This window comes from Neodiprion lecontei, chromosome 3, assembly GCF_021901455.1.
Source record: "Neodiprion lecontei isolate iyNeoLeco1 chromosome 3, iyNeoLeco1.1, whole genome shotgun sequence".
Taxonomy (NCBI): domain Eukaryota; kingdom Metazoa; phylum Arthropoda; class Insecta; order Hymenoptera; family Diprionidae; genus Neodiprion; species Neodiprion lecontei.
Window position 1 is genome coordinate 3,591,001 of NC_060262.1, and position 288,358 is coordinate 3,879,358.

At 38.0% G+C, this 288,358-nt stretch overlaps 6 protein-coding genes across 16 annotated transcripts; 3 read left to right on the forward strand and 3 right to left on the reverse strand.

The window, feature by feature from the left end:
• Nucleotides 1–24,408: 24,408 nt before the first annotated feature.
• Nucleotides 24,409–193,813, reverse strand: LOC107227254 (octopamine receptor beta-2R). Of its 7 annotated transcripts, XM_046733600.1 has the most exons (5): nt 193,121–193,813; nt 141,489–141,660; nt 101,476–101,531; nt 34,889–36,507; nt 24,409–31,883 (listed from the first exon to the last, which is right to left on the reverse strand). In XM_046733600.1, the coding sequence occupies exons 4-5, from the start codon at nt 36,115–36,117 to the stop codon at nt 31,793–31,795; spliced, it is 1,320 nt and encodes a 439-aa protein (XP_046589556.1). In that variant the 5' UTR covers nt 36,118–36,507; nt 101,476–101,531; nt 141,489–141,660; nt 193,121–193,813; the 3' UTR covers nt 24,409–31,792. The 7 variants fall into 7 exon arrangements, with proteins under 7 accessions (XP_046589556.1, XP_046589558.1, XP_046589557.1 ...); XM_046733602.1 differs by lacking the exon at nt 141,489–141,660; XM_046733601.1 differs by lacking the exon at nt 101,476–101,531.
• On the forward strand, nt 91,840–95,579 carry LOC107227240 (facilitated trehalose transporter Tret1-like). The gene is made up of 6 exons (XM_015668333.2): nt 91,840–91,934; nt 92,216–92,468; nt 92,951–93,201; nt 93,292–93,693; nt 93,765–94,053; nt 94,890–95,579. Exons 2-6 carry the CDS (start codon nt 92,366–92,368, stop codon nt 95,282–95,284), a joined length of 1,440 nt encoding a protein of 479 aa, XP_015523819.2. The 5' UTR covers nt 91,840–91,934; nt 92,216–92,365; the 3' UTR covers nt 95,285–95,579.
• Nucleotides 193,814–217,489: 23,676 nt separating the features above from the next.
• LOC107227245 (BTB/POZ domain-containing protein KCTD9) lies at nt 217,490–228,841 on the reverse strand. 3 transcript variants are annotated; one of them, XM_046736020.1, is made up of 8 exons: nt 228,749–228,841; nt 226,490–226,597; nt 226,124–226,245; nt 225,827–226,006; nt 225,536–225,699; nt 223,152–223,378; nt 218,419–218,748; nt 217,490–218,071 (listed from the first exon to the last, which is right to left on the reverse strand). In XM_046736020.1, the coding sequence occupies exons 1-8, from the start codon at nt 228,749–228,751 to the stop codon at nt 217,955–217,957; spliced, it is 1,251 nt and encodes a 416-aa protein (XP_046591976.1). In that variant the 5' UTR covers nt 228,752–228,841; the 3' UTR covers nt 217,490–217,954. The 3 variants fall into 3 exon arrangements, with proteins under 3 accessions (XP_046591976.1, XP_015523823.1, XP_046591975.1); XM_015668337.2 differs by having other exon boundaries at nt 226,490–226,814; nt 228,749–228,832; XM_046736019.1 differs by lacking the exon at nt 228,749–228,841 and adding an exon at nt 228,673–228,741.
• LOC107227250 (clathrin interactor 1) lies at nt 227,859–239,494 on the forward strand. 3 transcript variants are annotated; one of them, XM_015668344.2, is made up of 9 exons: nt 227,888–228,317; nt 230,107–230,186; nt 230,811–230,932; nt 231,089–231,471; nt 231,589–231,805; nt 232,273–232,816; nt 232,983–233,126; nt 236,660–236,890; nt 237,027–239,494. In XM_015668344.2, the coding sequence occupies exons 1-9, from the start codon at nt 228,277–228,279 to the stop codon at nt 237,122–237,124; spliced, it is 1,860 nt and encodes a 619-aa protein (XP_015523830.1). In that variant the 5' UTR covers nt 227,888–228,276; the 3' UTR covers nt 237,125–239,494. The 3 variants fall into 3 exon arrangements, with proteins under 3 accessions (XP_015523827.1, XP_015523830.1, XP_015523828.1); XM_015668342.2 differs by having other exon boundaries at nt 227,889–228,317; nt 237,009–239,494; XM_015668341.2 differs by lacking the exons at nt 236,660–236,890; nt 237,027–239,494 and adding an exon at nt 233,406–236,517 and having other exon boundaries at nt 227,859–228,317.
• An 871-nt stretch (nt 239,495–240,365) lies between these two features.
• Nucleotides 240,366–244,315, reverse strand: LOC107227244 (nucleolar protein 56). Its single transcript, XM_015668336.2, has 3 exons — nt 244,160–244,315; nt 243,246–243,811; nt 240,366–242,631 (listed from the first exon to the last, which is right to left on the reverse strand). The coding sequence occupies exons 1-3, from the start codon at nt 244,160–244,162 to the stop codon at nt 241,719–241,721; spliced, it is 1,482 nt and encodes a 493-aa protein (XP_015523822.1). The 5' UTR covers nt 244,163–244,315; the 3' UTR covers nt 240,366–241,718.
• Nucleotides 244,316–251,837: 7,522 nt separating this feature from the next.
• Nucleotides 251,838–260,447, forward strand: LOC124293488. The gene is made up of 2 exons (XM_046734429.1): nt 251,838–252,203; nt 253,172–260,447. The coding sequence occupies exon 2, from the start codon at nt 253,263–253,265 to the stop codon at nt 259,803–259,805; it is 6,543 nt and encodes a 2,180-aa protein (XP_046590385.1). The 5' UTR covers nt 251,838–252,203; nt 253,172–253,262; the 3' UTR covers nt 259,806–260,447.
• The last annotated feature ends 27,911 nt before the right edge of the window (nt 260,448–288,358 follow it).

Below are 288,358 nucleotides of genomic sequence, written 5' to 3' on the forward strand. Positions count from 1 at the left end.
CGATTCAAGAGCAGCTGTTTGCCAGGGTTGCCAACCGTCTCTGACCTCGAAAAATTTTGAACAATTGTTGGCGTCGAGCAAAACTGCCAGTGCGCGACAAGCGTGAAAAATTTTGAGGTTAGTGACGGTTGGTAATCCTGGCGAACATCTGCTATCGGATTTTAACACGTTCGCATCAAACTTTAGCAGACAACCGTGCCATGCCAGTCGTTGGGAATTCAATCTGTAAATTGTACGGGTCCACGCTTTCGTTTGGTGAAATCGATATTCCATTTCGATAAAATCGGGGAATGAAACAGGAGCGAGGGATGAATGTGGATGAAAGAGTCAGAGATATATGGTGAATCAGGGTGCGGGTGACGAATCAGAAAAACCAAAAATCAGAATGGTCAAAATTCCGGACATAGATATATCGATAATTCACAATCGCGAAAGAACGAAGTGGTGAATCTTCATTAGGCCAGAAATAATGGAACTAGAATATAAAAGTATCGAAGTTTGAAGTTTTAGAATTTATAATACACAACTGGTGAAAATTCCGAAAGGCCATTGGCAGAATCAGGCAAACACAAACAAATAATCTTCGGATGGATCGTAAAGTAGAATTTTTGTCTACTCGAATTCACAAGTGCGAAGGATCAAGAATCAGAACGGTTAGAACTCCGAGTAGTAATTTCATAGAAGGCTCGGAATACAGAATTGCAGCATGTCGGAATCGTCGGAATGAAGAATCGCAATATATCGGAAGAGTCGATAACTCATATCGTATTAGAAGCCAAGAAATATAAGTTTAGGATATCAAAAGTCGTATTCAATCTTTTAATGAGACAAAAATATTGCAGATGAAAAGATACGCCCGATGCACCTAAGAATTTTTTTGATTCTGTATATAAAACATTTTGCAAGTCAAAATAGATTAGTCGGTTACTTTCGGAATACCGATCTTTTAGAATTGTACGATTCTGAATAACGACCCTTCTACGTTCCGGATATCTGTTTTCCGCCGCTTCTGGATGATCGAGTTCCAACTTTTATTTTTATAATATTTGGACATTTGAGAATACGAAGCTTTCTACAGATTCGTTCTCTGAAACATTGACTCTGTACATTATTAAATTCTGCATCTCCGAATTCTCGGATTAACGTTTTCCGAAGCAAGTGGGTTCGGATAATAATAAAAACTCTACTAAATACATTTGAGGTAAATTTTTATTCGGCTCCATTAGGGACTTGAAATTTCTAATAGTATCTGTTCTCTCATATTTGTTATTCGAGATTATTAACTTTCTGAACTCTGGTCATTCTGATTTTTGGTTTTTCTGATTTCTTACGCGCATCTGGTGAAATGGGGGGGAGGGAGAAACATAGGGGAGAGGAAATATGACGTCGTGAAGAGAAGACGATTTGCGGTATGATAAACAGATTCGGTTCAGAGTGACACGTGTCTCGTCCGCTGGAGGCGGAAGTGGGATTTTATACTCTGTCTTCGTTTTTTCGTATTCTTCTTCTCGCAGAAGGGGCGAGAAATGGCAGCCGGCTTCCGAACACCGTGCAAACTATGATATATTACGTGCATAATGTAACGACGAGAAGATTGTAAGCGGGGTGAATCGTTCGCGTCGGGGACGATGAATTTCATCCCCGAATACATCGCATCTCGTTGCAAAAAACTCGCGAGCCAATGTCTATGGTTGGATGAAAATTGGTATGTTTGATTATTTTTATTACGAGGTAATCGTGCATCGAGTACTTGCTTATCAAATTACTGTACTTCAAAGCCGGTAAAATCCATTGTAAAATTCAAAAGTAGAAGGTATCGGAATTGTGCGAACAAATGCTTAAAATTAGATATCGATGCTTCTATAAAATTCCTAAAAGTTGAGTAGATTTTTTCGATATCAATTTACGATAGGTCATTTAAATCGGAAGATTATTTTCGAAAAAATCATTGGAACAAATTTTCTTTCATTTTAACAGTAAATCAAAACACTGATATTTATCGACCATAATCCGTGTCGATACAATGTTGTAAAATTGAATATTCAACGATGTCGACGTGAAAACAAGAATCGTTTCACTGAATTCGAAGCAAATAATCCTCCAGATAAAATAAACCATTTGTAAAAAAATTCAACACAAATATCCTAGATTTGAAAACTTCGTCTTGTCAGGAAAAAAAAAAAACGTAGAGTCACTCGAACGATATTTCGAAAAAACTTTCCTCGGTGGTAAAAAGCTCCTCACACGATTCGAAAATGCATCAACAACAAAACGTATATTTGGTTAACATGCTACGCCGTAAATGGTCTGAAATCACGCGAATTGTTTTCGAAATAACCAGAAAAATCATGTCCGCGATGCGGATAGAAACGTGTACACATACCTTGAGTCTGTTCTGCGCACCTGACTCCAGCCGAGAGTGAAGAAAGCAGAGTTGAAAATCCGAGATCACTTTCTGCACCAAAAGCACACCGACACAAATTGCACAGCTTCCGCACTCGTGGTTTTTCACGATCGAATGAAACTTCGCGATGCTCTTCGGACGACCGAGACAACAGTAAACAAGTTCGACGAAACTCTCACCTTCGGTCACCCAAAAACAGTCAACACTAATAACTCGAGGTTCTCCGCGTGTGTTTCTCGGCCGACCGAATCCGCAATACTGATCAAATTACGAGTTTGACTTATCGTAGATTGAAAGTTCCGATTTTGACCGCTCGTTGCGCTCGTGTCGAAATTGACGTTGCGAAATTTTATATCATGCGGCAGCCGAGGAATCAGGGAAAGCTTTTAACTGTGATTAATGTAAGATCGTTCACTGAGAAGAAATTTCATTTGTTACAGTAACTAGAAAAATTGAGTAAAACAGGTATCGTTAAAAAAAAAAACGTTCCACTAAAATTTTCTCATAATCATACAGCTATAAATTTATACCGATGAAAAAATTTCACCGCTTTATAAATCGTCGGAGAAATAATTTGATGCGACGAATTCTCTCGGTAGGTGAATTTTTTTTTTTTTTTTTTTTTTTTTTTTTTTTGCACAACGATAATCGAGACCATTTTTCGTTCGTTTTCGAAAATGTTTACGCGTGTTCCTTCGCTGATCGACAGGATCAGAGACGAAATGATATCAGCTGGACGAAACGCAGAGGTGAAAGCAAAAAAAACAAAAAAAACAAAAAAAAAAAATAATAAAATAACGTTGCGATCTTATCAGCGAGAGTCGTAAAGTCGCAAAAATGAGGAGAAATACGGTTTGATATTCCCGAGGGATTCCGAAGGGGGAAAATAAGGGAATGGACGGGAATCGGCGGCTTACAGGCTGTGAAGGTGAAGCAGCAAAGCTTACCGTTGATAAATATTTTCCCGGCGCAAACACGCCGGCAATCACCTGACCCCGCAGTGACGCCATCATTTACGAGACGAGGAGGAGAGCTGGACGCATATAAGCCCGCAGCACGGCTTGTATTTGCTAACCATGCGAAATCGCTAATTTGACAAGAACCTGTTGTTTGCTTCGACATGCCACGCATTGTTACCTTTTCACCCTGGAGGAACGGCTATTGATTATCGGTCTGGCTCTGGTGTCGTGAAATCAAGATTTACTCTGCTCGGAGTGTACACAGAGAGTCACATTCGGTCGTCTTTCTTGATTCGTCGAAAACACAGGTTAACGAGAACGAGAAAAAAAAAACAAAAGTATCGAGTTTCTGTTTAGATATCTAAAATTTTATTTAAGTTATTAGTCGATGGCTGTGACCAAAAGGTTCCGGGACTTATTTATCAACTTTATAAGTAAAAATTCAATAATTTGGTTATTATCCCGTGTACGGAATAAAAATTTGTTTATTTAAATATAGACTCGGATGATAAAAAAAATAAGATAAAAAAATTTTAAAAAATCAGACCGCTAACCATTCAGATTCTTCGTCTCTGATCTCCGATAGCGATTTGGCTAATTTGATAGGCAGCACGCGTATCACGTTACGTATCCAAATAAGCATTAGCTACGGAACTGATCGAGTTTTGATCCCGGGATCAGGGGACTTAGTAGGCGTGTAGCATAGCCGAACAGGGTTGAGCAAACCAGAACTGCTGAGCAAATATATAATTTAACAATCCAGCGGATCTCCGAGGAATTCGTCGCTAAATCACGTCGTATCGCTTGCACTGCACCGAAAGACGAGAAAAAGAAAAGCAGGAATCGATTTACCTTCAATTTTTCTCGGCATATCAACGCGAATCAAATGTTTCTCAATAAGTTACATCGAACGTGACGTAGACAATGATCTGTAGAATAAAGGGAACGAAATTAATTTCCTCGGCGTTAAATGCTCGAGAAAAATGAACACAATCGTAAATTCAAATTGAAGTCAATGTTGAGATAAGATGATCGAAGAATTTTTTCCAAACATCTCCACATCAGTTTTCCGACGGAAAACAGAATCAACTTTATTTAAACTGGGATTTTCCAAGCTCGGCACAATTCGGTGCATCGAGATGGAAAACGAAAAACGGTTGGAATGAAAGTGTTATATTTTTTCCAACAATTTTTTGTTGGGATGGGAGGCGAATTAAAAACTTTACGTGTAAGAAACGATCTTTAGAGGTTTTCCGTTTCCCGGTGAAGAAACTTTTCAGAAACTTCTGTCACTAAGCCGCCAGGCGTAGATAAGCGTGACGTGTTCGAAACTATTAGACTGCCTTTCGCAGCTCGGCGGCTCTGAGCTAGCTGAAAACTATCGTGCAGCAAGTCTGGGCCACACTTTGCAACCTCATTTGCTGTAGCCCTGCAGTTAACAAGTTGAACGGCGTCTACAACTCGGAAATAAGTACCAAGGGACACCTAAGGCTGCACACCACACCTTCTACGGAAGTGCCGCGAGTACTGTGAAGAAAAACGATGGAAACGAGGTTGCGGGGAAAAGGATTTCCGCGAATAAAGGCATCTTCTTATTCAATATTGTCCTGTTGTTTTGTCATTTTCAATGGTTGTTTAGTAACAAAAGGAAATATATCAAACAATTTTCTATTCTCGTACTGAAAATCTACTGAACATGGTTCGACGTTTATCGTCCAAGCTGATTCCAGAAAAATTGAAAGAAAAATTGAGCATTCTAACTATTTCGATTATAGATAATTGTTGAATCGAAAAAATCCATTAGTTTGGCAAATGCCGAGCCGATAGGAATTATTATTAGATAGTACATGCAAAATAAGAAAAATTATTCCCGTAAAAAAATATTTAAAAAATAAAAAAAATCAATTCTCCACTCTGAATTATGGCTCAAAATGTTTGTTTTGGGATCCAGAAATTATGTGAATTTTTGTATAAAAAATGGCGTTTTTTTTTAGGGCCATAAAAGGGCTTGTAACATTTTTTAAAAAAGAATGGTTGGGACGAAAAAACTGAAAAAAATAGTGAGTGCTTTTTTTAGGTTGTGAAATCATATAAAAAATAATGAAGCAAATCGGCGGGGTCAGGGAAAATGTCCTCTCAGTTGGCATGGAATACCTCATATATATATAAAATTACACGCATACGTAAACAAAATGATTCAATCATCAATTTCATGATCCATCATTTTGATTTATTCATTGTTTTCAAATGTCTAACGTTTAAATTGTGAAGTGTAAACTGTATTTCCTTTCGTTTATCGTTTGTTCTCGTTTGAATTTGAAATCGTATCTCTGTACTTGATTTATTTACTAAAGTTTTCTTGACAACAACGTAGCTTTTACATGTGCGTTGCGCAGATCATCAGCGCAAGGTGTTAAAATGATAGTGATCCGTCCGTTGGGTAGTGATGAGCGAACGCTGAGAAAAATTTCAACTGTTACAGTAACTAGAAAAATTCAGTAAAACAGATCCTAGACTTTCTGGTAACAGCTGGAAGACTAATTTTCATTTTCTACCTAGAACTATATTTTTCGATTGTGGTAAAAAATGAAAATTTTTAAGGACTGAACGGTAACCGGAACTAAAAGTTTTTCTTAGTGTACCTTCCTTGGGTTTCGAAGATCAATCGACCGATTTTCTTCGTACGTGGATGTTGTTGGTTTACCTACGCTGATTATCCACTGAATATGAATACCAAGTGATCGACCCTTTAAGTCAAATTCTATTCAATCACTGTTTCGATTTCAAGCAGGTATACTTAAATAATTACATATTGAAATTGATAATTGATCAAGCGAGCTTGGTATAAAAGTGTCTGTAAAACTGGTCTCTGGAAATTACGAAGTATTTGACCTAGCGATAACAAGAAAATCACTGCAAGTTCTGTTTTCCTGAATTAACGCAAGTCAATATTGATCCATAATGGGGAATATTTTTGAATAAAAATTCTGATTTCATGGCATATCTAAGCTTGAACGTTATTTGTACTATTATTCTTGCATTCGATTAAGTGAAACAGGTGATTGTTTGAAAAAATTTACTTCTTTACTACGTTTTTGAATAATTGTTTCGTCTTATCAAATGACGAAAGAAATTTATTCTGCCTAAGGTTTGTCTTCGCAATCGAGAAGGCGGTATAACTTTTTTTTTATATTCTGCTACTTGAAATATATCTACGAACGTTTTTCCATAGAACGAGGTAGAATGGAGTTCCATTGTACAAGCGGTACTGGGTATTTAAGCTACGCAACTCGTTTCGAGATCAAATTGCGTTCCGAGCCTTGTTTAGTCTTCAATGAATATCGAGGCTTCGATTTTTCGAATGATTCGCTACTTGATAATTGAAGCAGGTAAAAAAAAACAAAATAAAAAAAAAAAACACAGTCAGACGCTGAGGCGTTTTTTTCTTTTACAGGAATGAAAAATACCAATCTAAATAAAATATTCAGATATAATTTGCACACGATTTCTGATTTTTTATCTGTGGAATCAGAAATGAGGGGGAAAATTGAATAGAAGGAAGAGAAAAAAAAAAAAAAATTGACCGAAACAACAATTAAAATCCATCGTTGTCAGATCGGTGAGATAAGGTTTCGCTGTCAGTAGCGCTTTACGCGTGTTCATCCGAACGCAACGGTCTTTTTTCCGTCGACAAACTGATCGAGGGTGGGGAAATTGGATTGTGCTTCAAACACCCTTTCCATTCGTCGGTCCGAAGCCACAGAAAGGGTTGAAGTAACGTCGTTCTGGATTCCGCATGTCTGACAAGGGTCTAAATTGACCAGCTGCGAGAGGGCGACTCCTCGAATCAAACGGGATCTAATTACGAACGGTTAAAAGGGTTGTTCCTCGTTTTCTTTGAGATAAAAACAAAATATCTTCGTACGATGTAAAAAGCCTACGTGTTTGACGTTCAAATATAAATGGTCCATGGGTTAAACACATAACGGTAACAGGGGATGAAAAACCACCCCACGTGAATTGAAATTTCCCGTCACAAGCGAGTCAATTTTTAACCATTTTTTTGAAACTTGCGCAAAAGTGTTTTTGGCCCACGTTATTCTTTATGAAAAAACGAAAAAAAGTTACTCGATGTATCCGGGAAATGGAATTTACAAGGTTGCGAGGTTTTTTCATCCCCCGTTGCCGAAATGGGTGAAAAAAAAAAAAAATAAAAATAAAAAATAACGTTGCCGTTCCAGGGTTAATTATTCATCAATTCTATCACACGCTGTTGAAAAAAGTACATAGATAGATTTGTAACGCTACTTTGATTTTTCTACCAGAGACATACCGAAAAATGCACAACGAGTTCGAATTCACTTTTCAATCGACTTATCAAAAAGAATCAGACTAGAATCCCATCTTAGTCTTTTCTTACTCGGCCCTCGTCACTCGAATCGATTACCGTGGCTCCTGCCACCTGTTCGACGTGGGTCACCCTCGACTTGTTATACAAGCTCTAAAATAAGCATCGGCTTAAGTTTTAGATTGCGTTCCAAGTGTGTCGGTGATACCAGCGAGAAAATCGTTCCCTAACAGCGTCTGCAGCAGGTGTTTACAGAGTCCTTTGATTGTTTAGTATTCCATGACAGTGATAGCCATCACTTTCCCACCCTCCCGTTTCTTTTCTGCGATATAAGAACGTTGTTCAACGAAAAACATGTAAATTGTTATGTACACAAAGTTTCTAGAGAGAAAGATTGTTCGAGATTCTCAAGACGATTCTCGAGAGCTTTTTTCAAATCAGACATTGCGTGGAAAAAAATTACACACGATGAAAATGATGGGAAAAAGATTACGGATCAAAACGCGTCTCGGATGTTTGGGCCGGACATTATATGATATGAAAGCCGAACGGTGGTTTATACCGGATAAAATTCAGCGCAGGCCATCAAAACCTAATCGGAGGTATCAACTTTCACCCAATTCCCAAGCCTTCTGCCACTCAATCTTGTTCGCCGGAAAGCAACCACTGACAACTTACATCCAACCGACGCGACGGGAAGTTCGGAGTAATTAAGACTCGATCTCGAAGCTATTATATATCCGTTTATCGTCGAGGGTCTTGAGCCTGTAGACAACGGCTCAAGACGTTATAAAAAACACTGAAGAATTCGTACAAAGGTGCGAAACTCGATGCTTAATTTACCCCGAGATGCTTTCGAAACCGAATCATCGGTCTGCGAAATCGACTCTCCATAACGTCCTGCTTTAGGGACTTTAGGATCGAGGCTTTCCCGGGAATCGCAAAGTCCTAGAAATATTATGAACGAAAAGTTAACGCGCAGGAAGTTACGCAAAGTTTCAACTGTGCATCGCCTCCATCTGCATCACAGATGCTGACGAAATGTAACAGCGGTTCGGCCCAGTTTTCAGTTTGATTCGTTTCTCGAGTTACTTTTTCAACCCGAGGCGAATCGATGCACTGAAATATAGCGAGTCAAGTTTCGTCTCTTATTCAGTTGCCTGTATTCAAAAACTATCGCCAGATTCAAATCCAACGGTACTTAATGCATGTGGGATATAGACTTGCAAACTTCAATTTTTCGAGTATAAGAGGAAAATGTGATATATTTTTACGGATTATTTTCAAACAGACATAAAGATTCCAAACATTTTTTCTTTTCAAACGTAAAACATGGATTCGGAATTTTCTTTCTTTCTTTCTTTTTTTCTTTTTCGCTAGTGCTACAGTTTTTTAGTTCTCTTATCGCCTGTGTTTTAGACAGCACGTTGGCTACCTTGCGGCAAAAAATTTGGGGAAAAAAGTGTTTTATCCAGCTCAGAGAGTTAACGTTCATTCGAATTCATCCCCGGGATGAAATTTCCATAAGTATCCGTGCCTGCATGCCATCCTATAATTCGCTTTCAACCGCTAAGGGTTGTTCAAGCTCCGATATGAGGTGGCGCAGTTATTTTATGCGGAACTGCCGGTGTGTGCAGTTTAGTGAATCCCGTTTCGCAGAACACTTCGTATTTTTTTCCGGGATACATAGGGGGCGGAGCGAATAACCGATTCAACGATATTTTCCCACCTACGCATTGTACCGCATGCTTCACACCGCAGTGACAGCCGGCGAACATTTTTCACTCGTTTAAATCAGGGACGGAAATTTATCGAGCGTATGAAAGGGCCACAAATTTTTTCACCGCTACTGCAAGCTTCCCCTGCATCACAATCTAACAATAGTACAAAATTCTTGCTTCATCATTGATCGGCCTGTTCTCAAATTCGGATGGTACAGTTTTCACTTTGTTTTGTTTTTATTTTTTTTTTTTGGTTCTTTCAATTTTTTTCTCACAGTTTGAAACCAGTGAAGAGAATATCGTAGGAATGATTAGCTGATTATTTTTCCAACAGTGAGAATCACTGGGTGAAGCTTTAGTTTCCTCTCATTTCTTACATTCTCTTCTTCCTCGACTTAGGGTAAGATATTTTTTACCAGAAATCCACACAACGAGAGTCCTAATGCGACTAAGTTGAGCCCCAAGAGCTCAGAAACCCAAATAAAACATCGTAGCATCAGCCGTTCGTTAAGTAAGACACGAAGATTTCTTCCTTTTTCTACCGTAACCCTCGAATCCTCGACTCGATTGACCAGGTCTTACCATTCGCTTCTTGTGCAGTTCGCAACTGTACGGAACCATGTTGCCGAAAAGAGGCAAGTAGAGAGCTTCGATAAATCGAGGGGTGTCCGATGGATCGGTACAGCTGGAATGGGAAGTCCGATAGTCTGGAATCGAGCAGCAGGGTGATATTTGAGAAGCGTGAGTAAAGAAGTAGTGCAGAACGGTGGGCTCAGTGTTATTGACCAGACATTTGAAGTGCCTGGCCACAACCGGACTCCATGTGGTCATTCCGTGGAAGCATGATCATCCCAAGGTGGTGGTGAACTCCCTTCGGAAAAGCTTTCAGCGTCCATGAATATTCAAGTTGGCAAGGGGCGGTTAAGGTTCCAGCAGCGCAACGGGATGGCGATAGATTGCATTGATGTTCTTTCGTGGCAATTCGCCGGGTATTCAAACCCTCGACTCTTTCTAATCTTATCGAACGGTCAATACGGTCCGTTTGTTCCCTCCCACTAAACTCACTCGCTCTCACACGGACAGTAGAATTTCTCATTGTCGAGTCACGATGTGTCTCAGATTTAGCTGATAGAACAGTACCCCAAATTTTGGTTTAGAAACGCAAGCATGAGATGTTTACCCTCTTTGTTTCGGCGACTTGTTCTAAGTGCTGATTCGTGGCTGACGCTTTCTCATTGTTCACTTCATCAAGTGCCCGGTTCAAACGTGTTTACTTTTCTCACGGTTCACTTGTTCAGTCGTCATTGACGGAAAAGTTTTTCCACCGCAAAAGCTTGCCTTTCGAAAAGCAGGAACTTGGTTGAATCATCTTATCCGGTACAGACGACCACCGCGATAATATACTCGGCTTCTGGAGCTTCGGTCAACTCCGAGATCTTCCTGAAAGTTAAAACACTCGCTAATTTGAGCGCACAGATTTTTCCTCGTGGAATATATATTCAGTGAGCTTTTATTTTCCTCCGTTGGCCGTGTGAGAAGTTGTTTTTCCTGATTTATTTAAGTAACCTCAAACCTGCGGCCAAGAGTTGTCAAGTGTTGGAATGTCCAAAAATATATCGTAGAGGAAGAGTTCGAGACTCGAAGATCTTCTTTCATCCGTCCAAGCATGTGACACAATACGAAAGTTTGCAAGGTCTTCTTCATCATCACCAGTGAAAGGGTTGTATTCACGGGGATTTCGTTAACAGCACGTTTGGCGCTCGAGTAGGCTTGAGAGCGTAAGACCACTGTATCGATTTCACGGGGTTAAAACAGACTTCCACCCCTTGATACGTGACACGAGAGAGTTGATCCTGACTTCTGAATGCGAAACACTCGCGGCGAAAAGTCCACGTTCAGCTTTTAAATTCATTGCTTTTATTTGAAAAGGTAGTCAAACAGCGCAACTCTTACTTTCAATGCTTTCTTTCATATTTTTTCTTTCTTACTCTCGATTTCGCAATGACGTCACTGCGTGAGGACTCGGACCGTAATCGAGCTGAGTGAAAGGCCTGGTAGAAATTTAACGAGAACTAATTACTCTGGACAATTACAACGTCTTTTGCCAGAATATTTGACGCGAGTACTTAACAAGTGTCCTAACTACGTCTCACGGAAGTTGTTTGGCAATGGTTGAGCTGGGATTTGCAGAACCAAGTCAATTGTGGTTACTTCAAGACGGCAGTGTTTCGTAATTTCTGGTTCAACCATGCCTCCAAAGTTTCGTGGAAAAAAAAAAAAAAAATATTAAACAGTGTAAAGTGCTCAACTTGGAAGGTTGTAATCGCGTCCTCAACGACTTGAAATGTCACCTTCCAAGCAGAAGGTGTCCACTTCTGTGGAGAGAAGTTCCCGATTTCAAAATACTCACGATCATAATGGAAATCCAACTAAGTGGTCTTAGGAAGCCCAGGGAGGAAATAGACCTGTCCTAGTTTGATCGACTGGCTTAGAGGCTGGTCTTGGCGCGCGATCTTATCGAGGAAAATTGATCTGTCACCACGCGGAAGTCGATCTGCGAAAAGCGACGGTATATCGGATCCCGGGATCTTCGGCAGTTAGTAAGTTTACAGCGCAGCTTGAACCGTGCAGGACCGAATTGCCCATCGAAAGCAATGCATTATGATTGACGAAGGACGAGGACTTTTTAATGTAAGCAATTCCACAGCGATCATCAGAGCAGGTTGTGGCACCTGGCGACAGAAGGTGGTGAGCTCTTTTTCGCTGAGACCTGTTTCTGATGTGAATTGGCTTGTCACATAATTCAGAAATTGAAAATTTGCAGATATGAGTTGAAAAAAAGCTGCGGCATTAACAGCGATTGAGCTTCAGCAGACCTGCTCGATTCCAGTCAAAAAACCAATAGTACCAAGCCGTCCGAAAATTGTGTGTGTCTCCCGACCCTTGAAGATGAAGCTATGGGTGTCGGTGTCTGTTTCCATCCGCCTCAAGCCCCCAGAGAATGCGACGACGTTTGACAGGGATCCTGGGAACACTTTACGGAGCGGTGGTTTCGTCGGCTCACTCACATTTCGTAAATACTTCCGTCGGATTATGACATGTGTCAGGAACCAAGAAGCGCTGGAGTCTAGCTGATACAGAGATGCTGTAAGACTTTGCTCGACTTGACAGTGTTACAACATCGCGCGTACCTTTTCCAGTACACGGCTGTCAATGCCAGAGTCAGCGGGCGTGCGATGAACGCTCATAACTCAGGATTAAACCAGGGCCATTTTAGCCGAGAGGCTAATCCCCAGGGAAAACTACGTCGTTCAATCGAGAAAATTATTACAACTATCGCCCTATCTGAAACTCGATCCAAGTCTCTCAGACAAATTTTGGCTTACCGTGTCTCATTTCGTCACGGAAGCCGAGAGTGATCGTCGTGTTTAGGTTCGGAAGGAGCCAGCATTCATCCTCGATCGCTTTATCTGCTCTGCCAACTTCAGTGAAGTACAATTAGGTAAGTTGTACTACCACTTTCAGCGGCTTAGGGAGTCGGCAACTCTCCGCTGTCCCGCTGCCTGCAGATCAGCACCAACGATTAATCCCCGTTCTTGTTTCATTTCTTTTACTCTCGACATCCCAAAACTTTTAACGAGAGGTTTGGATCATGATTATAATATCTGGTATAAATAAATACCTATCAATATTAACTGCTTGTTACTCAATGCTTCACGCCTTATGCACTTATGATGAAACCCAAAATCATTCATTCAATGCAGTGCATGAAAGGTAAATACGCGTAATTCATGCGACAATTTTGGCGATGGTCGGTGTTTGCTCATCATAATGCGACTGATTTTGTTCACACAGAGCCAGCTGATTCACCGACGAGCGCAGTTCAACGCATTATTGTTGTAGGACAGGTCACTAAACTTCGTTATTATATCGGAAGCCGTGCCGGACGTGAATAGGCCCTGAAATTTCTCTCTGCAATATACAGTGACCATAAAGCGATAGCATGCGATTCCCGTCTAATCCATCAATCATCCATCACCGCTATCCATGAAATTGGCAATTATCTATGAACGCTTGTGCGCTTCTCTATGTTCGTCGATCGTGATCGCTGCGTAATCCATGATGGGAAAGAGCCTGCTGAATTTGACATTCCTTTTATTCGGCACCTCCAAACATCACGCTACGATCCTGACTCCAACGGGTATAAATGTTTCCATGTCTGAACTGTAAAGGCTTAACGCGATACGCACTTTTCGTAAGGATGCTTCTGATGCTCCAAGATTCTTAGAACCAGGAATCCGAATGCTGTTTTCATGATACCACCCGAAGAATAGCCGGGGCTGTTTCTATATCACGTTTCCATGTTCGTTCGCCCGGCAGTGGGAGGTTCCAGAGTGTGTTTCCCGGGCGCACGACCCAGGGGAATCTTTTGGGGGATTCATTCCAGTAGATGTTAGGGCTCAGAACGACTCTGGACCCTCGGATATCGGGTTGGCTTTAAATTGGGGTTTCAGATAGGTGGTGCTTATACTGTCCTTGAATATTACACTCCGGTGCGATTTAACCGGATAAATCGTAATCCCCGTAGCGGGGTGATTTAAAACGGTTGAAGCGATCCTCCCCGCTCGGAATTCCTGTCGAACATTCGATCGCCGCTGCGAAATGATTTTTTCAAAACTACGAAATTACTGCTCCCGGCTCTAATTCTACGACTCCCAATAAATGGAAAGCCATTAATTCACCTTCGAGTCGCAATATGTTAATGGCGAATTACAGTTTGTACGTTAATTCTCGCCTGCTGCACCGCTATATATCACATGTCCACTTCGGATAGATATCAATTGAAAACGAGTCAGGTGTGCAGTCGAATTGGGTATATCGGCGTTATCTATACCCGCACATTCGGTGCTGCAGATATCACCAGATCGAATCTTGAGCCGTATACTTTACCATAAGAGTCTGATTTTGTTTCGGTAATTAGCAGCGAGGGATGAGAGAAATCGGTCGTGCTTCGCATGTACCTTAAATCCACAAGGCACAGAGAAAAAGAAGAAGCAGAAGGGAGCCTCTCTAACGTGCCTATCGAAAATCGATTTGCATCACACGTACACCGCAAGCTCACGTCTGATGAGAATATAAATGAGGAATCTCTCCCTAGTTAAATGGCATCTCGGTATGCCGTTCAAAATGTCAACAGTCTCCACGTGACTTGTCCACCTTGAAGAAAAAAGAGGAAAATAGATAAGCCACCCACGGTTTGATGTATATTCGGGCGTTCCAAGAAGAGTCAAACTCACTTCGGCGTCCAGCTCACCGTATCTTCGATTTATTCTTGACATCGCTGAACAACTGCAGAACACCGTGAGAGAAACGTTTTGAAACGTTGTGATGGTTTTCTTCGCATTGGTATGAAGTCATTTCTGGGATTGAACTTGCATTCGACTTCCAGGTTCCATTAAACCAAGAAACTGATCTTCAGGTGACATTATCGCGGATTCGTACGACTTCAGATACTCCAGTTTAGGCGTCGGAGATGCGTTGAGTTGACATTCACTACTCTGTGCATGTATCTACTTGGCAGCCCGTTACGCGGAAGAGTGAATGTCACTATAAATATGCATGTGGTGCCCCAATCGAGGGTTCTGCAATGCGCTCATGTCAATAATGCATATGCCTGAATGAGTGAAGAAGAAAAAAGCAATTGGGGAACACTTAGCTCGACTTGACCTGTTCAAATTTTCATAAGGATGTGAATAATTCAACCCTCTCTCTTTCTGCTTTAACCCCGACGAGAGGAAGAACGATGCACGCTTTGTGAATTCTTCGCGTTTACTTACAGATTGCCTGATTCACGTTTAATGAAAAGTAATAAAATAACTTCCGAAAGAAAATACAAAAATGGAAAGAAAATTGCGGAATGAAACCGATCAAGTTATGGTAACTGATTTCGTTGAAAAAAGGCAAGCATATAGCCATGCCGGCAAGTAATAATAAATTTGAAAGTTTAGTCGGGCCGAAAGTAATTTCATTACCTATACATATAGAACGAAATTTTTTTAAATCATATGAAAAAAGATGAGCAAAGACGAGGGCCTGCCTGCTTATCTTGTGCTCTTCATTCTTCCAATATTCCATCTCGATCCCTTCACCGCCGAGTCAAGACTCAATATATCTTCTTACTGGGTTCACTCGTCTAGACTGCGTATGCTGCTCCTTCTCATGTCGCATCCCGTAAGGGTTCCTTAATTGTATATCTTTAATGAGGTTATGTAGAAGTTCCTTGAATTCTAAATCCAAAGAGATAGGCAAGTGGGTGCAATTTGCACAAGAACTAAGACCGTGCTTTGAAAGTACATTTTTAGAAACAAAATTTCATGCCGTTGGAAACTAATCTCTACTCACAAAATACCCCAACACTTTGATCACATTAAAGATGGTCTAAAGAGAGTAAAATCTAAGAGTAACACCATTCAAAAATGACCATATTTAACGTTAAACGTTGTTAATTTAGTTGAAACTGCAGCATCTCTCATTTGTTGAAAGAAGACACACCAGAATTAGTTTATTTCGTCCAAAATACTCCATGCATGCAAATCTGTGATCATGGATAGTCGCCGGTATTTTTTTTTTTCGCGGTTCTATCACGAGAACTGTAGAAAGATCGGGATCTGCGATACGTATCTTCTCGTGGTTTCAATCACGATCAAAGTAGCCTGTCGCATGTTCTCTGCAGAAGACCTGTTGTACTAGGTGCCCCATTAAAGATCCTTTAGAATTCCCGTATAGTTCAGAAGAACGATCAACTCTAGTGTTCTGATAAATCTTTGGTCACAGATATGCTGCGATGAATATATGCCCCGCAGATTTAGTCGACAATGAATGACAACATTTCAGATTAAGCTGTGTAATTTGGATAAACGGTACTTTAGAGGTACTTTGCTTGGGTAAAACTAATGGCGAATTTGAATCGAATGCGCGTGATGATCGCCCATCAGAGTTTTTAGTTCTGATGGCCATGAGAAACTCGATATTCGTAGCAGTAGGTCTAAGGATATATTTTGTGATTATTCAAATTTATGGTAACGGGATCCAATTTTCTGGCTACTCAGACACGGGGAAAGTTTGCAAAAGTTTTCTCGCATGCTCACGCGTAACTTTGCTTGTGCCATAAGAACAATGTATAATTAAAAAATAAAGAAGAATACCGATCAGGAGATTGCCTTATGATGTGCTTTATTACACTTGAAAAAATCCAAGACCGCGAAACGGAACTAGTCCTGATAGTTGAATCCTCATTCTGCACGTTGCGAGCCACAAGACGTTATATCTCGTGTCATCCGGTCTACCGAACGTGTAAAATATGGATGCCAAATTCTTTCTCAGCTGTTCACGAAGGTTCCTATAACGAATGGAGTTCAGGATTAACCAAGTGATAAGCGAAATCTTTGCCGAAATTAAAGTAACGATGAGAAGATTGGTGGGGTCAATTCTACGTCAGCTTACATGACTCCCTTCCCTTAGCAATAGTCAGCAATTTCAATCAACTTTATGGGATTCCACAAATGATTGCAAAAAAAAAGAAGTTTGCCCCGCTGAATTCGAAAGAAGAAGGTGAGAATTTTATCGATAAACGTTATGCGAATACAAGTTTTCAAGAACTTTACTCAAGGAGAACAAAAATTTTCATCCCTACTGCTTACGTGACATGGTTGATCTCATACAAACACCGAGATTTTGGTTACCTAATGCGTAATAATCATTGAAGAGTCATTTGGATTGCCAGAAAAGTTCCTCTAAACACTTCATCGGTTTTACCAAAATAGATAGTGCTCTTCAAGCTGGAGTGATACCAGATTGAAATTCTTTGACACTCAACGAACCAATTGTTCAAGAATAGTAAGTTATTCATAACATTGTTCACAGTGGTGGCCTCTCCATTCGTGGCGAGAGGTAAACTTGATATCAATCTGTTTTCATTCATGTTTTCACCGTCGCTAGAAACTCTGCCGGAATCACTGGTCATGAGAGCTGGTAGATGCAGTAAGTTTATAAATGGCTGTCGAGCTTTTACTTTCACCAGGCAATTGCCTGCAGTTGGTAAAGCCTTGGGATCTTCAAGTTCCCTGCTTTCAGAATTCGTACCGAATTCTGAAAGCTCTGGGTAAAGCAGAACCCAACTTCCCTGCAATGTGAACAGATCGATTATTGCTTTCTGTCGGTACTGCGGCAGGTGATTCGCGAACGGTATCATCAATCTCGGTACTTTATATTGGCCTAGTCGTCGTTGCTTCAAGCTTTCCAGATTAATTCTGCTACCAGACGGAGATAACCATTTGTCGATAGAAATCTGAGTCCACTCAAGGTACCGTTGACTCTCAAAATGAGAGCAAACAATCGTCGATAATAGTTTTGGTTAGCTCACTAAATTCAAACTTCAGGATAGGACAAAGATCAGCACCATGACCAATCAGTGATAAACAACGAGAAGCGCGGAACGTTTACTTGAATTGAATTTCAGTACTGACTTAAAAGCTGAATAATTTCACAGATTGATTTTTCACGAATTAATGGATACCTTAACGTGTACACGCTTACAATTAAAAGGAGACCATCCAGGACGACTCATTTATCAGTGTCTTGAGGTAGTTGTGATCACTGTCAGTGTTTAGTACTATAAGTGTTACTTATCCTACTTTTGTACGGCTATGCAGGCATCTTCGTTAACCAAAATTTGTAAGCAATCGAAGCTACTTTAGTTGTAAGCAGCCTAAAATAAGAAAAAATCAGTAAAACTTCATATACCAGTTCACAAGTCATCCTTGACTATCTGAATTCCAACATAACTCACGCATCAGGCTTGTACGAGCAGTGTTTTGAAAGTTGCATAGAAGTGTTGTTCTTTAGAAACTATTGAAATAATGGCGGGAAATAAACTTCCGAAACCATCAGTCTTCCGGTGACTTTTTGAGAAAACAAATCATTAAGCAGGAGAGACCGCAGCCTCGATCTACTCTACTTAACGACAAACGGTCCGTGCCAAGCTGTCTGTCATAACTCATAACTGCAGTTCTCAGCTGACTCAGCTGTTACTGGTTTCACCGACCAAATTACAACACCGCAGTACCCTTGCGATAGTTGATGACAATTATTCGTTTACAAGACAGTCACCGCTGATGCTGACGTTCAATCTGTCCGGTGGCTCCTTTGGGTTGATCAAATTCAGGAACGGTAATCGGTTTAGAATAGGGTCATTTCTTCATTCTTTCAGGTCGATGAGGTTGATAAAAGGTGAGCTAATCTTTCATGAAACGTTGAATGTATGCAGTTTTGTTTTCATGGACGTGATCACGATTTTGTACACTGGCCAAACGTTTTCCTGTTAGTTTACCAACTGTCTAATCCTTATCTCTTGAACACCTGCCAAACGTTGTGCAATACTCAAGTTCGTGCATAATTTTGCAATGAATTACACGAACAATAAATCATGTTTTTGGACTCTTTTCGTTCAACTTGTTTGTTTTGTTTACTGCACTGGTTTCTGGTAGAAGAAGCATAAGTATATAAGCAGTCGTCGATGCTTTTAGTTTTGTAAGCAATCTGAGCGAGCCAGCAATTCACGACTCGCTGCGTCTCTGGGTAGGTTGTCCTTAACGAGTAGGAAATTAAATTGACTAACTTGGCAGCGTTGCGCACCGGTTAAGCGGATGAAGAGAACCGAGTGTTTCTGCAACGCTGTGAAACTGTGTAGGAACTTTGAAATGCGGTCGAAAGTTGTAACTGTGGGAACAGGGCCACCGTCTCTCATCTGGCGTTTCCAACGAAGCCATGAATCATTCTAATACTCTTTTTCCCAACCCCAGAGTGTCTTAAAAGCCCTCTGCTCGTGGGCTTTCCACTGTGCTTTGCCGGGTGCAAACGTTAAGCTCAAACCCGCCAGCATTTGAAAACATAAAACAAAGTTTCTCCGTGTTCTTGCCTTTTCTTTTTTCTTTTTCTTTTTTATGCATCGGAACGATTATTTCAGGAATCCAACGCTTGGCCTCGGTTGCAGAGTTAATGGAAAGCATATTGTACAGCTCGTCGGACATCACGAACGTCAATTGTACACGTGATTTTATTTTAAATTCGTGCCAATACAGAATACGATTATTTGTCTCCGTTCTAGAGTTGTATTATGGATTCTTGCGACACAACGATGTGGAAAAGGGAATAAGTACTAGCATAGCTCGACTTGCATAAACAGGGCTCGATCTACTTTGACCTGTACGCTTTTCCGTGCACTGCTGCCGCATTTCTTTCTCTTATAGCGGGCAAAAAGTCCCCGCCAACCTTCCAACAACTATATGCAGGCACTCATGAATACGGCTTATCCGGCCTCATTCGGTGTATGCATGTACATATATAAGGAAATATTTCACGACTCGGGATTTGTAATGAATATGCTTGGAATAGAGAAGTGCGACGGCAGCTGGGTCGCAGAAAAAGTTTTAGAAAAAGCATCGCAATAACCGGAATACGGAAATCGTGAAGCCGCTCAGTTCCGCTAGAATTAAACGGGTAGCTCTGCTGATGTAGGACAGTATGGATGAAAAGAGATGGGGACATATCTTCTTTAATAAGTCGCAGTCCGTAATCCTTCGCTGCAGCTTCTGAAAGAAACTTGAAGAATTGTATTTCGCCGAATCCCGCTTCCACTGGCCTGCTTCTCGACCTCGACTAAACTCCAGTCTCTGAGACGGACAAAAGCCGATTTGCTAATCTCTCGATCCCCACAGACTCCGACTGCTGCACCATTAATCCCGCTGATCGATGGAAATCTGTCCTGAAGTAGTCTGGGAACCAGTTTTAATAATACAAGTCTACGAAATGTGAGAGAATCGATTGCTCGCTTCTTATTCCAGAACGTCAGATTGCAAAAATTCCTCGGACGAAAGTTCAGCTTTTACGTTTCCCGTTTTGACATCATATTCAAGACTATCCACCATTTTCTGATCTTCTAGAATAACACCTATTTGGACTCCGCCACTTGGAAGTATTTCGATAGCCTTGGCATTCCCCATTTTCTGTATAATTCGAGGATTTTGGTGTATTCTGCTCCGGGTTTAGGGAGCTCAAGATGAGGTTAAGGTCTAGAGTCCGGATCCCAGACCTTAGACGCTAGTCCTGAGAGGCTCAGCAGCTCACGAGGGAAAGATGGGGTGGGGGACTCAAGTGGTCGTTGTGGCGTATAATACACACGACACATCAGAGTGCAAGGGTTGCATGCAGTTAATCTGAGCTGTGAATCAGGCCTCGATCAAGGTCGAGGTAGACGTAACCGACCCTGAATAAGACGGGAGAAAAGCTCGAGTAGAGGTACGTGCTCAACGGTGCAGCTGCTCTCGTTTTCAGATAGGTGGTTCGAGAGCCACGCTGCATTGAAGATCGCGAGATGCAAACAGCTGCGTTAATTAGTGGTGCAAGAATAAAAAAAGACCCTGCTCACGGTCGAGTTGCAAACTCTCGATTAAAAAAACCCTCGAGCAATGGTATTCCGGAACAAGAAAAAAAAAAAAAATTAAATTAAAAAAAAAAGAAAATATGGAAAGAATGACTCTCTTCACCGTTGGTGATAAAAGAATGTGACCATGCGTTGTAGCCGACAAGTGGAGCGAAACCTCGGCGGATACTTCGCACACCGTCGCATACTGCTTGCACAAAGCACATGGAGTAAGCTCCGTGCGTTGGGTACACCATTCGACTACGAGGTGGCTCGTGGTAGGCGTCCACTATGTGCTAGGTGGACTGCATGTGTGGGTTGGATTTGGTGTTGCTGCAATGCGGAACGGCCAGGCATCGTTGCACCTGCAACGCGTCGCGTCCTACGGACACGTGACTTACTCCACTCCGAGCTTTGCCTGTCCGGGTAAAAGCGAACCGTGCACCCGCATTCGCAGATATTGTGCAATCCGCATACTTTTTTTTGGATCAGTTGACATGGAACGGCTCAAGCCGCGTTCGAAGAGCACTTCTGATTCCAGAGATTGTATATCTCTGCTTGGCATATCGATCACTCGATGAAACGAAACGAGTGTATACGGTTCGGTAAAAGCTTTAAGTGGTCAACTGATGAATAGGAAAAAGAGTTTACATACAGCGCGGACTTGCGCGTAAGTATCGTCGAATTTGTGTTAGTTGAATTTGGAAAACCTGGTAAAAAGCAGAGATGGTGTAAATCAGAGACTGCGTGAGTTCGATTTAAACGACATGGTGCATGAAGGGTTTTGTACAGCACATTAACCTTGATTTACGATTTAGAATATTTTTTATGATCGTAGTGGCGTTTTCAACTGCTAACCTTGAGCTGAAACGAAGGTTCGGGAACAATTTTAATCACATTTTTCCTCCAGTTTGCACGTCTGAAGCTACATCAACCTTGGCTGATACCGTATCCTCTGTTATTTGATCAGGCATTTCTCATGGCCAGTAGTTTTCGGACACGAGTCGAGGTTAATCACAGGTTTTGGCAAGGTGAACGAGAATACGGTAGGTGGTTAAAGTTAACGAAGGAAGAAGGCGGCGGCGTATCCTGTACTGCCAAAAAACGCGGTCAAGGATACGAGGGCTAGAATTAACGTCAGAAATGATTGGTGCCAAGCTTGCGGTATAACACGCGACTTTGTTTCACCCCAAGGGTATGATTTTTATCGGCTGGCACTTGGCAGTGATAGTGGTTAATCGCAAGGGTGAAACACGCGTCTGGATAAACGCACTGTGATTGAACGCAGCCTGTTATCCGCAGCGGAAACCTTTTCCGGATCGGACTCTGCGACGAGTAGAGCTCGTTACCAGTGGCAGATGCATTATCCAGATCAACGGAACACTCGGGCCAGCTCCTTACGACCCTTTTCCAATTGTCCATTGGAACTGTCGGGCTTAGCGAAGAATGATGAGGACTGCGTTTACAGGCTGATGGTGGTGGCTGGTAATCGATACTTGGAGTGGTACGAGGCCTGGAATTCCAACGATACTAGCTGCGTCGCGATGCCTCCGCTTGTTTATCAATTGCAAAAAAAATTTCACGCTTTCCGTATCGAACCCGGTGATTCATCCAGGCTTCCTGCCGATGCTGTTCCTGCGCCTCACGCGAAGTGACGAATTATTCTGCCATCGCCGTGCGGCTGTTAAAAATAATTGCTTTTCATTGTTCTCTCCAGGCAGCGCGCGGTGGTGGAAAACCCGCTGCGAAATAATTGCACGTGGTCTTTCATTTGTTAATTGAAGTCAATGTCGTCTCCGCTAATGAGTCCTACGGTTCCTGAAAGGGGAGTCAACGAAGCATCGTATTGCTGAAGGGATGAATAAATTCAGTGAATGTATAGAATATAGGTAGATACTCACGTCTCGAAAGGAAAGTGCCGTAGGTGTAACTCACTGATTCTCATCGTTCCGTGATACGTATTGTTCTCAGCACATCGTGAAACATTAAACACATCTGACTTTCACGGAAAAATTTCGCCGTTTACGGGCTTTAAAAGCCACCAAAAAATAACGGACGCACCCTCCGAGGGTGAAAGCTCTGCGGATATTATCGTCTGTTGATAGTGAATAAAGTCCGATTGGTATGATCGCAAAAAAAAAATCACGTCAAAATCGAGACATTCCAAGAAATAAGTCTTTGGTTAAGACTTGAGGGTGGTTTCGACCACACAAACAGCCATTTTCGCTCTTAATAAAAATGTTTTTCTAATGCTTTTTTACATGCGACAATGTATCACGGAACGGAGAAAATCGGTGATTTACAGATCTCGTACTTTTCTAATTGGAAGTCTGCTGCTATGGCGACTTGATTTCCTAGTAAGGAGATACAATTCCTCGCTCGAATCGTAAAATTTTGCTGAACCTAGTTGTGGGAAAAATGATAAGTAATTTACAGGGAAGAATTTACCTTGATAATGGGAAAACATAAGATACGACGAATGTTTGTTTAAGGGATGAATTCCTTTTTACTCTCTGCAAGAATCCTTTCAGACAAATCTTTACAAGGTGCTTCGATGCTGAATATTGCAAGGATGGCTCGCTCAACTTGAAAGTAGATGTTTCTATTCTTCCTGCATCGATACGGGTGCTATTATAAGTGAAAAAGATCACAAGATTTCTGATCACAAGACTTTCCCGAACTCTTGAGTAAGATATAAAACAAACTACTCGGATACTTTCCAACTTCTTTTATATCCAGATCAAACTTTTTCAGTTAGTGTAAGTCTAGTTATAGATCTTTCAGTTCGCGTGAACTGTAAAGGTTATACCATTGGCTACAAAAATCCTTGCCATGCGGTTTCTAGAAAAACAATTTATTGCAATTACTGACCGATTTATTTATGCTTTGAATTTTTGTATAAAATAAATTATTGTAACAAAAAAGGAATACGGAAATTTAAAGTACAATCATACAGGTATATAAATCTATACGGTCCGGTTTTCTGGTTATATCATTATAATTATTATTGTTGTTATTGTTATTGTTATTCTTTTCTCCATACTATACAGTTCAGTACGGTATACTATACATCTTCGCCATTATACATTCACTATTTACAGTACACTTATCATACCTTATTTCGATTTATACTCTTGATGATGAATTTACCGCTGCGTCAATCAGCTTGGTTTTTTTTCTTTATGTTTTTTTTTTTTTTTTTTTGTTTTGGGTAAAATTTATTATGAACCAATTAAGTGTATAATTATACGTTTTCTTCAAAGGTTGAATCATATAAAACAAAACAGTAGATCAATCGCTGCTGCAATTATGCTGCTCCATTTGAAAATGTGATAATTCAATTTTTCGTCAAAATCAAAGTCACGAATTTTCAAATCACAAGCCGTTCCCAGTCACACTTCATTTTTGGTTTCTCCAAAACTCATCTCCTTGGCCAATGTACAGATAAAAATTTTTGTTTTCCACCCTATTACACAAAATTGTTCAAACTTTTACTCTGATTGAAACATCCTCTCCTCAAGTATAATTTTTTTTTTTTTTTTTTTTTCCGTTCACAGTTCAATACCATCTTAAATACGAATACATAAGCGAAATTTGAAAAGTTTTCAAAACTATTATAGTACAATTTATGATTGTCTACGTTGCTGCACGATGCGCTTTAATAACGATTTGCAAGATTAGTCGAATAATTTAGCGCATTTTCCATTGTGCCGCGATAACTGTTCGTTCAATCGTTTATTGCATGGATAATGATCAACCGCGGAGCTACTCTTTCTCTTTCATATTTTTCGTTCAAGATATTATCTCATTTTTGATTGTACACTTAATATATATATATACATATATGTATATATGTATATATATATATATATATATATACGTTACATACATACGTAATCCTACGGTGTATATGTTAGCGATTAGTGATAATCGTGTAAAAAATTTTACCTTTAATGTATCTAATGTAACGTCCTATGAGCGTGGTTTTCAATCGTGACACACGATCGACATAATTATACCTAATCCGTTGATCGAGAATTTTGCTTAATTTATTTGTATAGGGTAACGTTGGGCTATTAAACATGACATTCGAAGTTTACTTAGTAATTTTTTACCAAACATTGCCACAACGATTTAAGGGTACGTGGTACTCCTACCTTTACCAACCGAGCAGACTCACTTTTTTCCTTCTACATTAAATAAACAAAAAGAACACACCACACATTTTTTGGCAATTTTCAGTATATGAGTAACTTTCCTGAATTCCACTATGAAAAAACGATGCGCCGTAGAAATTTGAACCCTTTCCCTTCGTTTGTTAATTCAACATAGGAAGAAAAAAAAAGTGACTTTGCTCGGTCGGTAAGGGCAACGGTACTGCATACCCTTAATAATATGTATCAAGCTGCGTTCCTTTTATCCTTTCATTATTTTTTACTCCCTTCGGACAAAGCTGTTTACAACATTGCAACATCCGAATTTCTCTCACGATCCGCATACTGTATAATACGTTTTTATTAATTTTTTCCATTCTTATACAAAGACATTTACACTTTTCGTAATTATATTCACATTTATCCTTCGCTTCTACAACATATTAATTACGGGTACAAGAAAACTGGGCAGCTAATTGAATTCATACGGATTTGATTTTTATTTCCTTTCAGTTTAATATGCATTGGTCGTTCGACGCTTAAGTCAAAAGTGCAGCTCACGCAATTATCGTATTAAAATTTCGCGACGAATGATATCGAAAATGTGAGCAAAAAAAGAAAAAAAACAATAATAAAAACAAAAAATCTCATATAACCGAATCGCATTAACTGCACCTCGTCTTTAGCAGGTCTTAATTAATTAATGTGCGTTTGTTACATTTTGTACGGATTTAGATGTATTTATTTATGTAATTAAATCTCCGATTGGTGCGTAAAATTTACGGTAAGTAATGCGAATATATCGAGTGAATTTATACCGTCATCGTATTCATACCTCGTTTGGTCTATTTCTTGGCTATTTTTGTTTTATTCACGGCGAAGGGTGACCAGTAGAGGTTACAATGTTCATCGTTCCTCTTTAGTTTCTATTTTTTATTCGCATATTTTACGTATTTGCGTTTTGATTATGCTGCCCGACAAGACATCGTCGCTTCCGCACGGTGTAATATAAGGTATCTATACCATAGGTACCTATTATAATATTGCATATAATAAGGGCATATATGTATACATGTATATTATGGTATATTATGCACAGGTTTACTTACTTTTCATCAAAATATTGCTTATTTATTACAGCATGGGTTTCTCACGATCCATATATTATAGATGGGTATGTACATTCACCTAAGTATACGGTATATGCATGGGTACATACACCCACACCCACACACACACACACACACACACACACACACACACACACACACACACACATACGTATATGTATGCATCAGAGTGAGCCAAAAACACTAACCTATCGAATCTATGGTCTCAAAAGGATCTATTTACTGAGAAAAAAATTCTCCCGTTTGAAAAAATGTTTTTCGTAGTAAATGGGTCACTTTAAGACCATAAATTCGATAGGTTGGTTTCTTTTTTTTGGCTCACCCTAATATATAGGTATGTATCACGTACAGTGTACTACCGATAAGGTATTATCATTATCATTATTTTCATCGTTATTATCATAGATTTCACGTTAAACCTATATTTTATATTGTACGTAACATTATTACATTCCACGACATCGCGATTAGCCAAGTTTATTAATGTTGTACACATTTCGTTTCAATTTAATTATCATATGTCAGTATTGAGATTCAGGAATCTTAAAATTTAGGAAGATTCTTTTATCGGTTATTATTCTTTCTTTCCTTCTCTTCTACTCTTTGGTATCAATTAAAGCCGCAATTATTAAAATTGTGTTTTTTTTTAATTTAAATTTCGCTCATTTTTTTTTCATCAAATGAAACTAATAGAAGAAAAGATGCAAAAAAAAAAAAAAAAAATTAAAACTACTATGATCAACAAAATTAGACGTATTCAATATCGTTGCAATTAATTTTTCTTTTTCACTCACCTCGTGCAGTTATACTTTGCATTTTCAAAATTTCATTTTCGTCCCGCTATCTGTCGCGAAATAGTTAATTAACGGTACAAGCGGTGGCATTAGCATTTTCAATTCGTGAAAATAACTTCATGTTCATTAAAACCGAGGGACGTAACTTGGAAAGAGCGATACGATCTGTTTGTGTGTCCGTAATTCGAAAAAGAAATTTTTTCAATATACGCATATTTTTGTACGGAAAGGTGAAGCAGCGACGGTAAAGCGTGACTTTCTTTTTATGGTCTTCGAAATTTTGACTTTCTTTCCCTCCATTCACGCCTTTCTTCGTTCCGTCGTTTCGTTTCTTCATTCCATTTTTAACTTTACTTTTTTCCTCTTTCGTAAAACTCTCACGTTTCTTTCTACCCTTTTTCACTTTTACCTTCAAATCTTTGTGTAAACGGTTAATTTGCGTGAGAATCTCGCGTTTCCAGAACAGTTTACGAGCTGAAAGCGAGCTGCTCGCTTGTTCCGTAGTCGTAGTTTACTAATTATTATACACGTCGTGTCACATGAAACCTCGGAGCGAAGTAATTTTCAAATTAAACACATAAACACCGAATGTATATATGCAACCGTGTTATTCTTGAATATTCTAAATGTTGATCAGTTTTACTACTTTTCTTATCTTTGTACCAGTTTCACACGTTTGCTTATCTAATTTTGGAGCACTGTTATCTTTCACGATTACAAAGAATCGGTAAACTCGGGGCGGGGTTGAAATTCCGACTTTGAAAAATTCCGAAAGCGCCGAAATCCGATTTCTGGGGTGGTGAAACTTAAAGGAATCAAATATTGACGAAACTTCAAAGATTCGAAAGGGAAAAATTCCGGAAGGGTAAAGAAACTTCCAAAGGTGCGAAAATGAAAAAAATTTTTAAATCCGAAACATAGAAATTCTAAATGATTTCGAAGATTTTCAGTTCTGTGAATTTCTGACTGGCAGAAATTTCACCACTTTGATCTTTGTTTGTTTTGGATTTCCGATGTTCTTACGTTCAGAATCCTAGTAATTTTTATTTTCGATTTCTCTTATTTTTCACACCCACACGTTGACCAAATTACACTCTGTGAGTATATTTGAATTTTCGGAATTTCACTCTATCGAAACTATTTTTCTGATTTTTGCTCTATCGGAACTTGAAGAATCTTCAAAATCTTGCATCTAGTAACTTTGAACTTCGAACTAGACGCTTTCGGAACTTTTCAAATTCGGAACTTCAACCTCGCCCCGATAAATTCGATAAAAAATCGGAGAAAAATTAAACGGAAAATTCGCTTTTAGTCTTATTCTTATTTTTCACGGACGTAGAAAGAAAATAGAAAATAAAACAAAAGGTCAGAATTCAATTCTTCTCCCGAGAAACAACAAGAATTATATCGCGTCACATGCGGCACGGGTATTTTTGAGTATCGAGTAACAAGATTTTTCATAACATGCGTGTAAATATAATAAAGAATTTTTTGTCTAGGCATGACAAAAAATATATTAAGACTCACGTGTGTTGTGAAAATTAACTAACGTATGAAAGTAATAATAAACCACGTTAATTCACGCAACGGTATGATAATTAAAACGAAATCACGTCGACGCGACGGTGCCGATGAATTACAAACAAAAGTTGAATTCGTATCATAGTGTTGATTAGTATTACACGATCAATGGGATGTAAGCGTAATGATAACAATGACAATGATAATGACCGAAGTTTCGACTGCTCGAAAATGTTTTATCGACGTAATCCTCAAATGCACGACACGACTATAAAATAATAATAATAACAATAACAACAAAAATAATAATAATAATAATGAAACGAACGGATGGTTTTAACATTCAGTCCTGTGTTGCATAATGAATCGTTTTGTTTTGCTTTTGGAGATAAAATCGACATGACTAGAGAATTTACGGAAATACAAAAAAAATAAAAATAAAAATTCTAATACAGCTGAATTGACCGTCAATATCGCGGTTTCTCATTATCTTAATTGTTACAGCATAATCGTTAGATTTCATTTAGTTCTTTTCTTAGCTATAACAATTGATACAGAGTACGTAAGGTATACATATTACATTCGAATAGCATGCTGAGAATTTAATCGTAAAAATATGTACATCAATTTGACGCGGATATCGGTTGAATTTCGTTTACCGTTTCCTCGTATTTACATACAAACGGATAGATTAATTATTCCTTTGTGTACTACTATCAGATTTTTCAAACTTATCGTACGCTGAAAATTTCCCAATCCGTGGGTAAAATTTATATTCAATGTCAGCAGAATATTTCACAGGTATTATTAAAGGTGAGCTGCACGATCCGCGATTCAAAATATAAATTGCAATTCTCAATAATACGTTTTTTTTTCCAGTTATTAAGTATCACCTTAGTTCATTTTTTTTTTTTTTTTTTGTTTGTTTTTTTTTGTTTTTTTTTCTCCACACATTTTGACTATTATTCTTATAACCGTTATTGGTTAATGTTATTATAATTGTTATTATCGTACAAATTTTCAATGTATAATACACGTATGATAATCTAAACGCCCTATGTTATCTAGTATTGCATTTGATTGTTGACACGCAGGGCTTAATCGTCATTTTCATGATGAAGAAAAAAAAATCATCTACTCTTATTACTGAAATTGGAAGAAACGGTTTTGATTATTTGCGCCAAGCCTTTTCCACGCTTTCGATATTGTATCAATAATAATAATAATAACAACAACAGCAACAATAATAACAATAATAATAATAATAATAATAATAATAATATATTGTTTTCGTGTAGTAAATTATTTACAGCTTAATATTTACAATTCGGTATTATCGAAAACATATTTTCTGTTATCTTTTTTTTTTTTTTCCTCTTTCATTATTCTTCACCTCGGTTTCCGATACGAAATTTACAGATAAAACGGACAAGGATATCGAAATTACAATGAAAATAAATCGACTATGGATTATTTTAAAAAAGCTCGTGTACATTTTCAAATAAACAAGTGTTTTGGGACTGAACGTTTCATTTCCATTTTCTTTTTCTCGGTAGAGTTTTTACTCTCGATTAAAAGTATAACCGACAATAATTGCAAGAACAGTAAACTGAAGAGGTGATTTTTTGGATCGGGGAAAATATTATTGAGCAATATTAGTCGAATAGAAATAAAAGAAAAAAAATAAATACAGACTTTTCGGTAAAAATCGTAATTATTGCATCGGTATCTCGGCATCCATTCGACGAATTATTGCCAAATTATTGATAAATGGTAAGAATCATGACGGTAACAACGATCGGTATTATAATTCCCACATAGAATTACACGTATTTTATCTAAAAAATGAAATAATCGATATTACGTATTGCTATTACATTAGAATCAATTGTATCATTGTACTCGTATAATTACTTCGCTTAATCGTTAAGTATATTCCGTAATATCACTTTTGAGTATTCCCCAATTTTATTTTTTTTCTTTTCTCTCCTTTTCTCTTTCTCTTCTTTTTCTTCTTCTTCTTCTTCTTCTTCTCGTTTCCACTCCGTTTCTTTTTCTTGTTGTTACCGTTGATACAATAACGAATAGCCGAAAGAGACGAAATATTATTGAACGATATTGAAAATCATGAATAATTAATTGACGCGACGTAACGAACATTGAAAATATCATAATTCGAGTCTTAGGCCGTATCAACATAAATTTTATCACGCGCGAACAACTTTCTCACAATCAGCGGATAACGTATAATAAAAATATAACTGGAATCGTTGCCCCGCAAAATCCCCAGCTATTAAAAAGACAGTCCTGATAATAATGATAATAACAATTAATTAAAGCTTCAAAGTATCACTAGCCGCAAACGATTATCGATTAATACACCTCTTGTTTTTTTTTTTGTTGTTTTTTTTTTTTTTTTTCGTATTCATATAACATGCACGTACAACGTACACATGCTTTAAATGTGTTGATAACACAAACTATCGCATGTTATGGTACAGAACGTTTAACGAATGCATAAGGGAATAAAATGCCAATCAGTTTCATTAAAAATCTCTCAATCCCTCATTTTCGTTCCGCTCTGCACACAGATAATAAATAATCTTCTTATTTTACTGTACATAAAAAATATATCGTAAAACCCTTATGACATTCGGTTTTGTCAGACGCATCGAATTTCCACACTCTCATATTCATCGGCCAGATTAATGAATTTTGTTGATTCGAAATAATGATTGACAAAAATACGTGGGCATAATTAATCTTTTTCTTTTTTCTTTTTTTCTTTTCATCTTCCCCTTCTTTGATTTGGTGTAAATAGCTGCGAAGCGCTTCGCTTAAGCCTAAACTTTGGCAATAGAATATATGGTGCATTCGTATCGTGTCGTTATTGTTATTGTTAACTATTATTATGTCGTGATATATGATATATACATATACATATACATATATATATATATATATATATATATATATATATATATATATATATATATATATATATATATATATATATATATATCGTTATCCCGTGTATTGTTACATCTATCATAAATACATTTACATACATATTATATGTTATATTATATTTTATATCATATCATACATTCGTCTCTCATATATATTTGTGTACATAGATGACTATTCATATTATTGTGTATAAGATAAACATTGCAAACATTAATTTGGCAGAATTTTAGGAGTCGTTTTTTATTTTTTTTATTTTTTTTGGTTTGTTCATGGGACGAGCGGAGTGACTTAAAACCTAAATTTTGTCTCATCTCAAAGACTGCTTCCAAATTCGCTCGATCTTCTCCCATCGTTGTGCCTCATGTAGGTCTCAGAGTAGATGCTCTTTGTCCGATCATCGTACCTGGGAATAAAAGAGATATGGAAACCCCGGTGAAACTTTTAAAAATTAAATAATGATAATAATATAATGATCGCGGACATCCGCCATTCAGAGGGGAGGAAAACAGCTTGGTAAATTATCCATTTCCTTTCGAAATTCGAATCGATAAAGGAAACTGAAGACGTAAATAAGGACACGTAGGAAAAATAACCGAACTATTTGATAGGTATATTATATGAGGCATTCCACGCCAAACTGACCTACTCATGACTCTCGGTGTCGGTAATTTTCTTTATTTTTAAGTATGACGTAGAGTTGTCGGAAAAAAAAATATATAAATTAAAATCTTTCTTCAGGTTTCTTGTTTCATTGGCTTCGTTTTTACTTCTCCCAAAAACACGAAAACCCAATTTTCGATTGAACAGCAATTTGTTACGAATGAAAATTTTGCAGACCGAGATGGAAGAGGGAAAGACTTTGGTTCATCAGCTGAAGGCAAAACAAGTAATTGAAACGTGGGGAAAAAAAAAAAAACTGCAAGATACAAATTTTTATTTTTGAAATTTACATTTGATTCGATTTTTCACATTTATTAATTACTTGTTTCGCCCGTAGCTCCCAAACCAAAGGCTTGCCTATTTTTATCTTAGTCTCGAAATTTTCGTTTCGCAATACAGAATTCACGAGAAGAATTCAAAGGCAATCGATCAGGGCTATCACTTCGAAAATTGTGTGTTTTGTTATTATTTTTCTGAATCTCTGAATCTGAAACTCGGTGAAAGATTATTTTATCTTTTTTTTTTTGTACACTTTACGCCGTACTTGATAAATCAAATCGCCGTCAGACGTAGGTCACGGTTTGGGGTGAACTGTCCAGTATATATTTGGTAATGATCTACTTGATTCTCATATACTTGGACAAAATTACTGTGCTGCTGACGGGAAACACAATATCTCTCTCTACGGAGTGTGAGATTGCCCGGATTCTTGGATCCGGTTGGTAGCTTTGCGTACATTTGTATTTGTGTAGCCTGAGCTTTTCATTGTGTGTTGTTGGGGAAAAACCTCCATGTGATACATTGGCTTGTAGCTTCACCAGCCAAGTTATCGTGAATTATTCAGAAGCAATCGCATGCTCTACACACGTGTACGTACACAGAGAATACAGAAGAAACTTTTCAAACAAACAAAGTTTATTCGCGGTGTGTTGAGAAATGAGGAAAACGTTACTTGCTGTTATGTAATACATGGGTATATGTTATCCGCAAAGTACAAGAAAAGTGGCGTGAATTTGTCAGGGATGTAACATTTTCACATTTCCGGCACATTTCAAAGTTTTTCGTTATTCGTGTAACGTATAATTTTGCGAACGGGAATTGGATAAGGGGATTGGAATTTTTAAAACACCTAAGCCACGAAAATGTCAGAGCTGCGAAACGGACACAGGTGAGTTTTCGAAATTAATTTTTTGCCACGTGTCAGATAACGAGGATGTCAACGAACGGGAAGTCAGGTGATGCTATATCATATTCGTTTCTTGAAGATGCTCAAAGTTGATCAAAAATTTTCAAATCACTGGAAATCACGTGTCGAGTTACTTGAGGTCAATTGAAATGATTAAGAATTGTGGGAATGTGAGTGAAATCTTGAATTACTCAAACCAATGTTCAATCATATTATATCACTAGAAAAAGTCATTTAATATCAGTCAAAGTCACGTGGATCAGGTTAGAAAACTCTGAAATTACTCGATGTTATTCAAATTCATATGAAGTCATTTTGAAGTCAGTTGAGATCGGTTCAAGTTTTTAAAATTCATTCCAAGTCACTCGAAACTTTGGAAAGTCACTCGAAGCCAACTAATTTCGGTTGAACTTAAAAGTAATATGAATTAATGTCAATTCCTTCGAATTCGTACGAATATGTAAGCCAAAAAAAAAAAATTATCATCCTCTCATTAAAAGGCTGAGACAAATCGATGTAGAACATCGTCCGACTTCCAAAAAAATAGTTAACGAGCGAATAAATCGTGAACGTGCAGGAGATCAAGAATGCCAAAATATCAGTAACATGCGCTAAATAAATTCGTATCTTTATACATAAATATTACTACAAAGAAAAATCACATTTAACGATAAGTAACGTGTAGAAAAGATACTTGCAAGCAGATAATACGTACATTTGGTAGATTGCTGGGTTAATTTCCATGTTAGAAGCTGAATAAAGTATAAATGAAAAAGAATATCATTCATTTTTTTGTAAGACGTTGTTTCACGGTAAAAGTATATACGTATAGCTTATAAATGAGATCAGTGCTTGAATTGGTTCGGATCGTCGTGTTATTTACAGTGAAACGGATAAGTGTAGATTCGAAGTAAAGCAAAATATAAAAGCTATGAAAAATTGTAACAATATATTTTGCATACGTAATTCTCTGCGAGACGAAAAAATCTCCTATGAAACTATAGATGCATGTTTGAACATAGTCTATATGCGCACACTGCAGGAGCCAACGCTAGTATCAGCTGTTTTATTCACCACCTTCCACTACTACTCGTCAATCAACAAAGAGAGTGTATAAAGTGCATGCAAAATCTGCAAAGCTGCTCGTAATACGTTAAGGAAGACTCGAAACCCAATCCATGAAGTTGTTGCGAAGTAGCGTCCCGTTTGTCGAGGTCAATGATCACGAAGCGAATCCTTTGAGGAACTGCCTAGTGGTACAAAAAGTTTATCCAGTCCTGCAAACAAGCAGCGAAGCAAATGAACGTGATTTTGTCGAAGTACCGAAAGGTTTCATCAAAATGAGCCTGAGAGATGTTACGCCGATGGAAAGCATGTCCTTGATTTGGGTCTGGAGTCGTTCTATCCAACGGTGCAAAAAGTCGCGAGATAAGCACTGAGATGTAAGTGTAAGAAAGAAGCATAATGCGGCACTGTATACAATAGACGACAATAGTTGAAGCGAATTGAAGTTAAGTGAAGTGTGAGACTTTCGTACCTCTTTCGATCAGACCATATCGTACCTGAGGGAAGGCCGCCGAACGTCGAGCGCATCAAGATCGGACGGTTCCCGCCTGCACAGAGAGCAGAATGCGCACTGAAGTGTGTTTCTGAAAGCCTCCCGAAAATCGCGGTTGAAGTACGCGTAAATCAGAGGATTCAGGGCCGAGTTGGTGTAACCGATCCAGAATAGGATGGCGATCACGATGTCCGGACAGTAGCAGGTCGGCCCGCAGAGACTCATCGTGACGTACCACAGGAAGAACGGCAACCAGCAGAGTATAAAGGTCCCCATTATTATGCCCAGCGTCCTGGCAGCCTTGTGCTCTCGTTTCATTTTTATCATGTTCTTGTCCTTCGTCGGCGTGTGAAGGTGGTCCGTGTTTATCTCGTTCAGAGTCAGGGTCTTGGACGAACCGGCTCTGTTCAGTTCCCCGTTCAAGTTGTTCAGGGTGTTCATGTTGTTCAAGTCCTTGCTCGGTCTGTGACTGAGGAGCATGGCGTTACCCATGCGGTTGTGCATCTGCTTCTCCTGCCTGTTGGCCTCCTTGAATATCGCGTAGTACGTCAGGGTCATTATGGTGCAGGGTATCCAGAACGATATACTCGACGACAGGATGGCGTATACCTTGTTAACCTTGAACTCGCATAGCTCAGGAAACTCCCGTCTGTACTTGCTGTTCTCCTCGGTAGTGTACCACTCGTTGAGTATGGGTAGGAACGATATTATCGCCGGAGAGAGCCAGCAGGCTAGCAGCATGTAGGCCACCACCCTCTTCGTCATGTTTATCGGGTACTTTAGCGGCCTTACTATCGCGTAGTAGCGATCCACCGATATACACATTAAATGCAGTATCGAACTCGTGCTGAAGTAAACGTCCAGCGAGTTCCAAACGTCGCACATGAAGTAGCCGAACACCCAACGCCCCGTGACCTGGACACTGGCATTGAACGTCATTGCGAACATGGCCACCAGCATGTCGGCCAAGGCCAGAGAGACGACGAAGTAGTTCGTTATTATCCTCAGCTTCCGGTGTCGCATTACCGACACCATTACCAGGAGGTTCCCGAACACCGCCGTTATGATTATCGACCCGAGGACGCAGCCTATCAGGATGGATTTTGACATCTTGGACCATTCCTCGTCCTCGACGTGTGTTATGTTCCCGGATGGATCCTCCGTCGAAAGTCCGCTTATCGATGTTATGTCCGATGTTGAAACTACCTCCATTGGCTCCACCGTCGAAGCCATCTTCGGACGTTTTCAGCGACTCTTTTCCGGTTCCAACAGTTTCTAAGTCACCGAGGATCCAACGATACGCAATGCGATTTCCTTCATGTTTCATAAACGAGCGATAATCTCCGTTCTTATTGAAGGTACTCGAGAAACGAATCGACCGGCTTGCGAATCGTTTCAATTTTGGAAAAAAAAAAAACTGCTTCTTAAGTATTCTGTTTTTATATTTTCACCTGCTCATTAATATACTGAGAGAAAACCAGCTTCGGCCCACTCTTCAGAGATCCCTCTGATGTCCTTCAACTTTTCACCTCACTCTTCTGGCAAAAATCTTTATAACCCCTCCGCCCGCTTTTTGCCAACGTTTGTTAACTTTGCCTTCTCTGTGTTGTCCCTGATACGACTCTGGAAAAAGAAAACAAACACAGACTTCAGTATAGAATCAACCATCACCTTTACCTTTCAAATACGCTTCCTTTCAGTGATGGGAACGTAACATGTATTTACTCATCGTTTACAGGGCTCCGCAATTTCCTCAACTTACTCTTTTCAGATCAACTTAAGATCAAGGTTTCAATCACTCTTTACGGTCTTATGGTTTACGAGCAGAGGAAACAAAATTTTTTCTATTTATTCATGTATACCTACATGTTTCAACTAACGCCGTACTAATGATTAGAATCTGAATCGGGAAAAAATTTACTCTCACTGGCAAAAACGCGACCAAAGGATTGACAAGTCAGTTTCACAGTACGCAGAAATCAATTTAGGACTTGGCATCTGATATTTAAAAAGTAGCCGGTATCATATCCCAGCACCGAATCTATATTCGCGATTACGTTCGAGAGTAAAAAGAACCAAGAGTAACCCTTCATCCATCATCTCATGATCATTTCCCAATACTGGATCCAGATCGACGATTACCTTTGAGAATAAAAAGAACCAAACGTCACCTTTCGATAATGAACTCCTCAGTGAAAATGAGATCAATTCGCTGATTGAAACTCCAGTGAACTAAGAGAGTGAAAAGTTATCTACCATCAGTTGCTTTCAAGAAATTGACGCAGGCAGCTGAACTATATTCGTTTGAAAAACTTCAACTATTTATTGTTACTGCAGGAAGACAACACATAATTGAAACAGACTCGTTGATGAGATTCTCAGTCTCCATTCTCCCGAAAAAAACCCAATTCACAATGGCCAACTAGAATTAGAGTTTAAGTGACAACAAGATGCGCATCGGAGTTGAATCGATCGAGTCTGAAGAACGTAAAATTGTTTTTTGAGGATTTGATGTTTTCTCATTTCATTCCGAGACTTCTTACGTAAAAGATCTCATCGCGATGTCGTGATTGAAGTGGTTCAACTTGGCGACGCCTTTATTGGTTCATTTCCATGGTTACCGCAAGAGGATCAAAGACTTATTTAGGTTGTGTCTTGGGTAGAACGTGGCCGAGAGGAGATAAGAGGGCTTCACCGTGTAATTGAGGATCTTTGAAATGATCCTGACTAAACCTAATCACGTCAGGAATGTCGGAGATTCCACTCCAGGTGCACAAACTGCAATAATGAAGAGTGGAATTCAGGTGGATGTCGACGATCATATTCTGGGACGTCCGGCGTCTCGACGAGCTTGCTTAAACGAAGGACCAGACAATAACTTCGTCTTCGAAGTATATTCAGGGCCGAGAAATTTCACCAACCATATATATACGTATACGTATTACAGACCTTCGATCCTCCTCTTCCTCCTCCTCCTTCTCCACAGGCAGCTGGGAGTAATAAACGATGAAAATTGAGAGCGCATGTCTAGAATTTCTCTCATAATTTATACGCCCCCAAGCTTGGATCCGACCTTTTCTTACAGCAAATTTCAAATGTCTTCACCTGCCGTGTCAGCCGGTCACCCCATCAAAAATCCATTTCTTTCATCCCAAACTACACGGACGGTGACTCGACGTAAATCACATTATATTCCTAATCCAATCATCCTCTTGACATTCTGGTTCCCGGTATAATTTTGCAAAGAAATGACGGTCACGAATGAGGTTGTAAAAAATTTCGCAAGTTCTGAATTAATATGAGACATTGTCTGATACAATGATTAGCATTGTTTTTCACCACGACGGAAAAGTCTTGAAGTAACTGTCAGTCGAATTGAGTTCGATCAATTTACGAACAAGGAGGCTTCTTGGGCGGATTGATCCAATGAAATTTAGACTCGTTCGGAATTCTTGCCCTTCGATATGCCGAATTTGAGCATAAGAAATGTCGGCTTTCACGTTTGTGTTACAGGTTAACTAAAAATTTTCAAAAAGGCACCGCCATAATTATCGGGAATATTTCCTAACAGGTGAAAGACGATGCGATGCCTGGCCTTTTTATTCCGCGGTAGATAAAATTGCGGCGAAGGTCTTTAGCGGTTCTAACAAAGAAACTCGGCGTCGATGAAGCGCATTAATTTCCACGGCTCCCGAGCCAACTTTCATGAAATTGAATCACGTCGGGAATAATAAATCACAGGGTTTTAATTAAGTCATTATTCAGGAGGGGCGGGATGGGGGAAAAGGGATGGAAGTTCTCGCTGCTGCAGCCCGTTGCTGATGCTGATATTTACTTAACTCATCGAGGTTAAGAGGCTCCATTTGTTCAGTTCGGATCAGATCGAATTCATAAATTACTTATGAAGCATTCGGGCCCCGGATTTGATCCTCATCCCTTTCTGTTTATTTCGAATTCTTCTTTATTTATTTTACTTCTTTTAATCTATTTTTAAGGTACAGGGAAAGTCTGTTAAAAGTGAAATTATTGCTTGCAGATCTTTTTTGTTCGCTCTTGTCGGATGAACGAAATTGCGATTCGAAATGGACTGAGAAGTGAGCATTCTTCTGCGAGGATGATGAATTATTCATCTCACATATAAAAACAGACAAAACAATTTATCTGCGTTCCTAGCGAACGGTGCAAAAAATCGTGTGACGTACATGATGTGTGAATTTTATCACGAATTCATAAATAGGTGAAAAATTTCATTCGCACTGCGATGCACTGACGTTGAGTGAGCGAAACTTTCGATGATAATTTCAGACCGAACACTCCGCGAAGCGTGTGCGTAGTAAAATTTCTATCATCTGAAATACGGCAAAATTTTCCCATACCGGAAATTCTGCATGAGGCGATGAGAAGAAGAATAAAAAAAAACACATGAGTGCGTGCTTTGGGTTGAAGCTGAATTCAATATTTCTCTGTGCACACCGACATACGAGAGTGTGAGAAACGATGTATTAAAAATATGCTGCACTTTGCGGACTAATTAAAAATAAAAAAATAAAATTAAATAAAAACCTTTGATAATAATTCATCTCACGGTGAATTCGCGTTTAGAAAATTTGCGAAAGAAAGTAATCAGTCATCAAAAAATTTAACAAATTTTGTCAGTACAATTATACATTCAACTGTACACATAATTACGTCTCTTCTCATTTGCAGTAAACTTGGAGAGAAAACGAGCTAGCCATGATGAGAACGAAACGGAGACGACGAAGGTGCAGAGCTGGGATCGATAAGACTTGTCTTCTGGAAGTGGAGGGTGAGAGAAAGAAAGAGAGAGAGAGAAAGAGAGAGAGAGAGAGAGAGAGAGTGAGAGGTGCAGATGAGGAAAAAGCGAAAAAGGGAGCAGAAAAAAAATTGTCCTTATAAAAGGTGCGGCCTTCGTTTGTCTCGCGTTGGGACGAGTGGAGGCGTCGGGACGCGTCACGTCGTTCAGACGGTGAGATGAAAGTAAAGGAGCGGAGGAGAGAAGAGGATAGGAGAGGAGAGGAGAGGAGAGGATGAGAGGAGAGGAGAAGAAGAGAGGAGAGGAGAGGCAGGCGCCTCTCTCAAATGAACCTCTCAACCCTCAGCAACGCCTTCGGGCATCCCGTGCTAACATTCCTCTCCGCAAAACCTTATATCTCTCCTACCTCCCGCCCCCTCCCCCTAATTTTCCCCCCTCTCTACCCAAATTCTATTTCGCCAAGCGCCGCGTCTACGAATGCAGGTTTGACGAATTTGTTAATTGAACGGTGAATCTTTCATCCATTTCATCCCCCCCCCCCCCCCCCCTTTCTCTAATAGTCTCACTAAACGATGTCTCGCGACACGATCACTTTGTTTTGTCAGATATTCAGAGGAATCGAAAAAAAAAAAAAAAATAAAAAATAAAAATTTTTTTACAAGAAGAAGAATATTATAATTAATTTATGACCTAGAATTGCAAGCTCAATGTTCTCGTCTTATGCTCGTGATAGAATGAGGTATATTTCAATAGTTTTCGGTACTATTTTGCAGAATTTTATTGAAACGGCTATCTTGACAAGAAACGATTTTAATATCGTTGGAATTTGAGGGAAAATATTGTGCTAGCGACTGTTTTGTGTGATAATGATTATAGTTGTCAATACGTAATAAATTTTCTGGTCATCGAAGCGATCATCAAACCGATTGATTGGATTTTTATGTTTTTAGTCAAGTAAAGTCTTGACATCAATTTATTTTTCTACCAATACATCAAATTATTGAAATAGTTGCAAGAAACTATGGTAAGGTTGGTCGTAATCATGAAGAATAGTAACTTTATCTAGATTTTTGGGTTATCTGCTGCATAAATAAATTCCATTTTGGAAAAAAATTGAAATTATTCTTGGTATGTATACTATCACCGGAACATTGTAAATAAATTCGTGGAAATTCCCGCTAGGAGGGATAATGTGAAGCAAAATAGATTTCGATGATTAAAAAAATTCATTGTCATTTTATTCATACCAAAGTCACATATATAAACAAATTGACGAAATTCGTACTTTTCCACGATAAAAGGACTTTCTCCTAATCTAGGACGAAGATCCGAATGCCAATTTTCAAACAAACTTAATAGGAACCAGAAAATCTTACAGTATTATCCAAAATTTGTCGTCTTGTTGTTTTTGTTTGTTCATCATATTTGATCCACAACTTTGAATTTTGAGCTAATATTCCCGATCAACGACCCCAAAAGCTCGCGAAAAAAAAAAAAAAATTCCAAGTGAATCGCATGGAAGGGGAAAAACGTATCCACGAAAGGGTTAAAGCTCAGAATCAATCTTCCGAAAGCGCTTCTGCAATTTCAATAAGTAGAATAATCACGATGATAAGAGAAAAGGCGAACTATATTCCAAAGCATGCGCTAAACGAAGCCGGCTCACATTTCGCGGGGTGTTCAAGTTCCAGGCAAAATTTCCCCTGCCTAGTTTCATGAAAATTCAAACGCGTACAACCATTGACCAAGACAAGTCAAGGATACTGATATAAACGTCGCAGGCTCAGACATTCGATGAGAATTATTACTCGAATTTCAGACGCCCCGCGCGACTATGCCAAGGAATACAGATGAGCCGACGGCCATGTCGCTGGAATACATTTGTTATATTTTTTTACAATTTTAGTTGTCGCCATTTCGGCAGGCGTTGAATGTATTTTTTTTTTTTTCCCACTTTTCGATTATGAATCGATATTGAAATGTTTCGCTTTTACGTCGAGACTGTGAGAAGATATGACGGCCAATTATTTGAAACGTTTTCGATTACGGTACGACACCTCGTCCTGGATGTAATAAATAAATATACGGAGCATTCCACGCCAAATCGACCAGAATGTGACCCAAAATCATTTAAATTCGTTAGGCGATTTTCGTATTGATAATTAATTGTGTAGATCACTTAAATTCTTTCACTGACGTTTCTTAGCGAATTTTGTTTCAGTTATGATTTTCTAAAACCAACGTGTTTTTGGACGTAATATAATAATTTGAAAATATTACGTGACAATTTTCAAACCTAGACCCAGAATGCATTCGCATTCGTTTCTGGTTTTTTCTCTCTTTTTTTTTTTCTTGTTGAGCTTCGGAAAGCAAAGAGTATTGCAAAAAAATAAGAAACCAAATATCGTAAGTAAAACAAATCACCTCACAAAAAAAAAAGACAAAAAATAAAACTCAAACAAATATTCCAGTGTTTTTTATAATCGGAACAACAATATGAAAAATCTCGCACTAAATCCAAGAGGTCGAGGCTCAGACTCTGGTTGACTTGGCGTGGAATGGTCGATGCATAAACAATAAATAAACAAAAACAAAAAGAATAAATTCCTCAAGAAAATACGTTTATTGGTAAGCCGTCCGAATTACGGTGTCAGGAATTCCCCGCAAACTGATGCCTCTCATACATTAAATGTAAAAAATCGCCGAATTTTTAAATTATTTAACAAAAATATAACGTCCGTATCTGATGCCCGTACAAAGAAGATTTTAAGAACCGAGTTAAGGCTCTCTACGTTACATGTATCCGTATACAAGTTGGACAGTTATTCGCGTAAAAGTTTTCCCTTAGTTGGATTAGCGGAAATTTCACGCTGTCGCCTCGGCAGCTTGAAGAAATCAAACTTTTCTCGCTCATTCTTTTCGCCTCCCTCAAAATTTCTTTGTCCCTGAAAGTAATTGTTGCGATTCGCGGTGGATGAGAAATAATTCCACATAAGTAGGAAATTGAATTGTTAGCGATACGCGATCGTGAGAGAAATTTCCTTTTATTTTTTTTTCTTATTTTATTCCAAAACCTTATCTGGTCTTTTCATTAGATACAGAAAATTCAGTCAACGAAAAGGAAAAAGAAATAGAAAAAATAAACAAGTAAGAGAGTTACTGTTACGTTGACAAATTCATTGTTTTCTAACGTCGAACAGAAATTCAGTCATTCCAGAAAAATTATTCGATTAAACATGAATGTTCTCATCGAAACTTTTCCCTTACGTGTGAAAAAATTACTTTTATCCCGGAAAATTATGTAAACAGTGGATAAGAATCGTAACTGAAGGTTGAAAAAAAAACGATAACCTTGGAATCTGACAAAAATCGAGTAACTTTGTCGGGTAATTAAAATTTCCAAATTTATAATGCATAAATATGTGGTATAATTCGAGAATGAATCAATTTCTTCGAAAAACTGTTCAAAATTAAAAAAATAAATAATAAAAAGATACTCGGGATTGTGAAAAATTACAATTTCTCAATTTTGTGCACTGAACTATTGCATAATTGGAGAATAAATTAATTTATTGAAATACTATTTGTAAAAAAAAAAAAAAAAAAAAACTGAGACTTACTTTGTCGAAGAATGACAATGAAACGTTTGTTGGAGAATGAAAATTTCTCAACGCTTAAACTTTATTATTGTATACCCGATTGGAGAAGAAAATGAATTTGTTGAGAAACAAAAAAACAACAATTACACCGACACGATAGAATCTGTTTATCTCGAAAAATCACGCGTGAAATATCTATACGTAAAAAGAAAAATGATATCCCAATGAATTTTGTCCCGCAAGCGTTTCCGGTCGTTTTGTACACGAGTTTGGGAATAATATAAATCATTCCGAAAACCGATTGAAAGCCGTTTTTGTACGGGCGTGTTTGTGTGTTCGAAACGGGCATAAATTTCGTGTCGCGAGACGGCAAACAACCCTGGAAACGCACACAAATAATCAAATAGTACAGGTGGGTGGGTTTGGTATTTCACAAAGAGCTGCAAATTACTCTGAAATATGACGATAACCGAGCGGGAACTTCCGTAACCGCCGACTTCGTGCCCCTCGTGCGGAAGGCTGATCCTCTGGCTGAAATACACGCGATTCGAGAATGAACTGTCCTTCCGAAAATCCAAACGGAACAACATGCGATGTCGCATAAGCTGCTTCAAAAATAAACCCAACGACGCGCGTCCTGGAAAAGCGGGAAACTCGAGAATAAGAATAAACGATCTGTACGTTAGCCGGCTTCGGTACCGAAACACGAATCTTTTCTTGGGTGCGGGAAGGAATCAGAAAAACCAAAAATCAGAATTGCCAGAATTCCGATTATAAATATATCGAAAACTCACAATCACGGAAGCAGAAAGTGGCGAATCTTCGTTAAGCCAGAAATAATGGAAATAGAATATAAAAGTATCGAAATTTCAAGTTATACAATTTAGAATGCACGACTGACGAAAATTCCGAAAGGCCATTAGCAGAATCAGGCAAACACAAACAAATAACCTTCGGATGGATCGTAAAGTAGAATTTTCGTCTATTCGAATGCATAAATGCCAAGGATCAATAATCAGAACGGTTAGAACTCCGAGTAGTAATATCATAGAAAGCTCGGAATATAGAATTGCAGCATGTCGGAATCGTCGGAATGAAGAATCGCAATATATCGGAAGAGTCGATAACTCATATCGTATTAGAAGCCAAGAAATATAAGTTTACGATATCAAAAGTCGTATTCAATCTTTTAATGAGACAAAAATATTGCAGATAAAAGGATACGCCCGATGCAACTAAGAATTTCTTTGATTCTGTATAAAAAACATTTTGCAAGTCAAAATAGATTAGTCGGTTACTTTCGGAATACCGATCTTTTAGAATTGTACGATTCTGAATAACGACCCTTCTACATTCCGGATATCTGTTTTCCGCCGTTTCTGGATGATCAAGTTCCAACTTTTATTTTTATAATATTTGGACATTTGAGAATATGAAACTTTCTACAAATTCTTTCTCTGGAATATTGACTCTGTACATTATTAAATTCCGCATCTCTGAATTCTCGGATTAACGTTTTCCGAAGTAAGTGGGTTCGGATAATAATAAAAACTCTACTAAATACATTTTAGGTAAACCGCAATCTTTTATTCGGTACCATTCGGGACTTAAAATATCTGATAGTATCTGTTCTCTCATATTTGTTATTCGAGTTCATTGAATTCGGAATTCTGTCCATTCCGATTTTCGTTTTTTTTTTTACCCCCACCCGGTGTAACATTGAAAATCAATTTATTTCCAGTAGAACCTGAAGTTCAAATTGAACGGGACATGGCAATTTTTCATAGCCATCATTTCGTTTTGAGATCCTGTAAGTTTTAGATTCATTCATCGAGCCTTTTCCGAGATCATGACATTTTTCTAAAAACCTATTTTTCAGATTCTAGAAATTCGAAAACGTAAAGATTCGTCAAAATTGTAAAAGTGATTTTCGACCGAAACCAATACTTTTCTCATAACACCAACGGTGATGAAAAGTAAGAAGTCACCAAAGCTCAGGATAATTTCCATTAGAAATTGAAGCTTAAATTAGCAGTTCCGATGATCACAATACTAGGAAAACAAGCAAGCTCAGTTTATCCGCGAGCTTTATATCGCCGGCGATATGAAAGCTCGTTTTGTCCTCCCCGTTTGAATATGCACGACGAAGCCATACGGATCTTTTCTTCTTCCTCTTCTCCTTCCTTTCTAAGCTTTAGAAATGTGGATAAAGAGGCGGCTCCGGGTTGAACTGCCTTTAGCTCGACGAAGCGAGAAGCGTCGCCTCAGTTGGATACTGACGCTAAATTCGTCGGCCATGCACTGTTAAAAATGTTCGTAAATCCACCCCACATTTACTAAACAAAAGGAGGGTTGAATAAAAAAAAAACTTTGGTGTTTTAAAGTAAATCACCAAGCATTCTTATCAAATTTACAATCATATTTTTGAACTTTTCTCAACTTGGTTGAAAAAACCTATTCTAAATTTACTCAATTATGTGGTAAATTTATGATATTTTCAAATTCACTATACATTTTCTGTACGGTATTTACCTTATAAGTGTATAAATAAATTCAAAATGAGTTATTTCACATCTGTATTAATTTCGCCCTGCGATTTCGAGTATCCCGTAACAAGATTCGGAAATCTCGCATAATGTGGACTTTAAATTCCGTAGTCAGATATCGCATTTCCGGAACCAGAATTCTAAAATTACCTCGAAGAATTTTCGTTTCACTCGATAGTGTGTTAAAGAGTCTATATTTTTAAAAAAATTTCAACAATTTTCTAGAAACTCCAAAATTTTTTTATGAATCCACTCAAGTTGTGCAGGTATAACTTTTATACAAAATCTTTAACAGTGTCAATAGTTTGTAAATTAGTTGTAAGTTGATTTATAGTTATTTGTATATGTTTGATTGATAGAAAATAAGTGCAAGTTTGACAAACATTTGTTGTGAAAAGGCAGGAGAAGGCATTCGAAAAAAGATATTGGAGAAATGAGACGTTTTGTGAATAATAAATAAAGTTATTTACGAATTTCATATCGCTGGTATCATCAAGTGCACTGGAAAAGTTTGTTTGAATTCTTTATTAAATTTCGGTCGTTCCACCTCTTCTGTAAAAGTTCATCCGAGAGATTCTGGCAACTTTAGTTTATCTAAAAGGAAAAGTCTTCCAGAGAACTAAATACCAGGATTTAACCAGCTAAGGATTTCAAAAATTCAAAAAACTTAAAAGGAAACATCTTAAACAAATCACCAATTTATCTCAAAATAAATTGATAAGACTTCTCGTAACGAACCGAATAAATAAATAAGCGTAATAAAGTAAAGTGGAAGATGGAAATTCGGGAGACGACACCTTCCATCACAAATTCATCGTCACAATCTGAAAATTTCCTAAATTTGTACAGTAAATTCGTTTGTAAATTTAATAAAAATTGTATTACGACCGCGAATTCTGAAACTATTAGTCTTATCGATGAGTTTTCATTTCTTTATTAAAGTATTATTTGTCACGCCCGTCAGTAACAGTTATTATACTAATAAAATAGTAGCCCATTAAAGCAATAATTTTACTAAATAGTGATAAATTTTACAATTCTGAAACCACTCACCCTATGTATAGTAAATTCGCAATACCGGATCCGAATAATGCTTCCTGTGCTTTTTTTTTTGTAAATTTACAAGAGAAATTTTAACAGTGCAAACCACGTTGCAGGTGAAAATAAACCAAGCTCCGATTTTTGCTGCCTCAAGCTTGCCGCGCACCAAACGGTAAAAACAGATACGATGAAATATTTGGCAAAGTTTCACATTTCCTTCCATATTAGCCCGTTACATCATGGCTTCTGTCAGTTTTTACCGTTCTTCTTTTCTTTCCTCCCAGGTTAAAAGTAACGCCGATTTTCGCACGCCACCCAAACAGTTTTGTAACTTTCGTCTGCACGTGGCATCCGCTGACTTACGACCTGCTGTCATCCTTGTATCGTATTTTTAACAATTTCCATTTTATACGAACGATTCCTACAGGAAACGGACCTGGTTTTATCGCTCAACTTTCCAACTGTGCAACGATCAGAAACGTTTTTCCTTCCGTTCTTTTTCTGGATTCGGTAAAAGTTGCCCAACATTTTCTCCTACATTCGCGAACAGCCGTCGTTGTGTACGGGGAATTCCATGGCATCTCGATCAAGATTCTACGTCGATGTCTCAGATTGGATTTTTTGATGTTTCGTGTAAAAGTTCACGACGAAAAATGCAATGACAATTTTTACAGACAATTGTTTTACCCAGCGTATCTCAAGTGTGATTAAAGAATTGAAAAAAAACAATCCACTCTCTAAAATCTCGATAAATTCAGATAAAACTTGTAATATATTGCAAAATTTTTGACACTTGTTAGAAAATAAAGATTTCATAACGTCAAAAGATAAATGTGAGAAATAAAAGAATAATAAACGTGATTGAATTGCATTTTTGACATAAGAATTAACATATAAGCTTATTATATTATATCGTACAATATTTCACCAAATATATCATCATATTTATAAATATAAATATCATCGTATCAATAATAATCATTTATTTTTCCATTTTTTCTATTCATCTTTTCGAGTTATGAAATCTCCATCTTCTAATAATACCGAAAAATTTTCTTAAATTTTACAAGATTGTCTGAATTTTTGCAGATTTCAGAGCGTGGGATTTTTTTTCCAAGTTCTCAGATACGCTGGGTCGACAAATTCTAAAAACAATTGCTTTCACGTTTTTCGTCACGTACTTTCGTACAAAAAAGTACAAAGCCAATCTGATGCATTGTCGTTGAATCCTGATCGAGATGTCACGGAATGCCCCATACATATAACCGTGCAATAGTACATTGTGTTTGTCTAACAAGAAGGTAAATACGCGAGGCAAAAAGACTGTTGTCTCTTTGTTGCACACGATTCATTATATAACAAGAGTATGTTACACGTTTTTTCACGAAACACGAAATTGAGGTTAGGGTCGCGTAATGTCAGATTTATTCGCGACAGCGCATGCGCGGAGTAAAGAAAAGACAACTTTCAACACTCCTAGGATTAATCCTGTTTTACGGAATTTTTTTAATTATAACAAATGAAATTGTTCTCAGTGTACACAGTACAGAAATAGAGTTTCGCTAATTGGCGTCTATTTGTTCCACATAATCAAAAATTCCTCGCAAAAAGACTCAGATTACGGTGGTATACGTCCGGAAAAAAAAAAAAACTTTCAATCTTATTTTGCGATTAAAGTATACGCGCTAGGAAGTTTCAGCACAAAAATCCATACGAATACGGAGAATCCTATGCGAACTTCGGACCGTCGCCATCTTTGATTTTGTTCAAAAAAAAAATTTTCTGCAATTGTCCCACATCTGAAACAGTAGATTCGATATTTCGAATTTTTTAAACATGTTAAACTCGATTTGACAGATAATAATTTACGAAAACGACCTTTTTTCCACATTCCAACCCGCTGCTCCGTCAACGGCGATACTTTTATGGATTATACGTCGAATGCCTGTGGGAAAATCCGTTCTGTAACTCTGTCGCGGAATGACAGGTGAATTTGTCATTTCGCTGTCCGTTCGGTAAAAACGCGGTTTTGTTTTATCCTATCGCATATCCCGTTTCAAGCGAAATCTAACGATCTCTCAATTGGATTTTTAACAAGCTTGAATCGAGCCGAAACAAAGCGTATTCGACGTCTAAACGTCTGTGAATAATGTAACTATTCTCTACTTTGATAATTTCAACAACATATCTTCGCTGGCTAAGAATAAAATAATTTCATAAATGCTCGCTTTGCGGGAAACCGCGAATAAACTTCCCGAATCGATGTATAATATTCGTATAATCCAAGAGCTCGTGTAAAGGTGAGATAATTCAGAATATATACATATACGTGTGTTTTAATCTACCGTATTTACGCTGTTTCTTTGCATCAATTTTGCTTCCACTAATGTTCGTCTATCGTGCGAGTAAATATCGCGTTACAAAATTATAAACCTAACCGAGGGTCATGCGCGCATATGACGCGTGTAATAACTGCGGTTATTTTTTTTTTTTTTTCTTAAACTTATTTGCTTTCATAATTTCGTAGGCTGCGTCAGAGTTCGTTTTATAAAAGTACATTGTGCAGTCTAAAATTGAGGATTGTTAATTTACAACGTACCAACATTGTCGACTTCATTCCTCCTTGGTATAAGATTCACGTGTTACTACAACATATTATTTGTCAAAAACTACTATCAAATTTTCACATCGATCCGTGCATAATTTTCTACACTTGATTCAAAGCTAATTATTTTCAACCTAACGCGTTTAGATTCAACACCGGCAAAATTTATAGCGGCAATTACCGTTTGGTGTTGAATTCAAGGTTATTCAGTTTTTATCGATAAAAAATGATACCGCAAAGTAATTAAGTAACCTTGAATTTTATCGCGGGCGTAAAGACCCGTTGCGAAGTTGAGGAATTCGCTTTGAGAGTGATAAAAATAAAACAAAAGTCAAGTATGTACAGTTCGATAATTAATAATTTAATTTTGCGGTGAAAGAAAAAAGAAATATGTTTTATTGACAGACTTTTCACCGTCTTGACTGTTTTGTATATATCTTAGAATATAAATATGCAACGAATGTTTTCAAAATCAAAAGTAAGAAGAGTTTTCACCGAGCTAAGTATCTGAAAATAAAAGAATGCGTTATTCAATATTTTTCAATAACTTTCGCCAACGAAGAAGACCGATTTAATTTCCAGCTAAACCTGCTGCGCTGATACCAAAGTAATTGAATAATTTAAATTCCGTACGCAAATATATATTTCAACCTCCCAACTTGTCGCATAAATTGTCCCCCAAGACAATTCTTTCTCTGACTTGTACCACGTTTCCGCTGTATTTAAATGCAATTTCCAACTATTCTCGTACCTAGTTTTCGCACAGCTTATCTAAAACTTTTCAGCGGTTGAACAATTTCTACCACCCATATTATACCGGTGTAATAATCTCGTTTAATATATGCGTCGAATTACATTTTTACGTTGGATAAAAAATATCAGCTCCACCAAGACCGAATTGCGAAATAATTTCTCTTCGACCACCTTCTCTGTTGATGATGAGTTACAAAGAAAAAAAAAAGAAGATAATTCCAAATTTCATTTCGAACGAGAGAAAATCAGTGCAAGGGTTACTTTTTCTGTATCTTTTATTTGACACGTATCTTGTGTAAAAAATACGGTACTAAATATACATAAATGTGTACGCTCTAAATTTATGTACATAGAATTGTTCTGTTTGGTATAAAATGTAACGCTGTTTAGTGGAGTTTTTATTATTATCCGAACACAGTTGTCTATTCGATTAGTTTTTTTTTTTTTTGATAAATATTCTTTTTTTTCGTCAGTGTTTGATACAACGAACTGTATAAAGTATCAATACCTGTTATGGTTCATTTGTAGATTGTAGGTATGGTGTTTCATAACGATTAGGGATCTTCACGATTCGAGTATGATGGATCCATTTGGAAAATTGCTGCTGGACATATATGCGTGTTGTAACGCGTATATCCATTACCTCGCATTATTACTCGTACACCAATTTCACTTTCTGGTATCGGTAAAATATTTATTCAAGTTATAAATTGAATATGGATTTTTTTAAAAAGCATTATAAACTCTTGCACATTGATAGTAATTATAACCCTATTAGACAAATCGGCCAAAAATAACTGTAAGCGAATTGAAGTAGTCGAGTAATTGGAATTGAATTGAATTGACTAGGCATCTACTTGTACGGTGAATAAAAGGAAAGGTTACACGACGACCACGTGGAAAAAATTTATGAAAGAAGATTAAGAAGTGAGTAAGATTAAATAAAATTGTTTGTGAAAAGTTATATCAAGGGAAGGACATCAAGGACAGAATTAAAACTTCAATGTTGTTTCTTTTTGTTACAGGTAGGAATAGGAAAAATAGTTCAAGTAGGACTCGGAAGATTTTTAATCAAGAAATAAATACTTTTTGTTACAGACGCTCAATATTGTTTGTATGGCCGTTTTAAATTTCCCTAAATTAAATCAAGGAACCTTGATGGAGAATTTTTTTTCTCAGTAAATAGTCCCTTTTAAGACCATAGATTCGATAGGTTAGTTTTTTTGGCTCACCCAAATATATATATCTATATATCTCCCTTTGGAAAAATTTTTAGCTCAATTTTAAAAGGTGTCACTGGCCATTTGAAATTTTCCATTTATATAAGGCAAAAAAAAAGAAATATATATATTTAAAGCCAAGTGCTTTACACGTGGAAAAGAAACATCTTGTAACGATATTCTTCCCGAATAAAAGCTTTCAAGTGATAAAAGAAGCCAGTAAAAGACAAACAGCTTATGCATAAATCGTTCTTTTGCGGAGAATTTGAAATTTCCACCTCGAGTTTCGTGTCAATCGACAATTTTCAGGCACGAGAGGGTGAAAAAAAAAATAACAGAATAAGACAAAAATACGAGTGTCGGAAGAAAGAGAAGTGTCAGTAAATACAGAAAAAGGTGCTTTTCTATAGGAAATTAAAAAAGACGAAATTTTGTGCAAAAGCTTCGAAAGATTTTTCTCCATCCTGTAACTTCAGTGAATCAGGTTCGTTCAGCAGTTGATACGCGAACTTAATGCGTATTGTTTATTTATTTACACAGGTACGATTCCGATTCGTTTCACTTTGTTCCGATATAACTTCCATCGTGACTACAGACGGAGCTTTTTCGACTTGCTACAATGGTAAAATAAATGTACCTTAGAGACGAATTTTTCGTCGATTTCCTTCGGCAAACTATTTCCTTCAATAATGGATTCTCGACTTGTCCTCGCCACAAATTACAGGCCATTGACCGATAAAGCTGCTGTATAAAAAGCAATATTGCCGGAAGTTTTCGTCCCTTTATTTTTTTTTTTTTGGTCAGGTTTGTCAATAATTCTCTTTTAAGGATTCTACCGTTACTTTTTTCTACGTCAAACCTAGTATTGTTAAAATTACAAAGAAACGTTGTGACCAAACAACTGTTTGGTATTATTACGATTGTCGTTAACATATTTTATGATTATTGCAACGTTAAATCTGTTTCTTTAGCCTGATGGATTTCCCTATCAGCCGAATAAAGCCTCGAGATTAGTTATATTCAATTATCAATGGTGTTATCATATTCAAAATTAATGGTAACAAGCGTTACATTTTTCAATCGAGTCGTCAAAAATGGATATTATGAATTTCAGATCAAAGAATAATATATGATTCAAAAGTCTTTGATTAATCGTATCGTAACATTTTTCAATCTATACTTTTACCATCTACATTTATCACAAACGACTCATTTTCACCAGATTTTCATTAAAATTGCGGACTAAAATAATCGAGGCAATATTTTCACCGGTCATTGTCAAATTCTGACCAATCGTAGATGTTCAATTGGAATAAAATTCCATAATTTCTCCTCATCATTGTCAATCATTGTCAATTAGGATCTTAAATCTAATAAAGTTTCACCATTGTGTAAATCATTAAGCTGTGAATTTTTTCACTATATGTATATATATATATATATATATTCCACGTAACAACGAAGAATATATTTGTTCCTCCGTCTTGAATCCGCTTGTAAAAACAAGAAGAGAAACAAGACATTAACTTTTGGCAGAGTACGTAAATTCGCAATATCAAATCATCGTCTCGCCGTTTATAAATAACTTAGCGCAATAATCTTTTATAACGGATCAATGTATTATGCCTGTAAATTGTGTATTTTTTTCTCTCTTCGATTACTTTGCATATTGCATATATATATATATATATATATATATATATATATATATATATATATATATATATATGTGTATGAATATAAGATGCGTTTAACGCTTAAGTGTATGAAGTAGCGAAGTCTGGTCAAGTTTCAAATCAAATAAACCATCAATCTGGTAAGAAACGCGTTATTACCCAGCACGTGTTCGAATAACCGAGAAACCACAGAGACAGTAGTTTATTTATTCATCCAGAGTTTGATTGTTTTTATGAGCAGCTGGTGCCCCTGGTCTGCCAGATTTCTCGTAATAGATTTGAAACATTTTTAATACAAATTTGCAGCAGCGGTTGGATTTGGACGAGTAAAATTTTGGATTTAAATTCACAGAATATGATAAAACAATTATATCATAATTTTATTGCTGTTTCAACTTGAGGATTTACCTTTTTTTAATACACCGTATCAACATGTTGAAACAATTCTGGCCAAACTGCGTTTCATTATTTCACATATTGCACACCATATAAATTATAAAATACATTTTCTCTACCTCCGTATTTTATCGTCAATATGAATCCTGTGGAGTTTCAGTGAATTAATGTCAGTCGCTATTTATTCCCGGGATATTTAATTACCAACTTTTAATTAAAACAGTGCAATGTCTACCTTCTCTTTTATTTTACATTTTCCAGCTTCATATTCCGTGCTCCGTTTGATGCGGAAATAGGACGAAAAATGAAAAAAGAAAAAGAGAAGAAGAAAAAAAAAAAAAAACAAAAAAAATTTACGGAAAAAATCATTCGTCGTTGACAATTTTGCCGATATTTCAAGAGGAGAAATAAAAAACGGGTCGTTACAACCTGAAACCACAAAGGTTTTTAAAATCGGACAAACGTCGATTTTTTTCCCCCTGTTTGAAGTGAAAAAATTAAAAAAATTGCACTCACAGACTTTTTTAATCCTTCTCTTCGTTTGTCGGAGAGGAAGTATCGATCATTTTTCGATACCTCGAAGCTTCCAAAACTGAGTTTAACCGTTTCACCTGCGTAGCTGTTACAGGTAGAAATGATTCATACCCTCCGGGCTATTTCGGCTAATTACAACTCCTTACGCATTTAAGCCTCGAGCTTTTTAGAAGGCTGCAAGCACAAGCCGTGACGTGAATTAAGGTATTATTAAGCGAGTGGGCGTTGTTGATTTTCAGGCAGAAATAAATAGTGGCAGAATTCATAGTTCACATGGATATTTCACAGTATATTGATAAATAGACTGACTGTAGTATATTACAGATTCAAATTCATCAAAGCTTCCATTTTTCGATTTTTTTTTTTTATTTTTTTAACCGAACTGTACATTTTACACCATAAGAATATAAGTCACATTTATTTGCCGGTATAAAAATTCGTGAATCGTTCGATAATGTGGAAAAAAATCGTTAGAAAAAAACCAATATGAAGAGAAAAACTTGATTTGGAAAATTTATCTCAAAAACAGATTCACAAGTAATGTTATTAATATCACAATACGAAATGTCGAAACAATATTTTCGGTAAGGAAATTCTGACCCACAATAAATTTAAATACATAAAATTTTTGAAACTATTATTTCTATTGTTATATTGTACGTAAAAGGGATATAAAATTTTAATCGAATAACCGGAGTAAAATTTCGTCGTAAGTTTCAACCAACGATTTTATTGCTAATTAGAAATAACTTTCGAAAATTTACCAAAGGATTTTTATGATGCATTTTAGGATCGGACGATTTATTCTATGGGATTCAAAAAGTGGATGAAAAAAGTGATTAAAAAGTAAGTTCATGTAACGTCAGTGTTATATTTTTATAGTCCAAGAGATTGGGTTTATGAAAATTGTAATAAGGGTCAATTGATCGGGTGATTTTTTGACGTATTTTCTATTTTTTGAAGCATTTTTTTCTAGTTTCTGTCATTTAAAAGTGGCTGGCGGCATTCGGCCTTCAAAAAAATACCTTTTTGTTTTTCAATCGTAGGTGTGTTTTAGGATCGAAGGAACAATTCAAGAAATCAATAATTAAATTGGCGATGCGATACACATCGTAATAGATTTTGAAAATATATGAAAATAGAAAAAAACGATATCAAAAAAATGTAAACGTGATGCAAAAAAAAAAAAAATTAAACACACGTTCCTCCATTTTGACTCTTGCGTTAAAATGTTTCATTCCAAAAATTTTTTTTTGTTTCAGGAAAATCGATTTCGTTGTTTTTTGGATGCGTTTGAAAATTTACAGGGTGAAAATCAAGGATCTAAAATATTTTAAATTGTTCTTGGAAGGTTTTTAGATGTCGTCAAATCCGTCCTGTAATTAAAAAATGTCACGGTCAACCGTTTACAAAGTTGGCACGAAAAGCCCCGTAGAGATAATGCAAGTACCTAAGTATACTCTCACATCAATTTGAGCCAATTAGTCGCAGGGGTTCCATATAGTATAATGCTTGGGATAAATAGATTAATTGATGCGAAGTCCGTGTGCAGCTAATTCCAACAGACGCTGAGACGTGCGATACGCTTTCAACAATTAGCAGATGCGATATTGGCGGTGGCGAGTTGCTCGGCCACAAATTTCAGCTTCGTTTTCTCTTTTTTTCCTTGAAAATTTCTGCTCCGACCCGAAATTAAAGTGTCAATTCAATGACGTCCGATCAAACGTGTCACAATTGCTCGCAAGGATGTTTTCATTGGCTGGTTTTAATAATAATTGATCGTTCGTCTTACGTTCTCGTTTTTACCTCAATTTTTTCACATCGAAGATGTTCAAGATTTCAGGATATCAGATGGAAGATGCATATGATTTATAAATATTTGACCAGATCAATAAGAAATCTGAAAAAATTCATGATACTGTTTTAGAGTTGAGACAATTGCAGACAAATTTTTTAACAATATTAAAAATCGCCAGAGTCGGACGTTGGTTGGATTCGCATGGAATTCCCTGTATATTCGTGAAGAAGACACGGAATCGCAGAGACCCTGGATTCAATTTACGAAATTTTCGAAACTGCGACTGTTTTCGTTTTTTTCGGAAATATTATAATGGAATCGTTATTAGTCAAAGCTATTTTCTTGTAGTGAAAAAATTCTTTATACCGACGAATTGTTAATCTTTATAATATATCTGATAATTAAAATTGTTGCAGGAAGAATCTTTATGCGATATTTCCACTTAATAGAAAGAGCCTATTTTATTTTTTCCCCTGGCTTTCAAAATTATTATTCATTCATTCTCGTTTTCGACATGAGCATTAATACGAAATTGCGAATTATTACACACAAATTTTAATAATTGTACAGAAATTTGAGATTTCTATAAAATAATTGTTTCGCATTTGCATTTTTCAACGGTCCATTTACAAGATTCTGCAATATTAAATATATCTGGTCTCGATCTTTAAGAAAAACAACTTTTTTTTTTAACTAGAAGGAAGATGAGAAAAATAGCGTTGGAGTCTACAGCATATTTTTCAATTTTTATTACAATCCAAATCTAAGCTCGTTTTCTCTCACTGTCTGACCTAAATCGCTGTGGAAGCTATCGCAATGATTTGGCAAAATTATCGGCCCATTTCGTGAGATAAATCCAACCTAGTTGTCCATAAATCTTATTGGCAAATTGTATAAATCGGTCGTTTCCTCGAGCCACGACTTTACATTTCGATAAACGATCAGTTAGTAAGGATAAAATGATTATTTGATATTTTATTTTTGGTTCGTATAATCTCGAACAATATCCGGAGTAGACATTTTTCGTAACTAAAATTTCTTTCTATTCATTTTTCGCAAGTTTAAATATTCTGTAACCGTGAAAGATTTCGACAATAAAAAAATTGATGCGAAACAAAAACTTGTGTATTTTTTCGGCGTACATTTGAACGAATGAAAAAAAAAAAACAAACAACATTTTACCGCAATTTCCGACACGTGCAAAAAAGTTCTGCTACGCGAAATCGTGCGATTCGTTAACTCGTTTGTCTAAATTTGTTATTAATAGCTAGTTAATTTATTTATTATTGTTATTATTGCTTCTTTCGTTCGACCGCAATTCTAAAAATACGAATTTTCTTTCTACGATGTGAAATCCCACCTAATGCGGGGTAAAAAAAAAAAAAAAAAAAAAAACGAAGGGTAGGTGAGCCCGAAACCCGAAACCACAACGCCCCTAAATTGAGGGAATTTGCGGTCGTTCCTGCAGGCGATACGGGAATGAATATTGTTGTCCTGATTACCCGGAAGCCACCATATATCCCACATAATACGGGGATATTTTGAAAAGTTATTTTGACTCGGAATACGGGCGGAATAAATCCAGAAGTAAACCAGCCCAAAGGCTAACCTTTTTTTCCTCGGTACGAAATCAACGATTTTTATGCCTCATTTTCGCTGCTTTCATTTCCTTTCAAGTGTTTACGTACGATAAATTTTTCCTTGTATTTCGTTACGATCCAATTCAGTTTTTCGATTGTACGACAAATATTTCGGAAGCTTGTAAAATATGAAAATACGAACCTCTCCATTTTCAATATTTTCTTTGACAGGATTTTGAAAAGTTCTGAGGAACACTTTGCCTGATAAATTTACGTAAAACATGAACGAACATAAAATTCCTGTTGAAAATTCTAGTCGATTTACGTTCAGGCTCGATAAAATGAAATCGCGGTAAATACATTGAGAATGAAAAATTGTATGCGCAAAGTATACAGCATTCAGGAACAATTATCACGATCAATAAATGGAGTTGTATAAGTAGTTGACTCAGATATTTGGGATTTAATTTTGAACAAAATTCATGCAAAAATCTTTGATTAGATGATTTTTGACGATAAATTTTTTATTTTTTTTTTTTCCTTCTTCTCAAATTATGCACTGTAATTACTGCTATTTCGACAGATTGTTTAAAATTACAAAATAAATTTATTCTCACAGTGTAAAAACAGGTGGGAGAAAATTTCTTTTCCTTTTTCGTATATTCTGATGGATGTATGGATAGATTCCTGTAGAAAGACACACTCGACAAAAAAGTAATGGTTCTCTCGAGTAAAGGCACTTATCTCTTCTTTCCCTATTTCTTCCTTTATTTCCCCCTACACATACGAATTATGACAATCTGATGATGTTTTCCGAGATCGTGAAGAATCAAAAAATTACCATAACTTTTTCCGAGAAATTTGACTTCCGTCTAGATTTTTTTTTCTTATCAAGTTTCACGTATTCCTTCTTATTGCGATATCTTTGCATACGCGAGATTCTTTGCGAACATCGGTAAAATTCAATCCTTTTTCTTCTCTCTTACAACGTATTACGTTTGTACATTGCATTATTGAACGTTGTTTTTGTTTGAATTTTTTTTTTTCATATCTTTCGCATTCGATAAGATTACGTAGGAAAAAAGTGAATGAATGCATAATCTCAAGGTTATCGTATCGCGTTATATTTTGACCCTGTCAAGAAACAGGATACAGCGTGAATTTAAATATTAAGACGGTATCTTGATCGTTTGGAATTCGTGAAGAATTGGAAGAGCAAAAATACGAACGAGTTCGTAAAAAAACAGTCACGGAAATATTGATAACTTGCTTTCGAAATGTGAAAGCGATGTCGCGAAGAAAAAAATTCAGTGAAGGGAGAAAGCTGCAAGGAGGAATAAAAACGTTTTGACACAGTATTTAATACGATTATTGAAAACGCTACGCGCTGCAACATATTGATTTAATTTTATGTCTCTTGAGAAAATTCCACAGTTCGTATCCGCGTATTGACGGAAACGTTATGCAGAAGATACGAACATCTATTCAACAATATCAACGGGAGGAAAAAAGAAAAACGTGAATGCACATAATTAACGAACGAATGACACATCGTCGCAATTGAACGTCGCGTGAGCAATTATCAGCGATTATTCCGCTTATGTTTCTAAGAAGAAACTTTGCGTGTAATACGCGAATTTATTGTATGCATTAAAAAAATTCACTTGATACATTGACGCAATAATTTGTACAATTTATTATCTACTCGGTGATAATTATTATTAATTTCAACACGTCGCCTCTCATCAACACAGAAATACATCTGTAATTAAGATCTCAAGGAAACATTCCGCGGACAGATTACAGGAGATGTTCTATCGTTATTAATTGTTATCACGTCCCACAGACTCGGGCTTTTGTTCTTCGTCTACTTCTACTTTTTTTTTTCCCCCTTCTTTCTATGTTCTCTTTTTTCATTTGCTTCTTTCATTACAGTCTGCACGACTCGTACAGCTGTAAGAACGAAATGGATCACGGATTAGACAACACGGTGCCCGAAGATTTTTCTTCTCGAAGTTACAATCCGGCGATTTCTTTACAGAGGCGCTCGCTTTGTTTTAATCCTTTCATTGATTCAAGTTTTACAATTTTCGAATTTCTCTCTTCGATTTTCAGGTATATTCTTTGCGCGATGAACGATCGTTTAAAAAATTTTGAAAGAATGTCCAAAGAGGGAAAAAATAATTCTAACGTAACTTCTGTCACTTTTATTCTCATGATTTGTTTGTTCACTTTTAACTTTGCGTCATTTTCGTTAATCTCAACTGCGTGATATCGTTTATTTGTCAAATATCGGTGAGTTTCACGATCGATTTCAGGGAGCGAATAACGTGAATAATACAAACAGGAATAATTCAGTCTAAATCTGAGAAATAATGACAAAAAAAAAAAAAAGTTCGGAATTTTGTCGCAGTGCAGAAGTCCGTCGTCCCCGAACAAAACCCAAACCAGTGTTCGCTGTCGCGGGTATGTATAAAGTGGAAAAAAAGGGTAACACCCAAGGGTTAGTTGAGTCCCCGAGGCGAGGTGGCTGAAAGGTATCATAAGGTAACAGTAGAGTGGGTATAAATGATAAAGAAGAGGATCACGTGTCGGTGGCAAAGCGCAAAAGGAAGCTAGAGTGGATTAAGGATCGACGACGCGTTAGATAATAACAATGTCCCAGAGGTGGATGTGCTTCGAAAGGTTCATCACTCGTGAAATTATGACACCTACGTTTACTCTTTGTCTGATTAACTCGGTTAAAATGAAACAATTCATTCCAAGCTGCTGCAAGGATGAGTCAAAAAATCCAACTTCATTAAACCAATGAGACGATCCAACAAATGAATTTCTCAAATATGGCGATAAAATATTATTGAGAATGGGATTCGTAAGAGGACCGTAAAGATTTCAAAAAATATCTTTTTGGCCAAAGTGCGTGTTAAAGAAACTAGGGACTAGGGACTAGGAACTAGGTAATTTCACGTTCAGGAATTGGCAGAAGTGCGAATGCTACGGTGAGTGGCAGGGATAGTTCAAGCAGCAAAAGAACGATCGACACAGACTGTTGGGCTTTATTTGCGGCCAGAAAAAGGGAAAAACATCATTTTCTCACAATGTCCAACAGGGTGGCGCTGGTGACGTTAATGTCGGGTTCATGGCGTCCGTTTATTATTGTTTGTATCACGTTATCACGGCATCCACCCCCACCCCCCCCTCCCTTTGCCCTTCCATCGTTCTCAAATTTAAAAAACCTGACATTAGCAACTCGTGCGCCTCTCTAGCGTGTAAAGATCTTTCTGCAAATTTTCGGCCGTTTCTTATACATTACGATTATTCTTCTTTTACATGTGTATAAACTTCATGGTGTAAGGGAACAAGGTGTGTTTCTAAAGGGAGATGCGCAGTAGTAGCAAAGTCACGTGATCCCCACATGACGTCACGTTTCTGTTGTCAAGAGTTGAACATAACCTCCGCAACTGATTATTTAATACTTGAACATTGTTCCCCCATTGAATAAGATTCGGTGGACGTAATAATGAATGACTGTTTCATAGCTTTTAATAATTATGCACAAAATGACGTCATGTGGGGGCAGAAAAGTGCATCCTTAAATATTTGTCGTCATCGAAAGAATAATGATTCCACGTTGTTTCATTATTTCACACACATATATATATATATATATATATATATATATAAAGAGTGGTTTATTCTCCTCACCCGAATCCTTTATCGGTAACATGCGGAACCTTCTCGAAAGAAAAAACTGTAGGTTGCGAGGGTGAAAAGAATGGCGGAAAAACAAAGGAGGTTAGGGCGACGACTGGGACAAAAAAACGCGCCTCTATCGCCGGGAGGTATTTAATTGTTATTTCAATGTCAGGGCCAGCTGGCCAGCTGCGGGCTTCAGTTCTCATAAATAAAATTTACGGCCTCAGCCAGACGAGATAAGACACGAATTCTCGTCTCGACCCTCGCCATCTTAGCGCCGGAGTCCGGACAATCCTTTTTCTTATCCTAACCTCATTCTTATTCTTCGCGAGCAGTTACCGTGTGTGTATGTGTGTAGAATCAAGAGTTGGGGATGAATTCGTCTGTCTAGAACTCTGTGCGGAACTGTCTTGAGTTTTTTTTTTTTTTTCTACGAATAGTTCACACATGTTGCGAGACCCTACCGGGGCTCTTGATGGGGTTATATTCTTGTTAAGTATGAACAAAAAGTTGGAAGAAAAAATAAGACCGTTTAAAATATGCCCAACGATGTTGTTTGGGTTAATAATGATGAAGACAAATGGAACAACATTCTTACCAAGCAATATTTAATAAATCTGAGCTAATTGGAATGTGAAAAATTACAATATCGAGAATTTGAAAACAGGCTTCATTCATTACAGAGATCGAGGAAATCGAGGTGAGACAACTTCATAAAAAATTTGCCTCACTATAGATAAGCATCGATATTTTTAAGTACGACGCAACGGGTATTGGTTTGTAACAATTAATTCAGGCTTTTGTCAGCGAGATAAATGCGTCCAAATCTTGATTTTTGGGGATTTTGTGTCGTTGAATTCATACTTTGGCATTTGAGTAACAAATTTAAGACAGCGAATCGTATGTTATGAATAAAGATAGAATCAAATAAATTCAAAAAACATTCTCAGAGTCAGGTGAAAACTTTCGGCGGATGCTAGAAAACCGCAGAAATTTGATGTCTTAACTTGAGAATTCAATACAGAGAATCCAGCATGACGGACAGCAGGTACAAAAATATCGCAAGACGAGGAAACAAAAAATACACTATACGATACGTGATCTTAGACAGCGATAACAGCTGAGTATTTTTGATTTCCAGATACAGTGATATTTTCCCTCCAAACAGCCACGAAATTTGGTTTAAAAATCCAGAATTGAGATACAACTGAACAAAAAAAAAAAAAAAAAATCGATAGATTTCTCCTCTTTTCATCTCGCCGTTCGTAGGCGCCTTTAATGTGACAAGCAACATATAATGTGAAACTTGAAATTCATCCAGTTGGCAAACCACCAATTAATTTGTTTCATATTCCGTCGTCTCCGTAACTTTTTTTCCCTCTTGTTCCGTCCAATTATAAAAAAATTGATGGTGATTTATTAATTCATTTACTGGATCAGTTCATTTAATCTGTTTTAAACTCACACCTCAGCGGCCATCTTTAATAAACCCAAATGGTCAATTCGCACATCTGTACATGCTACGGATATATCGTGCGCATATTCCTTTTCTGCGGCTCAGATCCGCGGATTGTACATATATATTTTCTCATCATATTCAGCCGCCCGAGACTCGCGACTCGCCAATGCGGTTCTATTCACGGATGATAGCAGGCAGACATTCCGCATAACTTGGTATTCATTACGTCCTCGAATTCGTGGCCCCATCATTCCGATCCGCAGCCACCGTCGCATCGCTGCGAGGCCTGTCCGTCTCGATAGCCGAATCCGGCGAAAGGGAGAATTTTCTGTATTTTCGAGAGATTTTGGAGGCTTGAGGATAAAACTATGGTAAAACAGGGTAAATAGACGGTAAGGTAGAGCGACGAAATTATCGGATGACCGATAACGTCGGGCAGCTAAGTGATCGACGGTCGGTAAAATCAATCAAGCATAGCATGAGTGTCGGTAATGTAGGAATTTACTATGTACAATAAGGATTATCCAACAACTTTTATGAAAAATTGGACAACCTCGGTTTGAATTCAAGAAAATTTCACCCAACTCAATGTGAAAATGTACAGCTAGTATTAATTTTACAATTATACACAGTTATGTTCTATAAAAATCATTTCTATAGTAATTTCAATACAGAAACTGGGGGAAAATTTTTGGTACATGTGTTCCATAATCGAACCAAGAACTTTAAGTTGTTCCTCACTCTCTCTCCCTCTCTCTTTCTCTCTCTCTCTCTCTCTCTCTCTCCTTACCCATTCCTTTTTCATTTCACATTCCACAATTTTCCCATCACGCTCTGACGGATTTCCAATTCGTTCAACCGTTTGTCACGCTGGTGAAAATATAATCCAAGACCCGGCGTTCATACTGGCTGTATAAGTATATAAAACGTTGTACGAACACCAACTCGCGTTTTCGTACTGGAATGAAGAGGGTCAACCCTGTTCAGGGATAAAGAGCGGATCGCAACGATTTTTTACTCCCGGGACTCGAGGGGTTGGGAAGTAGAAATTTTCCCTTCCTGTCCTCAAACCTCGAACCTTTAAATTGTATAATTCAATTCTTCGACGAATTGATTCGGTTCGAATTACCTTCGCGGTTTATCACATTGTTATTGTTTTTCGAAAACTTGGATTTATCGGATAAATGAAAAGATCATTTGTTCTTTTCAATCAGAGAAGACGCGAAGCGTCAAGACCCAGGATTTTCGATGATCATTTCGTTTCAATCAACTGTTGTGATATAACTTGTTGTAATATGATACAATTTTTCGAATCTGCTTGAATCAACTGATAATCTCAAAGTTTAAATCAAGATTTCATTCCAAACGTTTGGAACAGATTTTGGTAGTATTAGTGACAAGAAATGTAAATTTTTGAAAATAATTTGTATATAAAAAAAAATTGAAAATCTTACATCATCTGTTGATTATGAAAAAAAAAAATTCAGTTTTCCGAATACATACGACTTCAGAAATTCAAGATCTTATCAAGTTAGTTACATCTTTAGAATCAAAGTGAAATAATCTTTTCGAAATGTCTGAAGAATTCGTTCGAGTCGTTGACTATTATCTTTGATACTGAAAATTCTATTAATTTTTTGTTCTCGCTCTTGAACGCGAATAGGGGAAGAATGAAGAGAAGGAGGATGAACACAGTTGGCGTTAAAATGCCGGGAAAGATTAAACACCAACCCGCGATGCATGACTCGACCAGTAAACAGTTTGGAATACTCTCGGTCCCGCCGGGGTACGAGCCACGCGATTTAACGCTAATTACCCAATTAATGGGCGAACGCTCGTTTGAGCAAACCGTTAAATCTTAAACGGCAGTTCGAGCCCAGCACGTAAAGCGGCAGTTAGGCCTTTTGATCTAGACTGTAGTGTTAATACTAGACTTGAAAAAAACAACATCTTACGGAGCTTGGCCAGTCGATACTTGTTATCGATACTTTTTATTAATTTTTAAAAAATTTTTCTCTCTGGATAAATATGTACGAAAATTATAAACGAAAGCTGCGTTGCTGATTTTTTTCGTGCAAGAAGTTGATCATCGGGAAAGTGAACTATCATTGTATAAACTTATCATTACTGGATCATATGATTGCAAACATTCCATGGCAATTACTGTATGTAACAAACGTGTGTATTTGTTTAATAATATTGACAAAAAGTGAATGATTAACAAAGAGGAACGAGTTTATTAACACGTAACAAGCGAGGACGATATTCATTAATGCGTCAATATTGTGGTGAATTGTTTTCACAAGACAGGATTTTCCAGATATCTGTGAATCACGAAATATTTTTATGCATTATTCGTTTTTTTTTTTCTCTTCTCTCCTTCTTGCTTTCTTCACGGACATAAATAACATGTACGTAAAACTTGGGCAACTTTACTTTTATACACGGACTAAGGGTAAGACACTAAAATAATTAGTATTTTTTTTTTTTCATCCTTCTTTTTCGAACAAGCAAAGTTTTTAGCATACTCGATTTTTAAGTACAAGACCTTTTTCCACGGTATTTTCATGCGGGTATGGTCGAGTATTTTCCGCAGCGCTTAGTCCGATACGAAAATGCAAAAGGTGTAGAAACAGAACAGGAACCTGCAGGTACTCAAATACATCTCTGCAACATCCCCACAACAAACCCCCGCGAAACTAACTCTGGAAACAAGTCAGACCTCGTGAATAGTTTCCGCGAGTGGGAAAATGTATGGTCAACGTCGGTGAAATTCATTACCCTGCAGTCTATACAAATCCACATATAAAACATATGGGGCATTCCGCGTCAATTCGACTTGGGCTTTACCCTTGACCTCCTAAATTTGGCGCGCGATGTTTTCCATGATTGTTCTCACTTTGGAAGGTACTTTTTTTGTTTGTATTTTCGACTCATTTGAATATTCTACAATTTTTAGAAACGATTTCATCGACCGACCAAAATTAAAAATTTGAAAAATCCTGCATCGGATATCAAAATTTTCAAGCTTGGACCCAGAGTAAGCCGATTTTCCACGCTTACTGTTTAAAAACTTTTACCGACAAAAAAAAGTCAAAAAAATCAGAAGCGAGAGTTATTTTACTATGAATGGTTTGCTGAAATATTTTCGCACATCACACCGGATTTAAAAAAACAAAAAAAAATTTAGATATTTCGCAAGAGATATTTTCTCTTCTTTATTCTGACAATAATGAAAAAAAATCACAAACGATGAAATGGTTCCGAAGAATCTGAAATAATGTTCATCGTTTCTAATTTTTTCAGCGTTTTTTTTTTCAACAAAAGCTTGAATACCGTAAGAAGGGAAAATCGGCCCACTCCGGGTCCAAGCTTAAAAATTTTGATAACTGACGCAGGATTTTTCAGGCATTCTTCAAATTTTTAATTTTGGTCGACCGACAAAATCGTTTCTAAAAATTGTAGAAAATTCAGTTCGAGTCGAAGAATAAAAAAAAAAAAGAAATAAAAAAAAAACGGAGTATCTTTCAAAGTGAGAACAATCACAGAAAAAATCGCGCGCCAAATCCGAGAGGTCAAGGGTCAAAACCCAGGTTGAATTGGCGTGGAATGCCCCATATATAGGCATTAAACTCTCATGCAGATGGACGCGCACCTGCAGACGAGAGGAATTAATATAATTACTCTCTGACCAGCTGGCTGGTTTATTTCGGTGATTGGTAGCCCAACAGAAACACAGCCAACAAACGGAAGTAGCTTAGGGTTAACCGAATGCAGTTCCGTCCGCGAACAGAAACTCTCTAAAACTTTGTAGATGGACAGAGAGACGCGTGGGTTTTGGAAATTATACACAAAGCTACGGTATAATTCTCCGACAGTCTCCGAGTGGAAATTTTCCATGGTATTTGATTACGCGTTATATTTGCTTGACGAATTAAACAAGCGGCTTTAGTCCGACCGTGAGCCAGCACTCGAATTTCCGGTTTTCACACTGCCTGTTTCAAGTTTGGAGATAGAAAAAAAAAAAATAAATAAAAAATAAAAGTAACATCAATATTCAATTAGAGTTTCGGAATACAAATTCAGATTCGTGATTAACGATTCAAAAGATCCCAGGTACCACACAAATTTTGGAAATCTGACCTTGTATTCGTTATCGGTGAGCTAAAAATAAACTCCGCCGAGAAATTTCTACCAAAATCGGAATGTTTTTAGATTTTTTTTCCACCATGTTGGATCGACATTTAGAATTTTTGCAAACCGACAAGTAGGTACCAATTTTAATCAAAATCCAAATGTTTTTATAATTTCAATGGATTTGTTTTCTTTAATATATTCATTTATTTACAATGATCCGAGCCGAAGAGTAAACATATTTTTCCACCAAAAACAAGAGGAAATTATACGTCGAAGCTCGATATCAAGAAGGATGAATATTCCCCGAAAAGATTTTTTTTTTTTATATCTTATCGTAATTCAATCGATCTTTTGATTCGAATTTTTGTCGAAAACGAAAATTGTTAACAAAATGAAAACAAAAGAAAAAAACAAACGAAAATTATGTCAAAATAAATCTCCTGCGGATTTTCATGCGCGTGCGTACGTTTTGCGTATTCTCATTTACTAAGAAAGGGAAAGGAATTTACTAAATTGATGAATACGAAGATTACTCATTTTTTTTTCCAGAAAATTTATTACAAATACTGCTTTTAAATAATTTTGAACATTATTACTTAGGACATAAATCGATGCGACGTTGCGTTGCAAATTTAGTAAAGATGGATAAACTGACCGCAGGAATACAATTTTTTTCATATTTCAGCCAATTTCAAATCGAATCGATAAAACCGTTCATCATGAATTCGAAAAGAAAAATTACTTCCACCGCACAGGTATGCCGAAAAAAATGTCTAAATTTCATATCGAAAAATATTGAGAAGATAAGATGAATTCTTTCTATTTTATCAATGATACTTCGCTTTCCTCGACTATTCTATTTCTTTCGGTGACCGGAGCTCGAATAAAGCCGTAATTCCTATTGATACATGCTTCGGAACGGTTATAATAAACCCTTGAAAATATCAATCCTCAATTTATTTCGCACGCGATGATTAATGATAGCATGGGGGAGGTCAGAACTATTTTTGCTCACTTCGATTAAGTCACGTCGAGCTGATCGACGTTTCAACGCTTTGAATCACACGCTACCTTGCTGAATCGACTTTTGTAACAAGATAGAAATCTGTGGTGTTTGGGGTATCTGATTACGAATCTGAAGTCAGATTTCAAAAATTCAAGATGGCGGATCCAGTGAGGTGGACGAAAATTTCAAAATTTATCAAACAAGGTCAAATGAATTATTCCTTCAATTTTTACGATTTCTCACAACCATTTTGTTCCTAACAATAATAATTTACATTATATCGCAACAATTACTCTCTAGTATCGAAAACCTATCGGTGTAATATCACAAATAGAAAAATAAACCGCACAGAAATATGTTGAAACGTTCTCTAGGTATACAAAAAAGGATATAAAATAAGGATATAAAATAATAAGAATAAAATTAACGTCGTTAACGAAATATATTCAAGTACTCGATGTTTAAAATAAAAGTCACAAGCTTACTGAGTATCCGGAAAGCTCAGCCCACGCGCATTGTTTGTCTTCAATTTGCAGCATCGTACGACAAAATAATGGAAATTCTTTCCCTCTTTAAACAATAAATAAAATTTCATGCGTCATAGACGTGGGTGAAAATACAATTACTTTCAGATATATTCCCATGCCTTTTTTGAGCTGTACCGCATTTTTTTCCATCGAGTATTTTATTTATATATTTGTACATATTATATGCATAAATAAAAGAGAAGAAAAAATTTGGGAATGAGATTAAAATTCGATGAAACGGTTTCGGTTGACTCAAGTTCGTGCGATGAAAAGTTTGACCAGACTTTACGAATTTCATCGTTTGGGATTGAAGCGAGTAAAGACACTCGGTGAATTTCAAATTCTTAATAATAATGCGTCATGTGTGATACAATTTTTTGAGCTCGATCCAAGATTAAGACGTTCAAAGTGCAAAGTTCTTTCATTCAAATTCAAGAGACCTGAAACGATTTTAACACCACCCTAATTTCCGCGATGTAATTTCAACTCGACAAACTAGATCGATGAATAAATGAGTAAATAAATAAATAATACATCCGATCCAGGCTATGTGGATGATATTTTATTCCGAAAGGCGACGATCCGTATTAAAAATCAGTTCAGGAGGGCTTATAAACTTTCATAAACTCGTTATATAAAGAGAACATCGATCAACCACGCGTTGCATATAAATAATGATCGAGAAATGAATTTTCAAGAATATCACAGCAAGTTTCAAGTTGGAGATAAATATTGATAAACACGCCCCTAGGGATTCTCACCTTTACGATTATTCTCTCATTGTACGTTGCGAAAAAACACGACTTGCAAAAATTCAGTTTGAACAAAGACGCTTCTTCGGTGTCGAGATTTGAGAATCATGAAACTTTCTACAAATTCGTTCTCTGAAACATTGACTCTGTACATTATTAAATTTTGCATCCCTGACTTCGGGGATTAACGTTTTCCGAAGTAAGTGGGTTTGGATAATAATAAAAACTCTACCGAATACATTTTAGGTAAACGGCAGCTTTTTATTGAGCATCATTCGGGACTTAAGATTTCTGATGGTATCTGTCCTCTCATATTTGTTATTCGAGATTGTTAAATTCGGTATTCTGGCCATTTTAATTTTCGGTTTTTCTGATTTCTTACCCCCACTCTGCGTGTTTCAATCTAAAATCTCACGCCCTGCTCTTGAAATCTCTCGTGTACCCTTCGTCTTCCGGAGTGAATTTCAATCCCAATTAGTTACGCCGGTGTACATCACGGACAACAATTGTAAGGGGCGCAACGATGCGAGAGGAGGAGAGAAGAAGAAAGCTAGTTATAAAAAGGAAGAACAGAGAGGCAAAGAGGGACAAAGAGGACGGAGAAACATTGTATCAATGCACAGTACTGAAAGGGACTACACGGAATTCGACCAAGGCTTGGTGATGAACAAAAACATGTTGCAAAAGTAAAAGAAATAAAAAAAAAAAAACGTTTCAACAGCAAAACGAGATACGATGAAAAAGGATCAATATTCGTCAAATATTTTACGATTTCTTCGTAATTTACAGGCGATTTTGATATAATTCATTAAATACGAAATTAGCTCGCGTTATTCCTTGTATTTTTTTTTTTTTTGTTAGTTTGAAATTGATTAAAGTTTGTATAGAAGATACGAGTATAATTCCAGGTGTTTGAACGTATTTCGTTTAAGTTGATCAAATATTTCGTCGTTCATCTAACCAAAATATTATTCATTTAGCCGAATTGGTAATATTTTCATAATTTTTCGCTAGTGTAACTCTGACGTGAAAAAACTCGTATGAAAAATTTTCCACGGTTATTTTTTACGCGACTCTACGTCAAGAGTCATGAGGAATAACGTGTAATTTAAAAGCGTGTAATCATTGTTACAATAATTGGAATATCATACCTACAATTATTTTCACTTCTTCTGGTGATTGTTTGCCTTACGTTCGCCCTGCGCGACGTTTATTTACTCGTAAAGTATGTTTGCCAACATCAATAGAACAATAATTAGCGTTTGAGACGTAGCGACGCTACGCGCAGTTAATTCTAGCTTCTAATCAACCGGCCTGAATTCACATGCTTCATAATTACGGTATGTTTTGCATTATATAGTTTAATATTCTCACTAACGAAGAACCCGGAAATTGATACGCAATTCTTCTTACAGAGAATCGTTGAGTTTGCTTTAACGTGAGTTAAAATTCTTGAACTACGGGTTCAATTTCAATCCTAAATTGCCTAGACTAAAATTTTCGGTACCTTCAGTACGAGTCGTTTTTCGTATCAAGGCGTTTTTCCTTATTTTACTTATAATTCTGCACATTTCGATCACACGATTACAGACAAGAAAATCATTATGTCAAATTTTGTTCCGTTTCAGGTGCGAATTCAAAAAGGCAATAAAAATTATCGGTTGATATTTAATCATTTCGTTGAATATGGTTAAAGAAATGATTCTTTTATTTATTTTTATTTTGTTTATTTATTTTTTTCATTCAAATAAACGCGTCGACTCAGTAAATAATTCGGATTCAAATGATACGGTCTTAGATCATAGGACCAAAAAACAATTTTTAAAAATTTATATTCAATCGCCATAAATGGTAAATTCAACAAAACTTTTCTCTCTGTGTATAATTGCGACAAATTTTTTATTTTTTTTTAATTCCATACAATTTTCGATGAACGTGGGGCTGAAAAATTTGGTATAAAACGAAACTGCGAATAAATTACGGTATATATACACCGACCTTATATCGATCTCATCTGTATTCAACTGTAGGATCTTCCCTATATCCGTAAAATGTATCTGCGCGAATCTACGCCTAAATTATACTCTAAACAATAAACTAAATCTCCCCAGCGACATGGTCTAATTTAGCGACTGGTGCTACTGATTACATAATTGGCGGTGGTAACTTTTCGTTTTAGGTGCACAATATTAAGGCTCTCGAATTCCGAGACCGTGCACGGGCTAAACTTTTATCAGCTTTAACACGGCCGCTAGTCTACGCGGAGTATAGGATGGTGATACAGCGATAGCGCAACGAGTCTGGAAAATATAGCGGTGAGATTCACGCCTTGTGATATTCGTGTTGGTGATATTTTAAAAAAATTTGCTCCGATAAGTCGCGCCAATTTCGGTCTAAATCCCTGAGCTAAGAGAATTTTTCGTCCCGCATTAATTCGCCAGATTTCTGTGGCTTGTAATTTGCAGCTCGCGGTTTAAATTCAGGATTTTTTATGTGTTTTTTTTTCACACAATGGCGACCGTTTTTTTTTTTTTTTGTTTTTTTTTTTTTTTGTCAGGTAATTAAATATTTTGAATAGTGTACAAGTGGCTCGTAACGTACGAATATTTACCGAACGAACGGAACTCGGAGATTTTGAATGATTTTGATTATTAATTTAGATTTGAGATTATTTGATGGATCATTATTTTTTCTCTTTCTGTATATTCTTGATTCAGCTGTATTTGGATGTATGATATAATTGGAAATTACCAAATGCAAGAACGGTCGAACATCAAAATTAAACAGACTAATCATAGACTCGTGGGAAAGTTTTTTCAACGTTCTTCTACGCAGATGCATATAATATATATTTTTATATATATTTACAAACGAACATCTGGTAAAATTTACTGTCAATTGTTACGCAGTGCTAATCAAATCGTTAATTAAACTCTACAAAGTGAAGCGGTGACCGAAGACTCGAATACTTAAATTTAGATTCCTCTCCAATTTTCAATTCCATGATCGAAATGAAGATTTGATAAAAAAAAAAAAAAGTTTGTAAGAATTTGATGAGATTTCAGAAAATTCCAAACGTATTTTATTCGACTCAAACTCGTGACTCGGACAAATGAAATGAACAAAGAAATAATCAAAAAAATCCACTCGGATAATTATCGTGGGAGAGAGTCGGAAGATACGAGGTGAATAAAAACGAAAGAAATTGAACGAACAGTTTTTTTCAAGCAACGGATCGACCGGTTCCAATCAGAGATATTATTTTATAATCAAATATCGTCCCTCGATTACACCGAGAGAATCAGCGTTGATTCGACCTTCGTCTTTATCAGAGATCGAGAAACGGAAACCTGACGGAACAAAATTCGCTTTCGAAACGACGAAAATCGAAAAGAAAAGAGATCCTAGGCAGAGGCAAAAGAGTATCGATATAATGTATATGAAAGCTGAAACAGGTGCATCACCATTTTCCAGATTGCGGTTCGAGCATCACTTATTCATGTGCATTTCGTTATGTTTAAACTTTCTAATAGAAAATAGGATCTTTCTAAATAGAAAAAGGGCAAGGCGTACGTCGTTAATTAATATATTGTAGGAACAACCACCACAGGGTGGGGGTAAGAAATCAGAAGAATCGATAATTAGAATGGCCAGAATTCCGAATTTAACAATCTCGAATAAAAAATATGAGAGAACAGATACTATCAGAAATTTTAAGTCCCGAATGGTGCCGAATAAAAAGCTGCAGTTTACCTAAGATGTATTTGGTAGAGTTTTTATTATTATCCGAACCCACTTACTTCGGAAAACGTTAATCCGAGAATTCAGAGATGCGGAATTTAATAATGTACAGAGTCAATATTCCAGAGAACGAATTTGTAGAAAGTTTCATATTTTCAAACGTCCAAATATTATAAAAATAAAAGTTGGAACTTGATCATCCCGAAACGGCGGAAAACAGATATCCGGAACGTAGAAGGGTCGTTATTCAGAATCGTACAATTCGGAAAGATCGGTATTCCGAAAGTAACCGACTAATCTATTTTGACTTGCAAAATGTTTTTTATACAGAATCAAAAAAATTCTTAGGTGCATCGGGCGTATCTTTTCATCTGCAATATTTTTGTCTCATTAAAAGATTGAATACGACTCTGGATATCGTAATCTTATATTTCTTGGCTTCCAATACGATATGAGTTATCGACTCTTCCGATATATTGCGATTCTTCATTCCGGCGATTCTGACACACTGCAATTCTGTATTCCGAGCCTTCTCTGAAATTACTACTCGGAGTTCTAACCGTTCCGATTCTTGATCCTTCGCACTTGTGAATTCGAGTAGACGAAAATTCTACTTTACGATCCATCCGAAGGTTATTTGTTTGTGTTTGCCTGATTCTGCCAATGGCCTTTCGGAATTTTCACCAGTCGTGCATTCTAAATTGTATAACTTGAAATTTCGATACTTTTATATTCTATTTCCATTATTTCTGGCTTAACGAAGATTCATCACTTTGATCGTTCGCGATTTTGAGTTTCCGATATATTTATGTTCTTTTTGGTTTTTTCTTATTTTCTACCCGAACCCTAGTGTGGCCGCCAGACTAGACTATTACTGCACCATTGACATATCTCAATTTAGAATCAGCTTTATAATTGAGCTAACGTGGACGAAAATACACGACCACCAACAACAGCCATCCCTGCTGGTCGTGTAACCTACCCACCCGATCCATATACCCCCCTCCTTGTCTATATAACTGTATATATTTATTGATAGCTCTCAGCTGTTTTGTTTTGGCACGCACGCGATGCTTGAGACATGAACCACCAATGTCGTCAGACATTATATTGTTATTTTGAGCATTGTCGAAGGTTGGTCGTTCTATCGCAGGATACACAAGATTGTAAGCACCAAGTACATATTCGTACAGAAAAAGGTTCCGCAATATTATCAACGGTATATTAAGGTCAATTTTTCACCTCTGTGTATACAATTTTTTTTCAACACTTGTTCAATTTTATAATTATTATCACAGTCACAGATTTTTCGTTATAAAATTCACTCGATTCGATCTAATATGCGACTGTCTTTTTAAGCTCGTAACTAACAAAATGCATCTCCCAATTTCAATCGTTGTCGGTACTTGAGTTTTGAATCGAGCTAAAAATAACGATAATCATGATAATAACAATAACAATAATAATAATAATATTCTCGCTGTTTTATCGTCGTGGTTTTCTTTAAAAATATTGTAGCAAGCTGCTGCGGACATAAATTCTCTTCAACAACCAGAAGCTCCTAACACATGTCGAATCCATATATCTAAATCGATCGTTCGGAAGAGTCGAGTTTTTGTTTTCACAAGCTTCATAGCTTCAAATACTTATTATTATTTTCCACTCTGGCAAGCGGCAAAATAACGCAATATAATAATTGCTACCAACTCGAATATATTTTTGTTCTCGATGCGAAAGAAGAGAACAGGTGAAATTGACCGTCAAAAAAACATGATATCCATTTACAGATTATGATCAATGTCAATGTAACGAGTACCGTGTAAAACCAGTTTTTGTTAATTTTTTCATACCTATAAATCGTATCATTTGGTGAAAAAGTATAATCTCGACGATACGAATGAAGTTTCGATTTTTGCTTCCCGGACTCATTGATGCTCGAACAACGATCGTAGAGGTGGCCCAGGCGTTTCTTACAAATTACAATCTGTCATTTAAAATTTCACAAATTGTCGATACGACAGGTTGCGTCGTGCGAAGCTGTTCGCCAAGCTCGACGAGTTGTTATTCTGTCATGTTTTTCGACTCGTATCATCGACAAACATTAAGAAAACTCACAACATATTAATATTCTTGATGTTAATAATACTCGTTTGACAAGCAAGAGTTTTTTATTAGCGAGTAAACGCTTCAATACCGCTTTATCGATTTTCGAATTTAAAAAGCCCGCGACTAAACGCCGCGTGACGTCATGTGGCTCCAACCAATCAGCAAATACTCCGCGTTATAAGCGCGCGATATTCAAAACGTTCCGATTATCGCGAAGCGATATCGGTTTACTGAACGATTTTTCACAGCTTGAGATTAAAATATGTATTCGTATGAAGTAATCTTGTGTGTAATCTGAAATTGTCCAGATCTGTTTTCAGGAAGGGATAAAAAAAAAAAAAACAAGTGCTAAAACAAAGGTTGAGGTTAGTTCAAAGCGGGAAAATAATTCGTTTTCAAATCGTTTCTCGCACCTTCTACGCGGCTCGACTAATTCATACGGTAATTAACAATATCGGCCGTAACGTATCGACTTTTTCGCATAAAAAATGGTCGTTACTTCAGGTGTTTATTGTTCGTTCAGCGACAGCATAAAGCAATTCCCTCTGACAAGTAACGAGAAAACCAATAGGGAAATAAAAATAGGAAATTAGAATAACAAAAAACGGTGGGAAACAAATGTGACGGTAGATTTCGTCGAGTAGACCTTATCATGTCGGGGTGACTTTTATGATACTGCATTGACGCAGCGGCTCGAAATCTGATACTCGAAACCTAGCGAATCCTTTTCGAAACATATTATACGAAGCTTTGTGAAGGCGTGTTGTTGTTTTTTTTTTTTTTTTTTATTAATTAAGCATTTTTCTGGCGCACAGTCGAGGCAGAAATTTTTGATAAAAAATGAAATGTAATCGTGGTTCGAAAAGTAATACTGAAGGTGGCTAAGATGATTTTTTTTTTTTTTTAGTAATAAAAATTATTGTACAGAAGAAAACCAACTCTGGCAAATAGCACAGAATTCAAATCGTGTATATTTGATATAAATTATTAAACTCGATAGTTTTGGACACTAAAAAAATAACACAATCATGAGATATTCTGTAATAATTCATAATCAAGCTTCTCTGGTCAAAATTTTGATGGTTTGATTTATTTATTTTTTTTTCTACGTTAAGAATGATCGAAAGCTTCTGACACATTCTTTAGATTATTTTCAAGTAAAAAACGTTCTTGTTTAGACTGTACGTTCGATACACCATTGAATTACTTCATCGTTAGATTCCGTAACGATATCGATTGTTGAAAACTATTCGACTTATGAATTAGTCGTAATATCGCATGGCAGTTATAAACGAAAAGAAGAAAAGCCGACATTTCGTATCATAATTATCAAAAAAGAACAGAAATTCGAAAACTGAAAGACTAGTGAAATACATAAGTACATAAAAATAATAATTCTTTAAACCAACGAAACCTGTCAAAATATTTCAACAATTTATACAACTTACGTGATGCAACGTGCAAGCAGGTATAAATCCATCGAGATGATAACGTCGACAAGTTTTTCTTCCAAAATTTTTTATTTTTTTTTTTTTCCTTACTAGTTTTTCAATTCTCCATACCTTAAATTCACTGAAACTTTAAGCTTGCTAAAACATCACTTTTTCCCTTTTCCCGCCGACGAGAGATAAGTTTTTGTTATGAATACACTTCTCGATGCTATCATCTCACACACTTTGGGTTATTTACGTTACACATCTTCCGGAAATAGTAGCGTTGATTTATTTATACATTTAATAACCGAGTGACATCAGTATCGTAGAGGCGTAATTCCATCTACCTTTTACACATAATATTCTTTTATTATATCAATTGGCAAAAAAATTGAACTACCGTAAGAAATTTTCAGATTTCCGTTTCCGCGTTCAATTAAATTTTATTCACTAATAAATTTTTCACAATTATATGAAAATGAGATAATATGATTCCGATCATTTAAATCCAAATCCTGTATCGAAATATTGTTAACTTTGGTCAAACGAATGGGTGTCTTTATATCCTCACAATAATAATCACTGTTACAAATTCAATTAACACCTTTCAATAATACACAATATTATTCGACCAAATATTTGTTACTCAGATTTTCCGGTTCACTTTTCCATGGCACATGTGGCCGGTTTTTATTTTTTTTATCTTTGACGATAACACTCGACACTCACTGGCTATATATTACACACTTTAGTACAGGAACCGATCAACCGACCAAATAAAAAAAAAAGTTAAAAACGAAAAAAATAGAAGTAAGACAATTTTTGTAAAATTTTTTTACACATCTCCAAGAACGACGGATTCAATTTCATTGAAAATAAAAAAAAAAAAAATCACACCCTCGTCTCCAGGGATTTTGCAAAAATTCTATCGTCCCAAAGTTCGATAAAATAGTCCTGTTCCATTTCAAACACACCGACTCGCGAATTGAAATAACACGTTGATTAAAAATTTATTAAAAATTATGAAAATTCGAGGAAATAAAATAATTAAAAAAAAAAAATTGATCGATCGGTAAATAAATTTACGTATGACAAAAGACAGGCTTCGTTGAGACATCGACGAGCGTTGGATTCTCCCGCGGCGTTTAACACATCCAAAAACGCTACCCTGCACATGCGTATGTATGTTATATATGACGTATGTATGTACGCGCGTGTGCGTTTGTTTGTTTCTATTGGTATTCGTACGATGCGACAAGTCCGTCCGGCGTGGCGGATCGCCCACGACTGACGGGCTCGGCTCCGAGTCTCTTCGCTGTATGAACCAGTACCGAGACAAACACCCACACAGGCTCGAGCGTAAGATAGAGCTTGCAAGCTCTCTGTGCCTCGGCTCGTACGAATACAAGGGCCGAGGGCTGCCCGAGCTTCGGGCGCATGACGCTTTTTCTTCTTATCAGTTCCGTTTTCTTTTCTTTTTTTTTTTTTCTTTTTTCTCCGTTCGTTGGTGGGGGAATCCCTTCCGCGTTCTCACATTATAGCGACCGATGAGACAAAAGATTCGACGATTACGTATCGATACGATTTATTAAATAACAAAATTTTCTTCCGTTCTTCTCTTCCTCTCTCCGATTATCATACGACCGATGAGAAAAGGGGAAAGATTCAGCGAAACGATAGACGATTTGAAATCACTCGATCTCATAGAATCCCGATGTTAATTAAGATCTTAATTATTCAATGATCGAACCGATGAAATATAAACGACGAATTATTTTTTTCGTAACAGTTTAATTGATTTTATATAATTTCTCAACGTTATTAATTGCGGAAATTAATTAGTTTCTGGATGTGAAGAAACATTGATTACTTTTCAGCCTGAAGGAAAGAGTAAGAATCATAAATTTAGTCGCACAAGACAAGAGATTGATTTGAAGCAATCTGTAAAATTTATTGAAGCCAAATGAAAAGTCTGTGAGTTTGACGTTACATTATTAATTTTTTTTTTTTCTTCTTTTGCGATACATCGACTGGATTTTTTTTTATATTCCAAAAAAAAAAAAAAATAAGTCTTCATTTCGCGTATTATTACAAGTAAAACTTTTCTTATATTAAAATCAAATTGATGAACTTCCAGCTTCATTTATATTGCTACCAGTGTTTGATTTATTATTCTAACAGTAATTTTTGAACACTTATCATTGCAAATTATCATTCACTTGAATTTCAGGATTTGTTCATATTTTGAAATGCATTAAAAAATCCATTGATCATAAAATTGCGAAGTGTATCATTTACTTGTGTGGAAAATTTTCGCATTCCAATGTGTACGGTTGGTGACATTTTCAGATCCGGTAAAATTCAAATGATAGATCGATTCCCGATAATATTATCAGCCGGTGTTATATTTCTTCGTATTTACAATTTCGAACAAACATTTTCATCCCCTTTTTGTGTGGGTTTTTTTTTTTTTTTTAATTTTTTTTTTTTTTTGTTTGTACTCCGTCATTCCTCACTCGCTCAATCATTCTTCTCCTTCTCTCTCACTCTTTCTCTCTCTCTCTCTCTCTCTCTCCTTCTCTCTCACACACATACACACAAACATGAGGATTATGTTCTAGCAATCCAGTCCCCGAGGGATATAAAGATAAACACACGTTTAGCTTACACTTTTATATTATACTCGTATTCCAGAATGTTTGGAAACCAATGTAAACAGACAAATTAGCGTATCTTGAAGGTACTTGGCACAATTTCTAACAAGAGTTTAACCCGTCGAATTGCGATTTTTAAACTTCGTGTGAAAAATTTGCGACGTTAAATTGCACCCTGATAATTTTCTTAATCACTTACTTAGCGTTTGTAAATAATAAACGGGTTGATGTATTTTTTTCAAAATCAATCTAATCTGGCAGGAATCAAATTTTTAAAAAAAAAAAAAGAAAAAAAAGTTTTCATTCTATATAGATTGCAAGACGCAAACGGAAATTCTGTAATTTTTATTATCATCGTTATTTTCTGTCGTGAACAACACGAAAGATCAAAACAGGAAACTGTCGACTATAAATCGATCGTGCAATAAGTTGAAGTCTTTGCTAACATTTTCGGTGTGAAAAATTCCGTTCAAACGTATTAACGAGACAGATTTAACGCGTCAAAAAGTTTGGCAAAAACTGTTTCCGTTCCCGCTCCTCATCACCGCGGAGTAAACGAAAGACGGGAAAGTTTTTTCCTAGTTTTTTCTTCACTTTCTTTTCTTTTTTTTTTTTTTCGCTCCTTTATCGTCACTTACATACAAAGCTCGCTCGTGAAAAGTTGTTTTTCCGACCTACGTTTGCAATATCAATTTATACACGCACACGTGTTTTTCTATATTGTGAAAACAGTCGGTACGATTTACTTTCTTGCTGTTTTTTTTTTTTTTTTCTTCTCTTTTCCGAAACAGACTTTCAATATTCGAAACAAGTCGGTCGGAAACTGAAATAACATTTTTTTCTATTTTGTTTAATTAAAAAAAAAAAAAAAAAAACAACATTTACGATATCTTGAATTGCAGAAAATTTTCGCTGGGTTAAAAACAAAAAATTAATACATTCGCCAAGTAGGGAGCAGAAATCGGTATGAAATGCGTTGCGGTAAGGCATGGAGATGAAATAAAAAAACAAAAAAAATAAAAAAAAAAAAAAAAAAGGAGAAGACGGAAATAATGTGACATGCACATTTGGACGATATATCAGGTGTGACACGAGTTCGCAGGCTCATCCCTAGGGAATTTTACGCTGTCAGGAATTGCGAATCTATGCTGAAGCGTAAGCCCGAAAAAGACGAGCGGAAACCCGGCGGCCTCTTTTTCTTCCTCTTCATCTTCTCCTTCTTCCTCTGCTTCTACTTCTTCTTCTTCATTTTGCTTATAGCTTCACGCTTTTCGAGAGACGGTGAAAAGTATTCCACAAGGATTGCAGTTCTTTTCGAGGTACGCGCGAAAAGTGGAGGAGATCCGTAAGCTTATACATCCGTCGAAACATTAATCAAATCCCGACTTCCTTACATTCCTCCTTTTTCTTACTATTCCCATCGCTCTGTATACGGCTTCATAGTCAATACATCCTTCGGCGATTAATCTTCCTTACGCGGCTTATCTAACTTCACGATGCTGTGTACGGAGAGAAAGAAAAATTCCAAGTCTTGGCCGCTGTACAGTCTTAAACTATCCTCATTTCTTTTTTTTTTTTTACTTCACAACAATCCTTTGAGTCTTAGTGAAAAGTATTCTCATCGCTTATTTTACATCCTTTTATTTTCTCTATAATATTTAGAGAACGTTTCATCATATTTCTCAGCTGTTTTTTTTTTTTTTTTTTTTTTTTGTCATTTCTGACAGTATAGCAATAGATTTTAAATACCCGAGAGTAATGGTTGCGATATGATGTAAATTATTATTGTTATAAACAAATTGATTTTTAAAAAATCGTGATCAATTCATTACGTATACACGTTTTGCATAAATTATAAGTTTTTCGGCTCGCTAATTACGAATCTGAAATCGGGTTTCGGAAATTCAAGATAGCAGATCCAATATGGCGGAAGAAAATGTGAAATTTTTGTCGAATCCGTAGAAAAAAAAAATTCTGTCAAGGTGTTTTTAGGGTCTTTTATTACGAATCTGAAGTCAGATTTTGAAAATTCAGTCTAGCAAATCCATTCAGCGACCCCGAAAACTCTTGCATAGAGTTTTTTTTGCCCGGATTTAGTTTTTCCCATATACCGAACCGAAAAATCTTGTACATGTTACTGTTCTTTCCGATTACGGTGATTCATTACGTGAACCTTTTTTGATTTCACAGTCTCAAGCGTTTCGAAATTTTTTTTAATCGCTTCTTATCGGTATCAATTTTTTCTTGCTTTTTCACCCTCCCAATATTTAAAATGAGACACGTGCTCTCAATTCTTAAGAATCTTAGCCAAACACTTTCACAATGCGATTTCAAATGAATATTCGTAATTTCAACCAACTTCAAATAATTTTAAACCAAGTCGCAAGATTTTTTTTTACTCCATTTTCACGAGACTTTTGACACCCAATATTCGTATTTCGTAAAATTTAACAAAGTTTTATCTCTCACCAAGTATCGTTACGGGCCTTAAAATTTGTCTACCAATTCTAAATAAATTCGAAACGCGATTCGTATTCCATTCTTGGAGTTTTAATTGTTTTGAAATAAAAATTTCAACTGAATTTTCCGATTCTACTAATCACAAAATAATGATAAACAAGGTTTCACTTGCAATAATTGAAGAAAACTCGTCCCTGTCAACAGCGTTGTAAACGATTCGTTCAAATCGGTCGAGTCTTATTTAGTACAATCTTGATGCAAATCTCGGTGTAATCTATCCGTCGATCGGTGCATATATTTGCGATAAAACCGATTGTCAATGCAAAATTCATACCTCGCTAATACAGACATCTTCAATAATTACTGGCGCGTAATTGTTTCGCTTCGACAGACAGGAAACTTTGTCAACAGGAAATTCTACCGCGGAACTTTTGTGCAAATCTCAGAACGCGGTTACGCCTATATTTTTGTAATTTCAACATTCTCCTCGGAGATGAAAAATCAATCTGCTCTATTTTCCAATTACGCCGGTATGAATTGGCGCCAAAGCAAATTTCGAGAGACGTTTATTATATTATATACTATTAGTCGCCTCATCCGCGAATGCTAAATTTGGTTCTGACGTGCAATATCATAAATCATTGTAACCAACATCAGTGTATATTAAATATTAACTAATATAAATTCCGATGCTCGAACCTTGAGTGAAGAAGAATAAGGAGTGAGAGAATATTTTGCTTTCTTAATGGCTCGGGTCAGACATGTAATAACATTCTAATACGCGATTAACATCGATATCTTTTAATGAACAGCGGGGATATTCGCATAATCAAGTGTTTCCGCCTTGGACGATGAGTGAATCTGATTCAGAGTTGATTCATTCGATCGGGTCAGGCGGACAATCATTTTCGATGACTCGAACTTCGAACAGGTCGAATTACGGTGCGTGTGTGAGTATTTCTTAATTTACATTCAAAAATGAGAGTGTGTGTTGTTCTTCGTTTGTTTCTTTCTTTCTTTCTTTTTTTTTTTTTTCTTCACCTCTTCATGCGACGTGATGATGTAACGATCGCGACCTAAAAATTAATAAGTTGCACCGAGAATAACTCTTTAACAGTGCGGTTTCCTGCTTCCTGATCCAGCCTGATAAGAGAAAGCAAGAAAAATACAAGTCAAGAGGTAAAAGTACCAACAAAGTTTCTACGTAACATATATTTGCCGTTCGCTTCGTGGAGAATGTTGGAAATAAAAAAAAGTCAAACCTCGAAATATGAAATCTTTGACAATTGCACATTTTTCACCATTCTCGAATCTTTCGCAAATTTTACTCGGTTGATTGATGAAAAAAACCGTTTGTCATATTCTTGTTTGCCGAGTTGTGCGAATTTAACGAAAAATTGTTATCTAAGATGAAATTAAACCCTGCGAGTTTGTTGTTCGATTTTTCGACGCAGTTTGTGAAAAAAAAGGACAGCGGTGAGATTGCAATCAAACTCACTGAGATTAATTAAAATATTCTCTTTCTTTCGTGTAATCTCTCCACTTTCTTTTAATTATTCTTAAAAAAAAAAACATTCAAAAAAATTGCATCAGCCTCCAGACAACAACCGCAGTACGCATAACATTTGAAACTAAAAGTTGTACGTGAGTTTTCAATTCAAAAGTTTCATGACATACTCGTCAAAATCACACTATATCCAAAAACGTGAATTTTCTGTCACTTTGAAATTTTCGTACCGCGGATCTCATTTATACTTCGGTGTGAGAATATTCGAATGTGTAGAAAATATTCGATTCGTTAGAAACAGAGAAGAAAGAAAAACGAAGAAAAAAAAAAAAAAAAAAAACAACTCGAGTATAATTTACGATAAGAAAGGCATCAATGGAATGAGAGAGTATAAAAAGAACAAGTAACGAGAAACAAATTAATTAAAATGAAATTGAACTGCGTACGGAAAAGGTCAAGAGGTTGACATTCTCTGATTACATAAAGTTGAATTCCAGATTAACATCAAGTCGCGTGTCTCGAGCTCGCTTTAACATCTACAACAATGATCTATGTACGTAACCTACGATAGGTTAGGAGGTAATTTTTATTTTTTTTTTTTCCGGCAACTTTTCCGGTGAGATCGCAGTACCTGAATACCTGTACGATCGAATGATCTATGATGCGAATTGCGTATGAATTCCGGTACGTATATACGCATATTTGTGTGTGAGAGGGACGCGTTATGCATGCGCGGACGATTCGCGTAAGCTGGTTGTAATAATTACACGATTGGCAAAGTTGGCGAGCATATAACGGCTCACCTTAGAGGTCTTATCGTCGTCGGGCGCTGTTCGTCGATAGTGTAATTGACGGTTGAACACGCGTTTCTTGATGGCATTGCGCAACGCCAAAGTAGGCATAAATCACCGCGTGTGAGTTGGATATTTTTACACTGTTAATGACTACCGTGAGTTGTTCAGAGGTAAATTGTGCAACGTTGGTAAATGAAAAACGCCGCTTCCATGCATCTTTTCACCGTGCGCAATAGTAGAAGACACTCCTTCTCGTCTTGTTTACGATTGTATCCACTGTTTTTACTTGTTTCTTGCTCGATTGTGTTAACGAGAAGGCCTTTGACTCGCAATTAACTCGATCGAGTCAACTCGGAAATTGGAATAACTGTTAGGAATTATCAACTCGAGTCAAACGTTCCGCGAATCAGAGAAGAGTCGTTAATTGGGAAGGTCAGGGAAGCCGGGTAGAAAATAAGATAAACCAAAAATCAGAATAAAATAATAAATACGTAAATATATCGAAAACTCAAAATCGCGATGAAACAAACTGGTGAATCTTCGCTAAGCCAGAAATAATGGAAATAAAATATAAAAGTATCGAAATTTAAAGTTATACAATTTAAAATACACGACTGGTGAAAATTTCGAAAGGCCATTGGCAGAATGAGGCAAACACAAACAAATAACCTTCGGATGGATCGTAAAGTAGAATTTTCGTCTATTCGAATTCATAAATGCGAAGGATCAAGTATCAGAACGGTTAGAACTCCGAGTAGTAATCTCATAGAAGGCTTGGAATACAGAATTGCAGCGTGTCGGAATCGTCGGAATGAAGAATCGCAATATATCGGAAGAGTCGATAACTCATATCGTATTAGAAGCCAAGAAATATAAGTTTACGATATCAAAAGTCGTATTCAATCTTTTAATGAGACAAAGATATTGCAGATAAAAGGATACGCCCGATGCAACTAAGAATTTCTTTGATTCTGTATAAAAAACATTTTGCAAGTCAAAATAGATTAGTCGGTTACTTTCGGAATACCGATCTTTTAGAATTGTACGATTCTGAATAACGACCCTTCTACATTCCGGATATCTGTTTTCCGCCGTTTCTGGATGATCAAGTTCCAACTTTTATTTTTATAATATTTGGACATTTGAGAATACGAAGCTTTCTACAAATTCGTTCTCTGGAACATTGACTCTATACATTATTAAATTCCGCATCACTGAATTCTTGGATTAACGTTTTCTGACGTAAGTGAGTTCGGATGATAATGAAAACTCTACTAAATACATTTGAGGTAAATTGCAGCTTTTTATTCGGCACCATTAGGGACTTAAAATTTGTGATAGTATCTGTTCTCTCATATTTGTTATTCGAGATTGTTAAATTCGGAATTCTGGCCATTCTGATTTTCGATTTTTCAGATTTCCTACCCCCACCCGAGGTCAGGCGGTCAAAAATTGATAACTTTTACTCCTTTCATCATCAAACATTAGTCAAACATTGAATATCGACAGAATCATTAATTTGAAATTTCTTCAAAGTGCTTAAAGATGATCTATCAGATTCATTCCTTTTCACTCCGCGATGAATCATCCCAACGAAAAGACTGTTTCCTACAAATTAACTAAAACAAATGTTTCTTTTTTTCTTTCACTTATCACCTTGTTATCATCAAACATTGCACCGAACATTGATCCGGTGCTTTGGTAACAACCGGTCAACGCTACGAAGTTACTGCTTCTCGGATAAGCTCGTTACTGGAATCACGTACGAATTGCTAACCGATGATGGAATATCGCATATTGCGATTTCTTTCCCAACAACTTACGAAGACTTGGTCAGGCGTTTGTCCGTATCAAGTAAACATGTCTCTGCTTTGCGAGGCAGTCTCGTATACGGATGGTAGGCTTAAATGAAAACCAGGTTGCTTCAATTGTTGATTGCGTTACGAACCTCAATTTGTACGGGTCCACTGTACCGTAATAGCCAATTGACTGCACGCGTTACGCAAAGCTCTGCTTGTTCCGTACCTCGGCTTTGTCAGAGCCCAATTTCTGCCGTCACACATGTGGATGTACTCAAGTACCTACTAAGTTGCATTCCCACCAGATCCATGTGACACGTGGGCGCGATGAGGCTGAATTCATCCGTAGAAATTTTGCGATAATTGGCCGTCCGGATACAGCAAAAATTAAAGACACTTCGAACCGTTCGATAACAGGATACGAAAACAGGTTAAATTTATTTTTTGGAGAAAAAAAACTTGCCACTAATGTTAAGGTCGTGTAATATTTCTACCTTTACCGACCGAACAAACTCACCGTTTGTCTTCCTATGTGTATAATTAAATAAAGCATCGATGCGACGTCGAAATTTTAACCCTTTCCGATCGTTTATTTATTTAATATAGGGAAAAAAGGGTGAGTTTACTCGGTCGGTAAGGATAGGAGTACTGCATGACGTTGCAGAATTTCTACAGTAATGTGTGTTGTATTGTTCATACATACTTTGGCACAGAGAATATGATACAGTCACTGAGAGAAATTTTTAGTTCCGGTTACCGCTCAAGCCTTAACTATTTTCATTTTTTACCACAATCGACAAAATATAGCTCTAGGTACAAAATGAAAAATATTTTTCTAGCTGTTAATGGAAAGTCTAGTATCCGTTACTATTCTTTCTCATTACGATCACTGTTGCTAGATTTTCTTGCAACTGTTGCGAAAATTTAATGCTTGTGCAACAATAAATTGATGTTAAAGCCTTATTTAACTAAAAAAGTAGAGTAAACCGAATAAATTGATTTGGTGTTGCAATTACCAAAAAAGGATCGACAATAGCGCAAAATGGTGTAATACTATTTTGAAAATTAAAAATTAGGCTAAGTCGATATTAAAAATCTTTTATAAAGTCTGAATAGTAGAGTGAAATTTTAATTCATTTATAAGTATATCAAACATGAGCCGTCATTAGGTTTAAAATTCATTCATTCATTCCATGTGTATATTGTTTAAAATAATGTATATTGTTAAAATTGGTGGATATTGTTGAAATTATAAATAATTGTCAATAACTGTCTTTCGTCGAGGCACTATATTTTTTGATTTCACTTTTAATGTTCTGAATTTTATATCGTCTCTCTTTAAAATTTGGCTTGGCTTTTCGAGTGTTTAATTATTAATTTGAAAGCTTTGTCCTCGTAGTTTAGATTTACTCTTTTATTCAGTCAAAAATTATAAATATAAAGACACTGTTTCCTCGTGGTGATAGAGAAATGTAGAAAAATCGGAATTTTTTATAGAATTTTAAAATATCGAAAATAGAAGTCAAAAAAGAAGTCAAAATTCCGAATGAATAAAAATAAGAACTGACGCTGATTCTAAATTCTGACGATTCTGTTGTCTTATCATGCTATACTTTTATTCATTTCATATTTTGACTGTTCTGCATTTTGAAATTTTTTTACGATTTGCAATTTTGCGAAACAGATTTTTGCGTCTTGGTAAATTCGATACAGTGACTCTTGTACCCTTTTTTTCTTTTCCACTTTTCTCTTACTTTACACCGTAGAAATTCTATGCAACCCGGTTGAAAATTGTGAAGAAAATATTTCACATCGTAGAATACATTTTTAGACCACAAATCCTTGTCGCGGTGTTATCAGAAAATTGAGTATGAATCCCATAGAGGCCATAGACAAGTTCATAGAGATAGGATAAATTCCAACTCGAATTCCCGTGGCTGTACTCACGCGATTTGAAGTTTTCCTCAGTTTCGTCATGCTCTTATTTTAGAAACAGAAAAAATATTTGAAACGAGATAAAAAACCGTCTGACACGTAAATCGCGTCTGATTAAAAATTCTTGTCTACGCTTGTCGACAAAATGTTGTATTATTTATCACCCAGTGCGGATCAGAAATATCGTAAATAAAAATGACCACGATTCCAAACATGAAAATACCGAAAATCCGTAACAAACAAGGATCAAAGTGGTGACATTTCACTAAGCCAAAAATTCACAGTACTGAAAATCTTTGATCACTCAAAATTTCGATGTTTCAACTTTTGAAATTTTCTCATTTGCGCACTTTCGAAACTTTGACTTGTCAGAGTTACACCCTTCCGGCATTTTGCACTTCAGAAACTTTGAGCGTCGGATTTAGGACCATTTCCAGACTTTGATGTTTCGTCAAAGTTTGATTTCTTCACTCTATCTTTCGCTACTAAAATATTCGGAACTTGGCAATTTCAGAACCTTTCAAATTTGGAATCTCAGCCCAACCTCGCTTACGAAGATTAAAATTTTATTTCAATATTAATGTTTTCATAGTGATTTCAAACGATGTCGACACCCTGTTTCCTCGAGCGAAACATCCCTCGGATATTACAATCTTGTCATTCTCTATTCTTCAACTATTCGACTAGAGAGTCGTTCAACAACGCCTCGTATTTTTATACCGGTACGATAATTGAGGGTATATCACGAGTCCGTGAAGATGACGTTTGCACGACGCGGCAAGAAACTGATTATGAATGAAAACCGCGCCTCTTGATCTCGTAATTACTATGACCAACGTCATGTTACCCAGGTCACGATTTGCCAAAGCCCGTTTTTATCTCAGTTCATTCTGTACGATGTACGTACACACATGTATATCTATACACATATCTCTACGTCTCTACGCGTATAACGTATACCGGGACGATATCTTGAGACTTGAAAATGAACCGCGCATGCGCCAAATAATTCGATCTCATTGGCTGGCGAAATCTTCCCGCAGCGATATTCTTGTCCGCGATGCAGGCCGGCCAACCTACGCAAAATGTATGCGTTTGAATTTTCAAAGAGCAGAAGCGTTGAATTCCGACCGTTCTTTGAAGAATCAACTTTACGACCCGATAACAAATGCTCCCGAAACCTTTCCGAGTCACTGCCTCGATTATTTGAGATTCTAACCTCGAAAAATCGTATCAACCACATCGCCGGCAGAAACAGTTTGACGGCTGAAAACTCGGGTTGGCCAGCCTGCGAGAACAGCCGATAAAACTCGCGCGTGCGCGGTTCATTTTCAAGTTTCAAGAGGTTGTCCCGGTATATCCGAGGGAACGTTGGCATGAATTTGCTGACGGTTTGGCGATAGCCCGAGTGTGCTGCGGCATTGCCGCGTAGTGGCGATGACGTCAAAACCGAGGACAATTTTACCGTCGAATCGTATTATACGTAACGTATAATACGTGTTTTCTATTTTTTTTTTCCCTCCTTTCCCTTTACCCGACGTCTTGTAATCTACGTTCACTGACAGGATTTTTATCTAAAAAATTCATGATCGATGGATACGTTAGCTCAATTGATATTAAAAATTTGTTTCCGCTTTAATTCGTAATCTATCTTTATAAATCGTTGGGCAGTTAAACTGATGGCGCTTATCGTTCTTCACGTCAAAACGCGGTTTAAACGACACATGTTTTATCACAATTTGTCGCATATGTAATGTAAAAGACATTCTACGTGCAAAGTTTATAAGCAGCAATGCGTTTATCATTAATCATCTGAAGAGAGAAAAAGAAATTTCTCAGTTCATTTACATCATGTTTCCGGAATCCGAAACAAATTTTTTCGTAACGGTTTTTTTCTTCGTCTTTCCACCTTTCAATATTACTAATTCGTCACAATTTCTTTCAGGATTTAACGAAGGGTCACGTAACTGTAAATTTTTTCGACGATTCCCAGAATTCCGTGCTCATGATAATTTCAAGCCATTTTTACAGATGCTACGATCAGTAGATAGCAACAAAAGGAACGGTAAATAGTAACAAGAGATCCAACGCTTTATACTCCAGTTTATGTCAAAATCTGTCTGCTTTAGGTAAATTTTTTGTATTTCTGTGGAATCGCGCGATTCTACTAAATACCAATTGGCTAAAATATTGATCGATGCAAAGGGTGCAAAATTCAAAATTGACTATGAGCATACGTGAATGCAATATGTGCTCAAATTATAGACTATGGGATGATAGCCTGCGGTTGGTTGGGACTTTGGTGGGTGACTATCGATCATCGAAGTCAGTCGCGGAACGTTGTAATTAATTACCAGCGCGCTCCAAATATCATCGGTAATTAATTTCACCGGTATAATCAGCTAGACATGTGTTCATCGCTTTTGCCATACACGTACAATACGCTCAATTTCATTCGAAGATACAAAGAAAATCAGGCTCGCTGCAAATAATGAGAAGAAAAATCTTAGTCTCAGGCGTATAAAGTTTCGTTAAAATTGATAAAAAATAAGATTTTTCGTCCAATCTCGAGCGATGTTTACCGTTTGTTATTTTCCCCTTCGTCATTCACTTTCGCCTCCACCTATGATGTTGATTTCAAGAGAGCGGTAGGCTGATTATTTATAAAATCACTGCGCGACACGAAAGCTTCGGACTTCCAGAATAAAGCGGAAAATGATAAATAAGTCCGAAATAACTCGAAGGAGACGTCTATACTCGGGGAAAAACAGGTGCTCGTGACATCAACCACATCGCTCTGACATTTTCTCGAACTCTCGTTCGTCGTTGTGACTGGAAGGTTTTGAAATTTTGTTGTTCGGCTAATTTGCAACTGTATTTAAATAACCGCACGAGTTGAAATTTTGATAGGACGTTGAAATTTCACGTGGGACTTGATTTTTAATACCGCAAACAAGTTTACAACTCGATAGATGATAACTAAATCTATTTGTGTCTTTTAGAGTAAATTAAAATTATTTCAAATGATCACGAGTTTCATTTTTAAAATTGAATTAAAATACCACAGCACGGAGAATATCATTCAAAGAATTGAGTAATGAATTTTCAAAAATTTTTGCAAATTTTTATACCAACGTTAAGTAAATTTATCGAACCTGCAATAATTGTCTAAAAATTGAATTAACAGAGTCGAATTAACGGTGTACGATGAAAGAAATTCGGGTTTCGATTCGAGTTTCAGTTTTTCCTCGCATTAAATAGCGCCACATTTTTTCTTTAATTTTTATTTAAACGAACTTCGGTCCAGTACCTCAACTTATCTCTACACCGAGGCGAGAATAGATCCCCGCAGCTTCCTCTGTTCGGTTTCCGACGTTCTCCGCACAGTTCTGCAGAACTAAACTCGTGCTTATCATTCGTAGCTGTTGCACGCTGACCATTCTCACTACTATTCAATAACGGAAACGAAAGCATGTCGGTTTCCTCGTTTACACGAGATGTTCCGAATAACACGAATAGTTTCGTTACATTTGCGTCGTACGATATAAAGATAATACGAAGTAAAATTGCCGCGAATTCACAAAATTCCGCCAATATCGCGTTGTCGCGATTGCGGGAACGAAAATAAAAAAAAAAAACCGATAAAACTCATGCAAATAAACGAACAAAAACGCTTTGAATTTTTTAAGAGAAGCGATCAATTCGGTAGCAATTTTTTCCTCGAGTCTGTAAGGCTCATATTCGACTGCAAGTCGTCAAAATTGCTTGCGACTAAAAATATACACCAAATGAGGATTCGGAAGGAATAAACTACAAAATGCAACGCAATTTTTCGAATAATGGAAGATTGAAAAATACAAATATGAAAAGATTCCGACTATTTTTCATAATTGTCACGCGGATGCTGCAATATTGCTAGACGAGTGCAATTTCGTTATTATCGTAGCATAAGACGATTGCTTGGAATGCGGTGTACGTAAGAAAATTGCATACGATAGAAGGTGAATTATATTGAAACTTACAGAATTGATTTTCACGCAGCCACATGCATCACGCAACGATTATGACCAATCGTCACCCCGTAATGACGAGGCTTCATCGGTGCGGAATTAATTGAGAAAATTAGATACCTCGACATCATTACGTTTAGTCGTATTCCCGGATTATGCACAGCCGCAAAGTCGTAAGGTCGTAGTTTCTTACGAATGCGCTCGTGATTGCGAAACGCAATCCCGGTTATTCATCATCGGCGGACGATGTGAGCAGAAATTAAATGCTCGTTGCAATCAGTAAAACAATGTACGGATAAATAAATACAGAAACTGCTAAAAAACGATCGCTTGGAAAATTAAGGTTGCGCAATTCTTATGAGATAATTATGTGCAGAAAACAAAGATTACTTCCTCATGTAGTAATGAACAAATATCATCACTCGCTTTTTCTAACGATACCTGTGATGAAAGAAATCGGTTCAGAAATTAGGAGAACGAACTCCATCGATTTCACCAACAACATTATTCAGGTAATCAGCCCAAATTTAAATTTAAGAAGTCCACAAAACTTTCCAATACTCATAGAGCAGCACGCACCATGCGATTCAAGGTCTCGATCAACTTATCTAAAAGAGAAGTTGAAACGTTATTTTAAATTCCAAGTCGATGCACGAGAGATTGGAAATGCATAATCGAAGGTCAGAGGCACGCATCGCGTTTGCAAGGTTGCAGTCACCTGCAATCGGCAGTAAACTTCACTTTTCATGACAAATGACTCGCGCGTAAACCATTTTGTTGTTTTTCAAAAAAGCACGCGCGCTCCGCTCGCTGGTTGACGTAATGCACCATATAATCTGACCGCCGGATCGAGAGCATTTCCAAACTGCCGCAGGTCAGGGAATAATATGCGGCTAACCTCCAGGCAGCTCAATACCGTCAGATCGTTCACCGCTCACTTGAAATGTCAGTGCAAATTAACGAAGATCGTACCTCGAATAACCCTCGTCATCGTGTGACGGACCAAGGGATGGGAATCCTGAAACAATACCTGGCGGCATTTGTTGGTGAGATAAATTGCACGGATCGACGATTTCCGATAGCTAGAAATACGCTCTACAATCGTTTCCTCACGTCGCGATCAAGGCTTCGGATACGCTATTTTTAATAGTCAAAATTGAGGTTCAACGAACTCTGAATGGTTTTAATTAGTTTGAACAAATTTGCGTTGACATCAGTCTCAAACACTTTCGGTCGTCCGATCGTTCGAACCTTTTATCATCCGGAAGTCAGGCCATTCAAGAGTTTTGACTACACTCCAAGATTCAACCATTCAAAGTATTGACCATTTGGAGATTTGATTGTTGGAAGCCTTGATCGTTCAGAGATTTACCAATTCAGAGTCTCAACCATACAAAGATTCGACCCAGATCCAGAGTTTTGATCATCTGGAGTTTTATTTAACATTCCAGATCACCAACGCTCCGGACTGACACGACTTGACTTACGTGTTAATCAGAATTGGTATTCGATTTTTCCCATCCTTCAGCTTCTTTGGGAGGCTTTTCGCTGGGTGTCAGTCTGGGCTGGAACTCTAGCAGCAGCGAGTCGATGAAGAACTACGTGAACGCTGACTCGTTGGCGCTGGGTTTGGTGGGCGGAATATTCAACCTGGGAGCTTGCGTGGGTCTGATGCTACTGCCGTTTGTCCTGAGGGCGTTCAGTCGCATTGGAGCTATGATGATGACGGTACCGATTCTCTTCTTGGGTTGGAGCTGCATCGTTTTCGCCGGGCAGACGGTAATCGGGTAATCGTCATTACGACCGGACCGAGACGAGCCACGAATCGCACTCCACACGCCTAATCCTTTATGCATTCTTGAACTCCAGGTACCCCTGATGCTCTTCGGAAGGATACTGTGCGGCTTCAGCGGCACCTTCTGCGTCCTGGTCCCAATCTACGTGACGGAAATCGCGGACCGCAGGATACGCGGTTGTCTCCTGGCGCTCTTCCAGGTTCTGATAAACCTGGGAATCATGTTCGCCTATCTGGTAGCCGAGCTGACTGAATTGGAAAAGACGATTTGGTTGTACAGTCTGATATGCACGGTCACAACGGCGCCTGTGGCCTTCGCAATTCTGTTGCCCGAAAGTCCGACGTACCATCTTCTCACCGGAAACGAGAACAGGGCAAAAATTTCCCTCCAGTTATTCCGGGGCAAAGATCACCCCGAGCTTAATTCGGAAATGGAAGAGCTGAAGCAGCTCGTCGCCATCAAGGAATCGAAGCAAGTGAGTCGCAGATTGAGACCGGCCGGTTCTATTCGGAAAAGCTTTTACAAAATCATTCTCGGATCGATCAGGTCAGCCTGAATACCCTCAGGGAGAAGCAGGTTCGCCGCAGTCTTTTGGGGGCCTTTGGACTTATGATGATGCATCAGTTCAGCGGTATAGGTCCGTTCATCTTCTACACCCTAGCGCTGTTCAAGGTCAGTGGATCGGCGGACATCACTTCGAGTCAGCAGACCCTCGTTGTTGGAGCGGCACAACTGGTGTCCAGCATCCTGGCAGCCGTGCTGATCGACATATTAGGAAGAAAGGTACTGCTGGTCGCGTCCTCATCTCTCATGGGAATCTTCATGTTTTTGCTCGGTGAGTCAGACTTGCCTCGGGCCAGATTCTCGGTTGGAAGTCGTTCACTGGTCGAAAGCACGTTGTTTTTGCTTCGTGAAAATCGCGCCCTATATATTTTGGTTCCGAATTTATTTATCGAATAACGCCCAGAGACACAAGTTACGCAAAAAGAGAAATGAAGTCGCGATACGTCCTCTGTTTTCCCAAAAACAAACACGACGTGCCAGAAATGCGTTGGTTGTCCGTCTGAGTCACCCTTGTAGTATTGGATTTAACCTTGGGTGAAATTTTTATGAACGTCATTTGCCACAATGTAACAGCCTCGCAGAGTTCAACTTTTGATCGTTCAATTCGACACGTGTCGATACCCTGTCGCTCAAGAGTTATAGAAACGTCACTTTCTCCTCAAATCCTTGTGACGCATTCGACTATGCCGTCAAAGCGACAGACATCTAGTGGTTCGTCTTCCGATAAAATTTACCGCGAGTATATTCTAACTTTCCGTCATGAGGCATTCGTACGTCATACTCCTAAATTAAAATGCTCGATTGAATGACTTCACGAACTTACGACTATTTGAGTAACTTTGAAGGATTACCTTCCATGAACTTAAGCGACTTGAAGTAACTTCGAGTGAATTCAGACGATTCGGTGTACTGTCAAGTAGGGTACTCAATTGGCTTCGATTGAGTCTAAAGAACTCAAGACTTCGGGTCCATAGATTTCTTATCAAGTATGAATCCGACTCGAAGATTGGTGAACCGTTGTTATCTTTGACAACGACGTCGAAGCACACCGCCAAAGCGTCACGAAGCTTCCGAAAAGTGACTTTTCTGTTTCTGGTTATCCAACAGGATGGTTTTTCAACGTACAACAAGAGGATCCGGAATTCGCGGACGCAATATCGTGGATGCCTCTGACTTGGATCGCGTTATTCTTCGCGGCGTTCAGCCTAGGCGTGGGTCCGATCGCTTGGGTTCTTTTGGGTGAAATATTTCCGGTTCACGTGAAGCTCGAAGCCGCGATAACGATGGCGGTACTGAACTGGCTGGCATCCCTTTCACTGACGTTATTGTTCGGCGAGATGCTCGACGGCATGGGCGAGGCAAAGACGATGTGGTTTTTCGGTGTTATGTCTTGGGCCGGGGCCATTTTCACTCTGGTTTTTATCAAGGAGACAAAGCTCAGAAGTCTGATCGACCTTCAAGACGGAGCAGTGGGCATTCCCGAAGATTCCTCTGAGTTATGACCGAGTCGTACGTCGCGCATACAAAGAAACACTCTACGTTTTTCGCCACAGTATGTATGTATATGGGTACATTAAACGAAAGTAAACGATACAACGTCACGTAAGATGGAGAAGTGGAATAAACTCCGCGTCTGCACATTAATAGAACCATAAAATACGCTAGACTAAGCTTATTATACACCCGACCGCCAATAAATGTGTTGTGATAGGTACAAAAGAAAAAAAAAAAATAGATGAAAAATAGAAGATAGAGAGAGAGAGAGAGAAAGAAAAAAAAATGGATAAATAAAGCACGTCATGACAGTCGTAGTTTCTGCTCAACTTGTTTTATTGCTCGGAGCGTTTTTCTTACCGGAAACTACTTGGATCCATACCAATTTTATTATTCTCATATTTCATTCCTTATCCTCACTTTACTCACCGAGTCTTCAATTTTATATCATTGATTCAGCCGTTCGCTGTTTTTGGAAGTGTTTTACGGTACTTTGAGTATCTTATTCACTCATCGTTTATTTTTACGGTGAATATACGAGAACTATGAACAGTGAAGTCGTCCTCACGAAATCGCTGTTAGGCTTGAAGAAGGTGCGTCGGTAGTTCGATTTTGTTGAATCAAATGCCTCAATGAAAGGTGTATGGTGAACAGTATCGAAATACATCGCAAACCTTCGGTAGTGAATATATTATAACCGTCGACAATATTAATACTCGATACTGGCTCGTCCCTTTCAGGAAAAATTTGTAAAATAAGAAGTGCAATGTTTTCTAAGATTGTTAATATCTGCCTGACAGAAATCAGACCACATCTTGTCTTCCGATGATCCAACTGTCAATTTATTTATCCGTTTACTTACTCACTGATTCATTTTCGTCTAGAGGCGACGATTTCGTGACCTCAGTAGCACGTTTCGAAGTCTGAGACTAGACTGGATCAGGAGCGTGATATAAATCTGAGTGGGTCGATAATTTTCGTCGAGTTTCTCTGATCTTGCACCCATGCAATATCAAAGCGAATAATTTTGAGTTTAGCGAAGTTCGACTCGACGGTGCGGTGAGAAATCGCGTCGTTAGAGGGTGATAATGAATCGAGGAGCGCTTATCGCGGTGTATCAGGACTTAAGCCCAGTTTGTAATCCGTTAAGCACCCTTGAAGATTTTCTTGAAAATCGAAGTGGGTTTGTGTACCTGAAGCATCGCGTGAAAGCGTCAAGTGAAAGGCGAAAACTTTCAGGCGAACAGGCATAGAGAACCCAAAGAAATTCGAATCACACTGAACAGGAACTTCCTGGCCTATATCCAAGAGATAAGAATTGCCCACCGCTCTATCATACATGTTATATATTGCCAGCAGCTGATGCTCGCCAATTCACACCGCTTGGCTAAATATAACGAGACTATCCGTGGGATCTGTGTCATCATCCCTGCAACTCGACTCGATTTTCATCTGCCCACCTGGTTGTTGCACGACGTTTAAGCGTGTTAATTGAACCTACGAGTCTCGCGGAATTTCGCAAAAAATCATCGCAAACAATTATCATAACCGATGGGTCGAGCCACGCCTGTTTCGACCACATTTTCATAGACTTGTGCCGATTGGAAGCCCCAAAGACTGACAGTAGCGCCGCGATACCTGGAGTTAAGCTAACGAGTCACGTGGGTTTGTCACATGGTTCTGTCACTTTGACTCGATGACGTACACAGTGAGCCACGTGATTCGTTAGCTCGATTTAAGCTGTCGAACCTCTGGCGTCGATTTCGTCTGCTTGAAATCGACTCAGTCGAAGAACGCTAGTCTGCGATCCAGTTGATATTGGCAAATGTCCTCACGACGTCAGAGTCTCGTTTTCGACGCCATTTTATCACCACATAACCTAACTTTTCGACTTTAATGGAGAAATATCGTTATTTTTGGGCTTTTGAATTACTCGAGTCGCATAAATTCGTTAAACATAATCGGTAATACACCTCTTCCACTATCGATACGCGAAAAAATACGATCAATGATCAACTGTCAGCCTGGTTGCATTGGTTTGATTTTTTCCCACCAGACGTAACAATCGAAAGTGACAATCTCGGTAGAGATCCGTGGCATTAAAATCGCGCGCTTCTTCTTCTTCTTCTTCTTCTTTCCGACTTTTCGCCGCATTCTCGTCTCGCTGAGAGCTTTAAGCTCGAACAGCTTTTGCCGACGACGTTAGCATTTGTGGGGTACTTCGGCGAGCTGATCACGTTATCCCTTATCGTTCGAAAACCGTGCGACGCGACGGTCGGTCGGTCGGTCGGTCGGTTGGTTGGTTGAAAACGGGAACGAGGCGAGTATTCCGCACAGGAATATTGGGGAGAAGTGAATTTCGCCTGGGGAGAGAAAGTATACGGTGAAAGAGAAGAACGTGTAACCGGGTTATTTTTTTCTATTACCATCCCTCGTCTGTTTTATTATTCAGCATATAAATCGGAATATTCGACGAAACAGAGGTGCAAACTTTTCTTTTTATTCTTATCCTCCCTTTTTTCTTTTTTTTTTCTTTCTTTCATTCTTTTTGTGTGAAACATCGCCAGAAAACACTTCAGAGAATAAAATACATTCACAATCGGTCGGTATATAATATAAATGCGCGAATCTCATGGTCGATTCAAATTCGCGTTATCGGTTTCTTTTTCCCCGTTTTATCAAATTACTTAGTAGTGCGGTATTACATCGGATAATGATCATCGTCGTCAAGACGTAAGGAAGTAAATTCACATAGAAATTCATCCGAATAAAACGAAACGTAGTTTCTCGTCATGCAATTATCTCTGTAGAAGCTAGACAAGATAATCCTCATTTTTCTAATTAGACATTTCTAAATCCACAAATATTGAGAAAAAAGAACTGTTCATCCGAAATGTTTCTTCGATCTTCGGTATCAAAAAAATATATCGTTCGCTGCGAATAACTTTAATTCTTCATTCTAGCCATCGCAAGATTTGATGTGGTGAAGAAAAATTCAGCTTGAGCTGGAAAACATTTTCTTCGTCAAGCGCAAAAAATTTCCGCACAGAATTCCCGGACAAATAATCTCTACACGTTTCGTTATGATGGGGAATTTGAAACGGAAGAGGGGAAACAATTTTAGATCACGAGGCAAACGTGCCTCACCTTTTTTCTCCCTTTCTGCAGCTTCATATTCACTGTTATCCACGTTATTGGTCGTTGCGTTTCCTTGTTTCGCATCGCTCGATAGATTTACTTTTTTCTGGCGAAACACCGTCGATGGAAAACAGAGAGCCGATATTCGAAGCACGAGGTCGAATAAATTCCGACACACTTCTCTCCAAGAACAACCCTTGCATACTCGGTTAAAGAAAAATGTCCCAGCGGGTTCGCTAAAATTTTTGGGTCTAATTGACCATTTTTTAAATGTATTACCAAGTGAAAATAAAAACTAAAAATTACAAAAATTTATCATAACATTTTTCATATTCACCAATAGAAATGTAACCAATAATATAAATATTAAATGAACACTGAGAGAAATTTTCATTGAACTAAAAAAGTAGAGTAATCCTCAGAGACTGATTTTGCGTTGCGATTACCAAAAAAGGATCGACGATATCGCAAAATGGTTAGGCGTAGCTCGTTTTCCGTAACACCAACGATATTCAAAAAGTTTTTTTTTAAACGATACCTGTTTTACTGAATTTTTCTAGCTGCTATAACAAATGAAATTTTTCTCAGTCTACCCGGCGGGGCGTTGTGTTTAATCAAATTTTTCTTACAGTGTAAATATTCGATCAAACCCCATATCCTTTGACTTTTATTCTCGTTTTAACTGCATCGTTTCAATTTGCCTTCGTAAGTACCGACGATCCGATCGTGAAAGGTTAAAATCGACAATATTGCGTCAGTTGAAACATGAAAAAAAAAAGTTAAGAAAAAAAGTCAACGTCTTGAGAAATTCGAAATCGTCGATCGAATATTCTGTACACACTTGAATAGCAACACACGACGGGATCGCGAAGGATCAAAGAGATATTGAGGGTGGAATACAAGATCCCAGTTGCCGACTTGACCGTCTGACCTTTCCGCATATCCGCTTTAAAATGCACCCTTATAAATGGAAGGTTAACCATCCCGCGGGGCGGGGCGGGGGGCAGTTAACCGACTAAAGAGTACCAGGCTACTCGACGTAGTCGTCGCCGGTGTCTGGAAAGACAGGAATTATTTGAACAATAATTCCCTCCAGCGATTACAGGCTTGCAAGCTAAATTCTGACGCCGAGTTTCAAACCTCGCACGATTTGTTTCACGAACTTTGTTCAACGCGCGTTGTAACTTTGATACTCATTGTTATTTTTCTCGCGTACTTTTGCTGTTACAATCGAGTTTAAACAGCTCGAGGATTAACGATTATTATCGTTTTTGTCGACTTTGTTGATAATTATTTATTTGTTTTTATCTTTTTCTTCAGTTTATTACGCTTGTTCAGAATTATTCCGCCCCGAAATTTTTGAGCCGACAAATCTGTACCTGGAATATCAGTTTTCGTTGGCCCCGGGTTTAGGGGTTGAAAATTGTTCATCAAAGCCAGGAAAATCCGATCAGGACACTTCAAATCCGAACCGCCCGCAAGGTTTGCTAATTCGGCTGAATCGACCCTCAGGCTATACCGGGAACAAACACCATTTACAGGATAATTGTTCCAGGGAATTTTTAACCGTAATGATTCACGTTACACTTTTTTGTTTTCGGTAATGCGGGATCATCGGGAAGAGTCGAAATGTTAATACTTCGTCGAGTCGAAGTCCTGATATATTTCAATCGTTGTCAGCTGGATGCAACGTTTTCAAAGTTGCTGTTCAATTTGGCGACAACTTTTTTAAATTCACACTCACAGCGTACTAACCGGAATTGCTTATTTTCGAATTAAATATCGAGACTGAGGAGAATCCTTTGATCCTCGACGAATGTTTGACTTCGCATGTTCATTTTTCCGGCCTCTGTCGATCAATTTTCGTCCTGATCCTGAGTGTATCATTTTAATTTTTTTTTTTAATAGCTTTGTCATTAACCGCGGCGCAAGTGAGATTTGCACTATCAAACCTCACCGACAGACTAATTTATTGCACCTTCGTTAATTGGTTCACCGATTTACCTCAAAGTATAATTTCTCAGGTCTGCGGGCAGCGTTTGAACTCGATTGTAGATTGCGTTGAAGAATATTGGAGACAGATTTTGATGAGGTGAGTACATTTGTTCAACCGATGAACGGAAAGTCCTTAATCATTTGCAAAACAGAACCTTGACTAGGCGTTGATAATGATTTTCAACAAACTGTGCCTGCAGCAATGAGTTTAAAAAATCACTCATATAGGATGAATTATATTTACTATTATCAGGAATTGCTTTATAATGTGGTGAAAACTAATTGCAAATTTGGTGAAAAATTAAAAATATCTTTTGGTATAAAATATACGTTTGCTACCGCTCGTGAACATTCAATTTTTCACAGGTACCGGATAACATTCGGGCAGTGATTCTTCCCGGTCGACGTCAATGCCAGGCTACAACGTTTCGGCGATATTTCACCAACAATTTTATGGTCACGTTTTCCTCTGACGCGCCCCAAAATATATATACACATGTAAGTATAAAAAATGTGTGGATATTCCCATGAATCGTGATTTCGCATTGTTCCTCGTCACCCAAAATCGCACCTGTTTTTTACGCTGACTAAAGTTCACAGTTTTACCGACAAAAAAGGGGGAAAAAAAAAAAAATGACTTTTAAAAAAGTCGATTATTCGTATGCGGATGGGGAAAAATTGTCGCATAAATTCTGATATAAAGTTCTTCGATGACAATTAAAAATTTCGAATACACGGCTCCTTAACTCGAGCTTTGAAAAAAGAATGGCGAACGAGAAGAGGCAGCGCTAAGAAACAAAAAAAAAAAATAAAGAATAAAAAAAAGAAAAAGGAATGAAAAATAGCGAAAAAAGTTGGCCTCAACTTTCATCAAGAGAGTTCCAATTACATTACGAAGCAATCACGAGTTAGTTAAGAAAGTTATTCCCAGTCATTTCATGGCCTAAGTCAGTCTGATGACGTTGTAAGTGTTATATATAAAATCACCTCAGAGATATTTTACTGGAGAAAGAAAAATTCAGAAAATACGAAGTCTTATAAAAGCTGGGAAAATTCTATGGCTCACCTTTTTCAAGTTAAACTTCTCTATAACTGGAACTTGAAACGGACACTCCCGACTACCTGTAAGAAAAAAGTGAAAATAAACACTGGGCTTGACGTTGAGTTATTGCTATTCGTAAAAAAAATTGTCCACGGTCACACAAATGTTCGTACGATCTGTATAAATATTCATACAATCTAACTGTGTTCGGTGTTCCATACTTATAGATTTTCTTCCGCAAGTTTTTTTTTTTTTTTTTTTTTTTTTACATCACTGGTTTTTTTACATCATTGGTTCAATTTCACGACCATCAATCGGACATTCTCTCCTGAACCATATTTCTTCGAGACACTCGGTGCCTCAAAGGTGAAATAAAAAAAATGAAAAGGAATGAAAAGGAACAAAAAATAAATAAATAAATAAATAAAAAAAAAAAATAACGAAAACCGATCACTACAAACTGCCGAAGCTCAGAGGTAGTCATAACAAGATTTATTATCGAGTATAATTTTACGACTCGCCTGCAGACTTCCTGCAACACTTGACTTTGACCCGTCTACATTCCATTCTCTCGATAAATATTTCTCCCGCAAAGCATTGTGTAAACTAACGTGACTCATTTCTGTATACAATTTTTTTTCAACCCCCGGTAAGTTTTGCAGTTAAATTGCGTATTTAAAAAAATGTTAAAATTTTTACCGAATCGAATTTGTTTCTCGGAAGTTTTTTGGTTCATCCCACGACAAGTGAGACGGTAATTTTGTTGTTTTGAAAAAATTTTACACAAAAAAAGAGGAAAAAAAAAAACAAGCCGGAAAAACAGTTTTTTCGCGACACTTTTCGTCACCGGAACTACAGGAACGATTTCAAAAAATGGTCGTGAGGAAAATCTGAAACTCGTAGGACTTGGCAGCTAAATGAAAACGTATTAAAATAAAAAAATTTTGAATAGCAAAAAATTTGCAAAGTCTTTCTTTTTAACTAAGTATATAAACTGGAAAAAACATGTCATTCGTTTGTCGATAAAATATTGAAAATACATTTATTTCCGGCAGAAATTTGAGTTCAAATTAAACGGGACATGGCAATTGTTCGTGCCCATCGTTTGATTGTAAAATCCTCCGAGTTTCAAATTTTTTCGTCCAACCCTGTCGGAGATCATCGCTAGAATTGTCCGATATTTTTCTGAAAACTTATTTTTCGGATTCTATAATTTCGAAAGCGTAAATATTCGTTGAAATTATCCAAAAATGATTTTCAACCAAAACCGATGCTCTTTTTATAACACCGAAGGTGACGAAAAGTCAAAACAGAGATAACAATAAAGTAAAGAAAATAGAAATTAAATCTTGATCGCGATTTTTGAAGGTAACGATGAAATATTGTGCTGGAAATTTAGTTTTCGTGAAAACTTTTTGAAAACTGTAACGAGAACACGTGTTTCATCGGTAACGCATGGTAACAAGAGAATTGCATCGAGTGAATGTAAACTGATACGTTGATATGAATTTTCCTCATTCAAGGATATATATATATAGATATATATACGCGTTATGGCCGGAGGGAAATTTCCTCTCCATTTCTATTCTCGACTTCCCGCACGTTGTACTTGAGCTTACGTGCAATAAAATCCAAGAACCATGTGTAGCAATTCCCTGCTCATCCCCGCGGCACGCCACACACTGAACATTTTACCGGTGTATATACTCAATCAGAATATCACTAAATTTCGTCCTTTTTCTACGTCCTTTCCTTTATATTTTTGTATTTTCCCACATTTCTTATTTGTCATTTGATCATGTTGAGCATCGTGCGAAGAGAGACGCGATTTTTCACTATTTGTATGAATTATGGTGGAAAAAAAGTTCTTTCTAAAAGCGTGGAAGAAAAAAATTATGAAAAACTTACCGAAAATTGGTTTTAACAATGCATAAATGGATCGAGAGAGTCTTGATTATGTTTATGAAATCTTAAAACAATAACGATCGTGATAACAACTTCTTGAAATATTCGCCAGAGGGTGAATGATTTGTAACGCGAGAATAGAAATGTCAAATGAAAAAGTTGAATATTTGTGTTATAAACTACACAAGAAAATATTGTTTGTGTTTTCCTTTCGTTGCAATTTGCGCATCTTTTTGTTCGGAAAGTTTTATTCGCGAGACAGAAGGCAGCACATGCAACGATAAAAAAGGGAGAAAGAAGAACCCGGGAGCTTGCGACTCGCCCGGGGTCTCAATATAGCTTTTGAAGTAAAGGCCGCAAGTCCGTCCGTCGCCTCGGCGATATTAATAAAACGGATATATTTATTTGCAGAGAGATATATAAGAAGAGAAGGCTCCGAACGCTCTGTGAAGCGATTCTCTTGCGGCCGAGGCTGCAGCCTGGAGGACTTTGGAAAAGCTCGAGACACAGTGAAGGAAGTTCTTCTCGGAGTAAGCTCTTCACATCCTGCAGACTTCGCTCTGCACGCCATCAGCGGTTCGATTAAACTTGGAATAAAAGCTCCTCCCGGAGAAACAGATGCTTCCGCGAGTGATTATTACTTATTTCTTTTTTTTTCTCTCTCTCGTTTTCTCCCAAGTCTTCTCAACTTTTGGAACGGAAAAAATTGAGCGGAGCTTTTGCTCGAGAAAACGAAATTCTCGAAATCTTATTTGAAACAATTACTTTGAAAGATTTATTCGAATTGAATGATGATAATTATAACTTTTGATTCATTTGAAATTTATCGGTCAGACCGGAGCTCAAAGCTCGAAATTAAACCCAAATTAATGTTCCGAGGGACTGTAAGATTTTCTACATATTCTCTGTTGTTTTCTCGAATCATTTTCAAACGTATTTCATACTTGAGAGAAAATATTCAAGTTAGTTTGTCGGTTTAGCTTGTTGTTATTTTATCGTTCCGCGATATAATTCCTACAGTTTTCTTAATCATTCCGTAGTAGAAACCTGCAGCTTTATCTGTTCTCTAATCGTCAAATTGAACATGTCTTTTCAGCGCCTGGTAAAGTCTTATACTTAATTGACTCTTCGACGGACCGTGAAAGCTCGCAGAAGCTCAAGCTTATCGTAATCACTATTTTTTGATGGAAATTTAGAAGCTTGCCGATATTATTACAACAGTTTATAACTAAAGCTGACGTCATTTTGCAAGTTGAGGCATCGCGTGCTTGTTTGCTTTGGGAATATTTTTACACCGAGCAATGATGTAAAATTGTGCACGACCGTAAAATGTCACGAACGTTTTATTCGCTGTATCTAAAAGAATAATATTTTTCTTGTCCTCGTCTATTATCGTAATGCAAGTTTAACAATCTCCTGAAATGCGTTCCGACATTGTGCCAACAAAGGTGTCCGTTTGGTTAAGATAGGTTATGCTAGGTTAGGTTAGGTTAGTCTTACGAATACAATTCGATCCCTGCTTCTTACAAAATTGTTCGGCATATTGAAATTTCCGATGTTACGTGTCGAGTCGGTATCATAGTTCGAGCAATTTTTTGTCGATTGATTATTTCTATTTTGTAAAATAATTGAATCCGAATCGGAAAAATTGTTTGATCAGTCTCGCATAAAATCGATGTAAGATTGGCCTGATTTTGGAATAAAAATATTCTGGTGAATTAATGACTTAGAAATTACTTTCAAATTCTTTTATTCCTGCAAATGTTCTCGCAATAACGGATCAAACATTTTTACCAAATTTTCGAAAATATACCCACAGCCAAAAAGTCTTGAATAAGATCCTTGCGATCATCGTATATCCGGTGAACGAAATCCTACGAAATTGCTAAAATCCAGCTAAACCGTATTCAAACATCCCACGTAGCATGTCAGGCAATAAAGCCGCAGCTTTTTAATCTCTATTGCATCCCGTAAAAAGCTGACATTAAACATTTGCGATACCCGCGGCAATGAAACATCGCGTACAAAATAAATAAGTGGTTTTATCCATTCATTTATTTATTCACCTGTTTCGTTCCCGCGTAAAACGAATAGATTTTTAATTCGCTGAGATATTTACCGTCTCTGTGATAAAATATTGCAATAATTAACGGCAGGCAAGAAGGTAACAGCTTTTATAGAAAATTCGTTTCTCATCGGTGTTTATAATAATAGCCTAGAGGTGGAAGATGATGGAGAATAGAGTCAATGATAATGAAGTGCAAAGCGAGTTCTACTCCCTCGTCGCAGCTCTTGGCAAGCGGGAATTTAAATGCAATAGTTACCCGGCTGCAACAGCCGCAGGGGAAGTGATCTTGAAATGTTTTGGACGCGTTGCAAGCTTATTATTAGCTACCTGATGCTACTTTTGAACATTGTAGCCTCCGCGGGATAACAACAATCTGTGTAACATCTCCGACTAAATACCCGATACCAAATACAGTAGCTGCCATGCAGCACCTCAATTCCATGTCCGTTCTATTTCTGGTTCGTCGTACAGATTTGCAGGTATAAAGTTCGCGCTGTAATTTCGGAAACCGTTCTGAACGCAAGATTTATTTTCCAAATAATTTCGTCTCATTATAAACGAGATCATCTCTACGATCATTGAACGTACACCGTAAACGCAATGCTATAAAATGTTGAGGATATTCAAACCGTTGAATTGGCCGTAAAAAGGTCTTCTCTCAAGTCGCCAAAATTTTCCATCGTCAGAGAATTATCTTTCGTAAACGGTTTTTTTTTTTTTTTATCAATGGTGACAATCTTTTCACGAGTTCTCAATAAATTTCATACGAATCGGTACGTCAACCGCAGTCAAAAGGCTAAACTCGTCTTTTTCTTCTCGTAGTAAGAAAAGTTTTCGCAACGAGATTGCAGCCTGCAACTCGCGGAAAATCTAGCATGTATAAATTCAGTCAAGAGATGAAGGAAAAGTTGAACGAACCGGCTGAAAATTCACAGTAAACTTTGTAACCCAATATATATTCTTACAAAGGGTGAAATCACCGGTTTTTCCCCTCTATTCTGATCTAGTAGTCGTCATAGATAAAATACATATGAGAGCTTTCGTATGTCAAGAAATGAATAAAGTTGCCGCGTCAATCGGTATTATTGTACGAACAGTCTTGTTTTTGACTTTTATTTCGAAAAACGTATCGCCGATAAGAGCATTTCTTACCGTTCAATTTATTTTGGCCTGTTCAATCATTACTCTACGCTCGATGTACCCGTTATTTTATACTGAAACACAAGGTTATTGCAATATATTTTTATACTTCGTATTACCAATTTCGTAAGAAAGTATGATTCGAATTTATCACTGTGATTACGCGTGACTACGTTTGGCTATAAAAATCACCACGATACGACGCACAGATCCAATATCGAAACGGAAGAATGCAATTCAAAATAAGAATATAAAAATATATAAACAAAGAAATACTTACGAGACACAGTGACAGGAGAAATCGATAATTTTCTAGCCAGATTTAGCCAGCTGGGAAAGCGAAACTGTTGTGTGGCATTATATATTTGGCGAGAAATGAAGCCGTTCAGAGATACGGAGCCGACGGCATTGAGCTCTTAGATCAAACTGTTAGAAGACAAAATTAGCATAGATTACCACATTCAAACGGGGTAGCTTATCGGATTTCGGTAACCCGTCACTCAAGATCATCCCACCGCTGACACCAGCCCGTAGTTCGCTTATCGCTGATTTACGCGTGACTCGAAGTCGGCTCGTTTCTCGGCCTAATTGTGCCTCTCTTCCGAAGGAACTGGAACGAAGTTTGGGATTTTAAAAAGGTGAAAAATTTCCTCCCGACATATCCGCCCAAGACAAATTACACGGGGAATTTTGTCGCGGTACTTCTTCCACCGCGATTGATAGATCGGTGGTATATTTCCCCGTAATTATGTCTCAACATTCTTAATGGATGAAACTTTTTCCCGCATCAACGAAAAAAGCTCGGCATCCACCGCTGGAAGTGCAAATTTCTACGAGAAAATATCGGTCTTCTTCTTCTTCTTCTTCTTCTTATCGAGAATATCGATTTAGCAATTTTAAGCTGAACACTCACAGAGTGCGTCTGGAGATAACGTTAGAGTTAAGTTCACCTCGAACTCGACTTAAGAAAACTTTTCAAGCATCTTTTGTTCCAAGCCAAACCGATTTATTACGAATTATCAAACCATTGATTCCCATCCGAAGCCCCGTATCCACGAGTCATAATTTTTCTCATCATTCACTTTAAAGTCCAACCGCGTAGACTTTCACAATTTCGGTCTTTCTTTCAATTTCTTCGGTGGCTGATCGTGTGCTTAAAAGCCGCAACTGCGAGTGAGAAACGTTCTGGTAAAAATCGCCGCTAAAAATTTTTCAAACAGCTATAAAAACAGTCATAAAAATTTCTTACAGCGGTTTTTAAATCGTCCAGAATCACGGCTTAGTCTTCTCAACCGAAATTCAGTGAACAAAAGCGTGAGAAAATTTTGCAGGTATCGTCATGGCATATTTAATTTGGTCATGAGAAAAACTGGATATATCACTTTTTCATCATGGGAATTAGAAATGATATTTTGAGGTAACAAGTTTACTTTTTTTCGCCTAGAGAGCAAATTGGTTTATACTAACTTTTTGGTACGTTATAATTTCTTCAATTGAATTTAGATTTCAGAAAACCAGGTTTAAGGTTCTGGAAAACTTGGAAATGTCATGGAAATTTTTTTTCCCAAAAATTTGTGGCCACACTGTCAATCTGATTAGGGCTTTTATATTCAATAACGTTTCCCAATTTTCCGTCAAAGAGCTTGCACGGACTTGCTCCTGATCGGGATTAATACCAGCATTTAATAGTTGCGGCATCTTATCACGCCCGTGTCTAATTATCTTTAATCGCCCCGCAACTCAAGGAGTTCACCTAATATATCGACTTTAGGTCCAGGCTTAAAGCCGAGCGAGAAGTTCTGCGAAACTTTGATTGCAACCCCTGTTATCTAAAGTCGTTATCCGGAGAATTGCTTCATAACCTAATACTCCCAATTTCTTCGTCCAATCGCTCTCTAACTTGATCCATTTGCTTCTATACACTGATAAATTCTTCGTTTGCAGTTTCAATCGCACAATTTTCGGCCAATTTGAAGTCAAATTTAATTCTGCCAAATTAGTTACGGTTTTTACAAATATCATTGTCGTTCTTCAAAATTTTGGATAGTGAGAATTTTAATCTTAAAAATGAAACAACGGTGAAATTTTTGTTAATTTATTAATAACTGGAACCTTTTTGCATGTAATAAGGCGGTTTTTTTTTAAATTTTTTAAATTAAACTGTTCTCAACGAACTTCAGTTTTACTTTCGCAACATTTTTTTATGTAACTTATCGTAGGTTGATCAATCATTCTTCTTCACTTGATTGTAATCGCTTCACAGGTCTTCCAACTTTTGATAAATACACACGATAACTACAGTTTTCAACGAATCCTCGTAAGATATAAAACGTGATATTTTTTAGTGTCAGCTTAAATTACTCATGAAAATTTTCCCCAAAATGACGAATGACAGGTATTGGGCAGATTTGGAAAATATTAATGATTCGTTAATCTCAAGATTTTTCTCTCAAACCTTTGCAATTACGGAACACGCACAGCCTAATGCACAGTAATATCCGGAATAATAATTGCTGTCACGAATTGGAATGCCTGAATATCGGAAGGGAAGGGTGGTTGGAATGGAGTTGGCCACAAACCGATAAACTTTACTTCTGTACGTGACACGATGATGTTGGTGAAACTTGTCTATGGGAACGAGTAAATTGTAGGAAACTTTGTCAAGTACATAATCGATGATATTCCGTGTGTATTGGTAGACGCTGTACGAACTTTCGGAAATCGCTCGTGTATGTACATACCTGAAACTTACATGGGCCCAGAGAGAGAGAGAGAGAGAGAGAGAAAGAGAGAGAGAGAGAAAGAGAGAAGGGACCAGCAGCCTCGATTAGTTTCTCCATAAATATACAAGAACTTGCGATTTTTCATGCAGACACAAAAGAACGCACCAAAAAGCCCCTTTTCAGGATCAACGTCAAGTTTTCCATGATTATTTTCACGGCAATGGCACACGAGGGACGAAATATCCTGATAATATATCCTGATAAAATAAAAAATAAAAGTATATTCACCACGATGGGGGATTCACGAAGAATATTCTTCTTCCCCTTTTACAGCGCGTTTTTCGGTGCCTGATATAACACAAAAAGCACTTGTTTGATGAAAATTTGTAAAAATTTACTTCGCACACACTGGTTGTTTTTTTTTTTTTTTTCTTTAAGTATTATCGCATTGCAGTGTCTCGCTATCTAAAACTTAAGTGGGACGTGAAAAATTCCACGCAAATTCGACCACCCTTGACCTCTTAGATTTGGCGTGCAAATTTTTCTACGATTGTTCTCACTTTGAAAGGTACTCGGTTTTTTGTTCTATTTTTTTTTTTCGACTCAATTTGAATTTTCTACAATTTTTAGAAACGATATTATCGACCGAACAAAATAAAAAATTTGAAAAAATTCTGAAAAATACTGCGTCAGATATCAAAATTTTCAAGCTTGGATCCGGAGTGGGCCGATTTTTCCTTCTTACTGGTTACAAGCTTTTACCGACAAAAACACGCCAAAAAAATTAGAAGCGAGAGTTATTTTACCATTAAACATTTTCGTATCATGCGTGAAGTTGCAAAAAGAATTTGGATATAATGGTGGGGGGGGATGAGGGTGTGAACTCGGGCTGGCTGGGGAAATGTAAAAGTCAAAGAGGGGAGAAAAGCGTGATAGAGAGAGGAAATAAGAAGAGAGGAGGAGAACCACGAGGCGTTTACCCTTGTCAGCTACCAACAAAGCGGGACACGATTACAGGAAAGTAAACAAGAGTTTGGGAATCAGCTACCGAAGAAGAAATAAGACATCGTTCCCGTTCCTGGAATCCGGGATATGCACACAGGATTTCCGCCTCGTTCGCTTTTCACTCTTTGCTCAGGCGTTACACGGATTCAATTTGAACCTCTGTATAAAGAATAAAAAAAAAGAAAAGAAAAAAAAAAAAAACGCAAACGTAAGAAGAAAAAAATTATTTGAATATCGGATCTACGGGACGAGGATGCCTCCTGGATTTGTGGAACGACTCCGCTGTTTGCTATTCCAATAACCTAGAATCACTTGTTTTCAGAATTGCAGTAACAAATTGGATAGATTGTTTGATAAAACTCGCGCTCAACTTATTTTTCTTCCTGCAATAATGTATTTGGGTAGCTTTGAAATTTCAAAGGAAATAATGGCATCAAAGCTCAAATAACTTTTTACTGATCACGAATATTACCGGGATAAAATTAGCTATCAATTGAAAATATTCGTTTTAAAATTCGAAGAAAAAATTGATTAGAAAAAAAAAAGAAAGGAAAGAAAAAATATAATAGATTTCGGTGGTCTTGAATTTCACTTTGCGCTGATTTCTTATAATTCAACATTTCTGTGACGTACGGATTACATTTCGTTATTGAACTCGTCTTCGTTTGGGGTCAGAAATCAGAAAAACCGAAAATCAGAATGGTCAGAGTTCTGAATTTAAGGAACTTGAATAACAAATATGAGAGAACAGATATTATCAGAAATTTTAAGTCCCGAATGGTGCTCAACCAAAAGCTGCAGTTTACCTAAAATGTATTTAGTAGAGTTTTCATTATTATCCGAACCCACTCACTTCAGAAAACATTAATCCAAGAATTCAGAGATGCGGAATTTAATAATATATAGAGTCAATATTCCAGAGAACGAATTTGTAGAAAGTTTCATATTCTCAAATGTCCAAATATTATAAAAATAAAAGTTGGAACTTGATCATCCAGAAACGGCGGAAAACAGATATCCGGAATGTAGAAGGGTCGTTATTCAGAATCGTAAAATTCCGAAAGATCGGTATTCCGAAAGTAACCGACTAATCTATTTTGACTCGCAAAATGTTTTGTATACAGAGTCAAAAAAATTCTTAGGTGCATCGGGCGTATCTTTTCATCTGCAATATTTTTGTCTCATTAAAAGATTGAATACGACTTTTGATATCGTAAACTTATATTTCTTGGTTTCTAATACGATATGAGTTATCGACTCTTCCGATATATTGCGATTCTTCATTCCGACGATTCCGACACACTGCAATTTTATATTCCGAGCCTTTTATGAGATTACTATTCGGAGTTCTAACCGTTCTGATTCTTGATCCTTCGCATTTATGAATTCGAATAGACGAAAATTCTACTTTACGATCCATCCGAAGGTTATTTGTTTGTGTTTGCCTCATTCTGCCAATGGCCTTTCGGAATTTTCACCAGTTGTGCATTCTAAATTGTATAACTTCAAATTTCGATACTTCCATATTCTATTTCCATTATTTCTGGCTTATCCTGGTTTTTTTTTTTTGATTTCTTACCCGCACCCTTCGTTTGGTTCGACAAAATTGCCATTTTTCCCCCCTTTTTTTTTATTTATTATGCCCGAGACTTATTCGACAGAGAGAGATAAAGAGGGAAAAGGGTGAAAGGAGAGTTGCCTTCTAAGCTTTGAAGAACGGTATTCGGGTTGAACGTGCTCGGTTTTAACCAGCAGCCAGTTAAGTAGTGGTGATTAACGATGCGGAGGGATTCTATCCTCTGAGGGCAGTTCTGCACGCAACGCCACAAACTAATTCTAGAACCACCCTGCAACCGGAACGGAAACGCGTTTCACCGATCGCTGTAACATCCCTTGTTACTACTCCTCGCATATATAGTATCGTACATAGCAGCCAATAACTTTCAAAACGGTCCTCATCACGTACCGAATTATTTCCCTCTGAAACTTTCTCTCTCTCTCTCTCTCTCTCTCTCTCTCTCTCTCTCTCCTTTTCTCTCTCCTTTTCTCTCTCACGCTCCGTGTTCGTTGTTTACCAACTTTCACCGGCGCTTCGAACGGCAGCTGTAACCACCCTCCTCTATTTGCCTGAACTAAAAGGGCAGGCGAAAGACGTGCGGGATTGCAAATTTGAAACAGCGCTGTTTTATTCTTTCACTCCCTTTTTCCCTTTTCCGATTCTGGAATTGAATTTCAGACAAATTCGAGCTGACCAGACGATAGAAGAAAATCAGTAGGCTGTAAGTTTCGATTCGATTTATTTATTTCTTTTCGCAGATGAAGAAAACTTTAGATCAATATCAACGATCAAATTTTGCTACGCTGAATACTTAAAAAATACGACAATTGGAACGGATAATTTGTTGAAAAAATACGTAACCAAGCGTTTGCTGCGAAAAATATTTCTGCTTTTCCTCGACTTTCACGGCCCGTAAGTATACGAATTTGAAGTCTAAAAAATCAACTCGAGAGTCTTTTTTTAGAGAATTTAATGTCCTGCAAGCAAATGCTTGTAAATGTTTTTTAATTCAAACGGTTCAATAGTTACAGCATTTTTTATGAAAAAAATTTGTTTTGCGTGCTATTTAAATATGAAATTTCAAATGGCCAGCGACTTCTTTTAAAATTAAGCTAAAAATTATTCCAAACGGGAGAATTTTTTTCTCAGTAAACAGCTCCTTCTGAGACCATAGATTCCATAGGTTAGTTTTTTTGGCTCACCCTAATTATTTTTCAGGCGCCCAAATTATTTTTTATTTAATTTATGCTTACAAACGAGAAACGAATTTTTTTTAAAACAACTTTATATGAAAATTCTTTATAATATGACGAAGCATCTTTTTCTCTCTGTAAATTTTACTTTCATCCACAGATATACGCCGGGTTAGATTTAAAAACATAATCACCAACTCATCGCTCTCTCTCTCTCTCTCTCTCTTTGACGAGGCTTGTTTTTCTTTTTTATTTTTTGACTTTTTTACTATTTTTCATCGCGTGAAAGTCGGCAGCTATTTTTTTTTTCTACTTCTCCATCTCTTTAGTTTCACTTATCGCAACCCCAATTTTTTGTTTTGTCCACCAGACCAGCCCGAACCGATATATTATTCATGACTTGACAAAATTTTCAATCTGCTTATATCACTGTTTCACTGTTTTGGAAAGGAGAAGAAAAAAAAATAAAAATTCTCACGACACGAGATGAAAAATGGATCCGCTACGTTGTTTCGCAATTTTATTTTTTTTTTTTTTATTTCACACCGTGTAGAGCTTGAGTGTAATTTCTTGTCAAATATTTTATGTCAATAGACGTAATATTGAAAAAAAAAAAATGAAAATTTTCACTTTCCAATTGCTTACACAGGGTAAATGATAATAATTTGACGGTAGACTTTTTGTTGTTGTGAAACCGAATAACGTTAATTGAAAACCACAAGACATTTTATGAGAAACTTGATAAAAAATTATTGTTTTATGGAGTAAGCAGTTTTGACGAAGACAATTGCGTATTATATGTGAAAGTAGAAATTCTTACGTGAGAAATTTACTGTATGAAAATTCGGGGAAAGCAAACCGATGCAATGTCGCAATAAATTTACGTCGATATTTCGGTGTTTCAGGAAGGAGTCAATGGAACGAGAAAGTTGAGCTTCCTTTGGGATATTATGGCGCAACGGGGAACCCTAATGGAAGCGAATACATCCCGATGCGACGAGTCCAAGGGAGCGAAGGGATCCGGGGAGATCATTCCTCGAGATCTACTTTTTCTCGCCTCTGCAGCAGCTGGCTCGTGAAAATAAATGAAAAAGAGGGAAAAATATATAGAGGGGAAAACAAAAAGAAGGTAATCGAGCGATTAAGAAAGGGATTCGCGTACCTTGTATATACATACATATATATATATATATATATACATGCATGTATATATTTTCCACATCTTATATATAATCCTCCGCTAATCAGATTTCTTTCTGCAGCTACCGCAAAACGCTGAAAGAAAGATTAAATTCCGCGAGGATAAAACGGTGCTTGAAAAAAATTCACGCCGAGTTTTATACGCGTTTGCATTAAATAATCGAAGAATAAACTTTCAAGATTGATTGGGCCATTATTTTATACCGATTATCATCATCGTTGCGGCTCGCGAATTTTAAATAAGTATAATTCAAAAGTTTCACATCAACAAATTGTAGGTTCAAAGTTTTTTCATTATAATGGTTTTTCTTCTCCAGTTCTCCCTAATCAAGATTGCAAATTTATTATCCACTCGTGTTTCCCCACTCACTTGATCTTAAGATTCTAAATAAATTATTCCGAACAACATCCGACTTGTCTGTTTTTTTTTTTTTTCTCGTTAAGATATGGAAATTGCAAAATTATTCGCTAAAAAAAAGTTATTGCTCTGTTTTCAAATTCGTTAAAATCATGAAATGTGAAACAACTATGCATTATTATTTCACGTTCAAAATAAGGAATAAATTTAATCAAATAAAATCTAGGAGATCCTTTAAAGTCTGTGAATTTTGGCTTGACGGTAAAAAAAAAATATGAATTTTTATTGAAAATATAACCGCCAGTGGACAAGTTACACGTTTCTGTATCAACACGAATTCATACTTTGAATATTTATTTTCAATTACGAATAAAAATTAACTCATCTTGAGAAAATAATCTATAGTTTTACCATCTATTCTTGTTCGAATAGATCTTCGACGTTACAATATTAATAACAACACGTTTCTGTCTTAACCACATCTTGAAAGTGGCTGAAGTGCGAAACCGGAAGTTTCTCACTCGACTAATGTAGTCGTAATTTGAAGTTCGCGCGACTGATTCTAACTCGGCAAAGGAAGAGGAAGCGAGGTTACAATGACAATGAGCGAAGACGGTGAAATGTGCAAATGAGGTAGCAAATTGAGACGAACGAATCAAGATGCTTATACAATTAATTGGGGCTTCTGTATCTTCGCAAGAAATTTCGACTCAACGTTTCGCCTCGGTGTGAGAACCTCGCAATTTATCTTTTACAATGCACTTGCGAGAAAAATTTATCAAAATGGGTATAAATGTGTCAACAACGCTTTTCAATTCATCATTGTAATATCAAGAGAATATGATACGAGTGGTTTTCAAACAGTAGGAAATCATTGATACATTCATTAAATGAGAAAAATAAACTCTCATAGATCGTGAAAAAAAAATAAATAAATAAAAAATCCTAAAACGGAGAGACAGAGTTTTTTTCTTTTTTTTTGTGATCTTTTTTTTTTCTAGTTGCTATAAAAAATGAAATCACAACGCATTTCCGGTAGACATTTTTCGACAAAACCCAATAATCAACCAATCGTAAAAATCCGCAATTCAACACAAACGACCAAACTCCTACAACCCTCCAATTTCTTTCCAAATCTTCCTTCGAAACGCCCGCCAACAACCAGTCACCTCGATCCCTCGCACCGTGTTTAATCAGTTGCATCAATCACATCGTCCTCGACTCGAACTAAAAACACAAAGACGGTGTTGCCTGTGGCGTAAACAATCGTACGACGAAATTTTTTTTCACGTTCTACAACCGTCGAGTAAAATCGAGGAACAAGGCGTGTTTTGCCGGGGCACCAGCGCCCCTTGAAATTTCTCATTTGCCTGAATTCACCATTGACTAATTCCCCCGCAGCTATTACTCTCTCCCCATGGAATCCGCGACACCCCCGGGGGGCCGAGGGGACCCCATGAATCAGCCGTGAAGGCTTTCCCGGGACCTCGCTCGCGGGATATTAAGCGCAGCTTCGTCGAGCTTGAGAGACCATTAAAACCCAAACCCGGGACGGCCCAGCTCTAGGCTTTCTTTTTTATACTGCAAGCTTTTTGCCGCCACAATAAACGCGGAAGGCGAGAGTGGAACTTGATGTTCGATCGGTCGTGCTGCGTTTTAGACGAACGTGTCTGTCATAGAATCACTCTCGCATTGTAAGTCGATGTGTGCGAATTCGGAATAATTCTTTCACACGGAGGCTGCAATTGACGTCATTAAAAAGCGCCTGAAACGGGAGAAAATAAGTAATTTGAAGTAGCATAAGACTCGGGCAAATAACAGGAAATAAAAGCTCCTGAAATCGATCTCCCGAGTCGTATGAAGTCTTGTCGAGTTCGTAGAACCTCGCCAAGTTTCTTCAAGTTTCGTGAAATTCAGTGACCTTTATCTAAAGTTGAAGGAAATCTTTCAAGTGCCCAACATCTCGGATGCAGTTCGGTAAAGTTTGATCAAGTTTCAAGCGAAACCTTTCAATGTTTCTTGGAATTTTGTGAAAGCTCATAAAATCTTTTGCAACCCTGTCGTAGAATTTTAAAAAGCCCGATAAAATCACTGCCACTTGATATCAAATTTTTTATGCATATGCGATTGTGAATGGTTTTGTGCGATGAGTTCATCGTCTTTGAAGTAATCGTTATCACAGTACCGATTGTGAGATGTATGTTATTTACGAGCACAGAAATGGTAAATTTATACATTTGTATCCGTGATTGAAGAAATACGAAACCGTGCATATCATTGATCGTAAAATAAATCGGTAAAGGTTTTTTCCGCGAATGAATCGAGAGCTTCAATTGGATTTGGGTATCGCATATACAGGGTGAGCCGAAAAAGAAAAAAACGGGACCGCTTTAAAACGTTAATAGAATCTAAATGTGTTGATCGATTTTCGAAAACTTTCTTTCACTTGAAGGTAAAAACTGTTCGTAACGAATGAATGAAGAAATGAATCATAATTTAAGATTCAAATTAAGTTGAACATTTTTTAATATTAATTTTTCCAGTCTCCCAGCAACTTTGTCAAAAATCCGATTTTCAAGAGCGTGTATCCCGGCAGCGAATAAACATTTTTCAGATTTTCCAACGCGGCACGAAAGATACATATTTCTAGTCTCAAGAAGAATAAAGTTTTCGGAAATCGGTAGACGCGTTTGGATTTTATTCACGTTTCAAATCGTTCCCGTTTTTCTAGGCCCACCCTGTGCATAGCCAGCATGGCAGTGGCAATTTCCAACATACAGCTTATCAAGCCGTAATTAATTGAACCGGAAATTGGCTGCCATTTCGTATCAAGGTAGCCACCGCGTCGATCTCGCGGACACTTAAGCGTTGCCCCATCGTCCTCGGGTCAGGATCCAATTTTCACCGCTACAAATCCAACTACCTGCATCAAACGTTACCGCGGCGTCAGAATCGAATCCGATGCACCCCGTGTTCATCGAAGCTGCAGAAATGAAATAACAAATGTACGCAAATCGCGCGAAGGAATTTTCACGAAAGACGTTAGGAGGCTTTACTCTTCTCTTATTTCAGCGAGGAAAAGGAGAGAATTGCAATATCGGCAGTGAAGAATCCTTGAATTGAATTGAATTGAAACACCTTCTCTCGTATATCTGATATTTCCGTACTGTTGAGTCCCTACTTTGGGTTCCGACTACAGATATTAACGGAAATATTTCACATACTTACATATACCGAATGAAACTTGAGGAATAATCTATGATGGAATTTGATTAATGTTTGAATTATCATCATGCGACTTATTCTGCGAAAAGCAAGAAGGTTGCAAAATCGAACTACAAAAAGCTCGGCTAGTGAGCTTGTGCGGATACATCTACCTGCCTAATTAAATTAGAATATATTTCACTGAAGCTTAAATAGTTCGTACAAACGCATAAACGTCAGAAATGCTTTGTGCTTTGTTTTGAACACGTTGTCACATGATACGGAACCAGTTTCCAATAGTTGTTCGTGCAGCATCACGAATTCGCGTTGGCCTCATACTTCCCAAAAATGAGATGAGAGACTAGATTGTTCCGAGCGATTTTCGCGATTTTCCACCGGCAAAAGCTCGAACATCCACCAGCCGAAATGAAGACTTGAAATACTCACCCCTTGGCTCAGCTTATTCCAACCACCCATCATCGCCAACTCTAAAACCATTAGCAGCAATCGGCGTTGATAATCAACCCGGATGAACAACCGGGACTAATTTCCTCCTTTTTAACAAGTTAGCGTTACCGCGACAGCTCAGCGAAAGGAATAACGGTTGGAAGTTTTCAGATTGTTTCGAAACGACTAATCTCGTCTCATTGTTGAAGTTTTGAGGTTTATGGAAAACTGATTGGATTCTACAAATGAGAATCTAGCGAGTCAAATTGCGCGACGAATTACCTTTATCCGATACCTTTTTTCTTTTTTTTTGTCATTTTACATTGTTACACACTACAAATTTATTTTTTTGGTAATTTTATAACTAAGGATCAAACGGATGAAACCAAAAAAAGTAAATAATTGTCAGGATCATGTATCAAAAACTGATACACTTATCTCACTATCCCGAAGGTTAAATGATGGCCGGGAAAATTCGAGTAACGAAATTGGCAGACCCGCATATGCGTTTTGCCAAGTGTGTACAAAGTCGAGCTGTTTGGTTAGGGTCGATGTGAAGGACTAGGGTATCGTCGAGCACGTGTTGTACACACAAGATCTTGAAAAGATGATCTCAAGAGGATGCGTCATATCTGGATCCCCCGGGATTCGATATCGCGACACGGTCTTAGGTGTGGAATTTCATCGGGTGCTATAGCGAAAAACGAAGAACGAATCCCGGAGGGTGGAAAATTTGTTACACGGCGACCCGGAGGCCGTCCCAAACCAAGATTATCGGCACCTCTCTCTGCTCTTCGCTCGTCGCGATATTGAATCAGCCCAATCACGATGAAGACTGATTCTCAGAGTTGTGTTGTGCTGGATATTGGTACCAACCCAATACCGTCCTTTATCTCTTGTTAGGATCGAGTCTCGCTGGTTCGATGAGCTTTTCAATGTACCTTCGACTGCCCGATTCGCTTGGAGGAAGGCTCACCTTCATCCAACCTTCGTATTTCCACCGTTTGAAACTCGGCTCGCATACGGTCCGGGGATTTCTAACCCAACGACGGGATTGTTAAGGTTAATTAACAGTCCATCCAAATGGACATTACTTTGTGCAATTTGAAATTTTGAAAAATTTTTATATTATACGATTGTAATACATGCATTCTGAGTCAGCAAAGGGCATTGTAGTTGTCCACAAGCTTTTACGTTCATTTCACAATGCCGCTTGGCCTCAATATCAAGTCATTCCAAGTGTCTTGGATACCTGAATTCACACGTCAAGCTGGTCAATTTAAATCACTTGAAATCGTGAGAATTCATTCAAAGTCTTGTCGAAATTTTACCACTATTGAACGAATGCCGAAAGCATTTCGTACAAGTTAATTGAAGTCGTGTCAAGTCACTGTAAGAAATTTTTACAGAATAATTCTTGTGACCAATTGAGAAATTCAGCATCATACAATTTTAGATTGACACGAAATTATAGTCTATATCATATCGAAGTTGATACTGAAAACTTTTTCACGTCGATATCATTCTCAGTTATTGAAAGTTGCTTGAACAAGTCGTCCGAACTCCGTTGAAAACTCGTTCATTCAATTTTACCGGTACGGAGTTCGTTCGAGAAGACATCCGAAAGGTTAAAGGGGGATGTTTAAGTACTCTGTTCGCTGCTGATTCCCGGCATGGATCAAGGTGAAAAATTGCCACTATAAAAGTGCTTTCAGCCAGCATCACGGTTCTGAAACTAAACGAGCTTCCACCCGGCTAACCAACCGGTCGTTGCGCGATGTACCAAGATCCACTTCTTCGACTTAACCGAGACTGTATCCAGAAGGTGTAAAAGCTTCCTGCACGTTTCAAAGCTAGCTCTTGACCGTAGAAATTTTCGCAATGCTACATGGGTGATATTTTTTTCCTATCACCGCACAACGTCTCGTTCAAGTTGTGATCCAACATGAATATTTGCCTACCGGTAATTTCACATTCGAACAGTAAATATGAACCAGAAATTGAAGCCACAAATGCAGCCGAGTATTCGATTCGATTGCATCGAATACCTGATTGGCAAATGGATGTAGAACGCATATAGCTTCATATGTGAAATACACACGGTGTGTATTGCTGTCGATAAAATAGTCCGTCGTCTGCTGTAGCTTAACGCGCATGCGTTGCAACTCAAGCGCAGTTGTTTGTCAGGGTGACCAACGGCCGTGAACGTAACCTAAACAATTTTTACAGCTGTCAGTGCGGAACACAACTGTCAAAGTTTTTGAGGTTACGTTCACGACGGTTGGTCACCCTGAGAAACAACTGCGCTCGAGCTGTAGCGCATGCGCATCAAATTGTACCATCAGACGGACCATTCGGTCGTTGGCAATTCACTCTATATATGCGCGCAAGTGTTCCGGACGATCAATCACCCGTAAACAGCGATTTTTCGTCGGGCGTTTTATCAGTTCCGTTTTTTATATCGACACTCAATAAGTCTGGCATCACACTCGACAGCCTTTGACATCTCTTTAGGCGTCTCCTCGCTCCTTGTTATGGTACAAGAAATTTTCCACGAGCTGACACGGCTCCTAAAGCTTCTTATTTATAACTCCCGAGAACCTGAGACTTCGTCACAATCACGTTTAACCGTATGTATATGTATTTAAACCGTCACGGAACCTCGAAAGTTAAGCTTACAGCGTTGAGTGCTTGCACGGTTCGACACGTGTCTCGCGAAAAGTGGGGCGCCGAAAAGTAAGATTTTTTTAAAGGTACGAAAAATGATCCGGGATTTTGTCTAGGACAAAATAAAATGACCCACCTTGATGAAGAATTACATTTCTCTCCGCCAAGAATCCACCACCAGATGAGTTCCATTTACTTTGAGAAACTGAAGCTGGTTGCGGTAAGACAAGTTCGAAAAACCTTTTCCTCGGCATTGAATGGATGAAAAAAAAGTTAAAAATCATAAAACGAAATAGGAAAATGTTTTGAATTCGTATTCTGTTACTGTGAAACATACTCGATATATTCCTACGCGAAAGCAAAAAAATGTCCTGAATATCATTTCGCCCTGGGGAAGAGATGGAATATTGTTTTAGGGGTCTCCTGAGGGCGGACAAATATACGGAACAGTATCGGTACAGCCGAGTCATTTCTGACTACGTGAAAAAGTAAAGTTGCGAATAACAACGTGGACCCTTATCATAGAGATCCGTGAAATGCAGTTTTCGTGTAAAGACGTCTGGGGAATTTGGAGTCGAAAATTTCGCTTCTACCGAGAATATATATTGTTCATCTCTGTTTTGAATAAGTGAAACTTCGTCTTCTTTACTTTTCTCTTGTTCTTATTCAATCAATTCATTTCACGTAATTATTTTCTAGTTCGCTTTGCGCACCGGTGAAAATCTTTGTCAAGTCACTCAATGCTGGCTCCTTTTACAGGTAAGAGTCGTATCACCTTATATACGTTTATACAACAAAGAGAAATGGAAGGTAGAAGTGTCTCATTGAACTTGAGACGGTATAGGTATTTACAGGTACAATTTCTTTTTCTTTTTTGTTTGCTTTCTTCTTCTTAGTTTTGTTGTCTAGAGAATTTGATCCCTCAAACTCGACTGAAGCTTGAGAGATGATTATTGCTTGTACTGTTAGAACACTCTCGTAATACCGTAAAGAACAAAGGGAAAACTGTCGGTACAAGAAATACTGTAATAAAGTTTTCCGCGCAAAGTCTCTGTGTGCGTGGAACGTGGTAGAGATAATTGTCAGAGAATCTGAGAAAATCATATTCAGCGTAGAAATATCAAGTTCAAAAGTGAGGCAGATATATATATATATATATATATATTGAGGAGTTGGCTGCAATTTGGATAATTGCGTTTCGTCATTATTGAGAGAAGACGCCCACCTACTGTTCGTCAATTTGCATATGCCGTATTATCGGAGCGAGCTTTCAAGCTCATCTATCCTCAAAATGTCTGTTTGTAACAGAATTATTCCGAAATCAATTGGAACAGAGTGCCATTAGTCGGAGAAAAAAACAGTAACAACCAAGATGCGGCAGACGAGAATTCTAAAAACAAAATAATATCTTTCGGGCATGAAAGCAGGACGAGAATTTTGAACAAAGCTTATTAGCCAAAATTTTCACAGTCTGGTAGAAACATGTTTTGAACGGCGAAAGATCGACGTGGTGAAAATTCGCTGGGAACGATCGGTTCATTTTCCTTACAGCTTGCGGCTCTTCAATGGCAAAAAATTCCTTCTTGAGATACAATAAAGTAAATTGCAAACTTTTGCGCCTTGAGCAGTGATCGCGAATTTATAATTCACGAGGCAAAGAAGGCCGCTGCCGAAGAGCCTGGGAGATAAAGAGAACAAGTAAGGGTTGGTGCGGAGACGGCTGAGGGTTGAAACGGTAAGGGTGAAGGTACGCGGAGGGGGACGCTCAATCGATTCTCCCGGGGGACTTGCATCCAGAATTCAGCATCCAGCATGGTGCCACCCGGCCGTCAGAACACGTCCAGGCCTCGATCGAAGTCGAGGGAGCTTCGGGATCAAGGAAGTTCGTCGAGAATAATCGATTGAAGTTTCGTCTCGAACCTTACAAGGATTTGAGGAGACGTTTTCTAGTCGAGAAGATCGATTTAACTAATGGGCTTGACGGAGGAGAAACAATCGAGTACCAAAAAATGGTAATTGAATTGTAGAAAAAAATCACAGATTGTATAACGAATGGAATATAATTACTGGAAGGATTTCAAACAATTTGAGGTGCCTGTGATTAAGTTATGAAACTTTTGAAATGCTACAATATATTATTCTTGTATCAGGGATGAACTTTTTGGACTGTAGTTACTCGCGATTGAATTCTCCCTAACAACAAGATTCGTGGAGATTCAATATCTGTAACTTGTTATTTGGTATCGACACAAATCAACGAATTCAAAAAGCTTTTTCACTAGAAATCAAGGGTCTGAATCTCTCAAATTTTTATCGAACGTTTATTTAATGGTCTGGACTACGGAGCTTGCTCATTCCGGAGAGTATGAAGCAATATCTTTTTTTGTCGACGTCATAAAGATGAACCACAAGCTGGACGTCGACAAAAACTTGTAAATTCATTTTCACAGACGTGTTTCTACGAAGGGTAAACATTAATTGAGAACGGGACCAGCGAAGCACAGTAATTCTGTTTGAAAATGAATTTAAAATGCTGCAATTTTTCACTTCTACGAGACTGAACTCAATCTGAGCTTAATTAAACTTCAAAGAAGTTGAAACTTCGATTACCTTGTATTTGCTCTGATTTCTTAAAGTAACTAAGAGAAAAAAAATTATCTAAAAAGGTCCGTCAAAGGTCAAATTTTGTGGCTTGGAGTTTCCTCTTCAAAAAGGCTCTTCTCAAATTTTATCCAATATTATCAAAAAAAGAATCTCCGAAAAACTTTAATCCTACGTAACTAGTGAGAAATCCACCATGCGGTAACTTGAGAAAAAGGAAACAACTTCTGAATGTCACCTTTCTTAATCTTTGATTAGAAATTATCTTCCATGTCACTGGCAGATTTGAAAACTTTACAAAGATGGCCCTTAAAATTCGGCGATCGAACTTAAAGCTTCCGTAAAAATGGCGATCATGTTTTCCCGTCCTGCCACGTTGAGGAATAAGGATTTCTAGTCAAAAATATCCCTTTAAATTTTTCCTATGTTTTTTAGTACCAAATATAGTTTAAAAAAAAAAAAAGCTTTTTTCACTTGTTACACAGGATCAAAGTGTTTCGAACACGATTTCTTTTGATGCTGGACAACTTGGTGGAAAAAAATCACAGGCGAAATTGTAACAAAGCATTTTGAAGGGGAAATTCCAATCTGTAAAACGGTTAGTTCGAAAATCTACAATAAAGTTCTGTTCATCGCGTTCACTTCATCAAGTTCACCTCACAAATTTAATACGAATAATTTAAAGATAGAATCATCAAGAAAAAAATGTGTGAAGACTGATTCTGGAAAATGGAACTTAGAGCCAATGTCTTCAACTTTGAAATCGTTTTTCATCCAACGTTTCACTTGCGATTCACGCCAAGTTACAGCGTTTCAAAGTTGAACCTTTCCTCGACCAAAAACGGTCCCGTTTTTTTTCCTCGTTAATTTTCTTCACGAGTGCACTTTGAGAATAGATTCACTCATCAATTACCTCGTCAGAGATTATAAAGATTTCACATTATCAAACAAAGACGTCAGAAATGATCAGCCAGCCAGTATTTGGCTAAATTGCCAGTTTTTCAATAATCCTGTCGCGTATTCTTTAATTTCTTGCAAATTCGATGAAATGGAAATACAATTCCGCGATATTGGCAACGGAAAATTTGAAAAAAATTGATGTTCTCTTGATTAAGACAGAAAGTATAGTATAACGAAGGGTGAAGAATTCAAGGGAGCTGGTAATCTCGTTTTATATTCGATTCAATCTATTCAGTCTATCCGAGTGAACTCGTTTACAGAGTGAAAAATGAACAACGACCGTCCACCAATCAGTGCCTCCGTACAGTCTGACGAAGAATAAAGTATAAAGAATTGAAGATTCATCGATCAAAATGAACTATAATAATAAATCAGCAGGTTTCCAAGCCAGATAAGGCAATTTGCTCAAGGAGAACTCCGATGCCTTATTAGTTCGGTATAATATGAGAGAAGCACAGGAAAGTATACAATTTCCTGGTAAGCATTATCAGAGCTCGACCGATACATTGTTTGCCGGATCCCAAGTAAGCAATATAACAGAATACCTGTAAGTACCATTACGAGAAGATAAACGCAAGCTGCATCCTTCCTAGCAGCGAGACTCTAATGATGATTTGAAAATTAATCTGCCGTAGAAAGCGCGAGAAAAGAAATTTCTGAAACACTGTATCAAGACATATTGTCAGACATAAAAACTGAACGGACGTACGAAACGACGTGGATAACGCTTCCCATTTTACGACTCATTTCACGTTAATGGTTGGTACTCATCGCGGTCTCTCATAAGCATCAGCAAATATCGCAAATTAAAGATAAGCGAATTTTTGCTTTCGGCAAAAAACGAAAACCTTTTCATTTTTCATCTAGTATTGACGATGATAATTCATAAAAACTGATGGGACGACACGCTTGTTACGTCCTCAAACCTCATACTCGTTTACTACAGTCATTTATAGTCACTTTACACCCTGCATACTCTCCTTGTCTTCACAGCGTCAGCAGGTTCGTCTTTAAACTGCAATCAGCGAGTCTCCTACATTCCCAAAATTCCTTTACAATGATCATTGTTATAATTCGATCACTCGATCTTAACAACAAACAAGCTGTACCATTTAAATCGTCTACCTCTTTTAAAACCGATTCCTACCTTCTTCCATAATTTCCGTCATTGGGAGTTGTAGCATGTAAGTGCATAATCGACTTGTACAAACCCTAAAATAACAAAGTAACACCTTGGCTGGGCGTTGAGAAAGTTCCGATAACCATTCGTAGAAATCTACACGATCTACACGGTAACAAACTGGTGGCAGCGGTGGGATACGAACATGAGATCTAGAGGACGTGACACGTTCTTGCAACCGAAGTGAAAAAGTGAAACACACTACGTAAAGTAATTTCTCTAAAATATTGTTAAAAGTTTCGTCAATTTTTGCTCAGATTTCGCGATATTACCATTTTTTCACCCGCGATGAGAAGCAACGTTTGTTTCGTCATTTTTCACTATCGCTCCGACAATTTTTGGCGTGGGCTGTACGGCCGATCCATACTCAACACCGTTGTTATTCAAACGAGTGACGACAATATCACGTCTCTCTTCGCGGGTGGGATGAAAAGTCTCGAATTTCATCGGCGTAGGGTGATCAAGAATTACGAGAGACGGTTACCTAAGTGAGAGAAATGATTGCGCTTTAGGTATAATTAGCGGGAAGCGGGGTAAAATCCGACTCTCAGTTAACCAGGAATTAGGTGACTTCCATTCTGAAATTCTATCCCCGATACCTTCGTTCCCGTCCCCAATTTGCAATCTCATCCCCCTCAGGGTCTGTTTAGTCTTCCGGCGACAAATGTGGACTAACTCTGTGCCGAAACATCCTCGTGACAGATTGCAACTTTCTAACAATTCTCATAAATTCTTCGATCCCTCGAGGATCTCTCTACTGAAAACTCGAAAAAGTAGCTACGATATTCGAAAGTCAGAAAAATTTTACCGGACTTGAATAATAACACCTTTTGTTAGTCGAGTTTCGTTGGATTCAAGGATTTGGTCAGATTTCACGGCAGACTTTTTGTATAAAAAAATGGTAGGGCAATTCTTAATAAAATTATACAATTTCACTTTGCGAAATCAATAATGGGACTTTTAGCTAAACGATCGGGATGTTTATAACAATTAAATACCGTTTACTCGGTATGCGAACAATTTTTCACATCTGTAAGAATTTTCTTCAAGACTTCGCGAACTTTTCAAAGATTTTGTGCGCCACGGGATTTCAAGAAGTTCAAGGACTTTACAATAATATATCACATGGGGAATCGTCGATATTTTATGGGATTGCGACTACTTTAACGGTTTCATATGTTTCTGGAGAATTTCGTTGAATTTCGCAAAACCGAGACTGAGAAGAGAATACCTAAGATGGCGGCTTGTAGTCTCGCCTTATTGTTTAGCCGCAAGATTCAACAACAATTCCGAAGTTTGGTTTAGGTAGCAGTCGAAGCACCGACAGGTACAAAGCATCAAGAGTGTTGAACCGAATTCCCGAAGCTCAGAGTCTTCATTCAAGTCTCCGACCTCTGCAGACTAAGCGTACATCCGACTTCCACCGTCTTAACTTGAAAACACGTTTCGACCACTTCGGAGTTGGCGATCAATAGTTAACAGCTTGACAGTTTGATAGTTCCGAAATTGTTATTTGTTATTCGTAATAGCGGTACAGAGCTTGGCTCTCTGGTCAAGCATCGAACAGAGAGACGTTGGCCGGTCAATTAGCGATCCAAAGTCATATTCGTATTCGAGTATCACGACTTGGAATACGGGAAATGAGGAAGCTCTGCAAGCTCGTAGCTGAGCGGATGATAAAGGTGGCGGAGTATCTTCATCTCCCGACCTTCAAAAATGGGAATTGAAAATTCTAAGGTATCTACCCACAATAAATCCAGGACACGAAGCCTCGGCAATTCCATCAGGGTGCGAGTATAACGTTTCATCGGTGCGCCGCGTTTTCCTACGACCACAATTCATGTGTGCCAGGTAATAGGTAGGCATCCCTTGTACCCTTCGTTCATCTTGAATCCCCGGGGAAAGCAACGCCTCGTGATTGGAAGTGGAAATGCATCCATCTCACCCCCAAGGCTTGCGGTTACGGAGGGTTTCGCGGGGTTGCAGAGATATTTGCAGAACGGGAATTGCGCCCGCAGCGTTTGTGTGCTTTAATAACCTCCAACGTTCAACGATCGGAGTTCCTGTCGAGTTTCAAGCTTGCCCAGTGTGATTGAATTAATATTTCTCTAGATATGACGTCTCAACGAGTCTCTCGTCGTTCTCGCTTTAGCCGAAGGGACGCTGAATTTTTACTCTCAAATTTTACTAATTTTTTGTTTTTTTCGATCTAAAACCACATCTCAAACTCCTTTGCTTCTAATTTTCATCCATTCTCATAAGATATGAAAAAAGTATAGGTTTCGGCCGAAAATCACTTTTTCTAATTTCCTGTGTATCGGATTGAAATAAAATTTTCAAAACACTTAAAAATAAACGAAAGATAATGGGAAAATCTTTCCGGTCGAAATATTATAATACACATATTATTTCCTCGAAATTTTTGATAGCGGATGGCTGAAATCGATTAAGTTTGAAATAAATAAAAAATATTTGCACCTTGAAAAATAATGTGAGAATATATTCCGAGACTTGAATAACGAACAGTTGCCACGGTTCCGTTTTTTTTCCCGATAGGTGCTCGCATGTGTGCCGTGTGATACATATATCGAATAAATTTCGCAAACCAATTCGGAGTAAACTCGAGATAGTCACGTGCGCTCGTTATCGAAAGGCATGCAGAAGTATGAAATATGGATTAAACCCTATGCCGGTTTATCTCGTCGGGTGTATGAGTTTTGTGTGTAAAACTGTGCGAAGGGGTGAACTCGGGATCGATATTATTTTATGTAATCCACGTTTCGAATAATGACGCGAATGCGACGTTGAGAATGCGAAGTGTTATGGAGGATAAAACGAAAAAAAAAAAAAAAATTGAAACAAGGATATATTTCAGGATGTGAAAAACGTTGGGAAATTATTAATAATCCACCCTGAGCTGATGTGTCGCGACGAAATTGAAAGATATCATGAAAGATTAGGTCGGCTCGCCGTCGACGATAATTCACGCAACCGGTAATTTTCAATGTTATTATAGATTCAAATCTTCGTGCATGCAGCAGCCATCCGTTTATTTTTAAACAGCTCGCTTATTCCTGCACTGGCGTGCTGGTGACAGAAAGAGAGAAGGAGGGAGCGAAAGGTGGGCGAAAAAAGAACAATAATACGGATAAAGTGAAAATGTAAATGTGGAGAGAAGATTGAACCGTATCACAATTCTAAAATTGAAACGCAAATGGAACAGCTCGTGCCAACATGACAAACGTTTATCCCTGACCGTCTCGAATGCTGATCCCTATTCCATTTGTTGTTTCGCCCTTTTTTTTTTTTTACTTCTGCTTTCCATGTCAATCTCCCAACCCCGAAACGACGTAGATTTTTATTATCTTTCTTTGTTCAGGATCGTTATTTAACTATGATTTTCTGTTGCCAATTGAAATTATAGGCTATTTCGAACGGATCAATTCAAACGATTGTCAGTGACGAGGTTCATTTCCATTAACGTCAATTGAAACGATGCACTGTAGAATTTTATTTTTCATTAAAAAATCATGCATTCCATAATAATCGTTGAAAATATCGTGGAAAGAAATTTTTTTGGAAAAAGCCAATTAAACGAATGTAATGCAAATTAATTCGACGTTCAAAAACGACTGAGAAACGATCGTCTTGACAGAATTCAGGAAATTTATTATTTCGGGATACCAGAGATCGTGGAAACAAAAAAAAAAATATTTTGTGATGCAAAAAAATGTTTGAGCGATCGAGATTTAGAAAGTTTGCAAAGGATTTTCGGGTGAGTGATTGTACGTTTGGATTGACGTGGAATGCCTGAAACCTGCGCTACGCAAAAAGGCTCGCCAGTTCCAGAAGGACCAAAAACTCGCTTGTAATTCAAGCTGCACAAAGAATTTCGTATTCAGAGGATGATTCGGTGGTTGTCATGCAAGCTGGTAAGAAAACGTGCGACATTTCCGGGCTCGAAATGTCACGTCTCACGAGCCTGGAACAGGATGATGCGGAATAAGCGAAGTTGAGAGGTCAAATCTGACTCGGACCCGAAAACGCGATGGAACATCGAGCGCCGAAACCCACCGAAAATGTCCAGCGACCCGAGGGCGTCGTTTATGTTTATGCCCTTTGCTCGAAAACAATTCGTTCCTCGGCGCCAGCCGTACGGCAAACTGGACACTTGAGTTATCGAAGTCACCGAGGCCTCGTTAGCATTTGCAGGATCAGCCGAAACGTTTCCTCGAACAAATTGCGGAACGTGATGGTCATCGGATCACCGGCCTCCTTATTTTTCACATTTTTTCACCGAGTTTTATTTCGCCTTTTGTTTGTTCTTTCGTTACCCTTTTTTTTCCAACCCTCCACCCACCTTGGTTTACGAATGACGATGAAAAGCTGAGGAAAGAAACTTTTGAATTATGGACCAGCGAAAAAGCGTCAAACGAAGCGTGAATAATTTCTGTGAACCGAAATTACGCCCTTAACTTGATACTTTATTTTCTTTATATATTCATTTATTTCTCTCCTTCTCTCATTCTATCTTCCCCCCTCCCCCCCCCCCCCCCCCACTTTTTTTTTAAGCTCGGCTAATTGAAGATATTCCTCTCTCGCGTACTCGTGAACTCGAAACGAAACTCACGATTCATTTTTAAAATGTCACACGTGTTTTTTTTTTTATTTCCTTCTCTCATTGTTTCTCGACTGACAAATTTTTCTTCTCTTGGGATTGCAAAGACAAGAAAGAAAAAAAACACACAGTGTAAGTTCGGATCGAGATGAGCAGTCGCAAAAATTTCTTACTCTTTACACACAGCTCCGAAAAATTGTGCCACATGTGATCAAATTCTCTGTCTAGCTGTGAACCTTTTCACACCACTTGCAACGCGTAAATTTCCCCCGACTCTTCGATCAGCTTGAAGGAATTTCATCCAAATCGAATTACGACACTGAGAGAAATTTTTAGTTTCGGTTACCGCTCAGTCCTTAACTATTTTTATCTTTTACCACAATTGAAAAATATAGTTCTAGGTACAAAGTGAAAATTAGTTTTCTAGCTGTTACCGGAAAGTCTAGTATCCGTTACTATTTTTTCCCATTACGATCACTGTTGCTATATTTTCTTGCAACTGTTGCGAAAATTTAATGCTTGTGCAAGAATAAGTCGACCTTAAACCCTTGTTCAACTAAAAAAGTATAGTAAACCTCACAAACTGATTTTGCGTTGCAATTACCGAAAAAGGATCGACAATGGCGCAAAATGGTTAGGCGTACGTCGTTTTTCGTAATTCCAGCAATATTCAAACAGTTTTTTTTTCAACGATACCTGTTTTACTGAATTTTTTCAGTTACCGTAACAAATGAAATTTTTCTCAGTGGAGAGCACGTATTATTCTCAAATTTTCCATCGAAAACGACATTGACTAGATTTCGTTGATCAATCGTGATGCCAGTGTTCGAAATTCAAATGAACGATGTACAGATCATGGCCTCGTTAAACGGTGCTCAAATTCCTCCGACCTGCGTTCAATCAAGTGATTGATAAATCGATATTCGCTACTTCATCAACGCTTCGTTTCCAGAGCGGCGCGGTATTCCATCCATGTCCAGGATGAGCCCGCACTTCGTTTCTTCCTAATCCCATATGCCACCTTCCAAACTGACATCACTTTGACCCTGACACCGACCTCCGGGCGCTGTTGCTTCTGTCACGCGAGTAGTCGCTTTCCAACGTAGCCTCGCAACTCCGGAACACGACTTTTTATCCACCCAAAAGTCCTATCTGATCCCCCGCCTTACAGAGACATGATACAGTCATGTCACGAATTACAATTCAAAGGTTCCGTTTCCGTGTTTTTGCATCGCGTTGCTCACCGCTATTCGCATCTCCATTTTTCACAGGATTTTCAGTGTTCATGTTCACTTCTGACGCTTTTACGACCAAGACGACGTCCTCCGATGTAAAGAGATATCCAGTGATACCATGGACGGTGACAATTAGCGGCTGAGAGGGTGTGGATTCATACCCAAATATCTATGGGCCAAGGCTGTACATATTTTGCGACGAGCGTAACTCGTTCACCCTCGAAAAGTTGGAAGGCAAAATCGGTCTCGAGATTCTAGAGGGCTGGAACAGCATTCCGTAACTCGGCAACGTGACTCTGATGACGGCTCAGCGGGCTCAACGAATACTCGAATTTACAGTCTAATGAGAAAATTACTATTCTCAACACGTCACCGTAAGCCAGTAGTCGGAAAGCGGACGGAGCGTTTGTGCTGCAAGAAGCTGTAACGTCTCCTTGAGAATTGTCGCTGCTTTCGTTGAGGATGTGCGTAGGATTACACTGCGGTATTACCGAAGACCGGGTCTCGGATGAGGAGAAAAAACAGCTTCAGCGTTGATTCGGAACGACTCGGCCTCCACTAGCAACGCAATTCGATATAGTATAGACGTCTTCGAGACGTCTATGCAAAAACGATGGAAAGAAAGTAAAAAAGAATGGACCGAAAGAACCGGTACTCGAGTAATAATTGGATCGGAGATTTTCTTCGAGGGTGCAGGAATGTTGCCGAAGATTCTTTGGTATCATCTAAATTCAATTCAGCCGGTTCTGCGCACGGGGTGGATTCGGAATTTTGTTGAAAAAGCAAGGAGACCCTCGCGCCACTCGAGGACCGAGAACCATTTACATTCGTGACTGCGACAAGGGTGAATCGATAGCACTGACTGGTGGGTTGAATTACCATTTCGTTACGGACGACGTAGGTCGTGCAGGGTACAGGGTACAGGTTTCCCGCTCAGTTCGTTCACCGGTAAGAAGGATTTATCACTCTACGTGAATTCGGGCAGCCCCAAACCCTGCGTCGCGTTTCGTAATATTTTACTCCCAAGCTCCTACATATCCATAACTTTATACATTTATCGAGAAGGAACCTTGCACAGTGAAATTACCTCTTTCAGAAATAGCTCGGCGATCAATAGAGTGTGGAAAAATAGGCAGCTCGTCAAAGGGTCCAGTCCCAACATGTGGTCTCCGTTTAATATTTCAATGACGGAACAAAGGAGAAACAGCATCGAATACTCAAGTATTGTATTAAGTTTGTATCAAGTGTTAAGTTTTAATTCAAACTTCTAGGTGAATCATGTCAGATTTTCCAACTCTAACATTTCTTGAATTTTCAAACTACTTGCCAATTGCGTGCCACAAGAATTCTTAATGAAAAAGAATTCCAACAGTTAACGCTCCGTGAAATTACCAGTTTGATTTATAATTTTGCCATCAATTGTAAGAGAACGTAATTCATTTACGAGAATACCGTTTCAAGCATTAACCTTCAACCTTTAAACGCTTTGGTATTCGGCCCTACCGAATGACTTGTGTGTACATAATATTGTCATGTTTTTTTTTTCTTTCCATTCAACGTTGAGTGAATTGTGATCATTAGATAAGTCGGAAAGGTCAAACTGCGGTGTTTGTTTAAGTTCAAGTGGATGAAGTGCCGGGTATTGGATTAAGGCTGATCAAACATTAGAATACTTCCGAAAGCGAACTAGGAAGGACAGTCTAGAGGCTCTTGATGTTTACGCGTTTGATCACTGGATTCCGGAAAAGGATCCTTCATGGTCTAACCAAACACATGGGCTCTAAAAGCTTGGAATTAGTATTCGTCGAGCCAATCGATTCCAAATGAAAATCCAAGACTAAAACAGTTGTCAAAAACGTTCCGAAAGCCCAAAAATTCGTTGATTCGATCCACGAGCTGAAACGTAACGCGTTTGTCAGTTCATCCTTTTTTCACTGGACTACAAACAACACCCTCAGAACAAGACCTCTGTCACCGTTATGCAAGTTGTACCTGGATGTAAAATGAGAACCCTTAGACGCGTGGATACCTCAGGACACAAACCTACCCCCGTTTAAGGGTTGCACCGGCAAGAGTTTAACGGTCGAATCAGCATGAAAGTGGAGGATGGATCCATGAAACAGAACCGTATAAACCGGGAGTCCATTCATCGATCGCATTGTTTCCGGCCCGCTTCGTTATACTGGTGCATCGCTTTGTCCCCGTTCATACTGCGCCGGCACCAATGCACCGAACCGGTGGCTCGTGAACCTCGAGTTTCTCTGTAGCGGTTGCTGGGCCAGGATGCCGCACTACGATGCTACACGTAACACGTGCCAAGTGCCAAGTGCAGGGACGTTATCAAGGCAAGTAATTTACCGGTGACACTGTCGCCTGTTCCGCAAACCATGCGCAGATACCAAACCCGGAAGGGACTTCGTTGCACGGTTTTCGTACGTTGTGGTGACGGACCGTAAAGTGTTCGAAAAGTCCCCTGCGTCAAAAGCCATGTAGAGGCTGATAAATGGATTCAAAAATCTTTGACGACCCTTGACGATTCTAATATCAATTTATCAAGTCTGTCTGGCATTCTTGGATGGGTAAACCTTGTACCACGAACCACATGATAAGTACTCCCTGTAATAGGATTCCAGAGTCTCTTGTTTCGTATTTTCGGTGTAAGACCGTCTGGAACGTTCTTATGAGGGATCGAAATTGTTGAGAGAAAACACTCGCAGAGTATTTCTAACCAGGCTTGTGGTACAACGCAGACTTTTCGTACGAGTAATAATTTCAATGTCAAACTCACATTGCATTGGAGGGGTTTTCGCGGATATCGCCTAATTACGGTGTGACAATTAGAGAGAATCAACAGACGGAACGATTCCGACACAAGAGATAGGCGCCATGTGTTGAATTCAACCGGAGTTGTTCGTTACGCGAAGTTTCGTTCCCCGTTGTCACGAAATTAATGAAATTCTGTCAAGGCAAACAAAACACGGGTACTCAAATTCGTTCACACGCGTTCGTGGATGCTTTATCCTGTAACCAGGGTATCATGCCGGAAAATATCAAATATCATATCACGCCTACAAGAATTCGTAAACTCCGCGAAACTCCGATGACGAAACGGTTGAAAATAGATTTTCATACCGCATTTTCTTTTTGGGATTATAAATAATTACGAAAACCAGCGTGTTGTAGTTTTCACCGCGAGAATTGAAACGTTTTAATACAGATTAGTAAGAGTGTAGTTTTGCTGGGTATGAAAATCCAAAAAGAATGATTTAGTCATCTCCGACAAGATGCAATAGTTGTTACACTCTTGTAGAAAGATTACTCTTAATTTAGGTAATATAATTTAGATATAAATATAGTAAGACCAACTGATATTTATATTGATAAAAAATGTGGAACAAATTTAAAACATATGCAAAGAACCTGTAAAAAGGCATTCATTTTTCTAACATCTGCATCGACAACTCAATTTCGAGGATATTTATAAGTTTATTTTTACGTAAAAAAAAGCATTTCTGCATCCGCAAATTGACTTTCATTTCGACTACTGCACACCGCACAAATCTTCAGAAGATCCTTATTCCACTAACCGAGACATGATAGTTTTCGTGGTGAAAGCCGAAACACGATAGTTTTTGTAAAAAGAAACGTAACTAGTCTTCATAGAGAGGCGTCGATACATCATAACATATTGAAAAATCATTCATCTAGTAATATAGTCATCGTAGAACAGATATACAAAATGGGACAACACCACTGTGACAGCTTCAAAAAATCGATTTTTTGAAAACCATCTAGGAAAATCTAGAATACATTTAGGAATCGAATGCCGTTGGTTGCAGGTCGAAAAAATAATTATTTTCGGAGATATTGAATATTTTGTGGAGTGGTGCAGCGCTCCGTGACGCCCGGTCGGCTAGTATTCTTTTGTCTCCCTTCACAAAAGCCGACTATGGTCATAAATTTCGTTTCGAAATAAGATATAGGTGGCAATAGTTGAGAAATTGTCAAGGCAGGTATAGGGATAGCGTCACAGCGACAGTTTACGAATAGAAACCACGCTATTCGCATCTAAACGCTCCGAATCGTTTCGTTTACAAATATCGAACGCTCAAAATTATTCTTTTAACATCGAAATGAATAACGAGAAAGTGTACGCGGGGAAAAAGGGTACGAAACGGAGCTATCCGACGACGTCTCGATCGAAAATTTCGAATCGAAAACCTCCGAACCGTTACAGCTCTGAAAATCGGATGCTGCAAAAGAGGCAAGGAGAGCCTCTACAAGTTCGAGAAAAGTTGCTGGAGACCGTGATTTGCTTCTTGAAGGCCAACTATATGGTGCCGGAATCGCTGACTAGGTAAGAAATTTTTTTTTTTCAATTTATCGCATAAAAACGAACTTCAAACTTTGAACGCGTTTTTCTCAAAACCACTTTTTTGAGTGCGGCACGCAGTAGAACTCGAGCAATTCTTATCCGATCGACTTCAAATTTGGACTGCATCAATAAAACTAGATTATCTAAAGAAATACATAGGGTTTTTTCGATATCTCAATAGATAAATAAATTATAGGCTTTTTTCGACGAGAAATTTTGCTCGAAAATCGACTTTAAATTTCAAAAGTGTCCCAATTTTTTAAAAATCAATATTTTTTCAAATCCCTATGTACTTCTCTTCAAAATATCATATTATTAACGAAAACACTCGGTATTTTTTTTCAGATCGACTTTGAAGACAGTTCTGCTGCGTGCCGCGAATCACTGCAGAAGCAACGGCACCTGACGCGGGAGCTTCCCCAGCGCCACCATGGGGCGTGAAAATTTTTAAAAAATTTGTTATGTATCTTTAATAAACAACGAACAAAACAAAAAAAAAAATTTGGAAATATCTCTTTTTTTTCCCACAAAAAAAAAATCTTGAAAAACGGCAACAAAAACAGGGGGTCACAGTGGTGTTGTCCCTTATCGTGACATCATTTCGCATTCGTAAATTCCCGCCCGTCTAGTCAAAATTCTATCCATCTATTTAGATTAAACATTTCACCTCCTAAAATGTCACTTCCTCCATTATGGCGATATTACAAACAATTAAGCCTGAAGTATATCTAATTTCAAGTAAGCGATCTAATGGAATCTGTTACAATTATTATTAAAACATCCTTTATTGCTAATTGAACTTCCTTTTACATCTTTGCATATGTTAAATTCTTGATAATTCCCGTATCATCATACACTTTAAATCAGTATTAAACTAACTTGACCTAAAAATGAGGCACACTGAAATGTAACCTATGATTTGCATTCGCAATTGTTTTAACTAACAATAAACATATTGTTGAAAGCAATTTTCATGTAAAATTATCTTTTTACAGCCTCTACCGAAACGTCGTTTCAATAAATGACTTTTCCAAAAATGACCTAATTCGACGAATTATCCCGATTACTTAAATCAGCAAAGGCCACGAATTTCTACATACGAAGGATTCGTCCTGAATTGAATTTCGCGAAACCTTCGGACTGATGCACGTTACTCGATCATTTCTAGAATTCTGAACAAGAAATGGACTCGGAGAGAACTGTACCGTACCTCGATTCGACACGGGCTCGGTGTACATCGATCCGTGTCCAACGTCACAAAGGGTCTCTCCTTATCGCTTCGAATTTGACGCAGTGACTGATGCGTGCATGTGCAAGTGATTCCGTAACGGTCGGTGATTAAACGAGGGGTTAGCAGGGCGAATGCCGATACTTTGATCTTTCCCGCAGGGTGGAGTTTCCGTGGGAAATTTTATCCCGGACGGTAAGAGGCTACAGTTGTTGATGAAAAAATATTAGCGGATAAAACGGAGGCCGTTAAGCTCGTGGCGAGCGCCTGTTCGCGTGCTCAATTTTCCGAGGAGATAATGCCTCGGAGATACCGGAAAACGGTAGGCGAAGGCTGACGAAGAGGTTTGGGAAGGACGAAGATAAAGGGATGCCGGAGCTTTTAAGGCGACCCTTTTCCCAGCCGCCCGGGCTATTCGGGAGGAAATTTAGACGCACGCGGAACTCTATCCGCAAATACGTTCACCCTCTAACGTCTTAAGCTCCTGGCTTCAACATCTTTTCTTCGACAAACTTCTCGCCTTAACTTTCAACGCTCTCGCCGATCCACTCGATATCTTTGAAATAACCGCGGCTTATGTGCACTAACTCACAAATTTAGCACATCCTACGTAAGATATCAATTGAATTCGCACCTTCCTACGCTTCGGGAAGACTCTACCGTAAGAAGCATGCCGATACTTTAACGGTATTGGAATTCATTGTGGTATGATGCTACCGTTGTTCCATTATTGAGGAAAGTACTTTTTGAAATTCAGCATGGAATCGGATCTCGCCTTTTACACATTCTCTTATACGCAATCAGAAGGATGTGTGGGAAAGGCTTGTTCATTTGTTTATAGTTTGTAAATTAGTTCTGTGTTGATTTAGAGTTATTTGTAAATTGTTTGATTGATAGGAAATAAGTTCAAGATTGATAAACCTTTGTTGTGAAAAGGGAGTAGAAGAAATTCGGAAAAAGATATCGGAGAAATTGAGACGTTTTGTGAATAATAAATAAAGTTATTTGCGAATTTCATATCGCTGGTATCATTAAGTGCACTGGAAAAGTTTGTTCGAATTCATTATTCGGTTTGAGTCGTTCCACCTCTGTTGTAAAAGTTCATCAGAGAGATTCTGGCAATTTCAGTTTATCTAAAAGGAAAATTCTTCCAGAGAACTAAAGACCAGGATTTAACCAGCTAAGGATTTCAAAAATTTACAAAACTTAAAAGGAAACGTCTTAAACAAATCACCAATTCATCTTGAAATAAATTGATAAGACTTCTCGTAACGATCCGAATAAATAAATAACCGTAATAAAATAAAATGGAAGATAGAAATTCGGGAGACTACACCCTCCCATCACAAAGATAGACACTCAAAGTTGTAATTCGCAACAAAATTTGGCAAGCAGAGGAAGAGTATAGAATGTTAGAAGTCCGGACAGTTGGATCATTCTTTACACTTTCACAGATACAAACGATTGATATACCGTTCCAGTCTTATCTTCACCCCACCAGTTTGTAAAACACATTGAAATAAAAGTTTCTCAAACGAGATCTTCCAGCTTGGCATAAAAAAAAACCTCAACGAACGGAGAGAACAAACCTGCGTAAAATCGATTGAGAGAGCGACTCTGAACATTCGTACAAGATGCAAGTGACTTTCAACTGAAATCATTCAAAGTCTGCGTTCTATGATATCCGAGTCTCTCGGGACGCCCGAATAGCAAAAATGCTTCGTTATTCCGGAATACTTTCGCCTTCTTTTTTTTTTCTTTTTTTTACGGCTTTTGCTAGATTGCTCGACAACGCTGCTTCATCCAACGCTTTCGTTTTTCACTCCCGTCGCGTGGATCACGATTTTACGACCCTGGAATGTACCTTCGTAGAGCCCTCGGAAAATGGCCTATAGCAAACGACTAACTCCGCGAACTCGAGCTCTCAATTTTCAGGTTGAAAAAATCGTTGGCCTGACGAAAAACAAGCCACGCTATTATGGCAGAAGATTTTTAGGCACTCGGTACGCTCGACGGGAAATTGCGCACCCTAAAATTTGACGCCGCGGGAAAAACGTACGTCGTCAATTTGGAAAATTGGAACTCTACCACCCGCAGAATTCTTTTATACGCGGTATTTTGCCGACGCAAATGTGAGGAAACAGTTTTTGCGTCTTGGATTTGCAAAAAAAATTTCTGATTCACCAGTGGATTAAAATTATTCTATGAAAAAAAAAAAGTATTCGATAATTTTTTACATCTCTTCGATCGCTTCTCGATTAATAAAGTTACCAATTAATTTTCTCTCCCAGATTCTCTCCTACGTTTTCAAACTTTCATGCATACTTGCATACATGTGTATAATATATAATACATGTATAGAAGGGTAATACGAGCAGCCCGGTATGAGCTTATAATCGATTCGCGGATACGTATAACCGTGGAATTTAGAACTCGGGGAAACTAATATCGATATCATTAGCCAGGAAGTCGTTTAATCTTACCGCAAAGTTTAATCAGTGAAAACGAGGGTGGGAAATGGGGAAAAATGAATTTGTGCCCCGCGGCAGATCTACCTCGCGACCTTTCAACTAATTGTCGACCTGCTTGTTACGGAACATATTTTATTAAGTTCAGTTTGTTCCGGGTCACGTGAATTTCAGCTTGTTTTATTAAACGTCAAATTTATTCAAGGACAATATACAATGTACATGGTATACATCCGCCACCCCGAATTCCGCGTCTCATACTTCGCAACGTAACGTCAATTTTTTTCATTCGACGCGACAAGAATGAAATACGATAAAACTAAATCAAACATCCGTCGCGAACGTTGCGCCGTTATTTTCTTTCCCTCTCGGTCGTGTAATTAAATTCTTGCCGTAAAAAACGAACTTCTTCCATCACTCTCGAAGATGAAGAGCGGACAAAAAGTGAATAAAAAATTTTAAAAAAATTGAAAAAAACAAAAAAAAAAAAAATAACCCAAGAAAGCAAGAGGTAAGAGGAAGGCTTGGCGGAATTGTGCAACTATTAAAATCGCGCCAGATGTTGTTTACCGCTGAAGCAGGGTACGTCAGGTGCGAAGAAACAGCTTGTGCTTACTTTCGTGCTGCCTACTTAAGTCTAATTACGTTCAGAAAGAGCTTTGAAATAGAAGCCGTCGGTGCAACGTGGCATATATTGTATATACTCGCGCTGCCCATTCCCAAGTTAGAGAGAGGCTTCGAAAAGTGAAGTTTTCAGCAAAGCGCACGCTAGCAGTTTAATTGCAAACTGCACGTCGACGCTTTCCGCACTGCAGGCAATTAGGTTTAATCAACGATCTATCAGGCAAACGTGTACAGTCCGATGAAAAATTGAATCGCGCAAAAGAAATGTAGAAAGCAGGATGCGAATTTGATACTGAACTTTTCATCGAGTCGAATTATATCTTATTGTTAATCGCTAGGATCCGTGTAGAATAATATACAATAACAAAAATATTACTTCGGAACGAAAAGTAAGGAACAGTATTTTGTGTTTGAATCCTAACTTCATGGAACGTTGGGTGAAAGGAATGAAAACAGTTTGCATTGTTACGTGGGACAGATATGGCACGACTATGATCTTTCTCTTTGGTCAATTCTAAATCTTTTACCAAGGTAGGTAAGGTTAGCTCACTTCTGATTGAATTTAATTACTGTTAGTTCTTTTCCTGGATCTTGCTCTTATTACGTATATATTACGTTACAGTTATTATTAAAAGTCGAGTCTAGACTCTCCTTCTGTTCGTGATGTCCAATTTAAGCAGTATTGGTTCTGATGATTGACGCGCAAGAAAAAAATTAATCTCTCTGTGGATACGTTCTGAATTTTGTAAGCTCAGTACCTTAACAAGCGTTCACTTCAGTTTTTATATGTTCAATACCTGTTTTAATTCTACCCACTGTTTCGTGACGTAGATTCATGAACAAAATATAATGTTGCGAGGAGGGCTCGCAACTTGGGACGAAACGTCGACACAAATAATTGATTTTTACTTTGACCTGCGTATCCAACAATTCTTCCTACGTTAGAAAACAGGGCTAAGTGTGAGTGAGGTGGAGCAACGGATTGATCTGATCACCGACGAAGTCAGTCAGAGTAAGAATATCCGCCACCCTTGAGCATTGTAGAAAAAGGTTTGTGTCTCGGCTTAATGTCGCTAACGAAAACTGTATCCAGAACCACTAAGCCGAGACATTGACGCTAAGATAATATGTATACGTATGTTAGGGTGGCTTATTTTTTAACTTTGTTTTTAAGGTGCGAGTCGAAAAATTTGTGTCAAATATTGAAAACAAAAAAATAAAATTGCAGAGTCGGTTTGCTTCTCACGGGTAATTATTCAGCTCTACGGTATCAGACTCACCCAGGCCTAAACGATGCTGGAAGGCTGGATCGAAATTTCAGTGAAACCATGATGCGAATGCGAGTCACGTTGGCTGGCGAAAGCTGCGGGTAGACGACTGTCCGTCCTCGAACTTGGTGTGCCGATCATTTGTTGATATTGACCAGACCGGAGACGTGACGCTTGGATACAACTGGGACAAAACAAACTTTGTCTCACAATCAGGTATAATAAGTTCCCAATCTATAGTTTTATCTGAGGGTATAACGCGAAACGTGTATCAGTACAGCCATTTCACAATCTCGTCGGACTCACGAACCGAACTTTTTTGACGTTTCAACGTCGTCGAGTGAGATGAGCTTTTTGGTCCGAGGAAGTAAATGGGAATAATATTTTGGAATAAACAAGAGTTTATTCCTATCCCGTTGTCTTCTTTTTTATTCATTTACGACCGACGTGAGACGCGTAAAATAAAAGGGGAATAAAAGGCAGCGAGGAAAGAACAGCACGATCTTGTATATATATCAGAGAACTTTTGACATTCCTGGTAGATACTAAAATTTTCAATTCCGATGCTCTTGAATTTTCGTGTCGCTAAAATTTAGGACCTGAGATCATAAGAATTTGGTATTTTCGAAATGTTTCTATCAATACCGTAATTTGTATATTTCGAAAACTTTGAGGGTCATGAGAATTTGAATTCTCAGATAAATGTCGACGATTTCTGAGAAATTGGAGGACTCAAAAACGTCCATGCAAAAATACCGAATATTTATTTAAATTCCAACGAAAAGTGAGTCTGTCCTCTTTGCCGTTCTTGACAGTCACCGCTTTGTAATCTCTGCAATCCAGTACTTCGTTGGTTAAATATTTGCACGCCCACACACATCAGTCTGTTGTCACTCGACCTCCCTGCCGCTTTCATGGTGTTGTTTCGTGCCATAGGCGGCAGCGTGCAGCCGACAGGATCATCAGTTGTGTATATAACAGATATAATCTCGGTTTGCTTAAAGGTGTCAGGTCCGATCCATCCACTTTTCTCCGTGACACGCACATACGAATATCATATCAGAGCTAAAATTAATCAGTAAACAAAAACACACCGTCCATACTTTTTGATCAACAGGCTGCCTGCAGCTTCTGAAGTCAATTTTCAAGTATGATTTAAACTTGATTCAGGTATAGGAATTCGTTCGAATTTTACGGAATAACTAAAAGTCACGTTATAACTGTCAAAAGACTTGTTGAAGTTCGGTAAGGTAAACTATGAGCTTGCGTAAAGTGATTTAAAGAAACGCGAAGCGGTGATAAACAATTTGAATTAATTTGAGGTTTTTGTAAAGTAACTTGAAACAGTCTCAAACATTTATGAAATCCCCTGAAACAGATTGTCAAAACGCATAATGAGGTGACTCGGAAGCATCCTCGAAGGAAATAGTCAAATCCAAATAAGTGGTGAACGAGGCAAAAGCACCTTGGACACTTGGGATATGTTCCAGTTCACTGATCTACCACTGTTAAAAATGCACTCATCTTTGCTACAGCGGCATTGTAGCAATTTAAAGTTGATTCTACAAGGATAAGGCTGTAATGTTGCTGCGACGTGAGGAAACGTTCTCAAAAAAGTGTCTGCGGTATAAGAATGAGAGTGATGTTGCGTAGCCAATGCGGTGACTATAACCCTCGGGGGAAATGAAGAGCCAGGGAATTTATATGAAGGGTAGAAATTGCATTTGTAAGATACTTATTGACCAAAGCCGATCGACTTATCAATCGGAAGTTCTCTCGACTATCCGCCAACGACTAGTGCAAGATTTTTTCACTCCGTAAAGGCGATTAACCCCGAGAAAATGTTGATAAATTGCCAATTCTCATGTGTACACCAACATCCACGGATTGATTGGAAGGAATGTTAATTTGCCGAGTGAAATATAGCCTTTCGAGGTAAAATTAAAGATACGTTATTCTGTAAATTTGATTTACTTTTGCAGTCCTTTGATCTTTCGGTCATTCAATTTTTGATCCTTCATTCAACTGTTGGAGTAACGATACGGTTAAGAGGTATGTGAACCCAGACGAGAGTGTGATTGAAACCCATTCTTGTCTAGCAAGTTCCGCCACGAACGACAAAGTTGAATATCAAATCGAACGGTGGGTGTAAAATATCTAAGCACCTTGTAACAAGGTGGTACGTGAAATAGAGAGCTTCAAGCTGCAGTAGCGAAACGTAACGACTTTGCCCTGAAGGCAACTAGAAAACGTTCCATAAAATACCGTCGGGAAATCCTACCCCTGAATGCTTACAGATACCGGGATAAGTGAGAGTCTTTTCGCTTTAAGGATGATCATGCATCCTGCGCCTTCCCGCGAAGCCTTGATATTAACACCTCATATATCATTCAGTTTACACTCTGCGCAGTGCAGCTGACAGGGAGGTTACGCTGTGTGTACATGTATATTATACTCCTATACATATACGCGGTGTGGCTAATGCCATGCAAATATTCGTGGGTTATTTGCACGCGTGCCGTGTACACAACCTCCACATATATCATACACCTATATAAGTACACACAGTCTGCCTAATTTCCCGCAGTCGCTAACGAGGGTGTCTCTCCTATCTTCTTATCTCAAACCCAGAATCTTCCACCTTCGAAAATTCAACCTCGCAACAGCGATCAAGTAAAATGAGAGACTGGGAAGAGTAAAAGCAATTACGAGCAAAAATCCTGGGACAATTAAGACGGCAATTACTGGTTACACTTGAATCAATTTTCACGGTGAGATATTATCATAGTATATCATTAGTTTTTAAGAGTAATCCACAAACCTTGCATCTTCGTTGCAACGGACAATCTGAACACGTTGAAGCAAACGTTTTCAGTCTGGAGTTGGCAACGCATTTATGGTTCGGCTCCGAGTCCACCGTTCATGCGGTTCATACTTTGGTAATGATCGTAAATTCCGAGCTCATTGGGCAATGGTTCAAGGTTCAACGCGTTACAGAGACACTGCACCAGCACCGAACACACACGACCGCTTTGCTTCAACCGCGTATAACGTAGGTACATCCTACCAACCCTCTATCGATTGACATAAATTACTTCTCAACTATCTCCCAGCCGAAGGTATTCTGTGCAAAATTAGAGACATGTGAAATTCAGAAGGTATGTGAAATCGATGACGGTGCACCGTTATTCACACGGTGTGAAACTCCGAGTTATCTCGCCAGTCGTGATATACGTAACCTCGCGAGTTCTCGACTCTATGCGGTTCCAGCTCGTGAAGGTATAAAATACCGCGAAGTATCGCGAAGTAAAGAAAACCTGCCCCGCCTTTAAAAAATTTGATATTTGGGGACGACCGAAATCGGAATAAGAATTCAAAATCGACATCTCCCAACGCTGTTTAGCTTACTTCGTGACGTTTTGATCACGTATAAAACTTTTCATTGATACTAAACAATGTTCAGGGTTTCACTCGAGTGACATTTCAAACACGTAAACAGTCATTCGACACTTTTGCAGATTTTAATGAGCTGTATGATGACCGTGATAAAATACGAAAATTGTGTTGCGGGTTTGTAAATATCACTTTTGCGTTCCCTCGTCATTCGATCAAGATCAAGATCGTCACATGTGAGCTGCTTGGTTAGCCCATCGAGGCCTGAATCTTCACCCGGATTCTGATATCATTCACTGAATAAAATTTCGCAATGAATGTTACATCGGCCGGAAGATCCTCGAGACATCGGATCGGAAATCACACGACGACTCTGCGGTTTGCAGTCACGTGATGAACTGAACAATTCAAGCGGTGGTCACCGAAGCGTCGATTGCCGGTTGATACAATTTGTCGAGTCGTCGATGACCTCGGCGTTAAACCAATGCCAACGTGTGTTTCCTGTTTTTCAGTGTTTGCTACACTCGTCATGTGCAGAACGGTAGTTGATTGAGTTTAGGCACTTGGTAGTGATTCGGGTATTGATAACGCTCGTTGATACAGTGAGTATAATGTACCCGTGACCTGAGTTTAGGTCAACGCTTACCGGACACACGATGCTTTACTTTTGTCTGTATATGTTCGCGATAAATAGGCCGCTGTGAATTATGCGTAAGCATATTAGCGGCGATCCTGTTTCCGCATCATTGTCTACGAATATTCATGCACGTTGTGTCATAGCGGTACGCGTAAACGGCAATTGTTATGCAATCGATTTTGGTCAAATATATGGTCAGAGTAACGTTGGTCGACGGTGATAACTTTTTTTTACACTTTTTGCACCGTTTCTTTATCGATTCTCTGTCTTTGGCATATCTTGGACGTAAACGAAACCGGCTCAAAATCAATCCTGAAGATTTTTAGTTACTACATCACGTACGGTTTGTTAAATAAATGGTAAACGTGTGTTTTATTAGTGACTTGAGATTTGACTTGGGGTTAAACAAGAGAAAGAAAATATAAATACGGAATGCAAAAATTCACATCCTGTGTCTGTTTGAATTATTCTGAAAGTCCGATTATGAAATTCTTGAAATTAACGTTAAAAATATCTAGATCTTAACCAACGAGATTTTTCAAAGTAAATTCTGATTAAGTTTCGGTTTAAAATCACGTCATTAGTACGTACCTATGTACCTACACATTATTCGATGAGAAAAGTTTTAACGAATCGTGACAGCAAAATTTAACTATCGAATAAAGATAAGAGTACGCAAATAAGTCCTCGGCCGTTCGTAATTAGGGTGAAATGAACGAGTCGTTAAAAAGCTTTCGGAAAGAATAAATAAAGAGAAAGAAGTAAGAGAGAAAAAAAAAAAAGTTTCCGTTGAATCGAGATGAAAATCTCCAGCATCCAAATTACAAACTCAGGGTGATCTTAACCCCTGGCAGGCGAACAGCTGCCAATCAGCAGTAAGCTTACCAAAAGTTTGAGAAATAATTCGGAAATCAAATCAACCCTTCGAACAAAAAAGTTTCACGGGGCTCAGGCTGCTTCATTCACGCTCCGCAGGCGTAAGGCAGGTAACAACTTTTTTGGTTTTCCCAATTTCCCCTTCTTTCTTTCTTTACTCCACTTCCCTCAACCCTTCATCCAATATTGAATCCATTGACTCTGGAACACAGCTTCTGAAAAACTTTGGCGACACTCTTAGTATAGGAATGTTTCATCCGAAGACGATAATTGATTCTGGTTATTTAATCCGTGGTTAAACACACTCATCTTCGACACCCGCAGATTGTTTTCATCAAGTGACAAGTTGTTGGCTATAAATTTAGATCGCAATTTTACCGGGACATCCGGATTTATTTACTCCCGCTGCGATGCATTTTTAATTCACTTTCATCCGCAGATTTACAGCATACATCTATATCGCATCTGCCCGTATATCCACTTGACAATATTCATCCGTTAATTGAATTTCACTGTATCTACCCTGCAGCTGCAGCGTCCGTCTAGATTCTATTTAGACTGATTGCTACAAGGAGTTTTTATCATCATGAAACTCGGTACACAGGTCTGACAGATATAAAGGATAGAGAAAACGTCGTTCCAATTCCACGGAGCAATTACATCTGTGATCATTGGCAGTATGCTGATTTTTGTTTTTTGTTTTTTTTTTCACTCTTCATCCGTACGATATCGTTTTGTACCTCGGAATGTTTTGCTTTCTCTGAAGGTAAAGCGTGATTCGATCTTATAAATTCAGTAACAATTCCTTGTGAGATTTCGACTAGTCATGGGGGGGAAAAAATAAGACAAGTCAGTTAAAATACCTGCACGGTGCTTTCACGGTATTAGAAAACTTTGCCGAAGCAACGTCGAAACGCGGAAGTTGGTTTCTATTATTTTTACGACTTCCTGTCGCCCTTCACCGCCCCTAGGAATAATATATGAGTGTATACCGACGTCGTCCGCTACCGGAATTTGAAATTGATTTGCCAGCAACGCGGTGATAAAAATGATATAGGTATAATGTCGTCGTGAACCAGCATCCTGTTAGGCCCTGACGTAGAAAATAAAACAACGAAGAAAGAAAGAGGAAAATTGAGGTAAAAACGAAGCTCGGATAATAAAAATAATAAATCCCTCACCTCCCACAATATTCCGGCACGAATAATTTGAGGACGATGTAGGGATGATCCTGCAGGTTACTGCATCTTATCTCGTTAAGCACTTGTCAACTTGAACCGACAGACACGCAGCCACAGCTTCCGGTGAAGCAGGGTGATTAATTAAACCACGGAATGAGGAATAGCTGTCATCAAGGGAATTTCTGGTCAAGTAGCAAAGCTGCTTAATGGATTATAACAAATTTCGTATCCGCCTTTTTACCCGGAACTCGAGTTTCGCAACCATTTGGAAACTTCATTTGGTCGGGTTTCAGGAATTCTCAAAATACGTTTTTGTACATGGGTGATATTCGAAATAGCAAAATTTCACGCATTTCATTCACGTGACTTTGAAATTTGAAGCACGTTAATGCGTGCTAGTTACGATATAATGATACCATCAAATTTTCAAAGTCTTCTGTATTCCCTTAGAAAACCTTTGACTAATATTTCAGACCTTGGCAGTCTGGGAATTTGATAACATTGTGATGCCTTCAAAGAATCTCAGGTGATTTTGGAAACGTTGAAAAAATGGTTATCAAGAAATTACACTGTTCGCGATTCTGTGAGCTTTTTCAAAAATATTCAAAATCCTTTTGAAATTTAGTCGGAATCTCAATAACGAAGATTATTTTTAGAGAATTTCAAGAGAGTACGAAGCAAATTTGTTCGAGGACTTGAAAAATTTTTGTAAGCGTACTCTTCGACGATGTTGAAAAACGTTTGCTGAATCCTCTGCATGAGAATCCTTAAGGGTGTTTCGACTTTGGTTACGTTACTTTTGTGTTTCTAAATGCTTATCGGTAAAACCATTAACAGGGGTATCCCGCGAAAGTGTTTGAGGGCAAACGTACACTATACACACAGGCACACGCAGTCGTGTATTTCGAGATTATCAAAACCACGACTCTACCGCGATAAGGGATAAAGGAGGTTTGTTTGGGCCAAGGGTCACATAAACTTCCAATTCTAATCCTTCGAAAATTCTCATCCCATAAAATAGCTATCGTTTTAGTCCAAATAAAATAGAAATTAACGATATCATTATAATTCCAGAAAATTGATCAAATTTTTACATCGAAGTTGGAACTTGGACTAGTTTAAAATAATTCGTGAAATAAAAATCAATAATATTCGACACAGGTATAACTTATTGAAAAACATAGACAGGTTTCTTCGAATATTTGAAAAAATCATATGCAGCGCATGAAGAATAACATTGTAAATTTACTTAGATCTGTAGAACTGTAGAAAAAAAAAACTAGTTTAATACGGGATGATTTTTTTTTTATAACGAAGAGTTGAAATGAAACCATTTAACTGAATTGACTTTTTTACGTCTCCTCGAATGAAAATTTTCCTCGCCTCTCCCCCTGATTATCATAATTTAACCTAACCATTCTGAAAAAAACCTCTTGAATTTTATTCTGTCTAAAAATCGTCGCTGAATTTCACTCTTTGACTTTCTACGAAGAAAAAAAACATCGTGCTCGGTGGAATAAAATGAAAAATACTACTAGTGAAATAAAATTGATGCATCGCTGCTTTGGTGTTGATAAACTTTAATGAGGGTTGGAATTTCAGCGCAAACGCCGTTCTTCTGTTAATAAATAATATCCGGAGAGCCCATGCTCCGAATTCAATAACATTGAATGAAAATGATTCTCGAAAATACAGAGTGACAAACTTGGTAATTGCCGTGGACAAGCCACCTCGCTAAATCTTGTCGCTGAACAAAAAGCCTGGCCAAAAATTTTCAGGCATAAAACTTTGCTGAATTCATGAGCGTTTTCCCCATTCGCATGCTTATGTTTGGCAACTGAAAGAGGACAGTCGCTGTATAGCTTTCGGAATAAGAACGAAAGCTTGGGTCGAAAGGTCAGGCCACTCTCGGCCAGTGATTACTTCTCCTGAATAGAGGGTTGATATTTCACGTGGGTACATGAACTCGACTTAACCGGTCTGTTCACGGCCCTTCATCATGTATCAATTAATCAAACTGAGGACAGATTGATAACCCTGCCAGCTACGCATCCTCCGGAGAGCGTTTGATGAATTGTTTAATTCTACCGGATGGCGACGGAAACTTCCGCCTGGAATATTAATCGCAGTCAAGAAAAGGAACGGAATAAATAAGGGATCGGGATTCGATTAGGCCGGTCAGAATTTCCACGGGTTGAAAAATGGGCATAAGCGATAAAGGGGGGAAAAAAATTATTATACTCGATTGAGTGAAAATAACAATGAAGGATGCGGATATCCAAATTCATTGGAATAAGGAATATTGAAAAATGTACGGTAGGCGCAAAGCTTCGTCTAGTATGTATATTCGAGGGTGGGATGATATCTCGAACGTTCTAGAAAAGGGTTTGTGTCTTGGCTACGTGAAGTGTCGGTAACGGAATCTGTACCCAGAACCTACTGTATATAGCAAGTTTATCGACATATCTCCTTTGTATGTCTACTACCATACAATTTTCACTATCTCTGTCACTTATCTTCTGCTAACACTAGCATCTAAACTTACTTTACACAGCCAGTTCTGAATACAGATTCCGTTACCGACACTTCATTTAGCGAAGACACGAATCCTTTTCTAGAATATTCGCGATATCCCCCCACTCTCGTAATACTTACGGTATAATTCGCGTAAATTTTGCATCTTTCGAAAAAGTAAATTTCTGATACATAATCATTCGATTATTATTCTTTCATAGTTTTGCTGTTTATAATACGAAGTGCTTTCTTTTTGAAATTCGCCTTTTCACGTCATATTTATTGTCGTGAACATCGATGAAGATACTGCGCTCGAAGTTTCTCGAACATTCTCACTGAACAGTGTCGGCAAATGTGTGATATAAAATTACAAAGTATAACACACGCAGTGAAGCGTCGGACACGACTCGTGTACGTAAAAACTCAGGCAAAACGCGATGCAGAGGCAACGAGAAAGTTTTAACGTGAAATTATTATTATGAAGTTTTAAACTAGCTTGTTAAAAACTGTCCTTTTTGCAACCTAATACATTATCAACCTTGCAGGAGTAGGTTTATCACAAAGAGTAGTAATCATTTCGAAAGGTAGTTTCTACATCATTTCCCAGATCAAGTTGCCTGAACTTTTTTCCCCTTGAATCGATCATATTTCTTATCAATTCTTATTCATTTGTATCATAATTGAGTGAATACATATCTGACTAATACCCAAGGGGATGCAATCCTCTTTGTCCATCCTTAAAGAATAACCATCCGATCGATTGGTGAAAAAATATAATTATTTTCGCAAACGAAACATCGATTCCATTTACTCCCCAAGTATACAAAACCATCATTGCGAAGCAATTATTTTCACAATTTATTCATGTACAAAATGTAAAATTTCTTCAGAAATAATTAAGGATTTACACGACTAGAAGAATCTTATTCCTTTTACGATTCAATCTTAATTTTTTTTTTCTAAAAAAAAAATTGGAAACTACTTGTTTTTACGCCCCGGAATTTTTTTTTCGACTTTCGGGGTTCTTTGATCCGCATACAACGAATAATGTAAAAAATATCGCCGTTGCAAAGATTCTCGAATCTTTGAACGAAATTGTTTTCTGCAAAGCAAGAAGATGAAAAAATAAGTAAATTCAATGTTGTAATTATCTGACGATGATAGTGGAGTAAAAAATTGCGAAACCAAATAAACAGCAAAACACGATTTCGCTGTTCGGCCAAATTATTTTTCCAGGTGAAAACGACGGGCTATTTTCGCTGGACGGATCTTTTTCTCCTGGAAAACGAATCCTCGTCCCATTTCGTGTTCGCGTGTTCGCATTTTCGTTTTCGTCCGCGGTTTCGTCATCCCGACGGGCTTCATGGGGAACATAGAGATAGATGCTAGTGGTGGTATGGATTTTTCGAACCGCCAGAAAGATAAGAGAATCGAAAGCCGGCAATGTCGCAGCCGTTTCGACCGACAGGCGTGGTGGTCCAAGCCCAGCTGCAATACCATTTTTTTAATTCAATACGAATCTTTGGATTCCCAGCAATCGTTCGATTTGAAATTTATAATAGTTTGTCTTTAAAATCGGTTAAGGATTTACAGAAAAAAAATAGGAATCGTTGAAAGCTTGAAGAAAATCGTAGTAGAATGACGATAAAAAAAAATGAAAATACATAGATGAGACAGTTTTTGAGACACGATAGATTAAATTAACAATCCTCACATTATATTTCTATATATTAAACGTGTAACGATTCATTATTTCTTCAATTACTAAACTTCGTATTTACTCCATCGACTTAGTGATACGTGCCCCGAAAACTTTCTGGTTGAAGAAAAAAATAAATAAAAAAACAACAAATTGCATTCAAGGTACCGTGATGAATTTAATAAAATAAAATAATGAAGTGAAAACTTTCTCATTCCTCGTCAGAGATCCTTTTCATCTTAACTATAATCTAGCGTCAGAATAACGACCCACTGAATAAAAATTGTGTCTGAAAGTAGAGAAATTTATATAAAGCACGATGCCCTCGGGTTAAAAAATTCATGAGGATATCACGAGCTTAGATAAGCCAGCTATTACTCTTTCGTTCGTTATCGTAAGAATTAGTGAAGAGAAAAGGAGGAGAGAGAGGAAGTGTTGATGTTCAAAAAGAGGAGACGGACTCCTTGGCTTGCAGAATTGGCAAAGTGGCGGGTACCGAGAGGGGCAGGTATTCTTTACAATTTACGAGATGAAAAGCTCATTTCAAACTTGAGGAAAATTTTAGTATACATATACATACATGTATATATACATATATATATATGTGTGTGTCTGTGTGTGTGTGTGTACGTTGTATACATTCTTCTTGTGAAAAGTTCTCCAAGCGTGAGGTCACAGGGCACGGTTAGGGTTAGGTGTCTACTTTATATTCAAAAATATACCCCTGATACTAAACACTCTTTCATCCCTTGTCTTCCTCAATGTCTGCTGCAGAAACGTAACCCTCTGAAAAATTTGCCAACAAACTTGGCACAACTAGAAAAAATTTTCTTTCACCATTCCGTCGCTGAGAAATCATTTGAGGAATTTTTTGTTAAGCAAAATACATCATCGTATTGAAGAAAAAAATTTTGAACTTATTAAAATTGTTAGCAATCAAAGTCGTTCAAAATCATGCGACATATTTTGCGGGTCTACAAGACTTTTAAAATAATCTTGATCGCGGATACCGTGAATGATTTTAATACCTTCGGCAGTTTTAAACAAGTGATATTATCGGCGGTAACCGAGCAAAGAGAGGTTTGAAGAAACGGGTATATTAGAGAAGAATTTCAAACCGGATGGCATAGCGAAAGAGTAGAGGACATCCATCACAGGCGTGCTTCATCATCTTGCTGAGAGTGACGCGAGCCAAAACGTGATGCACATAAGATTGGAGAACTTTACTTGTTCAACACTATAAATATATGCGATGTTCAGAGGCGGGGTTTTAGAAGGCAGATATTTTCCCTGCGGCAAGGAGATGCAAGGAAATGAAATTCCCAGGATGCGGAACGCGCGTGGCCGTAATAGTGCAAAGGTCGATTCGTATGAGATTTCAAATCGGTCAAAGTACCAAACATATCACGGCGCAGACACCTTCGTGATGAAAAAATTTAATTATAACAATGCTGATATGAACCAGCAGAGGTATTCAGAAGTATGTGTTTCCAACGTTACAAAATTTTTATTAATTTCGTCTCGAGTGCCACGAAGACTAGTGAAAAATTACCGGTCAGACCAAAACAAGTATGATAGAAAAAAAAACTTATGGTCGGGGCGCGTTTTTATTTTTCTCACTAGCTTAATTCTCTTTGATCACTTGTGTAATTTTAAGCTTAAAAGGGGAATGCGAATTGGACGTAGCTGTGTGGAAATGAAGTAATTTCATTTTATCTAAAGGTTGGAAAAAGCGGTGGAACATCTCGTCACGGACCTTTAAAATAAAAAAAAAAAATAAAAAATTAGAAATACCGTTACAGATAAAAATCAACTAATGTTACGTACAGAAACGGGGTTGCGAAAATGATCGGTCTTCCTAAACCATTTCAATCCTGCAACAGCGTTCAATGACAGATGGAAAAGATACGCATCTCAGGCACCTGCGAATTCATGATGATCCATCACAGAACTTGAAGTAGAAATTTGCGAGAATTACTGTGAATCCCTGAAGGTGAACCCTGAAGGTGAACCCTGGGCTGTAAAAAGAAAAATATCTACCACGGTGGCCCATGAAAGAGTCGCATGATAGTGAAAATATCGTTCCATAATTCACAAAAAACGAATGTCGATCAGCCTAGTAAAATCTACTCCCGGTTTACTCGTTCTGTAATACAAACTTTGATCAGAACCATGAAATTTTTCAAGAACTTATTGTCAGCACTAATACTATACCCATAACCGTTCCACTTTGGTACATCAGTTTGAAATCCATTCAGCAGCGTTACTCGAATCAGGGTATTTTCGACGCTTTACTTCCCATTGATCAATACCAATCCCGAGTTGGTGATGAAACATTTCATACGCATCCACCGGACGTTAAAGGAGAACGTTCATCGTTCAAATTCCAAATTGCAGAGGATAGCATCATTCCTCTTGCTCGTTTCTCCATAAATATATCCTCGGAAATCTTCCCGGTTACGTTTACGGGAAATGACGTCCCAGAGTTGGCGCAGTGTTGCATTGATCCGAAAATTCGACGCTTAGCTGTATCCGTCAGTCAGGATAGTCTCTCGATTCGTTTCATTTCGTAGAAAGCTGAGCACCGGAGCGAAAGGTGATAATCGACATCAATCATTGCACACCGTTCAATAACTGCAATAATAATCTACGAACAGTAAAAACTCTATCGCAAAATTTATCCCAGTCATGATTCCTCGAGTTTCAGAGTATAGATTTTACATTAAAATCCTACGCGGGTATCAAGACGAAAATTTTCCCTCCGAGAATTGTATTGTATCAAAGGACGCGTTGAACCCAAACATCGGCCTGACCAATCGCTAATCGTTACGGTGCCGAGCCTTGAGAGCCGGGCGAATTACGGTGAGCCCACACAAAGTCAAATCCGAGGGTGGAAGGTACAGTCAAAGTCGTATCTAAGGTGAGGGGGGGTTGGCAAACCGGGGGAATCGCCCAGGGCGGCAAAAACGAAGAAAGCGAGTTGGCCGAATGCGAACACATTTGACCAAGATATTTTACTTGACGATAGCATGTAAGAAAAATTTTTTTTCTCAACATATTCGCTTCACATGTTCCTGGAGGTTCTTTCATGAAATTGTTCATCTGTCATCATTGATGAATGAACAGAGTTGAGAAAACGAGTTCTCTTGGGATGAATAATGTGTCGTTTGCTTATCAACCCCTGACAGATTTTGACAGAATTTTTGTGTAGCTTGATTTTTTATTCGAATAAATCACATTGAAGAGAATCTTTTTTTTTCTCTCTCCTCATAAGTCGTGCAGTTTTTTAAAACATATTTTTATGAAAATGCTGGAAGATTTTGCATATTTAATTCGTTTCTGAATCGTCACGCAGTGAATGTTCATTTCCAAATGTACGATTTCTATCCGTTAACCCTCGGAGTGTACAACTATTTTTTCGATCATATGAGATCCAGTGTTTTTTTTTACGGTCTACCGTTTCAGAACTACTTACTCGTCCCATCAACGTGAAAAAATTCTTCGATATTCCTCAAATATTGTAAAGTCAATCCGCCGTAGTTCAAATGTCTCTTCGGAAATATTAAATGATGGAAAAATATTCCTTCAAAATTGTCGTTTCTATGAAAAAAGGAAATTATCTGAAACAATGGTAGTTTTTTAAATTTTTCACACCTTGGGTGAAAATTTGAAAAAAAATTGCGTAAAATAGCGATAAAGTCGAAACTTGAGAACAAGATCCGACACATCCTGTGTGTTCTCCGAAGTTGAAAGATACTATAATTCACAAACGAGGAATTACAGAAATCGATTTTCACCGAGTAATTCGATTTTTCTCATTCGCAATATTACAAATCATTTTTCGCCAGATATTCTTGCCATTTCTCATTTGTCTTTCTTATTCGAGCCTTTGCCACCTGAGTATTTACCGCAGCATCTACGGTCCATGAAATATCTCAGATTATTTAATCTACGATATTTCTTTCTCATGTATATGCTTACATACTAAAAATAAATATCATATGAGATTTTAAATATTTGCCATTCGTGAAACAATCAATTCCAGTACTATTATCGCAACGTCTGCTTTTCTGAAGTACCCGAATGAATTTCCAGATCTTAACAGAGAAAATCGAGTTGGCAAATGGAATAAATTGGTATAAGAGGGAGGCAGTCTTAGGTCTTGCCCCCCCTTTAAAACATCCTAGATCCGGCGCTGGGATACAAGTCAGGGGTATGAGACTCTGCGCCAAAACCAAGCTGACATTGATTTTCCACCGCAGAGGATATCGGCCAGTAAACTACGAGGCAAATCAGAATTCAAACACCAACGTCAACACGAACTCCAAGTCTACAACGGACCGTGGCCTTCGAGCAGATAGGTGGGTAGGTAGGTACCATGGAGGCCAAAGATAACGAGAACTATCTCATATGGGGTTTCAACTAAAGACACTTGCACCAAAAAACGATGGATAGTGATTCAACATGTCACCAGAACCGCTCCAATAGCAATCAAGGTTCAATCTGATTGGCGCTTTCCTTTAAATATGAAACCTTTGCTACAGCAATGCCATCTTAATTGTACTCGGGTGCGGGTAAAAAATCAGAAAAACTAAAAATCAGAATGGTCAGAATTCCGAACATAAATATATCGAAAAGTCGCAATCACGAAAGAACGAAGTGGTGAATCTTCATTATGCTAGAAATAATGGAAATAGAATATAAAAGTATCGAAATTTGAAGTCATACAATTTAGAATACACATCTGGTGAAAATTCCGAAAGGCCATTAGCAGAATGAGGCAAACCAAAACAAATAACCTTCGGATCGATCGTAAAGTAGAATTTTCATCTATTCGAATTCATAAGTGCGAAGGATCAAGAATCAGAACGGTTATAACTCCGAGTAGTAATCTCATACAAGGCTTGGAATACAGAATTGCAGCATGTCGGAATCGTCGGAATGAAGAATCGCAATATATCGGAAGAGTCGATAACTCATATCGTATTAGAAGCCAAGAAATATAAGTTTACGATATCAAAAGTCGTATTCAATCTTTTAACGAGACAAAAATATTGCAGATAAAAGGATACGCCCGATGCAACTAAGAATTTCTTTGATTCTGTATAAAAAACATTTTGCAAGTCAAAATAGATTAGTCGGTTACTTTCGGAATACCGATCTTTTAGAATTGTACGATTCTGAATAATGACCCTTCTACATTCTGGATATCTGTTTTCCGCCGTTTCTAGATGATCAAGTTCTAACTTTTATTTTCATAATATTTGGACGTTTGAAAATATGAAACTTTCTACAAATTCGTTCTCTGGAACATTGACTCTATACACTATTGAATTCTGCATCTTTGAATTCTTGGATTAACGTTTTCTGAAGTAAGTGAGTTCGGATAATAATAAAAACTCTACTAAATACATTTTAGGTAAGCTGCAGCTTTTTATCGGGTACCATTTGGGACTTAAAATTTCTGATAGCATCTGTTCTGTCATACTTGTCAATCGAGTTTATTGAATTCGGAATCCTGGCCATTTTGACTTTCGGTTTTTCTGATTTCTTACCCCCACCCCTCAACCAAACTACCAGAACTTTATCCTGAGGGTGCATTTCGTGGTCTGACCCACAGGGCTGAAGGGAGAACTCTCATCGGATTTCCACAAACTTTTCCCCAGTTGTTATTAGACGCGGTAAGCAGAGCTGAGGGCCTTCAGTAAACTCGTCTGCAGCAGCTCTCATCGAGTAACTCAAAACATGCACCATAGAACTGGTTCTTCGCGTAACGCTCTGCAGACTCGCAAATTAATTACGAGATTATGTAGGAAGTGAACAGTTGTAATGTGGGCTATGGAGAGGTTGGCTTCTATGGTACTTTGAATGGTGGAATGGTGAGTCTGCTTGACACCCGGCGAAGTATTAATACGAGAAGAGGAATCAGAGAAGCGGAAATTTTGGTAATTGACTACGTTTCTGGCGAGCCCTTTGCACGAAGTTATCCAGTTTACAACTTCCTGAAAATGTGTCACGACATAACGAGGTGGATTCTTGATCTCTAGTCGGATTGTTTCAGTGAACACGTTAACTTCGACTTCATCATTTCTTCGAATTAACACTGCGTTCAGTTTAATTCCTCTGTATCTCTCATTTCCTGGCACTGAAATATGGGATATTCAAGAGCACCGGATGATCCCTGTAACACTTCCGGAAAGAGAATTGAAGTTCGTGCAGCTTGACTATCCACCTGGATTAATCTGTAGGTCAGATTGATGTGGTCTACCTTCAAGTCCAGAGTCAAGATTTGCTCAAGACAATGCACACAAGTTATACGACTGAGCTTTGTAACGATCGTAAAATCCCACGAAGTCATTCCGTTTAACACCATGAATAGGCAGTAGTAGTTTCGTTACGTAATTATTTCATGTAACAAAGGGAATTCGAATGAAATCCTCGAGTCCATTTTGTGTGAAATAAACTCATTTTTACAAAATAGTCAGTGATCTGAGTCAGTTGTACGGTATGTAGCTGGATATAGATTTTTGCAATTTTATCATTTTTCAATGGTTACAGCTGTTGCATCGTTTTGATATTTGAGGGCGGACTGAATTTTAATTGATGAGTGAAATTGGTCAAGTTATGAAAGCTGTGAGCGACGAAAAGACGTGAAAGATAGGTACTGGAAAGCCTGTACGGTATGTCAGACAAGTGGAGAAGAGACAAGGGCGCTTTGCGTCAGTTATAGTTGGAAAATTTAATCAACTCTCGTGAGTCGTAAACTGACAAGCTCAAAGGAAGGAAGTATTTTATTTAGCGACGATAATAATAACAATCCCGTAATATCGCCGCTCGCACTTTGAATGAAACGTTTATACCTAGTCAAGCTGCTACTGAATTTAACTACCGAGAATCGCGACGCAAAAAATACCATAGTTGACGATTAAAAATAATTAAAACATTTAGACACAGAATCGTACGATAGGTCTGAAGTGCTGGTTAACAATACTTAACAATAAGGGACGCTACGTAATACCTGCTTTAATTTGAAGCTTGTGCGACACGCAGGATTGTAAGTTTCTTGATACATGTATAGATTTTCCTAATTAGGATATTTGACATTCAAACCATGCAGCAGGTTAGTCCAATTGATTGCAATTTATTACAATCAAAATTCATAGCCATTTATTCTCGCTCGATAATTGACGTGTCAATTCGCATGACAGCAAAATCGAGCTCAATTTGTTCACACACTGTGCGTCAAATAATTCGGTAAAATTTAAACCAGGTCATGTCAACTGTGACAGACGGCTGAATGCAAACCTCGAGGCAGTGCATATTCAATATTTCGATTCCAAACGAGAAACCAAGCAGAACGCAACCCATGAAGTCGATTTTTTACTGACCGCTTCACCAGTGATCACGCAAAAGTGGAGAAAATAGGCGAAATCCGTTGTTGAATAACCGTAACCACCAAATTCCAATGTCTGTGCTTCCGTTCATTGGACTGACACAAACTTCAAATTCTACTAGAGAATAAAAACTGTTCGAAACGTGCAAAACGATATAAACTCGGGAACATTAACAAGGAACCCTGGATACGTTGACCACTCCAACTCCGATCGAGTTCACATAAATTGCAGTGTCATGTTTCATTATCGAATAGAAACATTCCAGCGTTGGTTTCGTTCAAATCCATCAAGCGCATCAAGAAATCATCCCGTTTAGTGCCCAGCTTTGAAAGTTGTTCTCACCTCTCTAAAGCATTTATTAAAAAATATGAACGAGATGAAAATGGGGGGTCGACCAACCTACGGTTCCTCGTGAGTCAACGATTCCTTTCAAACATTTGCGCAACAGGAGGTAAGCTGTACCAGCCAAGCGGAAGTAACCCTGATAGTAACGCCAAGGGGGAACAGGGTCAATCCGGAACTTTGGAGGATGCGAGTTGACTGGAACAGGGGTTGCACTTCCCTTGGGCTTTTCAGCACAAGTGATTCAGGTACGTCGGGTGGTGATTTGCCGTGTAATTTGTGACCCAAGTGGTTGTGACTATGCAGCTTTAGGCGCTGTATGCCGGATACTACAACCCCTGCACCTCGGGGCAACAGGAAGCGGCGTCGGCTCTGGACCCCATGGGAGGCTGAGGACCGTATATTTGTGGCCATGGTAATCCGTGCCGAGCAAATTACCGGCCTGGTTACCTACCTCGCGCACATTTCCTATCTCGTAAACTATCCCTCACTCCAAATCACACCTGCCATGCTGGTGGGGATGCTTTTGAGCCCAAGGAACCTCCTTTTAGTTGAGGTCAGGCGAATCGATGTCGAACACAACAGCAACAGCGACGTCAGCATGGCTCGGAATTGCCCTTAGATAGTAGCTAGCGAACCGAAATGTTGGAAAAGTCTGACTCATTATTTTGATGAGATCATATTTGATCTGGAAATCTTCTGAATTAGTTTAATATATGGATGATGAGCTCGACTAAATGCTCAAAGTTGAGATTTTTGTTTTGGCGATAAGCTTTTGCTTCGAGTGAAACTTCTTGTCTTCATTAATGTTGTTGATCAAGGTTGTGAATATTTACTTCTAGTTAGGTCAGAGATTACTTGGTTACAATAAATTGAAGTTTAATTTATGATTGATTAATGGACTGATTAAACTGATTAAACGGAACATATTTCATTGCTAGATGTCTCCTGTTCGACTGGGAAAATTAGTACGTTCATGGGAACTCGTTACAGGGCATGAAGCGTAGGTCGCGTTTCGATTTTGAAAAATCTTCTCTGTTTAACCCTTCACAAAAATGAAGAGACAAATTATGGCTCTTTGAATATTAAAGTTAAAACGATGGTTTCATAGATATTGGAGTTCAAAGTGGCGTTGTTCGATGTATCGAAGTACATCAAAGTTTCTGTAAACTTGTTTTCCAATAACTATTCTTCAAATCGCCGATAAACGTTACAGGAATGGCTCGGAAGGTCATCGTTCGCTGACCGTGTCTGTTTTCATATTTCACTTCAACCGAAATTGATTACGTCGATAACAGTTCAGGCTAAATTAGATTGGGCTAGGTTGAATTAAATTACGTAAGGGTCAGAATGTATTTGCGGTAATGCTATTAAACCCTTGATTATCTCCAATTCAAAAGCAACACTTCTACCGTCTCGTGCATTCTACTTAAAAATTTCAGAACCAAATATCTTCGTAACCCTTTTTTCGCCAGAACAGTAATCACCGGCAGTAAGCAATTCCTCGGCATCAGAAATCGCGATTATACTTCGCTTTGACTTATAATTCTCACCTTTATATCCCAGGGATTTCCCTCCAAGCCCAAAACAAACTTCTCAAAATTCTCGCTCCTCTCAATTCTAGTGTCGGTCTGACTGACGGAGGATTTCTGTTCCTTGGCCCTGCGAGTCTTCCTCGATTTTTTCTCTCCTTTTCTTCATCTCTAACCCAGCCTCACCCCTCCTCCCACCCTCGTGACGTAGAGATCACAGTCGGAACACTTTCGCTGATACCAGCGGCTGACCTCATCAAAGATTCATTCCGGTTGATGCCGCTCAAATTCGTCGAGCCGGATTTATTCCCCGACTTTTTACGCTTCCTGAACCTTCTACCGGGACCCACAGTGGCAGTAAAGTTGACCGTTTAGACGGCGGCTAGCTTTGACTTTTATCACAACTTTTTTTTCACTTTCATCTTCTGCACTGGATCGTTGTTGAATTGGTATCTCATCATTAACTGCATCTTAATTCATCCTAGACTGATCATCCACCGATTAATAGTGAGCTTTCGATTCTCAAGATCATTAAGAGTGCGAAACTGTACCCGAAGTTTTTTTTTTTTTTTGAGGAAATTTAATGGATTGAAATTGAAGGAAAAAGCCACTAAATCCGCACGGCTTTCTGATAGACATTCATTGGTATACGATGAAAATGGATGGAATAATGGCGTAAGTCTAACGCCACATTTGTGGCGAGAAGGAACATTAAGCCTCAGAGCTTAGTTTGATCGAGGAAATTGTAACGGCACAATGAGCGAACCGAAATATGCTAATTAGAGGGCCATAACTCGGTTACAGTACGCATTAACAGACAATGTCTGGTTTGGCCTTAATTGCCCGTTTCATTGTCAAACACAATGTTTCCAACCGCATAAAATTGCTCGTCTTACGTCAGCCGTACCATTTTTCACGTTGGTTTAAAAGCTCGCTTTTAATTTACGGCAGTTGCAAAAATTCATCGGATTCTTTCACAAATTCAGGTATCTATTTTCTCTCTTCCTACAGTTGAAGGAAATGAATACGAGAGAAAAATATCAACGCAGGCACACACGCACTCGCTGCCAGTGTCATAAATCTTTCACAGTTGTTACCTAATCCGATAGCTTTGATGAAAACGTGAAACTTTTACGAAATTCGATTCCCAGTTACGATGAAAAAACAATCGATTTCCTCTTTCGGTTTATTCTTTTCGGTTATATTTCATATTCCTCTTTACTCTCTCACAGCTTACAATCATCGTTTTCAGTAGTCCAAGATCGAAGAAGACAGTGAGTAGTCAGATTCAATAAGGCTTTGCAAGTTCCTTTGAAACTTGTTTCGAACAAAGTTCACCGCTCCAAAAGCGCTCGGAACTATGAAGTATGATCAGATAATACTACATCATTACAGCACAATTTTTGAAACGCTATGAAATTTTCCAACCAGATTCGTAACACACATCAAAGGACTATGTAGCGAAATTTTATCCTCGATGATTGAAAACAGCTGATTGCGATAGCTTCTTCCGAGTTTGAACCGAGAGAATTCGAAGAGAGAAAACGGAAAATACTCGATGACCTCGTACATTTTACTTGAAAAGATTCCCGGTCACCACTACACCCAGCTTAATTGGACCTCCGTGTACCTCTGGGAGAAGCGAGGTTCGACCGAAGCGCGCTCGGAGGATTGGAAAAGGGGTGATGAAAGCGGAAGAAAATACTTGGAGCCGTAAGTCTCAGAGCACTCGGGGTTGAGTCCCACCCGATAAAGAAGGACAGGGTTACAGATTCGCTAATTTGTTCGCTTTGAACTTGCGCCGAACAAATTATGCGTCATTCAACACCTTCTCTCTTTCGAATGAGTCGCTTTGAAATCGCCTTGATCCTTCTCGACGCGATAATGTTGCCTCTCAGTTTCGAAATCTTCCCATACGAGCCTAAATCGCTAGACACAATGAACACCCAGACAACAACGCGTCACTTGCTATTGATTCGAAAATGTTGCGTGCAGATTTGAAGTAGCTAAAGAATCAGGCAACTCGGATAAAAGATCCTCTGGTTTGGGTACACTCGATGTTTTTCGAACAAACATGCTTTAGAGATTAATCACTTTTCTGCGGATCCTCAACGAGTTGGAGAAGCATATTTCTTGGTTTGATTGAAAGCACGCAGTGTGATATCCTCGGTGAACAATGAATTTCTTTCATTTAGCTGGCTCCAGCTTTTGTGGTTCGATATCAATTTCCCCGTAATTGGAAGTAAACATTAACTACCACCACGTCGATGTAGGTGAGAGGCTTCGGTTGAACTGGATTAAATGAGAACAAAACTGCAGGATCATTTCTGAAAAGAAACCGATCGGAATGCAGTGGCTATATACTTCCACGAAATAAGAGTATAACTATATCTTAGTGAAAAGAATCTTCCTTGGTAAAAAGCGAAGGAAATCCGCGACTCGATCTCGGAATCAAGAATCGAACCTGACGACGAATGAAAGAGGAGATAGTTCGTACTTTTCTTGCATAAGTGAACAAGAAAGTCCCTCCGGCGTTGTCACGACTAAAAAATAACCGTTGATCATAACCAAATCATTCAATCAGTGGTTCAGTTCAGCGTCGAAGAATAACGGAGATTCTCTCAGAATCCTAGGTACGTTCAGCGTGGGAAAAGTGAAGAAGTAAAAGGTTTACCCTCCACGACACGTGTATTCGCTGGATAAATTCAAGCGTAAATAAATACCAGAGTACGCTTACCATAACCATATAAGAGCGTGGCGAATGGATGGGATGTTGGCACCCTGAGCTTAGTCGTAAAGAATTTACCCGAGTAAACCTCCCTCTCTTTCGCTCTCTCACTTTTCTCCCGTCATCCCCATGGCGTTATTCCCCGAGTTAACCAGGCTGCGCTGCGTGCTACCTCCACCCTCATAAATCAATGTTTAATTATAAACTAGAGTAGACGCACTTGCGCGTCGGTTAAGGGGTTAATCATATCCCATGGTGGTTTCGATCACTTTCCTACTTTCACCAACGACACCCATGGTCTGCATCCACTTCAACGCACGCACACAGTAACCGTTGGTAATGCATCCTCTGACTTCGTTACCGACACATTGACCAGGATTTCGTTTGTGGAGCCGCGACGAGTTCGCAACTTCGTTTCCCTGATCTCGTTCACGGTGCATCGTCGTCTATCGAAGTTTAAACCCTTCCAACTTCTCCGCCTAGTGGAATCCCGATTCTAAACAATTCGCAACCAGTCCAAAATCAATCTCTGAAAAACATTGTCCCAAGGCTATTTCTCAGGATGTGGCTGTCATTTTATCGCGGAATAGCTCAACGGTTACTGCTGAGGAACCCATTCTCTACGGGCACCATTAACGATGATGCAGACAACCTTTAGTCTCGGACGAACGCTTGCTTATTGCTCAGATACAATTGTACCATCGAACAATTACCGTTCGAGAGTATACGACCAGGACACTAGGAACAGGGTATCAACGTTTACGATTCGGTCCAAATGGTACCATTGCAGTCTGTGCGGTCCGACGGTATCTCTACGTTACGTACGGTCACCTTCTCGTTTTGGGCACTAGATGGAACACCATTAAAGATTAACGGCTTTGAGAAAAAAAAACCTAGAAGTTGTCTAACGGCAGTTTCTGAAGAGGCACGATAATCGTTATTCATAGCCAGTCAGGATTAGCTATCTCCTAGAGATACAATCTATCGAAATAAGCTGTCCAACCATCCTGCGGCAGGACAGAGTTGGATGAATCGCCAAAAGTCTGACGACATTGTGAGATGCTATTGAATCCGAATCGAGCCAAGTTTCCTGATTTTTGCAGGAATCGTTTCACCGTCATACGGGACACTAACAATAAGATCGGTGTTCAGAATTGAACAAATATTTCACTACCTTGACCTATTGTTGGAAAAAACAAAAAAAAAAAAATAGAAGGCAGAGCGCGAAACTGCTGTAAACAAAATTATGGTTCGCCAAGCCTTAATCTGCGTCACTCCTACGTCATGTTTACCTCGTTTCACGTTATTTTTTCACAGTTTATTTTTACTTTTCACCCCTGAAATAGCCCTGCCTTACCTCCGCAACCTGCCAGTCAAAACCCTCGGCTTTACCTACTTCAATTTGTCTGATACACGAGTCGAGAAACTGTTGACACGTGACGTGTTGGCCGCAAGATTCGCGTATCCTTTTCTGAGAACGTCGCAATTTTCAAAAACTTTGATGAAGTGCCGGTGCAAAGTAGGCAGTGGAAAAGTTTTTCAACCGAGTATATTAGCATCGTGAAAGAATCCGGACGAGGGTTTATAATTAAGCTTTTTGCGAACCCAATTCCTTCCAGTCCGCGGGCCAATTTTGTCGGAAGAATTAATCGACGGTCGGTAAAAATAGAAACTTATGCGAACGAGTTCCGTCAGAGAATTGGAGAGTTACGTTACTGATTGCGATCGCTGAAATAAGTCAATTTTTTTATCGTTGAATGTAGGGAGAAATTCACTCAACAAATTGAAACAATAACGGTGTACCTAACAAGACGAAATTGATTAAGGTGGGCGCTGTAATTAGTCAAGAAACAAAGTTCCAAAGTTGCGATTGGATGTTGAAGATTATTGTAACTCTGAGTTCTGAACCACGGTTCATCCTTCGATTTACGATGTTTCAAACAACGAATAGACTCGGTGCTTCCAAACGCCGGAAAGAACTCTTCAGTTTCTATACAACCGCAGGTAAAAGATATTAACCATGGATTAAAAACCGGCAATTCCATAGCAACTAAAGTGAATTATACGCGAGACTTTGTTTTTCTCAAAACTGACGGATAACGGCAAGTGCGTTTTTATTTTCAACGGAGCTTCTCTTTTTATCATAGAGTCTGAAAATTCTGTTCAATCTTTGTTACGACTTTTCTCATTTTCTGCTTCTTTTCTCGTCAGTTCTCCCTTCAAATCCCAGATTCTTAATTTGAAAAATTCTCATTACGCGATAAAAAATGATCTACAGAAGGTTGCGGAAGTTTTGAACTTGGAGTAAAGAAAGGATTTTATTCGACAATGCTAACAAAAATTTTAATACGTTCATGTTTTAGTTTCTCTTCGATTCAGCTACGGATGAATCAATCTTCGTCTTTGGTATTATCTGTTCAGTTTAACGTTGCGTACAGGACATTAAAGTCCGTGTTGTAATTGCATCGTTGCAATTCGCTGGTTTAATATGGGACAATAAAACTGTGCAGTAAAACAATCCATTGCACAACTGTGAATAATTATTTTCCCGGCATATTTAATTATCGCACGAATAGGCTCGTTCGATTCTAAACGTCGAATCACTTGTTCCAACAAATAATTAATTACGGACCTTTCCGTCATGCAGATGGAAAACTTCAGGCTACCAAATTACCAGCTACTTGCGGAGGCCAGTTGAGAGGATACAAAGGGCAAATTAGCCCGCGCTCGATTGGATACGGAAGCACAAAATGACGGTAGGAAGTGGAAACGGTGATTGGAGAGTCTGAGGTGCCGTTATTGTAATTTACGACCGGATTAACCTGCGCCCATAGACTTTTCTGTACACCAAATTTCAATACCTTCCAGAATCAATCGCAAGGATTTTACGAGATTTAAGATGAATGCGTAAATTTTGATTTCAGATTTAAAAACTCTTCGGTAAATTCCAAAATAAGCGAAGAAATTTGAATCGCCTAAAGAGTTGCCAGTCAAATCCCTTAATTATTTCAAAGGATTTTAAAAGATTTTAAAAAACTTTCTGTGTTTCGCAGTCTATTTTTCTTCTTCAACATTCACTAGACTATTCTTTCAGAGGAATTTCAAAAAATTTCACAAGCAATCATAAAATTGTCCCTCAGAAAATCCCACCACAATTATCGAGAATAAAATTTAAAAGTATCAAAAATTAAATTGAGCTCAATTAAATAAATGAAACTCATTTGAACTAATATTTGTACACATATCGAAAAATACGTAACTTATTTCACACGACGATCTCTGCGGATATGGATATAATACATCGTGTACGTGATACGTAAAAACGAAAAAGACCTGACGGATTAATTCGGTTTGAAATTCGACGTACCGGGTGGCAGCTGAGCTGCAAAATGTCCCTCGAGATTAATTTGACACATGCGATCACGCGTACATGTGTATAATAATACGTGAATAGGAGGTAGCCGTAATTTCCGCGTTGGAAATCAACAAATCCGCAAAGTAATTGGGAACGGCTGAAATTATCGAATCAGATAGAATGGCCGGCAGGCAGACGGGGCGGCTTTTCCATATCCATATACTTGCTTCCCTATGCATAATACCCACCCTATATACATAAAGGTATGTGTATACATATGGTGCCAGAGTCTCGCCTGCAGTGCAGAATTTGAATAGCCATCGGTTATCGAACGTTGCCTGATGCTATTTGGCAGAGCGAAACCAATAGGACGGAACGTGGATTGAAGACCAAGTGTTTGCAAGCTCTTGGTGTTACGAAGTCACGCAGAGTCTGGCCGACACAATTTCCATTATGTTTCGTGATTGGTCAGTTCAATTGGCCGCGAGGCAATGATGAATATTGAAAGTCCTCGCGGCCGAGTTCGATAAACGAATTTTAAATCGCAGATAAATCGATTAATTTGCAAATTATCTGAGATGAAAGAGAGAGGAAAGCTTTGAAGCTCTGCTTGTCGATGATTTTTGACTTTTGATTTTTTTTTTTTTTTTTGTTTTTCAGCGATCGAAAACTGTGCAAAACTACATCTAGATTCAAAAATAATAAAAGTTTCTATTCAAGTTTTGCTCGATTTGATAAATATTATAAACCGAGATCGGGAAATTTTCATCGAGAATAACGAGAGTTACGAATTTTCTCAAACTTTAGGTGACTTCAATCGTAGCCAAAAATTGCCAAAAAATTTTCACCAAACTTTTCCGTCGGAAATGGTAAATCAATTTCTTCGTAAATTCTGATGCAATATTTTTTCAATTCGCATTATCGAGCAATAACAGAAAACGATAATGTGAGTAATAAAACTGACTAGATACGTTTCTGCAGTTTCTTTTTCTTTTTTTTTTTTCCAAACGGTAAGAGGTATGAGGATATGAAAACATCTCGAGTAAAGCTACCGAAAAATGGAAGACGAAGAAAAATTCTTTGCAATATTTTCCACGAAAGTACGCAAATTTCGAAGCTATTTCTGCGACAGCTCGAACTTTCCGCATTGAACAAAAATACATTTCGAAATACGTGAAAGGCGCTGCGCGGAAGTTGTAGTGGGAAAAATAACTTGAGATGGAAAAGAGTCTGACATCGCTGAAAATATACAGAAGAGCGTGTACCCGAAGTTTCATTTTTCTATCGATCCCGTTGCATTATCCGACACGTTATGGGCATATATAACCCAGCTGTCTATTGTCGACGTAATAACGTGCCAAAAACATCTGGAAGCTGATTTTTCCAACGCTTTGAGAGGCTTCCTTTTGTTACATATATTGCACGAGCATATATATATATATCCTTCCTGCAACAGGATTTTTCCGCTTCGTTTTAGCCTCGGCTTCACTCCCTCTCTTCCTTTCACCCCACAAAAGCATCGCATCGTGTTGCAAGCTCGTTGATTTTACCCCGCTACAGCCACTCCTGTACAGATAAATTTGTCCTCATGCATTTTATCGCGACGCTCTTTGCACGGCTTTGCGAGCTTTCGAAAAAAAAAAAAAAAAGGAACAAGTAGCGGTTAATAGAAGAAAATTTTTCACAAGACAGTTGCGTGTAGAATAAATTCGCTGCTGAATATATATACGTATATATATATATATATATCATCGTACGATTCAAAAACTTTTTTCACAGTCTATAACAACATCTTGAAAGTATTCAACGTCCATTTGCCTAAGTAAGAAGAAAAAGAAACTGAAGAGACCAGACGATGATAACCGATGTCACGACCTTCAAGATTTCTCAATATATATGTATATATGTACATTTGCGAAAATGAACTTCAGCGATCCGTAGGTTTGATACGATCGTTTTAAAAGCAAAGTTCTGCGAAACTTTTCCGTTTCCCACTCGATTTTCTATGGTGAGGGAATTTTTCACACGGCTCACAGCCAGTATCGCGTAATTATTCGTCAGCCATGCTACGTCGAGCAATGCAGAATGCATTTGCACGCTCGAATGCGCGGAGAAATTGATCCGTATCACCATCGGCTGATCGAAATTGCGCCTGTTCAGCGGTGCCCCAGGTTCATCAGGAGACCTAAAATTGGAGGAGGGACGTCTGACGGATTCTAGCCATGCGCCTCACGAACGCCCCGCCGGAAAGCCCGACCTACAGGAATTAACTATGGGACATCCAGCGCCGCCGGTTTGTTTCAATTAGATTTCATTGACTGATTGCAGTGACAAAGCCGGCGCGTTTTAACGTCGAATTTGATTTCGAAGCCCCGCTTTTGTCTCTTGATCGTCCTCGTTCCCATTACTCCGTTTAATTAATCATCGAAAATTGAAATCGGGACGGTGAATCGCCCACGTGAATGTAGGCGCGTGCACATCCGCAGGTCCCCACCCCGGATTTGATGAAACTAATTGCATTATACAATATTACGTACGATGCAGGATGTAACGAAATATTCGAGTAAATGATTCCTCGAACCGATCGATATTCAGCACAGATAACACGGAGTTGTGTGAAGATTCGACAGTTGAATTTATAAGCGTTGTCAGAAAATCAACATGGCCGCCGTTCACCCGCTTGCGATTTTATTTTTGCGATTAGATCCTTCTCACCACTTTCTAACGACCTAGCGGTACGTCATTCGACGCAAAATAATGGCAAGAACGGTTCTGTAACGATTTCACCTTGGACCGAAATACCAGCGATGAGTATTCGGACAAAGAAATTCACCGGCTCGTTCTCCAGGGTTATAAAATTCGACAAAGCATCGTGCAACCCACATCCTATCGACTCTTCGGAAGTTTCAACGGTTGGTAGTAAACAACTTTCACTTCGGGAATGATAAAACTTTGCTCATTGAGAATAGTTTCAGCTTGCCAAAACTCAAAGATGGAAAGTCGAGTTAGGTGACGCGGTTACATCGATCGATGCAAGAAGGTGGAAGACACGGTCGTCTCCTGTAGTTCGTTTTATAGTTACTGATAAATTATGCGTACCAGATACGGTCGACCTTGCCTTGTTAAATTACTTTTCATTTTCTCTCTCTAAAATATCTGTATATGTATATATCTCTCTTTCTTTCCGAGGAAGAAGATAAAGAGACATTGTTTAATTACAAAAAAATTCGGGACAGAAAAATAAAATGCAAATTTTCGAGCACTCCGGGCCTCCGCAGTTGATTTAAACCTGTCCGTTTTGGATGTTTTGTAATTAACGTGAACACTGTTGCAAACCCAATTTAGAGGATATCCAAATTTGATTATTCCCCTGAAAGTGCTGGCCGAGCGGGAAATTATGCATCAACGGAGAAAAAGGTGGCTCAATATTGTCATACATTATGCGATGTACCCGCCGTCGTGCAAATATGTGTGTAACGTTTGAACGAGCGTTTGAATTATGACGTTGAAATCCATGCGATGTAATAATTTTCAAGGGTACTTGAAAATATCAGGTTATTTTAACGGTCGTCAAAGTCATTTTCAATGTTACAACGCTGAAAAGTGCGTTGAGTAAAAAAATCATCGACATCACGAATGCGAAGTTGAAAATCAACTTAAAGGGAGGTGTTGAAATCGCGGCAGGGAAATTTAAGGCCTGAAATTTGAACGTTGAAAGCCGCTGGTGTCGGGCGTATTTCTTGTTAGTTTGCATTATCGAGCAAACATATCCCGCGACACCTTGAAACATTTTTTGAATTTATAACCCGCGGGTTTTCACGAAAATTTATGTGCTCCATATACATCCGCGTTCATGTATATGAAGATATGCCGGGTTTACATCTAGGCAGGAATATCCCACCTTGGTAAAATGTATAAACGTTGATGGAAAGTCAAGACTCAAAAAGGACTGTTCCACGGCTCTATTTTGTCATTTCGTCGCCCCGGGCGAAGTATCTCGTAAGTATTCATAAATTTTGGGAGATATCCGAAGCACCGTTGCGTTGACGCAAAAGCTCGCGAAAAAAACTGCAAGCTCGCATATATAAACTCAAACCTTCATTGTATACCCACCAAGATTTTTTTTTTTTTCTACCCACGCGCTGTTTCGCTAAGACGATATTTTCCCTTTTGAGTTTGCCTAATGTTCTGGAATTTCGTTGTCGAGAAAATCTTCCGATACGTTTTATTACTAGTATTATTATTACTTATGTAGTCGATTCCGCGACGTTAAGGCTTCACGGTGCTGGTCCGAAATGTGTCTGTTGATCGACTCGAAGTTCTTCTCAAACGACGTAACATTTCCTTCTCGGTGGAATAAAATATCTCAACGTTCGGGGAAAAATAACTCCGAATCCAAGATTCGAAATGTTTAGTTTCGCATCGTTCTAGAAATAGCTCAATTTTTTTTTCACCGTTCACAAATAATACAGTCGTAACAGTGAATTTAACCTTTAACAAGAACAGAGCTTCGTTTTGTTTATTGCTTATTCAGACACGTGAAATTGTTCAAGATCCCGTAATGTCCACCATTATTTACGATTTATATAAAGTTTCATCTGCTTGTGCGTGTGTATGTTTTTTTTCTGTTTTCATTTTATCCAAATTTTCCCAAGACCTCTATTCGACGAAATTGATTTAGCTTGAAGAGATCGTTGAAGTTGGAAAAGTTGGAAAAGTATCGGCACCTACCACCTCAAAGATGCACTTTCGGAAACGAAGATTGGATACCTCGTTGGTTGGATAGCTGCGACGCTCGAGAGATGCGCCGATATCCGGTAGTGATTCAGGAAGCACTGAGAAAAGCTCGATAATTGAATGGCCGAGGCGTGACCGAGTCGACCGAGACTTGATACGGTTGGTTATTTCACGGATCCCAGAATGCAGTGCTACACTCGACGACAAAGTCGTTCAAGCCTTGTCAACCGGCGACGATCCTGGTTTTCGCGATACGAAAGCTCCGGCGATTCCCCAAATTTACAATAAATAAGTTCGCAAAGTCACGGATCACCGTTCGAAAAAATCTTTAGTGAATCGATATAGGTAATAAAATATCACGAGCTACGTTAATTTCAAGGTTCTGAGCTCTAACCAGTTACACATATTTTTTTCTAATATTATATCCGTAATAAAAAGTATCGCGTGAAATAGAAAACAGAGAAATTTCTTCTTTCTCCCCTTTTTCTCCGTCAGATGGTGAAAAAGTGACGGTAAATAAAGTTCGTAATAGTAGAGAGAAAAAGAAATCGTTTTATTCTCGAACCGAAGCACCTTTTTTGCCACACGTTCGACCGGGACTTGAAGCTATTTTTTAGGCTCGACACCGTGAGAGCTTTTATTTTTATTTTTGAAAAAAGAGCAACGAGTTTTGATTTAAAAAATTGATAGTTTGAGTCGAGTCAGCCGAATTCGTGAATTACTGACGTTCATCACCGCGAGTGTGTTTATGCATTATTTGCAAGTAATCACGAATCCCTGAAAGCGTTTCATGACGCGTTGCAAGCTCGACGCTTTTGACCCGAGCAAACCCGGCCATTAGCATATGACCGCATATAACATTGATGCGATGCCCTATTTGCTACTGACAGTGGACACGCTGTTTGGCCGAGTCAAAGGGCCGCTGTAGGGAGAACTTCAGATTAGTTATACACGAATATGCAGTATGTCGAATGAAGGTATGTGCGCATCATTTTGCCCTGGATCTGACCCTTGACCTGCCGAATTGGGCCCGCGATTTTTTATACGATTGTTCTCACTTCGAAGGGCACTCGGTTTTTTTTTATTTTAGAATTTTTGAACTCGATTTGAATTTTCTACAATTTTTTAAAACGAATTTATTGATCGACGCAATGTACAAATCTGAAAAATCGTGTGTCAGATATCAAAATTCCTAAGCTTATAAGCACCGGAGTGGAGAAATTTTTTCCTTCTCGCTGTTTTCAAGCTTTTTTCGGAAAAAAAAACGGTAATAGAATTGATATTACAAAAAAAAAAATACATGTCACTTTTTCGGAACCGTTTTACGACTTGTGATTTTTTTCAATAGCACGATAAAGAAGAAAAAACAACTCTTGGAGAAAACTTGGAAAAAATTTCAAAAAGTTGTGACGTATAGATAATTTTCCAGCAACCATCCACAGTAAAATGACTCCCGCTTTTAATTTTACGAACCTGTTTCTTTTTTTTTTCTATGATTACAACGCGATTACAGTGATTACAAAATGACTAAACCTAAGTGGTGGTAGAATCATTGCTGTGGTTAATTTTAAAACAAACTTGTCTGAAAATCTCCGTAAAATTTTTTGAAAAATTTATACTTCTCGTTTTGATGACTCACGATCGGGCTGAAACGCTGCACAGTTAACGTAATATATATATTACCTTGCTAAAAGTGTTTCAAGTCGCTTCGAGCCCGAAAGGTGTCAATTGCTACTTACCCAGATACCCGTAGACTATGTTAAATATAAAAGACAGAATACGCGAAGGCCGCGGCTTTCAGAATTTGAATTGTAAAAGGCGATTGTTTAAACTAGCCATTCATCCCGTTGCACTTGGAGTTACGCATGAATAAAACCACTCTGAATCACGTCTCACGTGCTAAGATTCCATCTTCACTGTCCTTCTGAAATTATTTTTCATTCCGCGCGGAAGCGGAATAAACGAATAAATATTTACCAATGAATTGAATAGTATTTCCAATAATTGTACCTGCGACATTTTTTTTTTTCTTACATTGTTGCTCATCAGCAATTTATTCGTCGATTCAAGGTGGGATTCATTGCCTTTACCGATTGTCGGATATTCCGTCGTGTCATTAAAGGAGATCCAATTTATCACGAGGATCAATCAGCACCGCCTATCCCAGGCCTTTCATTATTGAATCAAAGCTGTCTTCTCCCCTTGAAATCGCAGGATATCCGAAAGTTTCAATCGGATTTCTCGTAGTTCAAAACGTTTGTATCAGAACTACCGATTTGTAAGAGCGAATGAATGATTAATTGACCGGTACGAATAAATTATCGAAGGCTAGAAAATCGTGCGGATTACAACTTGACTTGACATCGGCAGACTTTGATGCGAATGGAAAATTTTTCACGTTCCTCGAAGTAATCGATGTTGCATCGATCGTACGAAATAATCCCAAGTAATTTTAGATTCTTCGTGTTTGCGAAGAGAAATACCGAAAAATGAGTATCAATTTTATTATGTCTAGTTTTGAAATTAGAAAAATTTTCGAGACTCCGTCAATTTTTACTTCGGTAAATATTGAAAAAGTAATTTCGTGAATAACGTTGCACGCTTACGTCCAACAGTGGCGACGTGTGATACTTTTCGAGTTGTTGGACGTGCTCGCTGTTTCCGGTTGCACTTCAGGATCGGAGAGTGTTCTGGGTCAAGTTAGGGGTCTTCTTTTTTTCCATCTCTTGTTTTTTTTTTTTTATTTTTATTTTTTTTTCTTTGCTTGTATTTTTTCTCCATTGCCTCGGTTAATTAACCCGCGGACTGCGCCACGACACAGCTACACAAGCCTTACAGCTGCGGTTTTGCAAAGTTCAGAAATAGCCCAAGTTTGATTTTACCATGTTAAACAGACCGCAACGAAATCTGACATACCGAGGTCTCGTCTCAGCCAGACAAACTTTTGTTCGCAACAGAGTTTAACTATTATAAACGACACGTGCGTAGCATGCATTTGCAAATGTATAATGTATGTGTTACACACACGGTCGTAGATACAACGTCGAACAATTAGACCGGAGTTAACATTAATTGCGAAGGAATTTCAACTTTACCTGTGCGTGCAAAGTAAACAGGTACAGTTGCCATAACGTATTTGTTTGACGAAAAATTGAAATCATATCAAATTAGTCAAAAGTTCATCGATTTTAAGACTTGAGCTTTTTTTTTTTTTTTTTCGGTCGTAAGTTCAAAAAATTGTTAAATTTCGTGACCTTATTCTCTTCGAAAATAGCGTTGTTTTCTTTTTTTTTTTTACATTTGAAACCGCGACATTAAATCGAAAAAAATATAAAAAAAAGAATCGCATATTTTAGAGAATTTCGAAGGATTGGATTCGATGGGGAGCTTTTTTTTTAACACCGTAGCTTTTAATTGAACCGCGGGATTATCAGCCATTGATATATATATAGAGTATGTAGCAAAGCTTGATCGTAAACAGTGTGTATATTAAAGAAATTTTGTACCGGATTATCATAATTCCTACTTTGTTTAAACCGCACTTGACGTAATCAAATTACTTGACGTAAATGAATTTCACTTAATCTGCACAAATTTCGGGATATGTTGCGTGTTTTTTGAAAAACTGTACAGTGTTTTTTTTTATTTTTTTTATTTTTTTTTTTTTGTGCATCGATTATAAGCGATGCGCCAATCTTTTCACAAATAAAAATAACAGCTCAAGTTGTTTTGTTTGTTTTATTTTCTTGTTATTTTGCGCCGACGTTAATCGACGAATACGTTTTTTCAAATATACTTATCCACGATCACTGAATTTTCTCTTGTGAAACTATGCAGCGTATTTTACAAAAAATAATTGCAATATTACCTCACCAATTTTTTTAATGACAACAGAATATGTATATTTTATCACCTTCAGAGTTTAATCAGGATTAGTTTCATCATAAGGTGACTGTGAATATATCGCGTAATTGACAAATTGAATTATAATATAAAATTGGCAATGAGAGGTATTGAACGAATCGAAAGAAAAATTCTACGTCAGAACGAATTTCATTCTATCGTCGAGCGAATTAAAGTAAATGCCAATGTTGAATTACAGAATACTGCTGATAATAAATTGAATCATATATCTTCGTATTCCTGTAATTGAAATTCATGAATATTCAGTGGATGAAATAATTTCAGAAGCTCTTTCACGGTAGATTTAATATCAAATCGATAATCTGAGTCAGATTATGCTTTTTATGAAAAATGGTGTTAATTACGGATAAAGGTTAAAAGCAGATTATTCGAGGGTGGAAAAAAAGTCTCTCGAAACTGACGACAGTTGTGTGAAAAGTTGGAAACATTCGCAATGATTTTGCGATATTTCGCTTTAACGATTGCATCGGTATTTGCATGTATAACAGTAACTTCTAACGTTGCGAAATATCGTCATCGGCATTGGGAAAAATTAAGTGAAGCTTCTATTTGCAGGCGTAAAAAAAAAAAAAAGAAAAAAAAATACTACGGATTATTTCCCACGTGTAAAGGGAATAAGAGCGAGATGATTACAGGTTGGAAAGCAGGAGAAGCGAAAAGCGGAACGACTAGTAGAACAGCTTACAGCAGGTGAATTCCCCTCGGCGCTAATAATCTGCAAGTATTTATACATAATATACATAGCTGCACGTGTAATCCGAAGCTTGACCCCATGCGGAATAACAGAAATACAGAAATGAGTTACGTTCTGCAGCATCCTCGTTAAAATCTCCGCGCGGTAATTCCGCTGGCGTATTTTCAAAGAAAGAAATTTTATTCAAATACACGTTAGTTCAAAGTACGTAAATTCAAATGTAAGCTTCGATATTTTCCATTCAGCGAATTCGTTGCACATGATTTGATTAAACCTTTGAGTCTCAGATTATTGTGCCGAGTCAACTTTTATAACAGGATAGTATTCTCGGCTTATGGTATCGCTGATTACGAATCTGAAATCAGATTTCAAAAATTCAAGGTGGCGGATCCAATGTATCGGAAATTTAATCAAATCAGGTCAGAAAAATCTATGCACGGGTTTTCGGGGTCGGCTGATTGGATTCGTCGTACGGAATTTTCAAAATCTGATTTCAGATTCGTAATCAGCGATATCAAAAACTTTCAATTTACGTAAAACATGTAAGTATATGTGTAGCGGGGTAACTTTCTCAGAAATGAATTATTCCTTCAATTCGTACGATTTTTTCCAAAAAATTTCTTCCTAGCAATAATAATTTACATTATATCGCAACAATTACTCTCAAGCATTGAAAACCTTCTAGTACATTATCAGAAATAACAAAAAACCACAATTAAATATTTTGAAAAGTTCTCTAAATGTACAAAAAAAAAAAAAAAAAAAATCGATATAAAATAGGTGGTAAGAATACTTACCACTATGACTAAAAGGGTTAATATCACAAATTCACCATGAAATAAAATCTAATCACATAAAATGAACTCCCTAATTGGTCCCTAATATATTCATACACCCACCTACATTGTAATATTCAAGCAACAACAACGAGACTTTATAAATTTTTCGTTTTTTCTGTCTGCTGAGAATTCACAAAAAAGTAATTCCTGAACCGATTTTCTCGCTTTATCTTATTACACGTGCCGCAAATTTCGAATCGGCGGTTATTCAGCCGAATTAGGGATAAAGAGGGGGTAAAATTGTAACGTAAAACGTTGAAACGAGCGAGGATTAATTCGGTCTGTATAGTCGTTCGTTACGAATGACGGGGCGCGAGGAAAAAACAAAAAAAAAAACAAAAAAAAAAAAAGGAACAAAAAAAATAAACTAATAAAAAGGGGGGAAATAAATGAACCAAGCCAATAACGTGCATGAGCTGAATCTGAAAATTGTTGGCCCTTTCGCTGGCAAACCGCTTTATTACACCTGACCCAACGGAGTGGAAACGAGTGGACGTGGCGATTCTTTTTATCGGGAACTTTCGTTCCAAGCTCGTCGATCGTCGATGGGAACGTGAAGGATGAAAATCCTTCGTTGTTATAAAAAGCTACGAAGTAACTAACCGGGGCTGGAAAGACGAATATAACAAATACCTATGTTTTCAAATAAAATACGAGGAAGTTGTAAGGAGCTTATTAGAGTGCCGTTGAGTATCGTCGCCCAGCTGTATTCGGATTACGAATGTTCGATGTGGATTCTCGGTGTAACGGTTTTCTTTTTTTCCCAATTTTTTTAAACACATTTTTCAAACCTTTCCTTCAATTCTTTCATTTGTTAGTTTTGTTTTTTCTTAGTTCGCGCTTTACGGCAAGGCGAAGCTTTTTTTAAAGCCCAGTTTTTACGCGGCTTACACTCTTCGGCCTAGCGTCGCTGGGCACATACAATAATCAACTTCGCCGTCTTACTTTTCGTTCGATTTTTCACGTTTTGTTCGACCGACTTACTTTACGCAGAAGCCACCGAAACTACCACATTAAAGAACAGCACTCCAAGTTTCACGAGTAAATTGTTATATATTTTCTCATATTAGATAAGATACTTTTTCCAGCTCTGAAAAAAATCGACTCGACAAAGTTGATAAGAGGGGGGGGGGAGCTAAATTACCGCGTCTGATATGACATTAATAAATGATGAGACGAGATTGATCCAATCACTTAAATTACCGGACTTTTTCTTTCGTTCATATCACGCAATCCAGCTAATAAGATTCGTCCAAAAATTCTCGAACCCGACGATTTCTTCGGCGTAAATAAAAATTATGAATTAATTGGTGTTTCAGCTCAACTCAAAACGATACGTTTTTGGTACTGAAAATATTCAAAAAATCAACAGTAAAAATTTCCACGAAATGAGTGATAAACGAGCTTTTGCGGTTGAAAAATTGTGTCAGATTCTTTCAACACTGAAGAGACACGCTGTCTTGGTTCCATCCAATTTTTCGAACTCGATTGACAGCTTTTCAAGCTTTATTTCACCTCGATATTACGCCGACGCTTTTTCCGGCAGACTGTACGCCCGACAAGAGCTTCTAAGCTCGTACTTTACGTGCGTGTAGTGTAAAATTCGAACGTGAGTTGGTGAACAGGTTTTTCCACGGAGGCGTGTGTATGAGAACCTATGACAAACTCACGGCACCCCGGGGAGCAAACAGTTATCCCGGATTCGCCGCAAGCTCAGAGTCCAGCTTTGGCAACTCGTCGCACTGTAGCCTTCGTAAACGGGAGTTGCGGTTATCCAGCCTCCGGGGTTTCGCTTGCACAAAACGATCCCCGATATTCCAAAAAATATTTAATCACCGCGCTCGCCTCTTCGGCGTGTCGGTAATTAAAATCCCTATCGCACGATGACCAAATCATTAACGAGCTTACCTTTCACCGTTCGGAAATATCAGCTTTGAAAAGATTTCGCATTGCGGGAACTTGGCGAAGGCATTTTTCCATACGTACGAATTTTTAAAAAGAGTGTCCAATTTTAACACCGAAAAATATTTGCAAAGAGTTTATGCCGTTTCGCCGTGTTCTTTTTTTTTTTTTTTGTTTTTTGTTTTTAACGTTTTTATTTTATCACCTTCTAACGCAACGCGATAAATTTCTTAGCTATTCAACGCATTTCGTATTTGACAGTAAGAAAATTTGGACATATTGCAATTACGTAACTTGTAAATTATCGATTGAATAAATCAACCGCTTTTTTTTTTTTTTTTCTTCAAATTACAACCTGATTCTGGGTTGTTATTTTTTTAATTTTCACGTAAAAAAAAAGTATAATGTAAAAAACTGTGTAGATAAAACATGTGTAGATAACCTCCAACACTTCACGTTACCCTAAATTAAATCTTGTTAATTTTCCGTTGAATTCAGCATTCAACAACGCATTCCAGAATATTCACACAAGCCGAGAATGTGTAGAAATTTAGTGAGGTGAAAATTTTGGAATTTGTAAACTCTGGAGTATAAATTTCATTCTATTTGACAAAGCGAGCTGTTCTCGTGAAAGTTTCCTAATTACAGGAGCCTGGGATTACTTCTCTGCGAATTGTTACCACGGCTTTTGTCATGTCGTAGAAACGGCCTCGATCCTACTTTTCGATATCCGCAATCGTAGAAGTTCAATTCAATCACCCGCAGCCAGTGTTTTTATAAAAATAATCGGAATAACCATCGAAAAAAAATAAATCTGGTATAAAAGGGGGATGAGTGGGGAAAAAAAAAATAAAAAATAAAAATCAACTACAGCCAGACCGAGTGTAATGAAGCTGCAGAGCGGAGAAAAATAAATTGGCTAGAAACATCAATTAGGAGAATATGAACAGATGGTAATTCGTTTGACCGGCTTATATTTATTCGAACAAATTCACGTGCGTCGTTTCATTAATTTCACGGTTCCTTTAACCCTCAATATTTTCTTTTTACCCAATGCTCCGTCTCTCCCCCTCCCCCTCCCTTTTTTTTATCCTCGGATAACATATTCCTCCCTTTAAGATCAAAGAGAACGAAAATATGCCTACTTTAATAATATATGTTGTAACTCAAAGACTCGGGCCAATATTCAACTAAACATCCGTGTAAACGGTTTTACTTTTGGAAGCATAAAAGCTGTACGTAATTTTGAGTATCAAGTTCGTCTTACATCGCGTGGATTCGAAACTTGATCGGCTATTCAAACTTTATAATTTTTTCCGTCTTTTTTCCGTAATCCTTTTACCATTTAAAAAACTGGTACAACGGAACCGATCGTGAACATTGAAGAAATTTGAATAAATCGCATAATTTTTAGATACAGAAACGAGCATTTCATACGGTCGAATATCTTATTTTCACACACATCGTGATAAATATTTTTCTCAATGCATATACGATGCATTGAATTGAGTGAAGCGACGTGCTTTCGATATTGATTGAAAAAAAAAAAAAACACGCGTGCTTTTTCACGACAAATGATCTGAAATCGTTAATAATTGAGTATTCAAATCACTTTAAATTGTATTTATATGAAAAAAATTTTTATCCTTCTCGAATGTTTCGTCTCGTTGGATTCCCTGACCCGAGACCGATTCGTTTTTACCGCGGTAATTTCAGTGCTTGCAAAAAGGATCCTGGATCGAGCAAGGAGCGACAAGAGAGAAAGAGAGAGAGAGAGAGAGAGACGGAGGGAGAAAACAAAGTGAAGGACGAACGCGAGGGAACTCCTTGATTACATTGTCTGCGGTGAAGGACTAGGTAAAAGTAAAAGGGTCCTTGCAGCGAGTTGCCGCATCTTTCCCTTAATTCGTGACTTTGAAAGCTCTGCCCCGGGTTTCCAGGGCACCCGGGAGCTGACAAAGTGCGGTTCCAGGACGGCGCGTTCGGAAACTACACACAAAGGGACAGGGAAGGTACCCGCAACGTTAACGACGCCATGGGATCAAGGCGACCACAGCTGGCGAACCAGCGAGCTCGTTTAATGCCAGGTTCAATTCGTACGATCAGGAGGGTGAACCTCCCTCTCCGTTACCAGAGCGAGGACCTCCGGATCGAACTTTATTCGGCGATTGTATGCAGCCAGAATCCCGTTTGCAAACACCCATTTCATTTCCGTTCCTCATTCTCGGCTGTTTCGCGCCTCGATGGCCGGGACAGGATCTGGTTTACGCCCCCGCGCAAAGTCCCCTTGTATACCGATTCTACTTCCGGATCCGACTCACCGATCCCCGAGAACCTTCCGAATAGAAATTTTGGTTAGTCCTGAGAGTCTCGGAACAAAGTGTAAACGAATTGAACGAAGGACTTTTATTCGGGGTAGATTTCCGAGGACTTGGAAACTCAAAACGGTGATAGGAAGGTGGCCGAACGTTTTTTGGAAAATTTTGGAAATTCGATTCTCGAGGATATACGAATGTGACTCGACGGTGGTTTTTTTACCAGCGAAGTTAGAAATTACAATAATCAATGAATGAAGTATGAAATTATGAAAGTTGGTACACAATTAATTTTGAGATGGCTAAATGACCAATAAAATCCCAATTAACAAGTCAACAAATATTATGACAACTGTGAAAATTTTTGAGGTTACGTTCATGACGACGGATAATTTTCTCATTAGCAATTCACGTTGAACAAACGGATTATTTCGTTACAATCTGCTGTGGAAATAAGTTGCGCGTTTTGTTTTTTTTTTTTTTTTTTTGTTACAGAAACATATTATCGTCGTTACGCGTTTCAAATTAAATGCCCGTAGCGAATGATTAGAAAAAAGATGACTAAAAAAAAAAAAGGAAATGATTGTACCGATTGAAAGCCGTCGGTTGAATTAAAAATTCAAATTTCGAGATCGTTCAGACGGATAATTTAAATATAATACGTTGCATCTCCGTATTAATCCGAAGAATTGAATCAGCCCTTCCTCCCTTCTAGCCTCGCGGTATTTAAATGCAAAATGGGCTTTACTTTACGCATATTAACGAACGCCCAGGTACAGCTGGAATTCCGTCGAGATCCTTCGTCCTCGACAGCTTTCGATAAATACGATTTTCTTCTCCACCCTTCGAGCCCTGTACAATCACTGATTCTATGCTCACCGGAATAGGAAAGAATACAGTTATGAAATTTAATTTTCCAACAAAATCGAACCAAAATCAAGCATATCGATTCCATTCCAATGACAAGTATCGCAGTAATTTTTTCCGCGAAATTCGACATCGTTAAAACGAAAATGATGAAAACTCGTGTAAATCAGGGATACAATTTCACGTATATGTAAAACGAAATTCAATCAGCTCGACATAAAGCCCGAGAGATGAAATCATGGTAATAAAAAAAAATTGAAAAATGACTGCGAGAGCTGCACCACGTACGCATCCGGATGCTTGGCCCGTTCGGTTTGAATTTTAAAATTTTTCTCACCGACGTAGAGTCGAGCCTCTGCTCAGCTGTTAAATTAAATTTACGACCGTCAGTCAGTCGCGTACATGAGCCATTTATATGGAGCATTCTTCCGGCGGCATTCGATTCGTTCGACTGTTCCGAATAAAGTTGCTAAAATGAAAATTTTCGACGTTCGATTTCCCTTCCGCAATCATTTACCCTTGAGCTTAAATTACACAAGAGGCACTTTTGTCTTTCGACGATTGTTATCTTTTAACTGTAACCACTCCGAGAGTAAAAAGTCGAGTTTTTACTACACGTCGACGTTTCAAGATCCATGGAATCACCTTCGATCATTTTCGAACGGATGTCTTCTTCGTGCCTGTATGTACGTGATGAATTTTTTTATGCGACGACATATCGAGACCGAGTCACCGGATTTCAATGATTTTGTTCTGAATCGACGCGTTTTTTCTGAACTCGAAACTGATTAGATTTTAACTTCGATCGGTTCACTACTTTTTCACTTATTTAAATAACAAAATTTCAAAAAATTGAATAAAAATGACGATATCTTGAGAATAGATGAATGAATTTGAATGAAAATTGCTACCGTGATGTTTTTTGGGTCATTCATCACGAATCCGAGGTCAGATTAGCGAAATCCAAAATGGCGGTTCAATACGGCGGAAAAATACCTAAGAATCTTCCGATTTTGGTAGAAATTGGTAGACGGAGGTTTTTTGGATCATTCTAAAAGGATAGTTTTTTTTTTTTTCTTATTTTTGTCCTATAAACTTGGAACCCACAGTGTGAGAATTGGAAGCTCGAGGGCTGGCCGATCGTTAGTCTAAAGCCGGTTGTTCTCCGCATGAAACGTGCTTAGGTTCGGTAAATTATTACCAAAATTGTACGATGCAGAGCGGCGTGATTAATTACCAATCAGCGTTGATTACAGTGCCAATACTTTCGGGCCTGTATGATTATAACGCTGCAGCCGATCGAATTTTCCCACACGACGTCGTGATTGATCCTTTGTCAATTAGGATCTTCGGGCTCAGAATTTCGAGCACGGAATTCGCAGCGAACAATGTCTATAATAATGCCTGCAGGATGTGCCGGAGCAATTTCTCTCAACGCCGCGTCGGCGAAAGCTCGACGCCTCCTCGTCCTTCTCGACGAGCAATATTACCTACGGTGTTAATTACGCCCGACTCAAAGCAACTCCGGGCAATAAGTACCTCGAAGCGCGATCGGGAAAAACGATGGAAAAGGGACGGTAGAATCGGGGGAAAGTACAAAAAGGTAACGCGATTGGCTTCGCATACGTCTCAATATCCTGACGGATTCCAGGATACGTCGATATAATTATACGGCGCGTCTTTCAACGAGCTTAAAGCGATCAATTAATATCAATATAATGTAATAAAATCAATTTCAAAAAAAGGAACCTCCGCATTTTGAAGCTAGAGTCGAGTGTTAACGGCGTTTATCTATCCTAGTCCTGTCTACTTGTCATTATCCGTTTCTTAGTTACGATTTGTTGAAACATGCCGAATGTTTGAAATATGCTAAATCGTCAGCATTTTTTGACGAACTAAAACTCGAGAACGGAATGCGCTAGAGTCGTGAAACAAGTCTCAGGACGAAGTTAAAGTTTCCGACTACGTTTTGAACGTTATTGGAATCTATTACAGGATATTTTATGCCAGAGTTACGATATATCAAGGGATACTTCGTTTTTTGAAAATCAGTTCCGAAAAATTAGACTCCGCATTTCGAAGCTATCGTCGAGTGTCGAACACGCCTATCTATCCTAGTCCAAGTTATCGATTAGAAAATATGTGAGTTGGAGTTTAATTGATATAAATGCGTACGCAAGAAACGTTCGCGTTTGAATAGAATCTGTGAAAACTGATGAGAATTCGATCGTTGATAATTGCGGGTTCGAAATAGAGCGCGGATCGCGAATTGGGATTGCAAAAATGGATTTCGTTTCAGGGCAAACGGGTATAACGGAAAGTTGAACGAATTAAAATGTGAATGGAATCGAGTTCACATCCTATACGAGAGCCGTTTGCCCAGCAGCGTCAGCAAGCGCATCAAAAGCCGGGATCTATTCATTCTAGGCTCGTATTGCCAGCCGGCACTCATCACTATGGCCCGTTAATTAATCCAGGTATAGGAATTCGCCCGAGTGTACTGAGCCGTGGACCCTGGACTGGTTCTTGTAGCTTCCCCGAGACACTCGAATTCCCTAACGAAATCTTCGCCCAGCTCCCTGGCTTTTCATTCGTCAGGATAGTCGATGCTTTCGCACATTCCGAATTACGGTTCTTCACATTTTCAATTTCCCCTCCAGCGGAAAGCCGCTGCTAGCTTCGGGAAAACTGTTGCTCAATTTCTGCTATAATAATCTGCTCTAAAACCCGCGTTGAAGAAATTAAATTCTCACATTTTCAGTGTCAATTAATTCTGCCCTCAAAGTTCATGGCTCGTAATTTCCAATCTTGTCTGAGAAATTTTTCAAAAAAGCGTCAAAGAAAAGAAACGACACCTCGTTTCGAATGATTTCTCCACGATCCCAAGCATTTTTACGAATCTACGTTTGCAAAAGGCTGTAATAATTCTTATTAACAACATCGAAACGTTATACCAATTTTGAATACGAATCATCGGATGTATTTCGCCTGTTTTTTCACCGTCCGCAGTTGAAATGTCTTTTGGTACAGTTTTTTACCAGCTGTTTGCATACGCCCTTCGGCTTGGCTAATAATCCCGTCACTGAGAAGAAACTCACTGCTTTTAAGCACGGGACTGATAAAAGGTAGGAAAAACGGTTTGCACAGTTCGGTCAAGTCATTTTTATGCCTTCGCTTACCCGGCGAACTCGACTAATGAGACCGCAAGTATCTCGGTCTGCTTTCGCTGAAGATATTAAAAAGTGAGGTCGAATGGATACGAAATTCCCCCGTACAAATTAAAAAAGCATTTAAACCTTACGTTAAAACATCAGAATTACTTATACACGGTATCTAAAGTCGATCATGTGAAAACAAATTTGGTTTTCTTCCGCGCCGCTCGTTAATCATCAATTTCGCGACGTGTCGAGATATAAAAAAAAGGCTTTGAGCACCATTTACAAAAAAAAAAAGAAGAAAAAAAAAAAAAACATTGGCGCATACGTACTTTCGGAATAAAAAAAAATGATTTAGACCAAAATGAAAATGGCATTTACAACCTTTTGTTAATTTTCCTCTTCGATTTTTGAGAATAAAATCACCCGTTTACTTGAGAGACGGATTAATTACACGTGAAGTAAATTGATGCAAAAAATTACGCATATTTCGCTGTACAAACAATTTTTTCCTTTAAAAGAAAATCTTCTTCCCTGCCGACGAAATACATCGCAGAATCTGTGCGACTCTGTTGAAAATATAACTTCGATGCGGCAGGACAAATACGCAGATTCGTGCAGTTTCAATCGTTCCAAATCTCGATTTTATCGCTTTACGTGTACATAATATCTTGTATAATGCATTCATCGATGAAAGCTTATGAACCTGAATGAACGATGCATGCAGTGACTCGCTACTGTGTTTCGTATCTTATTAAGAATGTTTCCTGCGTTCATTCATTGACGTATTCAACCGGTCAAAGCAGAAGTTGAGGATCGCTGATTGTGAAAGACAGAAAACGCCGAATGGAATTCGCGGTTTTCCGTCTCTCACACATACCGTATGACCTACTTTTCATTTTAAAAGATTTATCTTTACACCGTATTTTTCTGTCAATGCGAACGGTCGTTTCTGACAGCTCCCGAAAACTTGGGAAAATTTCACCCTAACCAAAAGCTGAAACAAACGTTATTTTCATCATCCTTATTTTGTTCTATTCTTAATTCTTCTTTTCTTCAAAGATACAAAGATACGAAGAGAATCGTATAAATACGAAGGGTCATGATCGGTCAATATAATTGGAAAAAATTTTGAAGGTAATAATTCTGTTTTCCAACCGCTTTCAAAACTTTGGACCGAAATTTCTAAACCACCAGAAAAAAATAAAACGTCACATCACCGCGTTCTACCTTTTTCTTTTCAAATTTCCTTACCTTATTCCGGACATCTAACGGAACAAGATGAGAGCTCATCCGATGTTCGAAGGATTGTCCTTGCGAAGAATCGCAGGCTGAATTTGGAATTTGCATTTTCGAGTCAGAGGTGATTCGGGTGAAGGAAAGAAATCCGAATTGAAAATGGTGCCGGGTATCCGGCGGCTCGAAATCTCTGAGACGATAATTTTTGATCGAGCAATTTTGCCCGGCGTTCCCAGCGGGACGCAGTCGAAATGGTCTTTTTTTCGTTTATCCGAAAGCACCAGCGCCCCGGGTTCCTCCCGAGGGAAAGAAACGAAGAATCTACGCGAAGAAGTCGCGCCGCGCTGTTTATAAGCCCGGCCAATCCGGCCTTCAAAACCGCCCCCAGAAATTTCCCGACGACCCTGGTGGAGACAGTTTCATGATCTAGGGTTCCGAATTCACGGGCATTAGCTCAGTCAACTGCGCCAAGAGGTTTCCCGCCGTTGATTGTAGTGCGTAGCTGCTCGGAGATCATGCCACCGGGAATATCTCGCCGCCTCGTTACATTCGCTTACCCTGTACATGCATATATACATATATATGTGTGTGTGTGTAGGTACATGTATGTATACATATACCTGATGTCATCCCTAGAAATTAATCCATGCTTAGAGATACGCTACATTACGTGATACAACATCGAGGGAAATCTAATCTATTATAGATATGCGTTATTAGACTCACTGAGAAAAATTTCATTTGTCGTAGTAAGTAGAAAAATTCGGTAAAACAGGTATCGTTAAAAAAAAATTGTTCGAATATCGTTGGAATTACGAAAAATGAGGCACGCCTAACCATTTCGTTTTTATGAACCAATTTTTTTTTTAAGAATTTTGAATTTTGAATTTCTTAGCTCACAAATCAATTTTAATGCAAGTCGAAAATTTTTATTCTCACAAGATGAGGAATGGAAAATTTTTAACAACAACGTTTAAAAAGGAAATTACCATTAAAAGTAGAATTTATTTCAGTGAGGTTATTTATCATTGAAATTAGAGCCTTACTGATTAAAAATTGTCAACTGACTTCTTTCGTCATAAAAAATCTCAAACTGTAGAATTTTTAAGAAAATAAAAGAAATAAAAATTGTGCTACGTTACGTATCAAGAAGATTAGGTTTTTCTCGGCTTTGTTTTCACTCTTGACAAAGCTGAAGATGGCAACGTTAACGTAACGAAACATTGAGGGGAAAAATAACTGTTTTGCAAATTTATAATGACTTTGTCAAATTTTTCAAATATAAACATGTTTCGCTGCGTTACGTTAAAATCTACCGCATTTCAGACCTTCTCAAAATTTCGAAATAACTATTTCCCGACGATGATTCTTCATTGCCAAGACATTGCGTGCCGATGAATGCTGATCATTTCGCAATCAACATGTTTTAGACAGTTTGAACTAAGGATAAGCTCAAAATTTCATTTCTATCGTTGAAACTGGATTTTTAATTATGTTGAAGATCTCTGAGAAGATTTGTTCTCAAACTTTGACCCACGAAAATATGCCGGAATTAATTACAACAATGGACAAAACATATGTATGGGTAATTCCATGCGAATCCAACCAACGTCTGACCCACATTATTTTTAATTTTGTCCAAAATTTTTTGCAGCAATTGTCTCAAATCTGAAACGGTACCCTGAACCTTTTGATTATAAAAAAAATCAGGTATAAAAGATGCTAGTTATAATTCTTCGCCCAAAGGCACGAGGAATTTAATTTCCCGAACAAGACGAGCCAAAAAACAGTTTGCAAAATACGTTCGCGGGTAGTCTTTGAATGAATTTCTCATTGCGTCGAATAATATGATTCAAGAAAAGTATGACGTAGATGAATGAATAAAAAAAAATGAATTGGAAAATAACGGTATTATGGTATAAAAAATAACAACCCGTTCCAAAAAATTGAATCATTTTTCTAATTTCGCAAAAAGGATGGTCAGCTTTTTCAGCCTAACACCGAGTATCACGATAATCATGATCCATGATCCAACCCCTTCCTACTCTTTATCCTACAGGATAGTACAAGCCTGCCGCGGTCGCAGATGCCTCGATATTACGAACCAAAATCCCGGATCCTGGGGATCAGGTTTCCATTGAAACCGAGCAACGAGTGAGAAGGTTGGTCCCCTGAAACCGGTGGCTGTGTGGATGAACCCTGAATCCAGACAGAGAAACGCATTGTAGCCCAGCCCGCAATGACGTACGAAATTTATCACACCGTTGGATGTAGAACACGTGTATACGGTGCGTTCCATGCCAATTTCACTGATATTCGGTCATGATTAATATCGGACTTTATCGTTCGTTTCTGTTTACACCAAAGTCATTATCGATTCTTGAAAATCATATTTTTCTGCTGAATCTATGAATGAATCGGTATTTTAATCGGATATCTAAGATTTGCGTTTCATTATGAATTTCAGGAAAGCGTAAGGTGTTGACTGGATTTTTTTCACTTCTTCGAAGTATGTGGAGAAAATAATTGATACACTTGATTCGCAAACTCCCGAAAAGATATTCCTCAAAACGATTCGGTAATAATATTTCTTAGATGATGGAAATAATTCATAACAAAAGACGGAGCAGGAAAAGCGCAGTTCTGAAGATGAATTTTATTTTTAGCTAAATTGGATGATACACAATTTCACTGGAGAAAGAAAAAGAAAATACAGCATTTTGGAGTTGGCCAATTTTGATTAAAATTTTTACCTCACATCCTTGCTTTCTAAAAATTTGTTGTAAACGATGCAGAATTAGTATCAAGGGAGTTCTGACTCCCTGAAATTTTTTTTACCAGCAGAAGCAAATCTAATAATAACCGACGAAGATATTTCAGAATTTTTCACCAGTTCCATGATATTCGAAAAAGTCGACAAAATTGCAAAATGGTTACGCGCACCTCGTTTTTCCTAATTCCAACAATATTCAAACAATTCTTTGAGCGATGCCTGTTTTACTCAATTTTTCTACTTACTACAACAAATGAAATTGTAACGCCGTTAAAACTTCCTTACATACACGTCAAAGTTTCACCACATCGATCATTGATTCAGTGATTTTCGACGGTAAAAATTGACAGGAATGGAAACGACTTTTATGCCAAAGAAACTGAAGACATTTTCACAGATATATCGTAGCTCGTCGAGTGGCGCGTAGCGTTTGTAAACGATTGGCGACGATTACTGGGGAAAAGCTCGTCGCTGTCAACTAAAACGGTTGTTTATATTGGCCGCGTCGTTAGAAGCTCGAAGGTGATCGATCATCGGTGAGTGTGGATGGAGACGTGAAAACTACGCCGGGTATTATAAGGGTCGTTCAATTTTCACGCTCTCATCTCCCTTTTTCACAGAATGACGTGACGAGCTCGCATCGAATCAGCGAGTCTCGGCTTCGCTACGAATTGAGATTAATCGTCGGACCCGATAACACCGGTCAACACGAATTTTGAATCTGGATTACAGATGTAAAATTTTGATTTCCTCCACGTAGCTCTTAGGACAAAAATAAATAAACAAATGAATAAACGGTTTTATTAGCTGTTGAGGTTTGCTTTCGAAGAAACCAGAACGATATTCAAGATTTTGAAAAAATTGTTTATTTCCTCAAACATTTGTTATAAATAACAATTGAATAAACTTCAGTTTCGCATTTAAATCACTTTTATTAAAAAACAATATTGTTTCGGTTTTATAGTAGCTGAATAATTGAAATCATAGATTTTAATGAATTTTTAAACAGAAACCTCCTGGCTGCAAAATCAAGCTTTTTCATAAAATCTAATATATAATAATGACGTGCACGAATCCTAGGTAGAAAATTTCTGAAGACTTTTACTAGCGAAATTATTAAATCGTTGTTATTTCTCCCAAGACTACAAGAGCAAATTTGAAAGTAGGGTTCATATATTTTTCCATTGTTTTTAAGCGTGAAAAATAAAAAAAAAAAGAATTAACTCAACCCAGGCACAAATATGGAAAAAAAAATTTTTTGTTGGCCGGCGTAATCACCGATAAAAAAAAAAAAAAATATATATATATAAATTACAGCTTTGATCTCTTGGGTATCTTTTCCCCACCGAAAGTCTAGTCGGATAATTGAATTCCCCCGGGATTTCTCGGGGCTTGGAATTTTCGACTCTTAAAGGTACCTATACCATTTTAATTGAAATTCTTGATTAATCGATGGTTTGAAAATAAAAATTTTCTTAGAACCACCCTATAAAATAAATGTTAGTAATTTTAATTTTGTTCTAAATTCCTTCAATCATGCAACAAAATAGTCTTGAATAGTCTTAAAGAAGTGTCGAGCTTTTCGAAAAAATAAAAAACAAGTTTATAAATTTTTCATAAGATTACATCAAGTTCTCCGTGACGCTCTTAACTAAAAAAACATATTCTCACAGTCATTTGTTCTGGATTCAAAATCCGCGGAGAATAACAATTCTAAACAAACAAAAAAGAAAGAAAGAAATAAATAAATGAGTCTATCTAAAATTCCCGAAAAATTTATTCAAATCTTTCACATATGTATCTAAATTCAAATATTTTTATGCAATGCTACATAGAATTTTACCCTTCGCCAATCGCTTCTCGAAACACTTCGTTATTCTTCAAGCCAAATATTCGTAGACACGATAACGAGATCAGTATTGATTGTGCGAAACTTTTTTCGATAGTATTAAGTAGCCCGAAAAATTCTTCTCCTGTGCACGAAATCCGTTGTGTTAGTTTTTTGTTTGTTTGTTTGTTTTTTTTTTTTTTTCTTGTTGTTTACCGTAAGACTATAATTTTTTCACAGTCTAGTGTTTAAAAATTTCTCTCATTCCGCGAGCTGAAGCGAGTTCGCGAAATTTCAAAGGTATAATAAATACATATGAAAAAATAAATCGCGATCGCCAAAAAAAAAAAAAAAAAAGTTCCAATACGGCCGATTTTCTGTATTTTTTTACAACATCCATACAACAAAGTTACCTAAATCTGGTATTCTCTTTGAATGAAGGCCTTTATAATTGAAACAAAGAGAGGAAAAGGTTTCTTTTGTTTTTTGTTTTCCTTTTTCTCCATTCGTTTTCATTCCGTTTTGCCTCTCTCTCTCTCTCTCTCTCTCTCTCTCTCTCTCTCTCTCTCTCTCTCTCTCTCTCTCTCTCTCTCTCTCTCTCTCTCTCGGTAAATTTTGCCTAACAAGTGGGACGGCAGATATGAAAATTCACATGCAACACAGTCATAAGCAGCCACGTACCTTTTCACGCGCTGTGTCACCTTTAGGTATGGAAATTAATTATTGCACCTCGGTGAACTTTTGAGAAGGAATTAACGACTCGAAGTTCAAAGCATATCCACACCTTTAATCAGACCGTTATTTCCTGTTTGTGAGAAAAAAAAAAAAGGTAAAAAAAAATTCTCGATTTCTCAGAACTTTAAAGCGTAATTCTGATTCATTTAACCATATTTTGTATAATTTCAGCTGAACTTATCTTTTTATTAGGTACTATATTTTTATTATTTTTCGTTAAAGTGTAGTTTTTTTTACAAAGATTTCAACGAATCTTAAATAAAATATTGACAAGTACTCGTGTAAGTTTTATGGATGCGGGAAAATGGAAATCTGAATCAACGGACGGAAAGTGGAGAAAGAAAATTTGTCAGCCGAAAATATTCGTCGTAAAATTTTTTGTTTATTTCAGTCATTTTGAAGCCTGAAAATTGTTAAAATTCTCACTGTAAAATATTGCGTATAATTTTTAAATAGTTTTCATTTTATTCTACTTGATACTCAAAATATATCTTCAGAATTATCATGATTTCTCTTTTTTACAAATTTTGGCATAACAAAATTTGCAGTATCTTTAATTATTAACATTAATTTATAAAAAATTCGAGGTGGGTGGGAAGAAATTTATATTTCACACAATTCCAAGTACCAGAAACGGCATAATCAACATCAGGAATAAAAATGTTCGCAAATATCCCGGCTAAAAGTTGAAAACAAACATCGATTTTCTAACCATCTTTTCGCGTATTTGTTTCTCACGATCTGTGCAATTCCGACACACAAATGCGTCCAATTTGATTGTAAGAAAGTGCAAGAAAAATTTCAAAAAATCAACCACAGATTTTTCGAAGGCTGCATTATAATCTGTCAATTTTTGTAAAATGATCCACTAAAATTATTCAACTATTTTAATACGATTAATCTAATATCCAACCCTGTTCGAAGAAGTTTTCCCCCGTTCAGCATATCGCACAATACGCAAAGTTATTTAACAACGATCTCTTACCTCTCACAGCCGTCAAACTCGACGCCACTTTTCGCCAAACTTGAGAAGCACGCGTGCAGTTCAACGATGAAAATCTTGTCGCACGAATTTTGATTTGTTTGAACGTCGTTTCATTCGTTCCCTAAATATTCGTCCCTGTTCTCCAATCAAAATTTAAGCTCAATTATCATTCTGCACAAAAATATCACTCTCGATAATCAACGTTAAATATACGTCAATATTCTCTTCAATTAAATTATCAGTCACGTTACCGGCAACGAAGTGTCACAATTATATTGCCGGTGAATTTCCGACTGATGATAAATTCATTTTTCTCCATTACTCTTTAAACGGAGCTTTTTCACCCACTCGCCGTTCGTATCATCGTCACATCGCCATTTTGGAATTTTATTTTCATATTTCGCATCGAAATTTTTTTACATGTCCCTCGCAACTTATCAAATTCGCGTCATATATTTTCTGCGATAATCACACGACGTTATTTCTCGTTTTATTATTATTATTATTATTATTATTAATATTATTATAATTATTGTTGTTATTATTTACTTCAGTTTAAGCAAAGTTGTACAATGAAAAGTTTCTTTTTTTTTCTACCTCGCCAGTTACACAACATCGATAAATTATCTTCATTCGGTTTTTATTCGTTATTACATTTCTTTAATATTATAAATTTATAATACATATTACAGTAAAATTGTTTGGAAAAAAAAAAAAAACAGAAAAATAAATTTGACCAGATCGAAGCACTTGAGGGGAAAAAAAAAATTAATTCACGCTTCCACGCAAAGAAATTTGATCGGAAAAATTAAGAAGGCGTGATGAGAAAAAAAAAAAAAGAAAAAATCAACCACGAAAGAAAAGAAAATTGTTCTTCGCCATGTGTGTTTTTTCTTTTTTTATCGTTTACTTCAAGTCGTCATTCAACTTCCATCTTACGGTGAAGCAACAACAACGACAAGAACAACAGTAACGGAGTAGACAAAGGTATCGAGGAGGTGAGAAAAAAAAAAAAAAAACAAAAAAAAAAAACAACACCGAGAAAACGCTCGACCTGTTTTCTAGATGAAAAATTCGTCGGGTGACGTTTGAAATTTTTTACACCGAGGGTCTGAGTCTTTTTTTTTTTTTTTTTTTTTATCTCTTTTCGAAAAGCTTCGAGCTTTCCGCGAGGCCGTCCGGCATTTTTTAATTTCTAATCGACGACGGGAATCCGGTGTTGCGAGGATATCGTTTTTGAAGGGGAAAAGCTCCTTGGAGAAGGAACAAAAAAAATAAAAAAAACTAAACAAAGAAAGAAAGAAAGAAAGAATCGCGATTCGAGCAGGAGGGCGGAACGGAGCTTTCCGTCGGAGCTTTCAGGCCGCGTGTCGGCGTCCCGATGTCCGCGGTGATACTACAGCCACCGGCGAAGGTAACCCCCGCTTTCAACCCTCGATTCCCGGGTGTCTCTCCGTCTCTCTCCGTTTCTCTCCCACTCGGGCGAAGCCACCCACCCCAACCGCCCCTGACTTAGCGGCGTGTATGTATAATAGAAAGCTCAGAACCGCCGCGGTGCAAGCGCAGATATCGCCGCCCTCCCCCTCCTACTCTTCCTCGAGATTCGAATATGTCGTACATTCGTGTCAGACACGCATTTTCCCCCGTCTCTAACCTTGTTTTATACCGCCTGACTTATACGCTTCGCTGTTTTTTATACAACGTATACCGAGGATTTTTCGGCATCGAAAAAAGGTACAGCGATATTACGCGAAGATGTCGACGAGGCATCGAGCTTTTTACAATACTAACAATTCGGGATAGACTCGTCACGAATCATCCTTCGAACTTCATCCTTAATTTTTATTTGGAGTGTAAAAAAAAAAAAAAAACTTTTCAAAGCGCTCGTATACCGTGTTGCAACGGAAATATGACCATCATTTTTTATTTTCAACCACTTCAACGGATCCACTGTGATAAATTTTCGAAGTCTAGCTTTGAATTTGTTGTCGGTGATCCAAAAGCACCTCTGCCTAACAATTTCTACCAAAATCGAAGTATTTTTAGATATTTTTCCATACCATATTGGATCACCATTTTGGATTTCGCAATATGACTTTAGATTCGTGATCAGCCACCCAACAAACCGACCTTATCGGATACGCCAAATTTAAATTTTGCAAATCCAACCTTAAATTTGTAATTAGCGACTCGAAAAAACTCGCGATAGCAATTTTCATTCAAATCCATTCACCCGTACTCAAGATATCATCAATAATATTTGATTTTTTAGAATTTTGTTCTTTAAATAATCTAACCAGTTCCAAGTTTGGAATTAGAATGCTGCTGTCAATTTTTATACACACGTATTTAGGAATAAATTTATTCCTGCTGACAAATGTTACTTGTGATTATTTACAACCTAGGCGCTAAAAATGATAAGAATCACGACATTCTGCCGTTGTGCAAAAAAAAAAAAAAACTTTGATCAACTTGGAATAATTTTAATTCTTGACGGGCTGACTCTAAATTATATAAAAGTAAAGAAAATGAAAAATAAAAAATAGAAGCCAACGAAAGAAATATCGGAAAACTTGCGATGCATTAATTATAACAGTTCGGCTAATGAACGTGGTTGTAAAAACTTTGAAAACTCCACAAGTCGCTAATTGTCATTTCTCGTCACGTCGCTGTGAGTGCAAAGAAAAAGGAGAGAAAAAAAAAAGAAATTTTTGTTGCATAGTTTGCAACAGGTATATATACATATATATATACATATATACGTGAAAGAAAATTAAATAAAATTCAAGAACGGCTTGCGGTTGACATCCAATTAATTCAGCTCATCGTTTGATGCGTTGACAAACTTATTAAGCAAGTATAATTATCAAGAATAAGTAAGAAAAAAGCGTCGAGAAAGAAGCCAAAAGAAGCAGAAGAGGCGAGAAAATATATTCGACAACATAATAACGAGAGGTGATATTTTTGTATAAAAAATGCATCGCGCATACAATGAGATTAGCGAGTATTTCGTTAAAGGACGAATCAGTTCAAATTAAATAACCGTAGACCTGTCCCGAGCACTTTGTCTGAGATGGGGAAAAACAATTAAAAATCCCATTGTCATTTAATCGAAACTGACGCAAGAGTGAGACGACCTTAATTTTGACTCGACTCTTTGTTATCCAGACCTGACAATCCCCGCGTATTTCGTAATTGTTTCACTGACAAAACGACGCACAAAATGTTGTGTCAAAACTCGCTCCGCCGGAGATTTTTTTTAATTCCGCTCGAATAACAATTCAGAAGAAAAATTGATATGACACAAATATCTCACGACGACGAATAAAATCATTAGGCTAAACGAATTTGAAAATATCGCAATATTTCGAACATATTTTATCCTGAAATGAAATTTGAACTATTCGACACTTGTTTTAACACGAATTAAAAACCATGCGATGACGAGATGAGAAAAAAAAAAAAAAAAACAAAAGGAAAATTCAAACTTAAAATTTGTCACAAAATATGGAATTAATAAAAATGATTAACGCTGTAACGGAACGGAGAATATCGTTATTTTTTTTTTTTTTTTACGTACATTAGATTCGCAAAGTTTTTCAGCTTGAAAAATTTGTGTGCAAGAATTTTTTTTCCGCATCTTTGTTTGATTGTTTTTTTTTTTATTTTTATTTTTTTTTATTTTTGTTAGGACCGACTCGTGAGAAATGGGGAAATTAACAAGCACCTAATCACTACGGAACAACGAAGCTAAATCTGTTAAGGTGTTGAATTACCAGAGGAGAATGGAGGGGGTGTAATAATTAATCACTCCCCACTTGGACCGCGAACCCGGTTCTCACATCGCTGTGAGCAAAGACTAACAATCTCGGGTAAACAATGGATGTAACGGGCGTAGTTGGCGGGTACTGCATGAAGCTTTTGTATCATCCGACTTGCGGCTGGTATTAATTACTCTGTAAACACCCGGAGACGAAAGATCGCGAAGCGAATTCTTTCGGATAGACAGACGCGTGTTCCGCATCATCGTTTGAAAAAATAAAACAAAATGTAAGAGATGCACAAAATTTGAAATGATGAAAAATTGATTTTCATCTTCATTTTTATTTTGATTATTCGATTGTTCGCCGTTTTATTGATGATCGTACATCTCAAACATTGTCAAGCTTTCGCAATTTTATGTTTCGATGCTTCATATTTTGTTCTTTCTGATATCGGATCCTGAGTCCTTTTATTGGTACGATGTTACATTTAGAACTATTGAATTTACGACATCTTGATCAAGCACACTGAAACGAAATAAGATTATAGATTTTGAATTTCTCTTCTTTTTTTTCCTCTTGTAAAGAGTAGTTCAAATTTTTCGCCTCCTATTCTCGACTTTGTTTATCACGATTTTCATACTCGATGGAAAAAAATTGGATTTTTATTTCCGACCAGTAACAGCGCTTACAGCCTTTGTTTATTCCCATCTTTATTTGCTGAACAGTTTTCAACACTCATATTCTATTCTCAGAACTATATTTTTCATAATTTCTACCGCAAAATAAATGCCGATTATTAATTTCGTCCGAATAAAATCTGCGCCAATGTATTCAATATTCGTAAACAGACCGTGACACGATAACCCAAATCTTGTTAGTTGTGAAATAAGGCTCAAGGTTAAATCTGAATTTTTATAACCGTAAGAAATTATCCCAGCTATTTGTTATCGAGGAAAAATAGCGACCTTCGATGGAGACTAGGCGAAAAATGCCGTCTGCGTTATTTTTCACAGCTCGCAAGCTGCGCTTTCTCTTTTTGCCGATTTGCACAGGTTGTTGTGCGTCGCTGTTCCCAAACGAGACTCGAGCCTCGCGGGGATGTAAAAACATTTAGTTCGTCCATTTTTCATCCCTCGCTGCGCCGCGACTTTCGCCTCGGTGAGTCGTTAAGTAAGGGGACGAACGAATTAACCAGGTAAACGGCTTGCGGAGTGTAACTGAAACTAATTGAGCATATATATCTAACCGAGTCGAGCCGGTACTCCACCCTTTTTGATGCAGTCTTTGCAACGCTGCACCGAAGTTTGAATTTGAAAGTATAACAGGCGGCTTGAAGCTTGTATAAATATTTGAAATCTAATGAGTTTTAATTAGATTTTTACCGCCCCGTTCGTTATTCGTGAATTTCTCATCCGCTGAAAACTGAATTTCATAATTAGTCTGCCGATTCCTTTATCTCGATTTTAAACTTTCAATATTTACATCAACTTTCGTGAAGTTCTTACGCTCTGGGAAGATCGTAATGCGCTTTGTCGATCGAAATTCGTGAAGATGTCTCGCACGTGCAGAATTTACAAACAATTCCGACAATTTTCCGAGAATGATCGAGGCAGGAATATCTTCTTCAACTGCCACAAATTTCAATTCACATCCAGATCTGGGAATTCGCCGAGTTTCAAACCGTTACTAGCATTTTTATTTACAATACAACAGGAAGTTAAATCTTCCCCTAAAAGTGCAAGAAGATCAAGTACCAGTTTCGAAAAATATCATTATCTAAAAAAACATAGAATCGATTTCGTTCCGGGTCCAAGTTTTAGGTTCTTGCAAAAACTTACCAACGGTTCTAAATTCCGGGAATGGTGTGAAAATAATTTTATAAAGTTCTTCAGACGTATTAAAAATATGTGGCTCACTTCCGTAGAATCGTGTTATTTTAGTGATTCTCTTAATCTGTACGATGTTACAGAAAAAATAATTATCCGCGAACGATAAAATGAACGAATGAGAAGTCGAGAGGTGAAATTTTTGGTTCCCCAAATAAGGGTTGTAAGAAGATGAGAAAATTACAGATAGAATTCATTTTTACTATGGATGGTGAACTGGAAAATTGACGGAATTGGTCATATATATATATATATACAATATACTTTGCGGGACTATCTACCGTAAATTTAATCCCTGGTTTCGGTCCACCGTCTGAAACAGCGTTAGGGGTAAATCCAAGGGGTAGATGTTAAGGGCTTGAGGGATCGTAGCTCTTTCCCCGCCCTGTGCATCCACCCTGGGTGTGTATAAGGAAGTCTGCACGGAAGTCGAGGGATCCTCTTGAAATAAAAATCCACTTTGGGGGAGGAAGATCCCGGTTGAATAAGTCGAGTTGCCGAAAGGAGTCTAATCCCCTGTATCAAAATTCTTAAACGTCCGCAGCTACTTTCAGAATGAATTCCCCATCTCTTATCTCTTATCTCTTATATCTTTCTCTCCGCCTCTCCTTCCAAAAACATTAGTAACGTTTTTAACATCCCTCACATTACTTCGTTAAGAGAATTTTCTACTTGCGGTTACTTTGTTCGCACAGTCTTTGACTATTTTATTTTTTATCGTAACCTCAATATATCTTTATGGGTATTAAATGTAAATTAGTTCTCAACTGTACAACGGCAATCAGCATAGCAAGAAAAAAATGTATGAAAAAAATTGACTCGAGTGCTTTAAATTAATTACAGTGCCAGATACGGTTTGTTCATTTGTTAAGTCGATCAATCTCTAGACGATTTGATCGATTATCTGTTGGTAGGAAGATTTGACACTTTCTCAGGTTCTAAGGTTGATTCTTCCCATTCAATTGATGATAAAGATTTCTTTAAATTTAAATATTAAGCACATTCGAACGTGGAAAGTATTCTACCGATTAATATTCTACGCCCAAAAAACACAGTTCGTGTATTTTCAATAAATAGGTTAGAAATTTTCGAACACAATATACTCGATAAACTCGGAAGCAAATATGAACGTAGGTAGATTAATACTTTGGCATTGTCCTATTTTATGCCGCAAGTTCAATAAACCAAATTCAGTGCTTTTGAGTAAGTTTTCTTGTAGCCTATTATCAAATTAGCTAGGAACCGTTCGGCCCAAGCATTTGAAGTTGGCATACAAACGGCAAATGTAGTTTCCTGCGTACTAGTATGTCGGTAATTAAAACCCCTCGACCGACGAGCGCTTTTTAATTAACGTTCAACATCGTCTCGATGAACTTATAATTACCATGTCAGCAGTACCACGTTTTACTACTTCAATTTTAATATTTAAAATCCGGTTAAGCACTGTATACTTTACATTTGTATAAATATGGGTACCACGTACATACATTAAACATATGTACAAAACAATCTAATTCTAGATTATTTGTTACTTTATCAATAATTAATTACCACGATTTGAAATTCAGAGGATCTCTAATAAAGCTCTGGAAATTTAAGTTTCATACAAAGGACAATTTGTTTCCACTTGTGTATAGAAGGAAATCGTTCAAAAATTACTGATCAGTATATAAACAAGAAGACTTCTGAAGACAGATTCCTGTATCGATAATTTATCGAGATTTAGCCAGGACACAAACCTTTTTTTATAATTTTCGAAGGTTAGGTTATCCCCACTCCGACTAGTTTTCTAAATCTTGCTCGATGTGGCTATAAGAGTTCCGGGATTCTTCCCGATTAGTGTTAAAACTATGGTAAAGTAGCGCACATTTCTGAGGCACTATATTTGATTAAGGTTGCAACTATGGTAGGGTGGGGTAAATTGCCGGTAAAGTAAAGCAATTCAATGATCCAATGATCGATAAAGTCAATCAAAGTGGGGATATCCTCTGTCTTATAAAATTCTAGAGAAGGGTTTGTGTCTTGGCTAAGTGTCGGTAAAATATTGATGTAGAAATCTGTGTCCAGAACTCTCCCTGCATTATATCCACTATGATCAAGCGTAGGAATATATCATGAATAATTCTTTTTTCGCTGATTTTGGGATTCAGAATCTCCTTCACGTTCATCGAAACCTCATAATTAAAAACAAAGAAGTGTAGGAAGAAAAAGTTTAAACAGTATGAATTAATAAACACGATGCCATTGACAGACTGAACAAGAGAAAGAAAGCATTACTTTAAAAACTGTAATCGCAGTTATCCTCGAAATTATTCGCGAAACGTTTAGACGCAAATAGCGAGCTCAGTGTAGTTCGAAATCAATTGGACTCATTGAAGCCGTCGGTTGGAGAGGATTAACCGATACAATCAATCTTCGTTAATCTACTTTCGAAGTGTAAGCCAAAGGCTATACGGACACCGATAATCAGCCGAGGCTTGTGAACATCACCGGTAAGGGTCAATTATTGGCATGAGATCGAGAGACCGACGCGTTCGTCCCTCATTAATTACTTTACCACACTATCCAAACCACTTGTGTAATCTTGACGGACCGTCCGTCGTTTTTCGAATGTCTTATACACGCTGAGTGAAAATCTACAATTTGTTAATTTGAGGGCAATCACATTTCATTCAAATAATAGGAAAAACATTGATTGGAAGTAGTACATGTTTAAAGTGAAGTGAATAAACATAATTTGCGAGTACACGAACATATTCTTTCAGCTGTTTTTCTCAAGTTGATAATTTGCGAAGACAAACTTACATTTCTTCATTATAATTTACAAACGACTGTTAATATGTGTCAAAAGTTTTTGATGGATGATATAAAAAATGTTTCGGAGATCGTAAAACAGAAAACAAACGGTCTAAATCATTTTCCATTCCTACGAAATTTAGATTCTGCGATTAGAAATCACAGAGAATTACTAACATGTCGCGATAAGTAATTTTTGGTTATCGCAAGTTGGCATAAATGATGCAAAAGTTATGTTTTATTCTATGGACTTTGAACTTTGGACTAAATCGATGAAACTTCAAGTGTATAATACACTTGATTTGATAAATTCTCCCTGAGTCGTAATTTAGACGATAGATATCACAGAACTAACAAAAATTTCTACAATCATAACCTTTCTCTGTAAGATGTTCAATTTCCAAAATCTCGCCAGAGACATTTTTTATTTTCACGCAGACTGCAGAGAGGATTACGAATAGGTAAAATACAAAAAAACAACCAACGAATGTCTGCATCGCGTTTATTCCATTCGGCACGTAAAGCACGCAAGCTGGCATGTTCTGAATTTCACGTGGGTCCCTAAATTCGTTTCTTCGCCGCGACGCAGCGATTCTGAGCCCGCATGTGCCGGCTCAAAAAGTCTGGGATGATAAAAGTAAGACGAAAAAAACGAGACGTGTATGTATGTATGTATGTATACACAGGTACGTACAGTGTAAAAGATAAAATGCAAAATTCATTCCTGCGGCAGAGACTTTCTGGATATTTTCGGCCCAGCCTTTGCGGATTTGGAAACCTCTTGACGTCAGATGTCATGTGAGCAAATTCCTTTAGATTGACCGTGAGCCAGCCTTTGAACTTCCCGTTTTCACACTGCAGGTTCCAGGTTCACGAAACAAAAAAAATATTAATATCCAATTCGAATTTCAAACTACAAATTCAGATTCGTGATTGACGATTCGAAGGCTCTTGGATATCAGATTACATGAAAATGATCCTTTTTTTTTTATTATTTTGAAACACAGTAATGGATCCACCATTATAATTTTCAGAATTCTGACCTTGGATTCGTTATCGGTGACCCAAGAAACCTCCGCGTACTAATTTCCACCAAAATTTTAATATTTTTAGATTATTTTTCCGCCATATTGAATTCAGAATTTCGGATTTTGCAAATCTAACCACTGATTCGTGATCAGCGACTCTAAATCTATACGGTGCCAATTTTCATTCGAATCCGGTCATCCGTTCTCAAGATATCACGATTTTTATTTAATATTTTGTAAACTTGTTATTTATATAGTTGAAAAAGTATTGAACTGATCAAAGCCAATATGTGGTCCAGGCTTTAAGCTACGTATGATCTACGGTTATGATCTATACTCAACTATGTATTTTGGTTTTTATGAATGTTTTCTTTCAATTTATACAAAATTTGAAAATACCAGGTAAGATACTTGCAAAAAAATAAGTCCTCAAGAGACTTTCAAATTTTCATATACTATTCCGGTTTGCAGCTTTGTACCTGTTGGTGAAATTCTTCATTTTGACGGAAAGTGAATCGCTACCGATGTACAGAATTCCTTCGTTAGTGTAAATAAGAAATTGATCATCCGATATGAACTCTGCAGCAAAGAGCCAGCCGTGTCTTCAACGGCGTCACGTTGCGCATCTCTCTTATATTACCGCATAACTTATACATATATGGATACCAATCCGGTGCACTGATCCATGTTCAAACGTATGTACCTACCCATTAACAATTTGCGGAAAGATTGGAAGCGAATGACTCGTTCAAAGCCAGGCATTCGCCCGGAAGAAATCACGTTGCGTTGTATCAATCGCGATGATAAAACACCGAATTCCTTATTCCAATAAATTGCAGAACCGATTCGCCGTTTACCAAAGCTTAAGGATGCAAAAATATATCAACAACATTACACTCGTGTCAATTTTGTTACACAGTGAGAACAATCAATTTGGAGAAATAAATTATCCAATCAACTGAAAACATTGGATAGGAAATCGGTCAAATTTCTTTATGCACAATTTGTAACAATTAAGGCCCATGGATTGAAAAATTAATGTACGACGATCGTTAATAAAGTATAGAATTAATGATTGATCGTTGCAAGAGTTCGACAGAAATTTTGTTGGAGTTCCTTATTGACACGTTAAAAAAACAATGATGAGGGGATAGCTTGGATCTTGTGAAACGTAAAAGGAATGAGTATATAATTGCGAGAAATGTGAATACCGTAGTATTTTATTTATTTTTTTTTCAAATCATTGTATGAGTAAATTAACATCGAATTGGAATTCCACTGAGAAATTGAACTTTCCTTTATTCCACTTTTACTTTGTCACATTTGCATCTCAAGGTATGTAAAGAGAAAAAAAATAAATAAACAAATAAACGATACCTGGAGGGTGATTATATTACGAAAGCGATCAATATTGGTAGATGTCAATTTAAGTTATAATTAAATCTCGGTATAAATTGCTCAATATTGTGATAATTTTCTAATTAATCACAGTTTAATAAATTATTCCGTCACACTTCATCAATGTGGATATTTGACTTCGTTTGGATCTATCTATCTATATTCATTCAAGACTTACGACTTATCAGAATTAAACCTTTGATGATTAATCATCACGTTTTAATAGCGATGTATAAGCTACGCGTAATCGGGTTGAGTCCAATCAAACTTTCCATTTTCACGTATTATGAGATTTTCATACTCCCTCAATGTTAATTTACTCTACAATTGTAATTTTGGCAAGAAAAAGAAAATCGAAACAGTGATTAACAAAGGAAATTGGTAAAAACAGCGATTAGATTTTCTCTAAAAACGTTATTAATTTCGTCAGAATTCCACCCCGGAAGGAATTTTCTTTATACGACTAGGCAAAGGCGGAGTCATCGTCGTGGATAATTTATGCGAGGAATTAGCCGGTTATGAGAATTTATAGGCGATTCTAAGACTTTGAAAGCGCGTAACTAATGCTAATGAATAAAAATTGCATTAACAGTCCGGAATGGCGGATGGTGGGTTTAAATGCCACCGCTGATCGATCCTGACCATAAATTTCGTCGAAATAATTTTCGGAGGCAAGGCGATTAGTGATCATATTCCTCGCGAGAATTCCGACGATTTTATATACTCACAGAGAAATACGTTGGTTTAAGCAGATAAAAAAAAAAAAAAAAAAAAAACCAAAAAAAATTTAATAGTTGAATTTATTTCAACGGTATCGTTGGTTTTATGAGTGATAAAAAAAAAGTTGCTGCATATGAATCCGGACAATCGGTGAAATAAGATTCGTGATTGAATTTTGTATAAAAAAAAAAAAAAAAAATGTACCATAATCTCTCTAATTTACGCTGCCATTGCACCGAGAGAAAACGGTGATAGTTAACAAAGATGTTAAACCGCCCGAGAATTCTATTCGAAATTAGAAGCGAATCGTTTCGAGCGGTTCCGTTTGTAACGTTATTGTCAATAACGATGTTTCCTGTTAATTGATTCGAATGAAAAAGAAAAAATGCAAACGAACGTCGATCTGCATACTTTTGAATAAAACATAAGCCCCGATATTAAATCGCGTAATTGATCTCCACGCGTAAAAATTGCGCATACTCAATGTGTTCAGTTTCACCGTATCCTATCCGGGCAGCTTAATCGATCCGTGTTAATGAAACTATATTCACGTACAGTTATACGTATAACTGACTTTGTAATACCGAGTAGAGCATGTGCAGAATTTTCCCATCTGCTGGTTTACACTGTTAATGGAGCCCGAGGAGCGGAACTGTCGACGTTTAGGCGTGTAAATATTAAGGTTCGCGGGCTTCCGCGAAAGCTTGCGAAAGCTCGCCGCTCGCGGTTATCAGACGCCGAGGCTCCTCGTTATTTATAATATAACAGACGTGTAACGATGAACAATAACATCAACGTTGCGTGATGAAAAAAAAAATAAATTGCACCTGATCGAGGGTAATAATGTTTGAAAGGCTTTGCCTAACTCTGGGGAAACACGCACAATCACAATTTTCGTAATGGAACTCGATATCTCTCTTTGAGAGGCTTCGCAAAATCTTATGCGATTCATTTTTTATTTATTTTCTTTTTTTTTTATCATTTCCGCGTGAAGCGATCTTTCTGGCGAAAAACGTCGCTTTTGGAACGAGAAAGCTTTTTATTTCACTTCGAAACGCATGTTTCGCAATTCGATGTTTTTTTTTTTTTTTTTTTTTTAGTATTTGTCAAAACTTACGAATAGGTTATCCTAAACTATAGACTGAGAGAAATTTTTAGCTCCGGTTACCGCTCGGTCCTTGACTATTTTCATTTTTTACCACAATCGAAAAAAATAATTCTAGTTACAAAATGAAAATTAGTTTTCTAACTGTTACCAGAAAGTCTGGTATCCGTTACTATTCTTTCTCATTACGATCGCCGTTACCATATTCTCTTGCAGCTGTTGCGAAAATTTAATGCTTGTGCAACAATAAATTGACGTTGAAACCTTATTGAACTAAAAAAGTAGAACAAACCTCAGAAACTGATTTTTCGTTGCAATTACCAAAAAAGGATCGTCAATAGCGCAAAATGGTTACGCGTAACTCGTTTTTCCTAATCCCAACAATATTCAAACATTTTTTTTTAACGATATCTGTTTTACTGAATTTTTCTCAGTGTACGGGAAAAAAAAACTCCAACGACGATTGAAGACATCAGAAATTATGACTGACCGAAATGTTGCGCGATATTTTTTCGCCACGGTTACAAAATGCCGATTTTAACTTCAAGCATTGCAACCATTCTAATCAATTTTTATCGTCTGAAAAAAACGTACTCGCTGAATAGTATATATTGTGACAAGGGACGAAAATTGACGATTACGACGAGTCTGAAGTTCGCGCGAATTACGATCGCCAACTTTTGGCTCGGATCACACATAATAGTTTTTATAACAAGCGAATGAAAAATGGTGAAGCTTTGCGTAGCAGTTTTACGGGACGCGAGTGGCCAATTTTTTCCCCCTAGAGACAAAAGTCGAGTAATCTTGGACCGCGCATGCGCAAATCTGTCGTTACAATACCAAGATGAAATTTGCCACTTTCGTTCCGTTAAAGTGCGGGATGCAAGCCCCATTTTTCATGCACCTATGATAAAAAATATCTTATCACGATGCTGTTCTATATTTCACAAATTTCGGTTGCAAAATAGCGACGACGTTAGCTTTTTGAGAGTTCACGATTCTTCCAATTCTTCAGTAATTTTTATAGAATTCGTCTCAGATTATCTAGAAAATTTTACCAAATTTTAATAATCGTGCATAAGATCATATTTCGAGAAAATAAAAATCGAAGATTTTGAACGTTAAATACATATTTCCGACTGAAAAATCGTGAAAAAGCTCTGCCAAGTTTTGAAAATTCAACAGCCTTACTAAGCCTCGATGTAATCGTGCTTCGTACAAAGAAAAAAAGCTCTACTTCTTCGATCATCCGGCGGTTATAATTTTCTACTCTCGCTTTCTCTCGTCGTGATTTTGAAACAGAGTCGGGGTGGCTGGATAATATTTATAAGGAAAACCGGTCCCCGTTTCAGTAACGCGTTATTGAACTCATTTATCGCGGTATAACGAGAGAGGGAGAGAGAAATAAAAAGAGAGAGATCGATAGACAGAGAGAGGGTGGGTCTGTACGAATCAATTATTTCCCCGAGCTTTGGGGGTTAATTAGACCATTTAATTATGCATTCAAACATTCCAACCATCGAAGGTTCGTTAACTGATGTAAAATCGATACAACGACTTCGTGACTTCCTGTTTCAGCTTATTTTTTAAGGAGATTCGAGCTGCGGATGATGCAACGATGGCGAAAGAAAGGATGGGAGGAAAAAGGACAAGATTCTGGCGTATCGGCTGAGGATAACCGAACATTATGTAGGTACGTGATGTAGGATTGAAATCTGACACGAAACTAGCTTGTATTGTTCAGGGGAAACAACCGAGGGACAAAGAACCCGTCAGATCTGGACAGATATCCCAATGTAGAATATTCCTTCGTCCTGTTTTACATAAGAAAAGGTTCCTCAGGACTCGAGATCCTCGCCGAGACTACGCGGTGCCATAATTTGCATTAATTTGCGGTGTATTTGCCTCGAATCTGCTGTATTATATTATATATATATGGGAAATTCCGGACCATCGCGGCATTGATTTTTAATTATATTCTTCTCTCAGTCGTTTTAGGGACCTTATAAAAAGAAACGCGATCTACAAATTTATAGATTTGTAAAAGAAGTTGCTTCTCTGGTAATCGCGTTCGATCAGCGCATCTAACAGATCCAATTTTCATCTTTCCCTTTTGGATTTTTTTCGAATTTCATTATCCGTTTCGTTTTTCCACATTACTTGTCAACAACAACAATTAACGATAGAATGTATGAAAGAGTAAGAATTTGGCAAAATAAGACTTTAAACACAGATAAATTTCATACAAAATTGTTCCAAAAACTTGTTGAAATTTGTGAATTTCGATTCTCAAAAACAAAAAAAAAAAATAAAGCTCGCGCAATTAAAAATGTACAAAAATTTCAAATTATTTTATACAATTTGCAGAATCTCACAAGCTTTTCGTTTGGTCGATTTTAGTGAAACATTATGCCAATCACCGATGGTTTTGCTATGGGAAGTGGATCAATTATCATAATTTTCAAACAGCGGCAGATTTATGGAATAATTTAATATTCGTTTCATACGTTGTTACAGCTTTCATGCAGCTGTAAATTTATAGAAACGTAAAAACAATCAATCCCGCGAAAGTATCTCGCGACGTGTGTACAATTCCTAATACGAGCTGGGAGATGATATTTATCCAAGCAACTGATATTTATTTGACTTGGCCCAATATGAGGACGAAACCGTTGCTTTTTTTTCCTTTTTCATCTCGCGTTGATATCCGAATTGATTGATCTGAGAAATGCTCGAGGCGAGCAATTATTTTTTTTTCTTTTTCACGTCTCTGCAAGTTGAATCAATCTGATAGTTAGTCAATACAAACAGACATGTATCTGTAGCAGTGATTTCAATCACGAAACGGTGATAGCGATCGAAAAAGTGTTTTCATTTAACGAATCCGAGAAATAAGTTGAAATGAAAATGAATTAAAACATTCGAAACGTACGAATTAAAATGAAAACGGTGAGATAATCAAATTTTGGAAGCTGTAAAGGTTTTATTTTTTTTTTTTTTGTTTCGTTTTTGTTATTTTCAAATCGACCAGCAAATTTTGTTTAGTCTCGTCCCGCTATAATCACTTGTAATTTTGAGTACTTCGAAGAACTCGCAGAAATCAATAATTGTAATATTTCATTGTTAAAAAATTCATCTTAGAAATTTCAAAACTCCTGTCAAAAACGAAAAAAAAAACACGTTTCCTTCCAATTTTTCCTGTGTATACGTACCCTTGTTAGCTTCTCCAATAACATCGTTTCGCGAAATCGCGTACCGTACATATTTGTATGGACGTTTCGTTCTAACTTGAGTGTACCTAATATTCATATATACCTATATACATATATATATTTTTTTATGTTTGTTATTCCATTTTCTTCTCATATTTGAACCCCTTGGTATCAATTTATCCAATTTACGAATGATAAAACTTCCATTGCATGGGTACTTTTTTCCTACGACATTTGCATTGCCAATTATTGTAATCATGTAACTAAAAATTGATTCCAACGACTCCTAGGAACCACCAATCACGGAGCAACTCAGGGAGCTGATCGGGTACTGCTTCGGCAGAAGGCTTTAACCAGTGATTGGTAGCGACGCGACCTTGAACCACATCGTCTGTGGCAGCTCTGACAACAACAAAAGGAGAACAGTTCTGTTGGGCTACGTCTCAACAGTTGAACTCGACATCCTGAATAAGGTCTCGTGACCAACCTCTGTCACCTCCCACAGACAGGAAAAAATCGGCCCAACACTCTGCACCGTCAAGCTGTTGAACTTGATTAAGAACTGGTGGGTGCAGGAGGTAGACCACTCGGACCACAGACGCATCTCATTTTTCCTAACAGCAGATATGCTGAGGTGGAACAGGTAGGCGTACACATAAACCCGAGATCCTTCCTACAAGGAGGAGCTAGAATCGAGGATCCGAGGATCCTGTAACACATCTGCCATCCCCCATCATACAGGCGTTGAAGGCAGCGTACTCGACGAAGCCAAAGGTCAGCGATACCAACCTGGATATAAGCTCAGACCCAGTTCCCGAAAGCTCCTGAACAGGACCCATAAGACAAAAGACGCTCCTGACTGTGTAGCCTACAGAGCAACTCGAAAGGAAGACGAGAAACTGATCAAAAGATGAAAGTCAGAGGTCCGGAGAAGATTCTGCGGCAAGATTGAGGTCCCACAGCCGGTGGTCAGGCTCCAAAGAGTATTCTCGTCAGGCCCAATGATCAGACCGCACGGGACCTCATACTGCTGGACGGTAGCGTGGCGGAAAACTAGATTGACACGTACTGACCAATATGCTGGAGGTCCACTTACGGGGGTCCAAGCCATCGACTCGGGGACCGCCTTCATAGGCTCGTCCAGATGGACATGGACCTGGAGATTTGAAAACGGTGGGAGAGATCGTCAAGGTGGGCAGAATTGGACGATCCATCGACACCTTCGATAGGTTCAAAGATCTTTTCGGCCCTCCTTCAAGAAGCCCTGGTCGTCAGGTTGAACTCCATTTTCAGAGCGTGCCTGGCGACGTACCTATCCTACCTATTCACAAGCTGGAAAGAGGTCAGGATAGTATTTATCCGAAAAACTTGGAGCCACGCTTACTAGCGTAGTTTAAACAGGACCAAGCTGAGAACCTTCATGGATCTCATAACCGGGCACTGGTACATGGGAGGATACCTCATGCATTTGAGGGCTCGGAAAGGAGACCCTCTGCTTGAGATGTGGGGAGGAGCAAGAGACCAACTACATAGGCGAGGAGAAAATCGAGGAAACTGGGGCGGGTAGGCTTCTTCAGTTCGCTAATTGTAAGCTTGCCAACCTGACGTCGTTTCCTGCATACTCTAGGGTGCGCTAATGGGTCCGGACACAATGGTCCCGCAGGACTGAGCGCCCAGCCAGCCCCTCTTTAAAGAGTACAATAGTGTTGATTAGAAAATACTCTGCTTATCAGAATTACAATTTTACATATAATCAAAAAAACAGAAGACCTTTTTTCCTTAGAATCTTCGAACTGTAAACTTTTCAAAAATAAATAAAGAAGTTGAGCGAAATGAGACGAATTTTACTACGAGGAGTAACAAATTTTGGGAAAGCAATATTTGTTTTTAAACAATATTTTCATTCGAATAATTAAAACGCCGAGACTTTGATTTCGATTAACCAAGACGCGTTTTCTTTCTTACAGAAGTCAATTCATCGATGATAATCTGTACCTAATATCGGTTCGATACTGTGAAACTGAATATTCAACCGTACCAACATGATAGAAAGAAATTGTTCTGGGAAACTTTATCGGAAAGTAGTCATCCGAATAAAATGACTAAGCACCAGCAAAAATTTTCACCAATATTTCAATGATTCCAAATGACACGTAAAAGTCCAAGCTTTTGTTAACATTACAATATTTCCAGTGTTTTCCATTATTCATTTCGTTTTTATCAAAGATCTTCGTACAACCGACGAATATAATGATATGACAAATTCGTAAGAATGAATAAAAATTTCTCAATTTTCATCGCCAATTAGTTCCAATTTCCTCGAATAAAAAACAGAAAAAATAATATTCCGATCGATCCTCGCATGAAATCAGTTGCGCGGTTGTTTAAAATCCGAGACCTTGGTAGAAGCTCTTATCTCGAAATCCGTCGCGTTGAGCTTAGACAGCCTCGAGAGGTAAGAAAGTTCGTTGGTGCAGGTGCAGTGAGGAGAGCGTTGCTGCGGCCAGGCGACAAGTAGTCACGTACGAGCTTTGTCAGACCTCGACTATCGCCGGCTGAAATCTGACCTCCAAACCGCCCTGCAGGATGTCCTCGGTGCACTATGCACGCCACCTTTTCGCTTCCCACTCACCCCGAACCGCAGCATCGCCCTCGTTGCACCGAGGATGTCCCATATATATATATATGAGGCATTCCCAGCCGATTCAACAAAAGCTTGACCGCAACATTTTTTTAATTTGGTCTAGAATTTTTTCCGCGTTGATACGAGGCTGAAAATTAACCAATGGAAAGTTCCAAATTGTTTTTTTCAATCACTCGTACGTAACCTGTGGATTTTTTAAACACATCGCGAAAATATCCAAACTTATCTTTGAAATACAAAGAAAGAGAGGGAGAAAAAGTAACATTCGACAAAAGCTTGACCGCAACATTTTTTTAATTTGGTCTAGAATTTTTTCCGCGTTGATACGAGGCTGAAAATTAACCAATGGAAAGTTCCAAATTTTTTTTTTCAATCACTCGTACGTAACCTCTGGATTTTTTAAACACATCGCGAAAATATCCAAACTTATCTTTGAAATACAAAGAAAAGAGAGAGAGAGAAAAAGTAAAATTTCAGTTTCGAAATAAAATATTTTTACGGATGATTCAGGGTGGAAGAACTTTTGTTTCTATTTTGTACAGTTTTTTATAAAAATGCCGAATGGCGTTTGGACTGCAAAGAAAACATTCGTAATTCGAAAAGTGTTTTGAAAAAAAAAAAAATCGTCCGCGCGTTGTACCACGAGAAAAACAGTCTAAAAATTTAGTAATCCAATCTGAAACGCGGTAAGTGTTATAATAAATTTGGAACGGGTTTTAACGCAGAGAAAACGTTTTAAAAACAACAGAAAGAAAGGGTTATTTTTTTACTCTGAATCTTGCGCGAAAATACATAATTTCGAAAATGGGACGTTGTCTTTTTTTCATTTCTCGGATCTAAAAAACTAATTTGGGTATTCGTAGAGACGGATTCAAAAATTCATTGGGTTAATACGAGTGATGAAAAAAATTTGGGAATCTTGTTTGAAAAAGGTTTTCGGGGGTCGTACCGACGTAGAAAAAATCCTTGGTGAAATTGGTAAATGTCACGGTTAACCATTTACCAATTTGGCGTGGAATGACCCATGTATACGTTCCTCTGCTTACACCCTGAAGTCGACAAGACGAGGAGCCGCACTCGGCTCGTATGCCAACCTCGGGCACAACCGCCGCTTCTCCTCCTGACACATGATTCTCATTATAAACCTCTCGTTTACCTTGTTAATTGCGACGCAGGCGGTGCAGAGGCCGAAACTTCGTTATTCGTTGTATATTCACTTGCGGCAATAATTATTTCGATATTCGAATCACGGTTATAAAGTAGAACCTATTCTTTGATCAACTCCTTTTCCACCTGACAAAACTCGTTGGATATATGGTAACAACAAAAAATAAATAAATAAATGAATAAAAAAAGAAAAGAAGAAAAAATCATTGCGAAAGGATGATTTTTGTATACAACGAGAAAAACGTCATGTTCTTTTTACTTGGTTTTTTTTTTTTTTTTTATCTCGACCTGTCGTCACTAACAATAAACCTTCTCAAAGTTTTGATAAATTAAATACATTCCTTTCTTGCGAAAGAAAAATACATGAAAATTACTAAAGATAACCGATGAACCTATTTCTCCCCCAACGAATGTGGTTGACAATGATTAGTAGAAGTTAAAAATAAAAACAGTGCCATCTTTCTCATGTTTTATTCGAATAGAAAAACTTTGAATTCCAGAAACGATCTATCGTAAAGCAATCAATAATATTGAATTGTTTTCGTTATTCTTTACGAGGCGGCGTGACGAAATCCGGTATTTGAAATTTGGAATTTGGAGAACAACGAGGTTTGCTAGAAAAAAAAAGGAAAAAAAAAGAAGAAGAAAATGACAGAATTTAATCCGATAATATTCGACATCTGGTTATTTCCTCAGTGAAAATCACTACGTTTGTAAATTACTTGAGCAAGTAAAGTTTCACCGCGTAGCTCGGAGCCGTGAACATTTACGGTTCTAATTTCCTTGCTTATTAGCGAGCCGGTAGGGCACAAGCCAACGAACGCTCCAAGCGAAAGTACTAAAATTTAGTATCGCAACTTCGCAGGATATTGTCGTTGGCTTGAATATTCCAGCTATAACACGGTTTAAGTGTATAAGGCGTTACAGAATCTGGATTATCATCGTAAAGACGCGCATCTCTTAATAATATACAGTGGCATATATATCAACAATCACTAATAATTTATCACGTATTAAATTGCTCGTTTGATAAGAAATACGTAGGAAGTATAAAATGTTAATTCCTACTTAAGATTAAAGCCCTTTGGCCCGTGATTATCTTCTCTCATTTCCCGTTCTTAAACTCCGCTGAAAAATAACATGGAAATACGTTTCGTTATTCAAAATTTCGTTTTTTTTTTTTTTTTTCTTTATTCACGAGGTTATCATCAAGTCTCCAGTATTCTCAAGAACACAATGATAAATATTTATGGTTTTCAATTTTTGAAAAATCGATTTCACCGATTACGATTAAATTTTAGATTAAATCAAGTAAGTATTGCGCATGGTTTTAAATTCGTCGCAAATTGGATCACACCTCTACAAAGTCCGATTCGTAAGCGACGACGCTCACCGAATTCTTAAAGCCTATCATTTGTTCCGGTTGAAGAGAAAAAAAAAATATGTTTTCCAATCGAGAAACATGAATTCTCTGTATAAATGCGTGTAAAAAAAAAAATAGCAATTTTATAAAAATTTGATCAATCTATTTTCGCATAGCTTAACAAACAAACTTTCTACACAATTCTCAGAAGCATGCAAAAATTTTTTTGACCACTGTTCGATGAAAATTGCTAAATATTATAATTTGAAAGAAATGGCCTTTATATCTTTTCGAAAATGAATGGTTTTTAAAACTTTTTCGAGCTTCGTTATTTCGTTCATATTTCTTCTATTTTCGCTCACTTTTTTTTTATATCATCGTTTGTTTTTCCTCTTTGCTGAATTTTTTCTCTTGCAAATCATGAGTTTGACTTTTGCTGATTTCGATGCACCGGCACAAATGCCGCATGTGAATGGATTCCGAGGAGCTTTTCATGGCGGCATCAAGATCCTCGAGGGAACTTCCGGTATCCGGTATCGCCACTGTTGGAGTTTCGCTCAGCGATATATCGGCTGTAACAAAATTCCCTGCAGCTTCCATACGAGCCACGAAGTTTCTCGACCCTTACATGCTTAACCCGAGTCGAACGGGGGAAATATTCGATACGGCATTTGCCCTTTACTTGCAAAATACATTCGATCCGATCCGAGACGGTAAGGGGATACCCACGCGTAACTTCGGCCGTGGAAACATAAATCTCAAAACGAGATATTCTCACGCGGAAGGCTAAAAAGTTGTACTTACCTAAAATGTATTGCTTCCGCTGCCGTTTATATGATATATATTACGTGCGGTTCTACGCATTCCAATATTTTTATATATACGGGGCATTCCGTGCCATCTCAATCTCTCTGATTTGTCCCACAATTTCTTACGCGGTATTGTTTTCACTCTCGAAGGCACTCAGTTTTGTTTTTGCAAATATTTCGAATCCATTGGAATTATTTACAATTTATAAAAACAGACACAATGTTCGACACGATTTAAAAACTTCGAATCATTCTGAAAAATTGGGCGTCAGGTATCAAAACTTTTTAGCCTCGTGAGCCGAAGTTGACTGATTCTTTCTTTTCATTCGATAAAACTAAAACAAAAAAAAAAAATTAAAAAATGTCGAAAGAAACAAGAAAAAAGACAAGAATTTTCACACGTGATAAAAAAAAATTTTCTGTCTTCAAAAATTGTAAATAATTCACATCGATTCTAAATAATTTGAAAGAAATACCCCGAGTTCCTTCATGAGTCAAATCAATGATGTAAAAAATCGTCAGCTAAATCAGAGAGGTTAAGAATCAGGACCAAGTTGAGTTCGTATGGAATGCCATGTACCCATTATTATATATGATATATTCAGTAAAATGAAATAGAATAAGAACGACGGAATTTTTTAAATTTATTTCATACCCGCAGTGAGATTGTAAAAAAAATCGAGAGGTTGACGAAAATTATGGACCAGTTTGATGGCAACCTTTCGTAAAACAATATGACCCATGAATAATAACCACGGCGTTTAACCCGTGTCGAGTAAATTCAGAAGAAACTTGGTGATTCCATTTCGTTTTTATTTTTACACTTGCCTCGTCTTTTTTCGTGACCATTTTTCTTTTCCTACCATCTCAAATGGTGCCGTGACCATAATCGTTGAATACGATTCGTATCTACTTTTATCTCTTCGTACAGTTTGTAGGAATAAAACCGAACAACCGTCTGATATTTGTCCGAAGAACGATGAGCAAGCAAATACTTGGCAAGATTTTCTTTCGAGACGAGACTTCGGTGGCAAATTGATTATTTTTTTCACCGAATCTGAGAAAAAAAAAAAAAAAAACGGCAACGCCATCGTATTTTACAATTTACAACCTTGTGCAATTAATACGCGATATGTTTGTACGCATCCGGCTTTACTGTCATGCGTAACGCAATCTATTCAACTGAATGTGAAATTAGGAACAGAATCAGAGCCTCGCGACGATGAGGGAGAAGGCGAGAATTAATCAAGTCGAACTCGTCAAAGCAATTATCCATCTTACGTCAAAGCGCTAGGCTTCGGTACACATCCGCCAGTTGAACTTCCTCTCTGCACAGTATTCGCTCTTTGTATCCATTCTCCTACGTATACGAGCATCGGTTCACACTTGACTGCCAAACCCGGCCTTGCAGGCTGTCCTACCTTAATCGGCAAAGTGCCGTCACGAGTTCAGGGTTGTCAAAGGATGCGGAACGAATTAATTCAACGCCTTGTATGACGACGATGTCGATGAGGAAAAGAAAGAGTTTACGTGTTTGCAATCTGATACAGAGTTCCATATCGGTCTGGATTCTCGGACTGCCGATTTCTTCGTTGACTCGGTTAGGTTGGCAATGCTGAATCAGATCGCAGCGCTACCGCGGGCCGGTCACGAAACAGCCTCACAGTCAGTCCTTGTGAACATAACGTAACCCGTGATCTTCACATTTTATATTTTTAGGTTAGATTCTACGGTCATGAGTCATGTTACGTTGGCAAAGATCGAGTCGAATTCTGTATTTTTCCATTAGAATCAACGGCCGTGGGTTAGGTTATGTTTACAAAAACTCATCAGAATTTTGTATCTTTGGATTACATTCTACAGTCATGAATTACGTTTACAAAGATTTAGCTTCTTTTATTGAGGCAGGATGGCGGTAGCATTGCGGGGTGATTCAGTATTGCCAACGTAACCGTCTTGCCGAAAAATTAACCATCCCAGAATCAGTGTGGCCGTTTGTACAATAAATGGCGACGGTATTTAGATCACAGAATAATTTTTTTTTCTTCTTTGTTCAAGATACTAGAAAGTGATATAATAAAAATTGTGTGTATCGTTACAAAAACGATTTAAATATTGTTGGAATTACAGAAAAGTGACTATTTAGTTTGATCATAGTTACCAATACTGCGTTTCCTGGTGACTCCGAAATTGAATCCGTTTTTTTAGTTAACGAGGTTTTTTTGATTCGAATAAGGTCTTGCCGTCAATTTATTGATGCAGTAATATCTAATTATCTTCTTCGACTGCGGCACAATGAGTTTTGGATTTGATCTATTCGCAAACGTTCAGCTTCCCAAAGTCCCTCAAACTTTACAATCAACGTTTTCCGGTTGAAACTAATCAACGAAAGTTTTTATTTTATTTATTTTTTTTTTCTCTGTCCAGAAAGAAAGAATCTTGCATCGTTTTCAGCGCATATCTGCAACCGCCTTAAAGACACAGCCGATAAATTTTATTCTGAACATAAAACTCTATCCGTTTATAAATTTCCGTAGAAATTCAATCCACGAGTTGTATTATTGAGGTTATAAAGTTGAAGAAGAAAATTCAAAAACGCTGCGAGTGTAAATTTGGACAGAAAAAAAATTCTGTTGACAATTAAGTATGTGGCGGAAAAAAATTGTTTTTCTCCGTTAGTTTTTTTTTTTTTTTTTCCACTCTCTATCTTAGCTACCGGTACTCGCAATCTTTTTTGATTCTCCTCTTCATTCGTTGAATTCGAGAGAAATGAGAATCGTACAAGTATTTACGGAAGCATCATTGATTCAGTATTATAAAACTAATTTACACAAAATACGATTCCAAGTTTAGATTTCTTTTTTTTTTTGTTTTTTTTTTGCAACAAATTCATATCACGGATTACGTTGAATAACATAATTATACACGGCGTTCAATAATTATTACCGTACGGTTTGAGACATATGAAGTGGCGTCAGCATAAAATCGAACGTAGCTTCCTTCAAGTTTGCACCGCGAAGATTCGCCTCGTTGAGATCGGATCCAGAGAAGTCACAAAACTGAAAATATATAATCGGTAGGGGAAATTTTTATTTTTTCTTTTCGCGAATCGGAAAATGTCTGCATAAATAATTACCTGACAAGTTTACGATGGAGAAATGTGTTCAAGTTCTTGTATGAAAATGTGCTTAAAGTTTCTTTTTTTTTTTTTTTTTGGACAAGGGGGGGAGGGGGACGTGTCGTAACACGTGGTTTTTATTTCGAAACTCTTTTGCAGCCGTTTGTAACGCTGACCTTCGATTGTGATCCATTAATCGGAAAATCTTCACGTAATTAATGGCTTGACGAGTTTACGATGGAGAATCGTGTTTAGATTCCTACGTATAAAAGTGTGCCCGAAGTTTACCTCAAGATCAGCGCCAGCGAGAACCGCAGCTCTGAGATCGCAGTTCCTTAGTTTCGCGTTCTTGAGGGTTGCGACCCGAAGATTGATGCCTGCCATGTTGCTGCCCTCGAGATTAGCGCCCTTCAAGTTCGCCCCCTCAAGGTTCGCCCGAAGACCAGTCGGATCCTCGAAATTACAACCCTTGAGACACGCCGCCTCGAGATTGACGCAAAGCATTCGAACCATCAGGAGCTGAGCGCCTTCCATGTTGCTGCCCGAAAGATCCGCACGCTCCAGATTACAGCCGGAAAAATTCGTCCCGCACAAGCGACAGCCGTGCAGATTCGCGTACTGCAACGCAAATGGCAATTAGAGAAGAAAGGAAACGAGTTCGTTGGAAGCTTTTTTTTTTTTTTTTTTTGTCTCTGCACAAAGAGAAATTTCTTACAGTTAACCAGGTTACTGTATTTTACGAATACAAACTATAATATTTTCATTTTTACCATGTCCAAAGCTTTTTGCATCAAGCGTTGTACATTTTCTATCAAAGCTTAGCACAGAATCATTTTCGAATTTTATGCGACACACGAACGTACATTTTGGACCGTCTTCGATTCTGCGCTATTCAAAGAACGTCAAAAAAATAACGTTCGGATGGTTTTACATATGCCAGTAATTGACGAACGAACGTGATAAAAACATGAAAACGAGTTTATAATCGAATTATACACGTCGCGTGATAGATTCAAAGTTGAATTCTCCGGTTACTGAAAATTATTTATTTTTTTGTTGGTACGGAGTTTACACATAAGTCACTTTTTTTCTAATGTCCCACGACGCAAATCACGAGCTGTTGAACTCTCGGTGCGTAACACCGCACGAATTAAGCAGCCGTGATGGTTGATAGGGTGAATAAAAAGAGAGATTAATTACTTGAGACGAAATTAAATTTAGTTCTTTAGCTGCTTTTTTTTTCAACCCACTTCTTCCGCGTATTACTTTCTTCTTATCGCACGGTGAAGTCTGTCGTGTAAGATATTTTATTACTGTTTTAAAAAGTACTCCAAGTATGTTGAAATAGAAAACTAAAAACAAGTAAAAAAGTTTGATTTTTAATAATTAATTGATTAATAGAAACGAACCCAAAGCTTCGAACAATAAAATCCAGATTTCTTCTTCGACTGTTCGATGAATCATAGAATACAGTATATCAATATTGTTTAAAAAAAAAGAAAACTTTGTTTCAAACGATTTGTAAGAAACTAATGCAAGAATGAAATAAACTCCTTCATTAAAATTGAACAAATTTCATACGCGTCATTTTTGCAACGGTATAAATAGCGAGCTATTTTTGGATTAATATCAGTCTGAAATACACCGAAAAATACGATAAACTTTCGAAATCTTGAATATGCAGACGAGCCTAAAATTTTAACCAATACTTGGACCGATTTTCACTGAATTTTATTGTTACAAATCATTATCAGGTGTATTACTGAAATTTTTTTGCAAAAAAAAAAACTGTACAAACCGACATCTATACCAGAATCAAAAGCTCTACTTTGCACAGAAAAGAGTTACATATAAAAAAAAAAAAAAAAAAAGTAGCCGAGAAGCACGTTTCAATTGTATCATACTTTTGAGCAAAAACACGCCGGATCTCCTCTTCAATTGTGAACAATTGGGTAACGTACTTCACGTGGAACCGTTTAACCTGGTCAGGGGTTACGAAATTCAAGGTCAATTATGCCGACATAATTTCAAAGTTGAACAGTTTAAACCAGCTCAAAGGGCTCCAGCATCCCGTTGGGCGCATTATCCCTTGAGATAACGCAGGTCTGGGTCCCTGAATAATTACGTGTTCCCGCGGGATAAGTACGCTATAGATGACGGTCTCTCTCTAGTTTGGTCTTAATCGACTAAAACGGATTGGGCGAAACTCCAAATCACCCGGGCATCTGTATAAAGTGCAAGGATTAGGATCGTAATGGATTTACAAGGCGAATTGGATGCAGCGCAGACGCGACTTATTCTGATATCCGCACGCCGTTGTAGAGAAGTACGATATAATAATCGCCCCGCAAATCGAGTTTCAGTTGACAAATCTTAATTGTGTCTATAACTGGAAAGTCAGTTAATCGTTTGCTATTATTTTATTTTTTTTTTCTTTCTCATGCTTTAGACAAATTAGATCGAATACAAAATTTTTTTAGCACGGCCGAAGGGTTCTTCTCAAACATTGAATATTCCCGAATATTAACTTATAAACGACGGTGTGAAAAAAGTGAAAGTTCGTGCTTTCATCCAAAAAAAAAAAAAAAAAATTACCTTTAAAATACGTATATTTTTATCAATCTGATGTGATCAATTTATTCGAATTGATCGGGGAAAATTGTAATATTTTTGTCTGGAAAACTTGGGAAACTTCGCGATGTAGATTTTAGTGGCCACCCTATGTAAGCATCATTTGAAAAGTTGGAAAATATGTGCGGGCCGATAATTGTGAACACGGTTAAAAATAATTCAAAAATTTTATACTTTTCTATTCAATTTCCAGCTACCGACTAATTGAGCTCTGTGACTTTAAGCCTGTAATTACGATTTTTAACCGACTCACGCGATCGGCACAAGCCAATTAATTCACCGCAGAAGATGTAAGATTGTTTGAAAAATCGCATCACTTTTAGTATCGTTCAGTATCAGCATTTGAATTTTCATTTTTCCGTACAGCTGTAATCGAATCCTAGACGATTTCATTAATTTTTTTTCACATCTCCTTTCGCACATGCGGATCGTAATCAAATTTGCAAATCACACACAGACGCGCTTGTGCCCTTGCAATTTGCCGAGCAATTTCACCGATTACCACTTCGTTACAGGCCTCTAACTCTACCGACACTAGACGAAATCTCTGCACCTTGGATCAGCTTAAAACGTGAAGCTAGAAGCTCGGTGACGAGGGTTTATGCATGAAAATAATTAATCATCGCTTTCGCGCGACTCAATTTGCGAAGACGACGACGATGACGCGTTCGTTCAATGCATGTACATATACTCACCTATATTTTACTTCAAAGGGTGCAGCGAAACGGATGACATACGGGCCAAAGACTAATAGCTCTTTGAACAACGCTTCCTATAACTTTGGTATACGGTTGAATATATCTTGCACGTGTACGATGGATTTTATATGCATGTATATAACAACGATACTTGAGCAATTGATACAGAAACTCCCTAAAGTGACTCTTTTACACGAGACGAGCACTTGGAAATTTTTTATTCTTCTGTAATTTAATTCGTCAACCATGGTTCCCTTTTTTTTTTTTCGTTCTTTGGGAGGAAAGGTAAGCCGAATCCTCAAATTCAAATCTCAATTTATATTCACTACACAGAGAGCAAGACGATTGTTTAAATTTACTTGAATATTGTTTTTGAGATATTAAACATATTTTCACATTTTAAATGACATTTATTCTGGTGTATCAATGTGAACTTTGCATTGTCGGTACAAAGAAGAAGGTGTGAAAAAGAAAACGTAGGTATCAAATTTTTTTTTATACGTAGCTGTAGAAGAATTACGAAGAAAAAAATTACGGCGAACGCGAATAAGATCCCAGAAGTTTTAGACTTGATCAAAGTTCAGATCTTAATGTACACTTGGATATTTTTTATACCTGTATACGATGTACCGAGAGATTTTTAGAGGATCTGTTCGCAGCGCGAGATGTTCAATTTGCTCAATTTTTATTGGTTGATATACACGCTCTCGCAGCCTGAAGCAAACTTTCAGTGAAAATAATAAAATCCCTAGAATCGATTTGTTGACAAGTGACAGTTGACCATAAACTCTCGCCTATCAAGAATGCCTGCGTCACAGCGCAAACGCGATCCACTGCGCATCGATCACCGTGCCTACGATGCTAGTAATATTTTTACGAAGTTTGCTGAGCGTATAAACTTATAGATGGCTGCGAAACGTGGTGTGATTATACATGGTATGTCTAGAACTCTTACGATACGCCCCTTTCTTCGATATCAAAGCCTTCAAGTAATTTTGCACCGACGACTGCAGTCTAAGTAAATCCCTGTATCGTTGGGGAATTATTTTTCCTACAGTTTGATGGTTACGTATTGTGCAATACATGATGGTTATTCGTGGTGTAAATCGAAATTGGATTACACGAATCCCGTAACGTTGTCGCTACAACTCAGAAGGTACTTAAAAGACCCGCTCATCTTTTCCGCGCGCAGATTCAACGTGAAAAAAATTAATCACCACTGATCTAGGGTATTTTGGCGTCATTGGTACCGAATTCACTCAAGTCCAGCGCCAGCGTGAAAGATGAGGTAAGTGTACCGGTTATTGATTCTGTCCCAATTATTGACCTTTTTTAATTGTGGCCGTTTAATCGTTTCTTCTAAAATTACCAAAAAATAAACTTGTAGTGTTTAACCCTCTGGCGATTATTGGTTTTAATCAGGGAGAAATTTACAATTTGTGCCGTCAATTTATAATTTTTGAAAATAAAATGGTCAATAACTGATACACGTACCTTAAACTTTTTTCGTGAAAGAAGCTGCACTCCTAGGCACGCGATGTATGCTCACACCATGCTGCAAAAGTCGTTCACGACATTTGGCCAGAAAATCTCTCGGTACATAGATGCAAAAATTCGAGACGAATGAAAATTTCTAGATCATGATCGAAGGCGGAAATTCATTGTAATTATTATATTGTATGAATTTCTGACCTTGAAGTTGATGTTGCGAAGATCAAGCCGCGAGAGATCAGTACCAGCTAAATTTACACCTTGGAAACGAAGCTCGTGAGGAGCGGATGTGGATAATATCGCCCTGAGGACATCGCGGCGCGTTAATGGGGCCGTTTCTTTTTCGTCCGGACTGTATTTCGCTATCATAGGCTCCAAGATTTCGAAAGCACCTTCTATACCGTAAAATCGCGCCTCTGCCAGAACCCCTGTTAAACAGATGGATCAGATGAAATTGAATCGGCGAGATGGAAAAAGTTAGTTTTTCGTTTTTAAAGGGGTTGGTTAGTCAAGAATCGATCATTTTTTGCAGATTTCTTTACGAGATAGTCGCGCGTTGAAAACTACAAATTCAAATATTCGTATGGCCACGAAGATTTTTTTTTAAAACTGCCGCAAGAAAAAAAAAACATACTGGAATCGTAAAATGTAACCTGAGCGTCGATTGTTTATTTTCAAAAACACTTTTAAATAGTTTAAAATCTGACAAATTCACGATGACCCCAGTCAATTGAGTTCCGATTTGACCCGATTTGAATTTTAAAAATTGTGCACTTTTTACTAAATACATCGCTTCCACTCTCAAAATAAGTACCTTTTTTCAGTAACCACTATCAAGCGATTTTTCTACGTAAAACTACTTCAATTTATCTTGAGTATATTCAGTAAAATTTTCAATTTTTTTTTTTTTCATACTAATTATTTTTTTTTCTCAAAATTTTCTATAATATTTTTTCAAAGACATTTTGATTAAACTCCGGTGATTTTTTCTAATCTAAGTAACTCGGTTTACTTGTGATATGCATTTTAGTGGTTGGGGTCTTCAAGCAGTTTTCATCGTCGAGGACTGATTAGTGTGAAATGGAAAAAATTATTCAACTGCCTATATTCAATTTAAATAAGGTATGATGTTGAGATTCAGATTATGAGTTTTCAAAGAAATAATTGTAAGATTCAAAATTAGAACAAATAAATTTTCCAACCCGTTAGAACCAATCCCGTTAGAAAAATCCAAGAAATCGATAACAATTTTACTTCCTAACCAGTCATCTAAAATTTTCAGTATCGCATGATGAAGAAATTATCTAACTAAATGCAACAAAAAAAAAAAAAAAAAATTAATGCCTGTTGCAAAAATAATCTCTTCTTGGAAAATAGATCATTATATTTTTACAGTAAGCAAACCATCCTACCAATCAATTAGAAATGATGAAATTGAATAAATCCATGAGATTCTACTAAACTTGGCTTTTATGGCATATAACAACGAGCAATTTAATCAAGTACCGCAATAAAGTTTTTTTTTCCAGGCTGCATAACTGCAATAATAACGTCGTCAATAATCACTCGAAATTTGGAATGATCCAAGCTCCCGCAAAGATGAAACAGCAGGAGTAGATTGTCTGAGTATATGTCACGATAACGTCGTTCAGTATCATGGTAAATCGAATACGGCTCTTCGATTCTACCTCATCATATCAAGTATAAATTCTAAGTCTAGACTGTCTAGGCCTTGGCTGGCCCGTCTATTCAAAGGATCGTGCGATACCGACAGTCGCTTAAGTTTGAGGAGGGTTAAAGGTCAATCTATGTCATAATTGGAAATTGCAATGAAATAATGTTATCGTACATTACATGCAGCCGTATCCCTAGAAATATTTTTACACGAGTAATATTACGAATAATGCAAAGACTTTATTCTCTTATCACTTCGGAGGAAAAAAAAAAAAAAACCAAAAATTGAAAAATATGTACAAAATGATACGGAAACGATTCAGTTGGCTTAGAAGGCAACCTGTTCAAAAATCGGAATGAAATGATGAACGTTATTGCGGTGACAAGAATGCTACCTATTAAACGATTTTCATAAAAAATTCTCAAGAATTGAATGATTGACTGTCGAGATATGAGTTGTCGAAATTCTTCTTGAAAGAGGAAAACCGGAAATGAAATATTCATTGCTAACTCGGCTCGGAATGTTGAGAATAAGACTTTTAAGAATTTTCACAAACAAGGGAAAGCCACCAGAGAAAAATATACCTATTAAAAAAAATATACAAAAATTCATCTCTTCGATTCCGAATGGTAGGAAATGATCGAAAACTGTTTCTCTCTATGATGAAAAGCATTTTTCACGTTCGTTAATTTCATATCCATATATACACTAGTGTGGGTAAGCAATATGGCACCGGAAATATCAATCAACCGATCATTACCGGTGGATAATAAAAATATCGAGGCACGTAAAATGTCGTGCAAGGGTGTTGACATTTTTTTTTTCCTTTTCCATTAAGTTCATACAGCGGGAAAGATCCTAATCGTTTTCACCCATTAATTTTTCGCAGACTACGATCGTTTGTCCTTACCTGCCGGGTTTATGTTCTTTTCGAGTATTAATTCACCATGCCTTAGATAATTCAATAGCGGTTCAAAGTACGTTGGACTTCTATCGATCATAAATGCTCCGTTTTGATCTTGGGCACTTGGTTGTATTCGCCATCCGGTGTCATCATCGCCTTGAGAGAACATTCTGCGTTAAAAAAATATAGTTCATCTTAAAAAATGTGGGTATATGTATCATCTGAGTATCAAGTTCACCGACAAATGTAAGCCTGCAGCCTTCGATATTGAATTTGGTACATTAAATATTCATTCACCTAGCCAACATGCTCATAGGCTCCTTGTTGGTCAACGTGCTCCTTGTCGTGACGAAATATTTCCCGCCGACGTTCAAAGTCAGCCATTCCGAACTCGTATTATTCGATGAACTTCGCTCCTTGTTAGACTTTTTCGTAATAAAATCTTCACCACTTGATACGTACAAAACATCGTCATCCCTGGTCGGTATGGATAAAAAATTTATCAACAATCGAAATCTCTGTATTTCAATTTACATCTTTGGAATTTTTTCTCTGCGATTCGAATCAAATAAAGTAACGCTTCGTACAGCTCACCTGATGAGCTTCAAATCGTCAATTTCTCCGCCGTGCGGTGTGAACAGCCTTTTAGCGGATATTTCAAACTTCAAACTAGCTGCACATAGAAGCTCGTCGATAGAGTGCGTCACCATAAATACCTACAAACAATAAATCACACGAAACTATGAAATATTATCAATCGGTAAATTCAAATCAAACCAAATTAGGCGCGAAGCGAGTTGCGCCTGAACACTACGTTAGTCAAATATCAGTGATAACGCCGCTTTAAAGATGCACGTAAATCATGATACTCTCGAACAACTTCACGTTAATCATAGGTTGGATTTATACTTGATGGAAACAATAAAATGACTACTTGCATGATCAAACAGAGTACTTTACCTTGCCGTTGACATCCGTCCCGTTGATAAAAAGAACAACTCTCTTCATGGCTGACAATTTGGATTGACTGGCATGCGGTCGAGTGTACTTTCTGGTTTCTGGTTGAAACTGAATAACGAGTTAACACGGAATTATACTTGTGTGATGTTTATTCACTCGTCGGAACAGAACCCTGCATTGGCGTTCAACGTGGAGCCATATTTGACCAGCAGTCATCCCAGCCCGTAAGGTGGCAGGTGCATGACAAGCCACGCCACCTCCCAACGTTCGTTTCGACGATGAATAGAACGGATGCACGCCTCACTGCATCCGGTTTTTGTCCTCCCTGTTGATGTCAATTCAAGATTCACCACGATTGCGGAAGATGATATTTCAAAATAAAGAACGTTAAATCCATTGCAACGAAGTTTCAATTTGAATTCTATGACGTCATTTGTTCCACAGAAATAAAATGGCGGTCAAAACTGCGTGACTAGGGCGTGTAGAGTCCTTTTATTTTTCGCTTATGAAGTGCACGATGGGTGCACGACTGCATAGCAAATTCTGTACTATACGCATCTAATCTTCTGAAATTGACAGGGTATCAATTTTCAAATACAAAATAAACGAAGAGGAAATTCAAAAGTTTCGCGCCATAAATAGAGCAGAGCTTATTTGAAACTTGGGTGAATAAATCTGGCGGGGGTGGTTTTATTTATTTAATAACATAAGCTATCGCGTACGTACAAAATTCTAGCAAAATGACGTTGTTAGAGAATATCAGGAACGATGAATTTTTTTAAACTTTAGGTTTATAACAGACATTTTGTAACCGAGATCAGCGCAAGTTTAAAAAATTTCATAAAGTTGAGAAATGAGTCGAACAAATTTCCAAAATACACCTATTATATCTCAACTTATTACCCTCCAATTTTCCATCGAAATTCGTAGATAACATTTGATATTTATCGCAATTTTCCATATTCTCGTCAACCGTACCGTGAGACAGAAAATTAACTTGTATTTGTATTTCATTATATTACGAAAACACTCAGGCATACATCGACATCATTATATGATACTTCAAAACGTGCAACAACAAAAGTTAAAGGTCGTACAAGCAATTAGAAAACATTCCACGTTCAACAAAATATAATATAAAAACAAATTAGCAAAGACAACAACTCGACAAATAAGTCTCAGATAGTAATGGTGGACTACCTAGCGGATGATTTCAGAACTACTTAAAAAAAACTAATCATTGAAAGAAAAGTCATTGACTGATTCGTACTACACGTTACGTACAATAAGACACGTATTTACCGCGGTTACTCAATGAGTAGTTGGAACATACGCACAGATACGAAGCAAAAGGCGTGTGGGTGTCAAAAAGTTCAAAAAGTTACCGCCAGATCGATCTGCCTTCGCGCTACGAGCGAATTCGCCAAATGTGTGGATAATTTGACAGTGTGAAAGAGGGACGATATATCGGCGTCCGCGTTGCGTGGATTTTTTTTCCGAATTAACAAGTGGTTAAAATTTGAAAAAAAATTCATCGGTGGTTTGATTTATCGATAAATTAAATTTCGCGCCAGACGTTTTCCGTCTAAATTGTCGAGTCGAAGTCTGGCAGACGTGTTGTACACACGACAAAGATGGCGGTTGTCTGCTGACGTTTCTATCATTGGAAACGAGTGCCGATTAATCAACGACACGGCTCAAATGAGCGAGATAAAACATCTGGATATTTAATTAGCCCGCTGGAATAACGGTAACAAAGAAAATTGTACAAACGAAAAAACGTCAAGATGATGAACATGTGGAAAATGCGTGAGCTTATGGATAAAGCGTGAGTAGATTAAATTGTACCGATCGTTCGTTTTCACCGTGCGGATTCAACATAACCTGATATTCCACCTTTTCATTTTCCTTTTTTTTCTCCCCGCACCTTTTTTTACTCCAATTTTATCACACATTTTCCTCTCACTTATTCGCACCTCTCGTACTTTCGCCCAACCTGTACTTGAAACTCTATTAAAATCTGACAATTTATCACTACCGAATCAGTTTTGCTGTTGCTACTACATATTGAACGAGAAAAACAAAACACCTGCTATCCTACAATTACAATGATAACACAATATTCATGAATTGCGAAAAATCGAGGATTCTGCAAAATCGTGAATCGCAGATTCCTATCTTACTTGAATAAAATATGTGACAATTCGATCAACCATGATTACGATAATCCCCTCTAAATTTTCACTACAATTCAATTACCATCGACTCTTCTGCAGCGATGCAAACTTTTCATTTATTCAGAGTTCTACAGATGTTTAGAATTAGGACGATAGTCAAGTGACGGTTACTTAATCGTTGCACACTGTCATGCTTCCTCATCCGCGAGTCAGACTCAAGGTCACTGTGTGCATCCACCGGCGCATATTGTACCTATGCATATATACGTACGTAACTTTGTTGTACGGTTGTATATATCAGCAAGAGACAACGTGAGGCAAGGCAGCTTACGTAATGTTGAGTAAATACTGATAACTTTATTGTTATGTCGTCCGTACGAGCTTATGGATATAGATTAATTTATCAAGCATGGCCTGAAAAAACAGTAAAAAGAGACAATCTGCACTTTACCTGCGGTCATAACTAAATTAGTTTAATTCCCGATGAAAAGATATTTAATTATTGTTGTTCATCCATTTGGCATCTACTTAGTCACAAATTTTAACTACAAACCTAAACAATGCTAAAACTGTCAACTTTCTTTATTCCGTGAGGCTGGTAATGGAAAAGCTGCATCTTTAGTCATGAAAATAAGAAAAATGTTTTTGTGACTGTCACGCAACTCTGTTGCAACATATTCGATGTGACAAATGTCCGTGTCACAGATTAGAGACTAATTAACAATTATCGTTAAAATTAATTTAGTTCCACTCACCGGCATTGAAAGATAATAAATTTCGCACTGATATGATATAGATTTGCGAATGGCAATGGTACGAAAATGAAGGATAAAGTGAAAGTTGTTCCATTACGTAAATGAACTGTATTTGGTAGTATTTCATAATGTGACGATAATCACTGTAGGGATTGAAATTGTTGTATAATGAATCAACAGGTGTTCACTATCAATAAGAGATATAAAACGATTTTCAAAATTTTCAAGACTTATGGAAGCTGCTAAAATTAATTCTACTTCTTTCACACCAAAAGGAGTAACACATTTTTCATTCCTTGAATACTTTCGAACGTTGGGTAAATGTAAAACAAAATTTATTTACACTGACCAATTTCTCAACACGATGAAATAAAAAAACCCTGGGAACTCTGATTTCTTTTTTGTCATATTTTGTTAAAGATAGTATTTAGTGAGGCATGAAAAAAGCCAGTTTCTATTCATAATAGGTTTGAAAAAATGAGAAAAAGTATCGGTTTGTCCCAATCTTCGGTCTCAATGTTTCATAATTAAATGGCTCAACCGGTGCAAGAAGCTAATGAATGCTCGAGGCAATTTACAAAGACAGAGTAGATAAGTGGATTCAGTTTTCTTTTCTATCCGAATCCTCAATTACCACAAATCGATTCTGTTCACTTAAGTTCAAACAGTGGTATTTTATCTTCAGGACAAATGTTGTGATGAACTATACAGATACCGAAGCCAAAGTAAGAGAAGCCACAAATGATGACGCCTGGGGTCCAACAGGTAAGTCAAATTAACTGAAAAAGTAGAGAATGCTAAACGACGTAGCGTATATTGTTTTTACGTAAAGTCTAAATCTTCATTTTAAACATCTCTTAAAATTGGCAGAATTATATTGCGTGTAGAAGCATTTATCATTAATTATTACCGTAAAGACTTGAAACACTATTGTACAATTTTGTCGTCACCATTCTTAATGTCTGTTAATTGCAGAATGAGAAGTGAAACCAAACTTTGGAAATTTATATCAAATATACTGAACTTGATAGAATTTTAATCTTTAATAGACCGGCATTTTTCTTTTGAAATTCAGTATTTTTCAGAGGTATAATTTATATATATATATATATATAGTCATTACGTCCGGTGGAGTTTCCGAGTTATTCGCTGGCTCCAAAAGGAGCCAGGCCGGCCCTCTGAAGTCTAAAGACAAAATAGCATTCTAGCCTTGGCAATAGCTCAAAAACGTTGCTAAAATCTTAAACAAACAAGAGATACCGATCTTGACTCTACAGATATTCAAATGCAATGGCTACAAGTTCGACTCTTACATGTGATAACCAGTATTTTTTCTAAGAGCGATAACGCGAGTGATTCGCGATCTATTATCACATTGATGAATTTCAGGTGCCATGATGCAGGAATTAGCACAAGCCACTTTCACATACGAACAATTTCCAGAAGTAATGTCTATGCTCTGGAAACGAATGTTGCAAGAAAATAAACGCAATTGGAGACGAACGTATAAGGTAATACTCAATTCCGATGTACAAAATTCAACATCGTAATGCGGATAGGAATCATGGAAACTTCGATATCTTTATCTGGATATTTTTCCACTTCTCTGCTGAGAATGTTTTCTCAATTGTTTTATTGTTGATAAAATTGTATGTATGAAATTACAGTCGTTGCTGTTGTTGAATTACTTGGTTCGCAACGGCTCCGAACGCGTTGTAACATCATCTCGGGAGCATATCTACGACCTGAGATCGTTGGAGAATTACACGTACATAGACGAGTTTGGTAAAGACCAGGGTATAAACATTCGACATAAAGTTAGAGAGCTGATAGACTTTATTCAAGACGACGACAAGCTAAGAGACGAGAGAAAGAAAGCCAAGAAAAACAAAGACAAGTACATCGGCATGTCCAGCGAAGCGATGGGCATGAGATTTGGTGCTGGCGACAGATGGAACGACAGTCCAAAGTGGAACAAACCTGCCATAGATGGGTACAACGATTGGGACAGAGAAAGTAAAGGGAAAGGTTTCGAGGACGGAAATAACAGGTGCGAATTGATCGATGTCAAGTTTCAAATGCTCACTATTATCATCGCTTTGATTAGTTTGCAAGTAAGAAAAATCTTCCAATTATTTACGAATCATCCAATTTTTTTGCTGCGCAGCGATGACGGAGAGAGAGAAGACTCGGACAACGACACACCTTCGAGTCCGAGGCGAAGCGGCAGAGAGTACAGAGACACGACAGAGACCATTGACAGAATTGCTAAAAGTTCCCAGCCTTCCACGCCGTCGGGGAATCAATCCCCGGCTAAAACGCCGCGAGTTTTCAAAAGGGTTGACCTGGGAGCGGCAGCCCACTTTGGAAAGGACCAGTCCAATGTTAGTATTCCATCTCAAAGATGTACCAAACGTACGGTCCCATCAAAAAGCTGTGACGACAGAAATATGATGTAACAAAGGTTTGAAAGCACGGCTGAAGTTGATCGAATTGAATCTGTTTAAAATAATATTTTCTTAACACGGCAAAAGTTTGAAAAACCATAGATATCAGATGCATTGGCACAATTATTGACGATTTGAAAGGGATCCCACTATTGAATCATTTCTGCATTGAAAAAATCGTATCGTTTTATCTATATCAACAAACTAGGGCTCATTTGTGCATAAATAAAATGTTATGCTAACGAAACACTTGTTTCAATTAAATGCAACTTGATTAACTTCACTTGCAATCATATTCATGTCTGGATATCTCTTTGACTAAACTGTACGTTTGGTATATTTTTCAGTGAGTTGTTTGCCCGAATATTTTACTGACGATTGATATTTTTTCAATTTAATTACAGAACAGCACACCAGTAAAACAGAGTAACCTAATGTCGTCGCCGGTGAAAGAACAGAAAAATAAAAACGACATCTTGAACGATATATTCGACTCGCAGAGTGATGTCGTTAGTCCCAATAACGAAGACGACGACGACTTCAATCCTAGAGGAAATAATCACACGGCGGGACAGCCGCAGAGCGCAAATACGGATTTTGGCGATTTTGCAAGCGCGTTTGGCGGCTCAGCGACAAAATTGTCAAACGACGAAGGCACTGATGAGTTCGCCGATTTTACATCAGCTTTTGATGCCGGTGTAAATATTTCCAGTTCTAACAATCAACAACCTCAGATTTCGCTACTTGGTGCTACGATACCAAACATCGGTAATCCGATGACTGGAAATTCGAGCTCTCCCTTATCATCGTCGCAAAACATCACCTCCCCTGCCTTTGGTACCTCAATGATACAGAATTCAGCGATAGGAAATAATCTATACAACTCTCTACCGCCTCAAGGACTCGTGAATCAAACGCAGTCTTTAGTCAACAGCAATAATAATCCAGGTAAAAGTCTCAAGTTTAATCTAAAGTTTTACGAATCAATTTCTTATACCCCCATTTATGTACCAACAAACAAAAAAACTAAGAAGAACCAATCTTAAGCCTCTGAATCTGAACTCTCAAAATAGCCATCGTGTCAATTAATTTTTGTAATTTAATTCTTGTGCAGCGTCTTCGAACACGGATCTCCTAGCAGATTTGGGTGGATTTAGTTCGCTACCAACAATACCGCCAATGGGAACAAACATGAACAATGCGAATCTATTCGGTAGCGCAAATTCGACGCCGATTAATCCACTTGATTTCAATTCAGGTATGATTATAAGGATTTTTTTCGTATGCCATAGTATCTGATTTATGAAAGTTTGAAAGTTAGAGTGAAACTTCGCTCGTCATTCCACTGTTTTCCCTGTTAATTTGAAGTGACAATATTCATTAATCTTCAATCGCATCAAGGTGTTGTGAAAAAGAGGTTTTAGATTGTTCTCATGCATGCATTATGCGCGGTGTTTAATGTGATCGATTTATCGGTTTATTACTCGCCACATTTTACTTGGAGAAGTAATGCCCCCAAGTTAGACTTTCCTTGCAGCTTCAAGACCGGAAGGAATCAACTTGAAGCATGCGGCAAATCGACTTTTGGAAACGCTGCAGAGAATTGAAGAGATTAAAAGTGACAAGGAGTTGGATGAAATAAAACATAAAATCAACGAATACACTGATTTTTTCCCAGGATTATACACGCCGCAGAAATACATCGGCATCGATACCCACGGTATCGATGTGGACGTAATTTCGTACGGCAGAATCTTAGAGAACGTGATAGAAAAATTCGATCACAATTGGCCGTTGGTAAAAAATAAACTAGACAAATCGGTGAAAAATTTATTTGTCGTCGAGGGTTGTACGAGTCTTTTGTTGAACGAATCGTTGTCCGCATTGAGCGAGGCGTTGAAAGAAACTGAGAACAAAGAAAAAGCACGAATAATATCGGTAATTCTAGAATCTCTGATTAAAAGCGACGCGCTTTATTCAGCGATAGTGAATGTTTCAAAAATTCATGATAAAACTGAATTGGAAAAACTGGAAATCGACGAAGGTTGGAAAAATATTGTTCAAATTGTAATCTCCCTGCCGAATAGAGTTGCTAATAAATTGAACGGAAAGTTGCCCGACGTTTTCAATTCCGAAACATACGCGAATATTGTTTACTTTCACTTTCTGAGATCTGTGAAATTTATCAACGAAGGCTTCAGCAAGTTTCACATCAAACCGGACTTTGAATATCTTTCCATTTTACTGAGCAAATCCGCGTTGATATTGAACAGAGCCAGTCTTACCGAGTTGACGCGTATCTTTGCCGAATGGTGCATCGAAAATTGTAACGACGCAAGGTGTTTCGTTGAAAAAGTTTTGCACGGTTTAAACAGCCAGAGCATAGAGCCAATTGCGGTAGCGTTTCTAATGCAAAGCGTATCCGCATCTGGGATTTGTAACGTATTTGGAAATTTGATATCAAATTCAAACTGGAAATATATATTGACGAATAAAATTCCACTGTTGTCATATTACGACGATGAATATTTACCAAAAAACTTGATATCGTATCTGTCGCACTGCAACGAGTCGGATCGATCCTTAATAAAGCTGCTGACTCAACTTCTAAAATCCTGGAGCAACAGAAGTATCCTGAATCACATCACGTTCGAACAACACATTTTTATTACAAAGCTGATGATATTGTCCTTAAAAGAATTGCATGATCGACTAACACCTGCCGACAGAAACACGATACTGAGTTTAATGTTCTCTGGCACTCAAGCGCACCTGGAAATGGTTCAACCAAAGCTGAGAGCCATCGGTATGATTACCGCTGAGATTTTTACAGAAATTTTAAACAAATCCATGTCTGGGGCGGAACTAAAATTTGAGTACGACGAAATGGGCGAGGATGTGGTAGAAATGACAAAGGAATTGAGGCAGATCAAAATTCATTATAATCCAAGCAAACAAGCAAGAAACGACGCTGAGTTGGTAGTTGAAAATTTAGAGTTTTACGAAATTGGAGATAAAATGTTGTATCAACTTGGCGTCAAGTGCAAAATATTGCGAGATTTGACGGTGAAAAATATCAATGAAAACACAAGTCCTCGCCCTGTTGAAGAGCCACAAGATACCGGACACGGAAACTCAGCGAAAGATGATATTCAGCCAAACTTGATCCCGGAAGATGAAGAAGATCTTGACAGCGACGACGATTTGACACCGTACGACATGTCAAACGATACAAAAATATCCCAGAGCAAAAGACCCGCCTATTTGCGCGATCTTCGTGATAATCTAACCGATCCACAGACGAACAGTGATCCGGACGTATTTTCTGGTAGCATGGAAATTTGCGAGGAATTGATATTGTCTCAACTTCCAAACGATGATGTTTCCTTTGGTATTGAACTGTTGGAGATACTCGTTACGCTGGGTGAAAAGAGTTACGTTGAAAACTTTGAAAGTTTAAAATTCAATTCCTGCACAGCAATTGTAACTGTATTTCCAAAAGAATCAGCCGAGTATTTGTGCAAACAATTTCACGCAGAAATTGGAACGTATTCCGTAATGCAAAGGCTACTTTTTCTCGAAGTTTTACAAGATGCTGCAAAAAAATTGGCAAACTGTAAATTGGAAGACGATGAACCTGCGTCTTTGACACCAAAGACCCGTTCAGAGATGGAAAAAAAGAAGGCAAAGCCGATATCGTTGACGGTAGAAACGGATAGAACTAAAAAATACGAAACGCTGTTCGCCGACGACTTTGAAATAAGTGATATCAACGAAGCGAACAGGGTCGATTGGGAGGAAATAGTCAACAAAAGAATCCAATCTAATACAAGGCGACTGACACATGGAACCAAACTTCCTAAAACTGCGGTCAACAAATTCGCCAATGTAGCGTCATCCTTTTTTTATCCATTGTTATACGGTTTCGGTCGCAAAGGAGCTCTGATGTGCGGCACTCCAAAAATATACGAAGATCAGGATTGCATTCTGCTAGTAAACTTTCTTAAAACACTTTCTGTATTAATGGTCTCTGCGAATAATTGCTACCTGGCACCAAAAATGGGCAAGGAAATATTGGATCTGTCATGGACGCTGAGATATCACTACGAAGGAAAAGTTAGAATGGCTGTTATACAAAACATCGCTTCTGTTGTCATTTCGACACCGACGCATTTCCTTACTACCGAATTATTCGAGCAAATATTTGACGCCAGAAACTGGCTTGCCGACATTTCGCAGAACACTTTCAGAGGCGATCCAAACGCTAGTTGCAGAAGTCTGGGTATTAACGTTCTATCTCTGATCGACTCAGTCATTGGCTCCAGTCTCAATAAACTCTGAGATTTAAAAATTTTACAATTGTGAGATTTAGAGACTTATTGCGACATTATTATATGATTTCGATATATTTTTACACATTAGTTTTTACCTTGAAATCCTCAATTATTTCCTCCATATTTCTGGTATATATCATTAAATAATAAAATCTTATCTTTGTAAGAAAAGTGTATAGAAATAGGTAAAAGTTATCAAATTTTCGTTCGCCAAAATTCATTAACCATGCTTTTTTGAACCTGTTGTAAATATAGATTTAATTTTTTTCTTTGTTCCTATCAAAATCGAATAAATAAACGTTTTGCAAAATCCGACAACTACCTTTCTGAAATTTTTCACATTTACATTACAACAAAAATATAGGTAATATGTTTTACTAATTCATTAACGAAAGGTCATTACAGAGGCGAATCATTGAAAAACGATATTCTTCACATATTATATTTTTTGTCAAAGGTCCGATGAGCATGACTGGAAGTACGACTCTTCTGACGCCAATGTCTACAAGTGCAAAAGGCCAACCGACGACTGGTGTCAACACAACGCCAGTTGGATCAACGTGGGCTGGCGCTGGGCTGAATATTGATTTGGACAACATAATGGGCAGCAAAACGAAACAATCCGGGCCAGCACCGACGATGAATCAACTAGCAAGCAATAGTCCGCAACATCAACCGAAAGGCATAGGTAAATGCGATTGTTATATCATTTACTTGAAACTCGCCGACAGTCTGAAGTCAATGGCGCGGGAGTTTACCGTTTATAATATACTTGATAACACGTTTTTTTTCTTTTCTTTGAAAAGAGGAATTTGTTTCAGCAGCAGTGCCGAACATGGGTATGATTTCGCCAACGATCAATCCGCAACAGCAACAGCAACAACAACAGACTAACATTGGATTTTTCCCCGCATTTCAATGAAGCATTTAGTTCGATCCGAACATAACTGAACGACTCTCCTTCCAACAAGAAATATTAAATTAACCGAGCAATTTAATCGGTAAAGGCTTGCTGTACTGAAAAATTCCACCGATTATCCAAGTTCAAAGATAATCGCGATTTTTTAATTCAGTTAAGAAATTAACAAATTGGTGGTAACAACTTTTTTAAAACATGGTGCATCGCGATCAATAAGTTTTTATCGTAATCGGAGAATTGAATGAATAACAAAATTTAAAAAAAAAAAAAAAAAACAATTTTCAATCAAGAATTGGAAACATTTCGCAAAATGTTGAAATACGGCGCTGAAAGTGTTGAGAACAAGGAAAAAAAAAAAAAATTGTTTTTATTGCTACTGTGTGCGTATTATTTTTTTTTTTTTTGTATACTAGAAATTTATGTACATAAATATCTGCGCGTATGAATGATTAATGAAGAATGCCAAAGGCCTTCGGTTACATGCTATAGCAGGTCTATATATTTAGATAGGTGAAAGAAATTTGTACGAAAAATCCGTGAACATGAACAATACTGCGTTGGGTAGAATGAATGATTGAGAAAAAGGAAAAAAGAAAAAAAGAAAAAACAAAAAACAAACAATTCATAAAAAATTAATTACGATAAGGATGATCGCAAAAAAATTGTAAATCACTTTAGTTTGACGAAACGATTATTGCAACGGCAGCTGTTTAAGATACTCTTCAATATTGTGATGCTATATGTATATGCTTTGAAAATATCAACTATACTATTCAGGGAAACTATCGATACAGAATAAAATTTTATCGCGCTCTCGCATATGCAGCTTTCAAGGTGTTAGTAGACAAAACCGAAATGACGTTACTAATCCTCGCAGGATATAATTTTTAGAAACAACTAGAGTGAAATCGATTGAAATATTGCATTTACCTTAACTGAATTCGAAGTTTTCAAATTAGCATCTTTTAGCTGATTCGTGTACAAAATTTAACGTGCACATGCGCATAATTGAACAACAAAAAAAAGTAACGTGTATACAATACAGGGTGCCTCGAAAAAAAAAACAAAAAAAAAAGAAAAAAAAACAAGAAAAAATATGTTTCTTTTTTGTTGAAAAGTTATCTTTCAACGTTACCATGATATTATTATTAAGTGTTCGATTTATGAAAACTGTGCAAACAGATTATCGCAGAATATTCCAATTGATTTTGAAAACGGTTGATCGAATAAACTGAATTGCACAGCTTGGCATACTTTGATCTTGATCTCTGAAGCGGTCGTGAAGTTGCAATTTACTGGTCGCTAAAGAGATTTCAAATCAGCAATAGCAATAAAGATTTATCATTGAAACGACATTAGACATAGACGATACGTCATGGTATGTATGAAAATACCAACACAGATAAATTGTCGTTTTACTGAATTCACTTTCAACATGTAGCGTAAGATGTATATAATGCTACAAGACCTGTCGTATTGTAATGAATAGCGAGTAACAGGTACGAGTATAAAAAAAATAGGTTTTTCCGATCAGCGATGAATACGTGCTTCCATGGCACAAACCTAATTTTTTTTTTTTTTCTGCCATTAATATTGCATGTGATTACCAACCGTACACGTGGATTGGATAGTTAACGGTGAAAATGTAAGAACAATATTATAATATACATATTCTATAAAAATGCGAGAATGGTATACGTTATGAATGAATAAGATAAATATATGATAAACGATATAGACTTTCGTCAAGTTAGCACAAAACCGTAGCGCAATAGTGTATAAATTGCAGCAAATTTAAATTGGACATATTTGTTGAACGGAATATCATTTATATACTTATATACATAAAAAGAAAGCAAAGGTAAAATGTATGATATACCAAATCTTGTTTGATGCAATTAATGGGCCCACCGTTGTTCATCGGTGACCATGAAAATTGCATATATCGCGTACCCGAAGCTGTGAAATGTTTGATGACTACCGTTATACGAAAATTTATTTCATTATTCTATTACGAAATAAAGAAAACATGCATCATGGAAGAAAAACAAAAAATGAAAATAAAAAATGAAGGAGCTATTCCTTTACAATAATTAAATGACGAAATGCATATCTTACAGATTATAAGTGATTCGAATCGATCTTTGTTTCAAATGAAGAGAATAAAATAAATAATGATTAATAGTTAGATCGTTAAGAACAGGAGAAATAGATAAATAAAATGAATAAGAATAGCCTTATTTTCAAACAGGAAGCTAACATGTTAGATATAGTTTATGGACTTTGCATGGACTAAGATAAAAAAAAAAAAAAAAAAATTTATGATCTTTGTTCGCATAAATTTCCCACAGATAGTTAGAGCCCTTGGATAAACGGTCCTGATGTAAAGTCCACGAGTTAGCAATATATCACAATCCTAGGATAATTTTACTCATATTTTAAACCCTTGTATTTCATAATTGTATATGTAAAACTTTTTAATTCACTTTCTTTCTAATCTACTTTCCTAAATTCATGTCAAGCAGGATTAATTAGTTTAATAAGAGAAACCCCCCCCCCCCCCTCTGTTTGATTGAAAATATTATTTAGTTCAAATTCGTGAACGATATGACATACATACGTTTAGAAAATATGTACCGAAGAAAAAAAATTTCCGCCTCGATTATACATTTTTTGTTTTAAATTTACGCGCAACATAGTTTTGCGGTTGTAACATTTTTCCGTTATCTTTTTTTTTTTTTTTTTTTCTCATCACGCCTGTCTTACATTGAGACTGAACTGCCCTATATTATTTTTTCCAATTTATGTATGTACCTGTACCTACCTACCAATGTATAATATCTTCTGATCTACATCACATGCATTTATTAATATACAGGGCGAAATAAATATAAAAAAAAAAAATAATAAAAACCCGTACAGTCAGCCTACGGATATAAGGACACGATACCTGTCTCAGGTTACTATTGTTATAGTTAATGAACATGTTGCAATAATGATATATGATAATGCATGGTGAAAATGAACCAGGTATATAAAAGATAAAATGTATAAATCATTTATAGGTTTTCACAATTAAAAGCAGACTGTTAAATTCAATTTGATAAAAGCGATTACTTTTAGTGCGATCAAAGCTGCGGCTTTGACAATTAAGTGTTGTTTTAATAAAAAAAAAAAACATATAGCCGAGTACTTTGAGTGCAACTTTGTATTGGAATAATTTTGTTTCACAAAGAAGCACGGTTTTTTGTTTATTATTATTATTATTTACTCACAGATCAGAAGCAGGCCTACTATAGATGATAATAAAAATACATGTGCGTGTACTACGGTTTAGAATTAAAAAATTGTACACACGATAATGTTAAGCTTCTAATAAGCTGGGTTCCCAATTGTATTATATATAAAATATATTTACCTGAATTGTAACTTTTAATTTAGATATTTATACCTGTTACAAGTTAATTTTACCATATTAAATGCTCATTGGTGCTGGTATTAATATATTGGATGTTTCTCAACTTTTTGCCATTCTTAATTACCCGTCTTTTATCCGTTATTGATTATCGTTATCAGAGAATCAGTCGGGTGAGTTATAATTAACAATAATGAAGATAATCATCCACAATATTCGATAGTTTTCAAGTATTTTTTAATATTCCGTATTCAATGTACAAATTACGGTATCAGCTTTTTACGGAAATGTACTCAAACATCCAAAGCATAAAGTATTTCTTTCTGTTTGGATGTTTGACAAAGATAAATGATCCAAGTGAATGTGTACAGAAGCAGAATGTCAAGTTTTTGCAGGATAAAAAACGTAAACATTCGATGACAATAATCATGGTTGCATGGTCAATCCTGTCAATTTCATATAACAAACTAAGAAAGGATTTGAATAATAACAATAAAATATAATTGTGGTGGTCCAGTGTCTTTATTTACAAAATTCGAACATTATGAATTAAACTTATCAAGTTAATAGACTGCAGACTGAGAGACAAGATACAAATACTTTGAACAAAAAGTGCTAATTGCGGTGTATTCCTTTGTCGTTATGTAAGATATTGTATTTTAGATTGACTATTCGACCATGTGTACACAAGTTCTATGCAAATACTGAAATATTTATTTCTCAACAGAATACCCAAACCGATTTCTTTATAGATAACCGAAATTAAGACTAAATTAGAAGAAACTTTTTTTTTCCATCGACTAAAATATTTTCTTCGACTTGAAATTACAATTTCAAACTAGATCTTAGCGGCGAAACAGGCTTCTGCATTCATTCAGTTGTCTGTCAGGTCGTAAAAAATCTTTCACACCTCACTCCTCTAAATCAGATGCATTTCAATACATACAAGTGTTACATGCATTGAAATGCATAAAAATGTAAAAGTAAACAAAATAGGTAACTAACATATCTTTTGTAAATATTGTAAACTTTACTGAGAAAGCCTCATTGTCTCAATGTCTGTAGTAATGAAAATGCACTCTTTCAAGTTTTGAATATCGTCGCATCATCTATTAGATTTCATTTGTAAATGAAATACAACAACTTAGATGACGAGATCGAATAACCTCAGCCGTAGTTCACTCACTCGTCATTTTGACTCTTGGACTTCCTTTTCTTCTTCTTTTTGGGTACGTCATCGTCGACCTCAGCTTCGACTGTACCATTGTCAACCGCAGCTCCGTTTGAGTTGCCATTTTCGATATTTTCGCTCTTTCTTTTCTTGTCCTTTTTCTTTTTCTTTTTCGGAGACTCTTCCTCAGCAGCGACGACAACCTGTGCAGCCTCTTCCAGCGCCTCTTTCATGACGTCTATGTTCTTCTTGGGCACGTCCCCTGTCTCATAGAATTTCAGCCTGTCCTCAACTTGCTGGCGCAATTTCTCGCCAAATATACTGGACGGGGTGTCTGTGAAACAGTCGATTCTAGACGCGATGGAACACTTGTTTGCCAGGTATCTCGAAATTCTTCCCTTATTTTTGGCACCTGCCCTTCCAATGAACGTGGAATGAAACAGCAACCCGTACTTAGGGGTATTTCCTTTAGTTTTCAATGCTCTGAAAAGAGCCTTCTCGGCACCCAAAATCTGCACCGTTGACGCGGGATACTTTGCCAAATTCGTCAGAGACCCTGCGTGCGCGATCAGTCGAGCCCCGACTTGATCGCCGATTAGAGTTGCTAGATTCGGAGCGACACCAGCCATTTTACACCTCAAGTATTCGGCCAGCTGTTTTCTATAGTCGGCCAAAGCGATTACTCGTCCAGCAAACATTTCTATATTCAGAAGATCAACAGGGCTGATGTCCATTCCCATAGAAGATTTCGACGCGTCAATTATAGCCTGAGCTTTTGCGCTATCCATTACAATTTCTTCGAGTGCTTCAAGTTTCTCCTCGGTTAACTCCTTGCGATTTTTTATAAGTTGCGCTACCTTGGCGAAGAGGTAATTTTCGGGTACAATTTTCACAAGCTCTGGAAAGTGGTAGCTGTACCACTCGCTGTTCACGGTAATGAATGAACAAAGATCAGCATTATACAATTAAGTCAAATAATTATTTTGTAATCGGATCACCGATACATTTCTAGTAACGTTTCCATGGGTGACAAAATTTTACACGTTTTAATGATTTTTTGAGAACTGTAATTCATCTAATGCGTAAATTTCGTTTTAGCTTATCTATTAACAGAGTTAAAAACAATTGAACCATTGATTTGATTTTAGTCATCCAGTATTGTAATTTTACAGTAAAATGAAGAAATTTTACCAACAAAATTTCTCAACCGAGTTCTTTATAATCATGATTTCATTTGAATATTTGCTCACTGGAATGAAACCAATATACCGAATGAATACAGAAAAGGAGGAGATTTCGACCGGCTAATAAATCAAATCAACTCAACAAAAAATTATTGATCTAGAACATAATTTCTGATTGGCAATAAACAAACGAATAAGGTTTTCAGAAGGCCAAAAAGTTTGTTTGAATCACAGATTACGCGACTGATAATTATGAAAATCAATGTTTGTAAGGTGATTATAACGTGAATGGAATCGTGAAACTTTTTAAACGGTTCGTAAAATGAACCGATCTCCATGAAATATATTACTCACCGTATACGCATGCTGAATGTGTTGACGTCCTTGTCGAGTTGATCAAGGAGCGCTATGCTCTGAATAATCATATTGTCTACCCTGTGTACGTTGAACTTGACTTTAGCCCTTGAATAGCTGTGTCCTAAACCAAGTTGGGCAACGCCAGAGCTTTTTGCTGTAAATCCCTTGACGAGATTGTGAAAATGATAGCGTATGCCTCTGATAAGTTCGGGCACAACGCCGGTATGATCGCACTTCACATCCAAAGCTTCGGCGATGCTTGCGCCAAGTTTAGGATCGGCGACGCCGAGAATGAGCTTTTTTCTCTTGCCAGGCAAACTTGAGTCTAGGAACAGTTTCAGGTCGTTCGGCACTACGCCTTCCGATATGCTGTTTACATTCTCTAGAGCAGCGAGAGCAGTCTTGAAAGGCAAAAAACCGACCAACTTAACAACTCCATGAAAACGGCCCAAGTCTGTTACCGACTCTTCGACTTGGGGCAAGAGAATGCCGACTTCTTCAAATTCCTTAACGCTGAACAAGGCGTAGCCCGCAGCATGTTCAAACAGGACGCAGAGCTTCGACTGTAAGAATTAACAAAAGATATCGAACAATTCGTTGTTGTTTTGTTTCCGAAAATCATTCTTCGCCAGTCGTTTCGTCGAATATCTCACAAGTGACGCGGCTTTGATATGAGATTGACTTTGATAGAAGAAAACGATGTTGGGAACAATTATTTGTACTTAGAAGTAAGTGAAACAGTTTGAAAATTGTGTAATGATTTTGATGCAACAGTTTTTCGAGCCCGAAACGAATCACGAGGAATGATATTGTTTACCTATCATGATCCGTCTCATGGTGAATTACAGAATAAAGTTTTTCGTCGGACTTTAGTGATACTATATAGTTTTGCAAATTCTGATGCTTCTTACCATTTTTTAATCACATTCGTGCACTATTAAACAAGTAAAATGCTATCGGAGATTTCACACACGACACATAGCCTCTACACGGCCATGTGCACGGGAAGTGAGTTTGACGCCATTTTAAAAACTTTTAGTTCTCAGCTCTCACATCACGGAGCAATCAAGATAGACAGTCATTTGTTTCGCAAATACATGGTATAGAGTTCAGCGGGCCGCCATTAGAGTGCGAGACGAGCAGTATGGCTGAACTTTTGAATCAAATGCTATGTAAAAGTCGATGGCAAATACTGACAAATATACGTGTAGTACCGTTCAATGATTCTCATAAAAGTATTTTATCGTGCTTGTGGTCAATTTGGAGGGTTGCCGTATCCGCTAATACATCGTAAGTAATGTCGTGGTTATGCAAAGCTGCGGTAACCTTTACCTCGAAAACAACGGCAGAATACGTGTTCTTCGATGATTGAACCGACACACAATTTTTCATGAAGATTTTAAGTACCGTCGATTTTAACAGGTAAGTGTATTGCTTTCATCGATTTTCTTTTTTCTTTTATCGAAGCCAGAGAAATATTCGATGGCTCGATGAGGGATTTTCTCTTGTTATTGGTTGCATTGAATTTAAATAAAATGGCCGGCCGCCAAGACTGATTGTAAGAAAATGAGTATGGCTAATTGGACTTTGTACACATTTTTGTCTTACTGCTAAAAATGAATGTGGAAACAATTGATCTTGAAAACATTAAAATGATTTTTCTATTTTCTACATGATTTTATCAGAATAAGTTACAGCCTAGTACTGTAGAATTTTGAATCAAAAGCAAATATTATGATTACGTTGTTGGAAATTTATTTTCGAATATCACACGAGTTTCGAATGAGATGAAAATTAGTTTCCTGGTTTTGATTGACGATACCCAGTACCGTGGAAAACATAACTCTCTAATCTCATTCTTTTCACAAAAACGTTAACAAATGAAGATAAATTCTGACTATTGATATCTTTTTATTTAAATTCAATAAATTAGATATGCTCATTTCCACACCACTGTAAGCAGTAGAGCATCCGGTGCGCTTTTTTTTTACGTGGTATCCCCAGTAGGCCTATTCCACGACGAAGAATTATAAAATTGACCTTAGTTTTTCGTAGATTTTCGGTATGATTATTTTTATGATTGCTAATTCGTCATTCGTATAGTAGAGTCGGTTAAATTTAACTACGAGATAAATTGGACAGTTCTATAGGAAGCACATTTCTTCTCGTATACTTTTCTGTAGAACAGTTCAATTTATTTGGTAGTTCAATTTAACCTACTGTAGTATATGTAGTTTGTTTGCTAATTGCCCATTATGGATAAAAATATGATTGTTTTTTATGATAGATGATCGAAATAATTTTTTTTTTTTCGACAATCGAACAAATTGTTGGTTATAGACACAGCTAAAACGGACAAAGGAGTAATAAGTTGCGATGAAGAAAAATTGTTATTAGCGAAAATATGAAAAAATTATTGAGCTAAAACAGACAAAGGTGTAATTACCTAAATCAGACAAAAGGTTTGACTAACCGAACCAGAAAACAAGCCGAAACAGACAAAAGTTCAATTAGCTGAAACAGACAAAAGTTCAATCAGCTGAAACAGACAAAAGTTTAATCAGCTGAAACAGACAAAAGTTCGATTAGCTGTAACAGACAAAATTTTGATCAGCTGAAACATACAAAGGTTTTATTAACTGAAATAGACGAATGTTTTAATCAACTGAAACAAACAAAAAATTGATTAGCTGAAACAGAAAAAAAATTTAATTAGCTGAAACAGATAAAACTTTGATTAACCGAAACAGACAACAGTTTCATTAGCCGAAATAGACAAAAGTTTAATTAGCTGAAATAGACAAAAGTTCGATTAGCTGTAACAGAAAAAATTTTGATTAGCTGTAACAGACAAAAGTTCAATCAGCTGAAACAGACAAAAGTTTAATTAGCTGAAACAGACAAAAGTTCGATTAGCTGTAACAGACAAAATTTTGTTCAGCTTGAACATACAAAGGTTTTATCAACTGAAATAGACAATATTTTAATCAACTGAAACAGACAAAAGATTGATTAGCTGAAACAGACAAAAAATTTAATTAGCTGAAACAGATAAAAGTTTGATTAACCGAAACAGACAACAGTTTCATTAGCCGAAATAGACAAAAGTTTAATTAGCTGAAATAAACAAAAGTTCGATTAGCTGTAACAGAAAAAATTTTGATTAGCTGTAACAGACAAAATTTCGATTAGCTGAAACATACAAAGGTTTTATTAACTGAAATAGACAATGGTTTAATCAACTGAAACAGATAAAGTATTAGCTGAAACACACAAAGGTTTTATTAACTGCAATAGAGAATGGTTTAATCAACCGAAACAGACAAAAGGTCGATTAGCTGAAACATACAAAGATTTAATTAGCTGAAACAGACAAAGCTTTGATTAGTTGAAACAGAAAAGGTTTGATTGGCTGAAAAAGACAAAGGTTTGATTAGCTGAAAGAAACACAAGTTTTCTTTGCTGAAACAGACAAACGTTTGATTAGCTGAAGGAAATGAAGGTACGATTAGTGCAATGACATAAGTCTGTACACTGACAAAGAAAAATATCAAGTGTACAACATGATATTCGCTTCAATGTTTATTGCTTCGATTATTAATTCCAATAATGAAAAAAAGAAATTCTAAATTTTTTGAACCAAAAATCATTTGATTTTGAATATTTGTCACCTTACATATATTCCATAAATTCTTACGCTAAGATTCTTCACTATCACTACACACTCTCGAGATTTTTGTCCTTGCGCGGTGAGCGCTAGCTTTTAAAAGCCGCGCTTTCTTTCAGAACCGAAAAGTATCAAGTCCGCGCGCAAAAGGCGTCGTCGAACTTGAAAACTTCATTATTCGTAATAAAATTGACTGAAAAGTTGAAACAAAGCTCAGCACATCGAGAGTGCTCGACTTTTTCGTACGTGTGCAAAACCGAGGGGCACAAAGTGCGTTTGATTCCCGTTATTAATCGACGCGCAAAAAGGCGCGATCGATTAATTAGTCAAAAAATGTTTAATATATCTAGGACTTGTCGCAAAAATTCTGTAGAAATCCAATCCGCATCTGCGTCTTTTTGAATTAGATACATTGTGATGCGGATTGTTGTTCTCAGATACGAATCAAGTCCGGGAGGGAGGTTGGAAGGCATACATTATTGTGTGGCGTGACGGTCGGCGGTCCTCTTCGACGCGACGTCTTCGAGCTCAGCATCTCTCCCCATCTAGCGTACCACGGAACGCGATAGATGGTCCAGAGATGAGTTTTGCCCATTCAAACGATCACAGACATCAATTAAATGAAGTAAAGATCAATGATGGGTAAATATTTAAATCGAATAACGGTTAAAAAATGTTTCCAGTGTGATAAGAAATGGAAAATTCAATCTCGTTGATATTCAAATGCTTACAAATGGTTGAGAGACTCGAATACGGAGTCTTTTGGAACAAAAAATTTCTGTGTTCGTTTGACGCTGTGGATTACAAAAGTTAGTAACATCACGGTACATATATCGCGACCTTCCTACCCTCGCCTGTTTCCCAACGAAACCACCCGACGGAAAAGAGACACTCACACACTCATGCATAAACCCCTCGACGGATCCCAAAACGACCACCTACCTACCCGGTTACCTATATTCGATCTAAGCGATTACCCATTTTTTCCAACACACATCATCCTTCCTCATTTGCGCCGTGGTCACTGTGACTTACTGTTTCGTCGGTTACCTGTAGGGAGCAAAATGTTTTTGTACCATAGTCAGCCTGCTCACGATACAGTATCGTGGTGGTATCCTACCAACTCTAATATTGTATGTATTATTCTAGTGAATGCTAGCAGACTATCGGTACATCAACCTTTTGTAAAATGGATTAGAAACATCCTGTATGCTAATCAGCATTTTTCTAAACGAGCTAAGCCTGCAGTTGATCAATACATTCTGGTTGTAAAAAAATTGAATTCAATTTAATATATAACAGGCAATTACGTTGTGTTATGTCAGATTATGAAATTTCATGGATTCAACAGAAAAGTGAATATGTTTAGACCTCAGGTGAAACCAACACTTAAACGACGTCATTGGTAAATTCAAATGTACGTTATTAGATCATTAGCTGAACACGATTCAATCTCGCGAATGTCGAGTAAGCAATGGTTACCTGTCGCGATGCTCATTCCACTTTCAGTAACGTGCACAAGTTTTAACTTTAAGAAGGCTATGGTAGAATAAACTTCAAAAAAAACAAAATGATTAAATTGAAAGTCAAGTCACATCGTTACGATCGCGAATGAGCCTATCCATGCAGCTAAGAAATCGAAGATCTGTGTCAGAATTGTTACCGCCACGCCACGTGACAGAGGAATCCCGGAAAAATACCCGTAACCTGAACACATGCAAACTCACCAACGTTGCCAAGCAATGGAGCAGTTACTCGGATGTCTCTGCTTAATTCTGGAAAAAACAAGAAAAGTAAACTTAATTAATCTGGATTTTAAATTCTCAGATTGAGTACTACTGTTGCTTCTTTTCATATTTGTTCACCGTGTTCATCGTATTCAAATTTACCAAGAATTATCAAACAATTATAAAATAAGCATTCTTACCTCCTCTGGGTTGCTCCAAGTATACTTTAGATGTAGTAGGTAGTTCTCGTAGCATCTCAGGTTGGATCGTGAAACGACGCACTTTATACACTGCAATAAGAACGTAACAGAATATTACTAAAACAATATACTTGGATTAGATTTTATATCACCACGGCTTCTCCGTGTAAAAAATATGTTCTTGTGGGTGAAACTGGCTTGACACGCCTTACTTTGGAGGGTGGTTAAGATACCTTCCTCGAAAGTATAACGTAAAGGCTGAAGCTGCGCACAAAAATTCAGAAATTGCGACGTGAATCTCACCTTTACTGTTTACAGTCTGGTATTCCAATGTCAATAACTCGGTTAGTCGTTCAGCAAATCTTCCGCGACTCGTGTAGTAATTAACAAACACCAGTTTGATCCGAATACCCCGATAAAATTACGTGGCAGTGCTCGAACAGCGTAGTCTGAATTCCCGAGCTGCTTAAGACCGACTGACTGAGTAACGCCGGACGAAGATCGCTCGTAAGAAACTTTTGACCGGTTGAAGTGAGCCGCGCATGCTCAATGCGTGCGACGAGGTACAATGTTTACCGAATTGCGGTTACTCGCGGTGTTGGACGCACTATTTTGAAACGGAGAAGGTATTCGTTGATCCGTATTTCATTCAACGGCGTAATAATCACCCGAGTACAGACCAAAATATTGTTATTCCTTTCAAGTGCGATCTGCGCAGAACCGCGTAGCTGTTACCGAAGAGATTAGAGAGTCAGCTTCTACCGATTATGGAGAGACGTAACGAGAGCAAGTCCGGACTCGCCGACGCTCGAACTTCATCTACGCTTCATCAGCCGATCGATCTCTTTCTCGTATCGCGCATGCGCAGTTTGTTCAGATACCGAGCGTCCAATCAACGCGTCCGACGTAACTCGCGTATGGCAAGCTCGTGCGTAAAAACACAAAATCTCACGTCGTGTGATTTTAATCGTGTTGTTTGGGTCCGTCGTGTTGTGTGATGAATGCATTTGTCTCATAGTGACATACTGTTATTGATATGTGTGACCTACAGTGAGTTATTTACGGTGAGATAAACAAGCCATTCTGAATGAAGGAACACGCGCAGTATCACAAAGGTAATGTTTGTGTCGTACATAATGCAATCTCTGAATGAGCCGAACTCGATCTGTACAGTTACAAGGCAGGTGGTAATCAAATGAATTTTACACTTAGAAATTATGTGTGTTTTTGTTATAGACAATTTATTTTGAATGCTTTTCTACAAAATTAGTGTAACAGATTGTGTTTTTTTCTTAGTAGCCAATTTAACATTTCCATTTGTTGATCTTAATCCATATCGATACAATGTTGTAAGATCAAATATATGACGATGCCAAAATGTCGAAAAAAGGTGTTTGGTAACTTTGACGAAAAAAAAATTCTACGCGAAAAGGATATAAGACCACAATTAGAAATATGTATAAAACTATGAAAAATTATACATTATACAATTAAAAGCTGAGAATAGAAACTCCCTATTTTTTCTTCTCTCGGCTTGGAATCCATTGCAATCAGTTTTTTCATGCAGCGTCTCAACTAGTTGATCTGCATATTTTACAATGTGTCGCCATTATTTCAGTGACAAGATTTACAGTCACAGCTTCATTCGCTGAAACGATCAATTTCATCACGACAGTTTGATAATGTTTATAATAAATCTCTTTTAGTCAATCGTATGTTTGGTATATTTGTACATTAATGTAACTTCCGTCACTCTTCTATTTCATTAATTTTATGACAGTTGATAAAAGAAATGTTTCATCAAATATTTTCCTTTATGATTCTGGTGTTATTATAACAATGGCTGAAAAATATCTATTCAAAGAGAAAGTATAACGAGCTTTTATGTTCATTTTGATGTTAGAAATGCAATCCAATAACAATACTTTTTCTTTCTCATTTTTCTTATTCATCTTTTGAAGTTATGAAATGTCCATATTCTAATAGGTGCCAAAAATCTTGCTATATTTCATAAGATATTTCTCATTTTTTTCAGATTTTAGAATGAGCTTCTTTTCAACTTTTTAAATCATACTTCAGATACGCTGGGTCGAAAAATTCTGAAAAAATTGCGATTGCGTTTTTCGTCATTTACTTTCACATACAAAATTATAAAGCCAATCTGAGACTCGACGTAGAATCTTCATCGAGATGTCATGAAATGCCCTACCTATGTTGAACTGCATCAAAAACTAAAAGTCATTTCTATTTCTTGTCACTCTGCAGCAGAGCACATTGTTGCAGAACAATATATTTTATAAATTATATCCATCAACGTATATTTGCTACTGCTTTACGTTCTTCTTTATGCTCTTCTCTTATATTGGTCTGATCTTTGGTGTGAATCAAGTATTCCCTGGTGGAAAAATTTATACGAAAGACTATTGAAAAGTGCTGTGCAAAATTAGTTGTTAGTCGACTAATATTTCCCGTAAAAATTTGCATATTTCTGAAAACGTTTAGTCTTACGCTAAGCAGTATCTTGATAATACGTTTAGCTGACAAAGTATGCAAATCTCAAATAAAAATTTAACGAGCATTATTTTACATAGTTTTACAGCTAAAAGTATTATGAAAATGCCAGTTCACGTACATCCACGTTTGTTTGACCTAAATATGCAAAATTCTACACGATGTAGTTATATTTCACAAACAACTAACAACTACTTTTTCCCACCTGAATTCTGATCTAATTTTCAGTAAGATCGATCAGAGTACTTTTACGTGAAATTTTTCACCAATCTGAATGTTAGCGTGAGCATAAATTCATCTACCAAACGTTTTCTAGTTTATATCGACAAAAATATAGCCCTACGAGCTTTGAATACTCAGCCTTGCCTTCGCACCGCGCGAAAAACTAAAAATATAATTCGCGCGTTCTGTGCTGTACGAACATGCGTAGGTGTATTTTATTTGCTTGTGTCGTTCCGTTGCTGATTGTGAGTGCTGACCGCGCTCAAGGCTAATGAAGGAGAAATGAAATGTTCAGTCTTCCATCTTTCTCGCACTCGAGCTCACAAACCTCAAGTTCCATGCGCGTAACCGATAAGACAACGACTGGTTTATCCCACACCAATGGATAATATCTGGATTAAGTTCATCGAGGAGAAAGCAGACGAAGAAAGAGACAACTGGACTTGCTTTAGTCAACGCGATATAAGCGCTGTTCCATGTCAAATTTGCAACATCATCACTCCGTTTTCCTCATTTCTGTTTAAAGTGATGGCACGCCACTTGATGATTAAGATTGAATTAAATCATCGCCACTGATTTCGTAATGACCGCATTGTGTAGCCGGTGCACATTCAAGTGCATATTCAGGGTAAGTTCAAACGTGATAATTTCAAGACGCGCGCGAAACTTGTTCAAATTGGGATTTGAAAGTAGAAATTGCTAGAATTTCAACCATTCTAACCTTACTTTTTTGTCAATTTGGTGTTACTTTTTTTTATGCAATATGTTATGAAAGTTACTGGCCTTCTGTGAATTACGTGAAAATATGCGGGAGCTTATAAGTATTTTAACATCGCATTTTTTTGCTCTTGCAATGAACAGATAAATTTTCGTTTGCAACTAAGTTTACCAAGAATACAAGTAAGGTTTATTTATTTTACGTCATACTTCAAGAGTCAAAAAAAGAAGGTCGTAAGTACAACGTTGAAAGCGTTGTTATACGACCTTTTCTTACTTCCGAATAAAAAAACGACTGAAATAGACGGTAGTCTCAGATCTCAATGACTTTTTTGAATAATTTTTTTTTTTTCGTAATAAAAATTTAGTTCATAATCTGAAATTTTTTACACATAAAAGAGGAAATTATAAAGTATTACGGAAAAATTTTTTGTTCGTTTTTTATGGTGTATCTAGCTGATACGATTACGATCTCAACTTGCGTGCATCTGAAAAAAAAACAAACACAGAGATTATCAAAAAGTAAACTTGTAGCTATCGTTTGAAGCAGAATTATGCAAATTCGATTAAAAAAATAACGAAATGACGTTATTTTGAAATTTTTGATCTCTTTTTTTCAAACTTAAATTGGTGAAACTATGGATTAAATATGGATAAATAATTTTGACGGTGCTTCAGATAATAGCGACAAGTCTGTGTTTTGATAATCTCTTTACGGAAACGTAAAAAATAATTGAATTTTTAGTGAACTTTAATTTCTAACTCTCTACAGCTAACACTGATTTATAAGTAAATTAGTGCTTAATCGTTATAAACGATGTAAATACAAAAATGACTTGTAGTAAATCAAACTTTTCAATTTCAACTATCTTTTTTTAGTCCGATCATTGAAGGACGAAACGAATTTACGGAGGCCGAATATCCGTAGGTATGCAGAAGATTCGATAGTAGTACTAAAACGATTTTCGGGATGGCTAACAAGGACGAAAAAATCAGTGGCCCAGAGTTGGCTTTCATCAAAGATAATAAGTATGCGTCCAAGGGTGGACAGGACTGTTTGCGAGGTTTTATTTACCAGCTGAAGCTGTTGATGCTTTTCATGATACGCGGACTCCGGAAGGGTTACAAGTTTCGTCTGGCAACGGAGATGATGGCGGCCGAAGATTTCGACGACTTGATATTTGAGTATGAGAGCGATGGCGATACCACATGCTGCAGTAAAATAGCTTACCGATTTCTTCAAGCCAAGCACACCCAGAATGATGCGAAAGAAATCGATGCTGAGAATCTTTTCACAAGCAGTGACTTTAATTTGCAAAAGTACTTCAACTCCTACTGTAATATAAAGAGGCATTCTGTTTTGAGTCGCGGAATTTTGGATGATTTTATCATATACACTAACGTCAATTTGAATGAGGAAAAACTAAAGGCCAAAGGCATTAGGCTTCTGCCCGTTAAACGACTCGATGAGTTTCTCGATGTAAAAACTCGAAGAAATGACGACAGGCGATACAAGTTTGACAGTGAAGAACCGTCGAAGATATATGAAAATTTAGCGTCAGAAGCTTACAACCTTGCGCAGATGTTGGTCGAGAAAGTTCTGAATTCAAAAAAGTTGAGTGTGGATACAGATCTTCTTAAAAAATACCGGACTGCGTTGACAGCAGAAGTTATCAGCATCAAGGATAGAACTTTGTCCGAAAATTTTATCGATGGCTCTGAGAACCTGTCCGAAAGGGGAAAATATTTTCGCGAGGTTTTTTACGCGCAGGTTTTGAAACAAAAAGGGTTACCGGACGATTACGACCGTCCGGAAGATTTGTGGAAGGAGATGAAAGACCAGTCGTTGAAATTATCCGAAGGTTTCATTTCGGACTACGAAATTGAAGACTCGGAAAAATTGTCCATGGAATTTAAAACTTTATTGAAAGACGCCAAAGTTGACCAAGTAATCAAAGTAGAATTGAATAAGAAAAGTGCTTCCAAACAAGGAGGGAGAATAGTCATTGCTCACAACATTTCACGCAATATTGTCACGCTTGATAAATACGTTTTGATTGAAAAAACCGATGACTTGTTTCAATTTAATCCAAACTTTTTGGATGACAGTATCAAGCAGCCTGCTGATATATTTAAGTTGAAAAAATCCTTGAAGTCTAAGCTTGGTAGTCAATACGGAGATCTTGATAAATACCAATTTGAAATGAAAAGTTTCACCAGAGTAAAGGAAGAGCAGCTACGTGCAAAGTGTGAACTACCTGAGGGTAAAATTGACGACAAAGAAATCGCTGGTTTTCTCGACAAGTTAATCTTTGCCGTTAAACAACCGAACGAAGTTGAGCTTGGCGAAATATTAACGCGGGAAATGAGTGAGGATGACACGTTCAATTTACTCGATGCCGATTTGGTCACTCATCGTTTCGAACAAAAGATGCGAGAATGGTTTTTGGACAGAAAAGGAACGTTCATGTCGATGGAGGAGGGCCGAGACTTGATCAGCAGCATCAGAGAAAAGGTCAATACTCTGATGATTTCTGGGATAAGCTTGGCGTATCCGGAGGAGCTTGAAGAATATGGCATAGAATTTGACAACGTGAACGAGGAGTTGGTGAAATTTTTGTCCTCCGACGCTGCCCGTGATCCAAATTTAGCTCTGAGCTTGATTACCAAAGGGGAAACTTTGCCAGCTGCAATTCAAGTTCACAAAGCTGTGAAACAATGTAATAAGTATCGAAAGCAAGACAGCGTTATATTCATACGTCAAGAAACACTGATACGTCTTAAAATCAGAGAACGAGTGATCGATGCATTTAATTCGCTGGGTAGTTACGAATTATTAGTGATAGTATGTAAATCGTCGGACGAGCTGGTGATGCATAAATTGTCCAAGTTTTACCAAAAGTTAAGTACAATAATGCAAAAAAACAATACCAAGAAATTGATTCTTGTTACTGGAACGGAGGTACTTTTGAATAACTGCAGCAAAAATATTGATTGTAACGTCGGTTTTAATGATTTTACGATAAATTCACAACACGAATTGCTTAATAAACAGGTCATCAATTTGCAAGGTCGAAAAGAGAGATCAAGTTTCGGAAACTTGTTACGAATTTCTAGATTAGATGAGATCGAATCAGTCAAGAAAGCCCAATTACAAAATACATTATTAAAATCAAGCACGTTAGTTAAGCTCATTGGTGGCGAGGAGATAAAGATCGGAAATGAGTTGAAAGGATTGGGTGAAGTGGACGATTATTACATAACTCGTTCAGTTAACTTACAAGTCATCATCAGAACTGACATTTTCAGATCAGATCAGACATCCGATATATTCGCTATTGGCCATGCCGACAATAAATCTTGGCAGAAATTCCAGATTAGAGGTGTCGGGATTGAATCTTCTGATGAAATCGAGCCGTGGAATCGATACTCGCATAAATTCAAAGTTCTAAATGATGGCCAAGAGAATGAACAGTTTGAGAGGTTGTGTACCGAGTATCCGAAACACGACGTTCATTGGCTCATGATGGGTAGCAGCGGACTACTTTGGGTGAAATCCCGAGGTAATATTACCACTTTGGTGAAACATAGAGATGGTTCGGGTGATTATTACTGTTCGTACGATCACTGTCAAGTTTGCAATGCAGTCACGAGGGTTTCGTCGGTGGATCAGCTGGCTAATCAGCATGAGCGGCCCGTAATCATTTCTAATACTGCTGGGATGGGTAAGACGATTATGTTCACTTATTTGGCGAGGAAGTTGGCAGATTATCCAGGAATGTGGGTGATCAAAATCAATTTAAACGATTTCACCGAAGTACTGTTGGAGGAGCTTCGCAGTCGAACTTTTCACGAAAATGACATTGTCGAAGCGATTGAATTTTTTGTGGATAAACTCTTGGTCCCTGAGACTGATTTGGAGAAAGCGATTTTCAAGAGACTCATCCAAGAGCCGGGTGGCGTAGGCTTGTTGCTTGATGGGTTCGACGAGATTAGCCCAGATTACGAGGAGGTAGTAACGGACTTGCTGAAGGTGTTCAAAAAATGTGACCTCAAGACAATGTTCATCGCCACCAGACCCCACATGCGAATCACGCTGGAAAACACACTTCAGATATTTTCCTGCTCGATTGAACCATTTTCTCAGAACGATCAGGTCGACTTCTTGGTGAGGTTTTGGGTGAAGGATTTCGGTAAATGTGATAACCGAGAAGAGGTGCTGAATTGGTTAGATGACCGTGCCAAAGATTTGATAGCCAAGCTCGCGAAGACCATTTCTGACCCGCTGATGGAGTTCACCAGGATCCCACTACATATTAGGATGGTGGCAGAGGTCTTCTGTTATGATAAACAATGTGACTCTGAAGTATGCGAGGTATCTTTGACGTTGGACAGCGACGAATGGCAGTTTCCAGAAAGAATGAACATGGTTACATTGTACAAACGGTTCGTTGAGATGAAGTACGGAATATTGTGTAACGAAAAGGACAAAGAAGACCATTCCAGGCTAGGTTCAAAAAAGAGAAGTGAGAAATTTTTTGAGACCGTTTTAGAATCTCATCAATTGTTAGCAATGAAGACATTGCTGAACGGTAAAGATCTTTCGATGTTGCGGGTGTCGCGGCGGGATATAAAAAAAGCAGAAGACTTAATAATCGACATTAACGACGGAAACGAGCGAACTGGAATCGTGACTCAAATTGTCGATGGCAAACCGCAGTACATTCATCGAACTATCATGGAGTATTTTGTTGCTACTTATCTAATAAACGTTCTCAAGTATGCTGAAGAGGATAAAGATTGTCCGAATCGAAAGTTGCGGACATTCATATTGAAGCAAATTCTAACTCAGCCAGAGTACGATATTATTCGCGCATTCTTTAACGACTTGTTAAACGAGGTACACGCGACATATGACGTTTGTCACTGGAAAGCAGAACCAGATGACTACAGTAACGAAAATCGCAGAACACTTTTTCACATAGCTGCTATGGAAGGCAATCATCAGATCATGAGATTCTTCCTAGTTCGTTTGGGGAAGAACACTAGGACTCGGCAGCAAATAGCCAACATGAAAAGCAACTTTGGTGAGGTAGCACTGCACTTGATATTCGCAGATCGCTGGGATGGACTGCGCTGCAGACGTTCCGACGCGAATGACTTGCAGATAATAAAATGGTTGCTCGAAAACGGAGCGGATGTCAACGCCGTTGACATGGTGTCACGTACGCCAATGCGCCGAGCTTTGATCGCTGGAAAAGTCGAGGCTCTGAAGTTAATGGCAAAAAATCAAATCATCGATGTTGAAGCTCGAGATAAGTCGGCGACGACATTTGAGCAAGGACTTGCGGAAACTCGGGAATGGCAATTGGTGACGAGCTTGTTAAATGAGCTGGGTGCCGGTACCAACGAACTGGATGATTTAGGAAGATTGGACATACTGAGATGGCTGGTGAAAAACCATATTGCAGATATTAACGTTCGGGATACATCGGGAAAAACATTGCAGCACGTCGCAGCTGCTCGTAAAAACTTCACAGTCCTAAAGTGGCTGGTGGTGGAACGAGGTGCCGATCTTCACGCTCGAGATGATTTTGGCAATACAGTGCTGCATACGGCTGTTGCTCGCTGGAGCTTGGCCGACATTAAGTGGCTGGTCGAAGAGCTAGGCGCAGATCTAGACACTCGTAATAACGACGGCAGCACAATTCAGCACAGCGCAGCTGCATCTGGAAGGTGGGAAATACTGAGGTGGCTAGTGGAGGAGAAGGGTGCTGATGTCAACGTTCGAGACGACATGGGGAGGACTTTACAGCATAATGCTGTCTTGGTCAACTTAAGCATGTTGAAATGGCTGGTAGAAAAACACGGCGCCAATACGAACGTTCGGGATCATTCAGGGAACACATTGCAGCACGAGGCTGTAACTCTCCGTAACTTGAGCACATTGAAGTGGCTAGTGGAAGAGCGAGGTGCCGATGTTTATGCTCATGATGCGACAGGTCGGACAATACAGCATGTTGCTGTCCAGCGGCAGAAGTTAGAGGTGCTTAATTATCTAGTGGAAGAGCGAGGTGCCGACCCTAACGTGTGGGATAATTCTGGAAGGACATTGCAGCACTACGCAGCGAAATTCGGTGAATTGGAGATACTGAAGTGGCTTGTCGAAAATCACGGTGTCGATATCGAAGCTCGGGATCATTTGGGGAAAACAGTGCAACATGAGGCTGCTGAACATGGACAATCAGACGAACTCGAGTGGTTGGTAGAAAAGCAGAATGTCGATGTTAACGCTCAGGATTATTCGGGGATGACACTGATGCATTGGGCAGCTCAAAATTGGAACTGGGATGTAGTGAAGTGGCTGATAGAAGAACAGAATGCGGACGTTCATGTCGCAGACGAGTCAGGAAGGACGTTGCTTTATTGGGCTGCTCAACGTGAGAACTGGGAACTTGTAAAGTGGCTGGTCGAAGAACGAGGTGCCGATATTAACGCTTGGCACGACTCGGGGCGAACATTGCAGCATAAAGCTGCTTCTTACTACAACTTGGACGTGTTAAAGTGGCTGGTGGAGGAGAGTGGGGCCGATGTTGACGTTTGGGACGACTCAGGGAGAACGTTGCAGCACGAAGCAGCTGAAGCTGGAAAATTGAACATCCTCAAATGGCTGATAGAAGAGCGAGGTGTTGATATTAACGCTAGGGATAATTCGGGAAGCACATTGCAGCACAAGGCTGCGGCGTTCTTCGCCTTGGACGTGTTAAAGTGGCTTATAGAGGAACGGGGAGCTGATATTAACGTTCGCGATTATTCGGGAAGAACATTGCAGGACGTGGCCACCCAGGCTGGGCAACTAAATGTGGTAAAGTGGCTGGTGGAGAAGCAAGGCGTCGATGTAGAAGCTCGGAACAGTTTCGGAAGGACGTTGCATCACGAGGCTGCTTACCATCATCATTGGAAAATAGTTAAGTGGCTTGTAGAAAAGCACAGAGCTGATGTCAACATTCGCGACGATTCGGGGAGAACATTGCAGCACGAGGCTGCTTGTTACTGGCATTTGTACGCAATGAAGTGGCTTTTAAGAGACCGAGGAAGCGATATTAACGCTCGAGATTACTTGGGACGAACAGTACAGCACGCGGCAGCTGAAGCAGGGGAATTTACCATTCTAAGGTGGCTGGTGAACAATGAGGGGGTCGATATTAACGCTCGGGACTATTCAGGGAAAACGTTGCAGCATGAGGCTGCTAAGGCCGGGAAATTGAACATACTGAGATGGCTCGTTAGTCAGAAAGGTGTCGATGTTAATGCCTGCGATGATTTGGGTAGAACATTACAGCACGACGCGGCTGCGGCTGGGGAATTAGAGGTTCTGAGATGGTTGGTGAAAAGTCAAGGTGTTTATATCGATGCTCAGGATAAGTCAGGGAATACATTACGGCAGGAGGCTGTTATGTCTGGAAAATTAGAGGTCCTAAAATGGCTTGACGAACAGCAAGATTGCAGGTGATGTACCGATGATCTAGACATTGCAAATTGGTCTTGGAAAAAGGTCTGTGGAAACTATCGGTATAATTGTTTGTGCAGTGATGCTTGTTTCCCTGTTCATATCCCACACCGCAAAACTGACATGAAAACCGTTTTGTAACTCAGAATAAATCCGTTACTTTGATCTCGCTGATGATTAGTAATTTTCAATTCATGATAAAGAGCATAACAAAAATGGTTTCTTCGCTAAGCTCGAAAATGTCATAAAATAAAATTATTGAAATTTCGATTTGAAATAAATTCCAGACTAATTCAGAAAGATCTATTTAAAATTCCCGACAGCATGATTGTTGTTACGCGAATGAAGACCTAGTTTTTTGCATTACTTAAAATTAGAAAATGAATCAGATCGTCAAATAGCAACATATATTATTAACCGAAATGCATTTACCGAATGGTAATATTTACTTATTAATTAACCTAAGCCAAAAATAGAAGTTTCTGGAAACTGTTACCAATTACGTTGTCAAATAAATTTAATTTTATAAATCGTTTTCTATAGCTCAACTCTCTGACAAAATGTAAGCCTTGTTGGATGTATTAAAATCCAAACGATTGTAGTTTTCTTCAGCGCACCGAATACACCAAATTTAAATTTCTCAAATCTGACTTTAGATTCTTGATCAGTCACCCAAAATTGCGTATGGTGCCAATTTTCATTAAAACCTGTTCATCCGTTCCCAATATATCATGTTTATTTTAGTTTATAGAGTATCATGAAAATAATTCGAAAATTACTGAACCGATCATAGCCAAAGTTTAATCAACTCTAAGTTTGGAAAAGCTGCATCAATTGAGACCAAAATCATCAAAGTCCAGTAACTCGTTCTCGAGATATCGCTGGAAAAAAATTTGATTAGATATGCACGCACGCGCACACATACACACGCACATGTCCATCTAAAGATCATTGGAGGTGATTCTCCAGGCCTTAAAACGTCGAGATCTAGTGAAAACTCAACTTTTCATATTCGGTATGATTACAATTAGTTCCTTTGTCTCTGAAAACATAGAAATGCGCAGCTGAAAAAGAAAACGCAGAAAAAAAAACAGTGCGTAATGTTATATCCTCTCCAACGACGTGAGAATTTATCAATGGTAATAGATTCCATACACAATCTGCATGATGTTCCGTTGGCATTTGTTTCGCCGTGGCTAAATGATCGTCGAGCGCAGTCGGTAAATTAGACTGAGATAAATCCACGGAACGATAATTTGTTATTTCGAAGTTACCGATAGATGGTAACTTAGGGATCGATATTTCTGAACTTGAATTTGTACTCCAACCTGGGACAGTGTAATCGAGCAACGTTGGAGGTCGCAACAAAGCAATCTCATCGTAGTTAGGTGGTTGATTGAAATGTTATATTACCGAGCAACGCGAAAGAACACGAAAAACTTGACGATTCTCGCCATATTATTATGATTATTGCTATTCGGTTGCAGCGTGACCTCCTTTAAGAGCTTCGCTTTATGCATTCGACGGTATTAACCCAGGGCGAAAACATTGACCCGCTAAATTATCCAACCGGACACGATAACGGCTTTGAATTGCAATCAGAAACGAATATAACAGTGCAGCACGCATGGTCGTGCAGTTCAGCAAAGATAAATGCACCTCTGCTCTATATTATACATGTTTTACAGCTTACGCGAAATAATGCTTGATAATAATCGTCCCCCTGCATCATTAGCTATGTAATGCAAGGCTGCGACGAATATAATAAACAGCAAAATGTCATTCGGATATTAATTATCTCAACAGAGTAACTTATAATTGATTATTCTATTTATGAATAATGCTTATCTGCAACCGTCCTTGTACATAAATAGTAGTATATTTATAACTTTTATTTCTGCTCTGAAACTATTCAAGTATCATTTCTTAGTCCGGTCAATCGATTTTTGGATGTTTCATTCAAAGTCGATTTGGCTTGGTTTCCTCAGCGTTGTCAAAACATTTAGTTGAACAACATCTATTCTAATTGTAAGTAATTCATGATCATTTTGCGGCCAGTTATTCCAAGGCTCCAAATTGCTTCTTTTTCCAATTTCAATTGAATTGCTGTAAGTGATTACGATGCGTGATTCAAAGATCCATATGTCGCGAATCCGCGTTATTAAGACATCCGATATCCAATTTTCTCTGCATTTTAAACAAAGTAAAGACTCGGATCGTGCCAATTTTTCTCGAGCCTGAACATGCGATTAAACAAGAACGAAAGAAATTGCTTGGGACTAAATGATTTCACCTGAAATTTAACCTGATTGTTAATTAAACTCGATAAAATTTAAATTGTCGGTATCCATGACATACCAATCCTGTTCATTAGTGAATTCGTCCGTCGAGTGTCACGTGCACATGTTATAATCAATATTTAGCCTGACCATATTATCATAACACCGTGTCCATGCAAATTATGCAACCACCAGACTTTAACAACTTCACCTGTTTTAGAAAAATATGCTTACTTTCGATTTGTGAATCGAAATTCGTTTCGCTGATTTATTTCTAGTCAAAGTTTCACCTTCGCGTGTAATATTCATTCATCATTGCTGCCCATTGGGATAAAAATTGGCATATTTGGATGATGATTAACATTGGCAATTGTAATTTCATCTAATAGCTTTACACTTAGTTTATATGTGGGTTCAACAATTGTTATTCACTTCTACTAGCGATATAATTGCAATTCATGCAAATAGGTCAAAGAAATTCTGCCGGTTTTGCAAAACAGAAATGAATAATAACGAATTCAATGATACGTAACAATCGTGTTACATATTTTTGATACATTCAAAAAACAACGGTTCTATTGTATTCAATATCTAATTATAGTTGTCGTTTTCTCGGCGTCTGATTATTTATTATCAAATACAATAGTTTTTGCAGCGAAATGTAAACCCAATCATTATATCAGTGCTAATTCCGGTAGTAAAAACTGTAATAAAAACAACCGGAAATCACAATTACAATGTGTTGTACCACAAAGATCAGTTGATTGTTGTTAATCTTGTGTCATAAGCACAAGAGAATTCAAATTCATTATTTTTTGTCGAAAGTTTGTTACTTTTTATCACTTATCCAAACCATGTACAATATACTTGTGTCATAAGCTTACAACTCTGGACCAGCTTTAACAATGCAGCTTGCACTAGTTTCACGAAGATTTTTACCGTCTGCATCAAAATTAGCACTTGATTGTGCATTAAAAAATTCGATTCTAAGTAAAAATTCGTGTATATAAAAAATTAATAAGCGTCTGAATATACCTTGTACTGTTGGGTAGCTGGAACTCCAACATATGCTGTGACTTTTCCCCCTCGAATAAATCGATACAGAAGCGTATAAATGCATTGGCGATGCATTGTCGCCTGTATTTAATTGCGGAAATTGAATGTGTATACACCGCACAGCTATACATACAACATCTACTACGCTATATGCCCGCGAATATCGACCGTGAAACCTATTCAATCAAGGTTGTCTTTTCCAGGAATTGCATTAAAAGTGTACGTGGATAATGTGATATATATATATTACTGCCTGAACGTTCATTGTTAAATTATTATTTGCTAGGTTTGATTATAGATTCCGAAAATCAAGCAAAAAACGCGAACCAAACTAGTAATGAATAAATAACAGTTACGGTAGTAGCAGTTACGGTTGAAAAACTAACTATTAATTTTTTTACCACTCAGAAAGGAAAAAAAAAACTTTTTTTGAATTAGAATATCGCAACTAACTCGAACCTCTATCATACAATCTGAAACGGCAATGCTGTCCGTTAATCGTCAAGTTATTATTATTTGTCGTCGAAGCTAGTTAAAAAAAAAAAAAAATTGAACAATTCATACAATGGTAGGAATTTTTATTTTTTTGTTAAATAAACGCGACCGTATTATTGGTACTATCAGCTGTCAGCTTCATTGGTTTCCAAGGTCCCAGTTTCTTTTCCAGTTTGTATAAATTACATCCACGTTATCGACGGTTGGAGTGACAGTGTTAGAAAAAGAAAGATCAAAAAAATTTTTAAAAAGTACAGAAATGAAAACGCCATACTATTTCCAAGAAACTTGGCAACAAACTTCGATGCCTTTCACGCTGCATGATACATATTATATCTCCATCAACTCGTTGAGTAAAAACGTTTTGTTACCGTTCGGGCGTGGCGTTTTTCCTATACACACTATGCTATGGGAGCGGTGTTCATAATAATGGTTCTATTCGATATCGATATAGATTCCATTGGCACTTTCCACCCCTTCGCCCTGCATCGCCTTTCCCCCGTACTCCCGCTTCCCTTCCACCCCCCTCACCATCCCCGGCAAACCGAGGGAGGGTGCAGTTTTGGACAAGGTGCAACGTCGCCGTCCCACGAGTGGGGGCGGCGAAGGCTTTGGGGGTAGTAAGACAATGCGCCAGCGCCAGCGCACCCTCTACGTCGGCGGAGCTGCGTTTCGTCCTCTTCGGATCGTAAACCCAGAGTGCATAGCTTCCGCTCGCCCCTCAGGCCCTGGCCTCTCTCCTCCACCCCCCGCCCTCCACCGCCCTCGAACCCCGGCGGCAAACGCCCTTCCGAGACCCTTTCTCCTCCCTTATGCAACGCTATGCACCCCACAACTAGCCTCGCGACGTCCTGACGCTACCTTTACTTCGCCAAACTTAGGCGCGAGGTCTGCACACCGTACGTATACACTGTAAATGCATTAATGCAGATTTAGTAGACTCATTTTTATACGGGCTTATATGCTCGCTCTTATACACTTGTTAACGTAGACTCGGTGTGTAGATGCTAAAAATCCGGGCTTATAACTACAACTACAACTACTAAAATTTTACCTGAAATATTGATGCACCTTTGATTGTTGAATCAAGTTGAAACCAATAATCGAAGAATTTTAACGATACTTTCAAAAAATATCGAAATATTGGTCAACCAAGTATTATGTAACACATTTCAAAATCTCATTCCCTATTTTTTCTGCGATTAGTTTATTACATATTTCCTTGTTTTTATATATAGTTTCAGTTATCGAACCTTGACTGTCTATTTTTCACCTTACATTTCTGAAAGACGCGTTTCAAAACTATCGCTTGAATATTTTTACTAATCTTAGAAATTCACGGATTTTTGATCCGCTACTGCACTTCCTTACTAAGGATAGAATCATCTATTTAGTGCAAATAAGAAGTGCCCCAGATTCGAACTAAGATAATGTGGATACTCAATTGTTTTTCATGTAACGTGCTTGGTAAATCATCTATCATAAAATATTCGCAGTGGGTGTTGTGATACCCACAAAATTAATAATCCGGCTTCATTTGAGAAGGTTTTAGCCTTGTACTGCACAAGTTTCATGATCGAAAATACGATTGGAACAATATTGCTACAAGCGTTACCGTGACGTGACTATAAGCAGTGAAACGGGTAAAATGAAAATTTGCTCATTAGCTCATCTTCGAAAGTTTGCGACAACTGTTGCACGTTGGAGTATCTGCTCGTGCATAACTTGTAAGCTCCCCGTTCGCCGATTCTTACAATCCATACTCAACGGATGATATATACCTTGACTTGATGTCATTGAAGCAGAAGAGTTTCGGTAGAAAATTATTCAAGTAGGTTCACAGGAAGCATAATTTTGTAGAACCAAAGAACTAGAGATAATGAAATTCACTCATCCACTAGGTGCGAATGAGAAACATCCTCTGGTCAACTGTTAATTGAATCCGTTACAGAAGGATACCAAGATGATTTATCATCACAACTTCTGTGATCCTGTGGCACAAGTCCTGATTGTGTGATAATTGACCAAAGACGGAACTGCGTCACTGGAGCAGACACTGATGTTAAGGTTACCGATGATTCCAAATTTTTTATTCAAAAGCACCAAGTGAGAATCGTACAAGTGATGGTTTCACTTGTTACACACCAATGGTTCAGTGGCAACAGATTCGATGCTCATTGCCGGGAATGAATTGATTAAAACCAAAGGATCAAGAACCTTGTCCTGAAGTTGGAAGGATCAGGTTGCGCCTGCGTAAGTTACGTGGACAGAGTAAATATAGGAGCATCTGGCGTTCTTCCATGGTCCCGAAGTTGGTGCAACAGCCGCCTGTTGCCACGGAGCATGAGCCATATTCTTCAATGCACCAATTTCGATTCGCCTGAAGCAATTTTGGCGCGGTTCAGTTTGCGTTCCCTAGGCATTGCATGGAGCATAACTTGCAACTCGTAACTCATCCTTTCAATGACTCACAAGTTATTACATATCGATTCGCGTACCCTTAACTATAACCATACCGTACAAATATACGTAATATCTCGCACGAGCAACCGGCTCGTAAATCTTTGACCAAGCAATTTCTCTACGGATAAAAAAATGATGATGGATTTATTATAAACAATCGCAATGGTTTTACAATGCTGATCTTTACACGTAAATTCAGACTCTGGTTACACGCGTTCACGATCATTACGCATCGAAATGGGCTCATTTGCATTTTCAAAAATTCTGGGGCACCTGGACAATAATCTGGGTCTTTAACCAGGCCTGCGAACAATGTTGGAAATATGCATTGAAATATTTTTACTTGAACAAGACGAGTTTGCAGCTCGTGTTAAAAGGCACTTTTTTTACCCAGCGCTTCGTAAAATCATGGGTGGATCAATTTCCGGAAGAAAGAGAACGAAAAAAGTATTCGTACAGTTCAATCAACTTTAATTGTAGGTATACATTGCCTGGTTCGTCGGGGAGGGTTGGAAAAAATTCTTTTTTGAGCACGGATTGTTCCGTTTCGCTAATCACTGCCATCGACCAGACCATTAGTACGAGTTACCCACGTATAACGTAATTTCGAGTGGCTTGATCGAGGCCCAGTGTACAGTCATTAGGGCAATCACCTATCCGATGAAAACATTCCATCACTTTTGCCGCGATTTCCATCGAACCATTGTGAAAAAATATTGTAATTGCCTACTTGTGAAATGTTCAAATTGTAAATTGCGGATTTCCATTTAATTAGAAAAATCTCGATAGATAACTCTCCAGTATTAATGTAAATAAGGAAAATGGAGGCAAAATGGGCAGCACGGTAAAAAAAATAATCTTGCTGGATATTTTTTGATATGTCGATATTGATTTCAGTAAATGAAACTGAGATGTGCTGGGAAAAAAATTTTCTTGTACGATTTTCGTTATAGCAGTGTTGCTGATCTCAGATCCTGCACATTCGTCGTAAAAAAAAAAAAAACCGTTTAAATACCTACTAGAAACGAAACGAACTCCAATAAAATTTTCATTTTTTGTCGTGGATATAATTTTGTTTGAATTTTCGATTTTCAACTAAGGTGTCTGTTTTATCCCTGATTTCTCCACGTTTAGAGATCGGGGTGAAACAACAGTCAAAAGCTACACCCTGAGATTTTGGTAAAAAATTTTGCAAATCAATCAATCTTTCCTAGAATTGAAAGGATGGATGAAACCATGAACTGTCACACTAATGATAGCATAATAATGATAATAACGGTATGGAAATGTATAAACACGAAATTACTATTCTTAGTAATATATTTTTAAGGGTGCAATGCATTACACCTCATATTTTCAACTTTCTTCTTTTATATCAAAGGACTTCTTAAGTTTGTTGAACGATGAGTCGTTTCACGAGGAAAACGAGACTAAACATGGCTGATCACGCGACTACGATGAACCACCATTTTCTCCAAAGCGGTTATTCCACCCCGATCTCCCCTCAAGCAAACATTTTCTGAGGATTGTAACAAGCTCTATTATACCGTCACAAGAAGTACACCATCAAATTAGTAATAAAACTACGTGCGTGGGGGTGAATTAGTTATTCGAGAATATTGGTGACCCGGCAATATACCTGGGTCATCCGGGAATCGGAAATTTCTAGAAACCGTGGAAACGGGGTGTGTAGAAGAAGCGTAAGGAGTTGGGCGGGAGGGCGAACAGGTACCTGGATTCGGCGGGGTGGAGAGAAGAGGTGCTCCTCCGTCGCCTCGGCACATCTTATTTTCGCCCCGTCTCGTCGTCCAGGAGTTTGAACCGTGGGGCGAGAAGGGGGGCGAGGGGCCGAGGGTAGCGGCGGGGGTGCGAGGAGCGGCGACACCAGGAAGGGCAGGTGTTTGGGGCACAATGGAAGACGCTGCGCGGTGGAGGAAACGCCCATTTTTTGATAAGCTAGTTACCCCCAACCTCCGCGGGTCCCGGCGGCGGCGGGTGAGGGGGTCCAGGGTGGGTCTACGGAGATCAATAACTGCATAAAAATAAAGTGCGCCTCTGGCCTGCTACCTTTCGTCCTCGCAGCTACCCTACCCACCTACCTACCTACCTACCTACCTACCTTCGCTCTAGTCGGCGTCGTCCGCTTTGCTCCTCTTGCACCCCGCCTCCACCCCTCGCCGGGCTTTTCGCCCCCGCCAAACCACCCCTTCCCCCATCGCGTCAACGACTCCTACGCAACGTCTTTCCTGCTGCTCCTCTGGCGCCCTAAACACACCTTGGTAATCGAACCCTCCGTGATGATCTCGCGAAAACGATGCGAAGAGTTATACTGTGCACGTGGACATAGTTCCGGAGCGTTTTTTTGAAAATTGGACCATGTTTTAGAGCACAAATTCTCGCCCTGGTTCAATTAGATCGGTTACGGAATAAGTATTGGGAACCTAGCGTTGAGTGTTTGACTGGTTTCCAAGGGCAGGTCAAAATTCGGAGAAGATCATTTTTAGTCGAATTAATATTACATCACTTACTCGAGGGGTTAAAAGTTGCAGAAACGAATCACTTTTAACCCTCATGGACACCTTTTTGATATTGATTAAAATCATGGAATCATTTTCATCTTATGATTACCCAAACGAAAGAATTCATAGGATCGGGATACGTTGCGTAGAAACTTTAACAGAAGTTAGTTCAAACGTGGTTGCGTCAAGAGGTTGAACGAGAAATGCATAATTTGCAATCTCTCGAAGTAGGGGAAATGTTTCATCGATGTTGATGTTTTTGTTTTCAAAAATCATCCACTATGACTGCCGTATAACAATAATAATAAAAAGAATAAAATTTTACAATTTCCAGTATTATTTACACTTGCAAATTGCATATATTATAGATTGCAGTGACGTTCGATTGGAAGCAAACCAATGAATGTATAAACCTATAGACGACCAAATAAGCGGCTGGGTACGGAATTTGATTAGTCCATCTAAGCTTCCACCAAATTCATCGAGTTGTAATTATACTGTATGAAATTTCACCGACATGTGAGTATTTCGTAAAAGCATGTCCGATTACGTGGTTTTCAAGCGTCAATAACTACGGTCGCAACAAGGTAAACAACGAACAACGGAATCGATTCGACGAACGACAATGAGTTGACTGAACCTGGGAGGTTAACGACACAAGCTTACAATCGAAAAAAGAGAAAAACTCAAAGTTGGAGTTACGCGACGAGTGTCATGTTGGAGAGTGGTCACGTGACAAGCCCCAAATTCGCGGATCCCAATTGGTCCGCGTGTCACGCGAGGCCTTATTCTCATGCAAAGCACGTCGTGACCCGAAGGCGGCGGAGCCGAGGGGAAGAAGACGGAGCGAGAGGACAAGGGAGAAAGAGAAAGAGAAAGAGAGAAAGCGAAAGCTCCAAGAGCGATGGGAGAGTGGGAGCCGAGGCCTCCAAGTTTCGACCCACCCGTGCTTCGCACGCTCGGATGCGTCAGCCGCCGAGAAACGACACTGACCTACCCCTACTATGTGATTTGAGGGAGCGTAAGACTTGCGGAAAAGCTCACCCCGACTCCTATTGTTGTATTCGGTAAATCGTACGTCGCTGCGGTCACGTGTGATACTTACGAGTTAAAGTGCACACTGAGAGAAATTTTTAGTTCCAGTTTTCTACTCAATTTTTCTAGTTACTGTAACAAATGAAATTTTTTTCAGTGCACGAATTTTAATTTCTGTGTAGGGAATTCTATGCAAACCCAAACCTGGTCAATTGGTTAATTATGTATAAATATTGCGAGTTATTTTAAAAAGAATTTTTTTTTAAATTCTCAAAAATTGTAATTTTTTTACGGATATTCCAAGATTGGGTCCATAATTGAATGGAACAATTTTATTTCCATTTTTTTTAATTTTGAGAAAGATTCTTTCCAAAATAATTTTGGATATTCGTAAATAATTGAGCAGATGAATAACAAAATCTGAAAAATTCAGCGTACTGTTTGAGAGTTGGGACAATAGCAGAAATTTTTGAGAGTCGGACGTTGGTCGGGTTCGCACGGAATTCTCCATATTCATAGACGCGTCCAGAAATGTCTTCTATCACTTCTACTGTTTATCTTTCTGATGGACGAGGACTTTTGTCAATGTATTTTCAACCTCTCGCCTCAGAATCGAGAAGAGAGATAAATGGAAGCTTTCGTATTCGTCCAGAAAAAACAAGTCCTGAATAGGTGGAGTGTAAACAGTATTTTTTGCCACACTTTTCATTCGCACCGTATAAATCAATTAAATTTTTCCTTATACCTATCATTCAAATGCGGAATACAGAATTATCGATTTCAGATTCGTTCACTTATGATTAACCGTTTCTGAAATAATCACAGGAGATTATCAAAAATTGAAATTCGTGACGAGCTTTTGCATCACCATATCACTGACAGAAAGTAAAAACATTGAGGATGTATTTGCCTACATCTATATGGATATCTGGTGGTCATTGAATTTCTTTTTTCATTTTGCTACCTGACATACTATAAATTCCAGCCATCTGAAAAACCGTCACTCTGAACGGGCAAAACTACTTTGACTTTTCCGAGCTTACAAATTTCTCAGCGATACGCCAACGTACAATTTATAAAAATAAGATTGATTTGAAAAAAATTACATCAAAAGAAGCGAACTCTTCAGTTATCAAGGCTGACGGGATGAAGAGAACAAGAAAACAAAATCCTGATCAGTGACTTTTTAGAATTTCAATCAACATAATTCGCTTTTACGTCTAATTTCTCCCGGATCACCAAAAAAAAAAACATACACTGAGAGAAATTTTTCGTTCCGGTTACCGCTCAGTCCTTAATTATTTTAATTTTTGACCACAATCGAAAAATACAGTTCTAGGTAGAAAATGAAAATTAGTTTTCTAGCTGTTACCGGAAAGTCTAGTATCCGTTACTATTATTTCTCATTACGATCACTGTTGCTATATTTTCTTGCAATTGTTGCGAAAATTTAACGCTTGTGCAAGAATAAATTGACGTTAAAGCCTTGTTTAACTAAAAAAGTAGAGTAAACCTTAGAAACTGATTTTTCGTTGCAATAACCAAAAACGGATCGACAATAGCGCAAAATTCTTAGGCATACCTCGTTTTTCGTAATTCCAACAATATTCAAGCAGTTTTTTTAACGATAGCTGTTTTACTAAATTTTTCCAGCTACTGTAACAAATGAAATTTTTCTCAGTGTACAAGGTGGGCAGCCACTTATTCAACCAGCCGTTGAAAATTGAAGAGGATATTCTGTTCGTCAGCGTCCCGAGAAGCCCGCGGTGAGACTCCGAGTGGACGTGTAGCTGTGCGTGGAGGTCATTGACCCCAGGTAGGGTGGCCACCCTTCTAGTCGAGAGGGTTGGTGGTAGTTGGGCGAGGTTAGGCTCAGCTTAGGGTTCAATATCGGGAAAATCACAAGCTTTTATTTGATCGTTGTTACGCGTGTATGTGTATATACAATGTAGGTACATAAGAGGGTAACACGCACCGCTGATGATACGTGTCCCCAGATATTCGCGCGCGTATGTATTCAACCTCCAATGGACGGTATAATCTGTTAAACGCGCTATATGCCGTGAACATTTGAGAGAGCACGTATGGCGGATTGTAAAAAACAAAAAAGAAAAAAAAAACAACTTACGAACACCTAAAAGAAAAAAGCATATTTTTTATTCAAGTTTATTAAATTCGGAATTCTGGCCATTTGGATTTCCGGTTTTTCTAATTCCTTATACCCACCCATTTTCACTGTCCGACAACCTAAAAAGAGGTTTCGGAAATTCGATATTTCGATCCTTTCATCGTCCGGGTATATATCACTCTTTGATCAGTACGCGAAAATGGTAGCCGAGTAGTCGAATCCCTCGATTAATCGGTAATTCGGGCGGTGTTTCAGGGCCGAAGGACGCGCGAGGAGGGAATCGAATTGCCGGTATAGAATTGGAGGCGGCAAGCCAAAGGATGCGGAGTAGCGGGGGTCTTATCGAATCTCGATCGGAAGACTTGGATTTTAAGGGAGGTGGGAAGCTTCCCTATCCTGAATCGGAGCTGCAGGTCATGACTGGGCGCTCAAAGGATCGAGTTAGGAAGGTGGTAGGTATGTATAAGGGGGATAGAGAGCCTGCGAAATATCCACAAGTGACTAGACTGAAACGGCTTTCCGAGAAAGGTTCTTTGGCAAAGATCCTCCGCCAGGCAATTTGAACTTACAAGAAGCCCGGAGACAAGGAGACGAGCTGCAAAAATGCGAAATTCAATCGGAAGCGAATCCATTGTTCCCGGCTGCAGCTGCAGGGAGCGAAATACATCTCTGAAACGGAAACGGAGTGAAATGAAGAAACGCCGAATGCCGGTGATAAGAGGGAACAATGGAGAGCCGCGGTAACGGAACTCGGTGGGTAGAAATTATCAAACTGTTATCAAACTGCGAAATTCTAGGCTCACTTCGTATCGGAGCAGGAAAAAAAAAGTTAATTATGAAAAACTTTGGGTACCTGAAAATAAGCGTTGAAATTTATTCGATACCCCGGAAAATTCGCCTGTCAATTTCAAAACCGCTCCGACACTCGGTCGAGACGAGTAATCCTTTTCTGCTCGTTGTCAAGCTTCAAACGGGGTGGTTTTTCTAACCTAAAAAAGAAACGCCGAGGGTTCGTTTGAGCGCACTTATGAAGTCGGAGCGAAGAGTCGACCGACGTAAAAAAAAAAAAAAAAACCATCTTCGTCTCACTTCCTCTCCTTCGATGCGGCAAGAGCTTATCTCTTTCAATCTTCCCCATTCTTCTCCTTCTTTGTGCTTTTTCTCTCTTTCATGCCACCTCTAAGTTCACTCGCTCACACATTTTCATTATTTTTTCTTACATTCGATACTTTGAGTTTCAATAATTGTTCACTAATATCTAGTATAAGTTTACGATTCGTTCAGAAACAGACAAAACAGGCTCCAAAAGCTTAGGAATTTTCCAAACTCAATATAAATTCCAACGGAAGATTTATAAGCCTTGGCACTTGCAGCGGTTGGCAAATATTTAACCCCTTTGGAAAAAACAAACCTTTAGAATCGTAGTTTTGCATAGTTTGAAAAATTGTGCCCATTGACGCAGTTAAAATCCTGAAATTTGATCAATCGGATCGTCAACGCCGTTGAATGGGATTGATTTTCTTTTTCTTTTTCCGTTCATCTACGGCTTACCGAAATATTATTAACGAGGGTTCGTTGAAGCACTTTTCAGTTGATCGCTGTAACATTTTGAGAAAAGTGTCGAAGGTATAGAATCGCGATGGTTTCAGCGTATCCGCTGACGCGAAGGTAAGCTGATGAGAAATGGAAGGAAGGGTTGTAAATAGGTATAGTGGATGAGTTCGAGCGTAAACGGGGGGATGAAAAATGTAGCTCCATGGAACGGCCGCGTATTCGAGAGCCGTGCGCCTCTGCCAATCAGGGATTGATTAGAAAAGCCGACTCGCGAGGGCTGCCCGCCCCTGACTAGGATAGAAATTATGGCCGGTTTTGAGGGGGCGGAAAGTGTTTTGAACCCTGCTGACCAACGGTCAAGCTCTACGCTCGACTTTCCATTCGAGGAAACGAGAACGAGGGTAAAGGGTCTTTCGATGATTACTCGCTAGTGATAAAGTAGCGGCGGATCAGGCTTTATTGACGTTACGGTAAGCGCAACGGTGTTCGATTCGTCATCGTACCGCGGCACAATTCATCCGGCAGAAATGGAAGTCATCGGTGCGGCTTCTACGCCTGCGTAAATAGGTCAATGATTCCCGCAGTTCCTACGCGTACGTATCGAAAAAGGAAAGCATCGGATCTCCGGATCAAGGATTCTGCTAAAGCTGCTTGGGGTGTTTCTTCGAGCTTAAGTATGGAACTTCCGATGCTCGGTTGCATCCGTTGGGTAGTCTTTTTCGCCTAATTATTGATAGAATTATGATATCCAAGATCTGCAGTTCAAACTTTGATATGGATTTGAAATAATGGCAAATGTTTGTCAGCAAATCCGAAATAGAGGACGGTGAAAATTCATATTTAAGGTAAAAATACACAAGAGGTTTCGTTGGTTACACTGAGAAAAATTTCATTTGTTATAGTAACGAGAAAAATTGAGTAAAACAGGTGTCGTTAAAAAAAACTGTCTTAATATTGTTGGAAATACGAAAAACGAGGGACGCCTAACCATTTTGCGATATCGTCGATCCTTTTTTGGTAATTGCAACGAAAAATCAGCTTCTGAGGTTTACTCTACTTTTTTAGTTAACCAAGGCTTTAACTTCAATTTATTCTTGCACGAGCATTAAATTTTTATTTGACGCAGAAACAAAGAAATGGCACGAATTCTACGAAATCGCAATAGCGATTTCACTACCGGATAAAGAAAATGTGAAGAAAAAATGAGGTAACCTTTTTCAAGGAGTGCAAAAATATAGCCAAGATTCAGCGAGATCAAAAATTTCAATATTCGCAGTAGCACGACAAATCCATCGGCGTAATTTTTCACGCGTTTTAATTCTGTCTATTTTGCGGAAAATGCAGCGTTGAAGCTTTACATCAAGGGGAGGAAGAATTTGTAAAGAAAATTAAAAAAAAATAATCCAACAAAACAAAACCGACTCGTTTTAAAGTTATCATTCAAATTTAAGATTAATTTGATTTAAAAGTGTTTTTCGATCATTCGATTCAGGACATCCTGAAACTGACCACATTGCGAGATATCCGAGTTGCATGGCCTTTATCCTTTATTATACAGCTCCAAGGAGGGGTGGAGCTCTATACGCGACAATTACGGCTCTATAATAATTTTCGCACCTAAGAAAGAATTGAAGTTGCTCAATTATTGCAGCCGAGTTCCACCTCGGCAATCCCCTTCTTTTCCGCACTTCGTTTCTTCCTCCCTCCACAGCTACCCTTCTCTCCCTTCGAAATACAATATATATGTATGTATGTATACCCATGCATGCGTATAATTATAACGGTTGAGAATGAGCTTGAATTTTAATTATCGGTGTTGCATAAATGGGCTGCAGCTGGAAACCTACACCGTGGTAAAGAATTTAGCCATTGAAAATAAGTGGGCATATATAAGGTAGCCGAGTTTGCAAACGATCCAACGACTGGAAAACTTGACTGCGTGAAACAAGTCGGTTAAAAATTTTTAGGTATTGTTCATATCTCTGTTTCTATTACGCAAATTATTTATATACTCGACGGTCCATCGATGCGAATGAAGAAAGACCAGGTGTACTTGAGGAGAATTTTATCGCGGTAGTTCTAAGCCCGCATGCGGATCGTTGCAAATGTTTGTCAATGATTGTCGAATCTTATTACCTCTTGCCGCGAGAGTCAATTCGATTAAAAATTTTTTTATCGTGACTTTGGACAACGTCGGCTCGCCTTAAGGCCAAAAAACATAAAAAATGCAAGAAAAGGTAATAACATAATAATATTGAAGTACAATGTAATACAAAATATTATTGTCAACGAAATCAAAAATGGTGAGTGTCGGACATTGGTTGGGTTCGCGTGGAATTCCTTTTTTGTAAACTAACCGAATCAACGAAACGAATGACTTTTCCTATACACGCGTTGCGCAAAGTTTTCAAGTTTCATCTATTCGCAAACCTGGAGCTTTTTAAATTCTGTAAAAGCTTCGAAAACACCGGCGAACATTGAACTCTGTGAGAATTGTTTCGAGTATTTCGATTTCTGTGGTTCGCTTTTTTTTCTCATCTCCAGTAAAACGACGTTGCGATCTGTAATTTCCTCAACACGTCCAAGGGGCTCGGGTGCAGACAGTTTTTCTTTACCGTTTATAGCGTGCCCACGCATGATGTGTACTTACTTGTTTTACGGACCCAAGCGCATAGGTATAATACAGGTATCCGCGTGAACGGGAGACGCTAGATTGTTGTTATACCTCCACGGCATAAGGTTCCACGTTTGCGACGCTCGGCCGCATAACTATTCTAACGATAGACGACGGCTAATTTATGTATTCTTCCATGATTTAGGTTAAGCTAAATTGTCGAGCAACGAAGAGGCCTCGGTCTGATTCGGCGGCCAATTACGTTGGTGCGTTCGAAATGGCTGGGCTTCAGGCATGCGAGCTACGAGCTCCGCGTGTGTCGTAAGTCCGTTTAAGGGGGGAGGTATCGTTAATTCTGTGAAAAAAAAGACACTTTTTTAAACACTTTTTCACAAGATACAGGCTATGCGTTTTAAATTAACCGCTTACAGTATTGTATGGTAACATTTCAAGAATATTTTATGAAAAATATTAAAAACTGAGCCATTGGCAGCGAATCTCCGGAGACGTCTCGAAAAAAAAGTTGTTTCGCTGGTAACGCTGTCGAGTTTTTTTTTTGTTTTTTTTTTATTGATTTCTCCACTTTCGTTAACACTGGAAAGCCAAAATCGCGATTTTCATTAAAAAAAATGGTCAAGTTTCTTAATGCAAGTTAAAAAATAACAAGTTAAAAAAAAAACTCGACAGCCTTACCTGAGGAAAGTCATAAACTAATAAAATCAATTTGATTTCATGATTTCGGATGACCCAGCGACGAGTTACAATCGTAACAGCAGAACAACTTTTTTTTCGAAACGTCTCCGAAGATTTGCTGGCAACGGTTTAGTTTTTAATATTTTTGACTGAAACTTTCATAAAATATTCTTGAAATGTTACTCTGCAATACTGTAATCAGTTAATTTAAAATGCATTGCCCGTATCTTGTAAAAAAATGTTGAAAAAAGTTTCTTTTTTTCACCGAATTAACGATACCCCCACCCCCCTCCCCCCTTAAATTCCCCCACGCAAACTGCGCGTATGTCTTATCGACGACCATTTTATGGTCACGAGTTAAACGGACTATGGGTAATTTCTCGATATTCCATTCATAGGTCGAATGGTGAGGAAATGGAGAATTTTTATTCCCTAAATTTGTAAAGAATCGGGAAAAACAAATTGTCAAGTTGTTTTTTTTTTTTTTTTTTTATTCCATTAATAAGCAGCTGAGGAAAAAATCGGTGTCGGATAGTTTTCGAAATATTTATTCGCGCGCAAAAGTAGTTGCTAATCGTAAGAATTGAGTTCAATGTAATTGAATAATTTGGCAATAGAAATTTCTTTTTTCAATTTGACAAAATGTTATTTTGATCTGATTCACCTCTATGGACTTCGGTTGCACCTTTGAAACCAATTGTGTGTTTTGTCAGAACGTCGCAGTGTTCTTAACTAAATATTTAACTATACCGGTTTTTCTTCCCGCTGTTTGTTCATCTTTGGATCACATTTGGGACTGAAAATAGATACAATTTTCTGGTTTATATGCTTACAAAGGTGTGCATGTTGTACATATGTAAAAGGAACTAGACGTTGCAAGCGATCTTGTTTTGAAGAAAAATCGCCACAGCTGTTTGAGTGCCTGAAAATAAGTTCCACGTAAATACGTATTTGTGTGGATACGATATTACACATTTCTCGTTCGGTCACGAAAATATTGGCGAAAAATGGAAAATTCATTTTGTTCAAGTTGAAGGTTGGAATATGGACAATTGTTTTTTTATTTTATTTTATTTTTTTTTTTTTTCAACCGATACCTCGCAATCCAACTGACATAAATCGATACCATTTTGTATTCTATCGTACGATTATACATCATTTTAGCATAGCATCGAAAATGTTTGCGACGGTAAATTAGTATCACCGTGGAATTCGAAACCGCTTTTCATTTCGAGCAAAAGCTCACGCACGAATGCGTGCAAGTTATATTAAGTTTATCTCAACGGTAGGTATATTAAAACAGTCGATTCAGTTTGTTTCAATGCGTTATATAGCTGACTGCTTTGATTTACTGCCTATTGCAGTCGCCCTTGCGTCGATAAAGTTATGCAATTGCTGCTGTACTGAGGAAAGATTAGTGCAAAGACAAGGAATGACACCACCTGAGAACGCGGTGCTAGAAATACAAACACATCGATCCGCAATGAGCGAACTGAGAAAGACAAAAAAAAAAATAAAAAATTACGCGGCATTTCCAGTCAGTTTATACATCTTCGGGTTATTGCAAAATTTGTGCACGAGCTTTTTGGACAAACGGAATGAAGTTCAAACTTCAGATGCAGTCTGTGAATATTATCTTGACCGGTATTTGGTGGGTGGGGGTAAAAATCAGAAAAACCAAACATCAGAATGGTCAGAATTCCGAACATAAATATATCGAAAGCTCACAATGACAAAAGAACTGAGTGATGAATCTTCATTAAGCCAGAAATAATGGAAATATAATATAAAAGTATCGAAATTTCAAGTTATACAATTTAGAATACACAACTGGTGAAAATTCCGAAAGGCCATTAGCAGAATCAGGCAGACACAAACAAACAACCTTCGGGTGGATCGTAAACTAGAGTTTTCATGTATTCGAATTCATAAATGCGAAGGATCAAGAATCAGAACGGTTAGAACTCCGAGTAGCAATTTCATAGAAGCCTCGGAATATAGAATTGCAGTGTGTCAGAATCGTCGGAATGAAGAATCGCAATATATCGGAAGAGTCGATAACTCATATCGTATTAGAAGCCAAGAAATATAAGTTTACGATATCAAAAGTCGTATTCAATCTTTTAATGAGACAAAAATATTGCAGATGAAAAGATACGCCCGATGCACCTAAGAATTTCTTTGACTCTGTATATAAAACATTTTGCAAGTCAAAATAGATTAGTCGGTTACTTTCGGAATACCGATCTTTCCAAATTGTACGATTCTGAATAATGACCCTTCCACGTTCCGGATATCAGTTTTCCGCCAGTTCTAGACGATCAAGTTCTAATTTTTATTTTTATAATATTTGGACATTCGAGAACATGAAATTGTCTACAAATTCGTTCTCTGAAACATTGACTCTATACATTATTAAATTCTGCATCTCTGAATTTTCGGATTAACGTTTCTGAAGTAAGTGGGCTTGGATAATAAAGCCCTCTACTAAATACATTTGAGCTTAACCGCAGCTTTTTATTGGGCACCATTCGGGACTTGAAATTTGTGATAGTATCTGTTCTCTAATATTTGTTATTCGAGTTCATTAAATTCGGAATTCTGGCCATTCTGATTTTCGGTTTTTCTGATTTCTTACCCCCACCCGTGTTTGGTGGTGAAATTTCACGATGAATTCTAGCAGGAACTTGAAGCACACATCAACTTTCGCATTATATACATACGTGCGTAATTTTAATATACTCGGTTAGAGAATATTCCCCCATAATGAAATGGTGTACTTTTAAGGCCACCGAGCAGCGGTGACATGGGCTGCCGGTTAGGCTTTGAAACTCACCAAACAGACCGGAAAATATGCACGCTGCATAATTTACAACACACTCTGGAACACGGTGCAGTAGTTGGCGTACGACACGCATATGCCGTATATGCCTGATGGTATTTACACTCGTGGTAGTGTGTAGTGCGCGTTGGACATGCAACGAGAACTCGGCACTCCAATACTACCAAAATCATCGCCGTATTGGATACTCAGTCTGATATAATGCGGCAGTTCGTCCCACTGTGACAACCCACAGCCAAATCATAATCCCCTCGAGAATGCGACGTTGCAGCTCTGAATATATTCCTCAGTCCAGTTCTCGATTGAACTTAACTTCATGTTTGAAAAACGATCCACGATTCTCAGGGTGAAAGACATCATTACATCGGAGTTTCTTGAAATCTTGTAGAATTAAAACAGGTAGACTGATTTTGCGATTGGTTTCTTTATTTGCTTTCATCTTTTCTGACTTCTTTTAGACAGGTTTGTTAAAACCAAATCGCCTATAATTTTGTCAAAGGTAAAATTATGCGAAACAAATTGGCTTAGGATTTTTCTAAATCAGAAATTGACAATGGCTGTATTATCTTATAATCTTTGAGGTTGTTCCCAGTTATCATCAACAACTACTCAGCGAACAAACTTCAATCAAAAAAGGATTTTTTTATCATTTCCAAATATTTCTATGATATTTTCTAATATTTTATGTACATGCATAGAAATTTCCTCCATGGAATACGACGAAGGCTTCTTGTTCGTAAGTACCCTGAAAATTGCGAATCAACTGGCATCTGATTGATTAAATCTAATTCCTTTGATCAAAATTCCTTTGATTCATTGTATCCAATGAACAGAAACAGATCCCAAAAAGCCTGCGTCTAAATTGAAATCACTGATTTCAGTGATTACATGTATCAAAATTTCCTCCATGAAATACGATGAAGGCTTCTTCCCTGAAAAGTCAAATGTCAATTATGCTCACTTATTGACAATAGCCGATGAGATGAAACAGAACCCAAAATGTCTGAACCTCGTTTAAGATGGGTGATTTGATTTCCAAGTCCAGTAAAAACTGAACTTCGAAACAAAAAAAAAAAAATGGAATGTGGCTGGTCTTCGTCACTCGTCGAAGGCATTTCTCACACCGCTGCTGTTCCGACAACGTTGCGTAGGGTCGGGATCCGGAGTAGTGCGAGTAGAACGTTTTCAGTCATGGTAGTGCGGCAACAAATGTTTGGCTGCTGGTTGTTGAGACGCAAGGGCAGGTCACTCACCGAATATAAGCTAACTGCACACCGTTGCAGAACAGCTTGAGCGCCTCGCGCAGCGCCGCGCCGGCGGACGAGACTTGAGTCAACTGCTTTCCGCTGGGACGAACTGCAAGCAGTCAATTATGCAAAAACACAGTCTTGTTCCAGCCCACGGCATAATACAGGATCCGAAGTCGTGGGCAATAAACTATAAATGAATGGTTGCGTAACTATAAATAATAGCCGCGTTAACCCCCACCGATATCCTCCATCCCCACCGAGTCACCTGCTTCAGGTATCATTCGTGTTTTAAACTGTTGTTGTCCTTCCAACACGATTGCAATGATCGTTGTCACGCGTTTTTTTTTTTGTATGTGAAATTGGTTGGTCCTGTTTTTTTCACTTTTTTACACTACCTGGCCTTTTAGTTCTCTTGCAACATTCGAATCCATTGCGATAATTACTCGCACGTCACGGTTGTCAACGTCAAATTTATGTACATTGTGAGGTTCCATCAGCACCTCCGCATTCACCTTACTTTATTTGTTCGTTACCTGAAGTGTGAATGCCTAACAAAAATTGTAAACTGTATGATTGGTATATCATCTTTAGAGTCCTTGAATACGAGCACCTAACGAGGCTTAGACATTTTTCATCAGTCCATTGGCGATATTCGTAAAACGAAACTCAGTTGGCGGAACATTTCAAAACTCTCAGTGATGGAAAATAACTCAATTCGTTCGTTTGAAGATATTATAATGATTTTCATAATTCCAGTGGAAGCGTATAATACTCAGCGGAAAGTGTAAGGTAGCTGATGTCGGGGTAAACAATAACTGTGGAATATCGGTGCATGTAAGTGAAACAGAAAAGTTGTAATCAGACAAGATTATCAAGCCTACGAGCTGGGCATAAGCATATGGATAAACCGTGCCCGACGGCACGAGATGCTCACGCAAATCTTCGGTCTCCGTTTGAGCTCCATTATTTATAAGAGCCAATTTTCTTAACGTACCTTGGAAGCGGTGCGAATGACGTGCAAGACGATTTCAAACGGTTACCGCGAAGCAGCCCTGTATGGAATAACAATGTGACTGGGGTATGCCAAGCGTGTATGGGTAATTGTAAAAAAAAGAAACGAAAAAAGAAAAAGTAAAAGAAAGAAATTGAGCTGCACACCGAGCGTGAGTAAAAGTACGAAGGGTTGAGAAACAGGGTAGTTTACCTTTGCTTACTTTAATCATGCGATTACAGGTAACGTACCCGGAGTAATACCTACGCCAGAGAAGTTTCATATTCAGTATTCAGCAACTACAACCGGAAAGGGTTCGAGCCAACCTCTAATTATAAAGAAAATGAGACAGAGAGGGAGAGAGAACGAGAGAAAAAAAATGATACGTCTTAAGCAGTACGCGCCAGATGGGAATAAAATATTTAATTCGCACAGTGTATGTACGCAGGTTGAACTTACAGTCGAGTTGTCTGACCTTTCTCGACGTTCGTTACTCCATTCAAATTAAGTCTTCCAAACCCATACAACTGAACTTCAGACTTTAGGTTTAAACAATTTGGTCACGTGAGTCACAACCGATAAATTTATCCGAATTAAAAGTGTAAAGGTGGTTGAATGTCAGTAGGTACTTACATGTTTTGTCGAAAAAAAATATATACCGAACCACTTGCAACGTACCGAAGCTTTTGATCGAAAGGACAGTTTTCTTGGTATACGTTATACACGGTTTCATCTTTAAACGTCAAATCGATAAATATATTTCCTATCTAAACGACCATCAAGATTGCACTCAGGGTTTGAACTCATGATCATCTACGCGGGATCTGGGATCATCCGGAAGACTGCACACAGATCACAATAAACACACATCAAATATTACCTCTGCTCTCGAAAATTCCTATTCTTCAGCCATCAGCTGTCAGTTTCCCGGTTGAATGGGAACAGGGCTTAGGGTCAATAGCTTCCCCGGCGATGTGGCGGTTGCGTGTTCCCGGTGCGCCCGATGGAGGAATTGGGGAAGGTCGGGGCAGGACATGACGCTGGAAAAGTGATGCCGCCCCTCCATCTCGCCCAGAGGCCTAGCCGGGAATTTGGGGTAGGTCAGGGCGGTCTGCTATCGAAGGGGAGAACGAAGGGTTCTCGATGGGACGTGCGACGTGGGACGTAGGACGTGAAGCCTGGATCCTGGGCGGGGGAATGCTTCGTTCGACTTACTACAGACGCACGAGTCGACGTCAGGATACTCTGACCCATGCATGTACTCGTGCAGAGTTGAAGCAGCTGCTTCCCCGCCTTCCAAACCCAGCCCTCTGACCATCGGCATCTACACTGGTCTTGCCCGTTAGGTCGACGTTTTGGTCGTTTTGGAACGGTGGATTCAAATATGGTGTCGAAAATTGTAAAATGGATGTATACCATTCGTATGCACGCCGGTTATGTTATCGACAACTCTTCCATCGGCAGAGGAATTAACGGTCACTGAAACATTTCCTAAAGGAATGCTTGAGTAATGAAGTACCGTTCACTGGTCCAAGGAGTCGGTAATACCTACTGGTTGAGAATCTTCAGAAGGACGCGCTCCTCGAAAAGTTCCAGTTTCACCATTGACTAGAAATGACGAAACCAGTAGTAATTCCATGAATTCATAAGCAATTGACGTTGAGTTGTACATGTTAAGAAGCTTATGAAATCTTAGCAGTGGTCCAAAGTTGTGGAAAACTGTACAACATAACACTTTTTAACTCCATTTTATGTGCTTGAGAGCTTTAGATTGAAGGAAATCGTTATTTGATATTTTGGATTGATGGTACACTTGGAAAATTGAGACAGTCTGCTTATTGTTAGAAGGCTATGAAAAATTTGCGCCTGGTCTTCAAGTCTCGAGAATGAACCATGGCGAGGTTTCGAAAAGTGTTTTGTGATGACGTCCGGTGTGAACGCCGTCTAACGCATGTGTGGACGGTTGTCACGCTCTACTCGACAAGTAAAACCGATATAAAGGTACGCCAATGCCCACTATAATCTTGGTTGCTTCCTGGCGGAGATAAAATACGACGCCTTTAAAATGATCGCATCTTGCTGTAACCACAGTTACATGCACATAGCAGGTGCACATCTCTCTCGCGATACTTGCATTCAGATTCACCTTGTAGCACGACACTCGTGTTGGCCACACAATCTTCAAGTGATATCCATTCGTAGATTCTTACAAGGTTCGTTATCCAAATAATACGTGTTAATTTAAACGAAGAACCTGACATCCAGGAGGCAAAAATTGATACAGTTACATGTACATCTAGACTCGAAGCGTTGTTTATTTTTTATTTTATAAAGTAGAGTAAAAGTAATCATTACTATGATGACTGGCTAAAGTGACAATTGAACTGGATACGTTTACTGGTAAAAATATTATTGACGGTTCTGCAACTAATGACAATATGGATGTGAAAAAACGGTTCTCATGGAGCATCTAAATTGATATATTTACGAGGTTTGCAGAGAGTCTGATGGCTAGAGAATCCAGCAGGAACAACGGCGTCTGCATTCTTTCTCCGCTTCTCATCTAATACTGCACTTCCGCCAATCGTTATGTTTTTTTTTTTTTTGTCTCAGACGAAGATGGCCTCGGGTGTAGCGATGAAGCGGCGTTATCGACCTGAAAGAATGAGCAAACGAAGCATTCAACAACCACGGCAAAAGACGCGGGCTTGTATTCGGTGGTCAAGTACGACGTAGCGATATTCGTACCTCATGATATCGAAACGGTACCTAAGGATTTGGATAGTCACCGGCTCTGGAAGCGAAATGGCGGATGAGAGGCTGTGGGAACCTGTTACAGAGTCCTGAATTGCGGTCTGTGAGCCGTGCCATGCTGCTCGATGATTCGAGAGAAAAATCGAGGTTTCTTGAACGTGTGGCATTGATTCCAGAGCCTCTGAGTAGCCTGACCCACTTCAACTTCGACCAAGGCTTGGTGGACGTATCTTGGTGCGTAGGACTGCCGAGTACTATCCCAGTTTCCTGAACCGTTAACGAAGGTCAGGAACGGGTTGAACGGGATGAAAAATCCACTGGTAATGGAACGCGATCGCCACATCGCAATTTTACGCGTTTCAGTCCACCCAAGGCTCGTGTAACCTTGAATAAACCTGCGCCAGCAGAGGAACGAACGTTAATGTTCATGTTGTATAATTGGTCCTCACCTGATGGCATAAACTACGGTCGTACGAATCACTCATCTTTCGCGTTAATCTTTCAAGATGAGGCGAGGTGCGAGTGCCGAGCTAAACGGAGCCCGTTTAGACCTGGTTCTGGATCCAGGAACATCTGATTTTTGCAGAAGACAAAGAGGAGGGGAGTCACTGTGAGTCTTCATACAGAAGTCTGTATGAGGGAAAAAATGTTTATGAATAGGAAAAACGACTTTGCACTGAGTATCCATGGAGCTGATACACAGTTTCATGAGCTCAATTACCTATATTTTTATATTTTTCATCAGTCTGGCGTGTAGGAAAAAATATGTGTACAGGTGAAATTGGCACTGCTACCTACTTCGACGTGTTCTGCATTTAAAATTCTGGGGTGCAAAAGAAAAAAACGACACGTGATTATATCGCAAAACACCTGGCTGCTCGCTGAAAACGAGCACTTCGGGAGATTGGAACTTTTTTCACTTTCCATTCGCCATTATATTCGGTTCGATTAAGTAGCGTTTCTCAAAATGCCAACCATTCATCGATTCCACGCTTTTCATAACCTGGATAATGCCTCTCGAAAAACATTACGAACACGGATATCCAAGTCGGAAAACTGCAGCACCAATTCTGACTCCTCATCCTCGCATCCTCGCTAATTTCCTAAATCTGGTTGTTTCATAAAGCCCCATGCATGAAGGTGTCCCGCTCCTTCTAATTAAGCAGGCAAGTCATCCGTAGACGGATAAAGTGGTAGCCCAACCACTTGGTCGTTGTCCAAGAATCGTGACTGCTTTATCCGACTGACACGAGAACTACACCTACCTATCTTTGGTCATCTCGGTCTGTCTCTGGACAACTTGAATCTTGCGCACCGAGTTACCTGTCTTTATCGTACAGCTGTACACGTGTCAGTAAGACCATTTCGACGTTGATGTAGTAGAGAAGACAGCAAGCCGCTCGTCCTACCCAATACTGACAAATGCATTTCTTTCTTATTCTTCTCGGTACTCGGATGTGAACATTTAACCCTAGTCGGTCACACCTCGGTAGAATCGCATAACGGCCACACTGGGTGAAATTGACCCCAAAAGTGATTTCTGAAAATGTTAAAAAAAATACTAGTTGTGGTTTAGGGATCGCAAAAAAGGCTCTCTCAGTTCTTCCAACCAAAATTGATTGTTTAAATATTGTAAAACATGAGAACTGTTGAAAAAACTGCTAAAAATGTCGAAAAAAGGTCATTATTTCGCACGAAGAATGACGTCACGAGGGCCGTTTCCACGTCTAAGGGACTCTACGCGGAGTTTGAAGAATGTTTGGGGTGAAATTCACCCAGAGTGACCGATTATGGTTACGACGACGAAAATGAAGGTAGAATTAACAAATCGGATTCATGACCTGCAAGAGTGAAGTTAACTGCTATCCTGAATTCTTACGTAATTCCATGATGATGTCATTTCTTCTTTACCGATGATATTCTCATACTGACGACGAGAAGTATGAAAATATAAACAAATTAAGTTTCAGGAATCTGATATCCTTTCCGAACATTGTATAGCTGGGTGCTCGGTACTGCGTAACTACTCTGCACCTCGTGCCGAGAGAGAGAGAGAGAGAGAGAGAGAGAAGGAAGGAGTATTAATTACGAAGATAATCGAAGACTTCTACAGTGAGTTCAATGACCGCCGCATTGAATTTTGCCCTGTACGGTAATCGATTTCATGCTGTAACCGATTCTGCTTTATCGAATGTTGGAAGCTGCGATTCAATACAACACGTGCCGGCGAAATGTGACGTCCGATCAGTATGGTAACCGTTTTGGTCAGAGCCTGGCTGACGTTATAGTTACGAGAAAAGCTGCCCCACTTTATTTGTTCCAGTATCGTTGACAGACACTCCGGCACCGTCTTAAGATGCATATTATCAATTCAGGTGTTGAGATAAACGTGTTGCATAAACGCGGGGAATTTTCTCACGACGCACTGAGCGTGAAATTGAAACGAAGAAAGTCATTGTAGCAGATTATCTTATGTTTATACGTTGCAAGAAGATACGATTGAATCGATTTTCGAACTTTTTTTTGTTACGCTCGTCTTGTCGGTTTTTTATATAAAAACAGATCGAGTTTATGAATATATACAACATTTACAGGGAAAAATTTACAAGTTTAAATTCATACAGAAATCGGAGACAAGAAATTAATCTCAAACGTGCGTATTGTAGTTTACAGAATGATTTTTTGTCTCTCTGAGAAGCCCAAGAAATAAAGATCAAGTTTTGAGTTAAACGATTTCAAAGAATTTCGGGTCTTTTTTATTTTGATATGCTGAAATAGTGATAAATTATTTTTGATTGAATTAAACTCTCATTCAATACATCGATCTGCATTGCACGGTTTGAAAATAAAAAAAAAAAGGAAAAAAAAAATTAACAACTTGTTACGTACGCTGTGTGAGTTAAAATCTCATCCAAATATCTCGCATATCGATAAAAAAAAATGTGTTACTTAACCGTCGAAAGCAGAATTAATGTAATTCGTAAAATCATAAAATTCTTGTCATTGCACGCTTTGGAAATGAAAAAATGTTTTCAAATAATGAACAACTTTTGACGTATGCCACGTCTTCGGAATGGGTTCAGGTAGGAGAAGAGATAACCGATACGATTGCCGCTGGCAATAGGATCAGACGGTCGAAGACACGCGCTGCTTATCGCAGACGGCCCGTATGTGGATCAGACCAGTCGTGTGTACCTACACGGCGAACAGTAGCAAGTAGGTAAAGCGCGTTGGTAGGTGGTAGGTGGTATATATTGCTGCTGGATGGACACATATCCTACTACTTTATTCAAGCACCATTATACCCATTGCGGGGATTTTTAGTATGTGCTGGGAGTGAATGTATTCCCCCTTCTCTTTCCATTCCGCGTATGAGCTGCTTATGACCACGTGCCACGTCATAGCTGGCATACGCGTTACGCAGATCCGGAAATGAAAACCGTCCTCCATACAGCGAATATTGGCTACGACTAAGCCCCAGTTTACGGATATGCAAATGTTGGCTTGAAAATTGCGTTACGAAATTCTAAGTTGAAATTCAAAACCGTTATTCAAGATTTCGAAAATGTGTGAAAAAATAACTTTGACAATTCTAACGGTTAATGAGAAAAGTTCCTATTTAAATTTTATACAATATTTCTGTACGCGATTAACTTTTTTTTGTTCCACGAGGTTACGATTAGCGGCAAAAAATTCAATCAACGCGTTAGATTTAACTATTCGGATAATAGTGCGGTAAAAACTGAACAAGGTTCATAGTCTCTGTCTGTTGCCTGAAAGCTGATGAAAAACGTAATTGAGAAAATAATATTGCAACCTTTGACTCGTGCCGATTACCAACCAATACGTTAGGTCTCAGATTAATGAATATAATTTCAAACGA

Bases quoted from the DNA above. Each gene is read 5' to 3' on its own strand.
- LOC107227254 (XM_046733602.1), bottom strand. From the start codon at position 36,117: ATGGCTTCGACGGTGGAGCCAATGGAGGTAGTTTCAACATCGGACATA. The intron at 31,884-34,888 runs GTACGATATGGT...TTTTATTCCCAG, and splicing joins GTTCGGCGGCCTTCCCTCAG to GTACGATGATCGGACAAAGA.
- LOC107227240 (XM_015668333.2), top strand. From the start codon at position 92,366: ATGTCAGTGCAAATTAACGAAGATCGTACCTCGAATAACCCTCGTCAT. The intron at 92,469-92,950 runs GTGAGATAAATT...CCCATCCTTCAG, and splicing joins ATACCTGGCGGCATTTGTTG to CTTCTTTGGGAGGCTTTTCG. The intron at 93,694-93,764 runs GTGAGTCGCAGA...CGGATCGATCAG, and splicing joins CCATCAAGGAATCGAAGCAA to GTCAGCCTGAATACCCTCAG.
- LOC107227250 (XM_015668341.2), top strand. From the start codon at position 228,277: ATGATGAACATGTGGAAAATGCGTGAGCTTATGGATAAAGC. The intron at 232,817-232,982 runs GTAAAAGTCTCA...ATTCTTGTGCAG, and splicing joins CAACAGCAATAATAATCCAG to CGTCTTCGAACACGGATCTC. The intron at 233,127-233,405 runs GTATGATTATAA...CTTTCCTTGCAG, and splicing joins TCCACTTGATTTCAATTCAG to CTTCAAGACCGGAAGGAATC.
- LOC107227245 (XM_046736019.1), bottom strand. From the start codon at position 228,705: ATGGTTGATCGAATTGTCACATATTTTATTCAA. The intron at 226,007-226,123 runs GTGAGCTGTACG...CATACCGACCAG, and splicing joins GACGATTTGAAGCTCATCAG to GGATGACGATGTTTTGTACG. The intron at 218,072-218,418 runs GTAAACTTCGGG...ATATATTTTCAG, and splicing joins TCGCTGGCGCTGATCTTGAG to TTTTGTGACTTCTCTGGATC.
- LOC107227244 (XM_015668336.2), bottom strand. The intron at 242,632-243,245 runs GTGAGTAATATA...TACCGTGAACAG, and splicing joins ACATTCAGCATGCGTATACG to CGAGTGGTACAGCTACCACT.
- LOC124293488 (XM_046734429.1), top strand. From the start codon at position 253,263: ATGGCTAACAAGGACGAAAAAATCAGTGGCCCAGAGTTGGCTTTCATC.